At 37.7% G+C, this 272822-nt stretch overlaps 9 protein-coding genes and 1 long non-coding RNA gene across 22 annotated transcripts; all 10 read left to right on the top strand.

Moving 5' to 3' along the window:
• Nucleotides 1–63159: 63159 nt before the first annotated feature.
• Nucleotides 63160–69737, top strand: LOC307171427 (Fc receptor-like protein 5; the record flags this gene model as incomplete). The annotated part of the gene is made up of 7 exons (XM_079893033.1): nucleotides 63160–63190; nucleotides 65090–65125; nucleotides 65691–65861; nucleotides 65941–66138; nucleotides 66224–66505; nucleotides 66736–66978; nucleotides 69607–69737. The coding sequence occupies 7 exons, from the start codon at nucleotides 63160–63162 to the stop codon at nucleotides 69735–69737; spliced, it is 1092 nt and encodes a 363-aa protein (XP_079749159.1).
• Nucleotides 69738–74718: 4981 nt separating this feature from the next.
• Nucleotides 74719–81075, top strand: LOC307157739 (uncharacterized protein). The gene is made up of 2 exons (XM_079869658.1): nucleotides 74719–75021; nucleotides 79198–81075. The coding sequence occupies exons 1-2, from the start codon at nucleotides 74943–74945 to the stop codon at nucleotides 80052–80054; spliced, it is 936 nt and encodes a 311-aa protein (XP_079725784.1). The 5' UTR covers nucleotides 74719–74942; the 3' UTR covers nucleotides 80055–81075.
• Nucleotides 81076–81695: 620 nt separating this feature from the next.
• LOC307157541 (uncharacterized protein) lies at nucleotides 81696–122041 on the top strand. Of its 2 annotated transcripts, XM_079869474.1 has the most exons (3): nucleotides 95995–96041; nucleotides 96143–96291; nucleotides 118303–122041. In XM_079869474.1, the coding sequence occupies exons 2-3, from the start codon at nucleotides 96216–96218 to the stop codon at nucleotides 119799–119801; spliced, it is 1575 nt and encodes a 524-aa protein (XP_079725600.1). In that variant the 5' UTR covers nucleotides 95995–96041; nucleotides 96143–96215; the 3' UTR covers nucleotides 119802–122041. The 2 variants fall into 2 exon arrangements, with proteins under 2 accessions (XP_079725599.1, XP_079725600.1); XM_079869473.1 differs by lacking the exons at nucleotides 95995–96041; nucleotides 96143–96291 and adding an exon at nucleotides 81696–81994.
• LOC307157648 (uncharacterized protein) lies at nucleotides 81819–199286 on the top strand. Of its 7 annotated transcripts, none has more exons than XM_079869574.1 (3): nucleotides 81819–81837; nucleotides 145776–145926; nucleotides 155627–157566. In XM_079869574.1, exons 2-3 carry the CDS (start codon nucleotides 145848–145850, stop codon nucleotides 156706–156708), a joined length of 1161 nt encoding a protein of 386 aa, XP_079725700.1. In that variant the 5' UTR covers nucleotides 81819–81837; nucleotides 145776–145847; the 3' UTR covers nucleotides 156709–157566. The 7 variants fall into 7 exon arrangements, 6 of the variants coding, with proteins under 6 accessions (XP_079725700.1, XP_079725705.1, XP_079725704.1 ...); XR_013821055.1 differs by lacking the exon at nucleotides 81819–81837 and having other exon boundaries at nucleotides 144880–145926; nucleotides 155627–157369; nucleotides 157525–157566; XM_079869579.1 differs by lacking the exon at nucleotides 81819–81837 and adding an exon at nucleotides 197988–199280 and having other exon boundaries at nucleotides 145649–145926; nucleotides 155627–155667.
• Nucleotides 98860–99984, top strand: LOC307170824. Its single transcript, XR_013823454.1, has 3 exons — nucleotides 98860–98879; nucleotides 99200–99251; nucleotides 99856–99984. It is a non-coding gene; the product is annotated as an uncharacterized lncRNA (long non-coding RNA).
• Nucleotides 127034–132999, top strand: LOC307157721 (uncharacterized protein; the record flags this gene model as incomplete). Of its 2 annotated transcripts, XM_079869646.1 has the most annotated exons (3): nucleotides 127034–127063; nucleotides 127229–127380; nucleotides 129676–130616. In XM_079869646.1, the coding sequence occupies exons 2-3, from the start codon at nucleotides 127302–127304 to the stop codon at nucleotides 130614–130616; spliced, it is 1020 nt and encodes a 339-aa protein (XP_079725772.1). In that variant the 5' UTR covers nucleotides 127034–127063; nucleotides 127229–127301. The 2 variants fall into 2 exon arrangements, with proteins under 2 accessions (XP_079725772.1, XP_079725771.1); XM_079869645.1 differs by lacking the exon at nucleotides 127034–127063 and having other exon boundaries at nucleotides 127104–127380; nucleotides 129676–132999.
• On the top strand, nucleotides 138842–144180 carry LOC307157749 (uncharacterized protein). 3 transcript variants are annotated; one of them, XM_079869668.1, is made up of 3 exons: nucleotides 138842–139061; nucleotides 139239–139390; nucleotides 140990–144180. In XM_079869668.1, the coding sequence occupies exons 2-3, from the start codon at nucleotides 139312–139314 to the stop codon at nucleotides 141835–141837; spliced, it is 927 nt and encodes a 308-aa protein (XP_079725794.1). In that variant the 5' UTR covers nucleotides 138842–139061; nucleotides 139239–139311; the 3' UTR covers nucleotides 141838–144180. The 3 variants fall into 3 exon arrangements, with proteins under 3 accessions (XP_079725794.1, XP_079725793.1, XP_079725795.1); XM_079869667.1 differs by lacking the exon at nucleotides 138842–139061 and having other exon boundaries at nucleotides 139075–139390; nucleotides 140990–143859; XM_079869669.1 differs by lacking the exon at nucleotides 138842–139061 and having other exon boundaries at nucleotides 139075–139396; nucleotides 141002–143853.
• LOC307157531 (uncharacterized protein) lies at nucleotides 177746–188299 on the top strand. 2 transcript variants are annotated; one of them, XM_079869455.1, is made up of 17 exons: nucleotides 177746–177887; nucleotides 177975–178319; nucleotides 178436–178792; nucleotides 178983–179087; nucleotides 179166–179261; nucleotides 182642–182734; nucleotides 183540–183614; nucleotides 183929–184042; nucleotides 185119–185214; nucleotides 185433–185483; nucleotides 185747–185827; nucleotides 185990–186073; nucleotides 186467–186529; nucleotides 186749–186823; nucleotides 187000–187114; nucleotides 187557–187591; nucleotides 187694–188299. In XM_079869455.1, the coding sequence occupies exons 1-17, from the start codon at nucleotides 177833–177835 to the stop codon at nucleotides 187714–187716; spliced, it is 1863 nt and encodes a 620-aa protein (XP_079725581.1). In that variant the 5' UTR covers nucleotides 177746–177832; the 3' UTR covers nucleotides 187717–188299. The 2 variants fall into 2 exon arrangements, with proteins under 2 accessions (XP_079725581.1, XP_079725582.1); XM_079869456.1 differs by lacking the exon at nucleotides 187694–188299 and having other exon boundaries at nucleotides 187000–187098; nucleotides 187422–187637.
• A 10161-nt stretch (nucleotides 199287–209447) lies between the features above and the next one.
• On the top strand, nucleotides 209448–213577 carry LOC307166485 (uncharacterized protein). Its single transcript, XM_079884885.1, has 2 exons — nucleotides 209448–209753; nucleotides 212047–213577. Exons 1-2 carry the CDS (start codon nucleotides 209675–209677, stop codon nucleotides 213129–213131), a joined length of 1164 nt encoding a protein of 387 aa, XP_079741011.1. The 5' UTR covers nucleotides 209448–209674; the 3' UTR covers nucleotides 213132–213577.
• An 11389-nt stretch (nucleotides 213578–224966) lies between these two features.
• LOC307158763 (uncharacterized protein) lies at nucleotides 224967–261114 on the top strand. 2 transcript variants are annotated; one of them, XR_013821273.1, is made up of 6 exons: nucleotides 245893–247582; nucleotides 248245–248390; nucleotides 249223–249385; nucleotides 249462–249680; nucleotides 250049–250161; nucleotides 258244–258368. XR_013821273.1 is itself a non-coding variant. In XM_079871638.1 (3 exons), exons 1-3 carry the CDS (start codon nucleotides 225140–225142, stop codon nucleotides 259209–259211), a joined length of 2148 nt encoding a protein of 715 aa, XP_079727764.1. In that variant the 5' UTR covers nucleotides 224967–225139; the 3' UTR covers nucleotides 259212–261114. The 2 variants fall into 2 exon arrangements, 1 of the variants encoding a protein (XP_079727764.1); XM_079871638.1 differs by lacking the exons at nucleotides 245893–247582; nucleotides 248245–248390; nucleotides 249223–249385; nucleotides 249462–249680; nucleotides 250049–250161 and adding exons at nucleotides 224967–225218; nucleotides 243097–244197 and having other exon boundaries at nucleotides 258244–261114.
• The last annotated feature ends 11708 nt before the right edge of the window (nucleotides 261115–272822 follow it).

Here is a 272822-nt window from a genome sequence, read left to right as displayed (position 1 = left end):
GGCTGTTTTTGTCAATTTTAAGTTTTAAAGGGTTAGTTCACCCAAAAATGAAAATTCTGTCAGTAATTACTCACCCTCATGTTGTTCCAACCCCGTAAGACCTTCGTTCATCTTCGGAACACAAATTAAGATTTTTTTTTAAGCGTAGCGCGTCTGTGTTGCACGTCACCACGTATCACACATGACCAGCGTCGGCCAATAGTGAGCCTAAGTGGTGACGTGCAACACAGACGCGCTACGCTTAAACACTACGTGAAAAGACTCGAGGCCCAGAGAGAAGGAAATGAAAAGTGGAATAAAGTCGTTATTTTTGTTTGTTTTTGCACACAAAAAGAATTCTCGTCGCTTTATATTGAGCCACTGGAGTCACTTGGACTATATTAACGATCTCTTTAATACAATTTCTGGGCCAGCAAGTTTCAGTCCCTTAGAAGCCTATGGAGGAGTGATCCAGCACTCAGATTTAATCAAAAATATCTTAATTTGTGTTCAGAAGATGAACGAAGGTCTTACGGGGTTGGAACAACATGAGGGGGAGTAATTTCTGACAGAATTTTCATTTTTGGGTGAACTAACCCTTTAATTTAAAATGTTTGCGATGTTTTAATATAAGTACATGGTTAAACATTTTACCACTTGCTAGAGCAACTTAATATATAAATCTATATACAAGTAATGCATTGAATAATATGTTGTTTAAATTGTGTTTAAATGTGAATATGTCCATTAAAGAGTGTATATGTGTACAAAGAGAATCGCAATGCTGACAACTTTTTTTTTTTTTTTTATAAAAGTTGCTGATAACTTCTGGATTTGAAATAAAAATAGTGAGAATGTGTTTGTGGTACAGCCATGGATCCGTTACGCACTGCAAACGCAGCATATGTGAAAGCACTATAACACGTGCTGCTCCTGCACTGCAACACGCACTGCATACATAGTATGTGAAACACACACACACACACACACTAACATAAAAAATCAGCTTATGAATCACTACATTTTAAAAATCACAATTCAGAATGTCTGACCTGTGACAAGAAATGTATCGTTGGTGAAAAATAATCTATTAATAACAAATAACCATTTTTGCTCAGTTATGAGATTAGTTAATCATTCTACTTCATGATGTTTAAAACTACATCACCAGATCATCTTTGTTTCTGGCTTCCTTTGTAACAAACTATGTGTTTTGGTAATCACTGTTAAAAGGCAAGAAACTTGCATAAAAAAGCCAAGAGTCAAACTGCCCAACTAAATGAAACAATGCTCACCATTGTGGTGACTTTACAAAACATATTATTTCCAATAAAACATCAACATCAACATAGTTGGTAATAAGTGAAGCTGGTGATGCTGTTTGTGGAGTTGTTTAATCCTCCTCTGCTGAGATCTTGAGAGATTTAATGTCGTCTTTTATCTTCAATGGATTTCATCTCCGGAAGTCAGTTGTAGTTCTTGTGTTTCTCTTTTCTTCAGTGATTCTGCTTATCATCAGGTGTCTTCAATGCTCAATCATCAATTTATCACTTAATTATCTCATTAACTCTAACACTGCATCAGTGTTACTTTTAACACCCTGCTGGTGGTTCCCATATAAACGCAGAGCGGTGTTAAATTTAACACCAGCTGTGTAAACACTGCAAACGTACACTCGATTATCACTTCAATAAACTGCTTGATGAACAAAGATAATTCATCAGTGGTCAGATAATATGCCTCTTTTTTGATGGCAATGCATTTTGAGTTTAAAATGATCTTTTGCAAACCAAATTTAAATGCAAAGGTCATTAAGCGGGTTTGAATTTGTAATAAAAACAGTTGTACTTACATGGTCCAAACATGGTCAGAATCAGCAGAAAAAAGGTGAAGATGCTTTCAGAGGAAAAGACAACAACTCTCAGATCTCCCACTGCACGCTCACCATTGTCTGAGGATTAAAACACAAATATTACACTATAATAAATATATAAACATATTTAAATGTTTAATATTTGCTTTTAAATAATTTAAGTTATAAAAGCATAACACTATGATGATGTGTTGACTTACCTATTTTCAATATCAGTTCAGTCATCAGTGTAACAGAGTTCACTAATACAACAACAACTGATCCAAACACATAGAATACTTTTTTTAAGGTGAGGGTCAGATCTGTAAAATAGATTGAATATTACATAAAAAAAGAAAACAATACAATTTGTTTAATTACTTCAGACACATAAAACGTTTTACATCTATTTACATATATTCAATATATGTACTGTCTTGTTGGGTAGATCATCTTAGTCATCTTAGATCAGTTTTTATCATTTGTGTAGTTTTACCCTTCACTCTTCTCAATTAACGACGGAGGACAAAACTTATTGTGATTGTCCAATAATACGTTTTAACCAATGTTCTGGTTATTTCAGTTGCATCCATGTGTTTTTGTTCAGTGCAGTGATTTTATAAAAATCTAAAACACAATAATCCATCCAAATATTTTGCAAAAAACTGCATGTGTTGCTTTGACCTTTGAACTTGACCATGGATTTTAGTCAAGTTTAAGTTCAAGTTTACTTTATTTTTATAGCACATTTACAACAGCCACTGACCAAAGTGCTTTACTGAACATTCAGAGTAAAAAAATACTGCAGACCTGCATAAAAACAGCAAAGCTAAACAAAACCTTAAAACTGCACAGTAAAATCCCAAGTGTTAAATTTAACACCGCTCTGTGTTTATTGGAACCACCAGCAGGGTTTTATAACACTATAACACTGCAGTGTTAGAGTTAATTATGACCGCCGCTAGCGTAGCTAGCGAAAGCGGTCATATAGGGATTGTCAAAGTTTTTTTTTTTTTTTTTTTCGTCATCTACTGAATTTTTCGTCAACGATACCAGGGACACCGAAACACTGGGGAACATGACATTTGGTGGGCATGTAGCCCCACTAGACTTTTACGGAAAAATTTCGTTTGGTCCCCGGGGGCCACTCCCCCCCCCCCCCGCGCTGGGCCCCCCGTGAATTTTTCGGCAACGATACCAGGGACACCGAAACACCGGGGAACATGAAATTTGGTGGGCATGTAGCCCCACTAGACTTTTACGGAAAAATTTCGTTTGGTCCCCGGGGGCCACTCCCCCCCCCCACCCCCACCCCCCCCCCGCGCTGGGCCCCCCCAAACCCAAAAAATGCAGTTTTTCCTAAATAACTACCTGAACCGTGGCACCGAGGATGAAGAAATTTTTATGGTATGTTGGTCTTAAGGGCCCACATCAACCTAGCCCATAATCACTCATTTGTGATTTGCGCCCCTTCCCATAAAAAATGAAAATGCAATATTATTCTGCTTTAATCGCCCCTGTCTGCAGTTGAGATGTTCAGAACTGCACCATATTTCATGTGTATGATTAACTTGACATCCTCTGGGGGTATGCTAAGTTTCGTAGAATTTCATCCATGGGGGGGTATAAAATAAATTCATTTATGTGCACATTTAGTGACTGTACACTCATCGGCCTGTAGATGGTGCTGTTGAGCGAAGGGTTGCTGGTTTAGGATGATACTGTCACACACAGACATGAAGGAATACAAACAAACGCAAGCATGCACACACACTGACATCCACACGCACAGACACACACATACAAATCCACATGCACAGACACACACACACAAACACACACACGCACACACATGTACGCACGCATACATACACGCACAGACACACACACACACACACACACACAGACACACACATACACAAACACACACACATACACACACACACAGACAGACATGCACATACTACTACTTTTTTTAGGTATATACATAAACACGCAATACAGCCAAATTGCTCCACGTCATTTATTTTTGTGGAAAACCAGTGCAGGTCTGAGCGGCGGTCATATTTTGTAACGCCACCATTATGGTGATTAGTGTTTCTTTAATTAGTGTTTCCTGGGGCAGTTTGGATTTTTTCTCCTGGATTTTTTATGCAAGTTTGTGGTCTTTGTAACAATGTTTACCAAAACACATAATTTGTTACAAAGGAAGCCATAACAAAGATGATAAGGTAATATAGTTTTAACCATCATGAAGTAGATCAATCCACAATCTCATCACTGACTGTTATTAGTAGATTAGACATTATGAATAGTGATTTCAAAAATACACTGCGGGGAAAATTATTTTAGGCACACACAGACACACACATACATATATACACATACATATATCATCTGATAATTTTTGTTTATGGTTTCCTAGTTTCACAGGGGGATGTTAGAGAAATTTCTGTTTCACAGACGTACTTTGAGATTTTAATCCTGTCCGAATCTGCCATGTCTGTCTTTTTCTCACACGACCTCCAGAGCAAATTACCTACTGTTTTTCGTCAAACTCGGCAGTCCTCAGAGAAATCTAATCCCATCCGAATGTGAATGACTGTGATTGCCGAAAATGTTTTTTTTCCAAAACGCTTTTTCTTGTGTGTTTTGGTCAACGTGAACTACTGTACAATCTCTCGCTATGGCGCCGGTATTCACGTTTCTGCTTTTTTGCGCACCGATAATGGATGTAGCCTAGATGTGTTCGGTACACAACAAGAAGAGCCAAATCACGTAAACTGTTAAGACTGGCTACTAATATCAGTTTCAAGTAAGATTACTTTCATTTCTGCACTTAATTACATAACGTGTAAATTATATAAGTTATAACTTTTTATTCCAGTGGGTTTATTATAAGAACCCTGTTCTATAAAATCATGATGATAAATGTATGTTTAATTTTTTTAGACTACAATTTTTATACGCAATCCACGCATTCTGAACACGTGATCTTCTGTAATGCCCACATGTAAAACACAGACACTCCTACCACGGTAATAAACACGGAGATGTCAGTTCCCATATAAACACAGAGTGGTTTTAAATTAACACCGGGTAATTTACTGTGCTGAGTGACAAAACAGTATCAGACTCAAATACAAAACAGGAGTAGCAAAGCAGTGTCAGACTCAAATGTAGAATGGAAAAAACAGGAGTGGCAAAACAGTAAGAAACTCAAATATAAAATAGTAGAACCAACCATTAGAGAAGAGATCAATATACCAAAGAAAACAAGTAACAGAGACTTGAAGACAGACAGACTAGGGGCCTTTCTAATCTCAGAAGATTAAGTGGATAGTCTAAACAGTGGGGAAAAAATGTGTGTGTGTATATATATATGTGTATATATATGTATGTGTATATGTATATGTGTATATATATATGTATATATGTGTAGATATATAATATGTATATATATATATATATATATATATATATATATATATATATATATATATATATATATATATACCGGTCAAAAGTTTTAGATCGGTAAGATTTTTTATGTTTTTAAAAGAAGTCTCTTCTGCTCACCAAGGCTGCATTTATTTGATTAAAAAAATACAAACAAAAAGTCATATTGTGAAATATTATTAGAATGTAAATCATCTGTTTTCTATGTGAATATTCAGTAATAATAATAAAGTGTAATTTATTCCTGTGATCAAAGCTGAATTGTCAGCATCATTACTCCAGTCTTCAGTGTCACATGATCCTTCAGAAATCACTCTAATATGATAATTTGATGATCAAGAAACATTTATGATCATTATCAATGTTGAAAATATGTTTTACATTTTTATTTCATGATGCTATGATGAATAGAAAGTTTAAAAGAACAGCATTTATCTGAAATCTAAAGCTTTTGTAACATTAAACTCTCCCGTTCAAAAGTTTGGGGTCAGTAAGAATTTTAATTTTATTTTGGGGGGAAAGAAATAAAATAAATCAATACTTTTATTCATCAAGGATGAGTTAAACTGATCAAAAGTTACAGAAAAGACATTTATAATGTTAGAAAATATTCTATTTTAAATAAATGCTGTTCTTTTGAACTTTCTATTCATCAAAGAATTTTGAAAAAGAAATTGTACACAACTGTTTTCAACATTGAAAATAATAATGAATGTTTCTTGAGCATCAAATCATCATATTAGAATGATTTCTGAAGGATCATGTGACACTGAAGACTGGAGTAATGATGCTGAAAATTCAGCTTTCATCTGAGGAATAAATTACACTTTACTATATATTATAATAGAAAACAGTCATTTTAAATTGTCATAATGAGTTCAGTATATGAGTTCAGTGATTCAGGTCAAATGATTGTGAAATAATGATTATGTTAAAACACAACCAACACCATCAGATCACCTTTTCTATTTGTTCATCTGGCTGTTATAACTCATGTACAGCAGCCAAACGAAACTTAAAGTTAATAATTAAAGGGTCAAGAGCCCAACTAAAACACACACTGATCTCCACAATGGTGACTTTAATTATGGTTTTCTCCTTCAGTGATTCTGCTTGTTAACACCAGGTGTCTTCAATGTTGTCAATAAAAGATATTTTGTAAATTTTACTCATTTTAAATGGTTAACTTTTAAGGAATTAATTTGATTAATTATTACTCAATTATAATTTGTTCAATTTATACTTTTACAATTAATTACTAATTGAAATAGCCCGAGTAAAGATTACAAGCACTTTCTGTGTGGAAAAAGTTGCCTAGCTTTTTTTAAGTAAATGTCACTCCACATTATTTTCAGTGTAGTGTATATATATATATATATATATATATATATATATATATATATATACAGGGTGCGATTTGCCGGGGGGGATGCGTGGGATTTCCCCCTTTCTGGTCAATGTATCCCTGCCTCTGCTTAATTATTTTTATCCCCGGTGGGGATAAATTTATCCCCCCCTCAAAGTGATCAGTGCTACTACACTAGTGGCGAGACGGATCACAAAACTTATCACGGATCCGTGGTTTGATTAAAGTCAATTTTATTTTAAAATGCGCTACTTATAGCTGCCGCAGCCTCTCTGTACCACTCTGCAGACTTGCTCAATGCTATCTGATTGGTTACACCTCACGAGTAATAGCCTGTCAACACTTGCGAGACGGTTGTGGGCAGTGTGTCGTGTTTCGAAAGGAAGGCATCTTATTCAGCATATTACTGAAGCGGGAATAAACATCACAATCTGATTATCTGTTTCTATGATGACAAGCAGAGTTAGTGTCCCAGTCATGAGTCACACAACTGAGAATGGCCGAAGTTACACACGGTATTTCACTCAATTGAGGCTAAAGCAAAGGTTTTTTGATTACTCACTCTTGAGCGTCTGGCGCGAGTGATTTAAATTTCAATGTAAACTGGACTCCTGTGGCGCGAGGAGTTTAGCGCAGCGCGGCGCGGGCGCATCCAGTTCGCGCGAATGAGGCGAATTGACTAACACAGATAATGCATCTGTCTTTTCTATCATTTCACTGTAGCTCAGCATCGCGATGTAAAGTTAACGTTATTACTTTAACAGCAGCAGTAAAACTGTTTCTACCGTGATGGTTTAACTTTGCAATCAATCCGTGGTTCAGCAGAGGCTGATATAAAAGTAGCCAGGGGCGGCGCTAGCCGATTTTGCCGGGACTTCAGCCCCGAATGTTTTGAGTGTAGCCCCGAATGTATTTTGAGAAGTTGACAGACAAATATGAAACCGGACAATAGCCTATGTAAACCATGTAAATCATAAGTTGCCTTATTTTCATTGTGCTTTGGCTTTGCTGCTGTCTCTGACTGGTGATTGTTGGAATCTGTCTCACACAGAGACGCACCACGTGAGTGATTTCAGCCTAGAATATCTCCAGGATTTGCGCGCAACAGCAAACAACCTCACAGTAATTAATTAATTTTTTTATAAAGTCAGCAGCGCCGCACACTCCTCTGTCAGATGAGATGTTGTCACGGTATATGTCAGAATATAAAACTCAGAAAAACAAACTTTCCTGTCGTGTCAACCGTGTGCTCGAGGCGCGCACTCTTCAATATCACGCATAATGCAATCAATACATCTAGCCTAAATGATCGTTCATGACATTCTTTTAACTATAAGCAACTTAATTTGTCTAGATCTGTAATATTATTTCCTTTGTATAATGAGCTTGTCTTTGTTTTAAATTATATTGTATTTTTATTGTGAGTGCGTGTGAACTGCTGTGCAGTCGTGTGATTTAGTCAGCTTAACATTATTACAATGTATTCCTATTTAACACAAATGTTCTTTGCTAATTACAGAAACTATAAGCAAAATTCATAAGTATAAATATATATTTATAAGTTAGGCCTATATATAAGTTATATTTGTATATTGTCCTGGAATGTGTTTGAATATTTCACCCGTCAACTGCTTGACAAATAATTTATGCTACTGCCCACTGACATGCTTTTAAAGCTATTGTTATCCATTTTTTTGGTCTTCAGACACCTTAGAATGCACATATGTAGGTCCGAGAAACCCAAATTTTCTCGGGGGAGCATACCCCCGAACCCCCCTATATGTCATTTGAAGCGTGTGTGTGAGGTAATGTGGGCTGGTGTGGCTACAGTGCCAGGGCTGAATTTTTAAACCAGTCTGCCCCCCGCATATAGGCCTAAAATATACATTATTCTTTGCATCAAATCATGTTATCTAATTACCCTCCCCCAGCCCCTGATGTTTTGGCCTCAACCCCTGATGTCTTTAAAACCTAGAAACGCCCCTGGAAGTAGCCTAGCCTATTAAACTAAGCGCTGTAATGTGAACCGTCAGTGCGATAGAACAATAAAATGAATATGAATAAAAATGTTTCAAAACATCCCCCCCTCTGTTTTTTTCACAAATCGCACCCTGTATATATATATATATATATATATATATATATATATATATGTATGTATATGTAAGATGATTGAAGTTAATGATCAAAACTGTACCTAGATCTTTATTCACATCAATGTAAATTGTGCTCATCCACAGCATTTTCTGAAATACAGTCATACAGAGCCATCCTTTCCAATCTGCAACCAGAAGTTTTTATTATATCTTTGATATTCATTGAAGGGTGAAACCTCTTCATGTTGAAAAGTTCATTTACAAGTAATACATATGTAAACTTTTGTCCAAGAGATATAATATCAAGTGAAGTATAGTATAAAAGTATAACTGTACCTTGTAACCTGTTCATTGTAACTCCGCTGAGAAAGACCACTACTGCAGTTATTATAAACATGAAGATTATCCATGAGATATTGGCGAGTAAATTTGAACCTGAAAAATATTTAAATGTTTTCATTCAATAAACTGATCAAAACCAACTAAGATTTCTCTTAATCTTAGGTATACTCTTAAAACACTTAATATTAGGCATAACACTGAAAACAAACATAAACAATATTTAACAAATTAATTACATGAATTGCAGTCTTACACGTTCCTCTGGACGGTGGTACTTAAGCTGTTTTTGCTTATCTTTGCGGATTGCCACCCTGTCTAAATGTTTCCTTACACTAAGAGTCACTGCAAGTAATACTTTAAGGCCCTTAGATCAGAATCATTATCGAAAGGGAACGTGCTGGTTACTAACATAACCTCAGTTCCCTGAGATAAAAGGTAGCGAGACATTGCAAATGCTTGCTGTGTTTTATGCTTGCACTGTTAGCAACCACTTGCCGGATTTCCTCAGTCAAAAGATTGTGATGAAATGACACTCAGCTCACGAAGGGGTCGACCATTTGGGTGCACTGAGATGCCATTTGTAACATATACGCAATTCAATCAGGCTTCAGTATTTCTGAGAATGGGACTTTCCCCCATTGTGTCAACTACTGACGCAATGACTTTAGTAAAGTTCTTGTGCTTGTAAAGTTTAGTGAAGTGTGTTTCTAAGTAATTCATCAACACCAGAGTCCTTAAAGTGCATTTTATTTCGTGTCCATGTTAAGGAGTCCGATGGCCTGAGGAAAGAAACTCCTCCTGTGCCTTTTTGTTTTAGCCATCAGCCTGCACAGGGATCTGCCTGATTGCTGCAGGTTGAACAGTAAGTTTCCTGCAGGTGGGTGGAGTCCTTGAGGATCTTGACTGCCCTGGCTTTGCATCACCTGGTGTGGATGTCATGCAGAGAACGGAGAGAGGTTAAAGCTATCCGCTTAGCTGAGTGCAACACTCTCTGTAGGGCTTTATGGTCCCGGGCTAAGCAGTTCCAGTTACTGCCAGAGGAATAATTGGAATACACTATGAATTTTTAATATCATATTTTTAATGTTCTATGTTTTTATTGTTTCAGAATGTATATTATAATCTCCCATTCTGTCTACAATAGGGAAAACGTACGCGGAAGCAGGGCTCGACATTAACGCTTGTCCGGGACAAGTGGATTTGTTGAAGGGGCAAAACAGAATTAAAGGGAATTGTACTTGCCCGACAGGACTATTAGCCTGATTAAAGCATCAATAACAAAAAATAATTAAAGCTGCAAGCAGCATTTAACGGGGTTCAAGCATTTGAGGCCTTTAAGCACATAAGGCAATTTAGTGAGTTGTCTGAGTTTTCGTTTAGGATTTACAGGCTTTTGAGTGTTTTTTTTTTTGCCAGACCCATTTTCTAAATGATCCTGTTATGGCTACCCAAAGAGTAAAGTTTAAGTTTTTATATAATTATTGATCTAGAGAGTCCAGAGAATTGTCCTAGACTGGTTTGGTTCTGATCGGGTGAAAAACCAGGGACTAGTTCGCAAAAGTAGGTTTTGGACAAAATTTGACATTGCAGAAAATTTTGAGATACACATTTTGTCCGACTTGAGCCAGGGATCACAGTGGTGTAAGACACTTTAGTCTACACTGTAAAAAATTTTACTGTAGAATTTACAGCAACTTACTGGCAATTTTGGTTGCCAATAAGCCTGTAAATTTTATAAGAGTCCTGTAAAACATCAACTACAATTTAACAGTAAAAATACAGCACTAACAAATTGCTGTAAAATTTACAGCAACTTACTGGCAATTGTGGTTGCCAGTAAGCCTGTAAATTTTACAAGAGTACTGTAAATCATAAACTACAATTATACTGTAAAATTATACAGCACACCTGTAAAAGCAGCAAAACAAGAGCAGCTGTGAATTTACAGTTCTTTAATGTAATCTTTACAGTATGTTACTGTTATTAATAATGTACTGAATTAAAACCTGAGATAACTCACTTCATTTGAGGAAATTGATTGGTCAATTGCCATTAAATATTTACTAAAAACATCAATTTAACTAAATCCTACTAGTGATCATCATCACACATGAATGAGTTGAAAAACTTAAAAACGTCATCAATGCTTTAGCAACTACACAGTCACTGCCTTTAAATAAAGCAACATGCAGCATAACATCAGTGTTTCTCTGCTCATCCTGGACTGAAGCTCAGGCTCTACTCTTCAGCACAACGGTGACACACAAAACTCAACAGAAACCCTTTAAATCCTAACAGATCAATAAAACACTAACATATCTCCACTATAGCATTATGTGCAAAAACACATAAAACAAAGCAAATCACAGAATTGTACTTTTTTGTTTAGTAAATTTGACACTGAGATTTTACTGTGAACAACTGACTTAAGCCACATCTTTAGATGAAATCACCTGAAGAGAAAAGAAGACATTCAATCTGTGAAGATCTCAGCAGAGGAGGATTAAACAACTCCACAAACAGCATTACCAGCTTCACTTATTACTAACTAGACTGACTTTATTTCTGTCATAATCAGAAGGTCTTTTTGAGAATTAACGGAGGTTTAGATGTTGATGTTTTTTTTATTGTTACCATGATGGTGATCAGTGTGTGTTTATAAAGCACAACAGTTATAGCAAAAAAGCTGAGAGAAAAGTGCTCTGCTGTATTTGGTTCTGTATTGATGATAGCATCAATAGAGCTTACAAGACTGTACTTCATTTCATTTACACTTTAATCTATTCTCAAGCAAATGTGGGTCATTTCAAATGATTGGTTATTAAGAATACACATATGATATCCCATGGCATTATTATAATTTTAACAGATTTAAAAATATATAATGCATAGAAAGTTTTAAAATGCCGTGTTATTTTCTCACACACAGACATCAACAATCGGCGTATGAATCTCAACAATGGTGACATTCAAATGAAAAGCTTCATGTTGCAATGTATGCTGGGTACCACCATAGTACATAATTCCCAGAATGCATTGCGGCATGCATAAATTGTGTCGCTGAATTGTATTATTTTCTTTTATTTTTACCATGTGCTTTTATTTTTGTTGTTGTTTTTGATATGACTTTTTAGTAGCTTGATTTGTGATGTTCAGAGTTTCTGTTAAATCTGAATATTTTGTTTGTCACCATTGTTGAGGTTCATATGCTGATTCTTGATATATGTGTGTTCCTGTAAATTGAGAAGTTTTGTGATTCGTAAATATGTAAAACACAAATTATCTGATCTCTTAACATCATGTTGTAGTATCATATGACTATTACAACCAATTTTTCATAATTTGAGAATAGACTCTGGTCAACATCAGCATATCATCCACTAGACATTAATACCCCATCATCAATGCATAACCATCAACACCACTGTATATTTTTCTTTGGCTTTTATTGCCATAACAAGCTTGTCTTATAAAGACATGGTTATAGCAGCGAAAGAAAAACTAATGTTAAAGAAATAAAGAGTCAAGAGCCCAACTAAATAAAGCACTAATCACGATCATGGTAACTTCAAATGAAATATTGTCAATACGTCATCAACATCTAAACCTCAGTTATTTCTCATTAAGTCTGATTATGATTATCACTCTTCAGGTGATTTCATCTAAAGCTGTGGCTTAAGCCAGTTGTTTACAGTAAAATCTCATTGTCAAATTTACTAAACAAAAAGTACAATTCTGTGATTTGCTTTGTGTGATTTTATGTTATTTTGCACATAATGCTATAGTGGAGATATGTTAGTGTTTTAATGATATGTTGGGATTTAAAGGGTTGGACAAACTGTCTAAGAGTTATGGGTGATTTTGTACTTTTGGTTGCTGTAGCGCCACCTATGGGCCAATCGGTGTCATACTCTGATAGGTTCTCTCCAAATTGAGGCCTACCATCTGGCCAGGTTTCAAGTCTCTAGGCCTTACGGTTTGTCCTGCACGATGCGTTTTACGGCAGAAGAAAAATAATAAAAATCCTTACAATTACAATAGGGTTTCAGCATTTCATGCTTGAACCCCTAATAAGAATGAAAGCTTTTTGACAGTTATAGCACCACCTATGGTCCGATCTCCATGAAACTCTGCATGCTTCTTCACCATGTTATGATACATATGCTCATTAATTTTTGTGAAGTTCTGAGTTTTCCTTTAGGATTTATAGGCTTTTTAGTGTATTTTGTCACGCCCCTTTTCTAAATGACCCTGTAACAGCCACCCAAATGCAAAAGTTCAACTTTTTTTCGATAACTATTGTTCTAGAGAGTCCAGAAAATTGTCCTAGACTGGTTTGGTTCCGATCGGGCGAAAAACCAGGGACTAGTTCGCAAAAGTATAGGTTTTGGACAAAATGCGACATAGCAGAAAATGTTTCCTGCCTAAATCGAAATTGGAGATACACATTTTGTCCGCCTTGGGATCACAGTGGTGTAAGACACTTGAGTCTAGGACAAACGGTCTAGGAGTTATGAGCAGTTTTTGCGTTTTTGATTGCTGTAGCGCCACCTATGGGCCAATCGGGGTCATACTCTGATAGGTTCTCCCCAAATTGAGGCCTACCATCTGGCCAGGTTTCAAGTCTTACGGTTTGGCCTGCAGGATGCGTTTTACAAATCCTCACTATTACAATATTTCAGCATTTCATGCTTGAACCCCTAACTAGGGAATCACTGAGACGCGAGAATGTTTCTGCATTAATTTAGTTTAAGTGGCAATTGATAGTGAATAATAATATAGGCCTACTGACGGTAACGTTCTGCTGTTGCGGCTTGCGCTGCCTCATGATGAATTGAAACAAATGAGCGAAACTCAGTTAAAATACTGCGGTAAAAAAGAATTATGTTGAGTTTTTATACATTTATAACGTATGATACTGTTAAGCAACATCACACAAGCAAGATTGCTGAACACCATCACAATTGAAAATGTGACTCTGATTTCAGTTAATATTAAATAACTTACATTTTAGACATAATATAGATAGACTGTTTTTGTTCTATTTCAGCAATGAAAATAGTTCCGGTAATAGTTCCGAAAATAGTTCCAAACAAAGATCTCAGCAGAACCATAACGCATCTCACAGCAACACTCAAATGTGTTTTCATTCCTAAATGATTCAAAGTTTTGATGAAATCGTTTGAATAAATAACTCGCTCATTAAGACGGTCACTGGTGGTTCTGGTGGTTTAGTTTTGTGTTAAAAAGTATAATTCTTTACAACATTTCTTATTTGTATATTCAAAAGAATATTTAAAACAATCTCATAACATTATTTAATGTTCTATTTTTTTCAGTGTAAATTATTTAATTTGACAGGTACACTCTCAGAAAAAAAGGTACAAAAGCTGTCACTGTGGCGGTACCTTTTCAAAAGGTACACCTTTGTACCTAAAAAGTGCATTTTAGTCCCTCAAAGGTACATATTGGTACCAAAAGTGTACATATTAGTACCTAAATGGTACATATTAGAACCCTTTTGAAGGGTACTGTCCCAGTGACAGCTTTTGTACCTTTTTTTCTGAGAGTGTAACAGCCCTTTAGTGTCTTATTATTCTAATTTAAATTTATTGAACAAATGAAATGGAATTAAATGAAAGATGAAGCACATGTTAAATGATTAGGGAAAAATGCCCTTTATAAAGGTTCAAATATCCTAATAATCAATAATATGTCAAAGCTGACTGAACACTGATGAGAATATTGCTTCAGAATAAATTTACAACATAAAAAAAAAAAAAACTATTCTGTTAGGATTTAAAGGATTTCTGTTAAGTTTTGTGGGTCACCATTGTGCTGAAGAGTAGAGCCTCTGCTTCAGTAAAAACAAAAATACATGTGTGCTGTTGTTAACTAATAATTATCTGCAAGAGGATTAAGTTAAATTGATGTTTAGTTAACTCATCTTGTTAAGTAACTGGCAACCAAAATTGCCAATAAGTTGCTGTAAATTCTACAGTAATTTTTTTTTTACAGTGCAGATCATCTTTTCTGGCTACGCAGGTGTAAATAATAATAAATTATAAAAATATTTATTAATTATATAATTAATAAATAAATATCATGTGCTGTATGGGCACTGCCATTGATAGAAGATGAAGCAAGAGTTGTTTTACACTCCGTGATAAAGGCCTATTACAGACCTAATTTCAATATTTTGCTGGAAATAGAAATCCGATCAGTTATCCAGATACAGAGACCACTTGATGAACAAATGTTAATGTGTCGTGTCCTGATTGACTGATGATCCCTCCTGATCTGCTTGATCCCTCTAGAGCAGGGATAGACAACTCCGGTCCTGGAGGGCCACTGTCCTGCAGAGTTTAGCTTCAGCCCTGATAAAAACTCACCTGCCTGTATCTATTTAGTAATCCTGAAAACACTGATTGCCTTGTTCAGGTGTGTTTAATTAGGGTTGGAGCTAAACTCTGCAGGACAGTGGCCCTCCAGGACCGGAGTTGTCTATCCCTGCTCTAGAGCAAGATTATTTCTGATAACAAGCAAAATAAATTACAAGTAGCCTAATTTACATTAGAAGATTCGATATCTCACAGCAAAAACTCCAGTGTTAAATTAACTCTTCTGGGAGTTTATATGGCTCCGGACTCAAGAGTGTTAAAGTGTTAAAATATGAGTGTTAAATTAACACTCAAGAGTGTTAAAGTTAATGAGATAATTAAGTGATTAATTGAGTGATGATTGAGCATTATTGAAGACACCTGATGTTAACAAGCAGAATCACTGAAGGAGAAAATCACTATTTTTAAGTCACTATTATGGAGATCAGTGTTTGATTTAGTTGGGCTCTGAAAGTCTTAGTTTCAGCGTGAAACAGCGTGCAGCAGCTTCTAGTTTGACAAGCCACAGTTTCAAATTAGTTTAACTACAAGCTTTGAAGAAGACATTTCGGCGCCACAAGCCAGATCGATAAACAAACACAGACCGAATGTTAACTTTAGGCCAGGCGCGTAACCGTGGCAACGTGCGTGAGTTTGATGAAACCTACAGAAGGTTTTGGGATTGCAGGGGAGACTGAATTTCCTCAGTAGTCTCAGATGGTACAGCCATTGCCTGGCTTTTTTTAACTAGGGCTTGAATGTGATGAGACAGGTCAAATCTCTGGAGATATGCAGTACAAATCTTTAGTTTTTGAAGCTGCTCACTCTCTTTACTGGGATCCCGCCGATCCTGAGTGGGGTGTAGTGCCGCTGCTGCCTCCTTCTGAAGTCTACAATTAGCTCCTTGGTTTTGCTGACATTCAGAGAGAGAGAGTTTAACTGACACAATGATGCCAGTTTCTCCACCTCATCCAAGTTGGCAGTCTCATTGTTGTCAGAAATGAGGCTTATCATCACAATATCATCTGCACATTTGATGATAGAAGTGGAGCTGTGAGAGGACACACAGTCATGTGTATAGAGGGAGTAGAGCAGGGGACTCAAAACATTCTTGTGGGGCTCCTGTACTCAAGGTGATGATGTTATAAATGGTCGCTTCTAAGGAGCTCTCTCATGGCCATTATTCCCGTCCGTCACAAAGTATATCAAGCGACCATGTTGTGTCGATGGATAAAACGTCACAGAATAGGTAAGTGATTTCTGATGTTAAAAGGGTCATGAAACCCCAAAACAAATTTTTTGAGATGTGAACAGATATGTACAGGCTGCACATCACTGAAAAGACTAAAAGCACTGATACATTTTACCAATAAGATGAAATTGGTTGTTTTCTGCATTTTTCAGAGAAATTTCGTTCTTCTGGGTTGAAAAGCAAAGTTGAAACAATGTCACAAAATCTGAGGTAGAAGCGTGCATCCGGAGTGTGTTATTGGCGATTGACGATTCTACACCATTTGGTTCTAAACAGTTCTCTGCATTTATTCATGAGAAAGAGCTTGTTCAATCCAATCACTGCGTAATCACTCACATAATTAATCACTCATAAATAAATATATTTTTCATGCGACTGGACTGGAAAATTAAATGTTTTAAGGATCAAATAATTGTTTACTCGCTGATCACAAAGAACTATAAAAAGATGAATTCATCACATACTTACAGCTTTTCTCTCTGTTTAGGCCACGCAAACAGGAAAATGACAGAATAAAGAAAATTGGGAAAATGTATACAACTTGAGTCCCTAAAAACAGAAAAACAACATTTATGTTAGATTTGAGATTTATTGATAAATAACATATTTAAATCTGATCATAAACACATTCAAATTATTCCCAGTGCTCAGTAACAAGTAGAGTTTCAGAGAGTTTGTAATTACAAAATGTCATGTTCTTTGTTTTCTTATTTATTTGACTACTAGGCTACTTGAACATGAGACTTATTTTTGTTTGTATGACTGACTGATTAATTGTCAGTACGCTGATTGTTTTCTAAAATATTGGCCTGGTTTCACAGACAGGGCTCAGATTAAGCCAGGATTAGTTTAATTGGGACATTTAAGTAGCTTTCATAAGCGAAAAAAAAAAAAAAAAAAAAAAAAATATATATATATATATATATTACTGGTGTGCAACTTGAGACAAAACAAGGGCACTGATATATTTTAAAGTATTGCCAATGCAAGATGCTTTCAGTTAAATAAGCTCAAACATGCATTTTAGTCTGGGACAAGCTGAAGCCTAGTCTGTGAAACAGGGCAATGATCTTCCACAGTTACTAATATTACTGTGCTTTCTTTTCTGTGGAATAAAAAGGACAACATACACAAATTAACAAGTGGTTACCAACCGAAACTGAAAAAAATGGAGAATATAAGGATGAATTCTAATGAAGGCAGAACAAAATAGCTGTAAACAGCTACATCTGTTATTTTATCCCATAAGCATTTACACGTCTCTCTGCGGCATGGGTTCCTCTTCACTTTAGTCAATACTAAAAAATGAAAAGTATGTTAATCCAAAAGATTTCTTCAGTTTTGTATGAGATGTTTTTTACTGCAACAGGAAGTTCTGAAAATACTGACACAATGACAAGAAGAGGCAGACTGGAAATAATAAGTTATAAAATTTCCTGAAATCAGAGTGTATAACTATAATAGAATAATATGTTTTTGTACATAATGTTTACACAAACAAAACATACATTTTTGTACATTTGTATATACACTTAAACATACATTTTAGAGCATAATTTTTTATTATTTATTATTATTTATAATTGAACACTGCATCATCAAAGTTGGTAGTGTGGCTAATGGCTAATCGTCATTAATCACTTAATTATCTCATTAATTTTAACACTGCTTCAGAGTTCATTTTAACACTTGAGTATGGACTCATTAGTATACAAGTATAATACTGTAAGTTTTGTATGTGTAAAACAATTATTGTTAACCTGAAAAAAATAATACTTTCCACAAATGGAAAAAGATAGAAACTTACTGTAAATAAAGTAGACGACAAATAATGGAATCGAAAATCCAAACACAAATATTACATTTGGAGTATTGTAGGCTCTGGTTGTCAATTCACCATATGGAGATCCAAATGGTTCAAAAGCACGTGCAAAAATAACTGAATCAGAACAACAAATAAAAAAATAAATAAATTAGCAAACTTTAATAAGCAGCACTGGAGACATGTAAGGTCAAAGTCAAATAAATAATTTTATCTGAGGAAGATATAGAAGAAATATATAACCTTAAGTACTTATAAAATGTTATTTTAGAATTTTTTCACATTTACATTTTACACTATTTTACACGCTAGAAATTATTGTAGAATATTATCTTTTTACCAACCTGAAAAATAAACTACCATAAACATGACAAATTCAGAGAGAAGAGCCAAACCTGTAAAAAGAAGAGTTCAGTTGCGTATTTTTTGAGTACATTAATAATAATAATATATATATTAATAACACTTTAGTTTAGGGTCCAATTCATACTATTACTGTAACTTGTTGCTTATTAGCACGCATACTATATTGGTGAAAGTGATATGTGAAGTCCAATGATGGTAACCCATACATGGAATTAGGATACATTTACATGACAACAATATGCTTAAAACAGAGAAGTTTTCCTTTAAGTTTTCTGCGTACAGACGACACCATTGTTAAAATGATCCCCGTTCACACGGATTCGTGAAAATGACTGAAAACGCTGTATTCTGCTGCCTAACCATTAAATGGTGATGAAACACTATGGACTGAACACGTAATACGCATGCACATGACGTCATTGTCTTCAGAAATTTGCCAAAAGCATAAAAAGTTTTATGTTTTTACTAGTACAGTATTAATAATTTGTTTACAGTGAGAATTGGACTCTAATCTAGAGTGTGACCAAAATATTTGCACATTCATCAGAACATCCAAAAATATGAAACTTTGTTATAATACACAGCAATATCCAAGGTGTTAAAGAATGAACCCCTGCAGAGTACATATGTTCCCACACTGAAGGGACTTAAAATAACACAGCTTTGAAGGTAATGAGATACATAAGTGATTAATTAAGTGATGATTGACAATTCGTAGTGACACCTGATGTGCATTAGCAGAATCATTGAAGAGAGGAGAAACAACAAGAACAGAAAAAAAGAAAGACACTATGACTGACTTCTAGCCATTACACATTATTGCACTTATTATTAACCAGTTTGACTTTATTTTTGTCATGTGTCTATTGAAGTTCTTATTGATAATCAACATAAGTTTAGATGTTGATGTTTTAATGAATACTTGGTTTGATGTCACCATTATGGTGATCCGTGTTTGCTTTAGTTGGGCTCTTGACCCTTTACTTTTTAAAGTTAGTTTTTCTCTGGCTGTTCCAAATTTGTGTTTATAAAGCCATATAATTTCAGTCAATGAGCATTATAAGTATTTTAAACATTAAATACATGTATTATGATTACCTTTATTTGTAGAAAAGTTATAGGTGCGCTGTTTTTAAACGTGTGACAGGTTGTTGCATTCCAATAGATATCATGCCCAGCAGACAAACACTTGATCACACAAATAATATTTCATATGAATCAGACTTGGTTACTAAAAGTTATTTACAGCATCCAAACTAAATGCAAAGATGTATTTTTCAGCATTGCAAGATTTTTATTTGCATCATCCACTTAAAACCCCATAGGCCTACACGCTGATGCTGAGGCTTTTACTGTTACATCACTGATGGTCATTTGGGCTCAAATTCCATATTTATGTCCTAAAGCTGTTTGTCACCGCAATTGTGCTTTAAAAGGCAAAATCATCCGTTTTGACATTTCTTACATCGTGTCTACCCCGTGAAGGCTGTCTACACTAGACACAGCGAATGTGTAAATCATTTGTCCTCCGTGTAATTGCATGTAGTTGCCGCCTACTTCAGAAGTATATCTGTATTACTATCAATGAATCATCATGTTGCCCGCTGTGTCCAGTGTAGACATAAGAAGAAAGACGAAAAACAGAAAATAGAAAACAGACGTCACATAGGGACAGATGTGTTAACATTTCAAACATTTTAGTTTTACATTATTTAGAAACTGTTACGGAAGCGGGGAAGATAATGGGGAACTATTTGTTTTTGACGCGCTGTCGCGTCGCTTGCGTCCAGTGTAGAGTGGGTGTTACTGATGCTTGGATCTGTGATTATCATAATTTGTGTGTAATCCTGAGTTTATCCTGATGGAAATATAAAGAAGTGTTAAACTCCAACAATCTTTTGGAAACTGGGTGTTTAACCGCACTTCATCTTAATTTGACTTTAGCTCACATAGATTATAGCTCCTTTCAAGGGTGCAAAATGAATCAGATCCCGCCATGAGTGTAAAGCCTAACGTTTGGTTGTAGAGAGAATGTGCTATGATTGGTCAGCTCAATGTGGCTTGAGTAAACAGTGGGTGGAGTCCACTTATTTGTGGATTTGTCTGTATGTCAACGCTAGATAACGCTATTTTGTGTTACAAAATCTACAGATGCGTGAGAGGATTTAAAAATGCACAAGAAGAGATTCACAAATGTGTGCAGCGATTTACAAATGCACAGAAAGCAGTTCACAAATAAATGCCAGACAGAGTTGTGTTTGTGACATAAAACACATTTGTAAATATATATATTGATTTAGTTGCAAATCACATCATTTTTTTTGGTGAAACTCTTTACATTTATTTGTGGATCTTAATCTATCTATTTGTGAATTTGATTATTTTTTGTGAATCTCTTTACATTTATTTGTGAATCTTAATCTATTTATTGTGAATAATGCAACAATTCTGACCCCATACAGGAGATGCATAAAGCTTTGTAAAAAAAAAAAAAAGAAAAGCTGTCACGTAAATCTGCTTTATAGGTAAAAATTAAATGAATTTATAATTACAAAACATTGAAAAAATATAAAGACTGTACAGATACTAGAAATCGTAAAATAATTGAAATAATTGGGAATTGTGTAACAAACAGTACTTTATATTTATCTATTATAACTTTTATGTTTTTTTATCAGGTTTGTGATGTTCTTTTTTAATATGATATAATTACTAATTAGTTCTCTCTCCTGCTGAATTAGCAAATCCAGGTGATTGGAACAAAATACTGAGGAGGACTTTTACTTTCTGAACCTGGACTTTACACCTCTGCATAGTAATGCCACATGTCAGCCAAGAGCAAAGAAATAAACCAGAACTGGACCTTATCGTAGCCAAAATAATCTGTGTATATTAAATATGGAGTAATTTCAGCCACAGCCTCAGATGAAATCAACTGAAGAGAAAAGAAGACATTAAATCTGTGAAGATCTCAGCAGAGGAGGATTAAACAACTCCACAAACAGCATTACCAGCTTCACTTATTACTAACCAGATTGACTTTATTTCTGTCAGACGTCTACAAAAGTTTTTATTGAGAATTAACAGAGGTTTAACTCTAATGTGTGTCATTTGAAGTCACCATAACAGTGATTAGTGTTTCCATTAGTTGGGCTCTTAACTCTTATTGTATTTTTTTTTTTTTTTTTTTTTTTTTGGCTGCTGTGACAGTGTGTTAGTCAAACACATTTGCAGCAGCAAAGAAAGCTAAAGTGAAATGAGATCAGGTGATGATGGTTTCCTGTTGATGGTTTTATAATCATCATGAAATAGACTGATTCACTGAGGTATTTTAATCTAACAATTATATTGTCACATTGATATTTTTTTCACATCACAAACCCTGTGTTACTGCAGCATGACATCCAGCAATATTATAACAATAAGTTAGAAGACTTTAACAAACATGAACATGAAAAAATCTGTTTAATATTTAATCTGACACACACAGACATCAACAATCACCATATTAATCTCAACAATGGTGACAATCAAAAGTACCTTGCTGCAATGCATGCTGGGTACCAGCATAGTACAAAACTCCCAGCATGCATTGCAACATGAATGAATTATGCATCTGAATTGTCCTATAATTTAGTTTGATTCTAAATATTTGCTTTTATTTTTTGCTGTTGTTTTTGTTGTGAATTAGTAGCTTTTCAGTGATGTTCTGAATTAATCTGTTTATCTAAATATTTGTGATTGTCACCATTGTTGAGATTCATACGCTGATTGTTGATATCTGTGTGTGTCAACATAAGCCACATTTTTTATTTTATTTTTTATTTCATGTTTGTTTAAAGATTTAAAACGATTGTTATATTGCTGGATCTCATGCTGCAGTAACACAGGGTTTGTGATGTGAATATATTAGAGGAAGAACATAATTGTTAGATTAAAAAACCTCAGTCTGTTTCATGATGATTAAAAAACCATCAACAGGAAACCATCATCACCTGATCTCATTTCACTTTAGCTTTCTTTGCTGCTGCAAATGTGTTTGACAAACACACCATCACAGCAGGCAAAAAAGACACAAGAGATAATAAGAGTTAAGAGCCCAACTAATGGAAACACTAATCACTGCTATGGTGACTTAAAATGAAACACATGATTAGAGTTAAACCTCTTTTAATTCTCAATAAAACTTCTGTAGACGTCTGACAGAAATAAAGTCAGTCTGGTTAGTAATAAGTGAAGCTGGTAATGCTGTTTGTGGAGTTGTTTAATCCTCCTCTGCTGAGATCTTCACAGATTGAATGTCTTCTTTTCTCTTCAGTTGATTTCATCTGAGGCTGTGGCTGAAATTACTTTTTTTTTTTTGGCTTCGATAAGGCCCAGTTCTGGTTTATTTCTTTGCTCTTGGCTGACATGTGGCATTGCTATGCAGAGGTGTAAAGTCCAGGTTCAGAAAGTAAAAGTCCTCCTCAGTATTTTGTTCCAATCACCTGGATTTGCTAATTCAGACAGGAGAGAGAACTAATTAGTGAAATCAGATGACTGAGTTTATGGGTGGAATAAACTATGGCAGGACTTCTACTCATTGGGCCCTGGATTTCCCACCTCTGAGCAGAAATCCCACCCATTTCATTGGTTAAAGGTCCACTATGTAAATATTTTTGACCACAAGAGGGCGCAGTTTCCAACAATAACAAAGGCGAAGCTTGATGACGCTATGAAGGAGGTGACGATGGGAGATGTCGTTTTTAATGCGTTTTCACCATCTAGCGATGTATCTAAATGGAATTAATGAATCATGATCACGGATGAGGTAATTTATTCGTTTTTGTATTACCTGTATGTCTGATCGTATTATTTTATGTCATCATAATTAATGAACTGCAAGGAACGTGAAATGTTATGCTATATTATTACAGGCATGTGGTGTAATTCATATCTATTAAAAGTACACACTTAAATGTTTATAAAGGTATATGGCTCATAAATGTGTGACAAGTATTCGCTGAGTTTTGTTTCAGTTTATAGACGTGCTCAAGAAAAAAAGTTCACCGCGACGGAGAGGCAGAACGCACACCCTGTTTATTTTCTTTATTTTACAAAAGCACAATGTTTTGATTTGATTGTAAGTGGACACATACAAAAGTAGAAATATCACAGATTCTTTTTTTATATTTCTTTTTTTCTGTATGACCATAAATGACGGAGTAATTTAAGTTTATAGTGCTACAATGTGGAGAAAATCCAGCAAAACGCGCCCGCGCGTTTGCCGACTTCAGAGGGTTAAAATCATTTTTACTGTAACTGTTATGTTACTGGTACAATAAAAAATAATTTATTTGCTTACCTGTCTATCAATACACTTGCGAGAGCAGAGTCTCTGTCAAGTCCAGATTGTCGCGCAGCTCTCTCCATCTCGAAAACGCCTGGCCGATATTTATCCGGTTTTATTCCTCCGTTTGTCACACAGTCTGCGTGTATCCGAATAGGGACGCTTTCGTTTTGTTGGCACTTCATTACTCGCCAAAGAGTAATCGTGATCCATAACAGCTATAACCATACAGTATGGATAACGCTATAACCACCACTTCCGCATTTGACCATGTGATATTCCGGTGTTGTGGAACATCACATCAGAGAATGTAGATGGGCTCTGATCACATGGTCCACACCGGAAAAAAAGGATAGAGCGGACATTGCGTCACTAAGAGGCGACATTTCTTTTCCGGGACGGCCAGTTATTTAAAATCGGAATTTCTCTGAAATAAAAAATCTTTGGAGACTTTTGAGATATTGTAAGTACACAACTGGAGGAAATATATCACACTGTGCAAGTTATGTTCGGAAATTTTATTACAAAATTGTTACATATTGGAGCTTCAAGGTTACAATGACGGGTAGGTTTAGGGATCAGTGTTTGGTGTAAGCTCCGCTGAGGCTGTTTGGGGAAAAAAAAAAAAATCGCGCCAAGAAGAACAGCAGCATCCCGAGGATGGACGAAGAAGAGATGGCATTGGAGACTATGTATTGTATTATGTATGTAATACAGAGATTATGTATTTATTTATGTTTATATCTGCGCAATTAATGTGTATTTAGCCTGCATCAGCCAAATATCTGAATTAAGTCCAGTCTGATATTACTGCTGGTTCTTGAGTTAATTGGAAACTGCAGATATATTGATACTCGAAACCATGATCGGCAATGTAGTGATTGGCTAGCTGCAATACAGCAACGAGTGAAATCAGCTGACTGAGTTTATGGGTGGAATAAACTATGGCAGGACTTCTACTCATTGGGCCCTGGATTTCCCACCTCTGTTTCTGCTTAACTGGTTTGCGCCCAGTGGGATTTTTTATTTATTTTTATAGAAAGATTAAAAATACGGGAGAAATACGGGTTGACGGGTATGAGCTAATGTTAAAAAGTAAACTAAAGCAAACACTGGTCACCATTATGTACTTGAATCTAAATCTGTTTGTTCTCAATAAGAACTTTTGTAGATGTATGACATAAATAAAGTCAAACTGGTTAGTAATAAGTGCAATAATGTAGAATGGCTGGAAGTCAGTTGTAGTTGTTGTCTCTCTTTTTTCTGTTCTTGTTGTCTCTTTCCTTCAGTGATTAAGGAAGACTTAAGTATCTCATGAACTTCAATACCGCTTGAGTGTTATTTCAGCACCATGTAGTGTGGACACATTGTGTACACTGGGGATTTTGCTGAGTATAGTTCTAAATCATAATTGATTTGCTGTTAACTAAAAAAAAAAAAAATTAAAGATCCAAACCTGACATCTTCTCTAAATATGGTGCAACATAAATCAACATCAGAGGCCTCAGAATATAAAGAGCACAGCAAGAGATTGCCTCATACAGACTACCTGCAACACATTCAGATCTTTCAAGAAAAAGATTGGCTTACACATTTTAAATATCCAATGAAAAGTAGTCATGAAAGAATACACTGAAACAAAACAAAAACTCCAGTGTTAAATTAACTCTCCTGAGATTTTATTTGACTCCACACTCAAGAGTGTTAAAGTGTTAAAATATGAGTGTTAAATTAACACTGAAGCAGAAGTTAATGAGATAATTAAGTGATAATTGAGTGATGATTGGCCATTATTGAAGACACCAGATATTAACAAGCAGAATCACCAAAGGAGAAAAATAAAAATGTTAGGTCACCGTTGTAGTGATCAGTGTTTGTTTTGTTTGGGCTTTTGACCCTTAAGTCGTTATCCTTTGAATTTGTTTGGTCACTGTAGCTAAATTATAACTACTGATGGCAAAATGAGGCTTCCTGAACCACTGAGACCTCACAACCATAGACAGTATAAGAAATGGACACAGCGTTCTCCTTAGAATTCAACGGAGAAAAGTGAAGCAAATTAGAAGCACTCACTTACTGATGGCTGAGCGTACTGCACAGACTCAAACTGAGCTTGACGATGTAGATGTGACGTGAGCAACCCGTCTGACAGTTGTAAGTCTTCAAGTAGCTGTGCAGAGCGAAATCTGAATCATTCCCTTCCGAATCTTGCAGAGACGGAGAGTGTGAGTAGGAGCTGTCCATGAGCTAGCAGCAGGATCAACTCTATGGGCTTCTCCCTTGACTTTATAGGACTTTATGCCTCCACGTCCCCCCGACTGACTGCAAGCTTCTCCTCCTGTCTATACGGTAATTTCCAGACAGTCGCGTGGTTATGACGCAATCGTTAGCCTATTTTTACAAAAACTGCTTCTGAGCCATTCTACCGAATGGGTGACATTTATGTCCCCAGAACATCATATGTATAAAATTGCATGAAAATTAACTCTAAAATACATGTTATTATTAAGCAAAATGTCCTGCATATTAAGCTAACTACAAATTATAAAATTTATAAAATTAATAAAAACTACATAGAACACAAAAAAATAGCATTTTCTGCATGTCCCCACTCTCTGTCTCTAAACTTTGCCATGAAATATAATGATTAAAATCCTTCAGAAATCTTAAGTTTTGGGGATTGTTGTGTGACTTTATATCCAATGTATTTAAAATGTTTGTTTGTTTTTATGAGAAAAAAATATTTTATCTAATATTTTAGATAAAATACACATTTTAGTCATGTCCCCGGGTTTTCACTCAGTCCTGTTACCCTAACACATTCCCCCCTCTGAAAAACTTGGAATATTCCACAAGACACATTTTCAACAGGAAGTTGCATCATCTTGATCTTCTAAAGGCAATGGGAAGACCATAAGTTAGTCCTCTTATTTTAATTTCTGTATATTTGATGAAATTGTAACTATGACTGAGAAGGTAAATCTCAACATACTATCCTGTTACCTAAATAATTTCTTAGAATGTATTTGTTTATTTTAAAGATATTAACTTTTGTTAAGTTACTAGAATTTGCTCAGTGTCCTCATGCTATTAGCATGTATGCTATGTGGCCATATGTCATGTATTTGATAACTTTTTGCTTAAAAACTCAATCCTGTTACTTTCAGTCCTGTTACTTATATGAAAAATAACAGGAGTGAGTTAAAGTAACAGGAGTGAATAGAGTCCTCTGTTTTGTTGATTTAATACTGTAAATATTATTTCTCTTTCCACCTCCTTTGCTGTGAAGTACTACTAGCATATAGTACATCACTTCAACATAGAAATCTTATGCACACACAGTCATGTACACTCTCTCTCATGCACACACATATGGACACTCATTCCTGTTTCCTGTTCCTCATTCCTGTTATGAAATAGTTCATTCCTGTTACCAAGTGTTCATTCCTGTTACTATTATTTATTTATTTTCTAAAAAAATAAAGTTAAACCACTGTTTTTATCAGTTTTGTTTGGTCCATCATTTATACAATTGTTTAATAAATTAAATTATAAAAAATATATATAAACTTGAGGCTTCGGTCTTCTTTAAAATGAAAAAATGGCTTTGTGTTTTTTATTAAAATACACTTTGCCTTAATAAATAGTGATTTTTTGTCACAAATATCAGTTATTTGAACATATAACCAACAATATCTTTAAAATAAACACTTTCTTGTGGTGAAAACAAAGGAACCCAGCCAGCACAGTCACCTGGGGCCCAAATGGGTTTGACCTGGGCTATCTAACTGGGACCCAGCCAGTTTTGTCCTCGGTTTCCATGTTGGCCCCACATGGGTTTGCCCAGATGAAATGAACACTGCTTAGTGTGCACAGTACAGGCTGTTTAATGTAACACTGAATCGGTGTTGGAGGTAATGAGATAATTAGGTGATTGAATAATGATTGTGCATTATTGACGAACACCTGCTGTTAACAAGCAGATTCACTGAAGGAAAGAGAAACACAAGAACTACTCCCAGCCACAACCTTGGATGAAATCAACTGAAGATAAAATACATCAAATCTCTCAAGATCTGATTAAACAACTCCACAAACAGCATTACCAACTTAATTTATTAGTAACCAGACTGACTTTATTTCTGTCAGACATCTACAGAAAAGAATTAAGAAGAGGTTAAGATGTTGATTATTTATTTGAAAGTAATAGTTTGATTTGATGTTACCATTGTGGCGATCAGTGTGTGCTTTAGTCAGGCTCTTGACTTTTCAACATTAGTTTTTCTCTGGCAGCTGTGTCTGTTTGTTATGATGAGAACAGCAAGAGAAAACATAGTCAGATGCTGTAAGCTGATTGATGATAAGAATATAATCATCATATAGTAGCTTAGCTCATTGATTATGTGTGAGGTTTATGTTATTCATTTTGTTTTATTGTTGTGATTCTGCAACGAGAGAATAATATAATTTAATTAGAACGTCTATTATTTTTAACACACTATTTACATATTTCGGGCTCCCCCTAATCTTACTCACACACAGACATCAAGAATCAGCATATGAAACTCAACAATGGTGACATGCTTCATGGTGCAATGCATTCTGGGAGCCATGGATAAGTTTCGCATGATACACCCAGAATGCATTGCAGTATGAATGTCACCATTGTTGAGATTCATATGCTGATTCTTGATGTCTGTGTGCAAGTAGAACTTGCTGTAGTCCAACATGTGTAAATGGTGTTTTAAAAATCATTTGATGTTCTGATTGAACTGTTCTGATTAAACTGTGCTGGATCTCTTGCTATAGAATCACAACAAAAAAACAAAATTAATAACATACTACCCGTATAAACCTCACAAATAATCAATGAGTTAAGCTACTATATGATGATTATATTCTTATCATCAATCAGCTTACAGCATCTGATTATATTTTCTCTTGCTGTTCTCACCATAACAAACAGACACAGCTGCCAGAGAAAAAAAAACTAATATTAAAAACTCAAGAGCCTGACTAAAGCACACACTGATCGCCACAATGGTAACATCAAATCAAACTATTACTTTCAAATAAGTAATCAATGTCTGACAGAAATAAAGTCAGTCTGGTTTCTAATAAGTGAAGCTGGTAATGCTGTTTGTGGAGTTGTTTAATCCGATCTTGAGAGATGTAATGTATTTTATCTTCAGTTGATTTCATCCAAGGTTGTGGCTGGAAGTAGTTCTTGTGTTTCTCTTTCCTTCAGTGATTATGCTTGTTAACAGCAGGTGTTCATCAATAATGCACAATCATTATTCAATCACCTAATTATCTCATTACCTCCAACACTGATTCAGTGTTACATTAATCAGCCTGTACTGTGCACACTAAGCAGTGTTCATTTCATCTGGGCAAACTCATGTGGGGCCTACATGGAAACCGAGGACAAAACTGTCTGGGTCCCAGCTAGATAGCCCAGGTCAAACCCATTTGGGCCCCACATGGCTGTGCTGGCTGGGAATAATTGACATGCTTTTAAACATGCTTTTTAAATGTCACATGAGTTTCGGTAACAGGACTGTGAAAACATGCATCCATCTTCTGCTTAGAAACCTTGTAAAAAATTAAATAAAGTTGCCTGAGATTGACCAATACACATTTTGAATAGGTAAATATTTGAGTATTAGATTCAGTGTTGAAAAAAATCAAAAAATTAAGTTTAATTTTTAAGAGTTACAACAAGCAAATGTCACCCATTCGGTGGAATGGCCCTTCTACGGGGCCATAACGTAAGTACAAGGTAATGGAGCCTTTTATACAATGTCGTGTTTCTTTATAAATAAATAATGGACAAATAGAGCCTTCAAACGCCTCAGATGTAAAGTTATTCGCTGTCAAAGTGACGCCAAAATGAATGGGAGTCAATGGGATGCTAACAGCAGGTGATGGCTTGTTAGCCAATGGCGGCCCCCGGGGGTGGTACGTTTTTCGGCTGCTGGATTGACCCCCTGCTCGCAGCCCATTGCTTCACCCAAAGGTTCATTACTCTAAGCTTCATTCAGCATTGCTCACTAGTGACACTGTGCAAAGAAATAGCAGACAAATTAATTAATTTTGAGCCAATGACCTGAGCAGACATTTGTCCATTGCCTGGGTATAAAATAAAATATGTATCTTTCTCTGTCTGAATTTACTTGTGCAGAGACAACTGTCACACACACAATTAATTAATTAATTAATTAATCATAAATTGTTTGGTTAGTGACAGTATGAACAGCAAAAGTGACACTGTGTTGAGTGCAGTGCTTATGGTGGAGGGAGTGTAATAAAGTAAACTGCAACAGAATAGTCTGGGGTGGGAAAAGTTAAGAATTGTTTCTGGGGGGTTTTGTGCAGTGACTTTGTACGATTTTTGTTAAAATGTACTTATTGATCGAGTTGACCAATTCACATATGAATTCATATGAATGAACTACCCCTAACCCCATCCTTCAACCTAACCATCATCGGGGTTTAGAAAAATCATACAAATTCATATGAATCAGTCACAATTTACTCACTTGTATGAATTGGTCGTGAGATAGCGATGAACAAAGATAAAAGGTGATCTGATGGTGTTGGTTGTGTTTTATCACAATCATCATTTGACCTGAATCATCTCATTTAGAACCTGATTATTGATTTAAATTTATATTGTTGATTACAGCATCACTGTTGTAAGATCAAGCTTTTTCAAAATAATCCAGAGATTTTCTTAAAAGTTGAAAGATTAAAATTTCTTTATTATTAATTTAGGCACACACAGACATCAAGAATCAGCGTATGAATCTCGGCAATGGAAACAAAGAGCATAACCAGATACACAGATCAACTCTGAACCTTAGAAGCTGCTAAAAAGTCACATAAAAACAGCAGAAATTAAAGAAAATATTAAGAATAAAGGAAATTAGTAAGACATTTCAGATCCTAATTTATTCATACCCCAAAGCATGATGGGAGCCATGAATGAGTTTTGACTTGTGGCACCCAGAATGCACTGCAACTGCTTTATTATTGTCACCATTGATGAGATTCACAGGCTAATTCTTGATGTCTGTGTGTCTAAACAAACAAATTAATCAAAGCTTTCATTTAAGAACAACTTTTAAGAAATCTTTTGGATTACATTGAAATTGTTAAAATATGTTATGATGTATGAGGACAGTGCTGCAATAATCAAAAAAGTAAACCTAACTTGGAAATTAGGCTCTAAATGAGTTCAGTGATTCAGATCAAATAATGATTACGTCAAAACATTACCAACAACATCAGATCACATTTTCTTTTTGTTCATCTGGCAGTTATAACTGAATTACAGCAGCCAAACAAAATCTAATGTTAAAAATGTAAGGGTCAAGAGCCCAACTAAAACACACACTGATCACCATAATGGGAAACGGTGTGATTTTCTCCTTTAGGAATTCTGCTTATTATCATCATGTGTCTTCAATAATGATCAATCATCACACAACTAATCACTTAATTATCTCATTAACTTTAACACTGGAGTTTTTGTTGTGAGCAGATCTGAACCATCATACATTCAAGTAGTTGAAATCATATTTAAAATTTGAATGAGGAATTATTGTGTATGCATTCACCTTCTGTGAGACCCCAGAGAACAAAAGCCACAAACATCATAATATTAGGAAGAAACACGTGAAGAAACCCAAGAGTCCTGACACGTTTGGTTGCAGCGGGGTCTGAATATAAAATACAGAAAGTTAGTGACGGAGTAAAACAGAACTTGTCTGAATACAGAACTTGTGGTTACATTGTTGGAGTGTAATTATATATTTAGTAATATTGATTAACAACATGAACTTACTATTAATTGTTACAAAAGTTGCCATGAATTTACAGAATTAAAGAGTAGCTATTGTTTTACAATAAATGATTCAAAAATGTACTATGAAATCAATGTATGCTGGGTCATTTTCTTACAAATTATTGCATCAACAGCAGAATTATGCTGACGTCACAGAAACGTAGCTCTTGTTTACTGTGAATTCACATTATGATGTTGCCTTTAACCATGCCACTGTATAAATGGATTTATTTACCACTATAATTGTTTTGAAGTCACCATAATGGTGATTCGTGTTCCATTTGCTTGTGATCTTGGACCCTCTTTATCAGGCTTATTCAACTGGCGGCCCGCAGGCCAAATCATCTCCATCCGGCCTGACGACACCAACCTTCCTCCTCCTTTTTCACTGGTGGTGTGGCTAATTTAATTAATTTGATACTCGCTCCGATTGACCTGAGCAACGTTTTACATGCAAATATTTCCAGTTGTTATATGTGTCCCGTATTTCTGTCGACTGAACCAGCAATACCAATCATTCGTGAATTTTAATTATTCTTTTGTTGGTTCGATTCTTTCTAAACGCACTTGCATAATGATCTAAAACTATTTGGATTCATTCGGACTGCTCTGTCACTGAATCATCTGAAGCTGTTTCTCTGTCAGTACAGTAACAACAAATAGCACTGTTTTCAGTGGTTTCACTAGTTGTTTCCCAGCTCAACTTTTCGATTTGATAATCCGGCCCTCGAATGAAGCTGGTTGAATAGCCCTGCTCTATATTCATATAATTATTTCTAGCCAAATCTGAATTATGACAAAAAAAAAAAAAAAAAAACCATCTGTAAAAATTATTTTACAATAACAATTTTAGGAAAAAAATAACATTACGATGTCTATAACTCAATTATATGTACAATAACAATTTCAGGGAAAAAAATAACACTATGAAATCCATTTCAATATTAACGTTACATTGGGTTTAATTAGCCTAGTCTTTTAATGAGATTTTCACATGAATAAACCAGTTCTTCAATGGTCTAGTGGTAGAGCTTTTGCCAAGCATGTCAGAGGTTACAGGTCCTAATCTGCAATCGTATAGTTTTTTTTTTCTCATCAAATCCAAATATGTTCATCACTGGTTGTATATCAAGCAGGGACAGGTTTGTGTGCATTTTGTTTTGTCATTTTGTCACAGGTCGGGGTGGAGCGCCAGCGGGCCGCCCACCCCTTCGCTTGCGTGCCGCCCCTGAGGAGCCGGCCGTGGACACGAAGGAAATGGCAGACACAGCATTCAAAATAAATATACTCTTTATTAAATAATAAAAACAATGTTAAAAGTCTCTTCAGTTCAGGTTATCTCTTCATGTATCTCTTCGCATTTCTCAGCTCCTTCGCACAGAGAGAGGAATGGACATAATCCACAGCTTCCGTGTTCTCTTCAGCGTTCTCTTCGCGTTTCTCAGCACCTTCGGACAGAGAGAGGAATGGACATAATCCACAGCTTCCGCATTCTCTTCAGCGTTCTCTTCGCGTTTCTCAGCACCTTCGGAGAGAGAGAGGAATGGACATAATCCACAGCTTCCGCATTCTCTTCAGCGCTCTCTTCGCGTTTCTCAGCACCTTCGGACAGAGAGAGGAATGGACATAATCCACAGCTTCCGCATTCTCTTCAGCGCTCTCTTCGCGTTTCTCGGCACAACATTAGCAGGCTCTTCACTGGACTCAGACAGAGGGAGGAATAGACACGTGTAACTCACAGCATTAGCAGGCTCTTCCAGCATTAGCAGGCTCTTCAAGCATTAGCCGGCTCTTCACTGGGCTCAGGCAGAGAGAGGAATAGACACGTGTAACTCACAGCATTAGCAGGCTCTTCACTGGACTCAGACAGAGAGAGGAATAGACACGTGTAACTCACAGCATTAGCAGGCTCTTCACTGGACTCAGACAGAGAGAGGAATAGACACGTGTAACTCACAGCATTAGCAGGCTCTTCACTGGACTCAGACAGAGAGAGAAATAGACACGTGTAACTCACAGCATTAGCAGGCTCTTCACTGGACTCAGACAGAGAGAGGAATAGACACGTGTAACTCACAGCATTAGCAGGCTCTTCACTGGACTCAGACAGAGGGAGGAATAAACACGTGTAACTCACAGCATTAGCAGGCTCTTCACTGGACTCAGACAGAGAGAGGAATAGACACGTGTAACTCACAGCATTAGCAGGCTCTTTACTGGACTCAGACAGAGGGAGGAATAAACACGTGTAACTCAGCATTAGCAGGCTCTTCACTGGACTCAGACAGAGAGAGGAATAGACACGTGTAACTCACAGCATTAGCAGGCTCTTCACTGGACTCAGACAGAGGGAGGAATAAACACGTGTAACTCACAGCATTAGCAGGCTCTTCACTGGGCTCAGGCAGAGAGAGGAATAGACACGTGTAACTCACAGCATTAGCAGGCTCTTCACTGGACTCAGACAGAGGGAGGAATAAACACGTGTAACTCACAGCATTAGCAGGCTCTTCACTGGACTCAGACAGAGGGAGGAACAGACACGTGTAACTCACAGCATTAGCAGGCTCCTCAAGCATTAGCAGGCTCTTCACTGGACTCAGACAGAGGGAGGAACAGACAGCTGTGATTGCGAGTGAACAGCAAAAACAATTCCCACACTCACATTTCCACCACACACTGTAAGGTTTCACTCGTGCTCATTTCCACAATAAAACTGCAACTCAACAGACCCACAGTGCACCAAGGCCTCCGCCCGCAATCCAGCCGAAGTTCTCTCTGGCTCTCTCATCTGTCTCTCTCGTCTGTCTCTCTCTCGTCCTCTCGTCCTCTCTCTCCCGCGGCCTCCCGCCGCGACCGCGGCCACGGCCGCTCGCGTACTGCGCGCCTCACCTCTCCGTGCCCTTTTGTGTTTTATCCTCTCAAAAAGCGGGAGTGGCCTCAATCAGACGCTCAGAGTGAAGTCCCTACAACTGTCGCCAATCTGCCGTTTAGTTGTCATGACGACAAACACTCATACAGATCTGGAGCTGTTTGTCACCCCGTGACATACCCCCCCACCAATCCGCTCCAGTCCCTGGAGCGGGACGCCGAAGAAAAGGGAAAAAAAAAAGAGGAGAGGAAAACAAAAAAAAAGAAACAAAGCAAAAATAAAAAAAAAAAGGAAAAAAAAAACTGGTCGCCATACCTTCGGCCCACGGTTGCTCAACTCAGGGCGGCATCCTGCCGACTACGCCATTTTATGTCACAGGTCGGGGTGGAGCGCCAGCGGGCCGCCCACCCCTTCGCTTGCGTGCCGCCCCTGAGGAGCCGGCCGTGGACACGAAGGAAATGGCAGACACAGCATTCAAAATAAATATACTCTTTATTAAATAATAAAAACAATGTTAAAAGTCTCTTCAGTTCAGGTTATCTCTTCATGTATCTCTTCGCGTTTCTCAGCACCTTCGGACAGAGAGAGGAATGGACATAATCCACAGCTTCCGCATTCTCTTCAGCGTTCTCTTCGCGTTTCTCAGCACCTTCGGGCAGAGAGAGGAATGGACATAATCCACAGCTTCCGCATTCTCTTCAGCGTTCTCTTCGCGTTTCTCAGCACCTTCGGACAGAGAGAGGAATGGACATAATCCACAGCTTCCGCATTCTCTTCAGCGTTCTCTTCGCGTTTCTCAGCACCTTCGGGCAGAGAGAGGAATGGACATAATCCACAGCTTCCGCATTCTCTTCAGCGTTCTCTTCGCGTTTCTCAGCACCTTCGGACAGAGAGAGGAATGGACATAATCCACAGCTTCCGCATTCTCTTCAGCATTCTCTTCGCGTTTCTCAGCACCTTCGGGCAGAGAGAGGAATGGACATAATCCACAGCTTCCGCATTCTCTTCAGCGCTCTCTTCGCGTTTCTCGGCACAACATTAGCAGGCTCTTCACTGGACTCAGACAGAGGGAGGAATAGACACGTGTAACTCACAGCATTAGCAGGCTCTTCCAGCATTAGCAGGCTCTTCAAGCATTAGCCGGCTCTTCACTGGGCTCAGGCAGAGAGAGGAATAGACACGTGCAACTCACAGCATTAGCAGGCTCTTCACTGGACTCAGACAGAGAGAGGAATAGACACGTGTAACTCACAGCATTAGCAGGCTCTTCACTGGACTCAGACAGAGAGAGGAATAGACACGTGTAACTCACAGCATTAGCAGGCTCTTCACTGGACTCAGACAGAGAGAGGAATAGACACGTGTAACTCACAGCATTAGCAGGCTCTTCACTGGACTCAGACAGAGGGAGGAATAAACACGTGTAACTCACAGCATTAGCAGGCTCTTCACTGGACTCAGACAGAGAGAGGAATAGACACGTGTAACTCACAGCATTAGCAGGCTCTTCACTGGACTCAGACAGAGGGAGGAACAGACACGTGTAACTCACAGCATTAGCAGGCTCCTCAAGCATTAGCAGGCTCTTCACTGGACTCAGACAGAGGGAGGAACAGACAGCTGTGATTGCGAGTGAACAGCAAAAACAATTCCCACACTCACATTTCCACCACACACTGTAAGGTTTCACTCGTGCTCATTTCCACAATAAAACTGCAACTCAACAGACCCACAGTGCACCAAGGCCTCCGCCCGCAATCCAGCCGAAGTTCTCTCTGGCTCTCTCATCTGTCTCTCTCGTCTGTCTCTCTCTCGTCCTCTCGTCCTCTCGTCCTCTCGTCCTCTCTCTCCCGCGGCCTCCCGCCGCGACCGCGGCCACGGCCGCTCGCGTACTGCGCGCCTCACCTCTCCGTGCCCTTTTGTGTTTTATCCTCTCAAAAAGCGGGAGTGGCCTCAATCAGACGCTCAGAGTGAAGTCCCTACACCTGTCGCCAATCTGCCGTTTAGTTGTCATGACGACAAACACTCATACAGATCTGGAGCTGTTTGTCACCCCGTGACAATTTCACTGGAACGAATAGAGAGTCTCTAGCCTGGATGCCACCCGAACTTAGCCCGCCCACACAATTTGAGGTCTTGAAGTTCGGTCTGGACTTGATCCGTTGTGGAGCTATTATGCTCGAACCAGAGCTGTTTGGACCAATCAAATTGTTAGGGTGGGCTTTATATGATGATGGACAGATGATCAACAGTAACGTAATCATCCACGTCACCAAAGAACGCTTGAATTCGATTTGTTTGCTGTATTGTCCAGTTCTAATCCTAAACGGAGAACTTGTTCGTATATGCGTTCACCTTTACTATTTCTCTCAAAAATTATGATTGTGTTCGTAAGTAGCCTACTCCATGTATCCTTAATTTTTTTTACAACACCGTCAAAGATAGTTTACACTCATCTTCTTCTACTTCTTCCAGCGTGCGTGCAGTAGGCTCTATGCACGATCGCTTCCGCGTTTTGTCTCAACCCGCCCAGTTACATCCGGTGCTGTGTCGGAAGCCATTTTTGCATTCGGTGGAGATAATGGCAAATTACACTCGCTGTTTACAAGAACTTCCAGTGGTTAACGTGAATGATGTTAACAATATTGGGAGGCAGTTAGCTGAAGCCTAAGAGTAAGAAAGACAAGGGCTTTAAATTATATATTTTGAGCTACATCGACAACTTTAAAAGTAGCGAATCGGTTTCTAAAATTGCTGTCTCCGTTTTTGAGAAAATGATTTTTATGAAAGTATTGCCGCTAGTACACTTCGCTATAGAATACGCTATGCGGAAGTAAAGACGCTGGCTGAGATTCTACCGTAAATACGCCAGCAGCGTTCGTGCATAGAGCGTGTTGAGTTTGAGAACTCTGATTGGTTGTAAGTCTATCCAATTAAGTGCAGAGGCATTTTCTTTCCTGGTTCGGTTGAAAGACGCCCCTTAATCACAGCGCAATGGAGCAGTATCAGACTCATATTCTGACTAGAATCTGAGTATGACGAGGTCAGGCTAGAGAGTCTCCGTAACGGCGATAGACTGAGTGAAGATTGTGTGCTAGCCACAAGAGAACACTGTACCATTCTGCACCACTCAGTGGCAACGAGCGCTCAACTTGATTTCAAAAACAACACATTTTAGTGCTAGATCGTCTCTTATTTAATAACTAACTAAATGAATGCTCTGCTAGTTAACTGGAGATGTTTTATTTATGTGTATTAGGTACATCCGTGCCTCATAATGTTTCAAAAAGTGGTGGGGACAATATCGATCTTGAGAAAAAGTGGTGGGGAAATGTCCCACCTGCAAATTGCGCCTATGTTTAAAACTAGATCGTATGTAAGTAAAACATGAACTGTTACCTGATGTATGTATAACGAGTGGTTCCCTACATTATTACAGGGCGTTTGCAGGTTCCATGAATGCAAACATCCAAAGCGCGCCCCCCGAAAATGTAAACAGACAAGCGTTCGGTCTTATTGGGGCAGCTGCTGTGTTTTAATGTTAATCAAACAAAGGACAAAAAAATTAATAACTGCTCTTGACTGTAATCCATCTATCCAGGACTGCTTTAATTTATACAGTAATGAATATGCAGTGTTTTTTCACATTTGATTACTTTATTCAATTTTTTTTTCCTTTTTCCTCATTCTTACATCTTATAACAAAACACCTCAATCGCTTAGAAGACATTCTTGTCTACAGCTGCTCTGGCGTCGAAACAATGGCGGACTGTGTACAGCTCACTCAGGGTGGGTCTATGCTGCATTGTCAGTCTAAACTGCAGTGTCAGTCAACAGTCGTGGGAGGGGCTTGTGCAAAAGTGCGTCACACTGCCCCGCATCTTAGAACACGGGTTGTTCTGAGATAGTGCTTATAATTTAAAAAATGCACTGGGTGAATTTTTATCATTATAGGGTGATTTTGTACACACACTGCCAATACACATTTATGTTCAAACACCATGTAAAAGTGAATTTTGCATAATGGGTGCCCTTTAAAACTTGGCCGGATGGAGCCTCTCAGTAGCTGCAGGACTGCTTTGACAGAACCATCTGTGATATTTTTGAACACTAGGATCTGGATGTGTTTACAGACACTTTCTTGTGTTACATAAATCACTGTCACAGAGTGAACAAACACATCCGGGCCTATACTAATTGGAAGCCCTGGATGAATCAGGGAGGTCCAGCGGCTGCTAAAGGAGAGGAATACCGCCTTCAGGTCTGGCGACAAGGCTCTTTACAGCACAGCCCGAGTCAACCTGAACAATGGTTGGGCAACCGTCAGGCAGACGGTACAGAACTATCAGAACAAGGAAAAATCGTTTCAAAAACTGTTTTTATCCAAAAGCTGTCAAGCTCTAAATGCCACATAACATACAGTATATGCTTATGTTAAAAGTGAAATAAGGGATCTGTGCAATCAAATTTGGCATATACCCATTTGCATTGCACTTTTTGTTCTATTGTACATATTTATTTATTTATTTATTTATTTCACTGTTTAAATTTACATTTTGTACCATTTGTTTACATTAGTTTATATTTATATTTTTGGTAATAGTGCTATTCAATGACAATAAACGTTTTCAATTCAATTCATTACAAAATAAACCAGCAAAACAAACTTATCAAAGTGAAGCAAAAATAAGATCAGCAGGACAGATAAAACCAACAAGAATCAAGAAACTCCACAACATAATCTCTGGGTTATGAACTTCATAAACTTCAATCATCATAATAATCTGGGTACCTTCATAGCACTGTAGAAATACTAGAAGAAATGTAGAAATACTGTAGAAATTATATTGTTACTCGCTCTGCCTTTATGTTGTAATGTTTCTGAGCTTTATGTGATCATTATAAATGGTTTTATAGTTGATTTATATAATCAAAGCTAAATTAAAAGAGCTGTGTGCTGACTGTAAACCTGTTCTTGATCCTCTTATTTATTACAGTAAAAAAACATATATTATTTGAACATACCTGTATTTTGTGATCTGTAGTAGATTATGATGCAGAGCAGAAGTGAAGATCCAAATGCAGAGATACAGAGAATCAACACTATTGTGTGTAAATTAGAGAAACCTGAAAAATACAGTAATATTTACAGACACAAACACATAGGCATTAAAAATTTTATGCCAGTAAACAAAATGTTTATGTAAGAAATTGTGTGCCATTGAAACACCTTAAAACTAATTACTGTATGTATTTAAGTACCAAAATGAAGAAAAAAAAATCCAAAGCACTCAAGTAAGATATAACATTAATAATAATTTAAAGCAGTTTTCTTCTACCATTATTTTTGTGACAGATTTGTATGTTTTTGTCTGTTTGCTACTCACTAGGTCTTAATATCACAGTTGTATTGGCTGAAAGTACTCCAGCAAACACTTGACATATGTAAACTCCGTTGTCCTCAGTTCTGACACTCTTCAGTCTGAGAGAGAAGTTTCCTTTGGGGATTTCATCAGTGAAGAACTCAACTCTGTCTCTGAATCGCTCATCTGATGAACCTGGAAAAGTCTCGTTGTTCAGGTAGAGCAGAACCAGAATATCTTCACCTTCATCCGTTTTCCTCCAGGAAACCTCTTCAATGTGTTCAGGTTTGATGTGAGAGTCTACAGAGCAGATCAGAGTGACGTCCTCACCCACAGGCGCAGATATGGAGTGACTCGATCCTGATACTAGCAAACGATCTGGGGAAAAAAACATGAAATACTACAGTTTCACAAGTTTGTTTGCCCATTTAATTTTTAGGCTATTAAAGTTAAACATATTTGGCTTGCTGTCTGCTGCTCGAAGATGCAGCTTCAACTTGAACTTAGATACACCCCCCAGTGGGACTACTAATACTTGGAAGATGAGTATGGTAGCAAAATGCCTAAATCATGTTGGTGAAGTTGGGGAGGTGGAGCAAGGTGAGCAGCTGCTCAATTGAGAGATTAGATAGGTTAATTCCTCCTGGAATTACGTTTAGGTACTTCACATAGCTCTAAGTGTATTCTTTTGTAATATTTTAAACAGAATTCATTCTCACCAACATCTTTTATTTGAACCACAGTCTCTCCAGAATCCTGCAGACTGTAAACTTTACATGTGTAATTTCCCTCATCTTCAGCTCTCAGATTGTCCAGACGGAGGGAGAAGTTTCCATGTTGAATCTGATCAGTAAAGAAATGAGCTCTATCATGATAATCCTGCTGCTGGGCCTCTGTTCGACTCTCACCATCTAGAAACAAATGAACCAGAGTCTCTGAGTCTGTTCTTCTCCATTCCACCTCCAGATCCCTCACTGGTAAAGGTTCATCAACATAACAGGGCAAAACCACTGAAGATCCCAGAGGAGCAACCAGAGGATCAGAGGGACCATGCACAGTGAATCCTGAAACAAACGGAAATAAATAAATAATGCATATAATACCTTAAAGGTGCTTAAATTTAAAAATCCCTAAAAATTAAACATGATTAGTTTTTCCTTATTATTGTTCCTGCTAAAAATTAAATGTCTGCTTTTGAGTTTGCAGTGAGTTTGCTTCTTTCTTCTCTGAGAAAATCAATAATATCAGAAAGGTGATCAGCACATCCTTGAGTTGCCCTGAGGTCAGACAGATCAAACCACCTGAGAAAGTAGTTACTATGTCTGATTTCAAAGAAATTGATGGCAAAATTTTGGAAGAAACCGTATAGCACCTTAAAACATCAACCTGCGCTCTTGATACACTTCCCACATCATTTTTCAAAAGTGTGTTTAACAGTTTAGAAGCAGATCTCCTAGAAGTGGTAAATGCCTCACTTCTCTCTGGGAGTTTTCCAAACTCCCTGAAAACTGCAGTTGTCAAGCCCCTCCTGAAAAAGAGCAATCTGGATAAGACCATATTAAGCAACTATAGACCGATCTCAAATCTTCCTTTCATAGGCAAGATCATTGAAAAAGTTGTCTTTAATCAGCTGAACAAATTCTTATGCTCGAATGGATACTTTGACAATTTTCAATCTGGTTTCCGACCGCACCACAGCACAGAGACAGCGCTCATAAAGATAATAAACGATATTCACTTAAATACTGATTCAGGCAAATTATCAGTGCTGGTACTACTCGACCTCAGTGCTGCATTTGACACTGTCGATCATAACATACTTATTGACAGGCTGGAAAACTGGGTGGGGCTTTCTGGGATAGTCCTAAAATGGTTCAGGTCATACTTAGATGGGAGAGGTTATTATGTGAGTATAGGAGACCATAAGTCTGAGTGGACATCCATGACATGAGTCCCTCAAGGCTCAATTCTTGCGCCACTCCTGTTCAACCTGTATATGCTCCCAATGAGCCAAATAATGAGAAAGAACCAAATTGCTTACCACAGCTATGCAGACGACACACAGCTCTACTTAGTCCTATCGCCTAACGATTACAGCCCCATTGACTCCCTGTGCCAATACATTGATGAAGTCAACAGTTGGATGTGCCAAAACTTTCTTCAGTTAAACAAAGACAAAACTGAAGTCATTGCGTTTGGAAACAAAGATGAAGTTCTCAAGGTGAATGCTTACCTTCACTCTAGGGGTCAAACAACTAAAAATCAAGCCAGGAATCTTGGTGTGACACTAGAGTCAGACCTTAGTTTCAGTAGTCATGTCAAAGCAATAACTAAATCAGCATACTATCATCTGAAAAATATTGCAAGAATAAGATGCTTTGTTTCCAGTCAAGACTTAGAGAAACTTGTGCATGCTTTCATCACCAGCAGGGTGGATTATTGTAATGGACTCCTCACTGGCCTTCCCAAAAAGACCATAAGACTTGCAGCTCATACAGAAAGCTGCCGCCAGGATTCTGAGCAGAACCAGAAAATATGAACATATCACACCAGTCCTCAGGTCTTTACACTGGCTCCCAGTTAAATTTAGGATTGATTTTAAAGTATTATTACTGGTATATAAATCATTCAATGGCCTAGGACCTCAATACATTGCAGATATGCTCACTGAATATAAACCCAACAGATCACTCAGATCACTAGGATCATATCAGCTAGAAATACCAAGGGTTCACTCTAAGCATGGTGAATCTGCTTTTAGCTATTATGCCAGCCGCAGCTGGAACCAGCTTCCAGAGGAGATCAGACGTGCTCCTACAGTAGTCACTTTCAAATCCAGACTCAAAACACTTCTGTTTAGCTATGCATTTACTGAATGAGCACTGTGCCAATGTTCGTCCGACTGTTTGTACTGTACTGTATTTTATTTTTTATTTTTCTAAACTGTTTTAATTATTCTTATTTCTTTTTATTATTTTAATTTCTTCTATGTAAAGCACTTTGAATTGCCATTGTGTATGAAATGTGCTATATAAATAAACTTGCCTTGCCTTGCCTTGCCTTTATATATATATATTCAAACAAATTGTGGTCATGAGAGTTCAACAGAGCTGCTTTCAATTTTGTTTAAGGAAAAATAGAAAATGTTTCCTGGTTACCTAATCTGGTTATGGAAATAACCTGGAACAAAAGGCATCACTGTAAAACCAGATAAATGTGTGTAACATTAGCCCACTGGCAGGCAAGTTGAGGAACCCATGTGCCGTTTATTGAAATAATTAAACAAATACAAAAAAATAAACAAGATAACATTCTTTTATCATCCGATGATTTAAGGCTACACTGCAAAAAGAGATGTGTCAAAAAACAATGTGACTGTGTAGATAGCATTTTGACACATGTTGTGTAGATTTTAGCACACAATGTGTGTTAAAATGTAAATCTGGATACTGGGTGGAGGGCAGTTTGTGTTTATGAAAAAAATGATAGGTATATTTTATATAGTATCCCATAAAATGCTCTAAAATAAATAAAGCAATACATTCAAATAAATAAATTAAATCTTAATTCATGAAAACTAAAGAAAATAAAGATCAACGGGTGTTTTTTTGCAGCCAATCACATCATGCCTCTTTTTCAATGTCTTTTTCAAATGCTGCTTTCACTTGTTATTAATAACCAGATTAACTTTATTTCTATCAGACGTCTACAGAAGCTCTAATTGAGAATTAACAGGTTTTGGTGTTGATGATTCATTGAATGTTTCATTTAAAGTCACCAGAATCGTGATTAGTGTCAGCTTTATTTGGGCTCTTGACCCTTGTCTCTTTAACATTAGTTTTCTCTGATTGCTGTAAATGTGTATTTATTTTAACACATTTGAAACAGCAGAAATAATCATGAGAAAAATATGCTCAGATGATAATATCATCATGGACATGTAAGATTGTTAAGGTCAGCAAGAGTTTAATATTTTAAAGATGAGTGTAATATATAAAAGATCATATTTAAACAGATTAGCATATTGCAATTAACTTAATATTTAATTTTAAATACACAGTTTGTACAGAACCTTACAGACTGTGGTATCAAACAGACATCAAGTATCAGCACATGAATCTCAACAATGGTGACTAACAAAAAGCTTCATGCCGCAATGCATGCTGGGTGCCACCATAGTACAAATCTCATCCATGACTCCCAGCATGCATTGCGGCATGAAGCTTTTCGTTTGTCACCATTGTTGAGATTCATACGCTGATTCTTGAGGTCTGTGTTTGACTAATTTCTGCTGCAGATTAAAATTTTCAGAAAACATTTTTTTTTCATTCTGCACTGCTGGATAGCATTATGTAATGTCACAAGATCATTATAACTAACAGCACATAAATAAATGAAATGCGCACCATTCATATACTCATAAACTTGACCAGATCAGCACTTGCTGATTATAACATCATCAAGAAACATCTGATCATATTTCTCTCACCATAACAAAAGTATTTTATTAAATACAGTTAAAGCAGCCAGAGAAACACTAAAAGAAGAGTAAAGGGTCAAGAGCTCAAATAAAGGAGCCATTAATCACGATTCTGGTGACTTCAAATAAAACATTCAGTGAAACATCAACATCTAAACCTCAGTTAATTCTCAATAAGAGCTTGTCTATGTAGATTCATGATGTCTAAAACATCCAAATGTTCAAACTCTTTATTAAACGTCACTGGACTACATAAACACAAGTTAACAATAAGTTTCAGTGTTCGTCCAAACATTCAGCTGTAAAAACACAGGAAGTAACTCTGGCAAATACACACCGACTACAGTCATATGTGACACATATCTGACAAAAGTTGTGTAACTATAACACATTAGTGTGTAAAAGGTTTCAACACACTTCTGTGTAAGAGGAATAACACATTAGTTGTGTTAAAGGTAATACAAAATGTGTAGTCCTTATAAACACAGAGATGTGTTAAGAATCGACACAGGTTGTGTGTTAAATTTGACACAACATGTGTTGTCCCTGAGCACACACACTACATGTATTAAAATCTACACAACATGTGTTGTCCCTTAGCACACACACTACATGTGTTAACAACATGTGTTGTCCCTGAGCACACACACTACATGTGTTAAAATCTACACAACATGTGTTGTCCTTGAGCACACACACTACATGTGTTAAAACTGACACAACATGTGTCATTTTAACACATCTCTTTTTACAGGTTGTGTTGTTTTCAACTCATCATTTTATAAGAGCGCACCGACACTCACCATCACTGTGAATGGTATGCAGTGTTTGCTATGTTCTCAAACAAACAGGCCAGTGGAAATACAAGTTATTTTTATACAATATTTTGTCAGTTGTTACATTTTAATTAAATTCAAAGTGCAAACTCTGTTAACTGTAATCTCTTCATGAACTTTTGTCAAAAGCAGCATTATCAATTAGGGGTTGAAGCGTGAATAACTGAATAATGTCCAGTACAGTGAGTCTGTCCAGTCATTGAGCTTGAAACATTGTGTTGTACTTTGTGTGCACATGCATTCTGTACTCGACTATTGATTAAACGGTTAATATTTTTGCATCTGGTCCTTTCGCTTTATTTTTTAAAATGACACAATTTGTGTGTTAAAATGACTTACACATTTATTGTGTTAAATTTGACACAACATGTGTTGTCCCTGAACACACTCACTACATGTGTTAAAATTCTACACATGATGTGTCATTTTTAACACATCTCTTTTTGCAGTGTATGGCTGGAAGTCAATTTAATAATAATAATAATAATAATAATGATAATAATAATAATAATACGATTTATTAGCTGAGCTACATACTCTGCATACAGCATACATTCTTTTGAAACAAAGAAACCAATTAAAATAAGACACATGAACAGGGAAGCACATAACAAAACAGGAAATTTACAGACTAATTTACAAAAAAGAGAGATGAACCTAAATAAACATGAATAAAACCAAAAACAGACGTGACAATGTGTGATTACAGAAACAGATGAATTTAAGAAAAAGGTGCCACAGGAGTACCATTATAAAGGACTACAAAAATTATAACAGAAGAAATATATCAGAAAAGAAATCTGTGGATAAAAATATCATTGTTATCTCTTTTAATTAGGCTAAATAAACAAAAAAAAAACATTTAAAACATATAACAAACATTTAACATGGAACGAGTAAAACAGGAGAGATTCATCAAATATTTACTGATTATAATATAACATGAGATGACACAAACCAAAACTTGAAATTTTCCACTCAAAATATGACACCAATGTAACATAAATTCAGTCTCTTGTGTTTAAACTGCATGTTTCCAGATATTTCAAATTGACAATTAATTATGTGCCTTTTCCCCTCTGAATTATCATAAAGAATACTTTACATACCGTAAGATATAACTGGAATTACAGCCACAAAAGCAAACATAAGCAGGTCCATGTTCAGCTCAAAATATTGGTTTGTAAATGTAAGCTCTGCTAGTGAGCGAGTAGGAACATAAAGACAATAATTTGTAATCGGTTACACTTTCTTCCTTAGAGAACCATCTGATTAACTGCAGCTAATCCAGAAAAACCAGTAAAGGGTAAAGGCCTTTTTACTGTTTGGCCAGCCCACTCTATTTGCCTAACCATTCCATTCCCTGCCTTGCCAATTCATCTGAACTAATACAGGTATGGCATATATTTCCCACTGTAAGACTACAGCCATATTATTATGCTTTTTTTGGCCAATCGTCAACCGAACCACAGGCTCTACTCTTCAGCAAAATGGTAACCCCAAAAACTCAGACATACCAGCAAAACTAAATAATAGAACATTTAACACTAACACAACTCAACAATAAACAATATCTTTTGTACCAATAAACATTACCTGAAAACTGTTCACTTCAGACTACAAAAAGTTGTGAAAACCACATTATCATCAGTTACCAGTTACCAACATTTTATTTTCAACATCACAGCAACATTTCCCCCTTTTTCTTTTCTTTTTTTTCTTCTTTTTTTTCCAAGGGTAAACTGCTGGACTACTGAAACTAAAGCAGTAGAGTGACTAAATCCAGTCTTTTAGGTCTTGCAACTGGCCTCCCAGATCTGGTTCTAGTTACTTTTCCTTTTGGACTGACAGAATATGTTTGATGTGCCAGTGCATTTTGTGTCTCTGTAATGTTCTCAGTAAACTGGGAACCAACCTGGTTGTCACAATCACCCTCCTTGTAGGGCTGGGCGATTTAAATCACGATATTGTTATGCGCATCTCGTCAGTAAAGCCGGTTCCTTGATTAGTAGTAAATCACCATCACCTGCTTTCAGATGGAGCGGCATTTACTACAAAGAGCCGTAGTTAACTGACAAGCTGAGCCATATCGCATTAATATCGCGGACGTATCGCCAGCGATAATTAATGCGTTATGGCTCAGCTTGTCAGTTAACTACGGCTCTTTGTACACAGCAAAAACTCCAGTGTTAAATTAACACTCCTGTGAGTGTATGAGTCTGTTATGTATTTGGAAACATAATACAAAATGTCTGAAGTACACCTAAACTTATATAAGTAAAATGGCACTACTTTCTGTATTTGAGTTAACTGTCATTATACTAAGAGTTACCGGTTGAGTGCAGCTTTGGCGCATTGATGTGTTTTTGGATTTGCACTTGAACAGTAAAGAAGTTGTTCACTGTATCTCGTGATTCAAGTCATCATTTATTGCTGTTAATGTAAGTGAAGAACATAACAGAGTCCACACTCAAGAGTGTTGAAGTTAATGAGATAATTAAGTGATTAATTTAGTGATGATTGAACATTATTGAAGACACCTGATGTTAACAAGCAGAATCACTGAAGGAGAAAGTCACAAATTGTAAGTTACCGTTATGACGATCAATGGTTGCTTTAGTTGGACTCTTGACCCATATATTATTAACTTTAGATTTTGTTTGGCTGTTGTTTCTGAATTATTATCACCAGATGAACAAAGAAAAAAGTGATCTGATGGTGTTGGTTATTTTATGACAATCATCATTTGAACTTGATCACTGAACTCATTAAAATCCTTCTTTCTGACTTCGATTTATGTTGTTGGTTAGTGAATCTGCATAAATGCCCAGAATTTTTGATATAATATAAAGGATTTCTTAAAAGTTGTTTAAAAAAAGAAAATCATTTGTTTAGGCACACACAGATGTCAAGAGTCAGTCTATGCATCTCAACAATGGTGAGGAGCAGAATATTCAATTAGGAAAAGTAAATTACATAGACAATTCAGATCATAATTTATTCATACTGCAATGCATGATGGGAGCCATTAATGAGTTGTGATTGGTGGCAGCCACTGCAACATGCTTTATTATTGTCACCATTGTTGAGATTCACAGGCTGATTACTGATGTCTGTGTTTTAAATGAATTCATCTGAATGTCTTTTGATCAGAACAATGTTTATTAAATATTTTGAATTATAAGTAAAGTACTGATAATCATATGCTGTAGAATCACTAAACTGCTGCTAACAAGTTAACCCTTAATCAGTGTTTGAAAAGGACGACACTTAAGGTGTTTGGGGTCATTTTGACCCCAAACTTTTAAAGAGCGATTGCATAAGGAAATATACATTTTTATATGGAAAACTATATATCATTTTTTTTATTTACTTCTCAACTATACATTTATGCTGTGTTTTTGTGGAAATTTTGAAGTTTTTTACCTATTTACTGCACAATTACATAACTAGGCCATAAATTGGCTCATGAAAAATGATTTTTTAAAGAAAAAATCACTTAAATAATGATATTAATTCAATATAAATGGTTTTTGGGCATTGCTCTATGTGTTAGGGATGGAATACTGCCATCTAAAGGTTAGTCGAAAAAACTTATTTCTTATGGGAAAGGAATTAAAGTGCAATGGCCAAATGTATCCAATAGAGGGCCATAGAGAACCATTCATTCACTCATTTTCACTTCTCCTCACAAATTTGATATATATATACATATATATATGTGAATATTTATTTAAACATTTTGAAATGCATAAAAAATCTAATTATTATTATTATCAAATTAATTATTATAATTATATAATATTAATTATATAATTATTATCAAATTATTATATACATTTGCAGAACCATTACAAGTCACCACTATGACATGATTGTGTGTGTGTGTGTTGGTGTGTGTGTGTGTGTGTGTGTGTGTGTGTGTGTGTGTGTGTGTGTGTGTGTGTGTGTGTGTGTGTGTGTGTGTGTGTGTGGGAACAAGCTTGTTCCATGTTGCTTATGTGACATTTTTCAGATTTATGCCAGTTTAGTTGATTTTATTTGCCAATTTCTATACAAATGCTCTCTGTTGCAGTGACATACATGTGTGTGTTTGTGTGTGTGTGTGTGTATGAGATAGAAAGTTCGTTCCACTTTGGGTTTATGCTCTAGGACCAGACCTTGATTTAAATGTAATTTTTTTTAGATTTATGCCAGTTTTGTTTATTTTATTTGCCAATTTCTATAAAAATGCTCTCTGTTACAGTGACATACATGTGTGTGTTTGTGTGTGTTTGTGTGTGTTTGTGTATGAGATAGAAAGTTCGTTCCACTTTGGGTTTATGCTCTAGGACCAGACCTTGATTTAAATGTAATTTTTTTTTATATTTATGCCAGTTTTGTTTATTTTATTTGCCAATTTCTATAAAAATGCTCTGTTGCAGTGACATACATGTGTGTGTTTGTGTGTGTTTGTGTGTGTTTGTGTATGAGATAGAAAGTTTGTTCCACTTTGGGTTTATGCTCTAGGACCAGACCTTGATTTAAATGTAAATTTTTTTTAGATTTATGCCAGTTTTATTTATTTTATTTGCCAATTTCTATAAAAATGCTCTCTGTTGCAGTGACATACATGTGTGTGTTTGTGTGTGTTTGTGTGTGTGTGTGTATGAGATAGAAAGTTTGTTCCACTTTGGGTTTATGCTCTAGGACCAGACCTTGATTTAAATGTAAATTTTTTTTAGATTTATGCCAGTTTTATTTATTTTATTTGCCAATTTCTATAAAAATGCTTTCTGTTGCAGTGACATACATGTGTGTGTTTGTGTGTGTTTGTGTGTGTTTGTGTGCGTTTGTGTGTATGTGTGTATGAGATAGAAAGTTCGTTCCACTTTGGGTTTATGCTCTAGGACCAGACCTTGATTTAAATGTAAATTTTTTTTAGATTTATGCCAGTTTTGTTTATTTTATTTGCCAAATTCTGTAAAAATGCTCTCTGTTGCAAAAACATACATTTGTTTGTTTGTTTATGTGTTTGTGTGTGTCTGTGTGTGTGTGTGTATGAGATAGAAAGTTCGTTCTACTTTTTATTTATGCTCTAGGACCAGACCTTGGTTTATATGTAGAAATTTTCAGATTTATAATGGATTTAATTTGATTTTTTTGACAAACAAAATAAAAAAAAGTCATTTTTTTCATTTTCCCATTCATTTTCAATGTGGGGTCATTTTGACCCCAAACACCTTAAAAGGTAAATTTTTTTTTACACACCTTTAGAACAACCAAATCAAGCCCAGTTTTTTTGTGCATGTTTAGATAGGTTATTTAGGAAAAGTCCCAGAGTTTCATGCCCCTGAGATGAAGGTAACATTTTTAAAAAATGAAAGAAAAGTCCAGTGGGGTCATAATGACCCCAAACACTGATTAAGGGTTAAACCAAACTATCTCAATAAGCTTCATTTTTCAGATCACAGCATGATTATGTCAAAACATTACCAACACTATAAGATAACATTTTACTTTGTTCATTTAACTGTTATAAAACAATAACAGCAGACAAACAACAGTAAATATTAAAGTAAACATATAATGGTCTAGAGCCCAACTAAAGCAAACACCCATCACCTTAATGGTAACTTACAATTTGTGATTTTCTTCTTCAGTGATTCTGCTTGTTACCATCAGGTGTCTTCAATAATGCTCAATCATCACTAAATTAATCATTTAATTATCTCCTCAGCCCTAACCGAACCGGCTTTACTGACGAGATGCGCATAACAATATCGCAATTTAAATCGCCCAGCCCTACCTCCTTGACATCATTAATGAGGAAATGGCGGTTCCTACACTCTAAAAAGAGATGTGGTGAGTGTGCTCAGGGACAACACATGTTGTGTCAAATTTAACACAATAAATGTGTAAGTCATTTTAACACACAAATTGTGTCATTTTAAAAAATAAAGCGAAAGGGCCAGATGCAAAAAATATTAACCGTTTAATCAATAGTCGAGTACAGAATGCATGTGCACACAAAGTACAAAACAATGTTTCAAGCTCAATGACTGGACAGACTCACTGTACTGGACATTATTCAGTTATTCACGCTTAACCCCTAACTGATAATGCTGCTTTAGACAAAAGTTCATGAAGAAATAAAGGTTAACCGAGTTTGCACTTTGAATTTTATTAAAATGTAGCAACTGACAAAATATATGTATATAAATAACTTGTATTTTCACCGGCCTGTTTGTTTGAGAACATAGCAAACACTGCATACCATTCACAGTGATGGTGAGTGTCGGCGCTCAAAATGAGGAGTTGAAAACAACACAACCTGTAGAAAGAGATGTTAAAAATGACACATGTTGTGTCAGTTTTAACACATGTAGTGTGTGTGCTCAGGGACAACACATGTTGTGTAGATTTTAACACATGTTGTGTAGATTTTAACACATATTGTGTCAGTTTTAACACATGTAGTGAGTGTGCTCAGGGACAACACATGTTGTGTCAAATTTAACACACAACCTGTGTTGATTCTTAACACATCTCTGTGTTTATAAGGACTACACATTTTGTGTTACCTTTAACACAACTAATGTGTTATTCCTCTTACACAGAAGTGTGTTGAAACCTTTTACACACTAATGTGTTATAGTTACACAACTTGTGTCAGATATGTGTCACATGTGACTGTAGTCGGTGTGTATTTGCCAGAGTTACTTCCTGTGTTTTTACAACTGAGTGTTTGGATGAACACTGAAACGTATTGTTAACTTGTGTTTATGGAGTCCAGTGACGTTTAATAAAGAGTTTGTTTGGACATTTTATTAGCTGGATGGTTTAGACATCATGAATCTACATAGACAAGCTCTTATTGAGAATTAACTGAGGTTTAGATGTTGATGTTTCACTGAATCTTTTATTTGAAGTCACCAGAATCGTGATTAATGGCTCCTTTATTTGAGCTCTTGACCCTTTACTCATCTTTTAGTTTTTTTTCTTGCTGTAACTGTATTTTAATAAAATATATTTGTTATGGCAAGAGAAAATATGATCAGATGTTTCTTGATGATGTCATAATCAACAAGTGCAGATCTGATCAAGTTTATGAGTAAATGGATGGTGCACATTTAATTTATTTATATGCTGTTAGTTATAATTATCCTGTGACACTATATCATGCTGTCCAGTAGTGCAGAATAATAAAATAAATGTTTTCTGAAAATTTTAATCTGCAGCAGAAACTAGTCAAACACAGACATCAAGAATCAGCGCATGAATCTCAACAATGGTGACAAATGAAAAGCTTCATGCCGCAATGCATGCTGGGAGTCATGGATGAGATTTGCACTATTGTGGCACCCAGCATGCATTGCTGCATGAAGCATTTTGTTTGTCACCATTGTTGAGATTCATACGCTGATTCTTGAGGTCTGTTTGATACCTTAGACTGTAAAATTCTGTACGAACTGTGTATTTATTAATTAATTTTAAGATAATCGCATTATGCTAATCTATTATGTATTACACTCTTCTTTCAAATATAAAACTCTTTCTGAGCTTCAGCTGAACAATTTTACATGTTCATGATGATAATATTATCATCGGAGCATATTTTTCTCATGATTATTTCTGCTGTTTCAAATGTGTTAAATTAAATACACATTTACAGCAATCAGAGAAAACTAATGCTAAAGAGTTAAGGGTAAAGAGCCCAAATAAAGCTGACACTAATCACGATTCTGGTGACTTTAAATGAAACATTTAATGAATCGTTAACACCAAAACCTGTTAATGCTCAATAAGAGCTTCTGTAGAGTCTGACAGAAATAAAGTTAATCTGGTTATTAATAACAAGTGAAAGCAGCATTTGAAAAAGACATTGAAAAAGAGGCATGGTGTGATTGGCTGAAAAAAACAACAACCGTTAATCTTTAAGTTTTCATGAATTAAGATTTAATTTATTTATTTGAATATATTGCTTTATTTATTTTAGAGCATTTTATGGGATACCATATAAAATATACCTATAATATTCTTTCATAAAAACTGCCCTCCACCCAGTGCTATTCTATCCAGAGTTACATTTTAACACACATTGTGTCAAAATGCCATCAACACATCTTGTGTGTTGTTTTTTAACACATCTCTTTTTAGAGTGTTTCCAGTGTTACATTTTAACACACATTGTGTGTTAAAAATCTACACAACATGTGTCAAAATGCCATCAACACATCTTGTGTGTTGTTTTTTAACACATCTCTTTTTAGAGTGTACGAACAGTTCCATGAGAAACATCCACCTGGTAAGAACGTGGTATTGGATGTTCCTCAACCACAGTTCCCGACACCTTTTGATCCATGACCCACACCTGATCGCCAGGTGAGAGCTTGTTCAGGTCCTGCACTCAATGACGTTTGTTGAAATATCTCATGTCTGCACTTTTTTCTCTCTCTCCCAAACACTTATGGTGACGCTGTCAGGTAACAAAGGGTCCAGTAGCCTAGGGAGGGTGGATGTGGATGCGTGGATGCTTCAGGCTACTGATGACATGTTTGAATCCATAAGTAGCTGCGAAATCCGAGAAAGTGCTGGATGAGAACTGTGGCCCATTATCGCTCACTAATGTGTCAGGGATGTTGTGATGTGCGAAGATAGACTTTAGGTGTGTAGTGACATCTGCAGAACTGGTGAGTGAAAGATTTGCCACCTCAACATACAGTGAATAGTAATCCACAGCTGACAAACAGATCTGTCCCTAGCTTTTGCCAGGGCCTCTCAGGAAGATCCCCAGATAGCAACATTGTTTCGGCCCAGATCCGGCCCACATCTGGCACATGGGGAATGATGATCTGGCCCACATGCAGCGTGGAATGACGGCACTTGACTGGGCCGCTCCTGTTTGCCAGATCTGGGCCACAAGCAGGCCATAGCAATGCCACGTGTCAGCCAAGAGCAAAGAAATAAACCAGAACTGGACCTTATCTGAGCCACAAAACCTGTGTATATTAAATATGAAGTCATCTCAGCCTTAATAAGCCTGTTAACAAGCAGAATCACTGAAAGAAAGAAGAGAACAGAAAAAGAGACGAGCAGAAACACAAGAACTACAACTGACTTCAGACACAGTCTAAAGCCCTATTCGCACGGGATTAGTATTCCCACCCAACACGTTTATCTCACAGTGATCTCTCCATATGACCACAATGTGAGTTCACAGTGAGCTAAAAGTGTAACCGCACTGTGCACTCACTGTGTGCTCATATTATGGACACTAGGGCTGGGCGATTTAAATCGCGATATTGTTATGCGCATCTCGTCAGTAAAGTCGGTTCCTTGATTAGTAGTAAATCACCATCACCTGCTTTCAGATGAAGCGGCATTTAGGGCTGAGGAGATAATTAAGTGATTAATTTAGTGATGATTGAGCATTATTGAAGACACCTGATGTTAACAAGCAGAATCACTGAAGAAGAAAATCACAAATTGTAAGTTACCATTAAGGTGATGGGTGTTTGCTTTAGTTGGGCTCTAGACCATTATATGTTTACTTTAATATTTACTGTTGTTTGTCTGCTGTTATTGATTTATAACAGTTACATGAACAAAGTAAAATGTTATGTTATAGTGTTGGTTATGTTTTGACATAATCATGCTGTGATCTGAAAAAGGAAACTTATTGAGATAGTTTGGTTTAACTTAGCAGCAGTTTAGTGATTCTTCAGCCTATGATTATCAATACTTTACTTATAATTCAAAATATTTAATAAACATTTTTCTGATCAATAGACATTCAGATAAATTCATTTAAAACACAGACATCAATAATCAGCCTGTGAATCTCAACAATGGTGACAATAATAAAGCATGTTGCAGTGGCTGCCACCAATCACAACTCATTAATGGCTCCCATCATGCATTGCGGTATGAATAAATTATGATCTGAATTGTCTATGTAATTTACTTTTCCTAATTGAATATTCTGCTCCTCACCATTGTTGAGATGCATAGACTGAATCTTGACATCTGTGTGTGCCTAAAAGAATGTTTTTTTTTTTTTTTTAACAACTTTTAAGAAATCCTTTATATTATATAAAAAAATTCTGGGCATTTATGCAGATTCGCTAACCAACAACATAAATCGAAGTCAGAAAGAAGAATTTTAATGAGTTCAGTGATCAAGTTCAAGTGATGATTGTCATAACATAATCAACATCATCAGATCACTTTATTCTTTGTTCAACTGGTGATTATAATTCAGAAACAACAGCCAAACAAAATCTAAAGTTAATAATATATGGGCCTAGAGCCCAACTAAAGCAACCATTGATCGTCATAACGGTAACTTACAATTTGAGATTTTCTCCTTCAGTGATTCTGCTTGTTAACATCAGGTGACTTCAATAATGTTCAATCATCACAAAATTAATCACTTAATTATATCTCATTAACTTCAACACTCTTGAGTGTGGACTCATATACACTCCCAGGAGTGTTAATTTAACACTGGAGTTTTTGCTGTGTACAAAGAGCCGTAGTTAACTGACAAGCTGAGCCATATCGCATTAATTATCGCTGGCGATACGTCCGCGATATTAGTGCGATATGGCTCAGCTTGTCAGTTAACTACGGCTCTTTGTAGTAAATGCCGCTCCATCTGAAAGCAGGTGATGGTGATTTACTACTAATCAAGGAACCGGCTTTACTGACGAGATGCGCATAACAATATCGCGATTTAAAGCGCCCAGCCCTAAGACCAAAGAGCCCAACTACAGCAAACACTGACCTCTACAATGGTGACCAAACTCTTCAAACAAACTTCAACATGTAAACCTCTTAAACATAATTTCTAAACATCGAAACTTCCCGCTATAACTGTCTAAGAATGTTAGGGGGGATAATGTTCTTTCAATGTCATCACTAAACATGTTTGAAATGTTTATGGAGAGTATTATCCTACCTTTTAGGAGAACATTCTGGTTACAAAAATAAAATTAACTACAGAAAATATTACAAGAACATAACATAATGCTCTCAAAACATTCATAGAACAATAACATTTCTAGCTGGGATGAGCTCATATTGTGGTCATAGTTTGAGCACACAGTGAGAGCGCTGTGCGGTTACACTTTTAGAACACTGTGAACTCAGATTGCAGACGTTGTGACCACATGGTGACATCACTGTGAGATCATAGTGTTGACTGGGATTACCCCTGGACCTCTGTAATTAAGAAATTACCCCCTGACGTCTGTGTTTTTGGTGGCTCATTCACACGGGCAAATAAATGTTCATAATTCCCTCGAGTTTACGGACTTCACAGCGCGCGCCCACCCATTCACACTTCACTAGCTGAACGTGCTGAAACGAAGATCGCGCTGTATTGTAATTAAAAAAAATAACTTATTTAAAACCATTTTATTAGAGAAATATATTATATATATTATAGAATATCATATTATTGTATAAAAATATATATTCTTTTTCTTTTATTCTTTGTCCATATTTACAACAAGCCTGCCTGAAGAAGAAGGTATTATAAATACCGAAACGTCGCGATTGTTTTTCTATTCATTTTATTCTGTTTATTTCATTTTATATAATTTTTACCCTTTCACACTTTGATTGCTTAATTGAGATACTTACAGGTTGGAAGTCTTTAGAGGCCGTGTGAGACAAAGAAATGCTCCACGATACAGACTACTAAGTTACACTACCACAAAAAGCGTCCAAACTTTCCAAAAGAGCTTCCATGTTGCGCCAAAATGCTTAACTTGACGTTTCCATGACAACAGTCCGAGTTGAGCTTCCGGATCACGTCTTTACTGTAGTTTGTTTTCTCTTTTGCAGCACTTCATAGTTTTTATTGGAGAAAAACTATAATCGGATTGGAGTAGGGCATATCGAGAGATTTTATTGTTATATAGTTTTAATACAGATGTAAAATGGACTGTTAAACGGCCCATAATGGTTATTACGTTCTTAAGGAAACGATAGGCTCACAAAAAAACCAGCCCAAATCACAGACATGGGGATTCGCACGGGACTGGTATTATCAGAGGACCCCTGTGTTGGCCGAAATACGGTAGGTAATTTTCGGTGGAATTTTTACAGACATTTTTACAGACATGGCAGATTCGCACGGGATAAAAATCACAGACGACCTCTGTGATTATTACAAATTACCGGAGGTCCCTAGGTAATACTAATCCCGTGCGAATAGGGCTTAAGATGAAATCAACTGAAGAGAAAAGAAGACATTAAATCTGTGAAGATCTCAGCAGAGGAGGATTAAACAACTCCACAAACAGCATTACCAGCTTCACTTATTAAAATGGTAAATGGACTGCATTTATATAGCGCTTTCACAGACCCAATGGCCACCAAAGCGCTTTACAATATTGCCTCACATTCACCCATTCACTCACTCATTCATACACCGACGGCGGTGTCAGCCATGCAAGGCGATCCAGCTCGTCGGGAGCAGCTGGGGTTAGGTGTCTTGCTCAAGGACACCTCGACACTTGGTCAGGTGGAACCGGGGATTGAACCACCAACCTTTCGGTTTGTAGACAACCTACATGAACCACTGAACCACTGCCGCACCACTTATTACTAACCAGACTGACTTTATTTCTGTCAGACGTCTACAGAAGTTTTTATTGAGAATTAACAGAGGTTTAACTCTGTTTCATTTGAAGTCACCATAACAGTGAATAGTGTTTCCATTAGTTGGGCTCTTAACTCTTAATATGTCTTTTGTCTTTTTTGGCTGCTGTGACAGTGTGTTTGTCAAACACATTTGCAGCAGCAAAGAAAGCTAAAGTGAAATGAGATCAGGTGATGATGGTTATATGTTGGTAGTTTTAAAATCATCATGAAATAACCTGTTTCATTGATGTCTTTGGAATCTAACAATTGTGTTGTTCCATTAATATATTCACATCACAAACCCTGTGTTACTGCAGCATGAGATCTAGCAATATTATAACAATATTATCTAGATAAACAGATTAATTCAGAACATCAATGAAAAGCTACTAATTCACAACAAAAACAACAGCAAAAAAATAAAAGCAAATATTTAGAATCAAACAAAATTATAGGACAATTCAGCTGCATAATTTATTCATGTTGCAATGCATGCTGGGAGTTTTGTACTACGCTGGTACCCAGCATGCATTGCAGCAAAGTACTTTTGATTGTCACCATTGTTGAGATTCATACGCTGATTGTTGATGTCTCTGCGTGTCATATGAAACTGACTTTTTCGTGTTCGTGTTTGTTAAAGTCTTCTAACTTGTTGTTAAAATATTGCTAGATCTCATGCTGCAGTAACACAGGGTTTGTGTTGTGAAAAAATATGAAAGTTTGTATCAGTGATTTCAGGCCCAAACATAAATGATCACATTCATCTAATCTTTCCTAACGATCCGCTAGCTGCCCGCCGCATAAGCATGCCGTCAAAAAAAACGCGTCTCTGTAGGCAGCCTAGGCTCTGAGATCTGCACACAAAAACAATTGGTTTCACCACCACTCAAAACCAAAATAAATGGTGTTCCAACCAATCACCGACAGGGGGAGGGTGTTGTTTTTTTGCATGTAAACGTAGCCACTGAGAGTGCAACCATTGCATAATGATTCCCAGTCAGGTACTGGACCAAAATAGACACTATATTGAACATGTAGTATAATCGTGTAGTGCACTTCTGTATGTGCTATTGCTGTGGTTGTTTTTGTTGTTTGTGTTCATAGCCTACTTCACAAAATTCAGTGCTCAGTTTCCCACCACTGTGCAAATGACAATAAGACTTATGACCTTTGGCAAGAACTGCAATTACTGCTGAGGGCAGTAAGATAAGAATTTTATTTATTTTTTCCAAACATCTCCACAAAATTGTTATTTGAATCGTTCATTCATTTAGAGGAACAGGCATAAAAATAGTTGAATCCCTTGATTCACATCCCTTGTCTTGGTGTATGAATATTAAACTATATTCACAAGTAAAAATCAGTGCCAAAGTTCCATCCATCCATCCATCTTCTACCGCTTATCCGGGGCCGGGTCGCGGGGGCAGCAGTCTAAGCAGGGATGCCCAGACTTCCCTCTCCCTAGACACTTCCTCCAGCTCTTCCGGGGGGACACCGAGGCGTTCCCAGGCCAGCCGGGAGACATAGTCTCTCCAGCGTGTCCTAGGTCTTCCCCGGGGTCTCCTCCCGGTGGGACATGCCCGGAACACCTTCCCGGGAAGGCGTCCAGGAGGCATCCGGAAAAGATGCCCGAGCCACCTCAACTGACCCCTCTCGATGTGGAGGAGCAGCGGCTCTACTCTGAGCTCCTCCCGAGTGACCGAGCTTCTCACCCTATCTCTAAGGGATCGCCCAGCCACCCTGCGGAGAAAGCTCATTTCGGCCGCTTGTATCCGGGATCTTGTCCTTTCGGTCATGACCCACAGCTCATGACCATAGGTGAGAGTAGGAACGTAGATTGACTGGTAAATCGAGAGCTTCGCCTTGCGGCTCAGCTCCTTCTTCACCACGACAGACCGGTACAGGGACCGCATTACTGCAGAAGCTGCACCGATCCGCCTGTCAATCTCCCGTTCCATCCTTCCCTCACTCGTGAACAAGACCCCAAGATACTTGAACTCCTCCACTTGAGGCAGGAACTCTCCACCAACCTGAAGCGGGCAAACCACCCTTTTCCGACTGAGAACCATGGCCTCGGATTTGGAGGTGCTGATTTTCATCCCAGCCGCTTCACACTCGGCTGCAAACCGTCCCAGTGCATGCTGGAGGTCCTGGTTTGATGAGGCCAACACGACAACATCATCCGCAAAGAGCAGAGATGAAATCGTGTGGTCCCCAAACCTGACCCCCTCCGGCCCCTGGCTGCGCCTAGAAATTCTGTCCATAAAAATTATGAACAGAACCGGCGACAAAGGGCAGCCCTGCCGGAGTCCAACACGCACCGGGAACAAGTCTGACTTACTGCTGGCAATACGGACCAAGCTCCTGCTCCGGTCGTACAGGGACCGGATAGCCCTTAGCAAAGGGCCCCGGACCCCATACTCCCGGAGCACCCTCCACAGGCCGCCGCGAGGGACACAGTCGAATGCCTTCTCCAAATCCACAAAGCACATGTGGATTGGTTGGGCAAACTCCCATGAACCCTCCAGCACCCTGTAGAGGGTATAGAGCTGGTCCAGTGTTCCACGACCGGGACGAAAACCACACTGTTCCTCCTGAATCCGAGGTTCTACTATCGGTCGGATTCTCCTCTCCAGTACCCTGGCATAGACTTTCCCAGGGAGGCTGAGAAGTGTGATCCCCCTATAGTTGGAGCACACCCTCCGATCCCCCTTCTTGAAAAGAGGGACCACCACCCCGGTCTGCCAGTCCAAAGGTACTGTCCCCGACCGCCACGCGATGTTGCAGAGGCGTGTCAGCCAAGACAGCCCCACAACATCCAGAGACTTGAGGTACTCAGGGCGGATCTCATCCACCCCCGGTGCCTTGCCACCGAGGAGTTTCTTGACTACCTCGGTGACTTCAGCTTGGGTAACGGACGAGTCCGCCTCCGAGCCCTCAGCCTCTGCTTCCTCAATGGAAGACGTGACGGCGGGATTGAGGAGATCCTCGAAGTATTCCTTCCACCGTCCGGTGATATCCCCAGTCGAGGTCAACAGTTGCCCACCTCCACTGTAAACAGCGTTGGTAGGGCACTGCTTCCCCCTCCTGAGGCGCCGGACGGTTTGCCAGAATCTCTTCGAGGCCGACCGATAGTCCTTCTCCATGGCCTCACCGAACTCCTCCCAGGCCCGAGTTTTTGCCTCCACAACCACCCGGGCTGCAGTCCGCTTGGCACGTCGGTACCCATCAGCTGCCTCAGGAGTCCCACAAGCCAGCCAGGCCCGATAGGACTCCTTCTTCAGCTTGACGGCATCCCTTACTTCCGGTGTCCACCACCGGGTTCGGGGATTGCCGCCTCGACAGGCGCCTTACGGCCACAGCTCTGAGTGGCCGCGTCGACAATGGAGGTGGAGAACATGGTCCACTCGGACTCAATATCTCCAGACTCCCTCGGGATCTGGTCGAAGCTCTGCCGGAGGTGGGAGTTGAAGATCTCTCTGACAGGAGATTCGGCCAAACGTTCCCAACAGACCCTCACAGTACGTTTGGGTCTGCCGAGTCTGTCCAGCTTCCTCCCCCGCCATCGGATCCAACTCACCACCAGGTGGTGATCAGTTGACAGCTCCGCCCCTCTCTTCACCCGAGTGTCCAAGACATACGGCCGGAGGTCGGATGAAACGACCACAAAGTCGATCATCGACCTCCGGCCTAGGGTGTCCTGGTGCCATGTGCACTGATGGACACCCTTATGCTTGAACATGGTGTTCGTTATGGACAAGCTTTAACTAGCACAGAAGTCCAATAACAGAACACCACTCGGGTTCAGATCAGGGGGGCCGTTCCTCCCAATCACGCCCCTCCAGGTGTCACTGTCGCTGCCCACGTGGGCGTTGAAGTCCCCCAGTAGAACGACGGAGTCCCCAGTCGGAGCACTTTCCAGCACCCCTCCCAGAGACTCCAAGAAGGCCGGGTACTCTGCACTGCCGTTCGGCCCGTAAGCACAAACGACAGTGAGAGACCTATCCCCGACCCGAAGGCGTAGGGAAGCGACCCTCTCGTTCACCGGGGTGAACTCCAACACATGGCGGCTGAGCTGGGGGGCTATAAGCAAACCCACACCAGCCCGCCGCCTCTCACCATGGGCAACTCCAGAGTGGTGAAGAGTCCATCCTCTCTCGAGGAGTGTGGTTCCAGAGCCCAAGCCGTGCGTAGAGGTGATCCCAACTATCTCTAGTCGGAATCTCTGAACCTCACGCACAACCTCAGGCTCCTTCCCCGCCAGAGAGGTGACATTCCATGTCCCTAGAGCTAGATTCCGCGTCCAGGGATCGGGTTGTCTAGGCCCCTGCCTTCGACTGCCGCCCGATCCACTTAGCACCGGCCCCTTACGGTCCCTCCTGCAGGTGGTGGGTCCACGGGAGGGTGGCCCCATGTCGCTGAGGCTAAAAGTCAGTGCCAAAGTTGACACCCTTAATGTCAGAGGCCTGATAGAACAGAAATAGAGATGAGCTCATAGTTGTGGTTTGGTTTGATCTTTTTCAGCTCAGTGGAATTTAGTGACTTCTGCTTCTTAACTTACAAAGTTATAAATGCAAATACTATTATTACAATAAAGATCCATTAACACACAAAAATATTAATTATCATATTGGAAAACTGATGCTCTTTAGTTTGGTACTGAATGAATCATGACAACATTTCAGTAGGACACTTGCCTGATATTTTTTGAAAACTCGTTACAAGATTATCAAGTTTATCAAAAGGTTTTCTGTGACATATGAGGTACATTTGTATGTCTTTAATCTGTCATTATGTTCCTAATGATCTGACTGTATGTATCAGGAAGTCTTGGTGCTTTAACTCAGTCAGTGTCTTTAACCGTCAGTCATTATTGGGTCAGTATGGAGCTCAGCAAACTTCCTCTTGTGCTCTGTGAGTATTATTTCCTCTGTATATGTTTCAGTGGAATTGCAATTATATTATGAATAGGATCAAGTGATTTGGTGTTCCTGGATTTCTTTTGCTTTTTTTTTCCATGCTGCTCTCAGAGTTTCAAATCCAGCTCTAGTCCATTAACTATGAGTGAAAGATGAGCTTGAGAGATTAAGTGTGCAGATAGTGGAAATAATGCTTATTTGTAATAGTGTTTGTTGAATCAGTTGACAAGTGTGCATGGTTATTGTCTTTGTTGACTTAAGTAGATATAGTATATGCAGTAAGACGTGTGTCTTCAGTCTTCTGCTTCTGTTCTCTTAACTGTAAATTACAAAAATCTGTAAAATATCTATCAGATGTGTTCATATTTATCTGGACACATACTGTATATGCAGTCCTTCACAAAATATATTATCCTGAATTATACTTAATAATTTTCTCTGATTTCAGAATGTTTTTACAAAAAACTCCCAGGTTCTTTAAACTGAAACCCAATCAAAACTCAACATGGACAAAACTATGAAGGTAATATGATATCATAAAGAATTGCATGCACAGGTTAAGATTTGTGAAAGTGTACATAAGATTGCAAGCGTAAATCAAATTTGCATGTGCAAGAGAAGATTTGTAAAGGTGTAAATCGCCTTTCAAGTGTATAAGAAAAAAATATTTGCAGCATTTTACTGTTATTCGTAAGTGCAATTCATGTATTGTGAAACTGCAGCTTCATGCTAACACAAAATAAATATGATCTGTATTCTTCTGACTTCCATTTTTCCGCGCTTACACTTTTGGCACGGTTTTTGCACACAAATACGGCCAAAAGTAGGATTGCAGGCCTGTGAACAGCAATTTGCAACCGAAAGCAACAGAGTCAGGAACTGCAAAACAGATTAAATGTGTAAAATAAAACTTTGTGTAAAAAAATTAACTGTTGCAAATGTCTAAATGGCTTGTTGTGTGCATGGGGCAAAAAAAGTTCCCGAAATAACCCGATTTGAGTCTTTTACCTGCGCTTCCAGTTTTGGCACGATTCTCTCACTCATTGAGTTTTGCAAGTGCAAAGACGAGGGCGGGTCCACCTTCATCATGTAGCCAATCAAATGAGCTTCTCTCTGACTCTCGATTTACTCTTATCTGATTGGTTCAATAAACACGCCAGTCACCAGAACACATCTTTATTCTTCATTTGGCTCAGAAACGTTCTCATTGCTGAAATGGTACTTTTAATGCACACATACATGTTAAATAAATAAATAAACAAATAAACAATTTTCGGTTGCAAATTGCTGTCCACAGGCTTGCAGTGCTTTTGGCCGTATTTGTGTGCAAAAACCATGCCAAAAGTGTAAGCGCGGAAAAATGGAAGTCAGAAGAATACAGATCCTATTTATTTTGCGTTAGCATGAAGCTGCAGCTTCACAATACATGAATTACACTTACGAGTAACAACAAAATTGCTGCAAATATTTTTTTCTTACACTTGAAAGACGATTTACACCTTTACAAATCTTCTCTTGTACTTGCAAATTTAATTTACGCTTGCAATCTTATGTACACTTTCACAAATCTTACCCTGCGCATGCAATTCTTTATGACATCTATTACCTTCATACTATATTACCTTCATACTAACCAAGCTTTTTAAACATTTGAGCAAACCCATGTGATGAAATTGTGAACAAACTTTGTAACAATCTTTTAACAATATCTTTATCTACACTCATACGATCTAAACCAACTAGACAAACCATAAAAGAATGAAAGTTGAGCATGAAATGATGGTCTTTGACAAGCAAACGAAGGAGAATAGCTTTAAATGTGTATCACTAATGTAAAATCAACAGTTGATCAGCTCCATGTTCACTGTAATGAGTTTTTTCTCTGTGTTTTTAGTGCTGATTTGCAACATCTACTCTGGACAAACTGAAGGTGATTATATTTGAGCTGTGTATTTCATCACATAAGTGATTCTGCAATAAATGTTACAATATACGGTGTGTCAAGAGTTTGGAAACATTTTTTTTTTCAAGTCTCCCATGCATTTATTTGATAAAAAAATAAGCAAAACAGTGATATTGTGAAATATTATTACAATTTAAAGTAACTGTTTTCTATATGAATATACTGTAAAATGTAATTTATGCAAGGATCAAAGCTAAACTTTCAGCATTATTTCTCAATTCTTCAGTGTCACATGATCCTTCAGAAATTATTCTGATATGATGATATGATGCTCAAGAAACATTTCTGATTATTATATCAATGTTGAAAACAGTTATTGCTGTTTAATATTTTTGTGGAAACAAAACCATTCAAACATTTGATACATTAAGATAAAAAAGAGAGAAATTAATAATTTAATGTTTTCAACATTTGTAATAATAATCGGAAATTATTAGAATAAGAATGATTTCATTAATGGTTTCCAGTGAACTACAGGAACACACACTCAGTTTTGTTACTGAGTCTGACAAATACTCCTGTTATGTAACAGAGACTGAAGGATCAGGCATTTTACAACTGAGTAATGAAGGTCCCAGAGCAGTTTTAAGTGTTTCTCCTCAGAAGTGGTTGACTGAAGGAGATCCAGTGACTCTGAACTGTGAGGTTAACAGCTCTTCTACAGGCTGGACATTCAGCTGGTTCACTGTAATTCTCTCATCAGGTATTATAATGTCCTCAATGCGATAACATATAAATTAACTGGTTTTATCAAAAACATTATTATAAATAATTTCCTTTAGTGATCATCTGCATATTCTCACTTAACACAGACTTGAGTGATCGCTATGAGCAGCTCTCAGACAGCAGCAGAGGAGCTGGAGGAAAATACACTGTCAGTTCTGTTGCTCTGAAACACACAGGAGTTTATGTGTGCAGAGCAGAGAGAGGAAAACCAGCCTATACAAAATACAGCAACACACAACCACTGTGGGTCACTGGTGAGTTCACACTTACCTTAAGTGATTGATTCATCTTTAATAAAGACCAAACATTTCCAAATGATATCTGTAATGGTCTTGTCAGGTGTTTCTCCTCCAGTGTCTCTGATCATCAGTCCCAGCAGAACTCAACACTTCACATCTGACTCTCTCTCTCTGAGCTGTGAAGACCAGAGTAACTCTGATGGATGGACAGTGAGAAGATACACTGAGAGTTGGGGGCTGACAGATTGTTCATCTTTACACCAGGGATCCCAAACAGGATCTACATGTACAATCAGCTCCACCAGCACATTAGACACTGGAGTTTACTGGTGTCAGTCTGAATCTGGAGAGAAATATCATCCTGTTAATATCACTGTACACTGTGAGTCTATGTTTCTGTATTTATTCATTTCACTGCCAGTTTACAATCAATGCATGAAGCAGGATGATTTAACAAGAGCAGATACTAATGTAAGCAGCCAGAACATCATAACAATACACTAAAAACACTCAGAAACCAGTGCATAGTGGAAAACTAAAAAGGTCATTTTTTATTATTATTATTATGTTACCATGTTGTTCATGAATTGAATGTTTTCTCTATTTCTGTAGCTGGTGTGATTCTGGAGAGTCCTGTTCATCCTGTGACTGAAGGAGAGACTCTGACTCTATGCTGTTTATATAAACATACATCCCCATCAGTCCTCAGAGCTGATTTCTATAAAGATGGATCACTCGTCCAGAATCAAACTACAGAGATGATCATCCCGACTGTCTCAAAGTCACATGAGGGTTTCTACTACTGCAAACCCCCAGAGAGAGGAGAGTCTCCCAAGAGCTGGATCTCAGTCAGAGGTGAGCAGAGGTGGGTACCCAGCCAGCACAGTCACCTGGGGCCCAAATGGGTTTGACCTGGGCTATCTAACTGGGACCCAGCCAGTTTTGTCCTCGGTTTCCATGTTGGCCCCACATGGGTTTGCCCAGATGAAATGAACACTGCTTAGTGTGCACAGTACAGGCTGTTTAATGTAACACTGAATCGGTGTTGGAGGTAATGAGATAATTAGGTGATTGAATAATGATTGTGCATTATTGACGAACACCTGCTGTTAACAAGCAGATTCACTGAAGGAAAGAGAAACACAAGAACTACTCCCAGCCACAACCTTGGATGAAATCAACTGAAGATAAAATACATCAAATCTCTCAAGATCTGATTAAACAACTCCACAAACAGCATTACCAACTTAATTTATTAGTAACCAGACTGACTTTATTTCTGTCAGACATCTACAGAAAAGAATTAAGAAGAGGTTAAGATGTTGATTATTTATTTGAAAGTAATAGTTTGATTTGATGTTACCATTGTGGCGATCAGTGTGTGCTTTAGTCAGGCTCTTGACTTTTCAACATTAGTTTTTCTCTGGCAGCTGTGTCTGTTTGTTATGATGAGAACAGCAAGAGAAAACATAGTCAGATGCTGTAAGCTGATTGATGATAAGAATATAATCATCATATAGTAGCTTAGCTCATTGATTATGTGTGAGGTTTATGTTATTCATTTTGTTTTATTGTTGTGATTCTGCAACGAGAGAATAATATAATTTAATTAGAACGTCTATTATTTTTAACACACTATTTACATATTTCGGGCTCCCCCTAATCTTACTCACACACAGACATCAAGAATCAGCATATGAAACTCAACAATGGTGACATGCTTCATGGTGCAATGCATTCTGGGAGCCATGGATAAGTTTCGCATGATACACCCAGAATGCATTGCAGTATGAATGTCACCATTGTTGAGATTCATATGCTGATTCTTGATGTCTGTGTGCAAGTAGAACTTGCTGTAGTCCAACATGTGTAAATGGTGTTTTAAAAATCATTTGATGTTCTGATTGAACTGTTCTGATTAAACTGTGCTGGATCTCTTGCTATAGAATCACAACAAAAAAACAAAATTAATAACATACTACCCGTATAAACCTCACAAATAATCAATGAGTTAAGCTACTATATGATGATTATATTCTTATCATCAATCAGCTTACAGCATCTGATTATATTTTCTCTTGCTGTTCTCACCATAACAAACAGACACAGCTGCCAGAGAAAAAAAAACTAATATTAAAAACTCAAGAGCCTGACTAAAGCACACACTGATCGCCACAATGGTAACATCAAATCAAACTATTACTTTCAAATAAGTAATCAATGTCTGACAGAAATAAAGTCAGTCTGGTTTCTAATAAGTGAAGCTGGTAATGCTGTTTGTGGAGTTGTTTAATCCGATCTTGAGAGATGTAATGTATTTTATCTTCAGTTGATTTCATCCAAGGTTGTGGCTGGAAGTAGTTCTTGTGTTTCTCTTTCCTTCAGTGATTATGCTTGTTAACAGCAGGTGTTCATCAATAATGCACAATCATTATTCAATCACCTAATTATCTCATTACCTCCAACACTGATTCAGTGTTACATTAATCAGCCTGTACTGTGCACACTAAGCAGTGTTCATTTCATCTGGGCAAACTCATGTGGGGCCTACATGGAAACCGAGGACAAAACTGTCTGGGTCCCAGCTAGATAGCCCAGGTCAAACCCATTTGGGCCCCACATGGCTGTGCTGGCTGGGTAATCAAGGGGGCAAAGAGTAGAAGTCCTGCCATATGTTTATTCCACCCATAAACTCAGTCAGCTGATTTCACTAATTAGTTCTCTCTCCTGTCTGAATTAGCAAATCCAGGTGATTGGAACAAAATACTGAGGAGGACTTTTACTTTCTGAACCTGGACTTTACACCTCTGCATAGCAATGCCACATGTCAGCCAAGAGTAAAGAAATAAACCAGAACTGGACCTTATCGAAGCCAAAAAATCTGTTTATATTAAATATGGAGTAATTTCAGCCACAGCCTCAGATGAAATCAACTGAAGAGAAAATAAGACATTAAATCTGTGAAGATCTCATTAGAGGAGGATTAAACAACTCCACAAACAGCATTACTAGCTTCACTTATTACTAACCAGACTGACTTTATTTCTGTCAGACGTCTACAGAAGGTTTATCTTCACAGATTTAATGTCTTATTTTCTCTTCAGTTGATTTCATCTAAGGCTGTGGCTGAAATTACAATTTTTTGGTTACGATAAGGTCCAGTTCTGGTTTATTTCTTTGCTTAGGGTTAGGGTTAGACATGGCTGACATGTGGCATAAGTCCAGGTTCAGAAAGTAAAAGTCCTCCTCAGTATTTTGTTCCAATCACCTGGATTTGCTAATTCAGCAGGAGAGAGAACTAATTAGTGAAATCAGCTGACTCAGTTTATGGGTGGAATAAACATATGGCAGGACTTCTACTCATCGGGCCCTGGATTTCCCACCTCTGGAGGTGAGAGTCCATGAAACTGTGAGCTGATTTATTTCTTCATATGCCCTCGTTCAGATATAGTGCATGATAAAGTGCTTGTGTCTCTTTTTCAGGGTCTCATTCATACTCTCAGATCTCTGTCCTCCACACACTCACTTCTGTTCTGGCAGCTTGTCCATATCTGCTAGTGACAGTCGTGCTGATTTACAAATGCTGCAGAATGAGAGGTAAAACACCCGAGTGATTTATTAGAAGTCATTGTTATCATTATATGTCATTTACCAAACATTCAGTCAAAATAACCATTGATATTATGTGATGTCACATTTGGCTTTGCTCACTGATGGTTTGTTCTTTGTCTTGTGAAAACTGCTTTACAAATGCTGAATTGTATAACTTGGTTAATTTAATATACTTAAAAGATGATAGTAGTTCATAAAAGCAATAAAAAAAGAAAAACTAGTAAATGCTGTGTGTATTTAACAGTTACATGAAGAGGAAGACATTTTAATATGAAATTAATTTGTTGTGACTGTCAGAAAACTTCAGCGTCTTCCTAGAATCTCTCAATATCTTATTCACAAGCTCAGGCAGAGCATTATTACTGTAAAAGTCAAGTTTTGGGAGTGACAACTTCATATAAATGCAGGAACGAATCTCCTTTATTATTTGTGTGTGTGTGTGTGTGTGTGTGTGTGTGTGTGTGTGTGTGTGTGTGTGTGTGTGTGTGTGTGTGTGTGAGAGATACAGGAGTCACTCCTGATTCACAGTGTCTAACATTTGGCATGTTACGGTTGTTAAAGTCAACATGAACCAGATTTCCCAACCCACTTTACTTCCATTGATTGCATTCTCAATTGATTTTATACATCAGAAACTGATTGTAAAAAGCAGGTTAAACTGTGGAATAGCCAAGAAAGGGTACATTTTCATTTAATCTTTACTTTAACAAGGAACATGAATGTTAACCTGTTTAACCTGTTTGGTTTTTCTGTTTTTGATCAATAAACTATTATTGGTAATATGGATCAGACCATCGCTTTAGCATCACAAGTACATCCCTGTCTTCTCACAGTTTCAGTCCCACAATCCCATTGGCCAAATTATTTTCCTCTTTTAATATTTATATTTTGTTTTAATTACAATAAAATGCCTCTCTTAAGCCTGACATTTTGTTCTGCTTTATGTAATACTGTGCAATAATTTACAATATAAGGCTTGTGTGATATTTGCATGATTCACATTATAACCACATGAACACACTGTCATTTGTATGTTCCTGACTTGTATTGCTGCAGTATTTCATATTTTAATTGTTTACTTTTCTTAATAAAGAAACAGCCTTTTTTAAATATTCTGGATCTGACTCTTTGTCTTGCAGTGCCACAAATAAAAGCAGAAGAATTGTGAATCAAGTTTTAATCTCTCAATATTGGACTTTGCAACATAAAACTACTTCAATCTACAGAAATTATTACATTTATGGAGAGAATAATAATATAACTATATTTAAACAATTCTTGAACATGCCTTTTTTGTGTAGAGCCTATGAATTCACACATAATTATTTGTACACATCCTGTGGTTCTGACTGGCGTAAAACATTCACATGGTGAGAACTGCGGGTTGTGTGACGGTGTGTGGTTTTTAACTACTAAACATGAACACATGGTGTCCAGTTCTGTATGTGTTTAGAGTTGTGAAACACAAGAATAGTGTTCATTGTTCTGAGGAATCTTTAAGAAAATGGTGTTACGTTGATGCAATTTGTCTAATATCATTGATTTTAGTCTATGAGTAATTGAGAAAAACGTTTAGAGATTTTGAGAAAAGTTTAGATATTTATGAAAATCCTTTGACCCCAAGTATGAGCAATGATACAGACGCTTAGCACGCACCACTAATTCAGATTCTTATGTGTTCAGTGTCATTCGCTTGAAGCACGAATAAAACAACTTCTCTTCACACCAGTTTATTTTCCTAATTCCTCTTTCACTCTCAGTGTCCTATCTTGCACCCAGCGCAATTGACTTTGTACACCGATGCATGTATCATTCCTATTTTACACCCGCGCACAGCAGACTTTTCCCTCCACAGACGCACGTCGGTTAACTAAGAAATACACTTGCGCTCCCCGGGGCGGTTCAGCGCAAAGAGGAGGCGTGTTCCGGCGCAAACGTTCCCTCATGCTTTTTTGCAGGTTTAGAAAACAATTCCGCCACTGACCGAAAAAAAACTAGTTTAAAGTCAGTGGTGTGTCGCGCATGTTATTGATATGCTATTTTAAGGGCGCATGCTTGGCCATAATCAATGTAGCGTGTGCACAACGCGCATACACTTTGATTCTCTCATCTACACAGAAGCAGCAGTTTTCATTTTTGCAAATCATACATTATTACGATAGATAGATAGATAGATAGATAGATAGATAGATAGATAGACAGTTTATTATAAAAGCATACATCTAGCTTACACATTTACCCAAATTATCATACGCCTGTTTAACCTAAGTTAATTTGGGTGTGTTTCTCCATCCCCAATGTCACTTCTGTGTGTTTTACGGCCCTGACGAGAGCGTCAGTCTCCTCTGCTGTGAACCGCTCCTGGCGCGCGCCTGGCAAATCCGCCGTTATAATAGGAATCCGCTATAGAACAAGCGCGCCTGCTCTTAAAGGGAATGTGAGATGACGCTCTGATTGGTTTATTTCATGTTACGCCCAAACCACACCTATGAATAATGAAGCTACTTCAGACCAACCCATTTTAGATTTGCGTCGGGCGCAAGAGTCATTTATCCCGCCGGTATATAGCAACAGCGCCAAGACCCGCCCACAAAGTTACTTGCGTTTTGCGCTTGATACTTGAGTTTCAAATCGTTAAAATAGGGCCCACAGTCTCTCTGTCAAATGAGTCATTCTACAATTTTGGGTACATTTCATGTCCATTGATGAGAATTGTTTTTTCTAATATTATAATTTATCCTTTATTCAGTGGAAAATAAAGACAGATAGAGCTGTGCCGGCCAGTGTTTTAAAAAAGGAAACTGATGAGGTTTCAAAGAAGTCAGATCAGTTGCAAAGAAAATGTTGAAAGTCAGTGGTGAAGTTTCTGAGACCACAGACAGCAAAAACTTTTGTGTTTTCTGCATGCCATAGAGCCATTTGGCAACTCAAAGCCAAAGGAAGTGTTTGTAATATGTATCGTTTGCAGTTTGACGCCGTCCAAGCCTGAACTCCAGGGTTTACAACATTCATTTGTCACCTTTGTGACTCTGATTGAGAATATTCACACATAGACATACAAACTCTCACACACAATGACTGTTTTTTGTTAGACCTACATGTTCTTTACACAGTTACACTGATGTTGAGTGTATATTAAGCATAAATAGGCTACCATTAAGAAAGTTTTTCTAGTAGAATAATTTACACACATGCACACACTCCTGAGTCAAACAGAAAATGGATTTGAGTTATGGTCAGTCACAGAGAGAGAGAGAGATTGTTTGGATTGTTCTTTTGGATTGTTTCAATAAACTTATTTTTTAATCATATTTTGTTTGGTGTTTTTTTCTTCTTTTAATACTTAGTTATAATTTATCATACTCAGTTATAACTTCAATGAATCTGATTCATGAATTCATCTATCCATTCCTTCATTAATTAATTTTTGCTTTTAATTATGTTTGATTATAATTTTTTTTTCGATTTTTTTTTTTTTTTAATGATTTATGATCAGCTTCAGTTTGATCTCATGTTAACGCGTTGAGTATGTGTGTATTGTACGGTCTATATTTCAATAAACTAAGATTCCTGATCACGTCTCAACGCAGCTGCCTACGCTACAACAGCTTGAAAGTGAAAGTAAAGTGAAGTCGCATGCGTCAGGAAAACAGATAGGGCTATTTGGGATTATAGCTCAAAGGCCTACATGACCGTTTTGTTTAATTGTTGTATTTGAAGAAGCACCTATAGCGAACTTATGTCAATACTGCTGATATTCTCTAATGGTATACGTGCTCTTTCTCTCAGAGCAATTAGCCTACTTAAAACAGGTTCTAGGCCTTTTCTAACCCTTTTGGCGTCATAAAATTTAAATTATAAAACTCAGTTTTATTTACACAAAACTCAATGTTTGTGTAATCATGATATACCGATGTAAAACATTTGTAAAAATGATTTCAGTCAAGCTCAGGTACATACATTTAACCATTTATTAAACAAAATAAATGAAATGGTATATCAAAAAAAGTTTACTCTGTTAGTGTTAGTTTTGAGCATTTTGTAAATTCCATTAAACAACTCATGTGGCGTTGTCTCTTAAAAGCATATCAGTTAATAAATTAGCCTATCACAAAATATAAAAGTATAACTTTACATGTTTCATTTTCAGATTCAAATGCCTCAAAAAAAGCATAAAGAAAATCATAAAACCCCCTAATTTTAAATTACTTTTTAATATTAGTTTTTACAAAAATGGACAAATTTTGAAAGTAATAAGTAAATGTATATATTTTTTAAGTGTTTAAATTTAATGTTATTTTAATGTTGTGGTAAGGACAATTTGTTAAAAGAAGAGATGAAAACCATAAAAAATAAACGTACAACTACATTCAATTTTGTGTACATCTTTCTATGTATTATGGACATGTATGTATTACATAGTTCAAATTGAAATTCATATGGTTTTATTATTTTTTTTTTTTTTTTTTTTATTTGGGAGAGTCAAAAGTGCCCATAGTTGCAGAAACACCCATTTATGATAATTCAGAGCATGTAAAGGCAGCATTACACACATAACCCAAGGATGTTTCCTGATCCATAAAGTTGGATTTACAATAGCTATCTGAACATCATATCACATTTTCACTTATCTTAAATTCAATATTTAAATGCTGTAACATCAGTCACTAAATTGTAGTTTATGATTAAGAAAAAGTAAACTTAACCATTAGGTAACCTGATTTTCACTGAAATATTTGACTCTAATAAATATTGTCTAATAATCACTCACAAAGGTTATTGACGTAGCTTGTCTTGAATCCCATTCTAGTTTATGATTTTAAGTCCCTTTTCATTTTTTTGTGCAAATCTTTTTTAAAGGAAAAAACAAGTAACTAACTTGTTTAACTTTTGCCTAACTTTTCCCTACATTATTCTTCACACTCCAGTCCAGTTGGTGGCGGTAAGACACATAAATGTGTTTACAAACCACCATTAAACCTCGAAGAAGAAGAAGATTAGTTTTCAGCAACTCTGTTGTTTTGTTGAGATGCTGAGCTGGCTTAGTACAAAGTGTTAGAAATGTACTTTTAGTTTATAGAAATATACATTTTTTTCAGGTCAATAAATGCCTGTAATGTTCCCATCCTCATAGAAGTGACTAAGTTTTGAAGCAAGCAGGAATATCTGGAGGAGTATCAACTGAACTGAGATCTGCTGCTGTGAAGATGGTGTTTGTTAAAGAGGAGAGTGAGGAGGACATGAGTGAACCAGAACCCTGGAGAATAAAACACGAGGAACAAGGAGGTCGGTGTCTAGTATTCTTCATTCATCTTTATTGACTTTTGTGCTACATTATAAGCTAACAAATCTTTAGACACAGGTGCCCGCGGAAACTTGAAAAGTCTTGAATATAAAAATCAGGGCTAAATTATCATTAAAATGTCACGTTTCAAATGTATTAAAAATACAACTTGAATCGGCAGCGATAAAATTACGATTTTTTCATTTTTGCTTGTTGCTTCTGGTTGCTTAGATTCTCCTGGAATCGCAAAACTGTGCTGAATTCGGAGCGTGTGCGATTCATCATACAGATTCACTTTGTTTTTACATTAGCGTAATCTCAAACATTTGTGTAGACAAAGGGTTACTGTTACAGAAGTCTTCCTGCTGTTTTCCACCTAAATAAAAGCCTCAAGATCTAACAGATAGTGGATTAATTAAAAATCTATTACTATTTTTGTATTACTATTTGTATTCAAATTAAAGTGCATTATTATTAGCCTTTATATGTGTGTATATATAACTAATAGTAAATAATAATAACTAATAATACTATATATATATACAGGCCAAAAGTTTTGACACATTACTATTTTTAATGTTTTTGAAAGAAGTTTCTTCTGCTCATCAAGCCTACATTTATTTGATCAAAAATACAGAAAAAAATGTAATATTGTGATATATTATTACAATTTAAAAATAATTGGTTTTCAATTTATTATACTTTAAATTATCATTTATTTCGGTGATGCAAAGCTGAATTTTCAGGATCATTACTCCAGTCTTCAGTGTCACATGTGACATCCAGTCAATCACATGATCCTTTAGAAATCATTCTAATATTCTGATTTATTATGAGTGTTGGAAACAGTTCTGCTGCCTAATATATTTGATGAATAAAAGGCTAAAAAGAACTGCATTTATTCAAAATATATATATATATTTTTTAATATAAATCTTCTTTACTATCACTTTTTATCAATTTAACACATCCTTGCTGAATAAAATTATTGATTTATTTAAAAAAAAATAAAGAAAAAAATTACTGACCCCAAATTACTGAGCAGTAGTGTATATTGTTGTTATAAAAGATTTCTATCTTGAAAACATTTGCTTCTTTTTTTTTTCTTTTCTTTTTTCTTTTTCTTTTTTCTGTTCATCAAAGTATCCTAAAAAAGTATCACAGGTTATGAAAAAATATTAAGCAGCAGAACTGTTTCCAACTTTGATAATGAATCATCATATTAGAATGATTTCTAAAGGATCATTTGATAGACTGAAGTAATGATCCTGAAAATTCAGCTTTGCATCACCGAAATAAATTATAATTTAAAGTATAATAAATTGAAAACCAATTATTTTAAATTGTAATAATATATCACAATATTACTTTTTTTCTGTATTTTTGATCAAATAAATGCAGGCTTGATGAGCAGAAGAAACTTCTTTCAAAAACATTAAAAATAGTAATGTGTCCAAACTTTTGGCCTGTACTGTATATATGGTGTCTCTGTTTAGCTGGTGTTTTAGTGTTTGCATAAACTGATTGAATCATGTTTTAATTTAATATAAATGCATGAACACATTCATTTTAAGGGGGAATTTACACAACACCATTTTACAATACAGCTTTTTTAGTTGTTTTCATTGATCCGTGTGGATTATGGATTCATTGTGACAATACTGTCGTCTGTACGTGATACTTTGCAAAAATGTCAATACTTTTCTGTTTTTAGTACATCTTTGTTGTGTAAACACCCTAATTAGGGCCCGAGCACCGATGGTGAGAGGACCCTATTGTTTTTGCTCCGTTTATTAGGGCCCGAGCACCGATGGTGAGAGGACCCTATTGTTTTTGCTCCGTTTATTATTATTATTCTTCTCCAAAGTGAATCGCTTTTTAGAGGGCCTAAACATGCTCGAAAACTCATGAAACTTTGCACACGCTTCAGAAGTGGTGAAAATTTACGTGTGATATGGTTTTCAGAATTGGGGGGGGCAAATTCGGTAAATTATTGCCCCCACATTTTGCCCCGGCTCCTGGTTTCACGTACAGGTATGAAATTTGGTACATACATGTAATGACCCAATACCTACAGAAAAGTCTCTTGGAGCATAGCCCTAAACACAACAGGAAGTGAGCTATTTTGAACTTCCTCCTGGATTTTGGGCATTTTTCGTAATTTCCTGATGTTGTACTTTAACGAACTCCTCCTACAGATTTGATCTGATCCTCTTCAAATTTGGTGAGTGTAATCTTAAGGCCTTTGTGACGTTAAATTGCGAAGATCTAGAGTTTTCGTCGAAGGGTGTGCCCTCGGCGGCCTGACAAACATCTATCTATAAATTACAGGAACGTCTGTCTGTCTGTCTGTCTGTGTGTGTGTGTGTCTGTTCCTCGCATATCTCTCAAACCGTTAGTCCGATTGATTTCAAACTCGACAGGTGTCTTGCCACGGGCACGAGTAAGTGCAGTGCCAAGTTTGACATTGTTTGGATGAGAAATGCAAAAGATATCGTTAAATATATCATTTTTAGAAGGTTGTGGTTTAAAAATAAACATTCTGACATTAGAGAGTTGTATCGGTCAAAGAAGCCCCAAGAAGGTTGTGGTTTAAAAATAAACATTCTGACATAAACACTCAGTCAGCTACACTGTTTACTTCTGAATATTATAGTTTGGTTCCCGAACGTGATAAATCCATCTATCTATAAATTACAGAAACGTCCGTCTGTCTGTCTGTGTGTTATTCGCATATCTCTCGAATGTGAGATAACCACTAAATGTGTGAAAACCACTATTTTCTGTTTCAAACTTTCACATAGCATCTTTAGGTTATAACAACATTGAAAATCAAAATCTGGATTTGAATTTTTTAAGATTTATTATAAAAACGGATTATTTTTTCCCAAAAATGCAATAAATTCATGACTTTTTTTTTTTTTTTTCAAAATGCTATTAATCCATTGAATCAATATAAAGTTATTTTTGATCATATTGCCATCGCAAGAAATATCTCCTGAACTTTTTTGACGGCGATCAGCTCACAAAAACTGATTTTGCACGGGCACTTTGCACTGCTCCCTGAATCGAGGTGCTTATTCATTTGTGGATGTAAACTGAATCTGTAAGTCAGCTATGCTGTTAGTGTTTACTTCTGAATATTATATTTCATTCTGGTGCGCTTAACGTTGTCGCTACTGTGTAATAGTAGCCTATGCTATTCACCAACTAAACATATCCTATTCAATGCGTTCACAGTCTCTTTCACGGGCATCATTTGTAGTTGCCTATTCACAAACTGTTTGCTCAAGCATAGCGTTTTCTCGGAGTTCACTGTGTGCTTTTTACCATGCACAAATAAAAATGTCACTGAACTTTTGCTGTGTAATTGTAACAATGAGCACACACCAAACCAACAATTACTAAAAACACACACAAAAACTGATTTTGCACGGGCATTTTTTGCACTAGTTCACCCAATTTCGGCCTTTTGGTGATATATGCATGATCAGATAAGTTCAATATTAATGTTGCTTGCAGTTCTGATGTTGCTAGGCAACCACAGACAGCCTGCAGTAACTCAGGCATACAATTTTCAATTTGCCCCAAACTTCACATGTTTGATAAGAGTCCTGTCCTGAACACATGCCAATGCTCATTATGATTATAGCAATAGCGCCACCTGCTGGTAGCAGGAAGTGTGGCAAATACAAAACGTGCTCGAAAAATCATGAAACTTTGCACACGCTTCAGAAGTGGTGACAATTTACGTGTGATGTGGTTTTAAAAATTGGGTGGGGCAAAATGGCTTACTTATTGCCCCTACATTTTGCCCCGGCTCGACGTTTCACGTACAGGTATGAAATTTGGTACACACATGTAAAGACCCAATACCTACAAAAAAGTCTCTTGGAGAATAGCCCTAAACACAACAGGAAGTCAGTTATTTTGAACTTCCTGTCAGATTTTGGGCAGTTTTTGCCATTTCCTGATGTTGTACTTTAACAAACTCCTCCTACAGTTTTGATCTGATCCTCTTCAAATTTGGTGAGTGTAATCTTAAGGCCTTTCCTAAAGGTGCCGGGTGGCGGTGGCAGGGGTGCGAGGGCCCTTTTCATCGCTGCTTGCAGCTTTAATTTCCTTTTATTTTCCAATTGTCCTGATTGATTTTCATAATGTTAATGTTTTCATTTTAGGCCTGGTGAAAGTGAAAGAGGAAAGACCATATCTGAATGAAGTGGAGGAGAAACATCAGCATCAGAAAGCTCATGATTTCATCGCTGGGGAGAAGCCATTGAGTTGCTCCAAAACTGAAAACTATTGTTCACAAAGCAGCATTCAAATAATAGAATTCAAAAGGCCTTTCACTTGTTCTCAGTGTGGAAACACTTTCGCATGTATTGATAACCTTAAGAATCACATGTTAATTCATGCTGGAAAAAAGCCTTTCACCTGTTCTCAGTGTGGAAAAACTTTCAAACATAAAAGAAGCCTCATGAATCACATGATAATTCATAGTGGAAAAACGCCTTTCACCTGCTCCCAGTGTGGAAACACTTTCACACGTCAAGGAAGCCTAAAGAGTCACATGATAATTCACACTGGACAAAAGCCTTTCACTTGCTCCCAGTGTGGAAACACTTTCAAATATAAAAGAAGCCTTACAAGTCACATGATAATTCATGCTGGAATAAAGCCATTCACCTGCTCCCAGTGTGGAGACAGTTTCACACGTAAAGAAAGCCTGAATAATCACATGAGAATTCACACTGGAATAAAGCCTTTTGTCTGCTCCCAGTGTGGCAAGAGTTTTAAATATAAAGGAAATCTTAATGATCATTTAGTAAGTCACACTTCAGAAAAGCCTTTCACTTGCCCTCAGTGTGGAAAGACTCTCACACGTAAAGGAAACTTTAAGAGACACATGTTAATGCATGCTGGAATAAAGCCTTTCACCTGCTCTCAGTGTGGCAAGAGTTTCTCCTGTAAACAGGGATTTAATAGTCACATGAGAAATCACACTGAAGAGATCCCTTACACATCATCTGTGTGAGAAGAGATTTAAATGGAACACGTGTTTCAAAGCTCATCTTCGCCATTCTCACTCTGCAGTAAGGCAACTTAAAGGTGCAGTAAGTGAGTTTTGAGGAACGCTGCTGAGAGTGGATTGGACTGAGGAGCACAACACACTTTTAGCCAATCAGCAGTAGGGGGTGTGTCCACTCATGATGGGGAGGTGAGAGAGAGCGAGCAAAAGCTTTATTTTGCCTTGTTTCAATTGCGATAAAGAAACATCCATTCACTTGCATTGCATGTTTATGTATTTTGGGGATGGAGTAATGGAGGGACGAGTGCATTTGTTTGGGCTGATTTCAAATATCAACAGTGTTGCTCAGAAATTACTTACTGCACCTTTAACTCTGATTATTGCAGTAACTTTTTTTTTTTTTTTTTTTTGCTTTGGCATCATTACTGAAGAAACACCAGGAAGTTCATAGAAATGAAAAGCCTCACGTCTGTCCTGTTTGTGGAAGGAGATTTCTAAGGGGTAAAAAGGCACCAGAAAATACATGAGCGTGAAAAACACTGCGAGTGTGAGAAATGCTTTAACACAGTCGAGTCCTTGAGACCACACCACAGAATCCATAAGGGAGAGAAACGGTACAAGTGTTCATATTGTGGAAAGAGTTTCACCCAGTGTGAATTTTTTTATTTTATTTTATTTTTTAAACATGAAAGACTGTATAAACCATGACATAAATGAAATTGAATCGCCCTGTGTGATTGAAGATTCTTTTGACGTTCCAGCAGGTGTGTGTCAGCCCGGTGAAAAGGAGCTCTGTTTTGGTTATTAGTTTTCTGTTTTGTTCAGTAAGTCAGTTTTCATAACCCACGTGTTTAGTTTGTCCAGCTATGCTCTGCTAAGGTCTGTCTTCTTCATGTTATCCTTTTGAGTTTGGAGTTCGTATTGAGTAACCCTGAGTGTTGCTGTAAGTTATCAAATGATTAAGATATGGCTCTGAATTTGTGTCTCACAGAGCTTATTGCAAAACTGGAGGGAATATATATATATATATATATATATATATATATATATATATAAATTCTCATCAGTCTTTCTGCAAAAAGTAGTTATTGACTATGAAAAAGTAGTTTAAAAAAAAATATTTCTAAAATATCTTCTTTTGTGGATATGGAATTCACATCACCTGTTATTCAATAGTCCCCTGTTCAAGTCCCAGTTATCTAGACCCTGCTATTAATTTATAATAATCCTCTATCCCCATGTATCCACAGCTATAATAAAACAATAGCCATCTGATCATTATAATGCGTTTTCATTTTTCTTAATTTCAATATTTAAATGCTGTAACGCCGGTCATTCTGCAAAATGTAGTTAAAACGAAAACATTTAACTATTAGGGAACGTTCTGTGATTTTCACTGAAATGCTTGACGAATAAATAAACGAAGGTTAATGATGTTGCTCGAATGACATGTGTGTCTATCATTTAAGTAATTTTCATTTCATATTGCAAATCGTTTTTAAATGAAAAACAGCGCGCCTTGTATACGCGCTCAGTAATTTCTTCTCCATATGATTTCCCCCATTTCGATCGACGCTTCACACTTCAGTCCAGCGGGTGGCGGTAAGACACAGACGTGTGTTTACAAACAACCATTAAACTTCAGAGGAAGAAGATTAGCGTTGTTCAGTATGGTCTCTGTGTTGTCGAGGTGCCTGCTAAATAAAAACTGTTAGACATTTACTTTTAGTGTGTAGATAAAAAAAAATGCAGGTCAATAGATGCCTGTAATGTTCCCATCCTCATAGACGTGACAAAGTTTTGAAGCAAGCAGGAATATCTGGATTCTGGAGGAGTATCAACTGAACTGAGATCTGCTGCTGTGAAGATGGTGTTTGTTAAAGAGGAGAGTGAGGAGGACATGAGTGAACCAGAACCCTGGAGAATAAAACTCGAGGAACAAGGAGGTCGGTGTCTATTCTTCATTCATCTTTTTGACTTCTGTGCTACATTAAGCTAACAAATCTTTAGACACCGGTGCCCGCGGATCCTTAGGTTTAATATCCTTAACGTAAAAGTCCATAAGTCCTGTCATTAAGATGTCTTAAATCCACGTTTCAAAAAGTCTTAAAATGCAACTGAACAGGCAGCGATACGATATAGATTTTATTTTCGCTTTGTTGTTTTCTGGAATCGCGCATGCCCATATAGAATTCACATAGATTGAAATATGTTAACAATAAATAGATTTTCATATATTTAAATGTTTCAAATCTAAATGAATAAAAATATTGTTTATGTAAGTATATTTTAAAATAGGCCGATATATTTCAATAGCCTATATTTAACAGTGTTTCGCATGTGAATATATAGCCTAACATTTCTGTATGGGTGTGACTCTTAATACAGATTCACTTATTTTTTACATTAGCGTAATCTCAAACATTTTTGTGCTTAAAGGTTTACCTGTTATACAGAGGTCTTCCTGGATGGTGGATTGTGGATAAAAGTGGATTGTGTCAAAATATTACTATTGTATGGACACAGATGTTTTTTTGTAGTCTGGTTTTGATGCTTGCTTCTGCCTTTAATAAAATAAACTCATTGTCCATACCTTCGGGATAATGTTGGATATGCCAATCTATTTATTGTCCATTTGACACTGCAAACAACTAAACAAAGCATAGGCTAAATAAATATTCCAAACTTCGACTTTCTACTAACAAACAGTATTATTATTCAAGACGAACTTAAGCCGGGTTCACACTGTAGGCTACGATTTTGGCCACGATTTGTCCGTCTGAGACAAATTTTGCAAATCCTAAAAAATTCCTCTGATCCTAGGCTAAAATCTTTGATCATTAGTTTGACATGGTCACCGACAGCTGATGACCGTTGTGATCAAATTTTATCTCAGATGAAATCCTGGCAGAAGATTTGACTCACAGTCCTACAGTGTGACTTTTCCTACGACAACTGACAAATTGTCCTTGTTTTTCAAGACAAAATGACCAAAATTAACATTCATTTTAACATTTAATTAACCATTTCAATCCCACGTCTAATGCAGCTCACTGTCACAGTCAGAACATGTCATTGACTGATGATGTAAAACTCTTCTTTCGTGCATCCGTAGGGCTGGGTATCGTTAATTTCTTCGATACCGATACCTTGACTCCGATACCAGTTCCTGAAATATATATTTTTTTCTATACCAATTTTATGAAATCCATTTTAACATTACCTCAAAAAAACTTGGGTTTTATTATTTCAGTTAAAAGTTGTTGCCTTTAATGTCGTTTTGCATCTGCTGATACTGAAATTAATATGGATACCTGCTTAGTGCTTACCTTTTTGTTTTGTTTTTGACTTGGTTAACCCTTAATCGCTGTTAAAAAAGGACAACACTTAAGCTGTTTGGGGTCAAAATGACCCCAAACTTTTAAAGAGCGATTACATAAGGAAATATAAATTTTTATATGGAAAACTATATATCATTTTTTTTATTTACTTCTCAACTATACATTTATGCTGTGTTTTTGTGGAAATTTTGAATTTTTTTAACTATTTACTGCACAATTACATAACTAGGCCATAAATTGTCTCATGAAAAAAGATATTTTAAAGAAAAAATCACTTAAATGATGATCTTAATTAAATCTAAATAGTTTTTGGACATTGCTCTATGTGTTAGGGATAGAATACTGACATCTGCTGGTTTGTGGAAAAACTTTAGAAGTTATAATTAAAGAAAGAAATTGCAATGACCACATATATCCAATAGAGGGCCATAGAGACTCATTCATTTTCACTTCATTTTTCTTGATGCTTAAACTTCTCCTCACAACTTTATGATATATATTTCGTGAATATTTATTTAAACATTTTGAAATACATAAAAAATATGTAGTTTTGTCAGAGTTATAATTTGTTGTTGTTTTCTGTTATATTTTGATATTTTGCAAATTATTATACATACATTTACAAGTCACCACTATGACATGACTGTAATGTGTGTGTGTGTGTGTGTGTGTGTGTGTGTGGGTGGGGGTGGGGGCAAGCTTGTTCCATGTTGCATATGTGACATTTTTCAGATTTATGCCAGTTTAGTTGATTTTATTTGCCAATTTCTATAAAAATGCTCTCTGTTGCAGTGACATACGTGTGTGTTTGTGTGTGTTTGTGTGTGTGTGTATGAGATAGAAAGTTCATTCCACTTTGGGTTTATGCTCTAGGACCAGACCTTGATTTAAATGTATTTTTTTTTAGATTTATGCCAGTTTTGTTTATTTTATTTGCCAATTTCTGTAAAAATGCTCTCTGTTGCAGTCACATACATGTGTGTGTTTGTGTGCGTGTGTGTGTGTGTGTGTATGAGATAGAAAGTTCGTTCTACTTTTTATTTATGCTCTAGGACCAGACCTTGGTTTATTTGTAAAAATTTTCAGATTTATAATGGATTTACTTTTATTTTTTTGACAAACAAAATTTTAAAAAGTCATTTTTTTCATTTTCCCATTCATTTTCAATGTGGGGTCATTTTGACCCCAAACAGCTTAAATGGTAAATTTTTTTTTACACACCTTTAGAACAACCAAATCAAGCCCAGTTTTTTTGTGCATGTTTAGATAGATTATTTAGGAAAAGTCACAGAGTTTCATGCCCCTGCGATGAAGGTAACACTTTTAAAAAATGAAGGAAAAGTCCATTGGGGTCATTTTGACCCCAAACAGCGATTAAGGGTTAAATGTTCACATTCTTCATGGTATCGTTTGCAGAGAAAATAAGCAATTTTATCCCATTGCATGATCCTTTGATGTTTTCACTGAAGTTTTGTAGAATTTCGTTCTCAATGTTAATCTTGCTACTGTGAAAACAGTCACACGCTGCTGCTTCAGCCATCATATGGTAAAATATGTCCAAATAAAAATGTTCAACAAGCTGACAGAAGTTGATCCATTTCTTTGTTTGAAAGGTGTAAATGTAACTGAAGTTGTATTGTTGCCTTTGTAAATATTCACTTTCCCATATGGCCACGGAGAAGAATCGGAGGGTCACATTCAGCAGACAGACACCAACACACTGTATTTGTTTGTAATTATTTGACCAAATGACAATCAAAATCAAACCCATTGAAGCTTTTTGAGGTTTTGAAGTTGCTGCGTGCAAGTTATGCTAATTCACAAGCCGCGTGAGAGTCATACTCACAAATTTAATGTTATTAAACCAAACAAAATACAAAACTTTCAAAAACACTCAGTAATGTATATATATATATATATATATATATATATACACACACACACACACACACACACACACACACACACACACACACACTGTCCGGTCCCCCAAAAAAAGTCACTGTTTGGATAGGCTAATACTTAAGTCAATGACTGATCATTATTGTTGTGATTTCTGTTGTTTCTAGCATGTTATAGGCTAAGTTTGGGAACAGTTATTTTAATCCTAATTGATGGTTGTTTAAGAAATGAAAATCTACGCACTCCATGTTGGAAGACATATGGGCATATTACAGGATGACAATGTCAAGATTCATCAGGCTCAAATTGTGAAAGAATAGTTGGGAGGGAGCATGAAGCATTTTTATACATGAATTGGCACCTCTTGAGTCCTGACCTTAAATTCATTGACAGTCTTTGGGATGTCCTGGAGGAGACTTTACAGAGTGCTCGACTCTTGAATTGTCACTACAAGATCTTTACCAAAAATGTAAGCACCTCTTGATGGAAATAACATCACAACATTTACAAATATTGTGAAGGTAAGTTGAGACTGTAAGTGACTGGATTGATCTGACTTTCGATGGTGAATGGTCCAATGTATCTGGGACTCCGCTTCCGCTAGGGCAGCCGGAGGTGTATGTCCCCGGTGGAGAGCTAGACCTTTTGATCAGGTTGGTAATGGGTGTTTCAGCTCTGCGGAAATCATCCTGATTTTTGTGCCTCCTTACTGCCCTTTGCAGATGGATGTGTGCCGAGTCTCTTGCTGTTCTGGAAACGGGTTGAAAGCTGGAACCTCCAATGGCTCTCCTGCCATTATAACTTTTTGGAGAAAAAGGCATATAGTTTTGGTGTCTCCCCTTGCCGCTGTGACAACACTGCTCCCACACTTGTGGAGGCATCAACTTTAACGATGAATGATAGATCTGGGTAAGGATGGATTAAGGCGAGAGCAGTAGTAAATGCATGCTTGAGCTAATGGAATGCCTCTGTGGCAGCTGGAGTCCAGGACAGAGACTTGGGCTTCTTGCGTAACAGTGAGGTGAAAGGGTAAAGTTGGAGATAAAGCGGCGGTAGAAGTTTGAGAAACATAGGAGTCGCTGAAGTTCCTTCACCGAAGCAGGAATGGGCCAATTCTGCACGGCGTCCACCTTCGCCTGGTCCTTCTGAATTCCACTGGCATTAATGATATAGCTCAGGATCGAAGCTATTGAGGTAGCTTACTCCCGTAGTACCTCATTCATGAAGGCCTGGAAGACAGAGGGTTTGACAGCCCGTATGGCATAACCCAATATTCCTAGAGCCAAGATGGTATTATGAAAGCAGTCTTCCATTCATCTCCCCTTCGGATCAGGATGAGATTGTAAGCACTGCGCAGGTCCAACTTGAAGATGGTTGCAGCTCGTAGCTTCTCCAGAGCCGCTGGGACCTGAGCAAGAGAATATTTGTACATGACAGTCTGTTTGTTGAGGGTACGATGTAGGGCTGGGCGATATGGAATTTTTTTTTATCACGATATGTTTTTCCATATTGATCGATCTCGATTCTTATCACGATATGTAGTTTTTTGCAGATGCTGCCAGTGTAAGGGACATCCTGAAGCTTGAAGAAACAAGATATTCACTGAAACTTTAGAATAAAGTTTAATAACATAAAAAAATTAAACAGTATGCCTTTCAATAATGAGCACAAAATATTTTTGTTAAGGTCTTCATGCAGCCAAAAGATTCACATTACACTCCCACATTGTATGAATCTTTCTATTGGTCAAGAGAGCAGCAGGGCCCTCAACTGGCAAAAGAAAATTTAGAGCAGCGCTCTTTCGCTCATACAGAGTTTTATATGCTTTCAAACAAGTGCAAACTAGTAAGTTACTGGTCAGTGGTCACTTTTCAATATATTTTACATTTTTTTTATTTTGTAAACAACAACTTATTTAAACAACTTAGTTAAAACACAATTATTAAATAATAATAATCTCAAATATTTATAGAGGCAGCACAGAACCAAACTAAGTAAACATGTGGGTCACAACCTCTGACACATTCAAGTGCTAAACAAAGACAAAATAAATGCAAAAAGTAAACCACTATAATACTATTATCCTGGTTTACCTCCCAGAGATTTTTTGGAGGTATTGAAAAATGCAAAAATAAAAGGTTGTGCACATCATTTGTAATTGCAAACATGATTCATCTCCCTTTATACAATAATACAAACTTTTACTTATTGAAACATTGTATATAAACTAACAGCTGTGACAACTATCACATCAAATTGCTTTGGCTGGACAGTGAACATCTCAAGTACAAAAAGAGTAAACATGGCCCTGGCACAAATACTACCTGAAAGATTAAGGTAGATCTCTAGAATTGTTTTATAAGTAGAATGAAATCTGAGCCAAAATTGCACAAATATGTAAACATAGTAAACCAAGGGCTGGGCGATATATCACATGACATTTATAGGCACATCTCGTAAGTAAAGCAAGGGTGCAGGGATTTGTATTATTTTGAAGTACCCCCGGACGCCGCCATTGGCTAACGGAACCCCACCTGCAGTTAGCATCCCATTGACTCCCATTCATTTTGGCGTCACTTTGACAGCGAATAACTTCACATCTGAGGCGTTTAAAGACTCCATTTGTCCATTATTTATTTCTAAAGAAACACGACAATGTATAAAATGCTCCATTACCTTGTATCTTACGTTATGGCCCTGTAGAAGCAGTTTTTGTAAAAGTAGGCTAACGATTGCGTCACAGCCACGCGACTCTCTGTCGCACAGTAGAGAATTACCGTATGGACAGGAGGAGAAGCTCGCGGGCAATCGGGAGGACGTCGAGGCAAAATGACAAAGTAATTAATCAGAACACCTACAAAAAGTTTCTCCTGCTCCAAGATCATGGACAGCTCCTACTCACGCTCTCCGTCTCTGCGAGTTTCGGAAGGTAATGATTCAGATTGATCTTGGCACAGCTACTAGAAGACAGACGGTTTGCTCACGTCACATCTACGTCGTCGAGCTCAGTTTGAGTCTGCGCAGTACGCTGGACCCCCAGGAAGTAAGATTTTCTAATTGGCTTCACTTTGTCTCCGTTGAATCCAATGGGGTCGCTGTGTCCATTTCTTTTACTGTCTATGAAGTAAAGCCGGTCCCTTGATTAGTACTAAATCGCCATCACCTGATTTCAGATGGAGCGGCATTTACAACACAGAGACGTAGTTAACTGACAAGCTGAGCAATATCGCATTAATTATCACGGATCGCCTGTGATAATTAATGCGATATGGCTCAGCTTGTCAGTTGTCTGCCATATCCAAACGTCGTGTTACCTTTTTTTTCAACAATGTCTTCGGTCTCGAGTTATGTAGTGATGTTGCCTTCACGTTCGGCATTATTTTCGCTGTCCTCAACTTCAGTTTCCCTCATTTTTTTTTATCCTTTTTCCAACTTTTTTCCCTCTCTCTCAGTCTCCTTCTGTTTACTGTAGTAGCCTCGCTGAGAAGTGGGCGTGTCCTACCGGCATACGGCAGCCGGCAGATACGGTTGCGCTTAGTTTTTCATGCTATATCGAATAATATGTCCCAAGCATATTATCGAAATCGCTCAGAATATTATCGCGATCCCGTATCGAGATCGAATTATCGCCCAGCCCTAGTACGATGATCAATGCACGGCCGCAAGCCTCCATTCTTTTTTGTCACATAGAAGAAACTGAAAGCGGCAGTGGTAAATGCGTGGCCTGTTGTTTACTGAACACATCATGCCCCATATTCCTTAGGAATCTTGACCTGTTGGTGTTTCTCTGGACTTGCAATGGTTGTCGCTTGTAAAACGTAATGATGGGCAGACATCACTGATACAGGAATGTGCAGCAGAGAGGTGATTCTGGGATGTATTTTAATGTTACTCACCTCTGGGCGAGGTGGACGTACAGGGCACTCTGACATCAAATGTACCTCAGCTCCGCAATACAGACATAGATGTTGTTGAATCCGGCTTTGTCTCTCTGTAGGTGATAGATTAAATTAATCAACTTGCATGGGTTCAGGTGCAGGTGCTGGAGGATATTATTAGCAGGTGGTGAATGCAGGGCAGGTAACTCATGTTTACAGGCTGTTAAGCATTGAGCAACACGGATGGATAATTGAATGAGGTTTTCCAACCCAAAGCTATCATCGTAGATCGCGAGATGAGTCTGCGGAGTAGGTGACAAACCCTGTCGGTAAGCAGTGATTAGGGCATACAAAACTTCACAGCAGATTTGCATTGTTTTAGACGGAGCAGTAGATCATGAACTGATAGTGAATTGATTGCCGTTTAATCAAATACTTCTTTAAAGTAAGTGATGTAGGCATCTAAATTGTTACTCACTGGAGAGCACAGCCTGATAGCAGAGAAATGATGAATGCGATCTTATCCGTGCGCAATCGTTGCGTTTGCTTCTCAAACAGCAAGGTGCATTGGAGAAGAAAGCCACTACAATTCTCCGCTGTGCCAGAGAATGTTGCTGGTAGGGCCATGGGACTGGCAGCCAGATCAGGTGAGGAGGAGGTGGTTTGCAGAGAGAGTGACTGACGAAGTTAATGGATCGGTGAACGCACGATTTTAAACTTGCTTATATTGAAAAATAGAACGTTTTTTAACAAAACGAATAAGACCGCTTTGAGGCATGGCATACATGCTGATCTGTGCTGCGACTCTTGTTCGGCTCATGCTGAATTGACCAGACTTGTTCAGTTTTAATTGTAGTATCTGTTCTCTACTAACTAAATTCTACTATTCTACTATTGAACTAAATTATTTTTATTACTAAAATGACGGTGACTCGGTGGGCTAGTAATGTAATCGGTGTGCGAGTGAACATCATGTAACAACGATAACACAGACTATCGCAGCAAGCCTAATCATAATGCATCATGACATTGAATCGAATCAAATCGTAGACATGATAATCGTAAACGAATTGAATCGTGAGACAAGTGAAGATTCACACCCCTTCCTACATGGTTGTGTAAGAAATGAAAAGCTACACACTCCTACACACTCAATTAGGGTTAAAAGAACTGTTTCCAAACATATAATATGCTAAAAACATAATAATCACTTCACAGCACCACATAATAATCACAGCACTGTTATTAGTACTTCATTGTGTAGATTAAGCAAATACTTTTCAAAATACATTTTGACAAAAGTTACAAAACTTTTCAAAAATGCATAGGATGAACCTTTCCTTTTTTAGTACATTGTTGTTGTATGAACATACCCTAATTTTTTTTCCAAATGTTTCAATTTATTTTCAGCATTTTAATGTTTTCATTTTAGGCCTGAAGAAAGTGAAAGAGGAAATACAAGATCTGAATGAAGTGGAGGAGAAACATCAGCATCAGAAAGCTCATGATGTCACTGCTGTAGAAAAATCATTGGATTGCAGCATTCAGTTAACAGAAGTCAAAAGGCCTTTCACCTGTTTTCAGTGTGGAAATACCTTCAAACAGAAAAGAAGCCTTATGAATCACATGCTAATTCATAGTGGGATAATGCCTTTCACCTGTCCTCAGTGTGGAAAAACTTTCAAACAGAAAAGAAGCCTTAACAATCACATGTTCATTCATGCTGGAATAAAGCCTTTCACCTGCTCCCAGTGTGGAAAGAGTTTTACACAGAAAAGACAACTTAATGATCATTTGGTAACGCACACTTCAGAAAAGCCTTTCACTTGCCCTCAGTGTGGAAACTCTTTTACACGTAAAGGAGGACTGAAGAAGCACATGTTGATTCATGCTGGAATAAAGCCTTTCATCTGCTCCCAGTGTGGAAAGAGTTTTACACAGAAAACACACCTTAATGATCATTTGATAACTCACACTTCAGAAAAGCCTTTCATCTGTCCTCAGTGTGGAAAGTCTTTCACACGTAAAGGATACTTTAAGACTCACATGTTAATTCATGCTGGAATAAAGCCTTTCAGCTGCTCTCACTGTGGAAATAGTTTTACTCTGAGAAAACAACTTAATGAGCATGTTCTACACTGTAAAAAAATTCCCTGTTAATTTACAGTAAACTACAGGCAGCTAGATTTACCTGTAGAATGCTGTAATTTTACAGTGGACCTGCTATAATCTGAAACAACAGTTTATTACTGTAAAAATGTCCCCGTTAATTTACAGTAAACTACAGGCAGCTAGATTTACCTGTAGAATGCTGTAATCTGAAGCAACAGTTTATTACTGTAAAAAATATTACAGTACTGTGCTGTAGAAAATATAGGCTGCACACTATAATACTGTCAGGTGTTTGGTTGCCATTATATTGTTAAATTAGTGTTCCTGCGGTAATCTACATAAACTGTGTATTACTATAAAGTGTATTAAAGTACTCTAAAATGTGATCTTTACATTGTAGCACTACTTAAAATTTGCTTTCTAAAATAAAAAACACACTGAAAATTGCTTGCAAACAAATGGCTCAAACAAAAGATGACCTTAAAACATGCTTTTATTAAAGCTAATACCTTTAAGTAATATTCCACCATGTTTCTCACTGACTCGCCCTCAATTCATAAACATCAGGGCTTAAAGAAAATCCCAACCTTTCCACTCACATTAACAATCATGTGTGTTCAACTCGTAAATACGATCTTTCCGACATGGCTTGAACACACCATTACATTTAGAGCCTTTGCCATCGCGGTACGCTCATCATAATAGTTGTGTTACTACTCAAAACCCCATATAAATTTTAAATACATACTATACCGTGCATTTTCTGTTATGTGGATTACAAAAGAGAACAACACAACACTAGATAGACTTTTACCATATGCCTTAAAACAGGCATACATAATTACATACATATATACATACATAACCTGTTCATAAAATACAAATATACTCTTAAGTCAGGCTTCAGTGAACACTAGCCAATTATTTTATATCAAAACAAATTGTTTATAAAATATATATCAGCATTTTATACTTTTGGACTGATGGTTAAAGTCTTTTTCTGCACAGTTTTCCCAGTTATTTTACACACCTCTTTTCTCTGTGCAGCTTTGGTCCTCTTTTCTGGATTTATTCCAATAAAGTATCTGAAAAATAAGAGGAGAAAATGTTCAGTTAAAATGATTTGCCGTGTATAATTTTGATCATCTAAAAAATTAACCAAAAACTACTGGATATTTCACTGAAGACTTGGAATTAACTGCAGAGGTCATACAGAGTACATTTATAGTCAGTTGATTCTAGCATGAGGCACATAAATGTGGATCTTCTCCTGATAAATGAAAGTTATGTGTCAGTCTGGAGTGTGAACTTTGTTTTAGAGAAAGAAAATGCAGACATGTCTAATATGACATACTTACCAAGAAGGATCAAACAAGGAGACATAGGCAAGCATTTTCTCAAGGTCAGCAGGTTTGGCAGACATCTATTGGTAAAGAAAACAATTTAAGATGACTGACAGTATTTGTATCTGCATATAAAAAAAATATAAAACTTAATGTGCTACTTGCTTATATTCTACAGAGGCAATAGGCCTAACATATTCAGAATATGAATGGTTTATGTAAAAATATAATTTTCTCATTTACTCACCCTTATGCAGATTTAAACTCCAATGATGCAAAAGACGATATTTTAATGGAAATGAAATGTCTGTTTGTCCCTACAATGGAAAAGGAGATAATTGGGATCAATAATGGGGAACAACATAGTCATAGTAAATGAAATATAAAACTAACCTAATTTATACGAGTCACATGTTTTTACCAGTTTTCTGAAGTGATTTAATTTGTTTCACCGTACATCTAGCGATTGGAGTCTAGTTTCTGATGCTTTGGTCTCATATCTTTGATATTACATGAAACGACTGGTGACTTAGATTAAAGGGATAGTTCACCCAAAAATTCAAATTAGCCCATGATTTACTCACCCTGAAGTCATCCTAGGAGTATATGACATTTTTCTTTTAGACGAATACAATTGGAGTTATATATAAAAAAATGTCCAGGCTCTTCCAATCTTTATAATGGGAGTGAATGGCAAGTCCATACAAGTGCATCTATCCATCATAAAAGTGTCCCAAACTGCTTTGAGGGGTTAATAAAGGCCTTCTGAAATGAAGTGATGCATTGGTGTAAGAAAAATATCCATATTCATAACTTTATAGACTAAAACTGTAAAAAAATTCCTGTAAATTTACATGAAAATTTAACAGCAAAATGCTGTTTTCATGTAATAACTGTAAGTTACCGTTTTTGCAATGCATTATGGGAGAACTTGGTCGCTTCAAATTGCGTGTTGACCAACAACAGTATGACACTGTTATTTAACAGTATAATACCATATTTTTCCATGCACATGTGAGTTTAGGAAGACATTTTAGTTTATCTGCATGAGGTCATTTATCAGCTCTGCCTAGTATTGTTTTATATGTAAACTACCTATTACTTTTAAATATTACATTTTAAACATCCAGTGATGTTTTTGTGATTTAAATCGGATGAAGCGACTTTGTTTTAATCCGGAAGATACCACAGGAATGTGAGCCCATTGTACAGACTGTCATCACATCACATTCAAACGGGTAAGCAACTTTTATTCAACTTGCACATTTTCCTTAACTTATCCGAGTAAAAATCTGAGTGAAATGGTGTTTTTTCTTCTTATGTGGTTGCATTTTTTACGTGAGATTCAAACCGTCAATTATCTGCTGCTGTTATTTGCAACTACCGGTACTTTTTGATTTGATTTGTAAGTTACCAAGTAGGCCTATGTCTAAATTAACAATCAGTATAAAGATCCAGTGAAGTGTAATTAGATGAAAGGATAGCGTGTTTTAATCATTGAAAAGTAACCGAGTAAAACGATTGCATGCTTGTGAGCTCGTTAACATACACTCAGACTGCATTTGGTTTGTATTTGCTACCGTCATGCACAGTTTATGCATATGCAACGGACACATGTCCCAATCTTTATCGAAGCAAAAGATAGGTGAGGTATGATCAAAATTCATAATTCTTGTGTGATTACTGTGAACGTGCATGTTCAAACCGCTGCAGAAATAGCAGCATAACAGATGGATGGACGGAATGTCGATAATTTTCAGATTTTTCTTTTTAATTGAGACTGTTTTTTTAGGTATCTCTTCTTTACATTATGTTTTCCTTGTTATTATAGATAAACTCCTGAAGGCTAACTTTGTAGAGAAGAAAGGACTCATTCTTTAAAGAACTGTGAGTTTGCCTATTGTTTGTTCTATTAACACCTGCCCACATATCAACATTGTTTCGGCCCAGATCCGGCCCACATCTGGCACTTGTGGAATGCGGATCTGGCCCACATGCAGCAGAGAATGACGCCACTTGACTGGACCACTCTTGTTTGCCAGATCTGGGCCACAAGCAGGCCATAGCAATGCCACATGTCAGCCAAGAGCAAAGAAATAAACCAGAACTGGACCTTATCTGAGCCACAAAGTCTGTGTATATTAAATATGGAATCATCTGAGCCTTAATAAGCCTGTTAACAAGCAGAGGATTAAACAACTCCACAAACAGCATTACCAGCTTTAATTATTACTAACCAGGCTGACTTTATTTCTGTCAGAATACAAACACTGATCACCATAATGGCAACTTCAAAATAGTGATTTTCTCCTTCAGTGATTCTGCTTGTTAACATCAGGTGTCTTCAATAATGGTCACTCATCGCTCAATTAATCACTTAATTATCTCATTAACTTTTATCACTGGAGTTTTTGCTGTGTACGTTTTAGGAGAACATTCTGGGAACCAAAATAAAACTACCCGCTGAAAACATCATTAGAACTTCATGGTAATGTTTTCAGAACGTTTTTAGAACAAAACATTTCTAGCTGGGTCATTTCCTTCAATTAGTTGTCTGGTACTGTCATATGTTACACATGGTTACATTGCCTTCTTTCCTGACTACCTGAGTTTGACTTAATATAAATACTTTTGTTTTGAAAGTTTTGCATCTTGATCATCTTCATCTGACCTGAGACTTGACCGACCCATTTTAAGACATTTAAGAAGAATACTGGCTTTTTTCAGACTGATATTTATGTGTCTTTCACTGATAGTGAGATATTGGAGTTTATATTGAGTTAGCAATTGAATATTACTGTTTTGAGTGCTGTATAAGTTCTAAGATCTTGCTCTGAAATTGGGTCTCACAGAGCTTCTTCCAAAGTTGGAGGGAAAATATAACAATATCCTCAAAAAATGATGTATCATTGTTTTTTCATGATACGCTAAACCCTGATTTAATATTTGAGTTGGTTTTACATTAGCTATCTGGTCATAATAACATGTTTTCATTTATCTTAATCTCTATATTTTAATGTTTTAACGTCTGTCATTCTGCAAAATGTAGTTTATGATTATGATAAGTAAACAACAATTAATTTAGGGAATGTTAGTGATTTTCACATAAATAATTGACTGGAATAAATTCTCTCATTTTTCAAATCAAATCCTCTCTCATGTAGGCTATTGATACAACAAGAATCCCATGCGATTGCATATAATTTCAAGTCCCTGTCTTGTGCACATCTCTTTTTAAAGGAAAAATAATGTACCTTGTACATGCGCTAAGTAATTCCTTCCCTATTTTTACCAACCCTCGCGACGCTTCACACTTTAGTCCAGTGGGTGGCGGTAAAGCACATATTAGTTTACCAACCACCAAAACATCAGAGGAAGAAGATTCGTTTTCAGAATAGACTCTGCTGATTTGTCGAGGTGCTGGCTTAATATAAATAGTTAGAAATGTACTTTTAGTGTATAGAAGGATACATTTTAAATCAGGTCAATAAATGCCTGTAATGTTCCCATCCTCATAGACGTAACTAAGTTTTGAAGCAAGCAGGAATATCTGGAGGAGTATCAACTGAACTGAGATCTGCTGCTGTGAAGATGGTGTTTGTTAAAGAGGAGAGTGAGGAGGACATGAGTGAACCAGAACCCTGGAGAATAAAACACGAGGAACAAGGTTGGTGTCTATTCTTCATTCTTTAATGTTTTGGTACATAAGCAAACAAAGCTTTAAACAGGGTGCATACCATGGATCCTTTAAATGTCTTGACTTCCTTAATATAAAAACAAAGCGTTAATTACCATTAACATTTCTTAAATCAACGTTTCAAATGTGGACAAAGGTTTGTCTGTTTTACAGAAGTCTTCCTGTGGGTTTCCACCTAAATAAAAGCCCCAACCCAGCAAACATGCCAGTGTGGGCCCACTGTGGGTAAGTGTGGGTTTTCTGTGGGACAGTGTGGGCAAGGGCAAACCCTTTCGGGCCCCATGTGGGCTTTCTGTGGGCAAGCCCACTGTGGGACTGCCCACAGAAAACCCACACGGGCCCCCAGTGGGTTAGCCCATGTGGGGCCCATAGCAGTTTTGCCCATTTGGGCCCCCATTAGGATTTACTGTGGGCAACCCACTGTGGGACTGCCCACAGAAAAACCCACACAGGCCCCCAGTGGGTTAGCCCATGCGGGGCCCATAGCTGTTTTACCCATTTGGGCCCCCATTAGGATTTACTGTGGGCAACCCACTGTGGGACTGCCCACAGAAAAACCCACACAGGCCCCCAGTGGGTTAGCCCATGCGGGGCCCATAGCTGTTTTACCCATTTGGGCCCCCATTAGGATTTACTGTGGGCAACCCACTGTGGGACTGCCCACAGAAAAACCCACACAGGCCCCTAGTGGGTTAGCCCATGCGGGGCCCATAGCTGTTTTACCCATTTGGGCCCCCATTAGGATTTACTGTGGGCAACCCACTGTGGGACTGCCCACAGAAAAACCCACACAGGCCCCCAGTGGGTTAGCCCATGCGGGGCCCATAGCTGTTTTTCACTGTGGGGCCACCATGAGGGTTTACTGTGGGCAACCCACCATAACAGTACAGTTAAATCATTGTTTTAAGATTAGAAGCTCAGGGTTAATCAAACTATTTTAACGATCCTGTAAAATGTCATAAATGTTATTTCATTCAACAGTCAATCCCATACTTAACTAAAACTGCACACAGTCAACAAGACAGCAAGACAAGTACTATCTTTACCTGTTTGCTTGTTGCAGCTGTTCCCAGACAGACTGATAAAGTCAGACAGACCACCCAGTTAACACAGAACATTCCCCTAACGTTAGTTTTTGGTTCCCGTTTGGTTATTTTTTTGGGAACCAAATACTAACGTTAGGGGAACATTCTTTTTTGGTTTTATTTTTATGTAACCATAAAATAGTGTTCCCATAACGTTGCTGGGTGGTTACTTTTAAATAACCTAAAAATAACTTATAGAGAACGTTTCCTAATGGTTATTTTTAAGTTATTATTTTGCAACCATAAAATAACGTTCCCAGAACGTTGCAGGGTGGTTATTTTTTTGAATAACCTTAAAGTAACTTATAGAGAACGTTCCCTAATGGATATTTTTAAGTTATTATGTTGCATAATTGATCTCACTGAGGTTATAATTAAACAGGTTTTATTAAAATAGGAACAAATGGAACAAACCAAAGTTTTCAAGATATTTTATCTGATTATCAAATAATTCCCTCCATCAATTCTATGTTTATGTAAATGCTGCGTGACTTTTACGTGTTTTAATGGGCGCTCGCGCTGAACATTCGAGCCGCATTTGAACTGGAGCGGAGGCCGTTACCATGGAAACGGGACGACAGCTCAACTGACACAAGCAGTAACTCCGTCTCTCACTGTTGTTTTCACTACTTTCAGGTAAGTTTAGTCCCCAAACTTACACAAATAGTACATACAAATGCTTCTGACACATTCTTTCATGTAAATGACACGCTTCCGTTGAATATTTACTTTATAGAAATGATTTAGTGTCTTCAGGAAAAGTCCGCTAGCATCTCATCCGTTAAGTTAGCAGCTAACTGTTACTAGCTAGAGGCAGGTTGTGCTGTAATTTTGGCTTTTAATCACATTGTACGTGTACAGTATATGAGAGATTTTGATAGTATTGTAAAGGTTTTGTTGACAATTTCCAAATGTGTGAATGAAAGTAAACTAATTTATTTAACTTAAAAATATTCACTGGACGGTTAATTCATTGATTTCACGTGACGTCACATGACTCACACATTATAGGAACGCCCACCTGGAGGGCAAATGAAAGGAGTGCTATAATGCCATTTGTGCCTAGTATTAACATGAATATACAATACAGTAGCCTAGTTTGAACCAGTTTAAGATTCCTATTAATTCATTTTATACTCGTATGGCCAACTCTCTCATTATTAATAAATGGTAACACTTTATAATAAGGTTTCATTTTGTTAGCTTTAGTTAACATGAACCAACAATTAGTGAACAATTACTTCTACAGCATTTATTAATCTTAAAGTTAAGATCAACATTAAATACTGTATTTGAAATGTTGTTTGTCCTCTCTCTTTTCAGTATTTATTGCAATCTAATCCTGATTGCAGAATTGAGCTCCAACCCCAGTTAAGCAGACCTGAACCAGTTGATCGAGGTCTTCAGGATCAGCAGACACTACAGACAGGCTGGAGCTAAACTCCTCCATGCCCAGGACTGGACACCACTGCTGTAAGTGATCGATCTAGTCATGTTCCGAACATTTTGCAGGGGACCTCAGCTCTGGCCCTTGAGGACTTTAGCACCAGCCCTGGTCCAGCACGCCTGGACAAGCTAATCAAGCTCTTTTGGTTAAAATAGCAAGTGAGATTGATCAGGTCTGAACATAAACTGCAAGACAGTGCACTTCGAGGACCAGAGATTAACTATTAATTAGTCAATAATCACTGATGAAAAAAGAATAATTTTTATTTGTATAGATTTATGTAATATTTGACTAATATTCAGTTGTCTTCTCTCTTTTTTCCTTAATTGTGATGTGTCTCAAACAGCTAAATAATAAACCCAAAAGAGCCACTCAGGCACAGGTCACTCTTTTTCTGTGTAAGTACTCGTTTGACCGTCAGACACATTCCCTCTATTTTTTTTTTATAAAAATAACATATTCAGGCTGCAAGTTAAATCTATCAATGATTTATTGATAAAGACATTAAAAGGTTTGTTCTTCATGTTGTTCCAAACATGTATTATTTACTTTTTTCTGTGGAATGCAAAAGAAGATATTTTGAATTATGTTTAATCTGTTTTGTTCATACAATGAAAATCCCATTGGATCCCATTGACTTTTTGAGTCATTTTTCAAAATATCATCTTCCACAGAAGAAATCATGCAGGTTTGGAATGACATGAGTGTGAGTACAAGTTGACAAAATTATTCTTTACGTTGTGTTGATAATTTTAATAAATTGTTCTCATGCTCTTATTTCATCATGCCCTCAGTTGGTTCACTCTCGGTATGTTTCTCTTTCAACAACACCGCCTAAATTTGTTTTTAATAATAATAAACACCTGTAACTATTTTTCCGGAACTCAAATTATTCTCAGGTTTCTCCAGTCATATATAAATTACACTTGGAACAACCCTTGTTTTTGTTTTTTTGTAAAAAAATTTGTTAACATTTCAATTGTTGTTTTTTTCTCACTTTAGAGAAAAAACTGACACAAAAAACAGCCAGGCCGCAGCATCCGAAGGGGTTGATCCTGATCCTGTTAAATCATAATGCAAGAGACTGGGATGGTGGAAGGAGCAGAAGAACCAGAAGACTTGAGGACTCTGAAGACAAAAATCTATTTAAAATAAATGCTGCTCTTTTGACAGTTCTGTTCAAACGTTCCTGATTTTTTTTCCACGATTTACATGCTGACGACTGGATGCTGGCTACTGTAATAAATTATTAACATAATTTTTTAACATCCCAGGAATAATTACTTTGTAAAATAGATTAAAACAGAAAACAGTTATTTAAAGTTGCAACAATATTTCAGAATATTGCTCTTTTTAATGTATTTATTAAATAAATGCAGCTTTGATGAGATGAAGGGATTTCTTTCAAAAGTATTTAAAAAAAATTACTGACCCCAAACTTTTGAATGGTAATGTATTGTGTGTATATATATATAATATATATATATATATATATATATATATATATATATGTATTTTTTTTTATTTTTTTTTTTATTATTATTATTATTTTTTTTACATGACTGAATAAATGAAACTATTTGAAACATATAACTTATAATGTACTACTTCAACTTTCAACAAGTGCAATTATTTTGCATGTATTGTGGCAAATGCAAAGTACAACCAAACTAATCTTGTTGTTTGTTAAGGCCACAGGTATATTACAATACATCTTTGCATTGTCCACAGTATGCCCACACTTTTCCCAGTGTACCCACAGTATGCCCACACTTTTTACAGTGTTCCCACAGTATGCCCACACTTAACCCAATGTACCCACAGTATACCCACACTTTGCCCACAGCGTGGGCTTGCTGTGGGCCCACAACTGGTCCCAATGGGGGCCCACTCTACTTAGTGTGGGCCAGCCCACAGTCAGCCCACACTTTGGGCTGTCCCGATGGGGCCCTACCTGGGCCCTATAGTGTGGGGCCCACATGTGCCCCGCATTTTACGCTGGTATCTGGGCCCACAGTGGGCTGCCCACAGTAGTCCCACACGGGTCCCTAAGGGGTTTGCTGTGGGCCCACAACTGGCCCCAATGGGGGCCCACTCTACTTAGTGTGGGCTAGCCCACAGTCAGCCCACACTTTGGGCTGTCCCGATGGGGCCCCACCTGGGCCCCATAGTGTGGGGCCCACATGTGCCCCGCATTTCACGCCGGTATCTGGGCCCACAGTGGGCTGCCCGCAAGGGCCCCATTCGGGCCCCAAATGAGCATGTTTGCTGGGAAGGTCCGACGAATAAAGGTGGATAAAGTAAAACATGTATTAATTATTGTTGTATTAGTATTTTTACCCCCAAATTAAAATGTATTATTATTAGCTTCTCTCTCTTTTAAAGTGGTGGTTCACCAAAATGAAATGTTAAAAGCTTTTCACAATACTTTGGTATGTCCATTATGAGGAATAAAAAAAAACAATTATTGCATTTAAATAATTTTTATCATAAAAATCTTATTTCTATTGTACACTAATCATGTTGTCCCTAAGGTACTTTACTGATTTGGACTTATGTGTATTATAATATTTAACAAAATGTGCACAGTATACAAATGTTGGCAATATTGTAAGTATTTATATGTGTTACTTTCTTAAAATTTTTCTAAAAAAAATGCAAACTATTTTAGAAAAAAACAGACTATAAAGTTATGTCCCTCAGTCAACTATTCTCCGCCTATAATAATTTAGACAACCCATATGTGACATCAGAAATGACATCAGAAATGACAACATTCAGGTCTCTTTAACTAAAGTCACTTTAAGACAAGTCATTTCATTCAGCGGCCATCTTTGAAACGCCTCTTGGGCATGCAAGTGCAGCTATTTTATTATCTCTTTGGATGGGGAAGCATCAAATTCTCCAAAACTGATAACCAAGTTTACGATTTCATATTTTAAATCACCAATGAAACCTGACAACAACTGTCTCATACATTTTATATCTAAACGCTCGAATCATGACAGAAAAAAACATTTTTCAGACTGGATCAAACTAATGCGCATGCGCAGTGGAAGCGCACGTCTGGAAGGAACCGAAGCTTCTAACGGCAGCTGCAGTGACGCGATGACTTTACCAATCGCTGATTGGCTCTTATTTAGAAGGCGGGACTTATTCCGCCATATTGAGCATTGCACTTTTCCCCATTTCGAAACGATACGATTGATGCGTCTTGTGTTATTCTATAGTCTTTGCTTTAACAGTGTTGTAGAAGATGGATAGTAGCATCAATATTTTTTTAGGCTACTATTTTTGTGGCCTATTATAGTCAAGGGAGGAGGGTGTCAAGCTTAACAACTCAACCCCATTACATAAAAGTAAGAGATAATTTTTTTTATTTTTTTTATCCAAGTTTATACAATGTACTTATTTTATTGCTGTCATATATGGTCTACTCTCCTACACTACTCGAGGAGCAGTGGCCATTTTTTGCAACAAAAAAAACCTCAACCCCATCACATTCATCCCTGTCACAGACATTTCTGTATATTTCACATTGTTTCGGGGTTGTAAAACTTGTGACAGGGTTGAGTTTTTCCACATAATTTCTGAATCATTTTAATAATAAAATATAAAATAGCCAGGGTTTCAGTGAAGATATAGCCTACTTACCAAAATCACGACAACATAATTTTATTAAATGGAATATCTGATATAATGTGTCCACTTAAGCACTGACAAGCATCCTATGACAGAAATCCTATGGCAGCCACATCAGCACCAGAAAGACTTTGTTGTGCATGCAGATATGTTCACCCAGAAAGAACTGTACAATATGAGAAAGAGAAAAAATATAAAACTGAAAGCAATGCCTCCCTTTAAACCTTCACACTATTCTCAAACTTGTCACATTAAAGCAACACTAAGTAACATTTTTTACCTTAAAAATAATGTTTCCAAAATCGTATCAGTGGTTCATCAAGTCGTAACAGGGTGAAAGGCACTTCTGGATTCGCTTTGCAGCCCTATATCTGCTATAACCACACTATGCAAGTTTGCCAAACCGGGTCGCGTTTCTGTAGATCGAATGAGACATAAGAAAACTACAAATTTGACATGCTTTACGTCAAGCGTTACAATAGTCATTATTTAGTTTTTCTTCGTTTCTGATCTCGCAATACATCATACTTTCATGAAATCATGCAACAAACTCTAACTTGTCTGTGGACATCATTCATTCAAAGCCGGTGCTGGATAAACAGAGAGCGTGCGTGCGACGATAGGCTGCGGGCAATTTTTTACGACAGCGGTACCGCTTCCAACCTGTAGGGCGAATGAAGAGGAAACTTTCCTTAGTGTTGCTTTAATATTTTTTGGGGGGGGGGGAAATTGGGAAAACGATTAAAAATGAAAGCATTTCTTGCTGATTAGCCTACAATCTGACATGTTAAGGACTAACACAATACAATTGTGGTTTTAGTTAAACATCTAAATTGAAAATATTTATTATTTCAAAAATAACCACCACAGACACAATTTGTTAATTTTTAACTTCAGTCCTGTAAAACGGTTAAAATTATCATAAATGTTACATTTTGTAGTACACATTATCTGTCTCCTATATCGCAACATTACAATAACATTAATTTTATACACTTTTCTTTTTTAATTTCTATAAAGCTTTAACTCCCCATGTCCATCAATGAATCTTGTGACCCTTGTATCATTTTTGGTAGACCACTACATACAGTAAACACTCCAAGAGACCTGCTGTTTTGGAGAAGCCCTGATGCATTTGTCTTGCCATCACCATTTAGCCCTTGTCAAAGTCACTCAGCACTTTTCACTTATTCTTTTCACTGCTCCAATTCATTAAATTCAATAACAGTCCATATACCGTCCCTTGACGTGTCATTGAAATGAAATAATAAATGATATTCACCACAGCCGTCAATGGTTTTAATGGTGTGGCTGATTTATGTAATACAGTATAAACCATGAATTTGCTCTACCTCAACACAAGGTCATTACCACAACACCAAACAATGCTGCAGTAAGACAGGCTGTGGAAATTACTTTTTTGCTAATATTGCTGATAACTCCTAGAAAGGTCTTGTTAGATTTCTCTATATTTAAGCTTTACCAGAGTTATTGTGGGGAGAAAAACCTCTCTCATTAATGGCTTGTTTAGCAGCACCATATACTAGGACATCATCTTTGACTTCAGTTGTTGAGACTTCTGTGTATGCTTTTACCTTTGGGGTGCTGTCTTCATTTGTTGTTCTTGCATACAATGCCATCAGTTGTTGGATGAGATGCCACTAGTTGGTGCTGCAGAGAGTGGCTCTTCAATTTCTTGCGGCTAAACAGCTTTTTTGAGTCCATTTTGTTTGGCTGTCAACTGTTGAAACTTCTCCAACTCATTGGGCTCATTGTCCTTTGTCCTGTTGTTGACAAAGTTTTGGGTTGCAAATAGGGTTGGGGGAAAAAATCGATTCTTAGATGCATCACGATGCGGACGTGGGCGATTCTGAATCGATTCACAAATTTCAAAAATCGATTTTCTAAAAAAAAAATTCTAATAATGTAATATGACAGAACGCAAAAGGTGGAACTCTAAAGCGGACGTGCAGTGCGTGGACAGTCTGTGGCGTGCACATAACAGAGTCGCGCACATAACAGACGCATGATGGCTGAGTGCCAAATTCGAACGGCACCCTCTTCGTTAAAAGCTAACGTATGGAAAAGTGGCAATTTCATTGTTACCTATTTAGTATTTTTTGTATGATAGCTGCCTTCTGTATTGTTTAGTTTTCACATCAATATGCTGTAAACCGATCTGTTATATGTGCGTTATACTGCCCTGCAATATGTGCAATGCCAGTCACAAAAAGTTACATTTTGACTGCTCTCTGCAGATGTTCATTCACTTTTTTTGTATAAGCTGTTTTTGATTGTGGTATACAGCAAACATTTTAAGTCATAACTCTTTATTATTTAGTTGTGTATAGGAGCGGCTTTGTATGTTACTAATTATTCAGAATATGCGTAAGTCCACAAGTATTATATGAGAGCTGCTGGTACATAATTCTATATTTTTGAACGAAAACTGTTTGTGAATTTTGTCTGAAGGATTATATTGCTCATTGGAAATAACAAGAGGATGTTGGTTAGAAGTCTATTATTAATTGTTAGAGATTCAGAATATGCTGAAGTTTGTATTCATTTACTACAAGTATGCTGCTAGTACAGGCACACATTTATTTTCCTGTTGGTTCTTTGCAATGTTGGGACATATGCTGGCAAATGTAACCTTACAGTTGACTTACCAAATCACTTCCATTTGTTTTATTAATAAAATTAATATAGGAAGTATTGGAAGTAAGTTCGTTATGGGTCATCATAAATACTTTGCTTTAAAAGTACCAAGTAGTAAAAAAATAAAAATAAATAAAAATCGTTAATAATCGATAATCGTTACCCTCTGAATCGTAATCGAATCAAATCGTGAGGTGCCTAGAGATTCCCACCCCTAGTTGCAAAGCTCTGAGATTGACTTCCAGCATTCTTTCAATCTTTGCTGGCCATTCAACAATCTGCATGAATGCTGTCTCAGTCATATTGACTTTATGGGCTTTAGAAATCTAGACCGTTCATTTGGTTTTAGGCCATTTACAAAAGCTGTTTTCAGGGGCGTTCTTAGGGGTGTCTTTGTCAAGATCTTCATTTTCATTTAGACCAATATGTTCCAGTCAAGTTTGTCTGAAGCATTCTTCAAACTCTGCAACACTTTCTCCTGTCTTCTGCATGTGTGAGGTAATTCTAACCCAATTAACTTCTGCAGGTTTCAGTTTGAACAAGAAAGTTTGTACAGCTTCCCATCAAGCCTCAATGTTAGCTTGAAACTCACCAAACCTTCTTTCAACACTTTTGTCCCTTAAGTTCACATTAACAATCATCGCTCCGTCTAGTGGATGTAAATTGTTGATTTTCTGTCTTAGAAATTGACAAGGTTTTCTGTGGTTGCTTGTCTGGCAATTCTTTTGACTAGTGTTGTTTTTGGGGGCCTGTTTTAATTTTAGTTTTAGTCTAGTCTTTGTGTCAAGCTGTCATTTTAGGTTTTATTAATTTTAGTCACGTTCAAACTCTTTTTAGTCTAATCAAGTTTCAGTCGACTAAAAGTCTGAGCATTTTAGTTTTATTTTAGTCAGAATTATCCATGACTATTGTCAACGAAAACTGATGACATTTAGGCCTAGTCTAGTGTAGCGTTAATAGAGTGATTCTGTCTGACAATTTAATTTAGCTCAAAGGAATTATTAATTAATTTATAGGGAATTCGAAAGAATCACTTATTACAACCAAGCAAATGACTCGTTCAAGGTTCATTTGCACTGGCTGTAACTATCAGCTCTGCAGCGGATATAAATATCCAAACTAGGGCTGCACGATATTGAAGAAAAATGCGATATGCAATAACTCATTAAATAATGCGATATTCAATATGCGATACGATAATGCTTAAAGTGTGTAAAATGAACTTAGATTATCTATAACCTACATACGTTTTTCACATTGTTTTTGTGACAAGAAAACATCCCTACAGCTTCTGACAGTGAACATCAGTGGCATCAGAAGTGTTATTTTAACATCAGCGTAAACCACAGGGGTTCAGGTTATCCTACATTAGGGTTATTAAACAACAGAAACTGAATAATCAAATGCAAAAATAAAACACTGCTTAGTTTTCACTGTATGAATTAAATACAGTATATACTGATTCTTATTAAAGCTACAAAAGTTATTCAGCCGAGAACAGTGAATGATTTTCTCTTTGTCTTTTGTTCATGACTCCAGTTATTGCAAGCCGTTGCAATATGCATATTGCGATTTATACATTTGAGATATTTCGATCATTTCGATATATTGTGCAGCCCTAATCCAAACTATAGTGAAACACTATAGTTAGCAAGGTAACTTAGATCAGCAGTTTAAGACATTAAATTCGTAAGCACATAACACAAGTAACACTTCTCTTTAAAATACAAACAAGACTTTATTGATTATTCTAACACATAAAACTAATATCTAACACAAACACATGCACACACATTCATACGAGTTGCAGAAAGAAAGAGAGTGAGGAAAGAAATGAGTTTTAAGAGTGAGATGATGAAGATTCTCAAGATTCTATGCACTTATAAGACATGACCTGGAACGAACCATCAATCATTAATTTAACCCTTCTATCGTTTCTTATGTGGGTTATTAAATTTATATCAATACACCAGTTCAGCTTAAGAGTCTGGAGGCTACTTGCGTATTTGCGTTCCTTTTTGCGGTTCCCTTTTTGTCGGCGTAAAAGGGGTTTCCCGAGTTCGTTCGTTGGCTGGTGTCCTCGTGCCTGGATAGATGTCTGGGGCGGCCAATCATGTGGTGTGCTGGCAGATGGATGGAAAGTCTTTGAAGCTGAAAGCAGGCTTTGCAGTCGAATCGTGGACCGAAACTCTGCCGCAAAACTTAACTTAGAACCGAGACTCACAACGGAACAGAAAAGAAAACTAAGAAAAGAAAGAAAATTGAGATGAGAGTAGATGATGGCTTGAATGAAGCTGTTTAACCCATGTTCTTCTGATCTTGATTTGGGTTATTTCGTCTCTGCGCATCTACATAGTTGCTAGTCTGTCTGGTTTATCTCTTCATCTCCCTTCGCGCACTTTTTCTTCTAACCTTGTTGCAACTCTCTTCCAACAAAGCTTTGTTCGGTTTAGATATTATTACTATTATAAGAATATGAAACATTTTACACAGATTTCAATCAAGCCATCTTTTGAGTTAAGAACATACAATCATATTGATAGGAAACGAGACACACTTTCATTCAAAAATCTAATAGCTATAACAATTACATGAATTATATGGCATCTAAGTAGGGCTGGGCGATATGGACCAAAAGTCATATCCCGATATATTAAGGCTGAATATCGATATACGATATATATCCCGATATTTTTTCCGCAAAGTGAGAGCAAATGTTCAGTCAAAGTCAAAGCCAAATATGACATGTTAAAAGTAGTTTTATTGAAACCAGCTATTTCAGTGAACAGTTGCAAAATCAAATGAATAAATAATAAACAGGTTTCTTCACCTTAGGGCTGCACGATTATGACAAAAATCATAATTGCCGATTATTCCCTTCGAATTGTTATTTGCGATTTATTAATTATGATTATCAAAGTTTACATTGAATATATATAAACAAATTTTGTGTAAACATGTTATAATTTGCCTATATATATATATATATATATACACACACACATATATATATAAATATAAAAAAATAACACAAAGAAAAATAGTGGCATTTTGGGGTTAATATGGAAACGACTGTTACCATGGTGAATACACAATATTAACAATAACTGTTAATGAAACATGGAAACTGCTCCTGGTGAATAGAATGAAAATCATACCTGCATTACTTTTATTTCGTGTAATTTACAATGTAACGGCGTTGCATGCTCGTAGTTTCTTTTGCACTTGATCAGTGAGGCGATACACAGCGCGCGCCGCCGCATTTGCGCGTGCAATTGAGTGTGCGCTCCGAGCACAGGATAACAGCTGACTAGGGGTGTAACGGTACACAAAAATCACGGTTCGGTACGTACCTCGGTTTTAAAGTCACGGTTCGGTTTATTTTCGGTACAGTAAGGGAAAGAAATGCAAACATTAAACTGCAGGTTGTTTATTACTATAAACTTTTTTTAACAATTTGTTAACACTTTTTTAAACACTTTTTAATAAAATATAATAAAATAGATATAAAATAAAAAAAGAATAAGAAATAAAATACTGCTGCAAAGTTCTCCACTAAATAAAATACTCTCAGTCTCAAACCAATATCACATAATAAAATATAATGAAAAATAGAAATAAATAACTATGATTACAGTGCAGGAACAGAAAATAGCCCTATATTAAAATAATATTAAACACATATATTAATGTATTATTATTTTTCAATAATCAATCAACATAATCAATTTAAGATTTTTTTTTTCCACTTTTTTAATAATTATCAAAATAAAATATAGTCCAAAGCTATAGTACAAAGCTATTATTACCAGAGCATGTGATCAGAGCAGGTCATTTTACCATTGTTGCCAGCATGACTATACCAGCTCAGCAAACAGAAATCTAAGTTACTACTGAGAAATTTCACCTTATTTGAGCGGACTTTGCTTTTCCAGTGCGTGATCGGTACATGATTGGAGTGTTTGGGCCGTTAACCACAGAGCAGAACGCGCAGCGCAAACACGGACTCGAACATTGAGCAGAGAGCGCAGCGGGTCGTCGACACACACACACACACACACACACACACACACACACACACACACACACGCGCGCGCACGCCACGGAACGGAGAGTGCGGCGGCGCACACGAAGCGGAAAAGCTTTTTTTCGCCATGCAGTCTATTTCATTGTTACAGTGACGACGGGTAAAACACGGGTAAAACCAGAGAATGTCTAATAGGAAAAAACATTAGAATCAGCTGCAGGGCGGGATTTGCGCTGAACGCGGAGACTTCCGTCACTTAATATGTTCGTGTGGAAACACGAAAATGTACCTATGTTCCGCACACAAAATATTGCATTCAGTCATTCGGTACACACGTGCACCGAACCGAAAGCCCTGTACCGAAACGGTTCGGTACGAATACACGTACCGTTACACCCCTACAGCTGACAGGACAAGAAAGTCTGTTTTTCTGAGGTGAAAGACTTTATTTCAGCGTACACTTATGTCACTGCCTGGTAGTTCCTATTGTGCTGGGTTTTCTGAAGTAGTCATGATTCGCCTCTCGTAACATAACATGCTCTAAACACGCACGCAAAGTGGAAAAGGAGGAGCGGAGGCGCAGGGAGCAGAGCGCAAATTTGAACTATATCGATATATGCGATATGGTCTAATTTCATATCGCATTTAAAAATATATCGATATATTTTTTATATCGATATATCGCCCAGCCCTACATCTAAGCACATTAGACACACATATATACTGCCGTGCAAAGGCAAAAGACCGTAACTTCGTTTTTGGTCGAAAATGAGTTATTTATATTTTTGGCACATTCAAGACCTTCTTTATCATGTGGATAAGTATCTTGAATCAATTCCGTTTATTTTTCGAGAAAATAATGATTTGTCTTAACAGTAACTTCCAAAAGCCCATGAGAAACCAAGGCAGAACACCGTAACATCAGTTACCGCTCTTTGGCTTTGTTTTGGAACGCTCAAATTACGAGTTACGGTCCTCTGCCTTTGTTTAGCCGCGCGTCAATATGAAGTTACGGTGCCGGTGTTTAATCAAATAATGCTACCTACCAGATTGTAAGGTTATCTGCCTTTGTTTTAATGTCCATTAAAATTAAAATTACGGTGTATCCTGTGTACTTTGTACAGCTGCCATCAGTCGCTCTAACTTCTGATGTCCTCAGAGCGGTCAGAACATTTAGTAGGCTATGGTCTGCTCCATCGACAAACGTGCGATATCGATCGCGAAGGATTATGCAGAGTTGACAGAAAAACGTTACACATTGCCGTATCAGATGAATACAACCATGAATTAAAGCTCGCAAACTAGCTGGCAGAGTGCCAAAACTTCGCCTTCAGCCCCGCCCTAAACGCGGTCGAGTCAACGCTGGACTAATAGGAGGTAATTGTCATGTCAAATGTATTAATAATGCCATCAGAATGCAACCAAAGCACAGGATAGCAATAAGTAGATGGCTATAAATAATTGTAAATCATACAAAATAAATGCCATGATCACTAGATTTTATACAGGTGTGTACTATAATGATTTTGTTAATGGTGATCAGCAACTAAATATTGATAATGTGGAAGTTACTGCCTTTTGCCTTGGTATGACCTCTCACTTTTTGCTGCCAATACAAAGGCAGAGTACAGTAACTTTAAAATAGTGGTCAAAAGTCAAGTTTGAGCTCAAGATTTTTTTATGTATATAATTTCCATTACTAAAACATCTATTTGCCAAATTTCCAGTGTCCTACCTATAATTAATTAAGCGGGACAACTAAAAATCTTTAAAGTCATTTTTCTCAGTTCCACACTCTAGCGACTTAAGCTCTTTTGCCTTTGTAGGGCAGTATAGGTTGCAGACACAATATAGAATTATGTAGTTGCATGATATTTGATTATAAGTCCATCGAAAATTGCTCTGGGATGATTTTATGTATTGTTATAGGTAAAATCTCAGTTCTCTCTGGTTTTAACTCTGGGTCATTCAGAGGTCCTTAAGAAGAAAGTGGTCTGTGTTGTATATCTGTCGTGGGCTTGAGCAACTTCTGCTGTTATCTTGATCGAGCACCAAGCTGTGCCATCTCTGATCCAATCAGTCTTTTCAAAACCATCTAACATTGACAACGTTCTTCCTTTAGTTGCTTTAGTTGGCCATAAAGTTCTTAGCGTAGTAGACTGGCTGGAGCCTGGATTTTATGGCTCTGGATTGGTGTGAAATGGGGGTTCTGGAATGTTGAGTTCTGTGTGGAATTATGTTTGAACAAATCACCTGGAAGATTAATTTGTGTATGTTTCGCACTCAATCCTTACACTAGTTTTAGTCAATGAAAATTATATTTTAATCTCTTTTTAGTATTGAAATTCTATTTAACCCAGTCAATATACTAGGCTTAAACTTAAGTACCTAGTAGTATAGACGGAACCAACTTTTTCTTAAAATTAAAAATGTTGTTTGTTTTTGTTATTTATCTTTTGCAATACTTAAAGGGCACCTATTATGCAAAATTCACTTTTACATGGTGTTTGAACATAAATGTGTGTTGGCAGTGTGTGAGCAAAACCACCCTAGAATGATAAAAATCCACCCAGTGTTTTTTTTTACAATCTCAATAAATCATAAGCACTGTCTCAGAATGAGCTGTTCTCAGATTCGGCGCAATGTGACGTAGAATTGAGCAGGCCCCTCCCACGACTGTTGAGTGACACTTCAGTTTGAGCCTAGACCCGCCCTGAGTGAGCTGGACACAGAGTCCGCCATTGTTCGACGCTTGAGCAGCTGTAGACAAGAATGTCTCCTAAGCGATTGAGGTGTGTTGTTGATGGATGTAAGAATGAACATAGCAGTCTTCATTTACTCCCGTTGTTACTCAAGGATGGATCTGTACTGTTTGTGATCAAGCTTACACTCTCCGGAGCAACAGGCCTAACGTGACTGGACACGGAAGAAATGAAAGTGCGAGCGCGCTCTTTATGACAGCTCCTCGAGTCATTTTACGGATATAAGGTTTACCAGTTTATTTAGCACCCACTGAAAAGGTGTGTATATTTGTTTAATGTTAGTTGTAACGAGTGTTTTGTCTACTTCGCTGTGTATGTTGTTGATAATGAAAGGGAGAGAGAGAGAGAGTTTATGGATAAGACTTTAATGCGCACTTCTTATACTATGCTTATTCAGCTCTTACAGAGATTCTCTGGAGTAAAACTAACGCTCATCTTTTGTGTGATGTACAATAAACTTCACTGAACTCGTCAGTATATTTTGGTCATCATTCGGACGGGTTTTGCTACAGCAGGCTTGTATTAGTGGATAAAAGCAGATGACAAATAAGTTATAACCATAATTAAACTAAACTATACCTGTTCTATGTCCATACAGCATATATTCTCTGGCTCTGTGGGCATTATTGTCCGACTCCGAGTCGAAATGAACACCACAACTGAGAGTTTCTGTATTGATATTATCAGATGAGGTTGTCCTGGCTCTTAGCGCGAGCTCGTGAGGCTCCGCCCCCTGTGCCGTGCAGCAGCAGTTCATTTGCATTTAAAGGGCACACACTAAAACAGCGCGTTTTTCTGAGCCCCAAAAAATTACAATTTAAACATGCTGTAAAAAATTATCTGTTGGGTATTTTGAGCTAAAACTTCACATACATACTCTGGGGACATCAGAGACTTATTTTACATCTTGTGAAAAGAGTCATAATAGGTGCCCTTTAAGCAAAAGTAATTTTCTGTTTCTGTATTACAATTTTTCTATAATGTGTAATGCCTTATTGTGGAAATTGTTAAAGAGGACCAAAAAAAAACTTGACTACCTCCTTCTGCACAGCTTGGTTTAACTGCTGCTCCTCATCTTCTTCATCACTGGTGCTGTAGTCTGATTCCAGTATGTCAAGGAACGATGTGACCCTCTTGGCATGCACTTCTGTGGAGTCGTGTGCTGTGCTGGATGCTCCATTTTCACTTTCCGTGGGCTTCCTCACTTGCTTTTTGTTAGCAACAGCAAGTGCCATGGTTTGTTCTGTGCTTTGGACCTTGAATACTTGGTCAGCAGACAAGAACTTCAGTTTTCAAAACCTGGGATCCAGAGCAGCAGCAAGCAGGGTGATGTTTGGAGATTCAGGTGTAAACTCTGTCAGTCCTTGCCATCTTGCTGTGATTTGTTCTGTCGCATGAGACTGAAATGACCTCATTGGTGCAGTCTCAAGATCTGGAGTCTGTATGTTGTTCTTAAGTATGTGCACTAGCTGTGGAAGTGCAGAGAGTGTAACATATTGCTGTCCGCTCAGAAACGCTGTCCGCTCAGAAATACTGTTGCTGCCTCAAGGACCTGGCTCAGTTCCTCAATCAGGTTCCACTGTTCAGGCTTGAGATCAAGGTAGTGTTTCCCTCTCTGAGTCACTGCTGGGTCAGAGAGTGTAGCAGTCATCAGCCATCTTTGTTCTAGCAGCCTGGACAACATCTGATAGGTGCTGTTCCAGCGTGTACACGTACATACATCTTGCACCAGAATGTTTGTTTTGATGCCCATTTGCTGCTGCTTCTCCTTCAACTTGGTGCATGCCAGTTCACTTCTTAAAATGTTCAATAAGGCATCTTGCGGCAGCCACATACTTGGAGATAGCTTGGTGTATCTTTTAAAGAGCTTTTTTTTTTTTTTACAACAAAGATGAGGGTGTGCCCTGCACATCGCACTGATGCCCATCCATGCCTTTCTTGCAAAACTTTCGCTTCTACTACGACATTAGTGCCTTTGACGTGAATAGTAGCCTTGATTTTCTCTGATGGAATGTCGAATTTGGCAGTTACATCCTCAATCATCTCTGCAATATTTGCAGTGTGTGTCTCTCTTCAAGGGGCATCATTGTCAGGCAGTGGGACAACATTCACAACTTTTTTTGACAGAAAATTAATTCCTTTGGTAATGTAAGGGATAAATCACGACGGCCAGTGCAATTCTATGAAAATATACCGCACTCTGCGTGTCGGGACTGCATCACATTTTCTTCGGTTTGTTTCTTATTTGCTCATCGCCATTGTTATCACTCCCTTCTTCTATTTTGCAGCCCGCGCCCTCAAATCAAAACACAGCTAACTCCTTGCGTCTCCTCCTGCTTTGTGGGTGAACTGCGTTGTCACACTTAAAATAATTAATGCAAAAGAACGTGACGTCAGCTTTAAAATAAATTAAAAGAGGCTTTAAAGCAGTGGAATTTGCCTCGATCATTTTTTGTAATCGAGTTACTCAAAGAATTGTTTCAGCCCTAGTTAGAACTGTTAAAGGTGCTTATTCAGATTCAAATTTTCAGCAATCTTTTAAACTGACTATTCCATTTACATAGACAAATCATTAGTTTACTTACTGAGCTTAGTTTTTAATACTACTTTTAAGACAAAACATTAACTTTCAGGCTAATTTTCATTGTTTAATTTCTGAAAACTGTTGACTGATAAGACTTGTTCAATTCTTCCTGATTCCTAACACAGAAGGCTGAATTACTTTTTCAAATTTGCCCCTTACTTTTAGATCTTTTCGTATAAATAATCAGTAGGCAAACATACTTATACTTAAACATATTTTTCTAACCCAGTTAGAACATTTATTTTAGAACTAAAATAGTGACTACTGAATGAGCACCCAGTCAAGAATTCCCAATTCTTGCAGCAACATCAGTCCAAAACTATTTATATGGTTTCTATAGTCGCTGGACAAATTGTTACTTATTATTCTTTTCAAAAGATGTTCTTTAAGAGAGATAAGTTTCACTCACCAAATTAGGATCTTTGAGACATGATCCAGTTGATTCAAATAAATTGTCAAAAGAGGAAGATTTTCAACTTAAAAACTGTTGAATATCCAATACTCTTCTGTTTACTTCTTGTTGCAGTTGGTGAGTTTTCTTCTTGTCAGCCTCCTGGCTGGCTCGCCAAATTGTTAGATTTCTCTATATTTGGCCGAGCGGTTGTTTGGGTGGCTCGCAAATGTATAAGATATCTCTAATACATAAAATAAGTAAGCTTGACCAGAGTACTTTTGGGGAGAAGAATTTATTGAAGGTAGTAGTGTAGCACAGTTTCTTCAGCAATGATTTTAGCGTCTCAGCCTTCAAACAATCTTAACCCAAAGTTCTGTCTGTGGAGCAGAACTTTATACCACTTTATAAGTGTGTAAGTTGAGACTTAGTACACAAGATTGAATACACAAGATGTGTGCCGTCTGACCTACACCAATCAGTTCCTATGGGTCATTTGGTTCACACCTTTACAGACACTGTTTCAGTTTATTGCATCTTTGGGGGCAGTGAAAATGTAAATACGTCTGACTAAAGTTAACTGAAATACACATAGGGCTGGACAATAATTCAATATCATTCTATATCTATATCAATATCTATTCAATATCATAATAATTCATATATATCGCAATATAATTTTTTTCAATAACAGTGATATGATTTTTAAACACATTTCCGATATTTCAATCTACATTACAGGCAATATACAAAAATAAGACAAATCATAATGGCTATCACAATCATGTTTTTATTTTATCTGTCAGTAGCCTACTGACATATTTGTAGAAATGATCATTCTTTCTAAATGTGATGTAGCCTAAATATGTCATTTAACTTCCAAATAAACAGAAACAGCCTCGACTGAATAAGTAAGTGTGTCCACTTTCTTTTGTGAAATAGACCTAACCGGTAGCCTAATTTATTTCTGTGACTAATGTGCAATTTTGACATAAATTTAATTCATTGTGATCAATGTATCACTTTTTATTGTAAACCTGTGGTAAAACATCGATGCTTGAATTTAAATATTCAAGTAAACAACAAAAATGCCAGCAAACTGTCGCTATTATCATGTTTGTTTTGCGATAATGCTGTTTCCAGTGATTTCTTTCTGATTAGTTTTCTGATAAAACTTCGATTTGTTGGTGAAATGATGGGTTTGTGTGACGTTGTTCCAGAGAGGCGTGTTACAGGCGTGTTTTAGTGAAGAGCTGTGGAGCTTCTGGCCCGCCAGTGGAAACACAGCAGATTTTGGGCCCGGTGCTGCAGGCCTGAGGCTATTAGCCTGGCACGGCCCATTTAAAGCCCTGGCTCGCACTTGCTCGACAGTGGAAATGCGGCTATTCAGATTCATCAATCGGAATGAATTCAGGGTGTCATCAACACTCAAAATGTCCCTCAGCAACATGTGTTTTTGTTGTTGCTCACTTTTTTTTTTTTTTCTGCAGCAACTCCGAGCACTTTTCACATTCTTTTTCCTGGCTGAAGCACTTTTTTCAATCTATAAGAATAATATAATCAACTTATGTTAGCCTATAGTTTAAAGTTAAAGATATTAATATTAATAAGTTGAGTCTTATTATTATTATTATTATTATTATTATTATTATTATTTGACGGTGATTTCACATTTCTTGTTTGTATGAAGGCTAAATACAAATAAAATATTAGCAATAATTTATTTGTACCATTTTTATTTCTAAAATAGTATATAGTTTTATAGGAGTTTTTTTCAGAGACTTGACAAATACATTTTTCAGAAGTTTGTAGGTACAGGACATTCATTGTGGGTGTTTTTGGCAGTTTTTCCTGAGGCTTTTATGTTGTTCATATCAATATCGGAATTATATCGTATCGACCGAAATTAAGACATAGGCTATATCGTGATATAAATTTTGCCCATATCGCCCAGCCCTAAATACCACATAATCTTTCATTCTGATGCATCAGTTTGGACTTTTAACACCAATTAAAATTAAAATATAAACCACAGCAGTGCTCAGTGCATTAAATCAATTAAATCAATAACTAGATTAACGATTGATCTATGAACAAATTAAAATTGTCAAAAATTACTAAAATGTCATTTGAATTTGACAAATAAATGTTCTTGTCCCTAATAATCAACATTATGCAGGGGATATCGCTGCAGCAGTGCTAAACTGCTCATTGCATCATATAATTAACAACACAAACTCTCATATGAATCAAATTCACGACTGCCGACAGTTCCTTTCCACACATCATTTTAATATATCCATGTATGGGGTTACATTCAAATCATATAAAATAGTGAAATTGCTCTGGAACTCTGTGAAGTGGGCTCCACATTCTCCACTATTGGTTGTCGCTCACGAAATTCGCTGCTCTTTTGCATAAAGTTGAAATTTCTGAACTTTTGTTGTGTGACTCCCGTCACTTGACATGCCTCCTTTCTGTCGCCAAGGGTCACTGTTGCTAATGTCGCCAGAAGTCGCCAGCCCGCCATTGAAAATGAATGGGATCATGTCACATTGTCGCTGTGTGTTGCTGGCGGTGTGAATGGGGCTTAATACAGCTGCTGAGGGAGTGATCGTAATTTGCAATCTCTTAATTTTTTTCCTCTCCTGGAAAGCCATGGAAAGGCAATAGGGGATTTTATTTTTAATTCATTGTTGGACCAATTGGTAATGCAAAAATTACATTTTGATTGGTCTCTTGACTCTCCCATATACATCTATAGCCGTTTACCCTGCTAAAGTTTACTTCAAGTCAGAAAAGTGCAAAGGGTTCAGTGTTCATTAGTAAATCTCTGTTGAGCGGGTGATTTAGTGTGTTTGCATAGAAGCTGATGGAATCATGCTCTAATTTGTTGTAGTCCTATATGCATGAACACAATTCATTATAGCTCATGTAATTGTGAAGCTTGATTAAAGTGACATGCAGGTCCTTTTTTGGAATGGTCTTGAAAATGTTATTAAAAAGTATTACATTTGAAGTGCTGATACCTACAGGATCCCTGTAGCAGATCAGATTCAGTGGCTGTAGTTATAAAATGTTTTAAGGTGTGAAATAATGCAGATTAGGCAAATACTTTTCACAATACCATTTGAAACCAGCTGTCAAATGCACCGAATTGAGTTGAAATAATTGTGAGCTATTGGACCCGCCGTCTGCCCGTGCCTATCACACGTCTGATCCGCACCCACACCGCACCTGATACGTAAATATCACAATGTTTAAAAAATGCGAAGGAAAAATGTGTCCGTTTTTAGTCCATTGTTGTCGTGTAAACATACCCTAATTTACTTTTATTTTGAAAGTGTCCCAATTGATTTTCATCGTTTTAATGTTTTCATTCCAGGCCTGATGAAAGTGGAAGAGGAAATACCACATCTGAATGAAGTGGAGGAGAAACATCATCAGAAAACTCATGATGTCACCGCTGGAGAAAAATCATTGGGTTGCTCCAAAACTGAAAACAGTCGCTCACAAAGCAGCATTCAAATGACCGAAGTCAAAAAGCCTTTCACCTGTTCTCAGTGTGGAAACACTTTCACATGTAAAGGATACCTTGAAAAGCACATGCTAATTCATGCTGGAATAAAGCCTTTCTCCTGCTCTCAGTGTAGAAAGACTTTCATACGTAAAGAAAGTCTGAAGAAACACATGTTGATTCATGCTGGAATAAAGCCTTTCACCTGCTCTCAGTGTGGAAAGAGTTTTACACAGAAAACACACCTTAATGATCATTTAGTAACTCACACTTCAGAAAAGCCTTTCACTTGCCCTCAGTGTGGAAACACTTTCACACGTAAAGGATACTTTAAGACTCACATGTTAAGTCATGCTGGAATAAAGCCTTTCTCCTGCTCTCAATGTGAAAGTTCTTTCTTATGTAAAGGAAGCCTGAAGAAGCACATGTTAATTCATACTGGAATAAAACCTTTCACCTGCTCTCAGTGTGGAATGAGTTTTACACAGAAGAGACAACTTAGTCATCATGTGCTTATTCACACTTCAGAAAAGCCTTTCTCCTGCTCTCAGTGTGGAAAGACTTTCATACGTAAAGGAAACCTGAAGAAGCACATGTTAATTCATGCTGGAATAAAGCCTTTCACCTGCTCCCAGTGTGGAAAGAGTTTTACACAGAAAACACACCTTAATGATCATTTGGTAACTCATACTGAAGAAAAGCCTTTCACCTGCCCTCAGTGTGGAAACACTTTTACACGTAAAGGATACTTTAAGACTCACATGTTAATTCATGCTGGAATAAAGCCTTTCACCTGCTCCCAGTGTGAAAACTCTTTCATATGTAAAGGAAGCCTGAAGAAGCACATGTTAATTCATACTGGAATAAAGCCTTTCACCTGCTCTCAGTGTGGAAAGAGTTTCACACAGAAGAGACAACTTAATGATCATGTGCTAATTCACACTTCAAAAAAGCCTTTCATCTGCCCTAAGTGTGGAAAGACTTTTATACGTAAAGAAAGCCTGAAGAAGCACATGTTAATTCATGCTGGAATAAAGCCTTTCAGCTGCTCCCAGTGTGGGAAAAGTTTTACACAGAAAACTCACCTTAATGATCATTTGGTAACTCACACTTCAGAAAAGCCCTTCACTTGCCCTCAGTGTGGAAACACTTTTACACGTAAAGGATACTTTAAGACTCACATGCTAATTCATGCTGGAATAAAGCCTTTCACCTGCTCTCAATGTGAAAACTCTTTCGTATGTAAAGGAAGCCTGAAGAAGCACATGTTAATTCATTCTGGAATAAATCCTTTCACCTGCTCCCAGTGTGGAAGTAGTTTCACCTGTAAAAAAGCATTTAATATTCATGTGAGAATTCACACTTAAGAGATGCCTTATGCATGTCATCTGTGTGAGAAGAGATTTAAATGGAACTGTGGTGTCATCTGCACGCTCTCACTCTACTGTATGGCAATTTAACTGTGATCACTGCAGTAAAACATTTGCTTTGCCATCATTACTGAAGAACCACCAAAAATACATAGGCTACCTAATAAAAAGCCTTATGCTGTCCTGTTTGTTGAAGAACATTTCTAAGGGTTGTCTCTTTTTAAAGGCACTAGAAAATATATGAGGGTGTGAAAAACTTTTTCGGAAGGTTTTAACGGTATTACTGCTCTTACCGATACTGCTTATCAATCCGGTACTTTAACAGTATTGGATCTTTTTGTAATTAAAAAAACAACTAAAATTTAGAAAATAATATTGCTTTATATTTTGACATGTTAAATAAATATCTATGGTAAACAAAACATCAATGTTCGAGCAAATCACTATTATAGAAACAAAACAAATGAATATAAAATATCTATTTGTAAATACACCACTGTGAATACATGGGATACAATAAGCACAAAGACACAAAGTACAAAAAAGTACCAAACATACAAATTAAATATTGCTTTAAGTTTTTTCAGAAAGTTCTACTAACAGTAGTAGTCAGGTAATAGTCCACAAAAGAAATCTAATAAATTAATTAAATGTAAAAATAACACTTGCATAGTTTTCAGTGTAAATTGATACATTAGCTATGAAAATATAAATTGATAGCTGCTGAAGTTATTCAGCCAAGATCTTCTCTTTTGTTGTTTGATCAACATTAACACGGACTGCAGCAGGTCTTTTATGCTGCTGTCACTTTAAGACCTAATGCACAGATCCATGTTGATGCTGTGATGGATTTTTAATAGATAAGATAGTAAACTATCTTTTACCAATTGCTTGCTTTACCAATTGAACCAATCATATTGATAGAAGGTGACATGAGTTAAAGGAGCATTTCACCCATGGGAACATTGATCTTCATTGAAAGTGGGTCATATATGTAGTCGAAATGTAAAATAAATTTTGAATTTGGTGCCTTCTTGACCGAGGAAAGATAGAAAGTAACTTCAGGACGCATTTGTATGAAAGACAACAACTCCCACAATGCACCACATTGCACAGCTGCGCAAGCCACTCCCACTAATCCAGAACAGCATATGAATCACTCATCCGTCCATAAGGCTAGCTACCACCGGAGCTTGAAATTCATTTCACACAAAATGTCTAACGTTAGTTAGTTGGCGAACTCATTAGTGAATTACTCCTCATTTGTATTTCTTTCGAAGTGGTGAATTATTGCATGGTAACGTTACCGGGATGTTCAGTCAGAACATATGCGGTGCGAAACTAGGATGGTTCACAACACAAACGTCCGTGTCCTCGTCTGATTCAGAGATTTCGTCCAGGAGAAATTGTCATCGTTGAAATTCTTTGCAGCAGACGGACTCTATCTCTGTGTTCGTAGCGGTTCGTAGTTGCATAGCGAGATCACCGGCGCCACCAGTCCGCCCTAACTCGAGCCAGTCTGGGCTTCTCGTCCGCGGCAGGCAGGTCTTCTGCCTCGGCTGCTCTTCGCTATAATGCGGCTTGTAAAGGTAGCCACAAACACCTGATTCGAGCATCAGACTTCCGAAATCCTCTTCTTCTACATCATATTGAGTAACGTTAACCTCCGCTATTGTCATATCTTCACAGCTGGCTCCACAGCGCCTGTTAGCTTAGCTTCCAAACAAGATGGAGGATATTGCTTTTAGTTTCAGAAAGTGAAGTCCCACCCACTGATCTGTAATAGGCCTGTAGCGTGAGCGGGTCCCGCCCCCTGGAATAATGAGGAGCTAGTGTTTGTAGTCTCTACACTTTTCAATGAAATGTGACTTCCTGCTTATTATGACGCAAAATTATGATTTTTACGTCATAATAAGCAGGAAGTAAAACACTTAAATCCTTATTTCTCCCATCTCAGGGAAAAATTAATGAAAAAATCCACGTTTATTATAATATATGACTGGGTTTCTAACAATACAAAGCTTAATGCAAATGGGTGAAGTGTCCCTTCAAGTCTTGACTTAGTAACAATGATTTTTATTGTGTCTGTCTTTATCCTATAAAACCTGTTTGTATTCCTGTTTGCTGGTGGGATTCTATCTGAAATTTGTCTGAGATCCTCCGGCCATGATTAAATCTTCTTGGGGGATTCTCTGAGAACTACTCGTGAACTCTCCCGGCCATGATTAAAGCAATTGAAGGACATTTGCTAAAGTCTGTCTGTTTATTATTAGACCACTTAGCCGACGTCGATGTGTAGACGCGCTAGGGTATAGGATTAGACTCAGCCAACGTTGATGTGTAGACGCGCTAGAGTATAAATATTATAGGAAACTAATGTCAACTGTAGAAGTTAGGGGATGTCTATTGTAGACGAGACCCAGGTAGACTTAGGCCAGGTGCGAAATAGGGGAAAAATCTACCACAATGCCTAGACAAACTTTTCTCATTGCATGGGTTTGAGTCTTGCCTCGCTGCACTTGTGGGGGTACTTTTTTTAAAGAGAGCAACTCCGCCCCCCGTGCTTTGCCGTTCTCTTCTTCTCTGGAGCTTGAGAGCAGTTAACAGCAGAGTCGCAGGGCCGAGCATATATTATTAAATGAGTTCACGATGGTCCAGATCTGCGTGCGTCAGTCTCCCCACAATGAGTAGATCCCCCTGTGCTTTTCTCCTGCGAAGACCAGCACCCTTGTCTGCTGCGAGCTGTTTAGTCTCTTTATCTGGGTTCTGAGTAGGAATTTGTTAATAACACTTTGTCATTGGCAGCTTCTGATGTGGAGGAGTGGTCGAACTCCATGGAGGACTCCCCCCTGCCACCTAAGGAGCCAGGTGATGTCAGGCCTGGTCTAGACACCAAACTTATCCATGTCTTGACTGAGGCTGATGAAGAGCCCTGCTTATAGTGGTGGGATTCAGCCGTCCACAGCCACCTTGATGAGGAGTTCCTGCAGTTGGGGCACAGCCTGCGAGCCCCTGCAGAGAACTGCTTTGTTCTTTCCCAAAGATCGTGATGAACTGACCAAGTTGTGTCGGAAGTACGCATCCTGACCTATCTTGACGACTGTCTAGTCTTGATCTTGATCTAGCCTGGAACGTCTGGGGCTCAGGACCGTACATACCATATGCAACACCTCTATCTCAGGGTGACCCACGTTTGTGCCAGGGCCCTTATCCCCTGTAAATCAGCCCATCTGTACCAGTTGGGTGTGGATCTCTAAATCGGTTTGGGGCACCCTGTGCAATCGGGAGGTTGACTCCTGGATGGGCCTGTGGCACATCAACTGACAAATTATATCAAATGATGGCAGTACTCTCCAGGGGCTGGAGGGTGTCCAGTTTGGGGACCACACAATTTCGTCTCTGCTTTTTGCGGACAATGTTGTCGTGCTGGCCCCATCAGACTGGGACCTTCAGCGTTCATTGGGGCGGTTTGCAGCCGAGTGTGAAGCGACTGGGATGAGAATCGGCACCTCCAAATCTTAGGCCATGGTTCTTAGTCGGAAAAGGGTTGCTTGCCCACTTCAGGTTGGTGGAGAGTTCCTGCCTCAAGTGGAGGAGTTCAAGTATCTCGGGGTCTTGTTCACGAGTGAGGGAAGGATGGATCGGGAGATTGACAGACGGATCGGTGCAGCTTCTGCAGTAATGCGGTCGATGTACCGGACTGTCATGGTGAAGAAAGAGCTGAGCCGCAAGGCAAAGCTCCCGATTTACTGGTCAATCTACGTTCCTACTCTCACCTATGGTCATGAGCTGTGGGTCATGACCGAAAGGACAAGATCCCGGATACAGTCGGCCGAAATAAGCTTTCTCCGCAGGGTGGCTGGGCGATCCCTTAGAGATAGGGTGATAAGCTCGGTCACTCGGGAGGAGCTCAGAGTAGAGCCGCTGCTCCTCCACATCGAGAGGGGTCAGCTGAGGTGGCTCGGGCATCTGTTCTGGATGCCTCCTGGACGCCTTCCCGGGAAGGTGTTCCGGGCGCGTCCCACCGGGAGGAGGCCCTGGGGAAGACCTAGGACACGCTGGAGGGACTATGTCTCCCAGCTGGCCTGGGAACGCCTCGGTGTCCCACCAGAAGAGCTGGAGGAAGTGTCTAGGGAGAGGGAAGTCTGGGCATCTCTGCTTAGACTGCTGCCCCCGCGACCCAGCCCCGGATAAGCGGAAGAAGATGGATGGTATAGACACAAAAATGGTGCATTTTTGCTCAACCATTAAAAAAGTAACAAATTTAACATACTATATAAAATATCTGTGGGGTATTTTGAGCTAAAACTTCACATACACATTTTGGGGACATCAGAGATTTATTTTAATCTTGTGAAAAGGGCATTATACCACCCCTTTAAAACAAAACAAACAGTCACAAGATGATCGATGAAGGTTTGTTCAGAAGTTGAATGAGTGAAGACAAACACAGTTGATGTAGTTTTATTTTCACATCCAGGGGTTAAAACTGACCAGTCAAAATCAAGTATTTCAGAAATTCATAGAAATATTATTATTATGTAATATGTTTAATTTTAAAGACATTTTATTTACTTTTGTTACTATAAGCTGTTTTGGTCACCACTTGATGTCATTTATTTATTTATTTTTGTTCCAGATTAAACATTCTGCAACAATATAGAAAAAAATATCATCCAAGTGGATGCTGCACACTGGTGGTGGTTGAGGAGAGACCCCTGATATGATTGTAAAGCGCTTTGGGTGTACAGTAGTACATATGAAAGCGCTATATAAATGCCTCATTCTATTCTATTCTATTCTATTCTAACGTTTGATTTTGTCACATATCATGTATTATATAAAATACAAGACCTGCATTCTGGTCTAAATCTTTGTTCACATACAGTAGTGAAAGTGTTTGGCTTTGAACAAATGCCACACACCATGAACACACACCCGGAGCAGTGGGCAGCCAGTGCTGCGGCGCCCAAGGAGAGATATTGGGGGTTAGGTGGGCACCTCAGTTGTGGGCAGAGCCGGACAGTAACTGAGTACATTTACTTGAGTACAGTACTTAAGTACAATTTTGAGGGATCTGTACTTTACTCGAGTTGAGAGGCAAATATTGTACTCTTTATTCCACTACATTTCTATCCATAACTGTGAGTACCCATTACTACTTCTAAAAAAAAAAATGGAAAAAAAGGAAAAAAGAAACATCTCGGAAACCCTCTCAAATGTGATTGGATTGTGCAGGCACCACTGATTGGGACAGCCTATCAGCAATTACCTTCAGCTTTCCGCCAAAGTCAACTCCATGGTCAGATTTAGATAAGAGATGAAACAATGGATGAAGACGCAGCAGGTCCATCCCGGGAGCGATATTTTTTTTCCCAGGATGGTAGGGGAAGACTCATGAATATTCATTAGGGAAGTCATCCCTGATTGGTCTTAACCCCAGTGACGGGTAGGTTTAGGGGCAGGGTTAGGGAGGTCATAAGACCCCCAGTGACGGGTAGGTTTAGGGGTGGGGTTAGGGGTAGGTCATCAGACCAATCAGGGATGACTTCCCTAATGAATATTCATTAGTCTTCCCCTACCATCCTGGGAAAAAAATATCGCATCCCGGGAACGTGTCAAGCCGTGGCCCCACCTCGCCAGACTATTTCAATTTTCTGAACAAGTTAATGATAGTTTTCGCTTCAAGTGTTTGCTGTGTTTACCAATGTAAGCACTGTGGCAGTAGTAATGCAATATTTCAAAAATGTACTCTTGATACTCAAGTTCTTTTAAAAACAAGTACTTTAGTACTTTTACTTAAGTAGACATCTGACTGTAGTACTTTTACTTGTACTTGAGTAAAATTTAGCAAGGGGTATCTGTACTTTTACTCAAGTAATGTAGCTGTGTACTCTGTCCGCCTCTGGTTGTGGGTAATGAAAGTGGAAGAGATCGCTGTTCATTCACTCCCCCCATCTACATTTCCTGTCTGTACCAAGACTCGAACCCCGTGACTTTCTGGTTACAAGTCCAATTCTCTAACCATTAGGCCACAACTGCAACTTCTTGGAAGGTTCATTTTTGGGGGTTATTTGGTAGAACTTCAGACAAACTTACATTTTTTAATTTGTACAGTCTGACAGTCATTCGTGTCTCTCCCTTGCATTTTAATTTGAATAAGGGTTTCTGCAACTACAGTCACTTTTAAGTCCTAGCAGTGAATTTTTAGATTTATGTTAAAATTTGTCATATGATGCTTGATAAATAAAACAGTGTTATTACACACCTTGACATAAAAATAATTACTGATTAATGTTATTTAATGAAAAATTATGAAGTATTTATTGGTCCAAATGCTAATTTTGTTCATGTCCAACCACTGTGGTCTCAATGCTGAGATACATAAAATGAGCTAATCCTTTTACAATGACATACATTATTTACAATGAATATGTTATATATAAATATTACTTTACAGCATCTTAAAGTTCTTTTTTTTTTTACTGATCATTTCTATGATTTTTTTCCCCACATCTAAATGCAAACAAATCTAATAAATTAGCACATGGACACATGTGACATGGCTGACAGATTGTACCACATTAGGTCACTCACAAGATCCAGAAAAATGAGTTAAAGATCATCATATAGTTCGAAATGTCCAATTACTAAGCTGTATGGCTTAGTAAACTCTAAGCTGTAAGGCTCTAAGCCAATCAGATTCAAGATCCAGAAAGAACTGTTGTATAAATGTTTATTTTATATTTGACTGTTTAGGATAGAAATGTTAAATGGCTGTCAAATAATCAGGCAAACTAATAAACGTTTGTCTAATTTTGCCATTTTGAATTGAAAATAGGCCTATATAATTTACTTGATTCATATATTGTAATAATTGGTAACTGTCAATGTGACAGGACAAGAAACATTAACAAAGCCGTTTTCAATATAGTAATGAATGTGTACATATTGTGTATGAATTTAATAAACTTATTTACCTAGTGTTCCTAGCCTTCAGTAAATTATTTTGTCTAAGAAAATGGTTTATAAAACAGGCTAAATATCAGTTGATGCTTTCTTCACTGACACATTAAAAAAAGACTATCAGTCAAAGCTCAGTGGAAGAGACATGTCAAGAAAAGGAGACTAAGAGAAAAGGAAAGAGTGATGGATATGAGGGAGAGAGCATGTATTGACAAATAATCTACTGCCCACTGTCATGTTTTTTTTAAAGATATTTCTTATTTACGCTTCACACTCCAGTCCAGTGGGTGGCGGTAAGACACAGCTTTTGTTTTCCAACCACTATTAAACCTCAGAGGAAGAAGATTAGTGTTGTATCTCTGTTGTTTTGTTGTAGTACTGGCTGAATACAAACAGTTAGATATGTACTTTTAGTATAAAGATACCATTTTTGAATCAGGCCTGTAATATCCTCATAGACGTGACTAAGTTTTGAAGCAAGCAGGAATATCTGGAGGAGTATCAACTGAACTGAGATCTGCTGCTGTGAACATGGTGTTTGTTAAAGAGGAGAGTGAGGAGGACATGAGTGAACCAGAACCCTGGAGAATAAAACATGAGGAACAAGGAGGTTGGTGTCTATTCTTCATTCATCTTCATAAAACAAAGCTTTATTTTTTATATATATATTTTTTTTTACAATATTTTAACAAAGCTTTAAACAGGGTGTACATCATAGATCCTTAAGTCTTGAATTCCTTAATGTAACACTAAAAGGTCCTAAAACAACGTTTCAAAGGTCTTAAAATGCAGCTGAACAGGTAGCGATAATATTTAGATTTTATTTTCACTAATTGCTTTTTGGAATCTAAAAAACTGTGTTGAACTCAGAGCGTGTGCGACTCTACATAGGCCTACAGATTTACTTTGTTTTTGCATTAGCGTAATATCAAACATTTGTGTGGACAAAGGTTTACCTGTTATACATAAGTCTTACTGCTGTTTTTTTTACCTAAATAAAAGCCCCAAGTTCTAACGAATAAAAGTGAATTAAGTCAAAAAATATATTACTATTGTTATATTGTACTCCCAAATTAAAATGTAGGGTAGAATGGGGGAAATGCCCCCTTTGGGTAAACCCCCCTCCTACTGTTTTCTCCCAATATAATCAATAGATGGTCAACATACACTTTTTTGTTAAAACATTTTATAACAGGAAAACTCTTTATAATTATGTAATTGTCAATTAAAACTAGGATAACTATTCTAGACTCATTTGACTTTTGTTTCACAGAAAAAATACAGTCCTTAAGGGGGTCATTTTACCCCACTCTACCCTATTATTATTATTAGCCTATAGACCTACATTTTTATTTTTCAGCACAATCGTAATATTGAAAAATAGCAATGTTTTATATACATTTTCTTCTTTAAAGCGGTGGTTGAATGTGATTTCACTTTTTTAACTTTAGTTAGTGTGTAATGTTGCTGTTTGAGCATAAACAACATCTGCAAAGTTACAACGCTCAAAGTTCAATACAAAGGGAGGTATTTGCTTTTAAAGAAATAATTTTCTAAGGACTACAGCAAACGGTCGGTAGGGACTACAAGACATTCCTCCAGGGTTAGTGACATCACAAACCCCAACATTTACATAAACCCCTCCTCTGGGAACACAATAAATGGGGTGAGGCCATTTTATGTTGCTTTGGAAAAGAGTTGTTTTGGTTGTAGAGTGTCGTTGCCGCTATGCCGTCGAAACGCTGTTATTTTCACCCAGATTGCAGGTCCACTTTGTTCAGTCTTCCTAAGGACGGTTACAATTTATTTTTAACTCGGTCCCTCATAATTATAATCCAAATGTCGCTCTCTGTGCTGCACATTTTCTGGAAGAAAGCTTCCCCAATCTACGCGAGTTAAATGCAGGATTCGAACAACGGCTTGTCCTGAAAGAGCGAGCAGTTCCAACTTTAAAAACAGAAGCTGCTGTTTACGAGCCACAACCTCGTTCATAGAACCCGAAATCATTCGACTGTTTTTACAAGGAGGGACAGAGCAGTGTAGAATAATGGTTAAATATGTGAAAAGTAATGCAAATTTTTAAAAACGAAGCATGGACACAATGTTACAGTGCACCCCACAAACACAATCAAGCCTTCGAAAAAAAGTGCTTTAAAACTTTTCTGTTCTTTAATACTTTGCATTATTTTACCCTGGCACTAACTAAATTACAATATATATATATATATATATATATATATATATATATATATATATATATATATATATATATATATATATATATATATATGCATGAACACAATCCATTATAGCTCATGTAATCGTGTAGTGTGATTGAAGTGATGTGCTAGTCATACATTTTTTTTGGAAAGTTATTGAAAATGGTATTAAAAATATTAAGTGCTGAAGCCTGTAGACAGCTCATCAGATTCAGTGGATGTGGTTATAAAACCAATAGAGACGTGAAATAATGTAGATTAGACAAATACTTTTCTCAATGCATCTAAGGGAACATTTATGTGACAATGATGTTCTAAAAATGTAAAAGTTTTCTATTTGCATTTTTAAAAAGCTCTGTGTACACTCAACATTGTCAAAATGATAAGCGTTTGTGAAAACTGTGATGTCATGTTCAGTCTATAGTGTGTGTAGTGTTTCTTTACAAAGTGACATCGCCAACTACTGGCCTGGCATGAATAATACAGTGTTTTTAGTCGTTTTCGCAGATCCATGTAAACAGGGATTATTTTTGACGACATTGTCCTCTGTATGCGAAATTTAAACAAAATAAAAAATACCAAGGAAAAATATTTCAGTTTTTAGTACTGTGTTGTCATGTAAAAATATTTTTTTTTTTTTCCAACTGTCCCAATTGATTTTCCTCATTTAAATGTTTTTATTTTAGGCCTGTTGAAAGTGAAAGAGGAAAGACAAGATCTGAATGAAGTGGAGGAGAAACATCAGCATCAGAAAGCTCATGATGTCACCGCTGGAGAAAAATCATTGAGTTCCTCCAAAACTGAAAACAGTCGCTCACAAAGCAGCATTCAAATAATAGAAGTCAAAAAGCCTTTCACCTGTTCTCAGTGTGGAAACACTTTCAAACATAAAAGAAGCCTTAAGGCTCACATGATAATTCATGGTGGGAAAAATCCTTTCACCTGCTCTCAGTGTGGAAATACTTTCTCATGTAACGGAAGCCTGAAGAAGCACATGTTAATTCATAATGGAGAAAAGCCTTTCTCCTGCTCTCAGTGTGGAAAGAGTTTTACACAGAAAACACACCTTAATTATCATTTGTTAATTCACACTTCAGAAAAGCCTTTTACCTGCTCTCAGTGTGGAAACACTTTTAGACGTAAAGCATATCTTGAGCATCACATGTTAATTCATACTGGGAAAAGGCCTTTCATCTGCTCTCAGTGTGGAAACTCTTTCACACGTAAAGGCAACCTTGAGAAGCACATGAGAATTCATGCTGGAATAAAGCCTTTCGTCTGCTCCCAGTGTGGAAAGTGTTTTATACATAAAGGACACCTTAATGATCATTTGGTAACTCACACTGAAGAAAAGCCTTTCATCTGCCCTCAGTGTGGAAACACTTTCACACGCAAAAGATACCTTGCGAATCACATGTTAGTTCATGCTGGAATAAAGCCTTTCACCTGCTCTCAATGTGGCAAGAGTTTTACACAGAGAAAACAACGTAATGAGCATGTGTTAATTCACACTGAAGAAAAGCCTTTCACCTGCTCTCACTGTGAAAAGACTTTCAGACGTAAAGTAAGCCTGAAGAAGCACATGTTGATTCATACTGGAATAAAGCCTTTCACCTGCTCTCAGTAGCTATGTTTCCATCCACTTATTTTTATGCACATTTTGGGATATTGCAAAACAAACAAACAACAACACTGGATGGAAACACCAAGATGCGTATAAATGCGCTCAACTGAGTCAGATACATTTTTATGCGATACAAAAACAATCGCATAAACTACGATGGAAACACTTTTACCAAAAAAATTCCTTGATACGCATCATAAAAGACATGTGACTGTGCGATGAGACGGCATAACTAGACCAACCAGCGGATCGATCTCGTAGCACAGTATCTGAAATGCTGTTTAGGTCATTCTGTTATTAAAGTGGTTTTGTATAATTCCCTCCCAGAAGCGCCTCACAAGATTTCATTCTCAAACACTAGGCATCTGAATGCAGGAAAACATGACAGAGTTTAATTCATTTACGGCAAGTAATACGAAAATTAGTATATACAGTGGCTTTTACTGCAGCAACTTGACTGAGGCTGATGAAGAGCCCAGCTTGTAGTAGTTGGATTCAGAAGAGCACAGCCTGCGGGCCCCTGCTGAGAACTGCTTTGTTCTTTCCCAAAGATGGTGATGAACTGACCAAGTTGTGTCGGTAGTATGCATCCTGACCTATCTTGACGACTGTCTAGTCTTGATCTTGATCTAGCCTGGAACGTCTGGGGCTCAGGACCGTACATACCATATGCAACGCCTCAATGTCTGGGTGACCCACAGTTGAGCCAGGGCCCTTATCCCCTCGAAATCAGCTCATCTGTACCAGTTGGGTGTGGATCTCCAAATCGGGTTGGGACACCCTGTGCAACGGGAGGTCAGCATTTGACTCCTGAATGGGTCTGATGCTGAACTGGTAAATCAACTAACAAATTCTATCAAATGATGGCAGTACTCTTCATGCCGTTCAGAGCTCAGGTCATAACACTCTCTGCTCTTTCCTGTAGCTCAAACAGTAGAGCGTTGGCGCTTGCAACGCTAAGGTCATGGGTTCGATTCCCAGGGAAAGCAAGAACTGATAAGAACTGATAAGAATGTAAAATGTGTACCTTGAAATGCAATGTACTTTAAGTCGCTTTGGATAAAAGCATCTGCCAAAATGCGTAAATGTAAATGCTCTTCTTGCTTCTGAGGATGAGCAGTCATTACATCTACTCTGCCCGGTCTGGGCCCTCAAGTGTATATATTAAGCGCTCAAATAAATTCCTGTGATCAGAGCAGCTGTTTTTTTTTTTGTGTGTGTACTTCGAAGGCCACTCTAATGGGCTGCCAATCACGAAGCAGAGACTATATCAGTGCCCTATCAGAGTGAGGGCTCACTCCACCGGTAGAATGGCCTCCTCCTGGGCGCAGGCAAATGAGGTGTCCATTGGTGACTAGATTTTACAACCTAGATTTCCCTGCTCTTCAATTAGGGCTGGGCGATATATCGCATCACATTGTTATGCGCATCTCGTCAGTAAAGCCGGTTCCTTGATTAGTAGTAAATCACCATAACCTGCTTTCAGATGGAGCGGCATTTACTACAAAGAGCCGTAGTTCACTGACAAGTTGAGCCATATCGCATTAATATCGCGGACGTATCGCCAGCGATAATTAATGCGATATGGCTCAGCTTGTCAGTTAACTACGGCTCTTTGTACACAGCAAAAACTCCAGTGTTAATTAATACTCCTGGGAGTGTATATGAGTCCACACTCAAGAGTGTTGAAGTTAATGAGATAATTAAGTGATTAATTGAGTGATGATTGAGTTTGTTTTATTATGCGTGCAGGGCAACCACACATAAGGGCATTACAATAATCTAGCCTTGAGGTCATGAACTAACTATTCTGTATTTTTCATTGAAAGCATATGTTGTAATTTAGATATATTTTTGAGATGGAAGAATGTGGTTTTACAGATGCTAGAAACGTGGCTTTCAAATGAAAGATTGGTATCAAAGAGCACACCCAGGTTCTTAACCAACGACGAAGACTTGAGAGAGCAACCATCAAGTGTTAGACAGTATTCTAGATTAGGACGTGCAGAGGTTTTTGGTCCAATCATTAGAAACTCTGTTTTTTCAGAATTAAGTAATTGGAAATTACTAGTCACCCAAATTTTTATATCAGCTATGCATTCTGTTAATTTCTTAGAATTTTCCGTTAATAAATTGGCAAGTTTCATCAGGGCACGAAGAGATATAGAGCTGAGTGTCATTGGCATAACAGTGAAAACTAATCCCATGCTTCCTAAAGATATGTCCCAAGGGTAGCATGTACAGAGTGAACGGCAACGGTCCTAGTACTGAGCCTTGTGGTATGCCATACTGAACTTGTGATCGGTAAGACATTTCTTCATTTACTGCTACAAACTGATAACTGTCTGATAAGTGAAAATAAATAACTGTCCACTAATGCCAACATAATTTTTTGTCTATTTAAAAGAATGTTGTGGTCAATAGTATCAAATGCAGCACTAAGGTTGAGTAACACTCATAGAGAGATACAACCATGATTGGATGATAAGAACAAATTTGTGACTCTAATGAGAGCTGTCTCAGTACTATGGTACGGTCTAAATCCTGACTGGAAATCCTTGCTGATACCATTTATTTCTAAAAAGGAACATAGTTGTGAGGATACTGATTTTAGTATCTTTGACAGAAAAGGTAGATTTGAGATCGCCTGTAATTGACTAATTCTGTAGGATCAAGTTGCGTTTTTTTAACAAGCAGTTTAATAATAGCCAGGTTAAATTGGTACGTATCCTAATGACAAAGATGAATTAATGATATTAAGAAGAGGATATATGACCTCTGGAAGAATCTCTTTCAAAAGCTTAGTCGGTATAGGGTCTAACATATAGTTGTCGATTTAAATAAATTAACGAGTTTACAAAATTCTTCCTCTCCTATAGCAATGAATGAATTGAATTTTTCCTCAGGGAGACTACAATGCACTGCCTGATGCGATACTGTAGTAAACGGTTGCATAGTTATAATTTTCTCCCAAATGTTATCAATCTTCTAAGTAAAGAAGTTCATAAAGTCATTACTGCTGTGCTGCTTGGAAACGTCTGGATTATCTAGACATCAATGCCAATCAATGACTAGAAGATATCTACACATAAGCTACATTAAATTCCTCAACTAACAATTAAGAAATGTTATCTACATGTTGGCACTTCTTCTTGAGTCTCTCCATCTTTGTCTGACTCCGCTTTGAACATAAAAAGGCAAAAACAAAAAACAAAACAAAAAATTCAGTGCGAGGTAAGCGGAGCTGCTGACACACAGGAGCTCTTGAAGCTCCGCCCTCTGTGCCAGGAGCAGCAGCTCATTTGCATTTAAAGGGATAGACACAAAAACGGTGCATTTTTGCTCAACCCTTAAAAAACTGACAAATTGAGCATAGCCTACTATATAAAAATATCTGTAGGGTGTTTTGAGCTAAAACTTCACATAAACACTTTGGGGACATCAGAGATTTATTTTAATCTTGTGAAAAGGGCATTATACCACCCCTTTAAAACAATACAAACAGTCACAAGATGATTGATTGAAGGTTTGTTCAGTTAAGTTGATTGAGTGACGACAAACACAGTTGATGTAGTTTCATTTTCACATCCAGGGGTTAAAACTGACCAGTCAAAATCAAGTATTTCAGAAATTCATATTATTATTATGTAATATGTTTAATTTTAAAGACATTTTTATTTACTTTTGTTACTATAAGCTGTTTTGGTCACCACTTGACGTCATTTATTAATCTATTTTTGTTCCAGATTAAACATTCTGCAACAATATAGAATAACATTTGATTTTGTCACACATCATGTAGTCTATTATATATAATACAAGACCTGCATTCTGGTCTAAATCTTTGTTCACATACAGTAGTGAAAGTGTTTGGCTTTGAACAAATGCCACACACCATGAACACACATCCGGAGCAGTGGGCAGCCAGTTGCGGCGCCCAAGGAGATATTGGGAGTTAGGTGGGCACCTCAGTTGTGGGTAATGAAAGTGGAAGAGATCGCTGTTCATTCACTCCCCCCATCTACATTTCCTGTCTGTACCAAGACTTGAACCATGTGACCTTCTGGTTACAAGTCCGATTCTATAACCATTAGGCCACAACTGCAACTTCTTGGAAGGTTTATTTTTGGGGGTTATTTGGTAGAACTTCAGACAAACTTGTGATTTTTTTTTTACATTTTTTTTTAATTTGTACAGTCTGACAGTCATTCGTGTCTCTCACTTGCATTTTAATTTGAATACAGGTGTTTTTGCAACTAAAGTCACTTTTAAGTCCTAGCAGTGAATTTTTAGATTTATGTTATTTGTCATATGATGCTTGATAAATAAAACAGTGTTATTACACTCCTTGACATAAAAATACATACTGATTAATGTTATTTAATGAAAAATTATGAAGCATTTATTGGTCCAAACGCCAAAATTGTTCATGTCCAACCACTGTGGTCTCAATGCTGAGATACATAAAATTAGCTAATCCTTTTACAATGACATACATTGTTTACAATGAATATGTTATATATAAATATTACTTTACAGCATCTTAAAGTTCTTCTTTTTTTTTACTGATCATTTATATGATTTTTTCCACATCTAAATGCAAACAAAACTAGTTTTTATAGAAACAAAAATTAGCACATGGGCACATGTGACATGGCTGACAGATTGTACCACATTAGGTCACTCACAAGATCCAGAAAAATGAGGTAAAGATCATCATATAGTTCGAAATTACTAAGATGTATGGCTTAGTAAACTCTAAGCTGTAAGGCTCTAAGCCAATCCAATTCAAGAACCAGAAAGAACTGTTGTATAAATATGTTTATTTTATATTTGACGATTTAGGATAGAAATGTTAAATGAGCGTCAAAAATAATCAGGCAAACTAATAAACTTTTGTCTAATTTTGCCATTTTGAATTGAAAATAGGCCTATATAATTTACTTGATTCATATATTGTAATAATTGGTAACTGCCAATGTGACAGGACAAGAAACATTAACAAAGCCATTTTCAATAGTAATGAATGTGTACATATTGTGTATGAATTTAATAAACTTATTTTCCTAGTGTTGGTAGCCTTCAGTAAATTATTTTGTCTAAGAAAATGGTTTATAAAACAGGCTAAATATCAGTTGACACTATGTTTACTTTCTTCACTGACACATACAAAAAAAAAAAGACTATCTGTCAAAGCTCAGGGGAAGAGACATGTCAAGAAAAGGAGACTTGCTTGTTCGGCTTGAGTGGTCTTTGTTGGTTCTGACTTCTGACACCATGTTTCATGTTCATAAATGAGACTTATGATGGGTCAAACACATCTTAACACATCGTAACATCTTCCTTCACATAGCAAAGGAAAGTAGAGTATCTAGCAGGAATTTTGATGTTGGACCTGGTTCTTGTGTGTCTTAGAACTGGGACTGTGGGTGGCAAGGTAGCTTCTCTTTGTTATTTGCTGTGCTATGCTCTCTGAAAACTCTCCTGTCCCCCAGTAGTCATCATTTACGTTGGGTTGGTCTGCTGGTAAGGTGACTTTGAGCTTTTCAGGCACGGGACGAATGTCTTTTCTGTTGCGACGGTATTTCTTGCCTTTCACTAGCAGGATGCAGGAACGGTCACTGAGCTGATCAATGCAGATGCCAAGCGCCCATGTACTGGTTGGGTTATTAGGGTGAAGAAGTACCCGCACTGTCTGTCCTTGAATTATGCTTGGCATGTCACGTGCTGTTGTGTCATAGCGTTGCTTCACTGCTGCTCGCTTGGTTATTTTTCTTGTGAAAACTTCTTGCACTACTTTAGGATGCAGAAGGGCCTCTCCAGTAGGTAGGGTGGTGCGTGTTCTCCTTGACATGAGCCTTTGAATTGAGGAGCTATTGAGGCCTTCTGTTGGGGTGTTTCTCCATGCCAGAACTGCTTTCCAGAGGTCTCCCTCTTCCAAGGTGGACTTTTTTATCAGTGTTTTTGCTATTTTTACAGCTGACTCTGCTTTACCGTTGCTTTTGCTGTGATATGGTGATGATGTGACATCGTTAAAGTCCCATTCCTCTGCAAATTCTTGAAAGTCCATGCCACTGAATGGCGGTCCATTGTCTGTGAAAACTTCAAGGGGAATACCATGTCTGGTGAACTGTCTTTTGCAGCATTCAATGACTGTGGATGAGGTGTAATCTGGCATTCTGTCTATCTCCCAGTAGTCAGAATAGTAATCCACCATAATTAGGAACATTTGCAGTAAATAGGTCCATTCCTATCTTAGACCATGGGAGGTGAGGTATTTTGTGTGGAATCAATGTTTATTTTTGCTGTTTCACATGGATAGTGTTGCATGTGGCACAACTTCTGACAAAGTTTTTGACTTCTTCTGTGATGCCAGGCCAGAAAACTGCCTCACAAGCCTTTCTCAGGCTAGCCTCAATTCCAGAGTGTCCAGTGTGGATTTGTAAAAAAAAAAAAAACAGGGCGTAAAGCTTTAGGAATGAGGATCCTCTGTCCTTTGAATATTAGGCCGCTGTCACTGGCTAGTTCCTCCTGGAAAGTCCAGAATGGTCGCAATAAGCTGCTGAGAGCACATTTGTGGTTGGGCCACCCAGTTTTAATGCAAGCATGTAGTTGTTGGAACAGCGTGTCTTTGGCAGAGTGTGTTTTGATGGTTTCCAGTGTCTTTGTGGAGATATTGATACAGCTGGAATGGCTAACTTGTTCAAAGTCTTGCGGGGCAAGGCCCATTGCTTATACTGAGGCTGGTGTCTGCATTTGTGAGTGTCATGCTCGTCTGAGGCGTTCTCGAGAGAAAGTCTGTGATGTGCAAATCCTTGCCTGGTTTGTACTGCAGGTGTATCTGGTATCTCTGTAGCCTCAGTAACATCCTCTGTAATCGCTTGGGTGCTGTCAGCAAGGGTTTTTTGAAGATTGCTTCAAGTGGCCTGTGATCACTATGTACAGTGATGTGCTCTTTTCCATGTAGATACTGGTCGAATTTATCACACACAAAGACAATGGCAAGGCATTCTTTCTCAATCTGAGCGTATTGTTGTTCTGTTGGGGTCAGTGTCCTGGACGCAAATGCTACAGGTTGTCCATTCTGTAGGAGGGCTGTCCCTAAGCCTTTCTGTCATGGTTTTTCAACCACTGTCATGGTTTTTTTAAAGCTATTTCTTATCCATAGATACACTAGATGTTGCCTTGGCTACGGCAGTTCATTGGAACGAATGCGTCAGTAGAGGAACAGGGGAGCCCTTCCTCTTTAATGCATCAGCGTCAATGTAGGCAAAGGTCTAACGGAAATAAAATCACCATAAATCGTCATGAATGCGATTTCCTAGTTTTTTTTGGTTCGTTCCAACGGTCAGACATGTATTTATCATGGAGTCCAGAGAAAATTTAAGGTTTTGATATTAAGATAATCTACCTCTTTTTCAAAATATAATGCATAGTGCTAGTAGGCCTAAGTTTATTAGTCACATTCTTCCACTTGAGTAAACTTTGAATGAATTATCGCTACTTACCTTAGCCTACTGCATGCAAAATGGCTACAATGGTGTGACTATACATGTTAATTTAAACATTTAAATTGTATTGGTGTATTAAATATGATACACAAAGCAATTTGCAGGTGGAAGCAAATCAAAAATTTGAGAGGAACACAATGTGAAAGTTAGTTGAGGTGCTAAAGACCGTTTCATCTTTTCTTTATTCCTGTCCCGCAATACTTTTGCCACATTAAATAAGTATGTACTTAAGTAGTAAATACATCTTAAATATCTAAACAGGTGACATTTTCACAAATTCCAGTGTCCTTCCACACCTCCATCCCCAGTTTGCAAGGAAGAAACAAGCCCTTGAGCCCACTGTATCTTTGTGCAAAACTCACACATACATAAGATTTGTGGAATTCTATGTATAATAATCATGGATGTACTGTTTGAAGATTGACAGGGAGAGGACAAGCATACTATTAGGACTGTAATTACAGGTTACAAGCACCACACTGTTTTTTTTTTCCATTAAAAGGTTTGAGTACAATCGGTAAAAAATCTAAAGTTAGGAACAGCACAGCACAACACAGCCAAAAGTGGGTATTGAGGATCAACTCCTGCATATTGTAAATTTTAGGGGCTGTTTACACCTGGTCACTTCATGCAGTTTTTCAGATCGGATAGCTATCTGATTTATCAAAACGATTTACACCTGGTCACACCTGTAATCCCTTGCTGTTTTTTTTTTAGATTTCGTTCGTGTGAACATCCATACGCAGCACAAAAGCCCGGCATCATCCATGAATTCGAAGTACAGGCGGAGATAGCAGCGTTACCTAGCTACTTCCTATGACAAGACCCCTGTTCCAAGATGGCGGCGGTTTTGACACATGCTTAGAACTCCAAGGCGACATCTAGTGTATATCTATGTTTCTTATCAACGCTTCACACTCCAGTCCAGTGGGTGGCGGTAAGACACATGCTTTTGTTTTCCAACCACCATTAAACCTCAGAGGAAGAAGATTAGTGTTGTTCAGCATGATCTCTGTTGTTTGGCTGAATACAAACAGTTAGATATGTAGGCTACTTTTAGTATAAATAATGATACCATTTTTGAATCACACCTGTAATATGCATATCCTCATAGAAGTGACTAAGTTTTGAAGCTAGCAGGAATATGTGGAGGAGTGTCAACTGGACTGAGAACTGCTGCTGTGAAGATGGTGTTTGTTAAAGAGGAGAGTGAGGAGGACATGAGTGAACCAGAACCCTGGAGAATAAAACACGAGGAACAAAGAGGTTGGTGTCTATTCTTCATTCATCTTTAATTACTGTTGTGGTACATTAAGATAACAAAGCTTTAGACTCAGGGTGCCTGCAAATCTTATAACGTTGCTTTTTTGGAATCTCAAAACTATGTTGAATTCGGAGCGTGTGCTACTCATCATGCTCATTTTATTTATTTTATTTTTTTTTACAATATTTTAACAAAGCTTTAAACAGGGTGCACATTATGGATCCTTAAGTCTTGAATTCCTTAATGTAACATCATTAAAATGTCCTAAAACAACGTTTCAAAAGTCTTAAAATGCAACTGAACAGGTAGTGATAAGATTTAGATTTTATTTTCACAAATTGCTTTTTGGAATCTCAAAACTGTGTTGAACTCAGAGCGTGTGCAACTCTACATACAGATTTACTTTGTTTTTTCATTAGCGTAATATCAAACATTTGTGTGGACAAAGGTTTACATACAGAATTCTTCCTGCAGTTTTCTACCTAAATAAAAGCCCCAAGTTCTAACGAATAAAAGTGAATTAAGTCAAAAAATATATTACTATTGTTATATTGTACCCCCAAATTAAAATGTAGGGTCGAATGGGGGAAACACCCCCTTTGGGTAAACCCCCCTCCTACTGTTTTTCCCAATATAATCAATAGATAGTCAACATACACTTTTTTTAAAATCTGCTTGTACTCTATTTTTAGTCTAAATGTTTTTTCAGAGTGGGGGCATTTTACCCCACCTTGGTACAAATAATAATAAAAAAATATATAACAGGAAAACTCTTTATAATTATGTAATTGTCAATGAAAACTAGGATAACTATTCTAGACTCATTTGACTTTTGTTTCACAGAAAAAAATACAGTCCTTAAGGGAGTCATTTTACCCCACTCTACCCTATTATTATTAGCCTATACATTTTTATTTTTCAGTGCAATCATAATATTGAAAAATAGCAATGTTTTATTTACATTTCTTCTTTAAAACTTTTTTATTCTTTAATAATTTGCATTATTTTACCCTGGCACTAACTAAATTACAAACAAAAATAAAAAATACATGCATGAACACAATCCATTATAGCTCATGTAATCGTGTAGTGTGATTGAAGTGATGTGCTAGTCATACAATTTTTTTTTTTTTTGGAAAGTTCTTGAAAATGGTATTAAAAATATTAAGTGCTGAAGCCTGTAGACAGCTCATCAGATTCAGTGGATGTGGTTATAAAACCAATAGAGACGTGAAATAATGTAGATTAGACAAATACTTTTCTCAATGCATCTAAGGGAACATTTATGTGACAATGATGTTCTAAAAATGTAAAAGTTTTCTATTTGCATTTTTAAAAAGCTCTGTGTACACTCAACATTGTCAAAATGATAAGCGTTTGTGAAAACTGTGATGTCATGTTCAGTCTATAGTGTGTGTAGTGTTTCTTTACAAAGTGACATCACCATTGAAGACATTGTCATCTGTATGCAAATTTTTTTTTTTTAAATACTACGAAAAAATCTTTCAGTTTTTAGTACTGTGTTGTCATGTAAAAATACCCTAATTTTTATTTTCCAACTGTCCCAATTGATTTTCCTCATTTAAATGTTTTTATTTTAGGCCTGTTGAAAGTGAAAGAGGAAAGACAAGATCTGAATGAAGTGGAGGAGAAACATCAGCATCAGAAAGCTCAGGATGTCACCGCTGGAGAAAAATCATTGAGTTCCTCCAAAACTGAAAACAGTCGCTCACAAAGCAGCATTCAAATAACAGAAGTCAAAAAGCCTTTCACCTGTTCTCAGTGTGGAAACACTTTCTCATGTAACGGAAGCCTGAAGAAGCACATGTTAATTCATACTGGAGAAAAGCCTTTCTCCTGCTCTCAGTGTGGAAAGAGTTTTACACAGAAAGGACATCTTAATGATCATTTGCTAATTCACACTTCAGAAAAGCCTTTTACCTGCTCTCAGTGTGGAAACACTTTTAGACGTAAAGCATATCTTGAGCATCACATGTTAATTCATACTGGGAAAAGGCCTTTCGTCTGCCCTCACTGTGGAAACTCTTTCACACGTAAAGGCAACCTTAAGAAGCACATGATAATTCATACAGGAATAAAGCCTTTCGTCTGCTCCCAGTGTGGAAAGTGTTTTACACATAAAGGACACCTTAATGATCATTTGGTAACTCACACTGAAGAAAAGCCTTTCATCTGCCCTCAGTGTGGAAACGCTTTCACACGTAAAAGATACCTTGAGAATCACATGTTAATTCATGCTGGAATAAAGCCTTTCTCCTGCTCTCAATGTGGCAAGAGTTTTACACAGAAGAGACAACTTAATGATCACATGTTAATTCACACTGAAGAAAAGCCTTTCACCTGCTCTCACTGTGAAAAGACTTTCAGACGTAAAGTAAGCCTGAAGAAGCACATGTTGATTCATACTGGAATAAAGCCTTTCACCTGAAACAAACACTTTTACCAAAAAAATTCCTTGATACGCATTATAAAAGACATGTGACTGTGTGATTGGACGGCATAACTAGACCAACCAGCGGATCGATCTCGTAGCACAGTATCTGAAATGCTGTTTAGGTCATTCTGTTATTAAAGTGGTTCTGTATAATTCCCTCCCGGAAGTTCACAAACACTAGGCATCTGAATGCAGGAAAACATGACAGAGTTTAATTCATCTGCGGCCTCTGAGGTACAAGTACGAAAATTATTATATACAGTGGCTTTTACTGCAGCAACTTCCATTTTTCTTAGTGATACTTAGCGCTAGTTTATCTAGAAGTGATGATTTTGTTCTCTTTGACTCGCTGGATGGAAACAGTGCTTTGCTCGGCGGACCTTTATTTTGGCGGCGCTGAGAACACCAGAGCCAGAGCTCACAACGCTCGCATTCTCAGTGTTCATTAGTTTACGATCTGTCTTACAGTCCTGTCTAATATGTTATTAGACTGACAGTATATGAAAAGGTATTAGCGTTTGCCGTGTGGTTGATGTCTAGTGTTGCTAGCTGAGCAGAAATACATTTGGCTTGGTCCCCTCAAAGTTGCTTTGGATATTCTCCTTAGCGTAAAGGTTAAGAGGCCGATCTATTACTGTTTTCCATGTTCATAGAGTTTGGATAGTAAATATATAGGCTATAATCTGTGTGGAAACACAGCTTTTAAAAAAAAAAAAAAAATGGCTGCTGGGGTTTCACGTGCGTTCGGCCAATTGGCATGTCTAACGTCACTGATAATTCCTATAGTGCTGGTTTAGACCCTACTCTGAAGTAGGAGCAAATCTAGTTCATCCAAAAGGTGTTCCTAGAACTAAAATCATTCCTAGTTCCTGTGGTGCAAACACGCCAAAATCCGAGAACTTCCGCCAATAGTTCTAGGAACTATGAGGTTCCTCTGGTGCGAAAGCCCCTAATGATCATTTGTTAATTCACACTTCAGAAAAGCCCTTCGCCTGCTCTCAGTGAGGAAACTCTTTCATGTGTAAAGGAAGCCTGAAGAAGCACATTCATTTTGGAATAAAGTCTTACACCTGCTCTCAGTGTGGAAGTAGTTTCACCTGTAAATGAGAATTTAATAGTCATTTGAGAATTCACACTTAAGAGATGCCTAAAGCTGGGTGCTCATTGTGCGATTTATAATAGTCCTTTACGATTGTTGCTTGTCAGACTGTATGATTTCAGTTGCCATTGCAGTCGAGACGTGTTAAAAACGGACACACGCAAGAAAACTTGTCCGGAGTTTTACATCATCAATTAATGACGCGTTTGGTGACAGTGAGCTGCGTTACATGCAGGATTTAAATAGTGGCTTCAAAAAAAAATCTCTAACGTTAATTTTGGTCATGATTGTCTTGGAAAACATATAGACAATTTGACAGTCGTCTTAGGAGAAGTTACACTGCAGAACTGTGAGTCAAAACTTCTGACACTGCCAGAATTTTGTCCGAAGTAAAATTCGGTCTCCGTGGTCATTAAATGGCTGTCGGTGAACATGTCAAACTAACGATCAAAGACTTCAGATATTAGCCAAGGATCAGGGGAATCTTTTAGGATTTGCCATTTTTTTTCCCAAAATCGCACAGTGCGCACCCGGCTTTACGCATGTGATCTGTGTGAGAAGATTTGAATGGAACACGAGTCTCAAAGCTCATCTTCGCCATTCTCACTCTGCGGTAAGGCAATGAAAACGAACAGTTTCTGATTTCTGAGAAACACTGTTGAAGCGGATCGAACCGAAGAGCACAACACACTTCACACGGCCAATCAAGAAAGACTTTAGAAAGAGACATGACTGAGAGACATTACAAAAGCTTTTCTAATATTAACATGGTCATAAACCTTAATTTTCCAGTGATTTCCAGATATTTTTGTAAACAAACCAGCAGTGTCTGAATTTCTAGTTTATGTGAGTGCAGTCCAATAAAATAAATGTTGAGAGAATGCTTTTTATTGAAGTCTTCAAGCTCATCTAATCTGAAAAAAAAAAAAAACTCTTCTTGAAAAGTGTTCAGTTCCCCATACATTGTTTAATTTCATAAGAACCACTAGTTTCTTAGTAGACTTTTTATTTTTTTGCTGGTTACTGCTCATTCAAAAGATTGTCTTTTAGTTTCATTGCATTGATCTGTTGTCATTTATTAAACTCAGTCATGACGTAATCTTAGCTGAGCCCCAATGTAAAAACATTTAATGGACGACCATCACCTCTGCTCTCTGAGGTGAAACTATAGTTCAAATAAAAGTTGATTGAAAGGTGTGAAACATTTAAGAAAACTTTTACTTAAAATTTTTATCACACTGATATTTAGGTGCCAAGCACCAAAGGTGCATAGGCACTAGGGCTGCACAATATATTGAAATTATCGAAATATCACAAATGTATATATCGTGATATGCATATCGCAACGGCTTGCAATAACTAGGGTCATGAACAAAAGACGAAGAGAAAATCACTCACTGCTCTTGGCTGAATAACTTTTGTAGCTTTAATAAGAATCAGTATATATTTAATTCATACAGTGAAAACTAAGCAGCGTTTTTGTTTTGTTTTTTACATTTGATTATTCAGTTTCTGTTGTTAAATAAACCTAAACCCCGTGGTTTACACTGATGTTAAAATAACACTTATTATGGTACAGTAAAACACTGCTGTTCACTTTCAGAAGTTGTAGGGATGTTTTCTTGTCACAAAAAGAATATGAAATATTTAGGTTATATCATTTTAAATATATATTTAAAGACGATTTAAGTTTATTTTACACACTTTAAGCATTATCGAGCTTAAAGTATATTTAATGAGTTATTGCATATCGCATTTTTCTTCAATATCGTGCAGCCCTAGTAGGCACCTAATGTATCCATTGGTGTTCATTTCATTATTATTATTCCGTTTCTTCTTCCACTAATGAGTGTATGGCAGGCCATAGAACCGCTTGCAGGAAAGTTGTGAAATTTGGCACACAGATGGAGGACATTTTAAAATAAAAGAAATAATTCATGTTATACATTTTATGCATCTGTTATCTGTAATTGTAATAAGTATGGGCTATGTATTTGGTACACATCTTCTTCTGGCTGAAGATATGAAGCTAAAGACAGTGTTCAGCATCTTATGATCTTCTTTTTTAACAGAGACATTGTTTAAACATTACATTAATGAAATGAAACCGTGTTCTGTTGCCTCCATAACAACAGTTAGAGAACAGCCATACACCTGCATGATTGAAGGTTCTTCAGCACGGTGAAAAAGTACTCTGTTTTGGTTATTAGTTTTCTGTTCTGTTCAGTAAGTCAGTTTTCATTACCCATTTGTTTAGTTTGTCCAGCTATGCTCTGCTAAGGTTACCCTTTTGAGTTTGGAGTTCATATTGAGTAACCTCTCGAATCTCCCTGTTTTTTTTTACTGCTGTTGTAGCTGTTAAGTGATTAAGATATGTCTCTTAATTTGGGTCTCACGGAGCTTCTTGCAAAATTGGAGGGAAAATAAAATATCAAAATGATTCACCATAGAAAAAAAAAAGACACAACAAGGCAAAACATTGTAAAATGCAATGAGTTCAATATCAAGTATTAAGATGAAAGGCAGTTTTTCTAAAAACATCGTAAAAATATATTCTTTTGTGGAAATGGAATTCGCATTACCTGACATGAAAACATATTTTCCCTCTCCTCTCTACGCTTCACACTCCAGTCCAGTGGATGGCGGTAAGACACATACGTTTGTTTACAAACCACCATTAAACCTCAGAGGAAGAAGATTAGTTTTCAGCATGATCTCTGCTTTTTTGTCATGTGCTGGCTTAATACAAATTGTTAGAAATGTACTTTTAGTGTATAGAAAGATAAACTTTTTTTTTTAATCAGATAAATAAATGCCAGTAATACTCTCATAGAAATGACTAAGTTGTGAAGCAAGCAGGAATATCTGGAGGAGTGTCAACTGAACTGAGATCTGTATTGTGAAGATGGCGTTTGTTAAAGAGGAGAGTGAGGAGGACATGAGTGAACCAGAACCCTGGAGAATAAAACACGAGGAACAAGGAGGTTGGTGTCTATTCTTCATTCATCTTTAATTACTGTTGTGGTACATTAAGATAACAAAGCTTAGACTTAGTTTGCCCGCGATCCTTATAAGTCTAAAATTCATTAATGTAAAAATATATATATTCGCTCGTTGCTTTTTGGAATCTCAAAACTGTGTGGTTGAACTCAGAGCGTGTGCGACTCATCATACAGATTCACTTTGTTTTTACATTAGCGTAATCTCAAACATTTGTGTGGGACAAGTCAACAAATAAAGTCCCTAATGTAACGAATAAAAGTGGATTAAGTAAAAAATATATTACTCTTAATATATTAATGTACCCCCAAATTAAAATGTATTATATATTTTTATTATTTAAAAATAGATATAGGCTATCACTCTGCCTCTAAATAGTAGGCTATACTGTTAAAGGAGTGATGTTAAATTTGATCATACATCTTGTATGCATGAGCACAATCCATTATAGATCATGTATTATGTAGCTTAAATTAAGTGATGTGCAGGTCTTAATTTTTTTTTGGAAAAGTCTTGAAAGTTGTATTCATGAAGTAAATAAATTTGAAGTTCTGATACCTGCATATTCCCTGTAGACAGCTCATCAGATTCAGTGGCATAGGTCTAAAATCCGAAAAGCTGTGAAATAATGTGGATTAGACTAATAAATAAATAGGGATGCACTGATACCACTTTTTTACCAGAATGAGGCAGAGACCGATATTTTCATTTTTGGTACTCGCTGATACCGATACCTGTATTTTCATTGCATTTGGAACTTTCATTTAATAGCACAGACAGCGCACATTTAATCCTTCATACCAAGGGGCCGGAATACTAATCCACACTTACAACTTTTACTTCTCACTAAATTACTGCAAGCAGGGGTCCGTTCTTCGTACGTTGCTTAAAACATCCGAGATCAAACGAGACATCCAAGATGATATCATCGTGCTAATCATGATCTGGCTAATTGGGTTCTTCGAACACACCTGCCGGATATGATTAGTATCGCTGGATTGAGTTATCTGAGATAATTGCGCGTTCATGCTAAGTTTAAAAGGGGATATGTATCGATAGTAGAAACATTGATCAGCAACGCTGCTATTGGCTGCTCAGCGTGGCCAAAGAGCGCGCTCAGTTTTTCTCCTCAGCAGAGCAAGAACTAATAGTCGAAGTTTATTCGGAATTTTAATGCTTAATCAAAACGCCAGGGAACACCTCAAAGTCTGCAAAAGCCAGTAGAGAGGGCTGGCAAAAAGTAGCAGACAATTTAAATCCGTTAGAAGTGGCCATGTTAGATGTTTTTATCACTTATTAGCCTATATTTTTGTATTTTAATAATTGCATAATTACTTTGTTCATTGTAATGTCAGAGTCACCACACTAGAACATGGGAACAAATAAAAGTGAAGTACAAAAATATTCTACTTAATGGTAATTTTTAGTTATATTATAGTCTCTTTTATAAAAGGCACTGTTAAATAAATGGTTGTCTGATTATAAAAGCAACCAAGATAAAGGCTGAAAAAAAAAAGAAAGAAAATATTTTTCCCAAGTCTATAGTTCATTGTAATGACATTGTGTTTTCCTCTTTTGTGCACTTTTACATAATACACCAACACTTGTATCTGTTCCCAAGATAGTGGTGGCTATATGTGAAAGAAAGAAAGAAAGAAAGAAAGAAAGAAAGAAAGAAAGAAAGAAAGAAAGAAAGAAAGAATAAGACTTTGTAATGTCCATTTGTTTCCATTGCACTGGACAGTGAATAAACCCTCTCAGATAACTGTCATATGGAGGAACTAGCCTACCTGCAAGTGCATAAATAACTTTACTTAATTTATACTTGTATGCTTTATGGCTGCAATATAAGTTGCAGGATTCCACATCTACAGAAAGGCCTACAGAAGAGTCTGCACACACAGAGGAGACATAGGCCTACAAGTGGGCAGTGTAGAGCCAACGTCTCCTTTTTATTTGTTGCATGAGGCATGTGTCTAATATCTCTTGTTGCAGGCACTTGACCACTGGCTTTTCTTTACAAAGAACAATTGAAATAAAACTCAAGGAACTAAGCATATTTGTCTTTTATTAAACATTTAATGAAAAGGTTTTTTTTTTTTTTTTTTTTTTTCTGGCAATGTTGTGTAATATGGCACATGTCACAGGCCCTGTCAGGTGTGCAACACTCAGACTTTTCAGACACTGAAATCTTCCCTTTAGTTAGCCAAAATTCATTTCATTGTGTGCCTTTGTCCTGGTGCTGCATTGTAACTTGTTTGGGTCAGGGAATGGGGTCATAAAACATCTGTCTGCAGGCAGGAACATGTCATAATCACCTATGAAAAAATGCAGTTCTGTTAGGATGAGCATAAATGTATGTAATACCGTGAGCTTGATATTTAATTATGGAACTTTCCTTACCACTTTCAAATAATGTGCATAAATGTGAATCTCTAAAAATTCCTAAGTCATGCACAGATCCTGGCCATTTTGCTTTCACATTTGTGATATGGAAGATTTTAGTCAACTGCCTTTTTTTTAATTTGATATAATATTACTAATCTGGAATATTAAGAATCACAACAGTAACTGGGCTGCACATTTACATTGTGAATCCCCTTTCTGTTCACATAATCCCCTTCATTGAGGCCTTGATGGCAGTCTAGTCTATGGTACCAATCATGTTAGTAAAGCCTGAGTGACATATACTGTAATCGGCATGGTCATGATTGCATGATCTTCATAAAAAATTATCATAGCCTAAAAAAACAAAAAACAACTGCTTTTTAAAAAAAAAAAGTCTTAAGTGGCTTGGAAATGCCACAAAAAAAACCTAAAACTGTTTTTTAAACCTAAAAGCGCCAGGTAAACTCCGAATGACACGACAGACAGCACTTTTCATCAAGTTCTCCGCATCTCCAATAGTGTAAAGGAAAGAGCCACTCGCAAATAATCTTAGGGCAATGCAAACAGTTTGTGCTGTAGTTAAAGCCCGACTCCGACAAGTCGAAAATAAATGTGCGTTTCCAACAAATTAATAATGTAAACGACAATCTCACGAGTCACGAGAAAAAAATATATATCTCAGAAAGTGCACTATCACGCTGCACTGGACTTCCCGTATCAGCTCCGCTTATGAAGCTGCAGTCTAATCCTCGCGAGCAGGTTTAAGCTTGCGCACCTGTTGCTATGACAGCAAGTCCAGGATGAGCGTCGAAGAACCAAACAATCCAAGATCATGCCAAATCGCCAACAATCAAATCCAGCTAACTGAGTTAGCGACGTACGAAGAACGGACCCCAGGTGGTTCGCTTTTATTTACAATACGAACATTTCAAATGGCATAAATGAAAACAAACAAACTTATTTACAGCAATATTCAACTTAAGCAAAATAATTGGAAAATGATAATTGAAATAAGCCACAGAGAGAAAGAAAATGTGCTAAACAAACAAAATAACAAAATCAAAACACACGCTAACTAATCCCCAACTTTCAAAACTAACTGAAAAACGAAAACAGAAAATAAAGGTTTCTTAAGCGCTTAACACGCCATAAAAGTAAAACTTCACTAACTAACCAAACAAAACTTACACATGGTTGCACACGCTCCTTCCCTAGTGTGTCTAACAGCGGTAACTGTATGTGTATGTCACGTGACATACTTTCCTTATCTCTTCTCTCCGGACTGGTGCAGTCTAGATCAGGTAAGAAGTCCTCTGTGTGAGCAAACACAAATCAAAATAAGCAAGCAAGCGAACCACCACAAAGTCAGTACTTTTCAACATCAACAACGGTAGCACAGCCAACAAACACTCCCCCTCTTCCATTCTCCAGAGTGGCTTATATCCTGGACCACAGCTGATGATTGGTTGTCTCCGACCAATAGCAGCACATACAAACTTAAAGATAGCAGAGAGCGGGCAAACAGGAAGAAACCTTCAGCAGAGGGGAGAAACACAGCAACCAATAACAAAAAGGGAAGGGAACAAAATGCTAGCACGTAACCCATATCAGTACTGCTCTCTATTTGCTCTGTTGTCTGTTTCTTTGTCACAGTCACTGTACTGTACACGCCGCGGGGTATCGGTTGTTGGTATCTGAGAATTTTAATGTGTACGAGTAGTACACAAGTGAAGTATTGGTGCGTCCCTATAATTAAAAAGGAAATAAATTACTTCAAAATAAAAATAAAATTTTCAGGTAAATTTATACGACAACAATGCACGTAAAAACAGAACAGTTTTTCCTTTCCCTTTGCCTTGGTTTTTCCAAAGTTGTCAAAATGATTCTTTCTCACTCGGATCCGCGAAACCAACAAAAAATGCTGTATTATTCATGCCAGGCCAGTAGTTGGCGATGTCACTTTGCCTATAGACTGAACCGGTTTGTGACTGACCGGTTTGTGCTCTAAACACGATCGGCAAATGTCTGGTTTTTAGTAAAATTTTGTCTGACATCTATTCCGGACTTGCTCACACACTGCATTGCAATCATTTTCCGAAATTAAATTTGTGTGAAAATATTACGAAATCTGTTAACGGGACATAAATACAGATCAGAAACGGGTCAGAGCAGAGCGCAGATGCGCAGCAGAGAAAATACCAGGCACAGCAAGATCACTGTTCGCGATGCTCGAAATATAGGGAGAAAAATATAAATTGAATTTGTGGGGGGAGTTTATATGAATGTATCTGTGAAGGGAACTGACTTTATTCAGAATAGTTTCAATGGTGTACTGTTCTCTTTATATGTTTTTCTTTACATGCGTGTAATCTAAATAAACAGCAAGCCAAACTCTGTTCAAGAGCCAGGATATGAGCGCCTTTTGCTCCTTTAACCCTCTGGGGTCTGAGGTGTTTTCTAGGCCCTGGTGGTGTTTTGACATGTTGAATGTCCGCCATAATTGCAACAAGATCTTGTTGTGTGAATTCAGTCAGTTTTGACCGCAAAAGATGAGGTAATTTGATCGGATGTCATGTATTTAACGCATTTTACCTGCTAGAAATACATGCTCAGTTTTAATGGTATTTTTAAGGTGGGGTAGAATTAAATGAATGGCAAAACTCAGCATTTTGTTCACGTACCCCCTTCTGCGGGGATGAAAACTCGTACATCGGCGGCCCATTCGTTTAGTTTTGTTTTGCTTAATTGGCTGCGCTGGGATCTTTGTGCCGGTGTAATGCATTGGACAAAAAAAGTTTTTTTCTCACAGACCGGCACATGAAACACGTAGATCAGCGGCCCATTGTTTTTTTTCTTGATTGACACTGGGCTGGTCCAATCACATCTTTAAACACCTCCCCCTCTGGGCTCTGAGCGAGTGTGCAGTGTCAGTGTGTGTATCTGTCCAAATAGTCAGAGAGATGGAGAAGAAACGCAAGGAATGTGCAGAGAAATAGCGTGAAAAAAAGAAACTGGCCCTTCAAGTGGCTGAGGAGGATAAGAAGAGAAATGAGTGTAGAGAACTGCGGTAACCAGAACTAGGCTACTTTCAGAACACTTATGCTATGAGTGTAGGAACCCTTTACCCAGTTACGCATTATTTCCACATCTGCATATTTGACGATTACGCATTTTACTAGAATTGTAATGAGACGCGTTTGTAAACCATGTTTTCCGCCAAAATAAAAGCTCGAAGCAGTTTCCGTCAAAATAAAATATCATGACTTATGTTGTATACATGACTCTTTCAAGTATAGAAATTAGTACAAAACTAATTATGAAAGTTTATTTTATTTTTCAGTGCATTTGTTTTACAAAATATGGATATTATTGCCATGGGATTAATATTATAACTATTATTATGTAGTAGGGAAATGTTGACAGACACTACACTCACCTAAAGGATTATTAGGAACACCTGTTCAATTTCTCATTAATGCAATTATATAATCAACCAATCACATGGCAGTTGCTTCAATGCATTTAGGGGTGTGGTCCTGGTCAAGACAATCTCCTGAACTCCAAACTGAATGTCAGAATGGGAAAGAAAGATGATTTAAGCAATTTTGAGCGTGGCATGGTTGTTGGTGCCATACGGGCCGGTCTCAGTATTTCACAATCTGCTCAGTTACTGGGATTTTCACGCACAACCATTTCTAGGGTTTACAAAGAATGGTGTGAAAAGGGAAAAACATCCAGTATGCGGCAGTCCTGTGGGCGAAAATGCCTTGTTGATGCTAGGAGGTCAGAGGAGAATAGGCCGACTGATTCAAGCTGATAGAAGAGCAACTTTGACTGAAATAACCACTCGTTACAACCGAGGTATGCAGCAAAGCATTTGTGAAGCCACAACACGCACAACCTTGAGGCAGATGGGCTACAACAGCAGAAGACCCCACCGGGTACCACTCATCTCCACTACAAATAGGAAAAAGAGGCTACAATTTGCACGAGCTCACCAAAATTGGACAGTTGAAGACTGGAAAAATGTTGCCTGGTCTGATGAGTCTCGATTTCTGTTGAGACATTCAGATGGTAGAGTCAGAATTTGGCGTAAACAGAATGAGAACATGGATCCTTCATGCCTTGTTACCACTGTGCAGGCTGCTGGTGGTGGTGTAATGGTGTGGGGGATGTTTTCTTGGCACACTTTAGGCCCCTTAGTGCCAATTGGGCATTGTTTAACCCTTAATCACTCCTAAAAAAGGACAACACTTAAGGTCTTTGGGGTCATTTTGACCCCAAACTTTTAAAGAGCGATTGCATAAGGAAATATACATTTTTTATATGGAAACTATATATCATTTTTTTTATTTACTTCTCAACTATACATTTATGCTGTGTTTTTGTGGAAATTTTGAATTTTTTTACCTATTTACTGCACAATTACATAACTAGGCCATAAATTGTCTCATAAAAAATGATTTTTTAAAGAAAAAATCACTTAAATGATGATCTTAATTAAATCTAAATAGTTTTTGGACATTGCTCTATGTGTTAGGGATAGAATACTGACATCTGCTGGTTTGTGGAAAAACTTTAGAAATTATAATTAAAGAAAGAAAGTGCAATGACCACATATATCCAATAGAGGGCCATAGAGACTCATTCATTTTCACTTCATTGTTCTTGATGCTTCAACTTCTCCTCACAACTTTATGATATATATTTTGTGAATATTTATTTAAACATTTTGAAATACATAAAAAATCTGTATTTTTGTCAGAGTTAGAATTTGTTGTTTTCTGATATATTTTGAATTATCTTGCTTTTGCAAATTATTATACATACATTTGCAGAACCATTACAAGTCACCACTATGACATGACTGTGGTGTGTGTGTGTGTGTGTGTGTGTGTGTGTTTGTGTGTGTGTGTGTGTGTGTGTGTGTGTGTGTGTGTGTGTGTGTGTACAAGCTTGTTCCATGTTGCATCTGTGACATTTTTCAGATTTATGCCAGTTTAGTTGATTTTATTTGCCAATTTCTATAAAAATGCTCTCTGTTGCAGTGACATACATGTGTGTGTTTGTGTGTGTTTGTGTGAGTGTGTGTATGAGATAGAAAGTTCGTTCCACTTTGGGTTTATGCTCTAGGACCAGACCTTGATTTAAATGTAATTTTTTTTAGATTTATGCCAGTTTTGTTTATTTTATTTGCCAATTTCTATAAAAATGCTCTCTGTTGCAGGGACATACACGTGTGTGTTTGTGTGTGTTTTTGTGTGTGTGTGTATGAGATAGAAAGTTTGTTCCACTTTGGGTTTATGCTCTAGGACCAGACCTTGATTTAAATGTAAAAATTTTTTAGATTTATGCCAGTTTTATTTATTTTATTTGCCAATTTCTATAAAAATGCTCTCTGTTGCAGTGACATACATGTGTGTGTTTGTGTGTGTTTGTGTGTGTGTGTGTATGAGATAGAAAGTTCGTTCCACTTTGGGTTTATGCTCTAGGACCAGACCTTGATTTAAATGTAATTTTTTTTAGATTTATGCCAGTTTTGTTTATTTTATTTGCCAATTTCTGTAAAAATGCTCTCTGTTGCAAACACATACATTTGTGTGTTTGTTTATGTGTTTGTGTGTGTGTGTGTGCGTGTGTGTATGAGATAGAAAGTTCGTTCTACTTTTTATTTATGCTCTAGGACCAGACCTTGGTTTATATGTAGAAATTTTCAGATTTATAATGGATTTAATTAAAAAATTTTGACAAACAAAATAAAAAAAAGTCATTTTTTTCATTTTCCCATTCATTTTCAATGTGGGGTCATTTTGACCCCAAGGACCTTAAAAGGTAAAAAATTTTTTACACACCTTTAGAACAACCAAATCAAGCCCAGTTTTTTTGTGCATGTTTAGATAGATTATTTAGGAAAAGTCACAGAGTTTCATGCCCCTGAGATGAAGGTAACATTTTTAAAAAATGAAGGAAAAGTCCATTGGGGTCATATTGACCCCAAAGAGTGATGTCACGGCCTACCTGAGCATTGTTTCTGACCATGTCCATCCCTTTATGACCACCATGTACCCATCCTCTGATGGCTACTTCCAGCAGGATAATGCACCATGGTACAAAGCTCGAATAATTTCAAATTGGTTTCTTGAACATGACAATGAGTTCACTGTACTAAAATGGCCCCCACAGTCACCAGATCTCAACCCAATAGAGCATCTTTGGGATGTGGTGGAACGGGAGCTTCGTGCCCTGGATGTGCATCCCACAAATCTCCATCAACTGCAAGATGCTATCCTATCAATATGGGCCAACATTTCTAAAGAATGCTTTCAGCACCTTGTTGAATCAATGCCACGTAGAATTAATGCAGTTCTGAAGGCGAAAGGGGGTCAAACACAGTATTAGTATGGTGTTACACTCACCTAAAGGATTATTAGTATATCACAACTAAAAGTTTTTTTGAGTTTTTCTTTGTTCAATTTGCACACACTCTTAATTTTGAACTCTCAAAGTGCACCAGATTGATGAATTTAACATTAAAAAGCACAAAATGTTCTTACGGGGGAGTATGCCCCAGAACCCCCCTAGAGGGACAGAGGTCCACTCACCACAGATTTACCAAAACTCCTGTGGGAATTGGAAACACTGCTGTTGCTATGCCAGTGCAGCTTATTGCTTGTTTTAGGATTCATCACTGTGGAGTATAGTTAATTTGTATTTTACAATTAGTAGTTATTTCATCTGTTAACTTTTACTCATTCCTACTCACTCATTACATGGCATTATAGTGGTTTTAAGGAATAGGAGTTGGTATACATTTGGTATACAAGTTATTCAAAGGCGTGCATAGATCGGGTGTGTTTATGATCATATGTAGTGGGCCGATCTGGGCCAAAATGCCAGGGCCTATTTTTTTTTTTGTCCCAGTCCAGCCCTGCCCTTCTGTCACCTCACATATCCCAGTTTGAGAACCACTGATTTACACGACAACGTTTTGGGAGCCTGAAAATGCTAACTTTTAAAAAGGGGTTGTAAGTTTCAGTGTTTTGAAACTACAAAAATGCTAATTTGTGTAAATTGTGAGTTTGTGTCATCATGTGTATTCTGTCTGTAATCTATCTGTTTCTTTACAAAGTGACATCTCCAACTACTGGCCTGGCATCTGTACTTGAAACTTTTCAAAAACCCAAAGGAAAATCTTTAAATGTTTTAATACATTGTTGTCGTGTAAATTTATCATAATTTCATTTTATTTTACAATTGTCCAATTTGATTTTCATCATTTTAATGTTTTCATTTTAGGCCTGGTAAAAGTGAAAGAGGAAAGACAAGATCTGAATGAAGTGGAGGAGAAACATCAGCATCAGAGAGCTCAGGATGTCACCGCTGGAGAAAAATCAACAAGTTGCTCCAAAACTGAAAATGATTGCTCACAAAGAAGCATTCAAATTATAGGAGTGAAAAAGCCTTTCACCTGTTCTCAGTGTGGAAACACTTTCACACGTAATCAAAACCTTAAGACTCACATGATAATTCACACTGGAAAAAAACCTTTCACCTGTTCTCACTGTGGAAACACTTTTAAATATAAAGGAAACCTTAAGAGTCACTTGTTAATTCATACTGGAAAAAGGCCTTTCGTCTGCCATCACTGTGGAAAGAGTTTTACACAGAAAGGACAACTTAATGATCATTTGGTAATTCACACTGAAGAAAAGCCTTTCACTTGCCCTCAGTGTGGAAACACTTTCACACGTAAAGAAAGCCTTAAGAATCACATGCTAATTCATGCTGGAATAAAGCCTTTCGTCTGCTCCTACTGTGGAAAGAGTTTTACATATAAAGGAAATCTTACTGAGCATTTGGTAACTCACACTGAAGAAAAGCCTTTCACCTGCTCTCAGTGTGGAAAGACTTTCACGCGTAAAGAAACCCTTGAGAATCACATGAGAATTCATGCTGGAATAAAGCCTTTCAGCTGCTCCATGTGTGGAAAGAGTTTCACCAGTAAACAAGGATTTAATTGTCACATGAGAACTCACACTGAAGTGATGCCTTACGCTTGTCATCTGTGTGAGATGAGATTTAAATGGAACGGTGGTCTCACAGTTCATCTGCACCGATCTCACTCTGCCGTAAAGCCATTTAAATGTGATCACTGCAGTAAAACATTTGCTTTGCCATCATTACTGAAGAACCACCAGAAAGTTCATACAAATGAGAAGCCACACTCCTGTCCTGTTTGTGGAAGGAGATTTCTAAGGGTTGACTCCTTGAAAAGGCACCAGAAAATAGTACACAATAATGTGAAAACGATAATGAGTGTAGGAGAAGCTTTAATACAAACAAAACCAAACGAAGATTACAACAGAAATGCAAATTAACACATATTTGCAAAAAGAAAAGTGAAATATGTTCTGCAATAATATTGGCATGTTATGCAATTCATCCTCATAACACATCTGTAGCTTGTCAGATGCAATCACATGGATGGTAATAAAATGCCATGATGCCATCACAATGCGTAATGACGCACAATGGCTGATCTTGCGCTCTTAGAAAATGTGGCAAATGTAAGTATTCGGAGTGAACGCATCTTCAGACAGCAAGAAGATGAATCGATGAATATTAACTTGTGGGCGTTTCACAGACTATTTATGGGCAACTATGGGCGTGACATGAAGCCGCAAAAGCTGCGCTACATTTAGAATTGATTGTGATTTATTAAGGGGAAACTGCGTAGGATGTGTGTGCGCACGGTTTTATAAATCCGAATATTTCTGTGCGTTCGCACGTCCTATGTTTCATCCATACGCCACTTCTGACGCAAATCCTACGCAAAGTTTTATAAATGAGGCCCCTGAACATGATTGTCTTCCCGAGACGTCACTCCAGACGCAACTAGACCGAGAAACTGGGAAACCCCCTTGGCAGAACCACACCTTCCGGGATAACCATTCAAAGATCAGCTCCAACGCAAGTAACACCATTCTAGCCGAACTTTAAAATTCAAATTTAATAACCCTGCCTTAGAACCGATAGAAGGCTTTACGTCAGGTCTTATAAAGTGCATATATTGCTAGGAACTTGGGATTTCATAATTTCACTCTCTTAAAACTCATTCTTTCCTAAATTTCTCTCTTTCTGCAACTCGTGTGAATGTGTGTGTGCTTGTTAATGTGTTAGTTGATAGTTTTAAGTGTTAGAATAATCAATAAAGTCTTGTTTGTATTTAAAGAGAAGTGTGTTGTGTTATGTGCTTACGAATTTTGGGTCTTAAACTGCTGATCTTGTTACCGTGCTAAAAGTGTTTTCATTTATAGTTTCGATATTAATATTGGCTACAGAGTTTATAGTTACGGCCCGTTCAATTGAGCACTGGACAATTTATTTGTTCGGCATGATTCTTTCAAAATTCCTTATAAACTAATTCTCTTTGAGCCAAAATTGACCTGTTTCCCTTACATAAGCTACCATTTTTCGCAGAATAGTGAATGAATACCCGCCAACTTGCAATGTGGGGTATTTGAGCAGTGGCGGTAGCCTTTTCATCTTGAAAAGGAATGCCTTTGCTTAGACACAGTTAACCAGTTTAAACATGCCTGCAGAAATACACATTGGATTACATTTTGGAAAACAGATGGTAGAAGATCCATCAATGTGTATTTGATCATTGTGTTAAAGGAATATGCCGACTATTTGGGACTTAAGCTTATTCACCGTATCCCCCAGAGTTAGATAAGTCCATACATACCCTTTTCATCTCCGTGCGTGCCGTAACTCTGTCTGACGCACCCACCGCTAGCCTAGCTTAGCACAAAGACTGGAGGTAAACGGCTCCAGCTAGCATACTGCTCCCAATAAGTGACAAAATAACGCCAACATTTTCCTATTTACATGTTGTGATTTGTATAGTCACAGCGTGTATGAAAAACAAGGTAACATGAGACACAGCCATCTTCTAACAGACCCAATCTTCTGACCACTTATTTCTTTCACTTCTCTCTCTCTCTCTTAGGAGTCAGTGAAGATGTCGTCGTTGAAGGTCTTTCTGTGTGGTTCATGTCATGAACAAATTTGTTATTGTGTTATTAATATTATTTGTTTTTGTGTGTTCAAATGTTATTAATATTATTTTATAAAATATACACAATCTTAAATCTACCCCAGAGTCATTCTTGTGTCTTCCCTCTGTACTTTATATGTGGTTGATCTAGTGACTGAAAAGGTTATTAATGCTAGTCACAGTAATTATTCAACATTCAGCTAGCAACCAGGTTTAACTGCAAGAAAGTAGCATTTGGGTGTAATACACCTTTGAAACTTAGTCACAATAAGTATTTAACATTCAGCTCTTAGCAACCAGGTTTAATTACAAGAAAGTAGTATTTAGGGGTGAAATAAACTGCCTTGTTGCACTTTTTTTTTTGGTACTCCAAAACTCCTGGGACTGCGGTTTTCTGATTCGGTAGGTGGCGCTGTCACAAAAAAAAAAAATAAAAAAAAAAAAAAAAGGGTCCGACCTGCGGTCCTGGAAATACTGGGACCTCATCTCGACGCTTCACACTCCAGTCCAGTGGATGGCGGTAAGACACATACGTTTGTTTACAAACCACCTTTAAACCTCAGAGGAAGAAGATTAGTTTTCAGCATGTTCTCTGCTGTTTTGTCGATGTGCTGGCTCAAACAGTTAGCAATGTACTTTTAGTGTACTAAGATGCATAACTCTCATCCTCATAGAAGTGACTAAGTTTTGAAGCAAGCAGGAATATTAGGAAGACTATCAACTGAACTGAGATCTGCATTGTGAAGATGGTGTTTGTTAAAGAGGAGAGTGAGGAGGACATGAGTGAACCAGAACCCTGGAGAATAAAACACGAGGAAGGAGGTTGGTGTCTATTCTTCATTCATCTTTAATTACTGTTGTGGTACATTAAGATAACAAAGCTTTAGACTCAGGGTTCCCGCAAATCTTATAAAGTTGCTTTTTTGGAATCTCAAAACTGTTTTGAACTCGGAGTGTGCGACTCATCATACAGTTTCCCTTTGTTTTTACATTAGCGTAATATCAAACATTTGTGTGGGACAGGGTTTACAAGTCTTCTTGCGAGTTTTCACCTAAATAAAAGCCCCAATGTAAAGAATAAAACTGGATTAAGTCAAAAATATATTACTATTAATATATTACTGTACCCCCAAATTAAAATGTATTATATAGGCCTATTCCCTGTAGGCCTAGATTCAGTGGCATATTCCTAAAATCCGAAAAGCTGTGAAATGTGGATTAGACTAATAAATAAATAGGGATGCACTAATACCATTTTTTTTCCAGAATGAGGCAGAGACTGATATTTTCATTTTTGGTACTCGCCGATACCTGTATTTTCATTGCATTTATAAGTTTTAAAATATGAAAAAAATATGAATCTCAGTTGTTGATTTAATTTGTTTAGCACACACACACACACACACACACACACTTATATATATATATATATATATATATATGCTAGACAAATATATATATATATTTGTTCAGTTATTTTCATGCTTAATTATGCCTGTTAAAATGTATTGTACAAGCCTCTGTTACTTTCACTATTAGTTCTATTGTTTGATCATATTATTTGATCTTTTATCAATAGAAGTAGTATCAATAACTACTTCTCTCTGTTTATGTCTATGTATGACGAGTCACCCAGGTACTGGGCTACTCTTCAGCGGTGCGACCCGACCGCTCTAAAATAGTCCCAATAAACACTTATTAAAGGTGTTCCGGATGGATTCAAGATAAGACAAAAAGATTCATGACGTACTCGCTTATATAAATTTTTAACACAAAAAAAGTTATGGACTGCAGCTTTAAGTGCATATATTTCTGTCATGCATTTCGCAAAAAGGTTTTTCTGACTATGCATTTTACCTTTGAAATCTAAGACTATTGTAACTGCGTATCTTTCTTATTTCTCATTAGCCACTTTTCCACCATCGGGCCAAACCATTCTCTTTGCTTAACTGCTCCATTCCGATCCGAGCCGGCTGGTAAATAGGCTATATGGTTTAGTTTTCCACTGTGGAGCTAATAACGAAGCTCTTTGGAATGTAATACAATTAAGTCAGTCATTGCCTTGGTAACACAAGAGTTTACAGAATATTTGAGCTAACCTAAATAGTGACTGCGTTATGGAGGATGATCAGATATTTCTTTTAATTGTATTAATATTTTGTGCTACTGTATTACTGTACACGCCGCGGGGTATCGGTTGTTGGTATCTGAGAATTTTAATGTGTACGAGTAGTACACAAGTGAAGTATTGGTGCGTCCCTATATGTAAAAAGGAAATAAAATACTTCAAAATAAATATTTAATATTCAGGTTTGTTTATACGTGAAAAGTTTTTCCTTTCCTTTTGCCTTAGTTTTTCCAAAGGTGTCAAAATGATTCTTGTTCACTCGGATCTGCGAAACCAACTAAAAATGCTGTATTATTCATGCCAGGCCAGTAGTTGGCGATGTCACTTTGCCTATAGACTAGGGTTGGGTATCGTTTGGGTTTTTATCGATACCGGTGCCAAATCGATACTTTTAAAACGGTACCTGAACCGATACTTTTTTTTTTACTTGTTATAAACATTTTTTTTTTTTTTTAATAACAATATATTACAATATTAAAGTATACTTAAATTTATTTAGATAAGTAGCCTAAATAGAAAACACAACACATTTACATAACAAATTCACAATAAAACCTAAGCCACCTAACGCAACTACAATAATTTAAGTAAGGGATAATGTAGAGCGAGGCGGTTGTTATAGCGAATACAACCCCGACAGGCTGATCAGGACCCCGACGCGAAGCGGACATTATCCCTTAGGCATTATCCCTTATCCATTATCCCTCTACATTATCCCTTAGGTATAGCGAATACAACCCCGACAGGCTGATCAGGACTTGAATCAGCCTGAAGGGGTTGTATTTGCTATAACAACCACCTCGCTCTACATTATCCCGCTTATTACATGGCTAGTCTGTTCTGTCTCTACGGTTAGAATCCTGCGTCCATAGCAACGCTCTGTTTTTCATGGCAATTCTTTTGCAGAAATATGACCCCATTTTTGCCTTCTCTGGCAAAATACGACACCTCTCCTGACTTATTGCATGTCCTGCACCAGAGGAATTTGATGACTTCAGACTCGACTCGACAAAATGTACAAAGACTTGCAACTCGACTTGGACTTTAACATCAATGACTCGTGACTTCACTTGGACTTGCGCCTTTTGACTCGAGAAGACTTGCTACTTCCCATGAAAACTGGGGAAAAAATGTTCACACGGCCGCACCGCTCTCAGTTTATCTGCATCTGTGAAAAAATGTGCACCACCTGTATGCATGCAGAGAGCACGCGCGCTGCCTGCACGACATCCAATCACTTTAGTCCCACGTTGTTTTGATTCCACAGCATCTAATCAGGCACATTGCAAGACAACCAATGAAGCGCAACAAGCAACAACGCATGCTACGAATTTGAACGAATGCTAAGTACCTTATTGGATGTACCGTAACTTACTAGCTGCTACATAGCTGCCAACTCTCACGCATTCTTTTCACACGCTCTCACGCCACACATCCATTTTCTCACGCACAGAAAAATCGCGAAGCAAAGAGGACACGGAGACCAACAGACTAGACAGAGCACGAGCAGGTTACTTATATAAAAAAATCTCTGCTCTCAGATTCTGTCACTTTTATTACGAAATTCAGACAATAAATACCGTTTTGGCGCTTGTAAATGTGACACGACAGATCCCTAGCGGCACGTGAACCGATCATCTCTAGCTGATAGTAAATAACGTTAAACACGAATGAACACTGTTGAAAGATACAGTACAACTTACCGAAATGTATATTCCTCATACATAATATCTACCCATCAATCAAAGGGGTCAATAAAACAGTTGGAGAACAATTATGTCACATAACATTTACCTCAGGAAAGCCATTTAATGACCATAATATAGGCACGTTAGTTGGCTAGAAAAAAAGAGCTATAGAGAGTATTTTGCTAAATATGTGTACTATATTGCATGTTTATTATATTTTTACTTATATCATTAAATAAATAAAAAATGCATTATATTTAATTTGTGTTATTTTTAACCTTAAATAATACTGCAGCTGATAGGGCTCTCTGTATGTTTACAGCATTAGGTGAGTTTTTTTCTTGAGAAAAATTAATGCCTATCTTGTGTAGCCTACCTAATATTTATCCAAATGAGTCAATATTAAATCAAATCACAATAATTGAATTGAACTGAAATAATAAAAAAGCGTAGCTTACCAGAAATTGAACCATGTAAACATTGTAACATGTTGTCACTAAACCTAATAAAATTCAGTTTAGTTACTAAAATGTTTTGACAATCACAATACACTTATTGTGATGCAAAAATTACTTCACAATTATTAATAATTGCATCACAATTGCATCCCCCATTGAAGTCAATGGGACCCAGAAACTGCCTGGTTACTGACATTCTTCTAAATATCTTCCTTTCTGTTCAGCAGAAGAAATAAATTCATGTGACATTTTTTGTGAAAATTAAATTTTCTGTTTTTTACTGTATTTGATTAATGTCATTGTATAAAAAGAGGTTTAAATACAAATCTTACAGACATACATGATTTGTATACATTTTATTTCTGTGGTAAGAGGACTTGAAATGACTCGAAACTAAAATGGTAGGACTTTGGACTCGACTTGAGACTTGTTGGCTTTGACTTTTGACTCGACTCGGGACTTGCCTCATCTTTGACTCGACTTGACTTGGGACTCGAGGGCAAAGACTTGAGACTTACTTGTGACTTGCATAACAATGACTTTGTCCCACCTCTGCCTGCACTGTAGCCTACAAGGTGAGCATTATTTTAGAACTCATCATCTTAAATGCTGTGACGTGAAACCCTTCATGGAAGAAAAACACTGTCATGTTTGTGTGACAATAAGCGCTCATCAGGATTAAGATGTACGTCGGTTTGTTGTAGGGACATCGACTTTTCACACTAAACATGACGTGGAACAAAACTAACTTTCTTTGATTGCCTACTTGTGTATTTTACAAACTATAAATGTATTGTTTTGCTAGTACTTATGGGTATTTAAATGTCTGAAACCTAAAATAAACTTTATGTGGTTGAAAACACTGAATAGTTGTGATATAATATGACAGCGCTGAACGCGTCTCTCTCTGGCTCAGTGCCAGCTAACGCAGATTTGAATTTAGAAGTTGATGATCACGCGATCTGAACGTTCTAATCACATCGATTGTATGCGTCGAATGGTTAACTAGCGATCACATGTGGTGATGATGCTTCTTACGTCCGTTTTGGAGAACCAGAGGGCAAATATTTCAACCGACTATGAAATTATGTTCCCACTGGCACTAAAAACCCACTCAGATGGGGAGCTAGTTGCTGGAACACATTGTATGTCTTAGCTAATTTAGCAAATTTGGGGAAATGTGCCTCATGGATGCTCTACCACCTTAGTGGGTTTGTGTCACCGTCAGCATCTGCAGATGGCAAGTAGATTTCCATTTCCTTTTCAATTGCCTCCCTCTAGGACAAAGCCCTAGAAGAAGATAAGGATGTTGCCTGTTTGAAGAAGGTCCCCAATGTCTTGCTTTTTCGGGCTGTTGGCTCAGATGGAGCTTCTGCACTTGCTGTTGAACTGGACTCCACAGTGTCAGATTCAGAGTGGGTGTTGGCAAGTAGGGACTCTTATCTCATCAACAGATTGGGATTTCACCTCCTGAATTTTGTTGTCTTCAATATAAGTGATTTTAAACCTTGGATCAGTGAGGGAGCACATGTTCAGCAACCTGCTGGTCTCAGGATCAGAATATTTGTCATTGAGATACTCCAAAATTGATCTTTTGATTGATTTGTTGAGGTCTGTATCCTCCTCTTGAGGTGCAAGGATGTCAGTGAGTATTGAACAGAGAAAGCACTGGTTTAGTACAGGAAACTGTGACATAGTCCTCACCTGACAATGCGTCAGTGAAATCTAGAAGTGGCCGTAGAGCTTTGTGAATAGACTCCAGGACCTGAAGATCATACCAGGTGGGCACCAAATGTCTTGCTTTTTTATCAGAGGCAAGGACTTTGCTTATGGTTGGCTCATGCTCCAGGACTCGAGCAATCATTTGTTCCCTGGATCCCCACCTGGTATAAGCTGGTAGTTTGGTAGACTGAGATCTCTCTAGACATTGGCAAGTTCTTTTTGCCTTCTCCAGCTGTGTGAGAAGCTGGCCACAATTTTCTTTCACACACCGATACTGCGTTCAATATCACAGATATACATACACACACATTATTGTAGGGCTGTAATCTCCCAGTCGATTATTGGTCGATACGTTCTGGCTCGACCAAAATTCTGATTGGTCGATTTTTTGCCGCGTTCATTTCATTAGTTTTGCCGCGTTCATTTCATCAGTTTTGCCCATAGATGGTTTTGCCGTGTTCATTTCATCAGGTGGAAAGCACTAATTGTTAATGGGGGTGTTTTCAGAGCACCCCTGTTTCACAGGTAACAGTCTGTCCTCAGAACACCCCCCTTGTTTTTACTTCTTTTGGATTAGCCCAACCCACTGGAGAAGAGAGACAGATCAAAGTCCTTTTAGGCAAGTCGTGCCACTCAGCCGCCATCTTGGCAATGCCTCCGGGCAGCTATTTCGGACTAACAAGACCAGGCTCCTATCTAATGAATGGGCAGAGAGTCAGAACTGCACTTTCACTGGTCACCGGGACATACAAACTGCAAACAGCAGTAAAATATGATAAAAATCGCTGAAAAAGTTTGATGACTTTGCCCCAAAATAAGGTTTACAACGCCTTTTTCCCCACAGGTTATACTTTTACTACGCATGCGCAAGGGTTCACGACACCAACCTCAACTGTGCGCATGTGTCAGTGGAACCAGACGCTAGGCTTAAATGTTCCCTGGCTTGACTGTTAAAAGCAGATGATTGGCTTTCCAGCGGGAGGGGCTTGACGTGCATACAACCGTCATCTTTGCCGTTACGGGTTTTCCTTATGTAGTTGTATTGAGGATTGAGGAAGTGGCATGTCTCTTATATAAATTGTCTCTGGACAGATTGAAGAAAGTAGGCTCCCTCTGGGGTCTGAGGTGTTTTCTAGGCCCCGGAGGTGTTTTGACATGTTGGATTTCCGCCATAATTGCAACAAGATCTTTCCTGAACTGTAGCAGCACGCCTAACGGAGTTGGTTTAGGTCAGGGCCTGAGAGGAGCACATTGTTCAGAGAAATACCTTGATGTTGCACGCTGGAAACAAATACCACCCGTATTTGTCACGGTTTTTTGGATGATACACTCCGAAGATGGGCAAGTAGTACCAACATTCTTCATCCTCTTGGATAGGTGGTACTCTTTCCGCCTGATGGTGCTGAAAGAGCTTCTCCATCAAGGCAGAAAACTGTTCCTTCATCTCAGGGTTTCTACTTTGCATGCGACGCAAATAATTAAGGTGAGACAAAGCTTGTTCCCAATTATTTGGGAGTAATGATCTGGGTGACCTGAATGGCAAAGAAGCAAAACTAGGTCGCTGGGTTTCTACTCCACATGCGATGCAAAGAATTAAGGCGAGACGAAGCTTGTTCCCGATTATTTGGGAGTAATGGTCTGAGTGACCTGAATGGCAAAGAAGCGAAAGGTCACCCATTCAAGTCACCCAGACCATTACTCCCAAATAATCAAGAATAAGCTTTGTCTCGCCTTAATTTTTTGCGTCGCATGCGGAGTAGAAATCCAGCGACCCAGTTTTTCTGTTCATCTTGGTGGAACTCTGTTTGCATGATCTTCAAGAAGATCTCATCCTCAAAGGACATGTTATGTTTGATATTATTTTTTGGTTCTCTCAAATACCTTGAGCCCAAGCTTATCTTCGACTTAAATGCAATGAGTAGCGTGATTGAATAAATGGGGGAAAAGAACAGACTTATGCTCCCCGCCATGGCACAATTTCTTTCACATGGTTCTTGCATGGAGTGAGAAGACATGAGTCAAGACATCACCTACAATCACCCAGCCTAAATCCAACCGCTGTACAAAGGGTGCATTGTTAGGCCCATTAATTTGTTGTCGCTTTGTGTACACGGATCATGTCTATTCCCAGTGATATTAATAGCGTTTTATGACATGTAGAAATGTTGTATTTTCTTCTTGGTTCGGTTCGCTTTCACAAGGCGACATTTCAAAGCATACCAAATGTGTTAATGCTAGTCACATGCAAGTAAAACAGTCCTTTTATTGGTCAGAGTTTCTACTGCGTCTTCATCAAGATGATTGACAAGTTCGCTCCACGAGCTTATTGTGGCTTATTTGTAACTGTCGTCAGACACACATGCAAAGTCTATACGAATGTAGCCTTCATTCCCCCATTATTATGTAGCATATAAATAATGCAGTTAGAGCAGGAAGGCTTTGTTGGGACAGCAAAGAGGAGCTTTTTGGTTTTCAACTGTGATAACTAATTTGCTCGCTCACAGAATCAGACACTGCTGCTTTTTATATAACACATTTGCCATCATGAGTTATGAGACCACTTTGTTCTTTGGTCCGTTGGGTTGGATTGCTTTCTCACCTCAACCGAACCGCTTCAGAGTTTGTTTGCAATCAGGCCGATACCACCTCGTTCTGGCGATCTCAGAGCGATTGTTTTGGTGCAGATCCGAGCATGATTGCCGTGTTCATATATGCCTAAACGAACCAAACTAAACGAGAAAACGCACCAGGTTCCGAAACAAACTCTTCAAACAAGCCAGGTGTGAAAGCACCCTAAGATCTGAGCAACAGATCTGAGCATCCCAGGATTGGGATGAACTGTGCCGCAGATTTTAAGTGTGGATGAGCAAGGATGACCTCTGGGGTGGGTAATTCAGATCTGTGGTGGTGGGAGATCAAGACATGTCTTACCATCCAGCGTCTCTATTTGGATGCCAACCACTTTCCTTCCAGACATTTCTATGGATCCAGCACATGTTCTCAACAAATATGGAGAGGGGTTACTTTGGATTCCGTACAGCCGAAAGAACTCTCCTTTGGCCAGGTTATCAATTATGGCATACATCTTGATAGCTCGTTCCCAATTAAGCACAGGATCGCATTGGAGCGCTTTCTCCATAAATTTCTGTACACTTCGAGGCTACCTCTGGGGTAGTGATGTCCTGTTGTTCTGTGTCCGTTTCTTGCATCGGAGGTCTGGAGAGAGGCGGAGCTATTTCCGGATGCATGACTGTGCAATGTCTATCAGAATCATACTGAGCACATTTGAGAATTACAAGATATTATCTCGCTACATGATTCGAAGGGCAATGCCTGAAGCATCTCTAATGATCTTTCAGGAAGTTCTTGCATTTTATCAACAACAAAGGCTTTGCATTTCAACAGGGGATGTGATTTGTTGTGAATAGAGCAGTACTTCATCAAGTCTCTTGATAATGTCCTTAAAATTTGTTGAATCTGACTCAACATTTGTAGATACATCTGTCTTGTGCACTGATACAAGAACTCTGACAGCACCATGTTTGACTTGACTAACAGACTTGACTAATAATAAAAATAACTATTCACTGGCTGAGAGCTGTAAGTCTTGCGTAGCATTAACAAATGAAGACTCCCACGCTCTGAAGTTCTCTGGGTTATCGTTAAACTTGGTAAGTCCTGTGGTGACTAACACTCTACATGGTAAGAATTTAGCAAAGTGTAACATGCAACATTTCTCTCAAAGTCAAGTTGTACCTTGATGTGGAGATGCTTTAGATGCAGTATTTGGTATGGAACAAGGCAGATTGTAGACTTTAGGCCTATTTCATACCAACCGTAGCCTGCTCTGTCTTGTCTGTTGGCGCATTGTCACTGTCCTCTTTGCTCCGCAATATATTTTTCACTGTGTGAGAACATGTGGAGTGAGAGTAGGGCTGGGTATCGATTCAGATGTTACAATTCGATTCGATTTCGATTCGCAGGCTCTCAATTCGATTCGATTTCGATTCTCGATTCGATTTTCGATTTCAATTCTCGATTCGATTTTTCGATTTCGATTCTAAATTAGATTTCGATTCGACTCAATGAATATTTAATACAAATCCTATATTTATTAAAAAAAGAAAAAGAAAAGAAAATGAACATAAGTTTTCAAGTGTTTAATTAATAAAAAGAAATTAAGAGCTACAAACCTGTATATTAAACTCTTTTTATTTTAGGTACACTTGGGTACATTAAAACAGAACTCTATATTTCAAATGCATACAATGAATAGACAGGATTTTGATGCAAGATGAAAAATTGATGCTGAAAATTGGACAAGTCAGAACAGTCGCATGTCTTGATCAAACAGGTTAACAATCCTCACATAAAGCCATATAAAAACACTGCATATAATTTTCATCCTTCCTGTCTAACAGCTAGGCCATATACAGAAATTGAATAAAGTTATCAAACAGTCTGCGCTGCATTAATTATAAATTATGTGTAGACTAATAAAAGTTACAAAAGTTCTTTAGTCAAGAGTAGTGAGTGTTTTTGTCTGTTCCCTCTGTTCTTTGATTAACTTAAACAACAGAAATAATTAGTGGCTACTGTGTACTGTCCCTTTAAGACCAGCCGCTGTTCACAGAGACGCGGATCTCACACGCGCCTCATTCTCTCACGAGTCATAACTCTTCACGTTCATCATAAGACTGCTCTTATGTTATGAAAATACTCAACAAAAAGACATTTTGGCATAATTGTGTGTGTTATTGTTCGTTCAAGCACGAAAGATAACTCTATTCTGGGCTGTCTTGTGCGCACGCACGATATCATCGCAAGTTTTTCTGTGTCACAGTCACGAAATTCACAGGCAGCGAGCTCTATTTTGTCTTGCCGCACATGAATGGTTTAAAAGCATTTGCATGAATAAGAGCGGGATCATGTAACACTAGCCAAAGGATGAAAAAAAAAAAAATGCACAGATGCTGCATTAATTGCATTAAAAGCCCAAATTTGTTTATTTCATAAAAAATCGCAGCATTTTGCGTCATATACCCTAATTGCGTATAGGCTTGACATCGCGATTGCGATATATATGATTAAACGTGCAGCACTAATTGAGGTTATTTTATGATTTAGATAAAACTAACATAAAATCTCACAGCATTAGCTATAAAATTGAGTTTGCGAGACTATGAACAATGGAGGAAAACTAATACTTGGGTAATAATAGACAAATAAAGATGGAAAAAAATCGATTCTTGCCGTTTGAGAATCGATTTTGAATCGACCACATTTTAAAAAACGATTAATCGAAAAATCGATTTTTTTGCCCAGCCCTAAGTGAGAGCGGAATGGCTTGTCGGACGTAGCAACAGTAACTAAGAGGGGTGGGTCTTTGTGAAAGGTCAATTTCAAATCATTTAAATCTGTGGACTCAGATGTTAAGGACTCAGACTCAAGTCCGACTCGGCCCTCTTTGGACTCGGACTTGGATTCGGACTCGATTGTTAAGGACTTGGATTCGGACTCGATTGTTAAGGACTTGGACTCGACTCGGACTCTACAAAGATGGACTCGGACCCAACACTAGTAAAAACGAACTGATGCTTTGAAATAATAAATTAAAACCGCCAGTAGGTGGCGGAAAGTCACTGTCTTTGAGTGAGTCATCAAGTCATTCATTCATTCAGTAATGAAGCAAGTGGCTGTAATTATGAATGAATCATTGAATCATTGACTCTCACAGTTTGTTCAAAGCCACAGATTCGTTCACAAACACTGCTGTGGCTTTCGTTGGAGCTATTTTGTTGCAAAAAAGACTGACAATACTGTTTTTTTTTTTTTTAAATGATCATCACTTAATATTAATACCTTTTGTTTGCTGAACTGTTGTATAAAATCACTGTCACATTTGTAATCGTGTGGATATTTGCATAATATGTGATCAACATTATCTGTATCGAAGAGAGTTTGAATATTAAATCGATCTCAATGCACAGTCTAGTGTCTATATTTGCTCTTCGTGCTAGTAAGTACTAAATCCCCACTTTTACAAAGGTAGGCTACATTGTCGAGAACGGCAGTATAGTGTGATTTGCCAAGGCAGCATAATCTGCACGCAACCTACTAGAGATGCACCGATTACAATTTTCTGGGCTGATTCCGATTTCCGATTTTTCATTAAGTTTGACCTGCCGATACCGATTTTAGCCGATTCCGATTTAATTTTTTCTAACCACTTTACAGCACACACAAATATTTATTTTATATCTTTTTTGTAATAGAACATTTTACAATTTGCATAGTTCACACACATCTAAAGTGCAGTGTTATGGAAGAACCATTTCCTTTTCACATTCAATATCCAATAATTTTTTAATATATGTATTTAGCAAACTAAACGTCTGTATGAAAACAGGGAATGGCAATAAAATAATATATAAATAAAAAATAAAATAAATATAGCCTTGCAGTATAAAGATATTTCTCAAAGCACACACACACAGGCCTATGCAATCACTTGTACAAACGGAATAATAAAACAAGTTTAAATGGGTACATTTTCTATAAATATTAGTCTTCGTTTTCTTTTCTGACATAGCCTACTCCAGTTCTTGTTAAAACACGCAAAGTCTGTGCATTTTGGGCACTTTTTTTGGTGAAACCCTATTTAGGCTATTTTGTCCATCAAAAGTGTGCTTTCCCTTTAATTGAGCGTGAGCAGTGCAGCAAATAGACTCGACGCCGAAACACGTGCTTCGATCACTGCCCGCGACGCTCCTGCTTGACGCTCACGCGCTGCTCCTGCTCCCGTTGTGAAAGCACTCATTGATTAACATGCACGCCGAAAAAAATACGCGCTTGCGGTCTGAACGGACGTAATTCACGAGGTTTTCTACATATGTTTTCCGTGTGCACGTGTGATGCTGATGTTGCGCAATGTTAATCATGCGGCGCCCGACTGCATTTGACCGGCATAAAATCGGCATTTGTTAGACTGACCGGCCGGTCGCCGGTCACGGCCGATCACGTGAAAATCGGCCAATTCCGGTCACCAGCCGATCAATCGGTGCATCTCTACAACCTACAGTATCATATGCACGCTGCTTTGTGTGAATGCAGTTAGTTTTGACCGCAAAAGATGAGGTAATTTGATCAGATGTCATGTATTTAACACATTTTACCTGATAGAAATACATGCTCAGTTTTAATGTTATTTTTAAGGTGTGGTAGAATTAAATGAATGGCAAAACTCAGCATTTTGTTCACATACCCCCTTCTGTCACCTCGTGTACCCCAGTTTGAGAACCACTGATTTACACGACAATGTTTTGGGAGCCTGAAAAAGCAAACTTTTAAAAAGGGGTTGCAAGTTTCAATGTTTTCAAACTACAAAAATGCTTGGCTAATTTGTGTAAATTGTGAGTTTGTGACATCATGTGTATTACATGTTCAGTCTATCTGTTTCTTTACAAAGTGACATCTCCAACTACTGGCCTGGCATGAATAATACAGAATATTTAGTGGATTTGTCATCTGTACATGAAACTTTTCAAAAACCCAAAGGAAAATCTTTTAATGTTTTAGTATGTTGTTGTGGTGTAAATTTATCATAATTTCATTTTTTTTTTTTTTTACAATTGTCCAATTAGATTTTCATCGTTTAAATGTTTTCATTTCAGGCCTGATGAAAGTGAAAGAGGAAAGACAAGATCTGAATGAAGTGGAGGAGAAATATCAGCATCAGAAAGCTCAGGCTGCTGGAGAAAAATCAACAAGTTGCTCCAAAACTGAAAATGATTGCTCACAAAGCAGCATTCAAATAACAGAAGTCGAAAAGCCTTTCACCTGTTCTCAGTGTGGAAACACTTTCAAACATAAAAGAAGCCTTATGACTCACATGATAATTCACACTGGAAAAAAGCCTTTCACCTGTTCTCACTGTGGAAACAATTTTAAATATAAAGGAAGCCTTAAGAGTCACTTGTTAATTCATTCTGGAAAAAGGCCTTTCGTCTGCCATCACTGTGGAAAGAGTTTTACACATAGAGGACACCTGAATGATCATTTGGTAATTCACACTGAAGAAAAGCCTTTCACTTGCCCTCAGTGTGGAAACACTTTCACACGTAAAGGAAGCCTTAAGAATCACATGCTAATTCATGCTGGAATAAAGCCTTTCATCTGCTCCCAGTGTGGAAAGAGTTTCACATATAAAGGAAATCTTACTGATCATTTGGTAACTCACACTGAAGAAAAGCCTTTCACCTGCACTCAGTGTGGAAAGACTTTCACACGTAAAGAAACCCTTGAGAATCACATGAGAATTCATGCTGGAATAAAGCCTTTCAGCTGCTCCATGTGTGGAAAGAGTTTCACCAGTAAACAAGGATTTAATTGTCACATGAGAATTCACACTGAAGTGATGCCTTACGCTTGTCATCTGTGTGAGATGAGATTTAAATGGAACTGTGGTCTCACAGTTCATCTGCACCGATCTCACTCTGCCGTAAAGCCATTTAAATGTGATCACTGCAGTAAAACATTTGCTTTGCCATCATTACTGAAGAACCACCAGAAAGTTCATACAAATGAGAAGCCACACTCCTGTCCTGTTTGTGGAAGGAGATTTCTTAGGGTTGACTCCTTGAAAAGGCACCAGAAAATAGTACACAATAATGTGAAAACTTGTGTGTTGTGAGTGTAGGAGAAGCTTTAATACAGCCGAGTCCTTGATACCACACCAATGCATCCACAGAGGTGGTAGTAACGAAGTACATTTACTCCATTTACTTTTTTTCAACATTTGCACCTTGGAACCTATTTCAAGGTTTGTGTTATAGAGCCACCAGGCACTGTTGTTGTGCGGATGAGTGGACCGGAGCGCATTAAGGGTTTTCTGTTAGAACGGTGTCTTCGTGTTAGCGGCCCCTAAGTTAATAGCTAATGATCTTTGCAACGTAAGTGAATCAATCTAAACTAACTTTAGCTGGACAATAACTTTATTCTAGAGCTGCTGTAAAGCCAAAACAGTCGGTTACTTTAATTTCCTATTATCACTGTAAAGCTGCTTTGAAACAATCTATATTGTTAAAAGCGCTATATAAATGAAGGTGACTTGACTTGACATTACATTGAGTAATTTTTTTGGAAAAATATTACTTTTAAGAGTAGATTTCAATGTGCGTACTTGAACTTTTCTAATGGGAAAAACAAAAAACTGTACTTTTACCTTATTTACGCTGGGCGACGTGCCTACACGATAACACTACTACAAAGTATGACATTGTTTTTTTTTTTTTTACATATACCTTAATTTATACATTAAATAAGAGTAGGAACTGAGAGTGAATCAGACATAAGTTACTCATTCAAAACTGTGAATAGAGCCAAATTCCAAGTCAACATCCAGGACCATAATAAGTGATCTGTCATTTGGGACGCCATTCAGTCTGGAAACTAACTGACTCTTCTACATATAACACAACGAACACTTATAAGTTATGATCCCAAGTAGAGAATGAACAAAAGACATTTTAAAAGATGGATTGGTTTGGAGATGGCACACCTTTAGTCTCACGAGGAACACCACAAGTTGACGCCAAGGATTTTTTTTGATCCCCAAGACAGAGATTTAGAACAGACTTTTTTTTCTTCTTAGACCTCTGAGTGACCTCTGGAATGCAGGACCCTTTCTAAAATCCATATAGACTGCCTTTACCTATATCAAAATGCATCAGATACTTTTTTTAAAACATCATTTCATTACATAATTCTACATAATGTCTGTAACCCACACATTTGACTATCATGATGTAATCACTCATTGTTTATGTCCTTTTTAATAACTATTTAATAGTTTATGGAAGCATGGAGTGTCTGATATCAGCGTGAATGATTTCTCATTTCTTGAATTATTGTATGAATCAAATGTGTGTAAAATGTATTGTACTCTTAACATACACATCAAAATTTCAAAACTCGAGACCACAAACAAAGCCATTAGATGAGGTTAGAAGAGAAGACAGACAGAGATCAGATAATAATGGGTTAAGAACGAGCAGCTTAATGCAAGCCTTTTCTTTCTTTTCTTTTCCATTGAGAATCTAGTTATAATATTATCTACTATCTACTATAATATTATCTAATATTATCTAATATTTTTGCTGCAAAGCTTCAGTCAACGACTCTATAGTCTTTGCCCGCCTCAAACTTCAGCCAGAGACTCCGCTTCCATTTATCCACCAAAACACCAGAACATGATTGGCTTCCCGAGACGTCACTCCAGACGCAACTAGACAGAGAAACTGGGAAACCCCCTTGGCAGCAAACCACACCTTCCCGGATCCCCATTCAAAGATCAGCACCAATGCAAGTAACACCTCCGTTCTAGCCGAACTGGTGCATTTATCAAATTTAATAACCCTGCCTTAGAACCGATAGAAGGCTTAAATTAATGATTTATGATTTTTTCAGGTCAGGTCTTATAAAGTGCATATATTGCTAGGAACTTGGGATTTCATAATTTCACCTTAAATCATTCTTTCCTAACTTTCTTTCTGCAACTCGTGTGAATGTGTGTGCCTGTTTATGCGTTAAAGGAACATGCCGACTTTTTGGGACTTTAGCTTATTCACCCTATCCCCCAGAGTTAGATAAGTCCATACATACCCTTTTCATCTCCGTGCAAAGGACTGCTACTTCTGCGGAGTGATTTACTCCAACTCTGAGCGAACTCTCTGCTCCTCACCACGGGGCTTCTCAGGTGCTGTGAGCAAATCACTCCGCCCAAGTAGCAGTGCTTCGCCTTCTGAGAATATATTTCCTAGTATGTATACGGTTAGAAGATGGCTGTGCCTCATCATGTGACCTTGTTATTTGTACACGCTGTGACTATACAAATCACAACATGTAAATAGGAAAATGTTGGCGTTATTTTGTCACATATTGGGAGCAGTATGCTAGCTGGAGCCATTTACCTCCGGTCTTTGTGCTAAGCTAGGCTAGCATTGGGTGCGTCAGACAGAGTTACGGCACGCACAGAGATGAAAAGTGTATGTATGGACTTATCTAACTCTGGGGGATACGGTGAATAAGCTAAAGTCCCAAAAAGTTGGCATGTTCCTTTAAATGTTAAAGTGTTATAACAATCAATAAAGTCTTGTTTGTATTTAAAGAGAAGTGTGTTGTGTTATGTGCTTACTAATTTAAAGGTCCCGTTATATGCCCCTTTTCACAAGATGTAAAATAAGTCTCTGATGTCCCCAGAGTGTGTATGTGAAGTTTGAGCTCAAAATACCCAACAGATCATTTTTTTACAGCATGTTTAAATTGACATTTTTTGGGGCTCAGAAAAACGAGCTGTTTCAGTGTGTGCCCTTTAAATGCAAATGAGGTGCTGCTGGACGACACAGGGGGCGGAGCTTCATGAGCTCGCGCTCAGTCTGTCAGGAAAAATTCATCTCACGGAATGATGATAATATCAGAAACTCTCAGTAACGGCGTTCATTTCGAGTCGGACAATAATGCCTACAGAGTCAGAGTGCTGTATAGAGATGAAACAGGTATGGTTTAGTAGTTTAATTACGGTTATTATAACGTATTTGTCATCTGCTTGTAGGCTATGTATCCATTATTTATTAATAGCCTACAAGTCTGCTGTCTGAATGATGATCAAACATGTACTGATGAGTTTAATAAAGTTTATTGTACATCACGCAAAAGATGAAGCGTCAGTTTTACTTCAGAAAATCACCGTAAGAGCTGAGTAAACACAGTAGCCTAAGTTATAAGAAGTGCGCAAGTAGCCAGTAGAGTTGAGGGAGCATTTCTGTGGGCGGAGGTTAGTCAAGAAACGGTTCTAGTGACATCATTAAAGAAGGAAGTAGAGGGATGTAGTCCAATCGAGCCGTTTTTTGTAGTCAACTTCTGTTAAATAAAATATCTCGCTTGGCATTGAACTTTGAGCTTTATAATTTTACAGATATTATTTATGCTCTAACAGCAACATTACACACTAACTAAAGTTTGAAACATGGGATCACGCAGAACGGGACCTTTAAGGACTTAATATGCTGATCTTGTTACCGTGCTAATAAATTGTGTTTTCATTATAGTTTGGATATTGGCTACAGAGTGGATAGATACGGCCCGTTCAATTGAGCACTGGACAATTCATTTATTCTGTCATAAAATAAGTTATTCTTTCAAAATTCCCTATAAATTAATTAATAATAATCCCCTTTGAGCTCAATTGACCTGAGCAACTTTTTACAAAGAAGACAAAGAAAACAAAAAAAATATTTGTATATACAATCTATATTTTCTCTCATAATCTTGATTTTGTTACTGAGGCAAACAGACATTGTTTTCTTTTCACTATGTGTAAAATGTAAAAATAGATATGAAAATAGTCTAAGAGGTACTCGACTAAGAGGATTAGTCAACCAAAATTTTACTTGTCGTTTAGTCGCAAAAAAAAAAAACCCTTCACAGGAAGTGGCGAAGTCATGCAATCCGTGAGGATGTCAACAGTGGTAATTACAGTGTCGGGCAGTAAATCCAAACATTCGCCTATTTGAACTGTCTTATGGGTTTGGAACAACATAAGTAAGGGCGAGTAATTAATGAAAGAATTTTTGGGTAAACACCCTTTAAATGACCGACTACTAGTCGACTAGAAAAATCTTTAGTCGGGGACAGCCCTACATTGTTTTCATGTAACACATTGCTACATAAACAAATCTATTCTATACATACAAATGTGCATATTCCTTCTCTGTGTACTAATATTGGTTCCCAGTAAACTTTTACCTACCGTTGAAATCTCCCAGCCAGCACAGCCAAGTCGGGCCCAGATAAGTTGCACATGGGCTGTCTAACTGGTGCCCAGACAGTTCTTACCTTAGTTTCCATTTAGGCCCCACATGGGTTAGCCCAGATGAGTTGAAATGCACGACGGAGACTTGGAGCTGGGCTCACCTATACGACACCTTTGACGTGCACATATTTATACATGAACCTGTTTATACATTATACATAAACATAATTAGCAGACTTATGAAACACTCACACACACATAAATAGCCTATAAACAGCTTATTAACACACATGAATACAAATTTACACCATTGCATAAACTTAAATTCTGATGCATGGAAGACACATTTTCAGACAAAGTTTGTATTTTTGTTCAATTTCCTTTTTTTTTTTTTTATTTTTTTTTTTTTATGTGCGTTCGATTTGAGTGTAAACAGAAGCCACCTTCTCCATCAGTTATGTAATGGTGGGTCAACAAGATTCTGTTGTGACAATTTCTGATTAAGCCTTGATGCGCACATAATTTAAAAAAGCGAAACTAAATGAATTACTTCATATGTGTTATCTCATATGAAAACACACGGACAAAAGAACTGTTACATGATCATTTATTTTATATTATCATAGTTTTTATACATGGACATGCACATTAAGTGTATTTTTACTTCAATACTTCTGATGATTGCTGATGGTACGTATTATCACATTTAGTTTAAAATGCCCTTTGCACTTTTCTTCCTTATTTTACACATTAATCAGTTTGTCTATTTCTTCATAGGCTTTATTGTGCGTGGTCCATCTGGTCCTCTGGTTTCTCATCTGGGATCTCCAGTGGTTTTACCTTGTTATGTTGATGAACCTTTACCAATGAAGGGTCTGGAGGTGGAATGGAGAAGAACAGACTCAGAGACTCTGGTTCATCTGTATCAAGATGGTGAGAGTCGAGCAGAGGAGCAGCAGCAGGATTATCATGATAGAGCTCATTTCTTTACTGATCAGATTCAACATGGAAACTTCTCCCTCCGTCTGGACAATCTGAGAACAGAAGACAAAGGCGTTTACAGATGTAAAGTTTACAGTCAACAGTTTGCTGACAAAACTTTAGTTGAAATAAAAGATGTTGGTAAGTGTGTATGGAATGACTCCAGTTCTACTTTAAATTTGAAACTGTTTTTTTTAACAAAAACTAGGCTACTGAATGTATGTAATATTTTATTCTGTAATACTTCTTTCTTTTAGAGTACTTGCAAGTATCAGGATCAGATGTGTCCATATCTGCGTCTGTGGGTGAGGACGTCACTCTGAACTGCTCTGTAGACTCTCACATCAAACCTGAACACATTGAAGAGGTTTCATGGAGGAAAACAGATGAAGATGAAGATATTCTGGTTTTGCTCTACCAAAACAATGAGACTTTACCAGATTCATCAGATGAGCGATACAGAGACAGAGTTGAGTTCTTCACTGATGAAATCCCCAAAGGAAACTTCTCTCTCAGACTGAAGAGTGTCAGAACTGAGGACAAAGGAGTTTACATGTGTCAAGTGTTTGCTGGAGGACTTTCAGCCTATACAACTATAGTACTGGAGCAACTGGGTGAGTCAACAAAACATGGCAAATAAATACTTTGGTAACACTGACACTTTATTAGACATATACTCATTTTATAGTGTATAACAGGAAACAGAATGAATGTTCTTAATTGCACATTAATCTAAATATTTCTCTATAAGAAACAATGACCAAATATAGTAAGTTCAGATGTAAAAGTTGTGTTTGTGTTTAGATTTCTCTACTTTGCACATAATGATGTTGGTGTTGTGTATTGCTGCTGCATCTGGAGCTGCACTTTGGCTCTGCTGTATGATTTACCGCAGATCAAAAAACACAGGTGCTTTTTTATTTCTTGGGATTTATCTCTGTATGTTTCACCATAAATGTCTTTAATTATTCTGTATCTTCCCTCCAGTCACTAGCAGAAAAACCTGGAATCTTCAGGTTTCTCTGGTATTTTGTCCAAACATCTGTATGTTTTTTGTCTTCATCTTCTTGGGTCTTACTGAAGGTGAGTTAAGTACAATTGAGTTAATTACAAAAGTAAAAGTTTAAAAGTTTAGTGTCTTAATTTTTGTATCTGTTCCTTTTCTTCTACTTCTTCTTCTTACTATGGCAGCCCATAGAAAAAGTTGTGAAAATTGGCTCAGAGATATAGAGGAAGGTTGTAGCTTTAATTTGATTTGGTGTTAAGTCTTTCAAACAATCTAGCACCACCACAGGGTCATAAATGCACTACTGTTTTTTTTGCCAATAACCTTTGAACCAAGGCCTAGAAACAAATAAAATTTCCCTCTGATTCCGAAGCTCGAGCCGAGTTGAATGCAAATTAAAATTTTGACTTAAAAAAACTGCTTAATTACAACGCTGCTTCTCCTACACATTTTATGCAATCTTCACCAAATTGTGCTCTGATGAGGCAGAGACACAATAACGTTATCACTTTTATTTTGATATTAAAAATCGTTCCCAAAAAATGGTTTCTCGAATTTGACGTCATTGATGTGAGGCTACATCTCTGGTATGCTTTAGGGTATTTAGACCAACCTTGGTATGAGGCGCCGTTTATAAAGCAGCTCACGCTGAAAATAACAGCAACATTTTGTCACATTTACATTTACATTTAGTCATTTAGCAGACGCTTTTGTCCAAAGCGACTTACAAATTAGGACTAAATTAAGCGAGTCATCGTGAAGAGGCAAAAAACAACGCAAGAAGTGCTCAGAATACGAAGTTCAGTCATTGGTCAGAGTAGCATAAGCGAGGACATAAGGGAAAATGAAAGGTAGGATATAAAGGAAAAGGAAAGTGTTTTTTTTTTTTTTTTTTTTTTTTTTTTTTTATGAGGACAAGTGCTCACGGAAGAGAAGGGTTTTCAGTTGTCTTTTGAATGTTGCCAAGGATTCTGCGTTCCGGATGAGGGTGGGGAGAGCGTTCCACCAGCATGGAACTGTGAATGAGAATGTTCTGGAGAGTGATTTTGTGGCTCTCTGTGATGGAACCACAAGACGTCGCTCGTTGACCGATCGTAGGCTTCTGGTAGGGATGTAGACTCGTAGGAGTGAGTGAAAGTAGGAGGGAGCTGAGCCTGTGATAGATCTGTAAGCAAGCATCAATGCCTTGAACTTGATGCGAGCAGCGAGATGTAGCTAGTGCAAAGTGATGAAGAGAGGAGTGACGTGGGCCCTTTTGGGCTCGTTGAAGACAAGACGAGCTGCAGTGTTCTGAATCATTTGTAGAGGTTTAGTTGCACATGATGGAAGTCCAGCCAGAAGAGCATTGCAGTAATCAAGTCTAGATATGACCAGGGCCTGGACGAGAAGTTGTGTTGCATGCTCAGTTAGGAAAGGCCTGATCTTCCTGATGTTGTGCAGTGCAAACCTGTATGATCGATCTGTCTTTGAAATGTGATCTGTGAAGGTCAGCTGGTCATCCAATATCACTCCAAGATTTCTGACCGACCTTGATGGGGTTAGCTTCAAACAATGTTTAAAAAACTGGTATGAATTTTTGACGGTCACTTTTTAGCACATTTACAACAATATTTGTCAACTTTGAGATATTTTAAATAGTTAAATCTAAATATTAAATGTTACACCTAAATGTTAAATGTTAAATCTAAATGCTAAATCTAAATGTTAAATCTAAATCTAAATGTTAAATCTAAATCTAAATGTTAAATCTAAATATTAAATTTAAATCTAAATGTTAAATCTAAATCTAAATGTTAAAGCTACACTGTGTGATTTTTACCCCCATCTAGCGGTTAAATTGTATATGACTACCCAGTGAATTTTAGTTTCTGTTCCTCTCAATTCCGAGGGCGTTTTAACTCCTACGGTGGCCGTATTATTCCAAGATTAACATGGCTTCCAGTTATCACTTCGTCCATGACAATAATAAACAATACGTCTAAAATGAATAAAACTACAGGACAGATGTCAGGAGGTAAACGTCACCCTTGGAATCGGCTATCCCAGCATAATCAGATTAGGCTAACGTTACAATGTGTACAAAGTAAAAGCAATTAAAAATAACTAAAATTTACAGTGTCCTTTTTTTTATATAGCTTAAAAAATTGCGCCTTTAAAACTATTCATTACCTGTGATCCGTCGCAGCACAGATTTATGTTACAAGGTAAACAATACTTTTTCACCATTGACGCGAGGATGAAGTTATACTAGAGGTCGTTCTGGCGTTATGCACAACTATGCTATGGTTAGACAAGCAACTATAAAACTTAGAATTTACACAAATGAATTACATCAGGCTGAATTACCTGTCGACAAGAAAGCAGGCAACCTCGGCGTCCGTTTTAAAATCTTTTCTCCTCATGAGCTCTTTCCATCTGGGAAAAGTTACGTCAATATTGACTATGGTCTTGCTGATTTGTCTGTCGCGTTGACGTTTTAATTCTCTCTTTCAAATGTGAGTACGCACACACACACATCACACTATCTTTCAAATCTGCCGGCACTCGCGAGCTCGCGAGTAATCTCCCCCTCGCATTCGTCACGGTGTCACTGAGTTAAAAACGCAAAAGGCGAAGCTTGAATTTACAGGCATGTCCCTCTTTGGCTAATGTAGTTTCAAGATGGAGGGGCAACATGGCGACCGGCATTCAAACCCCTCACCCGTATATACTTTCAATGGCAGATTATAAACTTAAGAGAATACTTTATTACTTGAAAGAAGTAAATATACATTAATGAGCACATATATTTTTGAAAGAACTAAGTGTTTTTTGCTAAGAATCAACAAAAAAAGTTACACAGTGTAGCTTTAAATCTAAATCTAAATGTTAAATCTAAATATAAATGTTAAATCTAAATATTACATTTAAATCTATGTTAAATCTAAATGTTAAATATAAATATAAATGTTAAATCTAAATGTTAAATCTAAATCTAAATGTTGAATCTAAATGTTTCTGGTGAAACTAAATATTTAACTAATATGCAAATTCAAAATGCCGGTAACCGGAAGTGCCAAAATAAAAGCTCAATGAGGTCAGTGTGTGTTTATAGCATGGTTTATAGTGTCAAATAACGAATAAAAACCATCCCATCCGAGGAAATGGACTCTTGGACATGGATTATCGTGATAATAACTACCTAAAATAATAAACACGTTTGGAGAACTTCAATCAAACTTTATACAATTGATGGTCACGGCTCTGCCCCATAATTGCTGCATGGAGCTATATTTATATTGTAGTTATATACAGATATATATTGATATATAGCCTATAGGCTACACAATATTGAGAATATGGCACATTTTCTGTCTTGAAATATTCTTTTTTTTTCTCATGATGAGAAATTTACATAAGATTTTTTTTTTTTTTGTCTTATATCATCTAATACCCATCATTTAATATTCTGTTCCAGGATTTCTGCCTGAGATCATCACCTGCTGTGTTCTTAATATTCTGAGGTTTTTCATGCTGATTTTGGCTTTGTCCTATTTCAATTATCTTCAAGGTATGTTTTACCATGTACAGATTTTTTTTCAGGGAGATCATTAGAAGAAACATTGATGATGACATATTAGCTAATACTTAGCATAGTGTATATTACAGCTGTTACAGTTAAATACATTAAGATGTCAAATATTGAAACATGGTCAAGATCCCTATGCCTAACTCAGGATGAATGCATAAAGACAACATGTTTTTTTTAAAACTGGTGTCTGCTGGGTGACTAGCAACCATGCTTCAAAATTTGATAAGAATATTTACTATCTAACAGAGGGGCAATTTACTCAAGCAGAGGTTTACTTCCTTCATATATTTGTACATACATTTGTAAAAAGTATGCTTGTAGCTATAGCCTCCGGTCACAGGAATTATTTTTACTGTCTGTTCCAGTGGCACGTACAGAGTTTGGGAAAAAGGCATTTAAATTTGCTGCTCCCTCTGCCTGGAATTGTTTACAAAGTACATTGAAACTGAAGAAACTGGTTTCGTTGGACACTTTTAAAGTATTTTTTAAATGATTTGGAGAAGGAAACATCGGGCTGTAGATGTTTTAGCTAGCTATGTAGTGATATTGAAATTTGATTGGATTTGCTTGTGTGTGTATATGTGTATGTATTGTTGGATGTTTGTTAAACTCAAACGTGCTGTGTCTGTCAGTCTTGGCCAGGACGCTCTTGTAAAAGAGATTCTTAATCTCAATGTGCTTCTTTCCTGGTAAAATAAAGGTTATAATAAAGCAGAACAGGATGAACAAACATCATAGTGCTTTATAAAATATTAATATGGTATATTCAATGTTTTGTTTACAGACAACATTAAAACATGGATCAGGTTTTCATGTAGAAAAAAAGAATTAGCTGTTTTCACCATTATTGTTTATTCAGGTAGGTACATACACATTTTGCACAGAAGTCATGCTCATTATTCTGATATTAAAAGCAATTAAAAGTGTTTCACTGACTTGCACCGTTGACCTTGGCATTGCAAGCGCCATGCTCTAAAGTTTGAGCTATAAGAACTAAACATTCTTCATCATTCTGAAATAAGATGAGGTGATCTCCACATAAATTAGAACAGCCTTATTTAATTAAAACAAATGTTGACAAACATTGCAGTTAACTACAGCTTAAGGTCTATATTTATCTTGTATAGTCACATCTTTTTTGGGGCATTTCATTTTCATCTGTTCCTCTGGCAGTTTTTTTTATAGATGCCTGGAAAAAGAGTGCACATTATAAGACCTCTGGACGGCGCATCATTTTTGGAATTTTTTTTGGATTTGTTGTGCTGCTCTCTTTCGTTTTGAGTAGAGGTAAGAGTTTCTGAATAATTTGTTTCCATAAGTTAATATAGCTGAGTGTCAGGCTAAGAAAGGAAAAAAGCTTCCCTCTTCTGAAGTACTCAACACGCTAGCAACAGGCGAATAAGAGACTAAGAGAATTTATTGTACAAAAGTGTCAATGTCTACATTAAAAAAATTATCTGAGGTCACGTAAAACCCACATGGTTCATGGGTTCACTAAACTTGCCACCTAGTGGCGAAAAATTTAAATTTGGTGAAATAGTTTTCACAAGTTTAAAGCGCACTGTGAACCATAGTATTTTGAAAGCAGCCAATCGCTAGTGGCTGTGGATCACTATGACTGTGTGGGCAGTTTCACTTGATAATGCCAGTATACTGATGCAAGTTTCTTTTCGCTTATTCATCCCACAAGTTATAGACATACTTAATGAAATGGTCTTTTGCATGCTAATGTGTGCTCTTGACTCAGGAACTTAAATTTATTAAGTTAGTTCAACGAAATATTTTGTTTTAAATTAACTTGTTTCCTCTGTTTTAATTTAACTTGTTTAAATGTTTTCCTTAATTTAGTTAGGTTTAACAAACTATGTTTTTTGGTCATCTTTGTTGTTTTTAGTGTGGACTATTTGCTCTAGAAGAGTGTGTGTTGCACTTTAACACATTTAGCCCATCCACTTCACAAACAAAAGCTGTTATCAAGAACAATTAAAGGTCACTGTCTGTAAGGAGATGCCAGTGTAGCCTGATCCACTGGTCTGAAGTGAAGTGTATACAATAGGGCAGAGCTTGGTTAAAGAAAAGCAAGAAGAACCACAACTTAAGGCCCAGAAAAAAATGTGCAAGAAATGAGGAACAGCAAAGAGAAGAAAAATAAAGGAAAGGGGAGTGAGAATAGGTTACGTACATTTTGATATTTTCTTCGACAATGTGACCAAGCTAAAGCTCAGACATTTCATCTGGCCAACCAGCAAACCATATGATGAGCAAACCTGGTCCTTTAGTTGGAATTCTGTTATATAAGAAAAGATGTGACAAGCATCCATTTATGTTGTGTGTGTGTTTTTATTTTATTTTATTTTTCATAGGTTTTAGCAGGATGCACTTAAAGTGGATCTGTTTATATTATCTGTCTCTGGCACAATTCCTCCTACTGATATCCTCATTTGGACTTCCTAATCCAGGTAAGCGACACCTCAATGCAGATCCCTTCATGTGTAGTTTATTAATCTGAATGGAGTAATGAGCCATACTAACAACAAAAATTACTTGAGTGACATATTGACATGAATTTGACATGAAACAGACTCTTTATTATATTCTGAGCAATCAAAATGTGTTTTCATGGCATATAGTGTAATTTTGTTTGAATGAAAAAATAAATAATAATCTCTTATTTTAGCTTTTCTAGCTCTGCCAGTGGTTCAGTCTATACTGCTTATGTGCATGCGAAGTAAGTGCATGTTATTTGTGTATGTGTAATTAAATTAAGTAATATTAAATGTCAACTTTTTATCATGATTTGGATGTATGCTGCAGAATAAGTATATAAATTACAATTTTAACAACCAACAGCCTTGATCAATCAGCAGTTATAATATTTGACCAACATTGAAAAATGTTCAGTTCAACTGTGTCATATCTGAGATCAGATGTATTATGTGGACTGTGAAAGTTTATGAATGCAGAATGTATTGTATATATTTTTATTCACAGCCATCTTCTGGAGATTGATGATAACATTATACATCACACTAGTGGTCTATGTTCATGTATGCATATTTGGAGGAGAGAAAGGTATTCTATACTTGCTTTTGTAATAATGGATGTCTTTTTTTTTTTTTTTTTTTTTAAATAAATTGTTGCACATTTAAGTTTATGATTAAATTTTAGTTTTGCATCTCAAACACTTTGGAAATTAAATAAAAAATAGTATCCCTTTTTTTCCCCAATTAACAGAATACTTGCAATGGACCTGTTTGGTTGTATTTCTCGAAGTTCTGAGGATTATGGTTGCCTTTGAAGACCCAGATCATGTTATTGGTATTATCCATCAGACCTCTGTTAATTCTCAAAAATAACTTTTGTAGATGTATGACAGTCAAAGTCAGTCTGGTTGGTAATAAGTGAAGCTGGTAATTATGCTAAACTGTTGTTTAATCCTCCTCTGCTGAGATCTTCAGAGATTTAATGTCTGGTGTCGTCAATAATGCTCAAGTATCACTTAATTAATCACATATGTCATTAACACTGCTGCTTCAGTGTTACTTTTTTAACACTCTTGAGGATAGATTATATAAACACAGAGTGTTATTTTACCACTGGGGGTTTCCTGTGCTTTAGCAGTTACAGTAGTCACATTTTATCAATAAATGAACATGTTATTAGAATAGCGGTGTTTTTTGAGCCCAGGATAAATCTGTTTTGTTTTAACAGAGGCAGAACATTCAGAAGCGCAGAGACAACAGACTGAGACAAACCAACAAGAATCAAATGCATGTAATTACACACTACTGACAATATGAATCACTTTATTTCTTATTTTCTTGATTTATCCAATATTTATAAAAACCCTCATAATTATATTAATGCAAAAGACAATTATAGTAGCACATACTGTAAAAAAATAAAATGTACAGATTTTAGTGGTAACAAATTTTCAGTAATTTCATGTATTACTGCAGCAATTTTATTTGTTTTTGTGTGTCTGTGTTATAGTGCATCTCTGTAATGAAGTTGGTCTTGTTTTGTTGAACTCTGTTACACTGACAGCAGAACTGATCCTGAAAGCACGTAAGAGTTGAATATTTTAATACATTTTAATATTTTAATATCATACAGGTTTATCTAATACAAAAAAAACATAACAACTGATTACATTACAATTATTAAAAATTGCTTGACCATTTTGTTTTCAAATGTCTTCATTTTCCTTTCTCCTTATGTAGTTCTTTCATTTTAATTCTTAGGAAATCGTGAGCATGTCACAAAGGATCTGAGAGTCATTGTGTTTTTCTCTGAATGCGTTTTTGCCTTATATTGGATGTTTTTACAAATATGTGCTTTCTGTAAGTACCATTTAAAGTATTTTTTTAAGGAGACTGAAATCAGCCTGACTGTCAAAAGTATGAGAAGTTAACATTATAAATAACGACTTAGACTCATGAATTATAGTGCGATCTGTTTGGTTTATAAAAAAAGTTATAGGCTCAGTAACAAACAGGCAGTGCTGCGTAGGTTACTTTTTGTAGCCGGTTATCTGATTTACTCACTGTGGTTTTAATTTAGCTAAATCTTATTAACTTGCTGATAATATTACATATTTACATGAATGTAAATGTAACATGTCATGTAAATAATTTTCTTTCATTTAATGCCTCCTGTCCTACAGTGAAGAATAAGCCTGAGTAAGTGCAGGTTTTTTTCATTTTTCACCAGCTCAATTTTTTTAAATAAAACTTTATATGATTAACTCTATAATTACTTTTAAATTATGTTTTCTAACACATATTTACATTTAAACAAGGGAACTCGCTTCAGAGACGGAGATGTCATTTCAGGGTAATGTAATATTTATGAAGTTACAATGTTTTAGCTGATCTGCAGTTTGACATGTTAACAGAGTTCAGTTGTGTAGATGCCAATGTCTTGTTTTAAACACAGAACAATCCATCAAAACTGAATGAAATGGAGAATCTTTCTGCACCTTAATTTGATGGTTCACCGACAGAGAAATGAGACTCTTCCACATTTATCCTGCACTCTACTGCTCGCTCTGCAAAAACATGATACCTTATGAGAAGAAATCAACAAGCTGAGGGTGAAAATTATTTCTACATATGTAATGTACATGTCTTCTTTAATGAAAGTGTGAATCAATTTGTCCTGAACTGTTGGTAGTTGCATCAGTGATCATGCATTTAGCGCACATATTGTTTTTCTTTTTTAACTAGTAGTGGTAAAGCAACCTAGTTGACTGTGCCAAATTTAAATTATGAAAATATATTTATGCAATGTGTAAAATGAATTGGAAAATAAGTTGTTCTTTCAGTTACATGTTTGGGAAGTATGTGAATTGCTAGTTTATTTGTGTGTAGCTGCAGTTCCATGAAAATAAATGTGTACTGATTCCTTTCTGTGGAAGTCTCTCTTGATGGCACTCCTCTTTTTTTAAATCCCCATAAATCATAATAATAAGTGTCACAATGTGAAATCACATATGATTAGGCCCTGCCTATGACTGCTGATGGACTCTGCCCTATTAGCATAGACCCCAGTCTGCCATGTTTATCTCCTCACCAGAGAATTTAACTGCAGAATTTAAGTAGGAAATGTGTTCTTATTAAAGCTACTAAAGTTAATTCAATCCAGAGCAGTGAGTGATTTTCAGTTTTTTCTTTTGTTGTTTGATTCATATTAACAGTTTAGCAGTAGGTACTATATTACGCTGCTTTCACTTTAATACACAGATCTAATATACACATGCAATTTCTTTACTTGCTATTTACGTTCACAGACATGAACGACTGTGTTTATGTGAACTTTGTGTTTTTGATATAGCCTTTATTTGTATCTGTATTTGACAGTTTAAGGGCAATAATACGTGAAAGAGAACTTAGTTTAATACTCACAGGACTCGCTTCGGATGTGTGCGCTCAGAAAACCATATATCAGAAGTTTAGACTGAAATGGCTTTGAAAGCGTTGTGGGGAGCAGCAGCTCATTTGCATTTAAAGATACATGCATGGAAACAGCATGTTTTTCCTTTCACTCAAAAATGAGGCTTTATGGTGTAATAAATTATCTGTGAGGTATTTTGAGCTGAAACTTCACAGACACATTCTGGGGACACCTGCGACTTATATTACATCTTGTAAAAATAATCTAATGCAGTTTCTCTTCTACAACTTTTTATTTATCTTATTTTGCTGGTGGTTGCTGAATCTTAGAAGGTTGACTATCTGTTGTCATAACTATATCACCCCTATTTAAATGTAACGTCAGTCATCCTACAAAATGTAGTATGATTATGAAAAATTAAACATATTTAGCCATTAGGGGACGTTCTGTGATTTTCATTGAAATATTTGACTGGAATAAATTTGGAATCTCTCGTTTCTCTTTTCTTCTCCTCACTCAAGCCTTTTGACTATTGATATAACTCGAATCTCATGCGAGTGTATAATTTTAACAAATTTCCTTTTCAAAAGTCCTTTTCTTTGTGCAAATCTTTTTTAAAGGAAAAATGTAGTGTACAATGTCCATTTTAGTGACAGCACCACTTACCGAATTAGAAGACCTGTGACTGCATGTTTTTCCAATACTCTGTTTTTCTCGAAGTTGGACAATAATCAGAGTGTGAGTATCAAATCTGAATCCATTTTTATTTGTTTTACATTAAAAAAAGAATTGCGATGCATTTAATTGGAAAGTTAACGTAGCCACGGTGATCGAGAGTTGCTAATGAATGCACTACATAGCCATCATATATTTGCTTCTAATGCTGTAAAACAAATTGTTAGGATATTCGTTTAAATAAACTTTAGCACGACTAGCAAGCTTGTGTTAACTTAGTGACTATATGGTATGTTAATTAATTCTAGCCAGCACAATAAACTAGTACGTTCGTTTTGAAAGCTTAATTAATGTTAATGTTTTAACTGTCACATGCTCACAGTCAGCCTGTTTACCTCACAATACATGATATGAGCACGTCTCTTCATTTTGACACTGTTTGTATAGTGTAGAATGAGACATTTCACATTTTTAATAGTCATACATAACAGATAGCAACACTGTTTCGGCCCAGATCCGGCCCACATGCAGCGTGGAATGATGACACTTGACTGGACCGCTCCTGTTTGCCAGATCTGGGCCACAAGCATTACTAACCAGACTGACTTTATTTCTGTCAGGCATCTACAGAAGACTTTTATTGAGAATTAACAGAGGTTTAACTCTAATGTGTTTCATTTGAAGTCACCATAACAGTGATTAGTGTTTCAATTAGTTGGGCTCTTAGAGTTAAACCTCTGTTAATTCTCAATAAAACTTCTGTAAACGTCTGACAGAAATAAAGTCAGTCTGGTTAGTAATAAGTGAAGCTGGTAATGCTGTTTGTGGAGTTGTTTAATCCTCTGCTGAGATCTTCACAGATTTAATGTCTTCTTTTCTCTTCAGTTGATTTCATCTAAGGCTGTGTCTGAAGTAATTTGTATTCTCGTGTTTCTGCTCGTCTCTTTTTCTGTTCTCTTCTTTCCTTCAGTGATTCTGCTTGTTAACAGACTTATTAAGGCTGAAATGACTCCATATTTAATATACACAGACTTTGTGTCTCAGATAAGGTCCAGTTCTGGTTTATTTCTTTGTTCTTGGCTGACATGTGGCATTGCTATGGCCTGCTTGTGGCCCAGATCTGGCAAACAGGAGCGGTCCGCCCAAGTGCCATCATTCCACGCTGCATGTGGACCAGATCCGCATTCCACAAGTGCCAGATGTGGGCCGGATCTGGGCCGAAACAATGTTGCTATCATGTTCAACTAAATGTTTCTTATTTCTTTCACTTCTCTTTTTCTCTCTCTGGTTCATGTCATGAACAAATTTGTTTTTGTGTCTGTTCAAATGTTATATTATTTTATCAAATATACACAATCTTGTTGTGTATATTTGACACAAAATCTACCCTGTTGTGGCAAAAAACAATCATTAAACAATCATCATCACTGCTTAAGAGACACCAAGAATCAAATTGTATTTTAAAAGATATTTATTCTCCTCCATGAGGCTTAGTCACAAAATCACAGCAGCTACCCCGTGACGTGAGCAAGACCTGACACCCAGCCCAGGAAATTCCCTTCTTATACTCCTTCAAGGTCTTTTCTCTGTAGTTTTCCACTCACCCAACCACATCTAGCTGATTTAGAATAGAATGACCCCTTTAACCCCCCTTGGCTAAATTATCTTCCATACCCAAAGAGTTAAATGTTCTTAATTACTTGTCTTACTGTGTCTGTCTTGCTTACGGCAGGTGCACAAACATACATGTATCCTGTTCACATTCCACAATATAGACATGTGACACATTATGTTGCAATATATGTTGAAGATCAATGGAAATCAAATTTTTCCATTACAACTCCCAGAGTCATCATTGTGTCTTCATCCTACATTCAGCTCTTAGCATCTGTTTAAGGTTTAAGAAAGTAGTATTAGTGAAATAAACTTTTAAAACTCTAATTAGTTAGAATTTACTGCCTTGGTTGCACTTCTTTTTTTTCTTTTTTTTCTTCTTCTTCTTTTTTTTGGTCCTCCAAAACGCCTGGGACTGCGGTTTTCCGATTCGGTGGGTGGCGCTGTCACAAAAAAAAAAAAAAAAAAAAAAAAAAAAACAAGGGTCCAAACTGCGGTCCTGAAAATACAGGGACCTCCTCTCGACGCTTCACACTCCAGTCCAGTGGGTGGCGGTAAGACACATACGTTTGTTTACAAACCAAACCACCATTAAACCTCAGAGGAAGAAGATTAGTTTTCAGTATGATCTCTGTGTTATGTCGAGGTGCTGGCTTAATAAACTGTTAGAATGTGCAATTTAGTGTATAGAAAGACAAACGTGTATGAGGTCAATAAATGCCTGTAATACTCTCATTCTCATAGAAGTGACTAAGTTTTGAAGCAAGCAGGAATATCTGGAGATAATAACTGAGAACTGCTGCTGTGAAGATGGTGTTTGTTAAAGAGGAGAGTGAGGAGGACATGAGTGAACCAGAACCCTGGAGAATAAAACACGGGGAACAAGGAGGTTGGTGTCTATCGTGTTCATCTTTTTGACTGTTGTGGTAGGCCTACATTAAGAATTCCTTAATGTAAAAACAAGTCCTAAATTTCCATTCAAATGGCTTCATCCACGTGTCAAATGTCTTAAAAATTCAACTGAACTGGCGGAGCGATAAGATTTAACGTTAGATTTTATTTTCCTCGTTGCTTTTTTGAATCTCAAAACTGTGTGCGATTCGTCGTACAGATTCACTTTTGTTTTTAAGTGAACGTAATCCATTTGTGCGGGCAAAGGTTTACCTTTTTTACAGAACTATTACTGCATTTTTCTATGGCGTTATTTTAATGACAACTGTCGCCAGCGCATTGTGATTGTAACGCGAGAGCACGCGGATTTCCTTTGTTCTCGCACAAAACTGGACGCGCGCTCTCCATACAGTCCTATTTAGTATAGTCTACATCCCTAATTAGTTGTGAGTTTGGTCTTTTATCACATTAAGCGTTTTATATGTCGTGATGGCAGGGGAATCCTGGAGTATGACATATAAGGGAAACCCTAGTACTGCAGCACAGCACTGCAATATAAAGTTTATAATAAATATAAAGTTAAAACAACCGAGAGAAATAGGTCTACTTCAGATTTAACGTTTGATGTGTAACTTACATCAGCATGGGGGAAACGAAGTAAAAACATTCTTACAAGCCTTCACAAGTAAACGTGAAGACTAAAATGTAAACAACCTTTCTTTATCATCCTTTCCTGGCCCTGATAATCATCACAAATACAAGCTTGCTCCATTTCTGTAAATCCATTTTTATGATTGAAGGACTCTCTCACCTGTTGCTCTGGTCTTCGTAAACAGCCGCTTGCACCTCCTGCTGGTGAGCCGAGTAACAGCAGATGGACGTTATGGATCTACTACAGTTCCCGGAATTGTCGAATTTGAACCACTGAATTTGTGGAAGCAAATTTGTAAAGTGAAATAAAATGGACTATTTTTAAACAGACCTGATATTTTGGAAGTGAAATCTTACGGGTGAATATGGATTATTTAATTTTTAATAATGTTGTGAAATGTTTTGAATTTAATTATTCACAGCTTAAATATACGTCCATATTGAATTTTAGCCCATACAAATGCAAGCCCTAAAAATGCAATGCACGCATTGTTAATGAAATGTGATGCGACCTGGGAAAACCCACCACATGGTGAAATTTTACCTATTACAGGTGTTGATATCATATGGAAGCTGGTATCAAGCCCTTTCCAAATCTGTTTTTATTTTTATCATAGCTTGTTGGTAGCAAAAGTTATGTTTATCTGAAGTCGGCCGATCGCTATGATTTTCTGGAACGGAATTTTGAGAAAAACAGGTTTAATTAACTCACCGTCGGGACGCTTGTCCTCCATCTTGCGATTGTTATAAAACTGCGTGACGTTATAGTTTAAACAGGATTGGCGCGAAATGCGCACTAATACACATTCACTGTACATGTTATGTGGTTTATTTTATAGGTAAACTATCTTTGTAGTGTTAAGAGACGGACAGGTGTATGGGATATACGGCGATTGTTTTGTTTTTTTCACCTCTGCCGGGCGTTAGAGAAAATGATCGCATAATGCATTAGAGAAAGAGAGTATTTTCAGCTTGACACTATAAATCGCTGTTTTTCTGCACTAAACAAGGGAATTTTGCCAAGATATTTTCAGAGATAAGAGAAAAGATGTTATAGAATAATAATTTAATGAAAAAAAAATTGACAAAAAAACTGACATTGAAACTATTTTGGAATTTACTGAAAATGGCCCAGTGCGACATCCGACGGGGTTTCCCAGATCGCATCACAAATGTATTTTTTTTTTAATTAATGCAATTCAACAAGCTTTTTTTTGTTTCAAAACATCTTCGTATAAACTACAAAAATGCAAATTTGTGAAAATAGTGATATAATGCACATACCTAGTATGTGTTCAGTCTAATAAGTCTGAACTCTCGTTAACCAAAGCTTGCTTACTCAATGTATGCTGGTTCCAAAAATGTGTCCGGGAGTAAGACCATCCAACTCATCCACTACATAGCAAATGATTTTTAAAGACAAGATCTTCTATCTTTTAGCTTATTTAAAATAATAATTATGTATTATTTAGATATTATTTATGTAATTATTATAACCTTAATCTATCACACATGTACAATTTTTTAGTTGATCAATTATCACGCAGTTTAAATGAATAAATAGCCTATATAAAGGTAATATAAATACGCTTTAGAATCAATAGATAAAGCTATAAATTTATTACTTGTGAGCTTAAATGTTCAATTTCAACTTCACAACTTTTACTTGCACTGATATAGAAAGACTTTAGTTGTTCTATTTCATAGACAGCTATTTTACATTTACATTCAGCCTATTAATTTAGCAGCCGCTTTTATCCAAAGCGACTTACAAATGAGAACAATAGAAGCAGTTAAACTAACAGTAGGACAACAATATGCAAGTGCTATGACCCCTCTCAGTTTAATCTAATGCAGTACATGTACATTTGTTGTTGTTGTTTTTTTTTTTAAATAAATAGAATAGAAGAGAAAGTGTTAGTATTACTGGATCAAGTGCTGCTGAAAAAGATGCGTCTTCAGCCGTTTCTTGAAAATGGCTATGGACTCAGCAGCTCTGGTTGAGTTAGGCAGATCATTCCACCAGCAGGGAACAGTCATGGTAAAGGTCTGAGAAAGAGATTGAGATGGCTCCACCAGACGACGTTCGCTTGCAGAGGGCAAGTTTCTGGATGGCACATAAGTCTGAAGTAATGAGTTTAGGTAAAAGGGAGCAGAGCCAGTGGTTGTTCTGTAGGCAAAGCATTACAATAGACCAGTCTGGATAGAACAAGCGCTTGGACAAGGGGTTGTGTAGCATGCCATGATAGGAAGGGCCTGATCCTCCTAATGTTGTACAAGGCATATCTACATGGCCGGGCAGTTCTAGCAATGTGGTCTGTGAAGTTCAATTGATCATCAATCACAACTCCAAGGTTCCTGGCTGACCTTGATGGAGTTATGGATGACGAGTCTAGCTGAATGGAGAAGTTGTGGTGAAGTGTTGGGTTGGCCGGGACCACAAGTAGCTCTTTCTTCGCAATGTTTAGTTGAAGGTGGTGGTCCTTCATCCAGCCAGAAATGTCTGTCAGGCAGGCTGAGATGCGAGCAGCTACCGTCGGATCGTCAGGCTGGAATGAGAGGTAGATTTGTGTGTCATCAGCGTAGCAGTGATAGGAAAAGCCATGTTTCTGTATCACAGATCCTAGTGATGTCATGTAGATGGAGAAGAGAAGTGGTCCAAGCACTGAGCCCTGAGGCACTCCAGTAGCTAGATGTTGGGTCTTAGACATCACACCCCTCAACGACACCCTAAAGGACCTACCTGAGAGGTAAGACTTGAACCATTGGAGTGCGGTTCCCGAGATGCCCTTCATCTTTAGGATTGACAGGATGATCTGTTGGTTAACTGTGTCAAAGGCAGCAGACAGATCCAGCAGGATGAGAACTGAGGATTTGGAAGCTGCTCTTGCCAGTCTCGGAGCTTCAATTACTGAGAGCAGGGCAGTCTCAGTTGAGTGTCCACTTTTGAAACCAGACTGATTGTTGTCCAGGAGGTTGTTCTGTGTAAGAAAGGAAGAGATCTGGTTGAAAACAACTTGTTCAGGTGGTTTTGTGACGAACGGAAAAAGGGATACCGGTCTGTAATTCTCCAGATGTGCTGGATTTAGAGTGGGTTTCTTAAGCAGTGGGGTTACCTGAGCCTGCTTAATTGTTGTGGGAAAGGTACCAGTGTGAAGAGAGGTGTTTATGATGAGCGTGAGTGTGGGTACAACTGAGGAAGAAATGGCTTGAAGTAAGTTAGTGGGAATAGGATCAAGCGGACAGGTAATAGGGTGATTGTAAAGGAGGAGTTTAAAGACTTCTGCCTCTGAAAGCAGAGAGAAGGAGGGTAGAATGTGTGTGTTAGCTGGTAAAATGTGTGTGTCAGTTTGTGGATTAGTAAATTGGCCGCTGATGGTGGTGGTTTTATTTATGAAGAATGTTGCAAAACTGTCAGCTGTTTGGTTTGATGAAGGAGGAGGAGGAGGAGGGTTGAGAAGAGAGGAGAAGGTTTTGAAAAGCATGCGAGAGTCAGAAGAATTGTTAATTTTGTTGTGATACTAAGTCATTTTAGCAGTAGAGATATTAGCAGAGAAGGAAGAGGGATTGATAAAGACCAAGGTCAGTCAGTAGCAGGGGTGGTAAAAGTATTCAAAAGTTATACTTGAGTAAAAGTATATATACCTAAATGAAAATGACTCCAGTAAAAGTAGAAAGTCATCCATTCAAACATCACTTGAAAAAAAGTACAAAAATCCGATTTAAAATGTACTTAAGTACTGAAAGTAAAAAAAGTAAATATTAACTGTAAATATCAAATTAAGCAGATCAAAAGTAAAACTCGCGCGAGATGCACGACAAACAAAGGCCACTTCAGCACGCGCTTTGCTAGGGTAAACACAGTAAACAAAACAAACAAAAAAAGTTTCCTAGAAATGAAGAACCGTGCTAAAATCTAATGAGAAAAGTAAACACTCACAGACTGATGTTCTCTCCTGTTGCTCGACTGCTGCTTTTTACTGTGTAAGTTTGTTTAAATTCTTAATATTTTTCAATCTCGTAATATTCTGCAGAAGAGAGAATTGAATTGTGCTGCTCCTCTCGCAAGAAATTAATCGCAGTCTCGCTCTTTCTCATTATGTGATTGGCTGTTCGCTACTGATGACACACCTAAACTCCTAAACTTGGATCAAAGCCTGAGTTGACAGAGAAAGTTGATGATCAGCATCATGGTACCAACAGAGCCTGGTTGGATTGGTTTGGTTTTGTCAATTCACAACTAATCCTGTAACCCTGAGTTTGTTCAACTACCATCATTGTACAGGCCCCTGATCATGGCTGAAGAAAACACTTTTTACACGCAAAATATTTAGCATTTTAATAATAATATTGTTATTTTGAGGACACTATAATATACTGGGTTTCCCACAGGATTTTGTGAAACTGTGGTGGCTGGACATTGAATTCTCAGTGTAAAGCATGATGATATGGTAACAAATCACACTGAAGTAGGCTGCCTTTAAATTAACATTTATTTAAAATAAAAGTTTATTTAAAGTTAAAGTGACGCACATTCATTGCGTTTTACCCTGAAATTAGAGTTCCGTGTCTTACAATAATGATTTTATCTCTCATCGACCCGTGACCCACCCGCCAATAATTTATTTTTTATAATTTGCCCCGTCTGAGCTGCAGATACAGCCACGATCTGGGCATCACCATCGAATGCTTAGAGAATGGATACATGGATCCCGCAACAGAACAGTGTCGGTGGAAAAGGGGTATTGGAGCATGTGACTGTAGTTGATAGTTTTGTCGATAGCCGGAGGCGGCACGAAATTTGACGGAGGCGGCCACTTGTAATTCTCTATGCAGGAAAAACCCTGGTCAAAATAAAACACTGTATAGTCTTCACTGTATGAATTAAATATAAATTGATTAATATTAAAGATAAAAAAGTGATTTAGTCAAAAGCAGTGAGTAGGGGTTTTTTTTCTTATTAACATTAATGAAACTTATGGCAATAGTTATGAGGCTGCTGTCTCTTTAAGAATGAATGTGCAGATATAGTTGCACATCCTATTTTCTCCCTTTTGTTTTCGTTCCCGTAGGACATAAGACTGTTTACATTGAATACTCCACATTCCACACAATGTGCATTTTGACATAATTGTGTGTGTAGCTTTGAAAGAGAACTGAATTCGAGATCGAGAAGCGGCATCTGTGCGTGTATGCTTGGCTGTGTGTCCGTCAGCGTGAGCACTGCATTTGAGTCCTTGTTATCGGCTTATTGTGCTTAAGTATCTTTAAGTAGTACTGTGAAGTTAAACAAGTGTAACACTTTAGAAAATCAATTTCTGAAATTTGTGAATGGATGCAAATCGGTAGAAGATAGAATCACGATATGAACTGATTTTTTTCCTGCAACCCTACTAATTTCCTTTTATTTTTCAATTTTAACAAATTGATTTTCATAATTTTAATTGTTTTCATTTTAGGCCTGGTGAAAGTAAAAGAGGAAGGACAAGATCTGAATGAAGTGGAGGAGAAACATCAGCATCAGAAAGCTCATGATGCCACTGATGGAGAGAAGCCATTGAGTTGCTCCAAAACTGAAAACAGTTGCTCACAAAGCAGCATTCAAATAACAGAAGTCAAAAGGCCTTTCACTTGTTCTCAGTGTGGAAAGACTTTACAACACAAAAGAAGCTTCATGAATCACATGTTAATTCATGCTGGAAAAGGGCCTTTCACCTGTTCTCAGTGTGGAAATACTTTCACACGTAAAGAAAACCTTAAGACTCACCTGTTAATTCATGCTGGAATAAAGTCTTTCGTCTGCTCCCATTGTGGCAAGAGTTTTACACAGAAAGGACAACTTAATGATCATGTGTTAATTCACACTTCAGAAAAGCCTTTCACCTGCTCTCAGTGTGGAAATACTTTCACACGTAAAGAAAATCTTAAGACTCACATGTTAATTCATGCTGGAATAAAGCCTTTCTCCTGCTCCCATTGTGGCAAGAGTTTTACACAGAAAGGACACCTTAATGATCATGTGTTAATTCACACTTCAGAAAAGCCTTTCATCTGTTTTCAGTGTGGAAACTCTTTCAGACATAAAGGATACCTTAAAACTCACATGTTAATTCATGCTGGAAAAAAGCCATTCACCTGTTCCCAGTGTGGAAAGAGTTTTACACAGAAAGCACACCTTAATGATCATTTCTTAATTCACACTTCAGAAAAGCCTTTCACCTGTTCTCAGTGTGGAAACACTTTCAGACGTAAAGGATACCTTAAAACTCATATGAGAATCCATGCTGGAATAAAGCCTTTCACCTGCCCCCAGTGTGGCAAGAGTTTTACACAGAAAGGACACCTTAATGAGCATGTGTTAATTCACACTTCAGAAAAGCCTTTCGCCTGCTCTCAGTGTGGAAACTCTTTCACACGTAAAGCAAGCCTTAAGAATCACATGTTAATTCATACTTGAAAAAGGCCTTTTACCTGCTCCCAGTGTGGAAAGACATGAGAAATCACACTGAAGCAGTGCCTTACACGTGTTAGGATAAATATGTTTGCATCTCCTTTTCTGTCTATCTAATCATTTCTTGTACTCCCTGTCTAGTCACACGCTCGTATGACGTGCTAGTTATTATCCATAAGGATCAACGTTGCATATGGTGTAGGCTAATTAAGAATGGAAGTGTTTGACTCTTTCAGCGAAGCTCCCCTTTCTTCTCTATATGGACTTATTATTCTATTTGTTGGTTTTAGCCAACACCTGAGACTTGCTATATAAACTATGGCATGAGCACAATAAAGCTGACTTTGAGTCTGCACTTCTTGTTTGTGTCATTATTGGTCCCCAGATCCCCAGATTACATAATTCATGTAATCTGTACTAATTGGCTTCTTAAAACAGAGTGGAACAATTTTGTGTTTGCCTTTCTGTGTGTGAATAAGGAAACTGCTTGGTTGTAATATGGGGCAAGATGTTTCTAGACCACTGACAGCCGAGACACTTGTTGACTTTATATACAGAAACTATAAAGGGTTCTGGACAGAACCTTTTAGGCTACATCAAATTTGGCAGGATGGTCAGAAGGCAAAATTCAATTAAACCCATAGCCTAGAGTGGGATCATTTAAAGATGATATAAAAACCATGAAATCCATGGTACTGGGGGGTGGGGAGATTTAGAGTGGGACTATAGATATCTATAGATATATTAAGGAGTCATGTAGTTTGTGGAAGTAAATTAAGGATGTGTTGGATCAGTGGGCAGAAAAATCGAATAAGAAATTTTTTTCAGAAAGAAAAAAAGTACCGGACCGCCACCGCCCTATGTGCAGGCAACAAGCATTTCCACTCACAGCTCATGGAAAAAGGAACTGTGTACTTCACATTCTCCTGTGCGATACCCAGACTTAAATGATCCTCAAATAATGACAGCATGTCCACCTAGCACTTCAGATGTGCAGAATGCAATGTCTCTTTCTCTCACACCCCTCGCCAGTCTGGGAGGGGTTGGGGGTACAGGTCTTCTCATTTCTAACGATTGGAAATACTCAACTCTTTCTTCTCTATGCAATAACTCGTTTGAATATCATGCTATTACACTTACAACTCCCAGTATGATCCATATTGTAGTAATATTCAGACAAAACCTGCGCTCACTTTCTCCCTCCCATCTTTCCTCTGCTGTGTCCTCTTATCTTCCCTCACCCTCACAATTCTCATCTCTGGATGTGAATACTACAACGGATACCTTATGCTCCATTTTAACATCTTCTTTGGACAATATCTGCCCTCTCTCCTCCAGGCCAGCACTCGTTACTCCCTCGAACCCCTGGTTATCTGAGGTTCTTTGTGAACACTGGACCAAACTCGGGGCAGCAGAGAGGAAATGGCACAAATCAAAAGACACATCTGACCTAAGTATGTATCAGTCTCTGCTCTCATCCTTTTCTGTGGATGTTCATGCTGCAGAATCTTCATATTTCCACAACAAGATCAACAGCGCCTCTAACACACGATCACTTTTCAAGACATTCAACTCTCTCCTCTGTCCACCTCCACCACCACCCGCCTCCTCTTTAACGGCTGATGATTTTGCTAACTTCTTCACCAACAAAACAACAACTATCAGCATTCAGTTCTCAGCTCCACACACACAGGAACCCAGACCAACCTCTCCCACAGCCAATATCCCTCTCTCCTCCTTCTCTCCACTAACCGAGGAAGAATTATCTAAACTTCTCCTCTCCAGTCATCCTACCCCTTGCTTTCTAGACCCCATCCCCTCACACCTTCTACAAGCCATCTCTCCCACACTTCTTCCAGCACTCACACACATCATCAACTCATCCCTCCATACTGCATTCAAGCAGGCTCGGGTAACTCCACTGCTCAAAAAACCAACATTAAACACATCACTTGTAGAGAATTACAGACCTGTCTCTCTCCTACCATTCATTGCGAAAACACTTGAACGAGTTGCTTTCAACCAAGTAACATCCTTCCTGTCTCTGAACAACCAGCTGGATGTCAACCAAACTGGCTTCAAGAAAGGGTATTCAACCGAGACTGCATTACTGTCGGTCACAGAAGCCCTATGGATCACAAAAGCAGCTTCCAAATCTTCAGTCCTCATTCTCCTGGATCTGTCTGCTGCCTTCGACACTGTGAATCATCAGATCCTTCTGTCCACCCTCTCATCACTGGGCATCACAGGTACTCCTCTCCACTGGTTTGAGTCCTTTCTCACAGGTAGATCCTTCAGGGTCACATGGAGAAGCAAGGTATCCAAAGCACATCAACTGACCACAGGGGTTCCTCAGGGTTCAGTTCTTGGACCCCTCCTCCTCTTCTCCACATCACTGGGACACATCATACAGGCACATGGTTTCTCTTACCATTGCTATGCTGATGACACACAGCTCTTCCTCTCATTTCAACCAGATGATCCCACAGAGGCTCCACGGATCTCAAGCTGTCTGGTGGACATCTCGGCATGGATGAAGGAACATCACCTGCAGCTCAACCTGGCAAAGACTGAGATTCTCTGCCTCCCTGCCAATCCGTCTCTACAGCACGACTTCACTATCCAGCTAGAATCATCATCAGTCACCCCATCAAGGTCTGTCAGAAATCTTGGAGTAACGTTTGATGACCAGCTGACCTTTACAGACCAAATTACAAAGACAGCTCGATCATGCAGGTTTGCACTGCACAACATCAGGAAGATCAGGCCTTTCCTTACTGAGCATGCAACACAACTTCTCGTCCAGACCCTGGTCATTTCTAGGCTTGACTACTGCAATGCTCTTCTGGGTGGACTTCCATCATGTGCAACTAAACCTCTACAAATGGTTCAGAATACTGCAGCTCGTCTTGTCTTCGACGAGCCCAAAAGGGCCCACGTCAGTCTTCTGTTCATCTCTCTGCACTGGCTACCACTCGCTGCTCGCATCAAGTTCAAGGCATTGACGCTTGCCTAGAGATCTACCACAGGCTCGGCTCCCTCCTACTTTCACTCACTTCTATGAGTCTACATCCCTAACAGAAGCCTACGATCGGTCAATAAGTGACAGCTTGTGGTACCATCACAGAGAGCCACAAAATCACTCTCCAGAACATTCTCATTCACGGTTCCATGCTGGTGGAATGATCTCCCCACCCTCATCCGGAATGCAGAATCCCTGACAACATTCAAAAACTGAAAACTCATCTTTCCATGAACACTTAACCTCTTAAAAAAAAAAAAAAAAAAAAAAAAAAAAAAATTCCTTTTCCTTTAATCCTCCCTTGTCTGGCATATGCTACTCTGAGTAATGCCTGAACTCTGTATTTTGAGCACTTCTTGCGTTGTTTTTGTCTCTTCATGATGACTTCACTTAATTTAGTCCTAATTTGTAAATCGCTTTGGACAAAGCCATAAATGTAATATTTAGACTTTGAGGATTAAAAAAAAGTGAATGGATTTTTTTCATTGTATGGTGGTTGTGTATGTTCTGCAAAGTATATGCAATATGCAAACACCATATAAAAGTGAATTTTGCATCCATGACCTTTAACCTTTTATCATATGTCTTGGAGTATCGTAAGAATATCGTATCGTGAGTTCAGTATTGTGGTATGTATTGAATCGTGACATGAGGGTATTGTTACACCCCTAGAAATAGTTGTGATCAACTGAATCTTTAATTGATTTGAGTGTTTTACCTGTGTTTACATAAGCTTATATTAAAGGAGCTGTATGTAAGATTGTGGCCAAAACTGGTACTGCAATCACTGTATCCCCTCCCCCTCCCCCCTGACTCGAGGTTGCCAGATATGTTGCAGGATCCAGCAGGAACGTAGGCTGCTACAAGGAGCTGCAGCTGTGGTAACTAGAGCAGAGCTGGCAACCCGGATGCCGAAACACTACTGACTTCGTGATTGGTAGATAGGCAGAGGGTGGAGCATCAGGCCAAAACACAAGATGACAACATTAACATCAGTTGAGGGCTGCAACTTCACTTTTTAAATGACAACATCCTGGCCGTACTACTGTTGTCAGTGATATAAGTATTTGAAATGAACATGATTTCTTAATGTCTAGTGACATATCAGGGCCATTTTATGATTAATTGAAATACATTTCTTACATACAGCTCCTTTAAATGTCTCAGAATTGTAATTATTTAAAATAAACAGTTCCCTTTTAGAAAGACATGCCAGATCTTAGGAGGTAATGGTGTGTAATTCTAATGGAGAACTTTCATCTAGAAGGGTGAAATTTAAATTATTAGGGTTAAAAGACTTCTTGTTTCACAGGAGTTTAAATATGAGGAAACACAAAGGCCAAATTCAGTTAATCATTCATCATAATGAGTAAAACCAAAGAATATAGTTCTGATGTGCAGCAAAAGATTGTTGAGCATCACAAAATAGAAATTGGCTGTAAGAAAATAGCTAAAGAATTGAAAATCCCCATTTTGAACATCAGGGCAATAATTAAGAAGTTATAATCAACTAAAGATGTTACGAATCTGCCTGGAAGAGGACGTGTGTCTATATTGTCTTAATGGACGGTGAGAAGGAAAGTTTGAGTGGCCAAAGACTCTTCAATAATCACAGATGGAGAATTGCAGAGATTAGTTGAATCTTGGGGTCAGAAAGCAAAAAAAAAAAAAAAACAACCCTACATCCCCACATGTTGTTTGGGAGGTTTTCAAGAAAAATGCTCCTCGCTCATCCAAAAACAAAATCCAGCATATTCAGTTGTCAGACATGACTGGATCTTCAAACGGCACAGGGTTCTTTGGTCAGATGAAACTAAAAAAATAGCTTTTTGGCAGCAAACACGCTAGATGGGTTTGGTGCACACAAGGATAAAAAGTACCCCATGTGTACAATTTAATATACCATTGGATCTTTAATGTTGTGGGCATATTTTTCTGCTGGAGGTCCTGGACTTCTTGTTCAGATACATGGCATCGTGGATTCTATCAAATATCAACAGATAAAAAATCAAAACCTGACGCCTTCTGCTAGAAATCTTATAATGGGCCGTGGTTGGATCTTCCATCAGGACAACGATCCAAAACAAACATCAAAATCAACACAAAAATGTGTTAGGGAGCACAAAATTAAGCTTCTGCCATGACTGTCACAGTTCCCTGACCTGATGAGTGGAGTGAACTGAAGATAAATGCCAAAGTTTAATTGCTGGTGGCGGCCTTTTCATCACGAGTTCTGTGTCGATTGATGTGTGTACGTGTGCGTGAGTGTTGATGCACAGGTGTACAGGAATGGTGACTTGCTGTGGAGGCCTTATTGTGCCCTTTATTCCCTGCTGTCACACCTCGGCTCCTTTATCCTGAACTCAAATGCTGCTGACTACTCAGGTCGCTCTTTGTGTATTTTGTTAAATGATGTAATTGTTGTTGTCTACATTAAATGTTATTGATGGGTTGTTCTTTGAGCTTTTGTAAAGTCTCTTCTTATCTTTAATAAAAAATATATTTTTCTGTATCCACATCTCCCGCCGATTCACTGTGAACTAACCTGTGTTGCCTTAATAGGAAATTTTATTTAGTATTGTCCCTGGCAAGATTCCAGGGTGGCGTAGTCGCTAGCTGTCAATCTTCAATTCCTGTGTATCGCCACACATACATTTAATTATTTTGTAGGTCAGTGATGTCACCAGGGTTGAATTGGGGCGAATGGTAATGGAGAGACTCCTCTCCAAACTCCAGTGTGCAGTGAGTCGCCAGCCGCTGGACTTAGATTACTTGAAATTTAGGCTATATGCAGTCATGAACTTCTTTTCATTACATCCATCCATAATCAACTTACAGTTCCAGAGGGACTCCTTAATCAACTATCCAACTTAAAAAAACACAGTGGAGAGGCAAGTGGAAAACAACAGTGTACCCATAACTGCCCTTGAAGTGCAATTTGGAGTGAAGGGACCTCCAAAGTTTCTTATTTCCAGAGAGCATCTTCAGAATCTTGTGAGTATGCAGCTGTCTGTTCCATGTATTGCCCAGCTTCTTGGTGTGTCAACAAGGACTATTAATTACCGTCTCAATGAGTTTGGCATTTCTGTAAGAGACACATATTCAAAGATTTCAGTTGAGGAGCTTGAGAACCTTGTCAGTTCAGTTGCAAGCACTGGGTCACCATGTGCCATGGACAAGGGTGTGGGATTTCATGCTTAATTCTAGTTAATTTCAAACCCTGACTATAACATATATTTTGCATACTTTGTAGTGTAAGAATATCATAATTATAAAAGTAAACAAAATAATCCATCAACAGCATAAAAGCGTGCACATTGCGAAAACTGTCTAGCAGATGCAAACTTTTTCCAACACGCTCACGACCGCTTAACTGATCCCTAACTTCTTAAACTTTGGCAAACGCCGTTAATACTAATTGCATTTAGTAAAAAAAAACAAAAAAAACAATGCACATTTTAATGTTAGTGAAAAAAAAAACTTTAAATGAATCAACCCCGCAAGATTACTGTTATAAACATGAGCCTTGTCCGAAACGCAAAGGGGGTGGTGTTGCTGTAATTTATAGTAATAGTTTCAAAACTATTCTCACTAAGAAATCAAGTTTTAAATATAATTCTTTTGAAGCATTGGTGCTTAATGTAAAAATATATAGTGTAAACGATAAATCACGTTTGAGATTTGTGCTGGCTACTGTATACAGGGCACCATACAGACTTTATCAAAGAATTTGCGGACTTTCTATCAGAATTAATATTGACTGCAGATAAAGTACTAATTGTTGGTGATTTTAATATACACATCGATAATGAAAAAGATGCATTGGGATTGGCATTTAAAGACATTGTAAATTCAATTGGAGTTAGACAACACGTGTCAGGACCTACTCATCGTCGTAATCATACTCTAGATCTAATATTATCACACGGAATAGATGTTGATGCCGTTGAAATTCTGCAGCAGAGCGATGACATCTCAGATCATTACCTAGTCTCGTGTAATTTGCATTTAGCCAAGGCTGCAAAGCCGACTCCGTGTTTCAAATATGTGAGACCTATCACTTCTGCTACTAAAGATTGCTTTATTAATAATCTTCCTAATCAGTTTCATCATCTCAGCATCTCAGATAGCTTAGAAGAACTAGATATTACAACAGAAACGTTTAACTCTCTCTTTTCCAGCACTTTAGACACAGTTGCTCCGTTGCGCTTAAAGAAGATTAAAGAAAATAGTCCAACGCCGTGGTACAATGAGCACACTCGGGCCCTTAAGAGAGCAGCTAGAAAAATGGAGCGCAACTGGAAGAAAACAAAACTAGAGGTATTTCGCATTTCATGGAAGGAGAGCTCTATTGCTTACAGAGAGGCTTTAAAAGCTGCTAGATCTGCTTATTTTTCAACCCTATTAGAAGAAAATAAACATAATCCTAGGTATTTATTTGAAACGGTGGCTAAACTAACGAAAAATAAAGCTTCAAGCCCAGAAGTTTCCAAGCAACACAGCAGTAATGACTTTATGAACTTCTTCAATTATAAGATTGATAATATCATGGACAAAATTATAACTATGCAACCGTCTACTACTGTATCGCATCAGGCAGTGCATTGTAGTCTCCCTGAGGAAAAATTTGATTCATTCGTTGCTATAGGAGAGGAAGAATTTACTAAACTCATTAAATCATCTAAATCTACAACATGTATGTTAGACCCTATACCGACTAAGCTACTGAAAGAAATACTTCCAGAGGTCATAGATCCTCTTCTTAATATCATTAATTCATCTTTGTCTCTAGGATACGTACCAAAAAACTTTAAGCTGGCTATGATTAAACCGCTTGTTAAAAAAACGCAACTTGATCCTACAGAATTAGTCAATTACAGGCCGATCTCGAATCTACCTTTTCTGTCAAAGATATTAGAAAAGGCAGTATCCTCACAACTGTGTTCCTTTCTTGAAAGAAATGATATCTGCGAGGATTTCCAGTCAGGATTTAGACCGTACCATAGTACCGAGACAGCTCTCGTCAGAGTCACAAATGATTTGCTCTTATCATCCGATCGTGGTTGTATCTCTCTATTAGTGTTACTCGATCTTAGTGCTGCATTTGACACCATTGACCACAATGTTCTTTTAAATAGATTAGAACATTATGTTGGCATTACGGGAATTGCACTAGCATGGTTTAAATCATACTTATCTGACCGTTATCAGTTTGTAGCAGTAAATGATGAGATGTCTCATCGATCACAAGTTCAGTATGGCGTACCACAAGGCTCAGTACTAGGACCGTTGCTGTTCACTCTGTACATGCTACCCTTAGGAGATATCATTAGGAAACATGGCATTAGCTTTCACTGTTATGCCGATGATACTCAGCTCTATATTTCTTCAAAACCTAATGAAACTTATCAATTCACAAAATTAACGGAATGCATAGCGGATATAAAAAATTGGATGACTTGTAATTTCCTACTTCTAAATTCTGAAAAAACAGAGTTTCTAATTATTGGACAAAAAACTTCCTCACGTAATAATCTAGAATACTGTCTAACACTCGATGGCTGCTCTGTTAAGTCTTCGTCGTCGGTTAGGAACCTGGGTGTGCTCTTTGATACCAATCTTTCATTTGAAAGTCACGTGTCTAGTATCTGTAAAACTGCATTTTTCCATCTTAAAAATTTATCTAAATTACGCCATATGCTCTCATTGACAAATGCGGAACAATTAGTTCATGCGTTCATGACCTCAAGGCTAGATTATTGTAATGCTCTACTGGGTGGTTGTCCTGCACGCTTAATAAACAAACTACAGCTGGTTCAAAACGCAGCAGCTCGAGTTCTTAACAGAACCAGGAAGTATGACCATATTAGCCCAGTTCTGTCAAAACTGCATTGGCTCCCTATTAAACATCGCATCAATTTTAAAATATTGCTGATCACTTACAAAGCACTAAATGGTTTAGCTCCGCAGTACTTGAGCGAGCTCTTAACGCATTATAGTCCGTCACGTCTATTGCGATCTCAAAATTCCGGCCAGTTGATAATACCTAGAATATCAAAATCGACTGCTGGCGGTAGATCCTTTTCCTATTTAGCACCAAAACTCTGGAACAGTCTTCCTACCATTGTCCGGGAAGCAAACACACTCTGTCAGTTCAAAGCCAGATTAAAGACACATCTCTTTGACCTAGCTTTCACATAATACATTATAGACTTCTATAATTTAATGTTAGGCTGCATAGATTAGGTCAGCCGGAACCGGGAACACTTCCCAAACATCCTGATGTACTCGTTACATCATGAGAAGAATGGCATCTACGCTAATTTTAGTGTCTGTGTTTATCCCGAGGTTTTCCTGCAGCCTGCCGGATCCAGGCCGTATCCAGATCTGACGAAGGACCTTCGCCTGGACCGATGACAACGCAGTGCTGAAGTGCCAACTAGTCTCTCCCTATGGAGGATCCCACTACCACTCTACAGATAAGGCGTTGTCGGGAAAATCCGTTTCGCGTTCCTACCCCAAAGCAACAAAATAAAATAAAATTCTTTATCAAAATTTATAGGGAAAGACAAGTACTTTGTTTAGGCTTGGCTTGTAGGGAATTCCAAACCTGCATATTCAAACGCACATAACTATAGAACTCATTCTAAATGCTCATGTGAACGCCATCAGTGTTTCTCACAGGTTCGCGTTTAAAGTCTGTGTAGAGGGAATGGTGTCGTCTTAGCGGCCCCTAATTTAATAACAAATGATCATTGCGATGGAAGCAAATCAATCAAAACTAACTTTAGATGGAAATAACTTAACTCTGCTGTAAAGCCGAAACAATCTCTGTTACCTTAAATTATACGCTTATCTCTGTAAAGCTGCTTTGAAACAATCTACATTGTTAAAAGCGCTATATAAATGAAGATGACTTGACTTGACTTGACTAAAGGGAAACAATCAACTGTACATACCTGGAATACACCTGCATGCCTCTGCTCTGCCATGGTGACTTGAACTGTTGCGATCTGCGTCTCCTGCGGATGACGTGGCTTTGCGGGGTTTCTTGACTCCACCCCCACGTTGAAATAGCGCCATGAAGAGAAGTGCAAAGGAAAAACGGTATTGCGAACACACACTTGACTGAAACGCAGAATAAAAGCAGCGTTGCAAATAACTTAGTAGGTATGAGTATGGAAAATATGTTGCAGAGAAAAATATGATTACAGCTGTCATTGATTTTTGCAATTAATTATATCTTTCTTTTTGCAGTAATTTATTTTATTTTGCAATTCTTTATTTTTGTTTGCAAAACTTATTTTTTTCTCTCAATACCCCCCCCCCCCCCCCTTTTCCATTCTTTATTTTTGTGAGCAAAAATTTCTTTTCTTTTGCGATACTTTATTCTTTTGCAAAACTATGTGGCATTAAATTGACTCCATAGTTTTCCCCCTCCTCTCGACGCTTCACACTCCAGTCCAGTGGGTGGCGGTAAGAGATACTTTTGTTTACCAACCACCATTAAACCTCAGAGGAAGAAGATTAGTTTTTAGCATGATCTCTGGTGTTATGTGGTACTGGCTTAATACAAACTGTTAGGAAAGATAAAAAAACATTTTTGAATCAGGTCAATAAATGCCTGTAATATTCCCATCCTCATATACGTTACAAAGTTTTGAAGCAAGCAGGAATATCTGGAGGAGTATCAACTGAACTGAGATCTGCTGCTGTGAAGATGGTGTTTGTTAAAGAGGAGAGTGAGGAGGACATGATCGAACCAGAACCCTGGAGAATAAAACACGAGGAACAAGGAGGTTGTTGTATATTCTTCATTCATCTTTTTGACTGTTGTGGTAGGCCTACATTAAGTCTCAAATTCCTTAATGTAAAAACAAGTCCTAAATTGCCATTCAAATGTCTTAAACCCACGTGTCAAATGTCTTAAAAATGCAACTGAACTGGCGCAGCGATACGATTTTATTTTCACTCCTTGCTTTTTGGAATCTCAAAACTGTTGAACTCGAAGTGTGTGAGACTCATCATAATACATATTCACTTTTGTTTTTATGTTAACGTACTCCATTTGTGCGGGCAAAGGATTACCTGTTTAACAGAAGTCTTCCTGTTTTTAAAATAATTTGTCATTATTTTAATGACAAATGTCGCGAGCGCATTGTTATTGTAACGAGAGAGCACGCGGTATCGTTTGTTCTCGCATAAAACTGGACGCGCACTCTCTCATGAACTGCCTCTCCTCTTGCTCAAATATTGTGTATGTGCGCTTAAACCGTGCCGTGTGCAATTGTGCGTAGCTCCGTGTTCTCGCACTAGAAATAAATTATCTTCACTTCTGGATTAAACGTTATGGAAGAAGGTAATGACAAATGTATTTGAAACAAAAAAGCTTGTTGAATTGCACTAATTAAAAAAAAATGCATTACATTAACTATGCTTGCGTTATATTGCATTGTATTTTTTAGGGCTTGCATTTGTATGGGCTGAAATTCAACATGGTTTTATATTTAAGCTGTGTATAATTCAATTAAAAAAAACATTTCCCACATTTTGTAATTATTAAAAATGCAATAATTCATATTCACCTTTTAGACTTCACTTCCAAAGTGTGCATTCTGTTTAAACATATGACCTATAATACTCGACAGGCAATTTTCTGTCCATTTTATTTTGTTTTACAAATTCGCTTCCACAAATTAAGTGGTTCAAATTTGACAGAAAATTTAACATAGCACATCTGGGAATTGAAGGAATTTCAGTAGATTATGGATGCATGATCTCCATCTGTTGTTAGTCTTAACAAAAAAAAAAAAAAAAAAAAAAATTGTATTTCATTAACCATGCTTGCATTTTAATGTATTAATTTAAGCTCATACACAGGTTCTATCCTGTTAAGAAATGTATACAAAAATTTAAATCTGACATTGAGCTAACATGCTCTTTTTGTTTGAATTCTGATGAAACAGTGGTTCACTTATGTTGGTCGTGTCACTACACTCAGAAGCTTTGGAATGATATTGGTGTATTTGCCAAGTGGAAGATTTTGCCAGGCTTCTCACTATATGAGAAACATTATATTAGGGTATTTTGACTCAGACCCCACAAAAAAAAAAAAAAAAAATAATAATAATCTTTTGTTATTAAAAAAAAAAAAAAAAAGATCCTAAGCAAATTTCACATTCACAAATGCAAATTTGTGAATTCACAAATCACAAATGTCGTCTTATAAGAAATGGAAAATAAATTTCAGTATGATAAAGCTGTAAGGACTGTTAGCATTTGCTCTGCCTTTTGATCTCTTCATGTGAACATTTTTATGTGATGTAATGACCCTCTCTCTTATCTTTACTTTTCTCTTTTGTATCGCCATCGAACGCTTAGAGAATGGACACAGGCCGTGACTGTAGTCGATAGTTTTGTCGACAGCCGGAGGCGGCCGCCTCATAATTCTCTATGCAGGAAAAACCCTGGTCAAAATAAAACACTGTATAGTCTTCACTGTATGAATTGAATATAAATTGGTTAATATTAAAGATATTCATTAAGCTAAGTTTTTGTCTTATTAACATTAATGAAACTTATGGCAACAGTTTGAGGCTGCTGTCCCTTTAAGAATGAATGCGCAGATATAGTTATACATCTGATTCTCTCCCTTTTGTTTTTGTTTGCGTAGGACTTAAGACTCTGTTTACATTGAATCAGTGAAACAGTCCACACAATGTGCATTTTGATATAATTGTGTGTGTAGCTGTGAAAGAGAACTGATTTCGAGATCGAGAGGTGGCATTTGTATGCGTACCCTCGGCTGTGTGTCCATCAGCGCGAGCACCGCATTTGAGTCCTTGTTCGCGGCTTATTGTGATTAACGTCAATAACCTTAAGTATCTCTTAGTACTGTGCAGTTAAAGAAGTGTAACACTTTAGAAAATCAATTTGTGAAATCGAAATTTGTGAATCGATGCAAATTGGTAGAAGATAGAATCGTGATTCATACATGAATTGAACATTCATTTTTTCCTGCACCCCTACTAATTTTCTTTTATTTTCCAATTGCACCAATTGATTTTCATAATTTTAATGTTTTCATTTTAGGCCTGGTGAAAGTAAAAGAGGAAGGAGAAGATCTGAATGAAGTGGTGGAGAAACATCAGCATCAGAAAGCTCAGGATGTTACCGCTGGAGAAAAGCCATCGAGTTCCTCCAAAACTGAAAACTGTTGCTCACAAAGCAGCATTCAAATAACAGAAGTCAAAAAGCCTTTCACCTGTTCTCAGTGTGGAAAGACTTTCAGACAGAAAAGAAGCCTTAAGGCTCACATGTTAATTCATGCTGAAATAAAACCTTTCACCTGCTCTCAGTGTGGAAACACTTACAGACAGAAAAGAAACTTTAAGGCTCACATGTTAATTCACGTTGCAGGAAAAAGGCCTTACACCTGTTCTCAGTGTGGAAAGACTTACACGCATAAAAGAAGCCTTAAGGCTCACATGTTAATTCATGCTGGAATAAAGCCTTTCACCTGCTCTCAGTGTGGAAAAAGTTTTACACAGAAACGAACACTTAATGATCATTTGTTAATACACAGTTCAGAAAATCCTTTCACATGTCCTCAGTGTGGAAATGCTTTCACAAGTAAACAAAACCTTAAGAAGCACATGTTAATTCATACTGGAATAAAGCCTTTCACCTGCTCTCAGTGTGGAAAGAGTTTTACACAGAAAGGAACACTTAATGATCATTTGTTAATTCACAGTTCAGAAAATCCTTTCACATGTTCTCAGTGTGGAAATGCTTTCACAAGTAAACACAACCTTAAGACTCACATGTTAATTCATACAGGAATAAAGCCTTTCACCTGCTCCCAGTGTAGAAAGAGTTTTACACAGAAAGCACACCTTGATGATCATTTGTTAATTCACACTTCAGAAAAGCCTTTCACATGTCCTCAGTGTGGAAAGACTTTCGCACGTAAAGAAAACCTTAAGATTCACATGAGTATTCATTCTGGAATAAAGCCTTTCGTCTGCTCTCAGTGTGGAAAGAGTTTTAGACAGAAAGGAGCCCTTGATGGTCATTTCTTAATTCACACTTCAGAAAAGCCTTTCGCCTGCTCTCAGTGTGGAAACTCTTACAGACATAAAGCAAGCCTTAAGAATCACATGTTAATTCATGCTTGAAAACGGCCTTTTACCTGCTCTCAATGTGGAAAGACATGAGAAATCACACCTTACACGTGTTAGAATAAATATGTTTGCATCTCCATTTCTGTCTATCTAATCATTTCTTGTACTCCCTGTTTAGTCACACGCTCGTATGACGTGCTAGTTATTATCCATAAGGATCAACGTTGCATATGATATAATTATGAATGGAATTGTATGTCTCTCTATCTCTTTCAGCAAAGCTGATAATCTCCTTTCTTTTCTATATGGACTTATTCTATTTGTTTGTTTTAGCCAACACCCGAGACTTGCTATATAAACTATGGCAGGAGCACAATAAAGCTGACTTTGAGTGAACTGCACTTCTGTGCTTGTGTCATTCTTGGTCCCCAGGTCTGGTGTTTCACTCTGCTCTGCATTGATCATTGTCTTTGTTCTAATATCCGATTTTATCTGACAATTTGGGGTGCTCGTCCGCGATCGATTCAGAACCGAAGGATCGTGCAAATTGGACTGAGATGGTGTGAGGACAAAAACTGTTGTATTGCCTAGACTCTCAAAGTCTCACTCGCCGTAATACTCGAGATGGAGAATGTTCTTGAATTTGTAGTATTAGGTGTCTGTTTTTTAGACACCGATTAAGAGGTTTTTATAACCTGCCATTTTGAGATAAGGAAGGAAGGATGGTCAACCATTGAATAAACTGCAGTTTTAATAATTCATGTAATCTGTACTAATTGGCATCTTAAGACAGAGTGGAACAACTTTGTGTTTTGTCTTTCTGTGTGTGAATTAAGGAAACTGCTTGGTTGTAATATGGGGCAAGATGTTTCTAGACCACTGACAGCCGAGACACTTGTTGACTTTATGTACAGAAACAATAAAGGTTTCTGGACAGAACCTTTTACATCAAATTTGGCAGGATGGTCAGAAGGCAAAATTCAATAAGACTAGAGAGGGGTCATTAAAAGATGATGATAGAAAAAGCATGAAATCCATGGTAATAGGGGGATGAGGAGATTTAGAGTGGGACTATATATATATGAAGGAGTCATATAGTGTGTGGGAAGAAATGAAGAAAGTGTTGGATCAGTGGCCAGAAAAATCTAATAAGAAAAATTCAGAAATAAAAAAGTACTGAATCACCACCACCCTATGTGCAGGCAACGAGCATTTCCACTCACAGCTCAAGAAAATGGATGTCCAGCTAGCACTTCATGATGTGGAAACCCATACAAAATGTCAGACATTGAGATGATAAGCAAGAGCTTACCAAGTGCCACAAACCCTACTAATTCTAATAATGTAAGCAATTTATAAGTTTTTATTTGAAAGCAGAGTAGGTAGCAGGATTTATCACATGCTGCCAATACCAAACAGGGAAAGGAATCACCATCTGCTTTTGTCATAAAGTTTAGAGAAGCACGGGAGCAGGATTATTGGCTGCCTGTAGATAACTCAATGAAAGTCCTATTCATAAACACATGCCTGAATAATGTAGCAAATCAGCTGTAATGAAATATTAATAAGCAATAATAACTTGTTATAATTGATTATGAATATTTGGATCAGTTAATATAATAAACTTATTGTTGTAAATTAATATTACAATCAATTAACCTGTTTGTCCCGTGAAAACTCAGGATTAATTGTTTATTAATTCTAAGAAATTTACATTTCCGGGGCATTGGAAATGTCTTTCTTACTTTACAGTACTACTAAGAGCAAGTACAATCTAATTTCACAAAATCTATGATTAGAGACTCCAGATATGAGCTTGAGACACGAACAACTGACCCTTCTGTTTCGTATTGTCTGTTTCATGTGCTTTCATGTCATGTTTTGTCTTGTGCTGTGTTGCATGCAGCTTTTGTTTATTACTGGCTGCGTGATTTTATGTAGTCATGTTTTGTGTGAACACGTGGCTTATGAGTTCTCATTAGATGCATGTTCATATCTTGTTTTGTTTGTCATGTATGTTTCCTTGTGCCATGTGCTCTCCTTTCTATTTTCTAGCTCCTCCCATCTTGTTACCTGATTATTGATTAATTTGACCCATTTGTCCTCCCTCGTTACCTGCTTTATTTGCTCTCCCTATTTATTCTCCCTGTGTTTGTAGTCCTGTGCTGATTCATTGTTGAATGTACACTGTGTGTTTCCCTGCTGTCAAGTCAAAGTCAAAGTCAAGGTCAAGTACATGTATATATATATATATATAAATGTATATATAAATATGTATGTATATAAAAATATATATATATGTATATATATAAATAAATATATATATACATGTATATGTACATGTATATGTACATGTATATGTATATGTATAAATATATATATTTATATATATATATGTATATACATATATATATATATATACAAAAACAAAAAAAATGTTTGTAAATGGACTTAAACTTCCAAAAACCTGTAGAGTTGTGGGTTCAAGCATTCAGACACGCAAAGTGAAGCATTCATGTGACTGGAAAGAAAGTGAGGCTTCGTTTGATTACGTGTTTCTCTGAAAACAATACGCGCATGGAGCTTCATGGGAAATTGCGCTGCGTACTCGCTTTGAAGCTTCAGTGTCAAATGTACCATTACTAGCATTGGAACTTTTGACTCTTCTTCGTCTTCTTCTGCCTGCATCACACCGTGACAGAAGATCGGACCACCCAAAATGGACGATAGGGTGAGAATTGTCATCATGGTTCAGGAGAGCCAAAACTTTTTTTCATTCACCAAGGACTTCAGCTGCCTTGCCGTCACCAGCGCCCTCGACAACGAGAGCCTGAGTACCTTGTTCCGGATCGGGGCCACATTCAATCATCCCATCGACCTCCCAGACAACACCGGACTGGACTGGAGGGAGACTGTCATCCGGTGTCTGGAGAGCATCGTGCCTCAATCCGGAACACAGCCAGACCCAAGGCTTTTTCACGTAATGCATGACCAGCCTGAGCCCTCAGCCAAGATGGCCGCCGCCTCAACGCCTGAACTGATTCTGTTCCTAGACCTGTTCCTGCCCATGTTCCAGAGTCTCGTCCCGCCGAGAGCGCCCGTCATCTTCGTCATCTTCTGCCTGCACCACACAGTGACAGTCAATAGGATACGTACCAAAAACTTTTAGGCTGGCTATTATTAAATCGCTTGTTAAAAAAAATGTAACTTGATTCTACAGAATTAGTCAATTACAGGCTGATCTCGAATCTACCTTTCTGCCAAAGATACTAGAAAAGTATGGAGCTTATAATAAGACAAAATGATTTGAATTTGAATTGTGTAAATTTGAATTATTGACAAGTGTAATCTACAAAATTTAATATTATGTGGAATTTATAATAGTTCTGAATTTGATTTCTTTTAACGAATATTGAACATGAAATTTAACAAATCGAAATGTTTTTATGGCTGAATTGTATAGACATTTATTTCTGAATTCTTAGACTGCAAATATACAGTTTAAAAAAATTCTGAACTTCAAATTCAGTTTTCTAAAATTCAAAATGTGGAAAATTCAGATCATACAGAAAGTAGGGCACAGGTCATCCACAGGGAAGTGTAGAGGATTTCAGAAAAGTCGAATAGAGCTTTTGGCCGATTATAGAGCTGCACTGCAGTAGTTTTCTGCCGCAAATGTGGTGGTGGATCAAGGGAATCCGTGTATCTTTTATTCAGTCGTTTTTTTATTTAATATTAACAGTAGAAAAATGAGAAAACAGCTTGAATATTAGATTTCTAATATTCTAATACTCCTCTGCTGCTGCAGTTTTTTTTTTCTTAACACGGGTTCTTTTCACAACTACATTTCATCTTTTTCTTATCAAACAACCAGACTAACGATTGGCTTGACACAACCCGTACCGGGGAGAAGCGTCTAGACAGGGCTTTCTTTTGTGTAGACCAACAGTTCTCAAGTGCCAGGGAGTCCGTAAAAATAATTTGCTACAACCTACTATATTTCCGGACAGTGTAGTCACTTTTTTTTTTTTTTTTAATCATGAAACACTGTGATTTATTCTAAAGTGACTTATATAATCGAAATGCTGACTTTCAAAAGTAGGCACGCCAAGAAGGCTATTTACTGTATTTTAGTTCATTTTTGAGGATACCCAAGGATTACCAAGGATACAAGGTGCATCATGTTGTTTTCTTTATTTTTGTGGCATTGCTATGTGGCCCAGATCTGGCAAACAGGACGGTCAGGGCGGCCCACCCAAGTGCCATCATTCCACGCTGTATGTGGGCCAGATCAGTATTCCACAAGTGCCAGACGTGGGCCGGATTTGGGCCGAAACAATGTTGCTATCTAGGAAAGGTGTTAATCTTGCACTGCAAAATGATAACTTACAAAGGATTAAATTCATCACAATTATTTAATGAATGAAGTACACAAAAAATGTATGAAAATGTATGACAAAGCCCTAAAACGGACAATTAATCGGCATAATCGTCAAAGCCCTAAAACTGAAAATGAATCGTCATAAACACAATTTTTTTAGACAATTAATTGTCAGCTAAATGTTATGTACACTCCCATTGATAGTCTCAGGATGCCTCATTGTTGGCACGACACAGGACTCATGGTATATAGCGTTCACCTTTTCTTCTCTGGACAATCGATTTTCCAGATGTTCCAAACAGTCAGAAGGATGCTTCATCAGATACAATAACTTTGCACCAGTCTTCTGCTGTCTAATCCTTGTACTTCCTGCTGAATTTCAGTAATTCTTTGATGCTTTTAGAGAGAAGTGGCTTCTTTGCTGCCCTCACATTAAAATGTGAGGCCATTTTAATGCAAAGATGATGGCTTCACATTTTTTTTTTGGAGGAAACCATTGCTAACAGAAGAACACAATGATTGGAGGCACTTCTTCCTTCCTTTTATAATCATGTGCTGATGATATGATTAGTAAAATGATGTTAGCTGGTCATTTGGTGCCCAGGACAAAAACAGTGAAATTTGGGGTTTTTGTGATAAAGTTTTTTGCAAATATGTAAAATGCCTCTGATCACTCTGCACAATAATCTAGAAAAATCTGAATCAACATCATAAACACTGAAGCAGCACATTTTTCAAATTTGTCCAAATTTTGGACACTGTGATGTGGGAAGTGTAATAACGTTCCATTTTTGGAAGGTAATTTAGCTAGACAACATGAGGGTCAACACTAGGAGTCACTAGGAGGCTCATCTGAGGAGGCTCATCCCTATATTATGTTTTCCCCTCCCCCATGGCACCAAATATCAAAATTCATGCAAGAATTGTGTTTTCCCTTCCTTGGAAATATGTAATTGGCACTGGAAATATCTAATTTCTTGTGAGAATTATGATCCCCCACCCCACCCCACTATATCGTATAAACTATCAGTGGTTCTCGCAATATTTCAGGTAGGCCTATGGTAATGTTAGGTTAGGTTAGTATGTTATGGTAATGTTAAGCAGAGGGAAGTTCATAAAATTTCAAGTTATAAATATCATCCAAAACAAATGTGTGATTTGTGTCAAATCACCAATGTGTGAACAGCAAAAAATGTGATATTTCTTATATGTTTTATACAGCAAAATGAGCCTGGGGTCAAATTGACCCCAAAGAACACCAATGCTACAAAATGTGTACAGAAAATTGAAAACATATCGTCATGTTAATTTTATGTTTACCCAGTTGTGCCCATTAAATTAGGAAAAGTCTTATGTAGCATTTTTTTTTCCTTCTGACCTCCTCTCGACGCTTCACACTCCAGTCCATTGGGTGGCGGTAAAGCACATACATTTATTTAAAACCATTATTAAACATTAGAGGAAGAAGATGGTGGAGGCGGACTGACGACGGCGGAAGGCAACACTGGGATGTGACTGAAGCTAGGATGGAAGGAAGTGGTGGGGTGTCAGGAAGTGATCTAGACATGGAGGAAGAGATTGATGGCGGGAGAAATAAAGTAAACAAAAATAGTAAGTGGACTATAGTGGAAAAGAGGAAAAGGAGGAAAGATTGGAGCCAAACGTCAGGGACTGAAAGCGAGGGAGAAGATAGTCAAAGTAGAAGAAGTAAGGAGGAGTACAAGGTATTGGTGAAATTTAGTTCTGAGGCAGTGAATCAATTGAATCCATTGAAACTTACCAAGGCACTGAAAGAAACGATCGGTATAATTGAAGGTGCTAAAATTTTGCGAGATGGAAAAATGATTGTTTTTTGTAAAGATAGTAAGCAACAGAAGGCTGCTGTGGGGATTAAAACATTAGCTGGGCAAAAAGTGACGTGCAGTATCGTGGAAGGAAAGAAATGGATACGAGGAGTAATCTCAGGTATTCCCACCGATATTTCAGTGGATGTAATAAAGAGAAACATCTCAGGAGGAACGGTTTTAGAAGCGAGGAGGTTGAAATTAGAGGGCTGCATTGGGATTGAGTCCCGCCGGGTCCCGCGGGACCCAACGCAAATCTCGCGGGAGCGGGCGGTTTGAACTTTGCTGCGGGCGGGAATGGGCGGCTAAAAAAAACACTGCGGGATCGGGAGGTAGCCTTGCAACATGATGGAGATGTCAATAATGGCGCTTTTCCACTACACAGTACCAGCCTGGCTCGGCTCGACTCGACTCGCCTCGCCTTTGTTTGGTTTTCCACTGTGTAAAAGTTGTAACTGTATCTGCTTCCCGGTACTTTTTTTCGTACCACCTCCGGCGAGGTTCTGAGCGAGCTTAGGCGATACTAAAATGTGACGTGAAAACACGGCAGACTGCTGATTGTTCAGAGAGAAGCATCACTATTCACTGCGTCATCATTGCACGCGCAAGACTGAATAAAAAACAGCAAAAACGAAAACAAAACCATCCAAAAACAGCACACTCGATTTCCTCCATTATCCTGTGTGTATGTGTCCAGTAGGCTATGCCGGCCAGGGAAACGAAACAAACAACCCCATGAATCTCTTTAATAATAGCAATACAAATATGTGTTTTTTCCTGCGGGACGGGAGAAGACACAAAATCAATGCATCTCTATTATTGTGCGGGAATAAATTCTCAGAGTTTTGCGGGTGCGGGCGGGAGTGGACATACATATTGCGGGAGCGGGCGGGAGTGAAACACATACGTTGCGGGAGCGGGCGGTAATGGTCAGAAATTCGGCGGGCGCGGGCGGGAGCGGGATGATGAAAACAGTCCCGCGCAGGGCTCTAGTTGAAATACACTCGGAATAAAGAGAGACTGGATAGCCTTTCGGTAATGCTACGTTTTGATGAGGAGAAAATGCCAAGTAGAGTATTCCTTGGAGCAATGAGTTATGTGGTAAGACCGTTTATTCCTCCTCCGTTGAGATGTTTTAAGTGCCAGAAGTATGGGCATGTGGCTGCGGTATGTCGAGGTAAGCAACGTTGTGCAAGATGTGGGGGAGAACATGAATATGGTGGATGTGAAGAAGGTGTAAAACCTAAGTGCTGTAATTGCGGGGGAGAGCACAGTGCAGGATATGGAGGATGTCAAGTGAGGAAAAGTGCTGCTATGGTACAGAATGTCAAGGTAGTGGAAGGAATAACATATGCAGAGGCTATTAAACGAGTTAAGGATACAGAAAAAGCAGTTGAAAAGATAGCAGTTCTGCCAAAGATAAGGAAAGAGAATACAAAAGTGGGAAAGCAGAAGGAATGTGTGTTAATTGAAGACAGGCTGGCTTTTCTCACTTTCATTGCTGAAGTAGTGAATTGTTCAGCTCAGACAGAAAGTAGGACTGAGAGAATTAAAATCATAATTAGAGCAGCAGACAAGTATCTAAGTATTGATGGGGTAACGGTAGAACAGGTAAATGAGAAATTAAATGTGCATGCTACTAATACACAGACAGAGCATGGAGGGGCTTAATGGTAATGATTGTCTTGCAGTGGAATGCAAGAAGTCTTTTATCTAATGGACAGGAATTTAAAAAACATGTTGATGATTTTAATGTAAAACCTCATATAATATGTGTACAGGAGACATGGTTAAAGCCTAACTTGAGTTTTGTGGTTCAGGGATATTCTGTTGTGCGTAAAGATAGAAATAAAGGAACTGGTGGAGGTGTGATAACTTTTATAAAGCAAGATGTGGCCTTTCGGGAGGTAAATGTTATTGAAGAACTTGAGGCAGTGGTGGTAGAAGTGAAAGCTGAAAGTCAAAATATTAGGATAATTAATTTCTATAATCCATGTAAAAGTCTAAATAAAGAGTTGTACAAAGATGTAGGAGGTGATGGGAATTGTAGGGTAGTTTGGTGTGGTGACTTTAATGCACATAGTACCTTATGGGGAAGCACAAATAATGATCCAAATGGGAATGTGGTAGAAGAAATTTTAGATGAAAATGATCTTGTATGTCTGAATGATGGTAGTGTAACAAGGATGGATGTAGTCAGAGGAAGGCATTCAGTATTAGATCTAACAATTGTATCTAGTGGATTAGCAAGAAAATGTAAATGGGAAGTATGTGAGCAAAGTAGTATGGGTAGTGACCATTATCCTATTAAATGTAGTATTGGGATGGAAGTAGAGGAATGTCTTGAAGAGAACATTCAAAGGTGGAGATTTAAAAAAGCAAATTGGGAAGAGTTCAAAGAAATATGTGAAAGTAAAATGGCAGGTATGAAAGTAAATTTAGGAGACATAGAGGAACTGAATAAGGAAATAAATAATATTCTTTGTGATACAGCTAATGAGGTAATAGGAAAAAATAAAGGTATCAGGGTAAAAAAGGCAGTACCTTGGTGGACAGACGAATGTAGTGAAGTAATTAAAATGAGAAACAAAGCGTTAAGAAAAGTGAAAAAAACATATTTATTTGATGACTTAATAGCATATAAGAGAGCCCAGGCAGATGTAAGAAGAGTAATAAGGGTGAATAAAAGGAATTATTGGAGGACTTTTTGTGATGAAATAGGTGAGAGTACAGATATAAGTGAAATGTGGAATATGATAAGAAAGATGGGAGGGATTCAAAGGTATAAAGGTGTCCCAACGTTAATCAAAGATGATAAATATATTACATCTAATGAAGAAAAGGCAGAGGAATTAGTAGAAGCTTTTGTAAAGGTTCACAGTGATAGTAACATATCAGATGATATGAGAACGTATAGAGAGCAAATCATGAGTAAAAATCCCAATACAATGGTTCAAAGAGTGCTTGAGGGTGATGTAATGGATGAAGGGTTTACCATCTATGAGTTGAAACGGGTACTACAAGGGGTCAGGCATACATCTCCAGGGAAGGACGATATATGTTATGAAATGATAAAACATCTTTCAGATGTGTCCCTGAATGTTATCTTACTACTTTTCAATAAGATATGGCAAACAGGTAAACTTCCCTCTTCATGGAAACATGGTGTAATCATTCCAATTGCAAAACCTGGGAAGAATCATTCGTTAGCATCTAGCTATAGACCGATTGCATTAACATCAAATATGTGTAAATTAATGGAAAGAATGGTAATAGGCAGATTAAATTATGTTATAGAAAAGGAAAATCTTTTGTGCCCACATCAAAGCGGATTTAGAAAAGGACGAAATACTATGGATTCAGTTATATGTTTAGAATCTGAAATCAGAAAGGCAATGGTAAATAAAGAAGTATTAGTTGGAGTATTTTTTGATGTTGAAAAGGCTTACGACATGTTATGGAGAGAGGGACTTTTAATTAAATTAGAAAAGATGGGCATTAAAGGAAAAATGTATAATTGGATAATGGATTTTCTGCTAAATAGGACCATTCAAGTTAGGGTTGGGGCAAGTTACTCTAGGATTTTTTCAATTGATAATGGTACGCCACAAGGAAGTGTGTGTAGTCCAGTACTGTTTAATATCATGATTAATGATATCTTTTCCAAAGTTGGACAAGGTATTGGAAAATCCCTGTATGCAGATGACGGTGCGCTGTGGAAACGGGGTAGAAATGTGACATATGTGGAAAGATGTATGCAGAAAGCCATCATAGAAGTGGAAAAATGGGCTAATAACTGGAGCTTTAGAATGTCTGTTGAAAAAACAAAAGTAATATGTTTTTCTAAGAAAAAGAAATTACCAAGTACTAAACTTAAGTTATATGATAAGGTATTAGAACAGGTCTCAGAAGTTAGGTTCCTTGGGATCTGGATGGATTCTAGACTTACTTTTGCGTCACACATAAAGAAAGTGGTTGAAAAATGTAAAAAGGGAATTAATGTTCTCAGGTGTCTTGCAGGAGTAGATTGGGGGGCAACTCGGTATTCTTTAAAGAGAATCTACTGTGCAATGGTAAGGCCAATTATTGATTATGGTGGCATAGTATACAGTTCAGCAGCACCTTCCATACTAAAGAAAGTAAATGGAGTACAATCCCAGGCACTGAGAATAGCATGTGGGGCATTTAGAACATCTCCAATCTCTGCTTTGCAGGTTGAAATGGCAGAAATGCCTTTAGAAATTAGGAGAATTAAGCTGAAAATGGCGTATTGGTGCTCCGTAAAGGGACATGCAGATGCTCATCCAGTAAAAGATGTGGTAAAAGAATGTTGGGAGCATGAATATGCAAGCTTAAATAGTTTTGGATGGAATGCTGATAAAGTTGCCAAAGATATTGGAATAGATGGTATAGTCATGAATCATACGGTAATTACACCAAGTGTACCCCCTTGGATGTACAAAATGCCTTTAGTGGATCTACAATTAAACATCATAAAGAATGAAAAGGAAAGGTGTTTATCTATGAATATAGCAGTGGTAAATTATTTGAATCAAAATTATAACAATAGTGTTCAGATATTTACTGATGGGTCTAAAAATCCTCAATCTGGTTATACAGCAGCAGCAATATATATACCTCATATTGAACATAGTACTGTTAAAAGGCTGTCTAATGATATATCAGTATTTACAACAGAACTCATGGCAATATACATAGCAATGATATGGGTAGAAGAATCTAATATTAAGGATACAGTCATATGCTCTGATTCATTCTCAGCTTTGTGCAGCTTAAAAAGTGGAATGTCAGATGCTAGACAAGATATATTATACGATATATTACAGATTTTGTACAGAATAAATCCACTAGACAAAAATATATCATTTTTATGGGTACCAGCTCATGTTGGAGTTGAGGGAAATGAGATAGTGGACAAACTGGCAAAGACGGGATTAAAAAAGGATGAAGTCGACATAGAGATTCCATTAAGCAAAGCTGAAGCTAAGTGCATTGTAAGAAAAGCTGTTATAAATATCTGGCAAGACAACTGGAATAAGGAGTTAAAAGGAAGACATCTATATAATATTCAGGATACAGTGGGGAGTGAAAGGAGAAAATATGGATCCAGAAGAGATGATACAATTATTTCGAGGATACGCATTGGGCACACCAGATTAAATTATTATTTACACTTGTTAGGTAAAAGTGAGACAGATGGGTGCATCCATTGTGGGGTGGCAGAAACAGTGGAGCATGTGATTGTTCAGTGTCAAGCATATAATGATGAACGAGTTCAACTTGTGGAAGATCTAAAGGAACTGAAAGTTCAGCTAGCAATAAAAGATTTATTTCAAAGTGCACAGATACAACCAAAAGTGTACCCTATTTTATTTAAATATTTGAGAGATACACGGTTGATACACAGAATATAAGTTTAAACAAATAATTTTTTTTTTTTTTTTTTTTTTTTTTTTTTTTGTTACTAGATAGTAGTTTTCCATTCCATCATCCTAGGTATTCACACTCCATCCCAGTAGGTGGCGGAAATGCACCAAAAGCTGGTTTGCCAACCGCCAATAAACAATAAAGAAGAAGAGGAAGAAGATTCGTTTTCAGCATGATCTCTGGACTCTGGTGTTATGTGTCGTGGCAGAGTACGGCTTTGTGTTGTCGTAACGTTACTGGCTTAATACAAACTGTTACAAAGATATACATTTTTTAAACGGGTCAATAAATGCCTGTAATATCTCCATCCTAATAGACGTGACTACATTTTTAAGCAAGCAGGAATATCTGGAGGAGTGTCAACTGAACTGAGATCTGCTGCTGTGAAGATGGTGTTTGTTAAAGAGGAGAGTGAGGAGGACATGAGTGAACCAGAACCCTGGAGAATAAAACACGAGGAACAAGGAGGTTGGTGTCTATTCTTCATTCATCTTTAAAGGGGTCCCATATAACGTTACCCTTTTACAAAGTTTTTTTGTTTTGTTTTGTTTTTGGGGTGTACGAATATGTTTTCAAGCCTTGATTCACGGACAATGCAAGCACGTCTTTCACAGGACATTTCAGTTTTTTTTTTTTTTCATTTATTCATCTAACGTTAGCAGATTTAATTTAATTTATTCATTTTTTATTACACACTTTAGATACGCTATTTTTACACCATTTAATCGTGATTATATAAACTATGTTAATCCAAACAGTAATCGACACATTTTTTGCTTATTCCTGTGGCGATTGTTTAAATGAGGAATATCATAAAGCCCAGAAAAATCGCATTGTAGTCCAAACGAGCCGTTCGTTTTAGTTATTGAAAAGGTTGTTAAATTGTTAAATAAAATATCTCCATTTGAAGTGGACTTTTAACATCGCAGCTATCTGTTTTATGCTCAAACAGCAACATTACAGACTGACTAAATTTGAAAAAGTGAAAAAGCATAAAAAGACCCATTGTGGGTACAGAAGGTTTCCTGCGGGTTTCCACTTAAATAAAAACCCAACGAATAAAAGTAAATTATTATTATATTATTTCTATTTGTACCCTCAAATGAAAACGTAGTATAGGGCTGTGTATCAACAACAAAGTCACGGTACCTATCCTGATACAGGCCACAATAAGATATATGATACGGATCTGCACTAAATGCACTAAAACCTGTACCAAGACCAGGTTTTCTTATTGTTCTTTTAGAACATAAACATTAATGTACTCATTCTAATTCATCTGTTGCAATGTACTAATGTCTACTATATTAATAAAATCATATTTGCATTGCTGTTATCATTGCACAAATTAACACACACTCTAAAAAACTCTCATGAAAGAAAATGTATTAAAAAGTTAGAAGCTAAAGTAATGTACTTTCTTCACAGTAGCTCACTCACAGACATTGAGAGTCACTCACACAGATCGCACTGTGCGCACAGAATCATTCAAGCGAAACTGAAACAGAAACCAGCATTGGGCTCACGTACCCTACCTCTCATTCAGCACAAATCCAAATATTTATATATTCCTGAGGTATTTGGAAGCAAAACTGTTATTTGTTATGTAAACTGAGCTGTGCACTTCACTCCTCTTCCAATATTCACTTAAAACATCATCTTTCAAATGCGCAAAAATGTGCTTGACATATCACAGTAGGGCAGTGGTCATATAGGTAATAAATAGTCCTATGGAGAATATTAAATATTTAGGCTAACTAATTAACAAAACGAAAGAAAGAAATTGTGCTATTTGTGCATGTAAAACTAACCCCATGTAAAATAAAAATACAGTAAAGAGTGAGATAGTGAGCAACTCTAAAAACATACACATGTGGTGGCAGATGACTCGATGGTGAATATAACTCTGAGAGGAGAGCAGAGTTGAATGACTTGAGTTGAAATCGAATATGGGACGACTCCTGTCCATGGTCATGTGCACACTAGCCTAACCAGACATCTGCAACTTTTACACTGTCCAGACTGCATGCACTCTACTTGTCCCTTTTCTTGTTGAAAAAGGTTTGAATCAACGATGAATCAGTTTTGACTGCTAAATTCTGCGTTATGTTCTGCAATGTGTACTTCCGAGGGTTAAAGTCATCAGTTAATTTCTTGATTGCCTTTTTGACAGTGTCCACCTGGACATTTTAGTCATATTTGCTAATTCTTCTTAATTATTGCCCTGTTTTGATCCGTTTTCCTGGAAAATTAACTGAATAAATATAGTACTATGCAGAGTATTTAATAATTAGGCTAACTAATTAACAAACGAAAGAAAATAATTGTGCTATATTTGTGCATGTAAAACTAATTTCGGTATTTTTTTTTAATAGATCACAGACACTTAGCCTATCTATTCCAATTTAATTAAATTTAATTCTAATTTAACATAATCTTGTCGATTAACAGTTAATGATCGCGTTGGTTCAGTCAGGAAAACCCCCAGAAAAGAGCATCCTTATTTATTGCCAAGGCAACATTTCTAATTGTTCTTTATTTACATTTTTTAAAACTATTTTATTTCAGCTTTATTGAACTGCACACTGTCAATTTTACTGCTGTTTAAAGCCAGAAATATTTACAAATATTCACAAATAATTGAATGCCACTCTGGGACACAATTTCAGGCTGGCAGTCTCACACCCATCCAGGTCACTCCAAACCTACAGCTATTGTTAAAGGAACACACCACTTTTTTGGATATAGGCTCATTTTCCAAATCACCTAGGGTTAAACAGTTGAGTTTTACCGTTTTCGAATCCATTCAGCCGATCTCCGGGTCTGGCGGTAGCACTTTTATCATAGATTAGCATAGATCATTGAATCTGATTAGACGGTTAGTATCTCTCTCAAAACAATGACCAAAGAGTTTCGATATTTTTCCTATTTAAAACTGGACTTTAGTTGTTTTAGTTACATTGTGTACTAAGACCTACAAAAAATTCAAAGTTGTGATTTTCTAGGCCGATATGGCATTCCTGTGTAATAATCAAGGAACTTTGCTGCCGTACCATGGGTGCAGCAGGCGCAATGATAACACGCAGCGCCTGAAAATAGTCCCCAGCTTAGGTAACTTCCAACACGACCAGCACTAAGTTTGTGTAGATACGGTTCAGGATCTGCACTAGTGTTGTTTTTGACAGCCTGTTTTAATTTTAGTTTTAGTCTAGTCTTTGTGTCAAGCTGTCGTTTTAGTTTTTATTAGTTTTAGTCACGTTCATACTCTTTTTAGTCTAGTCAAGTTTTAGTCGACGAAAACTGATGACATTTTACTCTAGTTTTAGTCGATGAAAATTATATTTTAGTCTCTTTTTAGTAATGCAATTCTTTTTAACCCAGTCAATATAGTATTTCAAACAAGCTTATAATATTATATTTAGTATATTTAGGCTGTGATTGGCAGTTTTTTTTACCACCGCGGTTGTAATGGACCAATCACCCGAGCGTTTGAAACGCGCTTTACAACTAAACTTGACGCACCTTACCATGTCTAATAATAACAAGCACAAACTGTGTTAAAAAGAATTTGACATGCAAGTACAAATGTAGGCTCTCTGTCCTACAGCATTTTTCTACTTTACCACAGTAAAGAATACGAATATAGGCCTAATTAAAAGCGAACCAATGAAGAAACGTTTATAATCCCCTTAGAAAATGGGTGAGACGTGAGTGAAGATTTGGGAAAAGAAACAAGAGATTCCATGCAGGGATGAGTCACGATTTTTGAATATTCGATTAGTTTATTTAATTGTAGAATAGCCTATCGAATAGGTTGTGCGATTATTCTCTAAAATAAAATCTCCATGTTCTGGTGCTGATGCGGTGGTGACGTGTTTATGTAACCGGAGGGTGACGCTGCCAATAACGCACATAACAGCTGTCACAAAGAACCGGCAAAAGTAATGATTATGAATGGGTCAAATATATCAATGAGACATTTTAATGGAATAACTAATGGACTAATAGTGTTGAATTCACTGATAATCGGGTGACCAGATCGCAAACCAGAATTTAAAGCCAACAAACTATGGGTTCACGCACAACTCTCTCATTCGTCGTGACGTTATAACATTTCGTCTCGTCTCGTTTTGGTCAACGAAAATGAAGAGACATTTTAGAATAGTTTTTATTTTGTAAACCACATTTAGTCTCGTTTTTATTCGTCAACAATATTGCATTATACATTTATTTTAGTCATCGTCACATGACCAGCATTTACGTTGCGTCTCGTCTCGTTTTCGTCAGGTGATAAAGGTTCGTTGACGACAATATTTCGTCATAATTTTCGTTGACGAAAGCAACACTAATCTGCACAAGTAAATTTCTTCTGAATCGTCTCTCACAAATATCTCCATGGTTACAAGGCACGCTCCCTGTGCAAGCAGGTTGTCACGTTGGTTATGTTGACGGAAGTTAGCCTATTTTCAGGCACTGCGTAATATCATTGCGCCTGCTGCACCCATGGTACGGCAGCAAAGTTCCTTGATTATTTTTTGTTTTTGTTAATCCTGTCGACATTTAGTTGTGAATGGGGCCTCCCACACTGCTTGATCCATTGCATTTATTTGGTGTGAAATTGCATTAGGGGTGTCATAACCTTATTTATTACAATACAAGGATACATGGGTAAAAAAATATACTTTCATTTATTACTTTCTTTGTGGTGGGGCCAATGAAAATAGAATCATTGAAATCAGTATATAATTGATTCGAATAGAAAATCGAGAATCTATTCGAATTGATATCTTGTGGCCTCTGTTGAACGGCAAGGGTAGCATGTACAGAGTGAAAAGCAAAGGTCCTAGTACTGGGCCTTGTGGTACGCCATACTGAACTTGTGATCGATGAGACATCTCTTCATTTACTGCTACAAACTGATAACGGTCAGATAAGTATGACTTAAACCATGTTAATGCAATTCCATTAATGCCAACATAATTTTCGAGTCTTTAAAAGAATGTTGTGGTCAATAGTATCAAATGCAGCACTAAGATCGAGTAACATTAATAGAGAGTAGGGCTGTCACTTTTTATTCGATATTCGAATATGCATTCGAACATGACGTGAAATATCCAAAATCGAACTATAATAAACTATCCGGTTTTTAAATCGAGTTCCTAGAAAAGCGCTATATAAATGTAACGAATTATTATTATTATTATTATTATTATTATTTAAAGTGCCATGTTTTGCGCATTTTTTACTGTCTATGATTAGACCGTTTGCTTTTTATTTTATTGTTTGCCATCTCATCCAGTAGCTGCCACTCTAAACGTATTGTAGAGTAGGCCCATGACCAATTCAAGCGAATAATAGCCAATAGCCAGCTTGTTTTGAAAATGGAAGATAATGACAAGACTAAAGAGGACCGCGCTGTAATTCCTGCCTATTACACACACACACACGACCCACAGAAAAGACGCGTGTCAGTATCGAGTTCTCTTTCGGGCTTGAACAAACCACAACACACACATTATGCCACATTAATGACACTTTAAGACCAGCCGCTTAGTCGAGTGTCCTCATAAGAGCAGTCTTAAATTATTTAAATAAAGTCTTAAATGAACGTAGAGATTTGTGAGAAAATGGGACGCATGTCAGATCGCGTCTCTGCCAGCAGCTGCTGGTCTTAAAGTGTCATTAATGTTAATCAAAGAACAAAGGTAAGAGAGTAAATTACTCACTCAGACCCGTCGCCAGGATGATTATTATATTATACCAGTAGCCTAATAATCATGAATGCACTCCGCTATCTTTTAACACATCTCCGGCGAACGGCTTTTTCATGCAAAAGAAAAACTCTTCATGAAGCGCAGTGAAATTCAGCGACCATGTGGCGTTTCCTGATGGATCGAGGTTGTTCGTTAACTTCATTTTACATTTTACTCGTAGATATTTGAATATATTCGAATACATTGCTTGATATTCGATATCCGTTATAATACAACCACGATCAGATGATAAGAGCAAATCATTTGCTCTCAACTATAATGAGAGCAGTTTCAGTACTATGGTACTAAATCCTGACTGAAAATCCTCACAGATATAATTTTTCTAAAAAGGAACATAGTTGTGAGGATACCACCTTTTCTAGTATCTTTGACAGAAAAGGTAGATTCGAGATCAGCCTGTAATTGACTAATTCTGTATGATAAAGTTGCGTTTTTTTAACAAGCGGTTTAATGGTACATATCCTAATGACAAAGATGAATTAATGATATTAAGAAGAGGATCTATGACCTCTGGAAGCATCACTTTCAGTAGCTTAGTCAGTATTGGGTCTAACATACATGTTGTCGATTTAGATGATTTAACGAGTTTAACGAATTCTTCCTCTTCTATAGCAATGAATGAATCAAATGTTTCCTTAGGGACACTACAATGCACTGCCTGATGCGATACTGTAGTAGACGGTTGCATAGTTGTAATTTTCTCCCTGATATTATCAATCTTGTTAGTAAAGAAGATCATAAAGTCATTACTGCTGTGCTGCTTGGAAACTTCTGGGCTTGAAGCTTTATTTTTCGTTAGTTTAGCCTCTGTTTCAAATAAATACCTAGGGTTTTGTTTATTTTCTTCTAATAGGTTTGAAAAATAAGCAGATCTAGCAGCTTTTAAAGGGTCATGAAACCCTAAACCAAATTTTCTGAGATTTTAACACAGGTATGTGTGTTGAACACCATTGAAGACAATGATAGCATCTGTTATATTTAATAGTAGGGGGAAAATGGTTAAATTTTAGTTTTTTTGCGCTATTTTCCTCTTCCGGTTTTAAAATCTTCATCGTGACGTGGCAGTGCACTATAGTACTTTGATGACTCATCGGTGTCTCATAATTATTCATGTGCTGAGTTTTCTTATCCAATGAGAAGACACTTTCTCTTAATTATTCATGACACCACGGGGAACTTTACAATGACAGACAAGACATATCAAACTGTGATATCGCGTAGCTGATGAGAGAGGCAATGATGGGACGCGCGTTTGTTTTCGTGGTGCAAAAGTTCCAGTGCATCTTTCCCCGCGATGCTGCCCGAGCTGGACTCCGGTGTAGCAACCATTCAACTGGAGAATGGTGGACTTCGGCCTTGTACACCAATGCAGGTTTCGTCTTGCGAGTGATGCGGTTCCGAGGACTTTTCTTTCACTTCAGAGGTGTGTCGTGTGTGTGCGCGCGTGTGTGCGTGTGTGTGTCTAAAATGTAACCCTGACCGTTTTACATGCCTTTTGTTAAATAATCACTCGTTATTAAAATTTAGATATTTCGATAATACCTCAATTGTATGGAACGTATGCGTGCAAATTTCTCTGTCACTGTCCATCTTTACTATGTGGGTTTAGGGGGCGCGTAGTTCTAGGCTATGTAGCCCACGGAACTTTTTTTTTTTAAGCGGAAAATTTATTATTTTCAAATATATGCATTTATAGTGTGTATATAAACAAATATATATTTTATAATGACATAATTATACATAAACGTTATATGTTTTAAATACAATTATAATGTAGGCAAATATATGTAGAAGGGCATTCAGTTACTTTTGAAAGGACAAAAATAAGGCATCAGTGTATTTCATTAGACTTTAACTTTGCCAGCTATATATATATATATTTTTTTTTAGCATTTCCTCACGTTTTACCACTGATTTTAAGTGACAGTCGATATGCATGGGCCATTGCGGTGACAGTTTCCCCCTCTCCCCTCTCCCCTACCGTACCACACCCACTCCCCTCCCTTCTTCTCACAGCCACCACGCCCATTTAAGTTGCATTTTTCAAAAATATTGTGAGCTAGACTTGAGCTGAAAGAGGGGGGTTTCATGACCCTTTAAGGCCTCTCTGTATGCAGTCGAGCTCTCTTTCCATGAAATGCGAAATAGCGCTACCTTTTTGTTTTCTTCCAGTTTCGCTCCATTTTTCTGACTCCTCTCTTAAGGGCCCGAATGTGCTTGTACTATGGCGTTGGACTTTTCTTTGATCTTCTTTAAGCGCAAGGGAGCAACTGTTTCTAAAGTGCTGGAAAACAGAGAGTTAAAAGTTTGTCGCAATATCGAGTTCTAAGCTATCTGGGATGCTGAGATGATGAAACTGATCAGGAAGATTATTGATAAAGCAATCTTTAGTGGCAGAAGTGATAGGTCTAACATATTTGTAACACAGAGTCGGCTTTGCAGCCTTGGCTAAATTAAGTTTACACGAGACCAGATAATGATCTGAGATGTCATCGCTCTGCTGCAGAATTTCAACGGCATCAACATTGATACCGTGTGATAATATTAGATCTAGGGTATGATTATGACAATGAGTAGGTCCTGACACATGTTGTCTAACTCCAATAGAGTTAAGAATGTCTTTAAATGCCAATCCCAATGCATCTTTTTCGTTATCAGCATGTATATTAAAATCACCAACAATTATGACTTTATCTGCAACCAGTACTAACTCTGATAGAAAGTCAGCTAATTATTTTGATAAAGTCTGTATGGTGGCCTGTATACAGTAGCCAGCACAAATCTCAAACGTGATTTATCATTTACACTATATATTGCTATATTAAGCACCAACACTTCAAAATAATTATATTTGAAACTAGACTTCTTAGTAATTCTAAAAATATTACTATAAATTACAGCAGCACCTCCCCCTTTGCCTTTCAGACGAGGTTCATGTTTATAACAGTAATCTTGCGGGGTGGTCTCATTTAAAGTAATGTAATCGTTTGGTTTTAGCCAGGTTTCTGTCAAACACAGCACATCTAGATTATAGTCTGTAATCATATCATTAACAATAAGTGCTTTTTTAAGTAAGGGATCTAATATTCAGCAACCCAAGCTGAATCATTTTCTCATTTGTATTAGGCCTATATCTGTTGTTTAGCCTATTTGTTGAACATCAATTCAATTTTTACCCTTAGATGGGTTTGGAAGTTTTTTGTATGTCCTAATTCGGGGAACACATAGAGACTCTTTCACCTAGATATCATCATATAGAGACTGTGTCCGAATTAGGACATACAAAAAACTTCCAAACCCATCTAAGGGTAAAAATTGAATGATTTCCATGAAATTGAATGGTGCCTTGGTGCCATGCCCCCATGCAAACGACACCCATCACATTCAAATCTGCGATCCTTGGTCTGTGTGGACAACACTGTCACCCCTGACAATGCACTAACCAGGACATCATTCATGTTTCTTAACATTCATTCATTAAATAACAACGCCCTCCTTATCCATGACATAATTTTGGAAAAATCACTGGATTTTTTATGTCTTACTGAGACATGGGAGAACCAGCAAGAGCTCATAACTCTGAAACATGCCACTCCCCGAGGTTATGGCTATATCCAGAAGCCTTGCAGCCTTCGCTGATGATTTTAACATTCATGTGGATTCCAGTAGTTGTTCTCATGTTGTTGATTTTCTATCACTGCTGGACTGCTTCAATTTTACCCCACACATGACAAAGGGCATACCCTGGACCTGGTGTGCTGTGCTGGCATAACCCCCTTCCACCTGCAGTGCACTGACCTGGCTGTCTCTGACCACTATGCCATCCTATTCTTGGTCTCTGTGCCTCTCCCAAAGCAGTGCACCAAACGGCCAATTCACGTTCAGGAACATGAAACGGGTGTGTACTTCCATGCTATCCTACTCCCTAGCGACCCACCACCCACACCCACACACATCACCATGCGTTACATATCTTTCTCTCGTCCTGCCCCTTGATTCACCCCTTAGCTCCGCAGGATGAAGACCATAGGATGTTGGCTCGAGAGAGACGATGCAGAAGATCCGGATTCACTGTCCAGCGTGAAGCATTTAAAGAACATGTCATAAACTACAAAGAAGCCCTTTCTCAGGTAAAAAATAGGTATTACTCCACACTTATCTGTAACCACCATCCCCGCCATTAACCGTCGTCTTCACCCTCCTGATGCCTCTAAACCCTCAGATGCAGCTGACCTCTGCTCCAGGTCCCTGGATTTTTTTCCAGCAGAAAGTGGACACTATCCACCGGCAGATCCAGTCTCCTGGGCTCTCCCCCTGCCCCAACAGGATTCTCACCACTCAGCTGCCCGCTGACCTCAGTGCTGCCTATCCGCCTTTACTCCACTGGATGCCGACCAAGTAATGAAACTGGTCATCTCAGCCAACACTTCAACCAGCAGTCTTGACCCAATGCCCACCACCCTGGTCAAGGCCTGTCTTCCCATCCTCTGCCATCCAATGGAAAACATCATAAATGCATCTCTTGACTCCGGTGTGGTACCATCCAGCTTTAAAATGGCGGCAGTCATCCCCACTTTCAAAAAGCCAGGCTCAGACCCAGACGACCCCAACAACTATCATCTGATCTCCAACCTACCTTTTCCTCAGCAAAATCCTGGAAAGAGCAGTGGCTGATCAAAATCACTAATGATCTCCTGCTTGCTGCTGACACTGGCCTCATCACAATCCTCACCCTCCTTGACCTTTCTGTGGTTTTTGATACAGTTTCCCAAACCGTCCTTCTCCACCGCCTCTCTGAGCTCATCAGCCTCAAGGGCACAGCACTGTCCTGGTTCCGGTCCTACCTCACAAACCGGAAACAATTCATCACCCTAAATGGCTCCAACTCTTATCCAGCACCCGCAAACCATGGCATGCCCCAGGGCTCTGTGCTTGGTCCTCTACTGTTCACCGTTTACATACTACCCATAGGTCATATTATCCGTAAACATGGACTCAACTTCCACTGTTATGCCAATGACATTCAACTTTATATCAGCACAAACCCCTCCTCCCAGCTCCCACCCATACAACTTGTCAACTGCCTCCAGAAACTCTAATCATGGATGACCACAAACCTACTCAAACTCAACAGTAATAAGACAGAACTCATGGTGGTGGCCCCTGCACCACTGCTCAGGAAAGTTGGAGACCTGGCCCTGGTTGTGGATGGCTGTTCCACTTGCTCATCTCCTGAGGTGCGCTACCTGGGTGTCATCCTGGACTCCACTCTCTCCTTCTGGTCCCACATCAACAACATCACCAAGTCTGCCTTCTACCACCTCAGAAACATCTCACGACTCAGGCCTTCACTCACACATTCAGCAGCTTAGACACTTATCCATGCCTTCATCACCTCCCATCTGGATTAATGCAATGGTGCCCTGTCTGGACTGCCCACCAAGGGACTTAGCAGACTCCAGTATGTCCAGAACTCTGCTGCCTGGGTTCTAACCCACACAAAGCCCTGGCAGCATATCACTCCCATCCTCCAATAGCTCCACTGGTTGCCAGTCAAGTCACGCATCACCTACAAGATCCTTCTGCTCACTTACAAATCTCTCCATGGAGCCAAAATACCTCACCAATCTCCTCAACCCCTACACTCAGTCAAGTTCCCTGCGGTCCTTTGACAAGGACCTGCTGGACACCCCCCACACCAGGTTGCAGACTTTTGGGGATAGGGCTTTTTTCTGCCAATGCTCCCACACTCACCACACTGGAACAGTCTACCCCTCCACTTCCGCTCTGCCCCATCCCTGCCCATGTTCAAAATGCACCTCAAAACAAGTCCTTTTACCCCTATCCTCCCCCCTATTTATTAAGTTTAAATGAATTATATTTTGATCTAATAACAATTGTTTCAAAAGTGAATGCACTTTAAAAAAATGAATGTCATTTAATTTCGATGAAAGATGCAATGTTTGATTTAGTTGGTTATATTTGATTATTGCGCTCGCTTGCACACTCTTGTGAGCATAGGGGACAATACAGTACTATTTATAGTATTTTTTTTCCTTCTGCCTCCCACAAATGCAGATTTCTTTTGTGATTTTATAGTTTATTTACACAACAATGTAATTTGAAAGTTTGACAATGGCATTTTAAGCGTCTCTGTGTAAACAACAAAAATGGGAATTTGTGAAAACTGTGATGCATGCATATTAAGTATTTGCGAACCGTGTAAATGTGCATGCGTATTACGTTTTCAGTCTAAAGGTGTGTAGTGTTTCTTTACATGAAACATTTCAAAAACAAAAAGCACATTTTTTTCAGTTTTTATTAGGCCCTATATTTTCATGTAAATTATTTTATTTTCCATTTGTCCAAATTGATTTTCATAATTTTCATTTTAGGCTTGATGAAAGTGAAAGAGGAAATACAAGATCTGAATAAAGTGGAGGAGAAACATCACCATCAGAAAACTCATGTTGTCACCGCTGGAGAAAAATCATTGAGTTGCTTCAAACCTGAAAAAAATCATGCTGGAAAAGGGCCTTTCACCTGTTCTCACTGTGGAACGACTTTTACGCAGAAAAGACAACTGAATAAGCATGTGCTAATTCACACTTCAGAAAAGCCTTTCACGTGTCCTCAGTGTGGAAACTCTTTCACACGTAAAAGAAACCTTGAGAATCACATGTTAATTCATGCTGGCATAAAGCCTTTCTCCTGCTCTCAGTGTGGAAACTCTTTCACACGTAAAGATAGCCTTAATAATCACATGTTAATTCATGCTGGAATAAAGCCTTTCACCTGCTCCCAGTGTGGAAAGAGTTTTACATATAAATCACACTTTAATGATCATTTGGTAACTCACGCTTCAGAAAAGCCTTTCGCCTGCTCTCAGTGTGGAAAGACTTTTACACGTAAAGGAATCCTTAAGAGTCATATGAAAATTCATTCTGAAATAAAGCCTTACACCTGCTCTCAATGTGGAAAGAGTTTTAGATGTAAAGGACACCTCAAGAACCACTTGTTAATTCACACTTCAGGAAAGCCTTTCACCTGCTCTCAGTGTGGAAACACTTTCACACGTAAACATAACCTCAAGAATCACATGAGTATTCACACTGGAATAAAGCGTTTCACCTGTTCTCACTGTGGCATGAGTTTTAAATATCAAGCACACCTTAATGATCATTTGGTAACTCATACGTCAGAAAAGCCGTTCGTCTGCCCTCAGTGTGGAAACTCTTTCACACGTAAAAGAAACCTTGAGAATCACATGTTAATTCATGCTGGCATAAAGCCTTTCACCTGCTCTCAGTGTGGAAACTCTTTCACACGTAAAGAAAGCCTTAAGAGTCACATGTTAATTCATGCTGGAATAAAACCTTTCGTCTGCTCCTACTGTGGAAAGAGTTTTACATATAAATCACACCTTAAGGATCATTTGGTAACTCACGCTTCAGAAAAGCCTTTCGCCTGCTCTCAGTGTGGAAAAACTTTTACACGTAAAGGAATCCTTAAGAATCATATGAAAATTCATTCTGAATTAAAGCCTTTCCTAAAGCTCTCAATGTAGAAAGAGTTTTAGATGTAAAGGACACCTCAAGAACCACTTGTTAATTCACACTTCAGGAAAGCCTTTCACTTGCTCTCAGTGTGGAAACACTTTCACACGTAAAGACAACCTCAAGGATCACATGTTAATTCATACTGGAATAAAGCCTTTCACCTGCTCTCAATGTGGAAAGAGTTGTACACAGAAATCACACCTTTAAGGATCATTTGGCAACTCATACATCAGAAAAGCCTTTCACCTGCTCTGTGTGGCAAGAGTTTCAACAGCAAAAAAGAATTTAATAGTCACGTGAGAAATCACACTGAAGAGATGTCTTGTGCGTGTCATCTGTGTGAGAAGAGATTTAAACGAAATACGAGTCTAAAAACTCATCTTCGCAATTCTCACTCTGCAGTAAGGCAACTTAAAGGTACAGTAAGCAACAAAAAAGCTGCTGAAAGTGTTTCGGATCGAGTAGCACAACACACTTGTAGCCAATCAGCTGTAGGGGGCATGTCCACTCATGATGGGGGACGTCAGTGAGTGAGAAAGAGGGAGATTTGAAGAAAGATGAGAAAATGTAAAGATAGAGATGGCTGAGAGACATTACAAAGGAGAAAATATCATAGAAAAATCACTGGAAAAAGAAGGGTTATGATCGTGCAAGAGCTTTAGGAGCCTCATTATTATTAGAAAAGCTTTCCAGCATTGAGAGACTGAAGCGGGAAGGCCTGAAAATGGATGCAGTTATTGCGTTGTTTCTACTCCACATGTGAGTAGCATTGGTTTTGCTATTTTTCACAGAACCAAGATATGCTTTTGTTGTAATGTTAACTCTAGGAACAGGACAGTTTTGAGTTTCATTGTTTGTCTGGATCTGCTGTGCTGTTGCTGGCGACTAACAACAAACTCTTGCTTGTAGATACTCTTGTGAGCTGAATATTAAATTTTTGTTCTTGGCTGTCGTTTGTTCATCTTCACTTTGTTTTTCGCAAAGCATTATTTTGCTTAGTTTCAGTTACAATAAAAAAGTAGCTTGCACTTGAATCTGTTTAACATCTGCTGATCTTATGTCCTTACATAACATGAAAAAACTAACATGAACTAACATAACATGAAAAACTAAGGTAGAGTAACTTGAATTTTGTATTTAAGGTTATGATGATGAAATCAGATGAATAATTATCTTAAAGTTTCCAGCAAGAAATCCCTGCCAGTTATGTTCTCTTTGTTCAATCTCAATGAAGATTGAAGTTCATAGAGACCAAACATGCTACACATGTGATTTAGGTTAACCATACCATGCAAGTCTGAAACATTAATCCAAAAGAGAGAATGAATACATAGGCCAACCCCTATAAAAAGAAATCATGAGATGGGAAAATTATACAGGCCTACATGTACATTTCTCAAGTTGTAATATAATATATAGGATTAAAAGGGCAAGCTCGGTCACTCGGGAGGAGCTCAGAGTAGAGCCGCTGCTCCTCCACATCGAGAGGGGCCAGCTGAGGTGGCTCGGGCATCTTTTCCGGATGCCTCCTGGACGCCTTCCCGGGAAGGTGTTCCGGGCATGTCCCACCGGGAGGAGGCCCCGGGGAAGACATAGGACACGCTGGAGGGACTATGTCTCCTGGCTGGCCTGGGAACACCTCAGTGTCACCCCGGAAGAGCTGGAGGAAGTGTCTAGGGAGAGGGAAGTCTGGGCATCTCTGCTTAGACTGCTGCCCCCGCGACCCTGCCTCGGATAAGCGGAAGAAGATGGATGGATTAAAAGGGCTTATTTGTCCTTCTCAACAATAATTAAGTGAGAGTCACAACTTTCTGCAAATCCCTGCTAACTCTGACACATTTGTATTTATAAGAATCTTTATACTTTTCATCTTCACACTTTAAAAATGACTGATCACAGAATTACAAGTTTTCCATTTTCTGAGAAATACTGATGTGAAGATGATGCTGAGCTAGAAGTCTTCTAAGGACCCCTAAGTTTGTGCCAGGCTGCAACCTTGTCTTTCCATTCACCAAAGATCCTCTGACTCCAACTGGTCCTCTCTCATCAAGATAACATCCGCAAAGATCAACTGGAGCCTATACAAATGGCATCAGAACAGTTTTATTCAAATTTGCAGAGACATGCAAGTATCAAACTTAGTCTCATTATTTGATATATTAAGTATCCCTACCATTTTTAAAGAAGGGTGTATTAGAACTAAAGACTGATGGTTTGCTCAAGACTGTTGAATCTGCTGAATTTTAAACAATGCTATAACCTTTCAATTTCCTGTATTCTGCTTCAGCTCTCTTTCCCTCGACAAATTGCATGCATAGGTGTATATTAGAGTAGTTTAAGTGTTTCCCCTGAAAAACAACCCCACACCATAATCCCCCCTCCACCAAACTTTACACTTGGCACAATGCAGTCAGGCAAGTACCGTTCTCCTGGCATCCGCCAAACGCAGACTCTTCCATCGGTTTGCCAGACAGAGAAGCATGATTAAGAGAACATGTCTCTGCTGTAGAGTCCAGTGGCTCTTTGCTTTACACCACTGCATCTGACGCTCTGCATTGCACTTTGTAAGGCTTGGATGCAGCTGCTCTGCCATGGAAACACATTCCGTGAAGCTCTACGCACTGTTCTTGAGCTAATCTGAAGGCCACACAAAGTTTGTAGGCTGTAGCTATTGACTCTGCAGAAAGTTGGTGACTTATGTGCACTGTGCACCTCAGCATGTGCTGACCCTGCTCAGTGATTTTATGTGGCCTTCCACTCCGTGGCTGAGTTGCTGTTGTTCCCAATTGACCTATGGCTAAGCCACGTCCCCTCCACTCACTCGGACAAACAGTCAACATTCGGTGACAGGCGCTATGGCAGCTGTGGGAGACATTTCACAGGAGGCAATTGATGATTTTTGGAGACAGAAAGATTATATATCATCTCGAAGTCACCGAAAGGGCCTTATCTATGCATTGACGGGTTATATTAATAATTTTATTGTTGAGAAGGTCGATGAAAAGCATCAGCTCCAGGCAAAAATTTACAGGTCACATTGTAAACGTGATAAACTGCATCTCATTGCCATCACCATCTCAGACAACAAGATAGCGGATCAGCATTGTTCATGCACTTTGTAACGGTCACTTTTTGTTTTTAAGTTAATATGAGGAAAAATGAGTAGTGTCAGTAGTGTAGTGTCAGTTATAGATTTGACAGGTGAGAAGAGATAACCGCTCTACCGACCTTTGTACTGTTTCTTTTCTTTTCTTTTATATTTTGTGACCAGAGTTGGATGTTTGTTTGTATACTTTTTCTCACTCGATCCCCATGTATGCGGACGAGTGTGACGTTTGAGTCATTTTATTAAACACAGGGAAAATTCGCCATCTCTCGTCTGTCGTGCATCTTTTCCTCTGACACCTAACGTTGTTGTTTTTTTTCTCTCTGGGCCACATCTCAACTTTGCGTTACACCTACAGGGTAAGAAGTGTGATTTACTTTAAATTTATTAATGTATTATTATTACTTTCAATTTAATAATCTAACTTGATGTGACTTGTAAAATATGCTATGGTAATTGCTCCTAGCTTATTTTTTTTTATCTAAACCTAGCTCCGTATTAGCATAGCTAGATTTTTCTTCTGCTAAAGCATCCTTGTTTAATTTATCCACGTTTCGTTGGTGTTGTGGTCTACCGCATAACTTAATCTAGAGCAGACACTTATCTCAGTTGAGATGTGGCTTGGGAAAGGGTAAAAAATACACACTGTCGCCCAGCCTCTTGGAATACCTAGTGTCGGAGTTGCATGTAGCCCATGCACACCGTTTGACCATTTTAAACTTAAAATGACAAGAAACAACATATAAAAACGAATGAAAACTGACTAACTGCAATGCATTTCAATGGACGTGGAAGCAGAGAATGTCCGAGTGTATTGGGTTAGCTATAAGCACTGTGATTGGCTCATCGCGTTTGGGGGCGTGGCTTAGCCATAGGCAAATTCCTTCCACATTGTTATAATACATTGAGGAAATTTCACGAATGGGCTTACTGCACAGGTGGCAACTTATCACGGTACCACGCTTGCAGTCATTGAGCTCGTGTGTATATGTATGTATGTATATATATATATATATATATATATTAGGGCTGGGGGAATTAACACATTAATCTTTGCGATTCATTTGAGATGTTTAACGCATTAAAAAAATAACGCAATTGACGCAGCACCTTTTTTGACTCGTTTTAAGGACTTCCTGTTGCGGCTGCTATTGAAAAGGCCAAAAATATGTGTGCCCCTCTGTGTTCGGCGATCAGGTTTCATTCTCGCGCAGCTTGTTTAGTAACTTCACAAGCGGGTCTTTTCCGCTCCATGCTCTCCGTTCTGTGTGTGTGTGTGTGTGTGTGTGCGCTCAAAGTTCCGCTTCGTGTTTGCGCTGCGTGTTCTGCTCTGTCGTTAACGGCCCAAACGCTCCAATCATGTACCGATCATGCAGTGGAAAAGCAAAGTCTGCTCAAATAACGTAAAATTTCACAGTAGTAGACGGTTCTGTTTGCTGAGCTGGTATAGCCATGCTGGGCAACAATGGTAAAATTGCCTGCTCTGATCACATGCTCTGGTAATAATAGCTTTGTATGACTATACTTTATTTTGATAATTAGTCAAAAAATAAATCTGTTAAGTCACGTGCGCCCTCTTGTGGGTATAGGAGACAATACAGTACTTTTTATAGATTTTTTTTCTCTTCTGCCTGCCACAAATGCAGATACTTTTTATTTACATGACAAGGTCATTTTAAAGTTTCACAACGGCATTTTAAGCGTCTCTGTGTAAACAACAAAAACGTGAATTTGTGAAAACTGTGATGCATGCATATTAAGTTTTGCGTAAATGTGCATGCGTATTACGTGTTCAGTCTAAAGTTGTGTAGTGTTTCTTTGCATGAAACTTTTCAAAAACACAAAGGACATTTTTTTTCTTCAGTTTTTAGTAGGCCCCCAATTGATTTTCATCATTTTCATTTTAGGCTTGATGAAAGTGAAAGAGGAAATTCAAGATCTGAATGAAGTGGAGGAGAAACATCAGCATCAGAAAGCTCAGGATGCCACCGCTGGAGACAAATCATTGAGTTGCTTCAAAACTGAACAAAGTTGCTCACAAAGCAGCATTCAAATGACAGAAGTCAAAAGGCCTTTCACCTGTTCTCAGTGTGAAAAGACTTTCATTCAGAAAAGAAGCCTCATTAATCACATGTTAAGTCATGCTGGAAAAGGGCCTTTCACCTGTTCTCACTGTGCAACGAGTTTTACGCAGAAAAGACAACTGGATGAGCATGTGTTAATTCACACTTCAGAAAAACGTTTCATCTGCCCTCAGTGTGGAAAGTATTTCACTCGTAAAAGATACCTTGAGAGTCACATTTTAATTCATGCTGGCATAAAGCCTTTCACCTGCTCTCACTGTGGAAAGAGTTTTACACAGAAGAGACAACTTAAGGATCATTTGGTAATTCACAATGAAGACAAACCTTTCACCTGTTCTCAGTGTGGAAACACTTTCACACGTAAAGCAAGCCTTAAGAATCACATGTTAATTCATGCTGGAGAAAAGCCTTTCACCTGCTCCCAGTGTGGAAGGAGTTTTACACAGAAAGGACAACTTAAGGATCATTTGGTAATTCACACTTCAGAAAAGCCTTTCACCTGCTCTCAGTGTGGAAACTCTTTCACACGTAAAGGAGGACTGAAAAATCACATGTTAATTCATGCTGGAATAAAGCCTTTCATCTGCTCTCAGTGTGGAAAGAGTTTTACACAGAAAGGACAACTTAGGGATCATTTGGCAACTCACACTTCAGAAAAGCCTTTCACCTGCTCTCAGTGTGGAAAGACTTTCAGACGTAGAGAAAGCCTTGAAACTCACATGAGAATTCATGTCGGAAAAAAGCCTTTCACCTGCTCTCAGTGTGGCAAGAGTTTCACCAGTAAACAAGGATTTAATGGTCACGTGAGAAATCACACTGAAGAGATGTCTTACGCATGTCATCTATGTGAGAAGAGATTTAAATGGAACACAAGTCTAAAAACTCATCTTCGCAATTCTCACTCTGCAGTAAGGCAACTTAAAGGTACAGTAAGCAACAGAAAAGCTGCTGAAAGTGGATCAGATCGAGCAGCACAACACACTTGTAGCCAATCAGCTATAGGGGGCATGTCCACTCATGATGGGGGACGAGAGGGTGAGTGAGAAAGAGGGAGATTTGAAGAAAGATTAGAACATTTAAAGATAGAGATGGCTGAGAGACATTACAAAAGAGAAAATGTCATAGAAAAGTCACTGGAAAAAGAAGGGTTATGATCGTGCAAGAGCTTTAGGAGCCGCAATATTATTAGCAATAACATAAATTAATAGGCTAAATACAATACAACAAAGATAAAAAATGAAATAACCTGTGCTTATAAGGTTTTTCAGGTAGGTTTAACAGTTGTTCTTAGGTACAGAAATTGTAATCAAATGCAAATGAACACTGCATATAATCTTTACTGTACAAATTAACTGTATCCTTAACATTAGATTAACATTAAGAACACAAACAACGGCAGGAATATTAGCACATGCGTTCTTTCTCTACCGTTTACTTTAGCCATAACTGACTGTTTAATTACATACACACAAAGGCGGTCATTTTGAGATAAATTTGTGTAAACTTGTCTGTTTAAGCGCAAGGAGACGTGAAATAAGTCATTTTATTATTTTCTCACTGGCCGCGAACACAGAGCGGAGAGTGGTATGCTCTCGCAATGAGAACAGCCGCCCTGAGGGAGACCCTGCATGAAACACAGGCACTTTGTGAAAAAGGCTTTTATTTTGAAAGGATAGTCTGCTGGATGGTCGCAGGGATATAGCGAACAGCGTTGACGGCGTCGAGTCCAGGAAGCTGAGCAGGAGGCCGCAGGTCGCTGAACTGCTACTGCAGATCACTGTGTTCCGCTGCTGGGCTGTTCAACAGCGAGAGAGGCTTCTTGTCCGAAGTCAGCAAAGAGATGCGTCCTTCGCTGAAGGAGATTAAATCTGATTCCTATGGCACGCCCAAGGCGGGAAGTGCCCTGATAGGTTTGCGCATCCTCGCTGCTTCGCCATAGGTTCGTGCAGCTGCCGCAGCCCAGCCAATCAGCGCGCTTAGACAGCCTGCACTGGGCTTGTTGTGCAGATACACTGCGTTTTAAAATAAAGGCTTCAATATTCTCGAGAAAAGGAGTTTTCCCATAGCTTATAGCTACCAAATACAAGTGAAACGAAATCAAGTCTTTGAAAACACTTCCCCCTTTGGTTAAAGGGATAGTTCACTTTGAAATTAAATTTTGGTATGTTTTAGCTTACCTCAAGGGCATCCAAGATGTAGGTGTCTTTTTTTCTGCAGTAGTTTCAATTTTGATATTTTTAGGTCAAACCGTTCTTGTCTCTCACGAAACGAGCGGTTTGTGTGAGAAAACGAACAGTATTTATATCGTTTTTACCTCTTGTAACACAGCCACGTCCAAGTGATCTGAGGGCGCGGGCGCATCCTGGTGTGTGACGTGTGCGCAGACTGGTGCATAGAAATATACACTAGATGACGCCTTGTCTACGGCAGTTCATTGGAACGAATGTCTTTAAGGCGACATCTAGTGTATATATATCTATACTGCGCCCTCAGATCAGATCACTTGGCTGGATCAAATGACTGAGAGACAAGAACGGTTTGACCTAAAAATATCAAAATTGAAACTACTGCGGAAAAAAAAGACACCTACATCTTGGATGCCCTTGAGGTAAGCTAAAACATACCAAAATTTAATTTCAAAGTGAACTATCCCTTGAAATGACTTTACTCGCTCTCTTAGACAAGAGTGTCATAAGGCAGAGCGAAAGTGGAAAAGAGATAAACTTCAAATTTCATATGAATGTTTAACTGCATGCGTAATCAGTTACCAAAAATCAGTGAAAGAGGCACAATCCAAATTCCTCTCAAAACTCATCACAGAAAATGCAAATCGGCCGAAAAGGCTGTTTAAGACAATTGATTCTGTGCTAAAACCCTTACCAGCCCCTACTCTTGTTCCATCTCGAGAAACGTGAGAACTTTTCACAGTTTTTTAATAAAAAAAGTTTTGACAATCAAGGGTTCCATTAAGCCAGCAATATATAATCCACCTTTGACCTGTTCACCAATCGATTCACTAACTTGTTTTCATCCTGTTTCCTCTTCTCAGCTGGTTGATATTGTTTCTAAGGCAAAATGTGCCAGTTGTGAGTCTGATGTCGTCCCTACTCGTCTCTTTAAGGAAGTGTTTGAAACTTTGTGCCCAGCTGTAACAGATATTATTAACAGTTCTCTAGCCACCGGAATTGTCCCTGCTAGTTTTAAACATGCTGTAGTTCACCCTCTGCTTAAGAAACCCCATTTGGATCCATCTCTCCTCAATAATTTTTTACCTATATCCAAGTTGCCTTTTACTTCTAAACTTTTAGACTTATAGACTTTAAACTGGCTTTAGATCTATGCACAGTACAGAAACTGCTTTGTTGAAGGTCAACAATGACCTTTTGCAAATCCTCGACACCGGATTGCACGCAGTGCTTGTCTTACTAGATTTAATCACTGCTTTTGATACGATCGACCATAGTATCTTGCTGCATCGATTGGTGGTGGGCATTCAGGTTGTAAACTTATTGATTGCCTTGCAGTGGTTGGCCTCGTATCTCAAAGACAGAACCTTCTCAGTAAATATGGGGAAATTTACTTCTGCATCTTTTCCCCTACTTTGTGGTGTGCCCCAAGGGTCCATTTTAAGCCCACTCATTTTTTCACTCTATATGTTGCCACTGGGTGCCATATTTGAGAAACATAGGATATCCTACCACTGTTACGCTGACGATACACAGTTTTATCTACCGGCAAAAACTGATATGTCTTATCCCCTGGAAGCACTGTGTGACTGTTTTGAGGAGATCAAATGTTGGATGGCAAATAATTTCTTACAATTAAATGAAAGTAAGAGTGAAATTTTGATTTTAGGCCCATCTAGTTCCTCATCTACTTTTAATTTCGGTTCCTTCCCTGTCAGTGTTCGACCTCATGTAAGGAATCTCGGATTTACATTGGATTCGGCACTTAATTTTGTCAGCTGAGTGGTAAAAGGCAGTTTCTTTCAATTGAGAAACTTGCAAAAGCAAAACAGTTCTTGTCTCCAAAAGATTTAGGAACTATAATCCACGCCTTCATTACATCATGGCTGGACTACACTGTAATGAATTGCTGTAAAAATTACAGCATTATTTTACAGCAGCTGGCTGTTTTCTAATAATACAGCATATTGCTGTAAACTGCAATGCATTCTGGGGTCGCTAGGCGGTTTAATTCAAAATACAGAATATTGCTGTAAATTTCAAATCTTCTGAGGCATTGTGATCTTCAACGGTCGTGTCGTCGACTTTCGGGTAGCGCAAGAGGAGTGCTTCACAACTCTGTGGTAAGTGACTTATTATTTCAGTTTCTTATTTTCAATGTTTGGTAACTCGTAGACTATGAAGGTAATGTTATATTCGCGGTTCATATTGGTAACCCCGGATCACACATCCTCCGACCGCGGGGCGCGAAGGAGACTTGCGCCGGGCTTCAGCAGCGCAGACGCGGTAGTATTTTACACATCTCACCCCGGCGCTACATCGGCTATGGGCAGAAAATCTATGGGCTCCTGTGTTAAAAATTACATGCTTTAATGACAACTGTCGGTATTCACACGAGCTTCGTGTTGATTAGCACACTTCGTCGTGATTATTTTATGGTGTAAATCAAATCAAAATCAAGTCATCTGTTAAAATGGGCGCCGAAATGAAAACGCCGTTGCTAAAGCCTTGCGTCAGACTCACGGAGGATGCGTGTCATATAAATTATAAATGATGCGTAAAAATCCATAGTTGGCTTACATTTCAGTACGAAATGTGTTTTTTTTAGCTGTAGCCTACTCTGTGTGTGAAATTTGCTTATTGTTTGTTTGTAATGCCGTTTTTAACTTTATTTAAAAGAAAGAGTTCCTGCACTCTGAATACTAAATTAGTTTAAATGTAAAAAAACGAAAAATAAAAATGGTATAGTTAAAAATAACTATTGTCACATGTTGTATTGTTTTAGGAGACACAGACAAGTGGGCACTGGAAGGCCAAGTTGTGTGTGTGAGGAGGGCTTTCAGCACAGCTTCCTGTCTGGCCTTCCCATACTGTTCACAGCATATTACATATTCAATCAGGAGGAGGCAGTACCTTGGAGTTCATTCAAAGGTAATGATTGAATTCTTAACAACCTCAGTACCTGCATTTTACACATTTATTCAATATCAGAACTTGCCTTTTCTGTTGAGGCCTTTAAAGGGATAGTTCGGCCAAAAATGATATTAAACCCATGATTTACTCACCCTCAAGCCGTTCGAGATGCATATGTCAATCATTTTTCAGACGAACACATTTTCAGTTATTTTAGAAAATGTCTTAGATCTTTCAGTGGTTATAATGTGAAGTTATGGGGTCCACTCCTTCAAGCCAGTTATTTTCATTTATAAAGTTTTAAATATGTATATTTTTACGACAAAACCGCACGGATTACCCTCAGAAGGCCTTCGTTTATCCCCCTGGAGCCGGATGGGTTACTTTTGTGAAGGATGCATGCACATTTTTGGGACTTGAAGGAGGTGGATCCCATAACTTGACATTATAACCACTGAAAGATCTAAGACATTTTCTAAAATAACTGAAAATGTGTTAGTCTGAAAAATTATTGACATATGCATCTCGAACGGCTTGAGGGTGAGTAAATCATGGGTTTAATATCAATTTTGGCCGAACTATCCCTTTAACACTATGTTTCTCAACTCGAGAAGAGAGAATTTTTTAGGGCGAATGATTTAGATGCCTCCATCTTTAACACTAGCAAGCTAATGAGTTAAATCAGGTGTTTTAATTAGTGGACATATAAAACTTCCTTCCTGGGAGGTCCTCATGACTGGAGTTGAGAAACACTGCTCTAATATATGGTCCAATTTTAAAAACATGATTACAAGCCTCAAAAACTTAAAACCAATCTTAATTACATAGTGTCTGTTTCCTGACCCTTTAGGCGCTTTGTATGTATTAATCCGGAAAGAGCAACAAAGAAATCAAGAGAAAAATTGTCATCTAAAACAACAGGGCAAATGGTACAGAAGAAACAGGTTGCAGTGAACCCACATGTTGCCACTCTGCCCAGCAAAGTGATGGATTAACAGTGGAATTTCTGAAATGTAAGTAGTACACACACACACAGATCTATTTTCCCTTTAATTGTAACCTTTTAATATTCTCTATCTGTCTCTAAAGCCCTTTTCACACAGCGCGATGTTCCCGGGAAATTGCCAGAATGCCTTCTGTGTGAACGCAAACACGACCTGGGACTGATGCCGGGATCGATGCCGGGTTGGGGACCTAGTAACATTGCCGTGTTCAGTCCCGGAACGTGCGCTATGTGAACAAAAGCCGTAATAATGCCGTGTTGTAGTGATGACGCTGAAGCCGGGATTGTTCGCCAGCTGTGAAACGGTACGTAATGCGCAAGTTTATGATTGAATCAGAGAAAAAAATGCACAAGCGTGGTTTCTTGAGAGAGAGAGAGAGATCGCAGCTCATAAGCAAACTTAAGACGCTGCTGAGACATTACAAGTCACATCGATGTCACGTGTCTTTACGTGTTGTGTGTGAATGCACTCTCTGATTCCGGAAAATCACTGGCAGTGTAAATGAACCAAATCAAATGAACCTGGATCAAATCCCGGGTCACTTTTCCGGAATCTCTGTGTGAAAGGGGCTTAACTGTATCTGTCATCCCTGTATCTGTCTTTGACTGTATCATTATGTTTTGTAATATATCTAATATATATTGTCCTCTTTTTTCTTTTCAATGTTTCTAGCCACTCTTTGCATCCTGTGATGGAACAGCATTCTGGAGCTGAATTGTTCTCCATTTTTGATCAGAAGTTTGTTGGACTGACTTGGGGCCTTGTTGTTTGGACATGTTTGTCTGGTAATGAAGTGGTGAAAATTCACCCGTCTCTTTTTGTTTTATTATTATGATCATGTTGGTCAACTAGTGGTTTTAAATGTATGTTGTTTGCGTATTTCTTCTTTGTGTGAAGGGCCATGACGGCTAATTTGTTTCAAGTAATTTAATAATATTTAATTTCATGTCCATTTTTAAAAAAAATACAATTTTGTAAATAAAAATGAAATCAAAATAATACAAAATACACTGTTTATGACTTTTTTTCATGCAGATTTTAAAGTTATACATTTTTACCTGTTTTTCAAGATAAGTATGTTGAATTATTTTTTTGTTTTGTGAAGTAATAGGGGAATTAAGTTGTGCATTATACAACACTTTATGTATTTAAAAACAATTGTTTAAAGCTTATGTAGTTGATAAATAATTTACATTTAAAATTCAGCTGCCAGTCATTAATACTCAAAAATCAGGAAAATATATTGTATACTCCATTTTACATACACTGTTAAAAATTACCTGTAAATTTTACAGTAAAATACTGGCAGCAGGGTTGCCAGCCAATTACTGTATTTTTTACAGTAGCGTTTCTGTAATTTAATTTACAGAATTTTACTGTAATACAGTAAAATTCTGTAAATTAAATTACAGAAACGCTACTGTAAAAAATACAGTAATTGGCTGGCAACCCTGCTGCCAGTATTTTACTGTAAAATTTACAGGTAATTTTTAACAGTGTACTGTAACTCCCTGTACTGTGGTCTGCCTCAAACTACAATCTCTCGCCTGCAAGTTGTTCAAAATGCTGCAGCGAGACTTCTGGCCAGTACAAAAAAGAGAGATCATTTCTCCTAACCTAGAAATTTTACATTGGCTTCCGGTTAAGTTCAGAATCGATTTTAAAATGGCAGTTTTTGTGTACAAGGCGCTATCCGGTGTTGCACCAAAATACATATGTGACCTTCTGACTTTGTACACTCCCCAAAGAACTCTTAGGTCTTGTAATCAGCTTCTTTTAACTGTCCCACGCTTTCACTGTAAAACCAAGGGTTGTCGGGCCTTTTCTACTGCGGCACCTAAACTCTGGAACAGTTTGCCCTTCGCTGTGAGGTTTGCTCCATCATTATCCAGTTTTAAATCGGTTCTTAAAACTTATTTATTCTCTCTGGCTTTTAATTAAGTCGCTTTTGATTGATTTTATATGATCTATTAAATGGATTGTATCGGGGGTAACGTGTCTATAATTGTATTTTGCCTTGTCTATTTCGATGCTTTTTATTTGCACATTGTAGTTCTGTACAGCACTTTGGCACAACTCTGTTGTTTTTTAAATGTGCTATATAAAATTTAACTTGACTTGAGTTGACTTTAACACTCATTTTGTATTTTTTCCTGATTTTGATAAAACACAGCATGAGTGACTTATAGACCATGTTTTGGTCTGTACAGTATAAAGCATAATTTGTTCACTATGCAGTGGAGCACATGCTAAAATTACACATTTAAACTGAAGGCTAAATATATTAACAGAATAAAGTACGTACCTGAAAACCATACTTGAATAAAAGTAGACATACCTTACAGCAAGTTATATGCCACCAATTGTAATATCACTTCAGTAAAAAATCTTAATGTATCTGATTTTAACAGTACTTAAAGTCCGCATGAACCGGAAGTTGCAAACGACTTTTCTCCAGTGTTGTGACGTGTTTCCCAGTGAAAAGGAATATTGAACAGAGGGCAGGGTTTTACTCTAGTGCTCCTCCTCTCCATCTCTCGCTCATAGCAGACTAACGGTTTGAGGGGAGTGGTTAAGCGTTTCCCAACCCAAGCCGTCAAACCTACATCATCAGAGAAGGAACGCCATTCCAGACCGGAAGTAACTTTTCAGACTTTGATTAAAGATTACGACTGCAAACAATTTTTTTCTGTGTATTAACTTGCACAGATTAATTTTTCACCACAAGACTAGTAATATGCACTAACAAAGTAAATAGGGTCAATTTTTATTTCAGTTGGACTTTAAGTGTTTTACTCGTACTGAATGAAGGATCAAAGATGTACTATAGCCCTCAACACCTAAAGAGACATGCCAGTGAAAAACAAGTAACAGAAGATTTGTGAAGAGAGCATTCACGTTTATTTTCTAAAATCAAAATAAAATGGAACAACTCAGTATTGCAATACATCAAGGTCGAAACAACAACAACCTCTTAAATGTCTACAAACATTCAAGCCTCAGTTAAATGCTCAAAAGGGCATAAGGAAAATAAATGCGTTTTTAGACAAGACTTGAACTCAGACAGAGAGGAAGTCGATCTAATATAAATTGGGAGCTTGTTCCACAGTGTGGGGCCAGCCACTTCAGAAGCTCGGTTTCCCCTTGATTTTAGCCAGGTTCTAGGTATCTGAAGCAGAAGTTTTGTTTCAGATCTAAGACTTCTAGTGAGAGAATATGAATGGAGTAAGTCAGACAGATAAGAAGGTGCTAAATCATTTAAATATTTATACATGAGTATTCAAATTTTATATTAAATTCTGGAATTTATCAGTAGCCAATGAAAGGATCTCAGAAGAGAGGTGGCATGGTCAAATTTCCTCTTTTCCTTCAGTAATCTCGCCGCAGTGTTTTGAACAACCTGTATGCATGCCGTTTGGGACTTTGGTACACCAAAATAAAGGGAGTTGCAATAGTCCAGGCGTGAGGTAATAAGAGCATGGATCGCAGTCTCCAACGAGGAGGAACTTGGGAAGATAATGTTTGATTTTCGCTAGATAACGTAGATTAAAAAAAGCTAGATCCAATGACAGCACTAATTTGCTTATCAAATTTTAGGGAACTATCTAACATCAAAGCTCTGAACTTGGGAAGAGATAAATAGATCTAGAGATCCAAGGTCAAAATCATGTCTTGACAATCAAAAACAATAACTTCTGTTTATTTCAAAATAAACAAAAAGTTCAAAAATAGGAAATTCTTGGCAAGCCAAGTTTTTACCTCCTTAAGACATGCTGTCAAACTGTCTAGAGCACTTTTATTTTTCCTTGACTAAGGCATATAAATCTGCATGTCATCAGCATAACAGTGAAATGAGATATTGTGTTTCCTAAAAATAGAACGAAGAAGATAGAGGGAGAATTGGACAGGAGCTAAGACAGAACCCTTAGGCACACCGCAGGATAAATTTCGTAGAGAAGAGGAGAAACATCCCATTTTTACAGAGAAACTTCTATTTGTTAAAAAAGATTTGATCCAACTTAAAACCTAGCCCCCTAGGCCAACACAAGCCTCCAGCCGAGAAACGAGAATCAGATGGTCAACAGTATCAAAAGCAGAAGACGAATCTAACATTACTAAAATGACGTGATCTTCCGAATCTGTACCCATGTAAATATTGAGAACTCTAATAAGAGCGGTTTATGTGCTGTGCAGAGATTTAAACCCCGACTGAAACTTATCAAAAATATAATTGTCATTTTAAGAAGGTCTGAAGCTGTAAAAATATTTTTTTTTCCAATACCTTGGAAATAAACGGCACAATAGATATGAGATGAAAATTTTATAAAATAAAGGCATCAAGTGACGGTTTCTTTAGTATGGGCGTAATTGAGGCAATTTTCAAACTCGAGGGTAAAGCTCCCTCAAGCAAGGATTATTAACGACACCAACCCAGGGCTGACAGTATCAAAAAAATATCTTAGATAACGAGGACCTAAAGTGTCATACGTTCAGGGATGTCACGATACCAAAATTCCAGTAGTCGGTACCAATACCATTAAAATGTTACGGTTCTCGGTACCAGTTTCGGTACCACAGCAGAACTATTGAACTATTTTATTTAACTATTTGAAAAAAAAAATCAATGAGTTTGTTATTTATGATGTAATCATTATAAGTAAATAATACATATAAACATTTGAAGGCTACATGCTGTTAAAAAGTAAACATTTATAAAAAAAGATCAAGTGAAACAATAAGCAACTCTCTATGCACACCTAATAATAATAATAATAATAATAATTATTATTATTATTATTATTAATGTTAGTATTATTACATTGAGTTGTATTTAAATCTCCTGTACAAGAAGCCTAATATTTTCCTGTTCATTTCTTCAAGTTAAACCAAACTTTTATTTTGACGGGTTGTCAAATGAAATGGTAAAATGCTGATGGAGTGACTCTCTCAGAGCGGCTCTAGAGATGAAGTTTATGCGTTCATGTCCTCATACAGTGAGGCTGAAAACACAGCGAGTGTCATGAGTGCTTCACTGTCTGTTTTATGTGTGTGTGTGGTATATGAAACCACGAGTCTGACTCTGCACCATTCATTCACACAGAGACATGCAGAACATCCAGGATTCATATTTAAAAAGTCTTTTTGCAGTTAGTTAGTCTGGAGCCCTGTGCGTAGGTTAACACTGAAGTGACTGAAAGGAGCGCCTATTAGTGGCTAGTCTACCGAATGTACCTGGACCTTGGTACTACCGGTACTACAGAAATGCTGGTATCGTCACATTTTCAAAATTTCAGTATCGACTTGGTACCGAAGTAACGGTACTTTGACAAAACTACAAAAGGAAGGTTTAAGTTTAAACATGTCTTCCTTTACAGAATGTAGAGAGACAGGATTGAAAGAGGTCCATAGGGTAGGAGAACTTATCTCTGTCAGTATTTCCTGATCGGAGACTTAAAATTGGACTCTCATTAGAAAATTTATTGCCAAAGTAGCTAGCAAAATCCTCACAGAGTGCCAAAGACGGGCAGCAAAGAGAGTTTATGGGGGATTTAAAACGGAGTTAATAGGCGCGTTTCCATTAAAGATTTGCGCAAAACTTTGGGACTTTGCAATTTTTTCTAAATATAGATAAAACACTATTGCAAAATGACGGCGTTTCCATTAACCGATGTTATGCGACTAAAACGTAATTTTTTCCTCTCGCAATAAGTCATTCCAAAAATCCAAAAAGGACGTTGGTAAGTTTATATATACAGTGAGGAAAATAAGTATTTGAACACCCTGCTATTTTGCAAGTTCTCCCACTTGGAAATCATGGAGGGGTCTGAAATTGTCATCGTAGGTGCATGTCCACTGTGAAAGACATAATCTAAAAAAAAAAATCCAGAAATCACAATATATAATTTTTTTAACTATTTATTTGTATGATACAGCTGCAAATAAGTATTTGAACACCTGTCTATCAGCTAGAATTCTGACCCTCAAAGACCTGTTAGTCTGCCTTTAAAATGTCCACCTCCACTCCATTTATTATCCTAAAGTAGATGCACCTGTTTGAGGTCGTTAGCTGCATAGAGACACCTGTCCACCCCATACAATCAGTAAGAATCCAACTACTAACATGGCCAAGACCAAAGAGCTGACCAAAGACACTAGAGACAAAATTGTACACCTCCACAAGGCTGGAAAGGGCTACGGGGAAATTGCCAAGCAGCTTGGTGAAAAAAGGTCCACTGTTGGAGCAATCATAAAAAAATGGAAGAAGCTAAACATGACTGTCAATCACCCTCAGACTGGGGCTCCATGCAAGATCTCACCTCGTGGGGTCTCAATGATCCTAAGAAAGGTGAGAAATCAGCCCAGAACTACACGGGAGGAGCTGGTCAATGACCTGAAAAGAGCTGGGACCACCGTTTCCAAGGTTACTGTTGGTAATACACTAAGACGTCATGGTTTAAAATCATGCATGGCACGGAAGGTTCCCCTGCTTAAACCAGCACGTCAAGGCCCGTCTTAAGTTTGCCAATGACCATTTGGATGATCCAGAGGAGTCATGGGAGAAAGTCATGTGGTCAGATGAGACCAAAATAGAACTTTTTGGTCATAATTCCACTAAACGTGTTTGGAGGAAGAAGAATGATGAGTACCATCCCAAGAACACCATCCCATACTGTGAAGCATGGGGGTGGTAACATCATGCTTTGGGGGTGTTTTTCTGCACATGGGACAGGGCGACTGCACTGTATTAAGGAGAGGATGACCGGGGCCATGTATTGCGAGATTTTGGGGAACAACCTCCTTCCCTCAGTTAGAGCATTGAAGATGGGTTGAGGCTGGGTCTTCCAACATGACAATGACCGGAAGCACACAGCCAGGATAACCAAGGAGTGGCTCTGTAAGAAGCATATCAAGGTTCTGGCGTGGCCTAGCCAGTCTCCAGACCTAAACCCAATAGAGAATCTTTGGAGGGAGCTCAAACTCCGTGTTTCTCAGCGACAGCCCAGAAACCTGACTGATCTAGAGAAGATCTGTGTGGAGGAGTGGACCAAAATCCCTCCTGCAGTGTGTGCAAACCTGGTGAAAAACTACAGGAAACGTTTGACCTCTGTAATTGCAAACAAAGGCTACTGTACCAAATATTAACATTGATTTTCTCAGGTGTTCAAATACTTATTTGCAGCTGTATCATACAAATAAATAGTTAAAAAATCATACATTGTGATTTGTGGATTTTTTTATTTAGATTATGTCTCTCACAGTGGACATGCACCTACGATGACAATTTCAGACCCCACCATGATTTCTAAGTGAGAGAACTTGCAAAATAGCAGGGTGTTCAAATACTTATTTTCCTCACTGTACATCACAGCCACGTTACCGCACTAGACATTATTATTATTAATGAAAGGGAACTTAGGCGTGTTATCCAAGCATTAATGGCAAGGAAAGACCCTTAGGCTATACTGTGAGTGGCACATATGAAGTGTTTCTGGGTTTTTCTCACTAATTTCTGCTCCGAGGTCTTGATTGTGGCATTTCTTTGAGGTTTAGAATCCAGTATTTCTGTCATTCTTTTGTCTTTTATGAATTCAATAAAGAACTCCGTCTCGTATTCTGTCCAAACACACTGCGCCTTCTAAGTCAGATGACCTGTAAACGCGCAAAAACTGTTTCCATTGCAGTTTTGCGAAATATTCCTTTTTCGAATTGCCTGAAAAACCACCTCATGCGAGCGTAAAAACTTTTTTGCGATAAATGGGAGTTTTTGCGAAATTGACGTGTTTCCATTGGGTGTATTTTCAATTAGCAATTTCAATTTGCGCAATTTGAAGGGTAATGGAAACGCGGCTAATGACAGAAAAAAAGTGCTTTTGGGGTGTGGTGATGTTTCTCAATCAGTTTAGAAAAATAGGAAGCCTTAGCTTTCTTAACCACATTTTGATATAACAATAGGCAGTCCTTTAAGATCTCGTACGAGAAATGTAATTGTCTTTTTTCCACTTTATTTCTGCTTTTCTGCACAGCTGTCTCTAGGAGTGTATACTATGATCGACCCATTGGCTCCAATTTGTATGTAGATTTTGACTTAAAGGACTTGTAGGGAGCAGTAAGACTTAAAATATCTTCCCAAACAGTATTTAAAAGGGAACAATAATGCTCCACATCAAGGTCAAGTAGTGGGAATTCTAAAAATAGAAGAGGATTAAACTCATTATAGAACTTCATAAAATCTACTTCAAAATGAGGTAAATATGCACAGGCTTGTGTGGTGTTTGAAACAGTGTAACGTCTGTCAGAGAGTTTGAAGTCTGCCCAGATGAAGAATTGAAACAGGCGAGGAAGCTGAGAAAGCTGAGGAAGAGACATTTTAAATAAAATAGGAAAATGATCAGAGATAGCAGAATCAACAACTTCAACTTCAGTTACAGATAACCCATATGACAGAATGTGATCCATGTGTCCATGAATATGTGTGGGATAATGAACCCACTGCCGAAGGTTAAAAGTCAATGATGTTTAAAAACTCAGAGGTTAGCCTTAGAAGGGCAACATATATGCACATTTAAGTCACCTAAAATCAGGATGCATTCATATTAAGTGATCAAGTCACCTACAAATTCCGAGAACTCCACTATGAAGTCTTTGATTAAATGTGGTGGCCGATAGATCAGAACTAATACCACGGGTACTGTGTATGTGCATGCGTATTCTGTGTTCAGTTTAAAGTAGTGTAGTGTTTCTTTGCATGAAACTTTTCAAAAACACAATGGATTTTTTTTTTTTAAGTTTTTAGTTGGCCCTACATTGTCATGCTAATTCTTTTATTTTCCAATTGTCCCAATTGATTTTCATCATTTTCATTTTAGGCTTGATGAAAGTAAAAGAGGAAATACAAGATCTGAATGAAGTGGAGGAGAAACATCAGCATCAGAAAGCTCAGGATGCCACCGCTGGAGAAAAATCATTGAGTTGCTTCAAACCCGAAAAAAGTTGCTCACAAATCAGCATTCAAATGACCGAAGTTGAAAGGCCTTTCACCTGTTCTCAGTGTGGAAACTCTTTCACACGTAAAACAAGCCTTAAGAATCACATGTTAATTCATGCGGGAATAAAACCTTTCACCTGTTATGTGTGTGAAACGAGTTTTACAAAGAAATCACACCTTAAGGATCATTTGGTAACTCACACTTCAGAAAAGCCTTTCACCTGTTCTCAATGTGGAAACACTTTTGCACGTAAAGGAAACCTCAAGAGTCACATGAAAATTCATTCTGGAATAAAGCCTTTCACCTGCTCTCAATGTGGAAACACTTTCACACGTAAAGAAAACCTCAAGAATCACATGAGAATTCATGCTGGAATAAAGCCTTTTGTCTGCTCCTACTGTGGAAAGAGTTTTACATATAAAACACACCTTAATGTTCATTTGGCAACTCACACTTCAGAAAAGCCTTTCACCTGTTCTCAGTGTGGAAAGTCTTTCACACGTAGAGAAAGCCTTGAAACTCACATGAGAATTCATGCTGGAAAAAAGCCTTTCACCTGCTCCCAATGTGGAAAGAGTTTCACCTTTAAACAAGGATTTAATAGTCACATGAGAAATCACACTGAAGAGATGTCTTACGCATGTCATCTATGTGAGAAGAGATTTAAATGGAACACAAGTCTAAAAACTCATCTTCGCAATTCTCACTCTGCAGTAAGGCAACTTAAAGGTACAGTAAGCAACAGAAAAGCTGCTGAAAGTGGATCAGATCGAGCAGCACAACACACTTGTAGCCAATCAGCTGTAGGGGGCATGTCCACTCATGATGGGGGACGAGAGGGAGAGTGAGAAAGAGGGAGATTTGAAGAAAGATTAGAACATTTAAAGATAGGGATGGCTGAGAGACATTACAAAAGATAAAATGTCATAGAAAAACCATTGGGAAAAGAAGGGTTATGATCATGCAAGAACTTTAGGAGCCTCATTATTATTAGAAAAGCTTTCCAGCATTGAGAGACTGAAGCGGGAAGGCCTGAAAATGGATGCAGTTATTGCGTTGTTTCTACTCCACATGTGAGTAGCATTGGTTTAGCTATTTTTCACAGAACCAAGATATGCTTTTGTTGTAATGTTAACTCTAGGAACAGGACAGTTTTGAGTTTCATTGTTTGTCTGGATCTGCTGTGCTGTTGCTGGCGACTAACAACAAACTCTTGCTTGTAGATACTCTTGTGAGCTGAATGTTAAACTTTTGTTCTTGGTTGTCATTTGTTCATCTTCGCTTTATTTTTTCGCAGTGCATTATTTTGCTTAGTTTCAGTTACAATAAAGAGCAACTTGCATTTGATGATTCAATCGTGCTCTTTCCACAAGTTTTCTTACAGCTATGCTCCATTTTTCCAAATTTAGAAATTATTTCCTTTAATGCAGATATAAAGTGGATATTTTAATATCCAGTGGTGTAAAATATTTGAGGAAATGTACTTACTTTGGCTACTTTGACTATCAAAGATGTTAGCTACTTTTAATCTCTACTTGACTGCATTTTTAAATATGTTCCATTTTATTTTTATTTTAGAAAATAAACTTGATTTCTCTCCTCACAAATCTTCTGTTACTTGTTTTTCACTGGCATGTCTCTTAGGTGTTAAGGACTATAGTACATCTTTGATCCTTCATTCAGTATGAGTAAAACACTTAAGTACTGTTAAAATCAGATTCTCTAAGATTTTTACTAAGAAGTAAAAGAAGTCTCTAAGAAGTCACTCATGTGCTGTTTTATCACATTCAGTAAAAAATACAAAATGAGTGTTAAAGGGGAAGTCTTTTCAAAGACTTGATTTCATTTTAGGGGTCTTCCAGAATAGGTTTTCATGCTTGAATGTCCAAAAACACATATTTGACATATTTGACTTTGTTGCACCACCTCTATTCCCAGTTTATCAGTAAAACGTTTCCCAAAGCCAACTATGGCGCCAAAGGGCCTAGGCATCATGGGAAGGGAAAAAGAATGAGGAAAAAAGATCTGGATCTGTTGAAGAAGCGTTTGCTTCCTTATAAAAGCAGAAAGTAAATGTGAAAATGTTTACTTCAACTTGTTTACAACTGCGCATTGATAATATAGAGAGAAGATTGTCATATTTTCATGTGAATATGCTTATGAACCTGCTTATGTTTATTTTAATAGCTGAAGTCCTGAGGATGTGTGACGGTATGGTTTGCTTTTCTGTTGATTAAATGATTAAATACCGTTTATGTAAATATACTAACAAAAGTGTCAGTTTATTTAATGATTTTAATTGAACAAATTCATTAATTCACAAACAAGTTTTGTTTGTTTGTACTTATTGTTTACAGGATAAGTGTAATGTAATATGTTTATGAATCATTGTTTTTTGCTTTACATTATGCAAAGTAATGTGGGATTTTCAGGGTTTAATGTGCACAGTCCCTCTGGTCCTCTGGTTTCTCATCTGGGATCTTCAGTGGTTTTGCCCTGTTATGTTGATGAACCTTTACCAGTGAAAGATCTGGAGGTGGAATGGAGAAGAACAGACTCAGAGGCTCTGGTTCTGTATCAAGATGGTGAGAGTCGAGCAGAGGTCCAGCAGCAGGATTATCATGATAGAGCTCATTTCTTTACTGATCAGATTCAACATGGAAACTTCTCCCTCCGTCTGGACAATCTGACAGCTAAAGATGAGGGAAATTACACATGTAAAGTTTACAGTCAACGGGATTCTGGAGAGACTGTGGTTCAAATAAAAGATGTTGGTATGTCTGAACTAAAATGTATGTATAGAAATTTTATAACTGAACAGAAATGAAAGCTTTAGCATAAGTTCTGCTGGGAAGACTCAATTACTACGTCACTTATTGCCTTCACTTCTATCCAATCATATTATTATGCTCACTGTATAAAAGCACGGTACTTACACATGTTTGAGTTCGCAGATACTGAAGCGACGATTACCCCCATCCTCCCCACCACCACCAGGATGGTCCCGTCTATACCTCCCAGGGGGGTCGGCTGTGCCCCTGCCTTCATCTTTAGGCAGGAATTGCAGATCCGATACTCTCGGATTATGCACTACGGACGGGGCCTACGCCAAATGACTTTGTAGATTATCAGCTTGCTGAGCTGTCAATAAATGTATGGTTTATTGAAATAACTCTCCCGAGTCTTTCTGGTAGAACTTAAAACTTCATTACGTGATACACTGTTCTTTCAGAGCGTTTGGTCGTATCAGGGTCAGATGAGTCTATATCTGCGTCTGTGGGTGAGGACGTCACTCTGAACTGCTCTGTAGACTCTCACATCAAACCTGAACACATTGAAGAAGTTTCATGGAAGAAAACAGATGAAGATGAAGATATTCTGGTTCTGCTCTATCAAAACAATGAGGCTTTTCCAGATTCATCAAATGAGCGATACAGAGACAGAATTGAGTTCTTCAATGATGAAATCCCCAAAGGAAACTTCTCTCTCAGACTGAAGAGTGTCAGAACTGAGGACAAAGGAGTTTACATGTTTCAGGTGTTTGCTGGAAGACTTTCAGCCAATGCAACTGTAGTACTGGAGAGACTGGGTGAGTAACAGAAATACAATTAAATCTGACACATTTGAATATAAACACATTGGCGAGGACAGGACCAGCCCTAAACATCCCAGGAATCATAACCATTCATTTCATGAGAAAATAAAAAAAAATGTCTGTTTTTTTTCCCAAAGGTTTTTCTTTCTCACACATAATGGTGTTGATTCTCTGTATTTTTGCATTTGGATCTGCACTTCTACTCTGCTTCATATCTACAGCAGGTCACATAATGAAGGTCTTTCATGTCTATAGATGTTCAAAACATTTTTATGTTTCCAATTTGATTTGTTTCATTCCTTACTGATGGTGTTTTGTTTTTTTTGTTTTTTTTTACCCTAGTTTTGCGTCTTCAGGTTTTGCTAGTGTTTTGTCCAAATATGATTTTGTTTTTTGCTTTCATCCTCTGGGGTTTTGCTGAAGGTGAGTATAGAGCAGATGACACCAATATGAAAAAAGCACAATATTTGATTTTAACTTTATTGCTCAGATAACTGAAAATGTTTTTCAGTGTTATGTTTTAATAATGTAGCAGTGACTCAAGATCAGAGAGTTAAAAATCTTTTTTCTTTCCTCCAGATATTTGTAAATTCATTCAACTTTGATTGTGTTTCAGGATCTCTACATGAGACGGTCTCCTGTTGTACTCTTTACTTTACGAGGCCTCTGATGCTGTTTTGGGCTGCACCGTATTTAAAGGACTTTCCAGGTTTATTCTGTGGTTATTTTGTTATAATAACTTTTGTAACTTTTGTTAAAGCTGCTTTTTTGGGTTAAAAATTATCCAAAATAAATTTTTGAGCAAGTACATAACCAGCCAGTGTCCAAAACTATATGCGTGCCTAAGCTCGATTTAAAACGGTAAGCTTGTAATAATGTGTTTAATTCCAGTGGTACGGGTGGATTTCTGCGGGAAATGTCTTTGCATCATTACGTCACATCTGTACACATAAAGGTGTCTCGGCTAGTAGGCTATATTGCGTGTGAGGATGTTGGAGGTGGAGATATAGCCTTTTCTCACAGCACTTGATATAATTAAACATCAATTTGATGGTGGATCCAGAAAGGTTCAAACGACAATCACCAGTGACAACTGGAGATTCACCCATTGTAAAACGCATGGATGTTACTTACTTGTCCTGAAGACATTTTCCGGTGAAAATTCTTATGTTGGTCATACTTCCAAAAAGTAGAATCTGTGATTGCGAATGCCAGTGTCCACACCGGTGCGGTGAACAGAGATGGCGACACAGTGGAAAAACTACGGACTGCAGCTTTAAAATTAATCAGTAATTATTCAAATGTGGTGAACATAAATGTGACCCTGGATCACAAAACCATTCACAAGTAGCACAGGTAAATTTGTGGCAATAGCCAACAATACATTGTATGGGTTAAAATTATCGATTTTTCTTTTATGCCAAAAATCATGAGGATATTAAGTAAAGATCATGTTCCATTAAGATATTTTGTAAATTTCCTACGGTATATAAAACATTTATTTTTGTGAGTAAATGCGGCACTATCGCGAACATAAATGGACAACTTTAAAGGCGATTTTTTTTTTTTTTAATTCCAGATTTTCAAATGTATCTCGACCAAATATTGTCCCATCCTAACAAACCACACATCAATGGAAAGCTTATTTATTCAGCTTTCAGATGTTGTATAAATCTCAATTTCAAAAAATTTACCCATGTGACTGGTTTAATGGTCCAGGTTCACAAATTGCGCATTATATGGACATTTGAAATTGTTTTAATATGTTATTATTACGACTTTAGAGTTATGAACAGTATGTGGTATTTTTATTTTATTATTATTTTTTTTTATGTTCACAGACATGATTAGAAGATGGATTGACTCTTCAAGTATTGATATACAGATTTCTGTTTATACCGTATTGTTTTTTTTTTCAGGTCAGTAAATTAAAATAGTCCACCAAAAGTATTTTATTTTTACTTTTATGATCAATAATTCACAATAATATTTACTGTTGTTGGTCCATAAAAGATATATTGTTCTGTATTATAAGATGAGCTGTGATTCTGTCTGTTTTAATGTACATATTAAACATTTTCTCTAATTGCCCTGCTTTTGAGCATTAGGTAAATGCAGATAAAAAGGTAAAAATTGAATATTGAGAAAATTGGTTTATATGTGTGTCTGTGCTATAGTTCTTCTCAGATGCAGCTGGACAACAATTGTACAATATACAGGAGCTGATAAAGCAATGATAACAGCCCTCTTTGTGTTAATGCTTCTGCTGTGTCTAATTAAAGTAATTAAAGGTAGGAACATTTGATATATGATCAATCAATATTTTTAAAGGCCATTTTCCCACACTGACCACTGATGAAGGAACGTTCCGGTTACTGACAAAACCCTTGTTATATTGAATGTTGACATACGGGGTCACCTCTGTGTAGGAGAAAAAACACCACTCAGTCATTCAGTTTTATGCTGAGGAGCAGAGATATGGTTCTGGCTATTCAGCGGGCTGGTTCAAGGTTGTGGCAGGCGGGACATAATGTCTCCATTCCTTCCATCAGCGAATGAGGGTTGCATCAGTAACCGAGACGTTATGTTGAATGACGACATATTGGGTCCCTATTGAATGCGCCACAACCACTGAACTGTGTTACGAGTGTTGGAGATGCAGATGCTGGGAAGCTGTAGCATGCCCTTTTGTCAACTGCTGTCTCTAAATCATAACCTACCCAGCTCCCCATGTAAGCCCAAAATTGTAGTCCCTACGGGGTGGAAGAGACAGGGCTTACCATGGAGACAGTCGTAGCTGCTGTTCCTTTTGTATGTTACCTCAAGGGAAGTGTGCTTCGGTTCTCTATTCCCATTTTTTTTTTCAGCCATAACCATAGTTTGTTAAAGCTGGGGAAGCGTACCTCATCCAAATAGAAAGTGATGGTACTGAGACTACTTCCTACACGTAGGGGGAAACGTGGATATACGAATTGACTGACATGTGGGGCAGTGCTACATGGAAAGGTCTCTCGGGTAGGTTCTGCCTAGTAAAGGATGGAACTACTACAGCCACAGAGACAGAGCAGAACAGAATCTGCCAAGGGAAAGACACTGGTTTACTGACGGGGAGACCGTACTGTCGAAGAAAACACCTGGGATTACCAGAGGACTGACCGACTGGGCATGCATCTCGAGTACTGGGCCTGGCGTCGGACGCCTCCGCCATGTCTAACTGCTGAAGGATGTTGGGAGACATTTCAATCCAGGTTTCACCAGCTGGGGAACTTATCTTGAGAGCTTAGATAGCGCTTGTGTCCCACTTAAAGGGGAATGGCGCTGCAAGCAAGACACCAAGCAAGTCTTCCCACTCTTTACCTATTTATACACAAAACATGGAAAGAAACCATCTCAACCTGGAGATTGTAGAAGCTCGCAAAGGTGTTATTTCTTGCCCAGCCTGTTGGTCTGCAGATGTCCATCAGAGAGGTGCTGCGCGCAAACACCCAGGAGGAGGCAACACAGTGGAGTGAGCCCACACTCAGAGGGGGTATGGCTTGCCTTGGGGCTGGTACGCCAAGACGATGGCATGCACTATCCAGTAAACCAACCTCTTTTTGGAGACAGCATTTCCCTTCTGCTGTCCTCCTTTTCTTTGAAAAGATGCTCATTGTCCATTTTTTATTGTTGAAGCGCTCAGGGGGGAATCACTGCACTTATCTGTGAAACACCTCTGAATGTGCCAGAGTATCACCAGCAAGAGGGCTAACGTCTTTTAGAGGTGAATTGGAAGAGCGATAGTTCATAAAATGGCCACTTGGCTCCAAAGCAGAAATCTGAATGAATGAGCTGCCAGCCTGCTTATAAACCCGTATGTCCGGGGGAGTGGCTCGGCATGCAAATCTCACTCACCAATTTCATTGGCCGTTTTTCTACACAGGCTCCCAAGTTAGACCCTATATGTCATCATTCGACATTAAAATTGAACGTGACTGACAGAAAGGGAACCATATCTGTCCTTTGTGAATATCATATTTATTTAAATGCAATCATGGCTGCAGTTTTGTCTTACACAGAGGCCAGAATGCAGTTTTTTCACTTTTCCCCCCAAATGACATTGCCATGGTTTTTTTATTAAAAAACTCCGCAAACCAGGGCCCGTATCCCTAAAGATTCTGAGAATCCTCTCAGAGAGCTCCTAACTTAGCCTAAAAATTCCTTGCCAGGAGTTTTAGCTTAGAAGTGATTCCAGAACATTTTCAGTGAACTCTGAGCAAGGAATGGATGGAAAATCCTATCTTAGTGAGGAGGTGTGGTTGACCCCGTTGCTAGGTATGAGTCATCATTTCAAAAGCCGTGATTGGTTGATCCTACAAGTTTGATGAAAATGAACTTTTGGTGATAATGAGCAAAGGATGTACCCTCAAATCAATAAACATAATTATACACTCTAATCTTATGCAGACTGTAATTGTAAATAATATTTCACATTCAAGAAAATATCTGGAAAATGAATAGTAAGCTGTAGGGGTTATAGCCTAACATTAGAATCTAAAATATGTGAAAACTTAAGCTCATTACACCCTGTTCAAATAATGATTCGTGTCTTATTTGCTCATATTAATATCCTAGCTGGCCTATTTTGTACTTTCACTCCCATATGGACCCCATTGAAAACAAGATGGCCTATCTCAAGGGGCTGTCCTTAATGAAGTAGAAATTGCAACGTTACAACTCAGTGTGGTCTTAACGAGGGTAACACGGCTCAGCTTTTATCAATGTCTGTGATTGCTGGCTGGTCTATTTATGAAGGCTTGTTAACAAATAAAATAACAAACATGATTCCTGCACGATCCAATCTGTAGCGTCTCAATAATTCCCTGTCATCCAGTGTTTGCAGGACATCTCTCCTGCCTCCTCTGTTGGCCATTTTGTGCAGCTGCTTAGGGGAACTCCTAAGCCACTAAAAGTCCTCTTCCCTGCTCTTAGCAGATCTCGCCTTAGGAGCCCTTTTAAGCGCTAGGAATCTTGAGGAATAGCTTTTATATTAACTGGGATTTTCGTGTCACTTTTAGGGGAAATTCTAAGAAAACGTCATGACTCTGAGAATTTTCTTAGAATTTGGCCGCTAGGAGCCACTTTTTGCACAAAAATTCTTTAGGGATACGGGCCCAGCTTTCAATGATCTGTCTTCTTCACTTTTAGTTGACATAGTGATGTGTTTCCTTATTGTTCATTCAGCTTTGCATGATAATTTATGCAAATGTTTCTGAAATATTTATGTGTGTTTTGATCATGAATTTTGTGTTTAGGAATAACTAACATCATTGTGGAGAAAAAGTCAAGCAATGACGAGACTCGTAAATGGATAAAACATGTATTAGAGGGTTGGGAGCTTGCAAGCTGTCGTGTTTTGCTTTTACTACAATTTATTCTTGTGTTCTACTGTTTTGGATCTGCTAAAATAGGTAACTTGATGGTCTCATTTATGTGGAGCTCATTGAATTCAAGTGTGGTACCGTGATAGGTTGTCATCTGTGCAAGAAGTCCATCTGTGAAATTTCTTCATTACTAAATACTTACTACTAAATATTCCACGGTCAACTTTTAGTGGTATTTTAACAAAGTGGAAGCAATTGGGAACAACAGCAACATCAGGTGTCTTCATGCTCAATCATCACTCAATTAATCACTTAATTATCTCATTAACTTCAACACTGCTTAAGTGTTACTTATAACACTCTGAGTGTGGACTCATATAAACACTGAGCAGTGTTAATTTAACACTGGGGATTTTGCTGTGTACCATAAAGACATGGATGAGCGAGTTTGGTGTGGAGGAACTTGACTGGCCTGCACAGAGTCCTGATCTCAACCCGATAGAACACCTTTGGGATGAATTAGAGCGGAGACTGCTAGCCAGGCCCTCTCGTCCAACATCAGTGTCTGACTTTACAAATGCACTTATAGAAGAATGATAAAAAATTCCCTTAAACACGCTCCTAAACCTTGTGGAAAGCCTTCCTAGAAAAGCTGAAGCTGTTATGCTGTAGCTGCAAATGGTGGGCCAACTCCATATTAAACCCTACATAATCAAGAATTGGATGTCATCAAAGTTCATGTTCATGTAAAGGTAGACGTCCTAAAACCTTTGGCAATAAAGTGCATTTTGTAGTGTTATATCTTGAGATATGTTTCCTTTTATATATCTTGCAGTAAAGCCCAAACTATTTTCCCCATATTTAGCATTTTTTGTCACTACCTTACATGTCTACACTTCTGTGAGTATTTGATGATTTATGTTATGCTTTTTGCTTTTTTTGGGGGGAATATATTACGGTTAGTTATCATGCTAGTTGTGAATGCAGCTCTTTTCTCCTTGTACTATATTTACTTCAAAACACTGGAAAATGAAAAAGGTATGATTATATTCCTGATATTAATAGGCTTTAAAATAACTTTATATATATATATAGTGCCCTTATTAAAGTATTTACTCCCAAGGTGTTTTTTTTTTTTTTTTTTTTTTTTATCATTGACAGCTATATATAAGGACAGAGGAAAAGGCCTCAGGACATTTTAATATATTAGTTAAAACAACAAACCAGTGACTCTACCTTTCTTACCTATAGACTAAACACGTGATATGCATGTGCATATGCATCACTGTTTTCACAGATTCACGTTTTTGAAGTTTACACGAAGATGATAATGTTTTAAAATTTTCTCAAAACTTGCACCTTGGAACCTATTTCAAAGTTTGCGTTCTTGAGCCACCAAACACTGTTGTCGTGCAAATGAACGGCCAGAACACATTAAAAGTTTTCTGTTTTCAGTTAAAACGGTGTCATGTAAGCGGCTCCTAAGTTAATAACTAATGATCTTTGCAACGAAAGTGAATCAATCAAAAACGTACTTTAGCTGAACAATAACTTTATTCTAGAGCTGCTGTAAAGCCAAAACAATCTCTGTTACTTTAATTTCCTATTATCACTGTAAAGCTGCTTTGAAACAATCTGTATTGTTAAAATCGCTTTATAAATGAAGTTGACTTGACTTTTTGTATATATTAATTACCCCAAAAGTATCATTTTTCATTTGCAGCGTTACTGTCTCTTGAGAGTTTGTGTATAATTGAAGGTTATCACATAATTTCAATTTCAATCTCCACTTACTGAACAATCTCACACAATAAAGAAACTTAGGCATCTTCCCGGCAGATGTCAATTAATAGCTTAATTCAGAACCACATACTAGCATACTACTCTTACTAGTTCTGCCATTAAAAAATATAGCAAAATTAGTAAGAGTAATATACTTGTATGCAGTTTCTATTTAGTTCAATGTTCTTGAACAACACCAGTCAGGCAAAGATATAGACTCTTTTCCAGGGCATGAAAAATCCATCTTTAATAAGTTGAGGAAATGTGAAACAACTGTGAATCTGTCCTAATGTCCCGATTCCAAATTCGATTCCATGAACACCAAATTCTGGGACCATAGATAGACCACCAGTTAGCATTGAAGTTAGTGTGCACACTTGGCAGACAGTAAGAAAGTTTTGCTAAAAACTGTGAAAAAAGTGAGAATCATGCTTTTATTGAAAGGCCACGAACTGCAGAGTGAAATGAGATTAATAGAAAAAAAAGAGTTACATCATGAGTCATGTTGAGTTTTGAATCAAAGTATGCCTTTTTTTAGCGCAATTTTCCTACGGACAAAATTGCGATTGTTAACTCATGATTTCTGTTCTGTCTGTGCGCACCAATCTTGCACTTCTATCTCCTCCTCAACCAGACCACCTAGAGACTTCGGGTTTTCGGCATTATGTTAAGGAAGGTCTAATCTCGGGAACGCACACAAAAAAACAAACAAAAAAAAAACAAAAAACATACAAAGATTTACTATCTCTTAGTGTTGTGATCCCATGACGTCAGAAAATTGCGCTAAAACACTCACTGAGTTTTTATTACTTGTTTCATATTTAAGTTATTATTGTTGAATTATTCTTTATATTGTATGATTAGACTTTGTGTTTTTTTTGTGTGTTTTTTTGTTGTTTTTTTTTAAGGCTTATTAGACATTTTTTCATTCGATTTATTGCAGATCGGTTTGCGTTGCTCTGCATGACTGGACTCTTGCAGGCATAGGCGCCGATTTATATTTTCCTCCGTGGGTGCTCATGGGAGCACGCCCTTTAAAAAAAAAAAAAAAAAAAAAATTGCATTTCAGAACCTTAGGAAATGGACAGCGGCCGACACGAACACTACACACACCTATTTACTTGATAATAAAGCCTAAAGTAGGCTATCTTTCAACTCAGGACAGCGCCACTTCTCACAAATACAGACAGGATTGGAGATGAAAAGTTTAACTGACACGTAACCGTAAGCCTTTCACAACATTGTTTTCTTCAGTTTTCACTAGCTATTATTTTCTTCAACTCCTCAGCATCCATCTCGACTGCAAGCAGATCGCGCGCGCGGTTATGATGACTTTTTAAAAGTGAAAGTAGGTAGCCTATAGGGATCTCCCAGTCACGTGACCTCTAGCCGCGTGTCAGCCATTTTGACGGAATACTTCAGCGCACCTACATACATGAGAATGCGGATTATCACATGTTTTATGACTGCGAATTGATTAAAATAATATAATAGTATATAATGGTCACTGTATTAATTATCTTGAGCCTGCTGTAATGTTCCTATAAATATATTTTCTTTCCAACTGTGCATTCTGAATAATAAATAGGCTAAATATATTTATCCACTAAGCTGCAGCAGTCATATGCTCGTCTTCCCATTAACAGTTTTTTTTTCTTCTCTTTCTGACATTTCTTACCTGTTGAGTTTACATTTTTTAATTAAATTGACTATAAAGATTGCTTGTGTGTGCTGGTGTTTATTCCAGTCTTTTAAAATAGTTGAATGAATGCTCGCGATCGTGCCTAGTAACGATGTTAAATAGGCTAACGTTAGGCTATTTAATCAATAACGTTAATGTACACCGGATAGAGGAGAATGACAGTCAACTACTTTGAATATTATAGCATTTTGGGCATAAACATGTAAATAATGAAAAGATTGACATTGAAAAATGACACAGAATGATTAAAATTAAAAAAATTTATTAAAATAAATAAATGTTCGTGGTTCACACTGATGTTATTCATTTGTTCTCACGCACTTCAGCGACGAACACTGACCATTATCTATTATTAGCACAGCGGCCGTCAGCTAACTCTTCACGCCATGTCATCACAAAAAGAAATATACAAGAGGAAGATAAAGGAATTAGTAATCGTAGATCCTTATGAAGCACCACAAGTTCTTTTTACAGACATTAAATGTGTAGAAAATCTTCCTGACATTGAGTTCGGTGACATTTACAGCTAAGTTACCTTATTCACTTCCCATCACGCTACACCGGAGCTTCATTAAAAGCATACACAAGCTTAGCAGGCTATCGGTATCACAGCATCGCTCGGGCATGATAGAAAAATAGGTGAATACAGAGCCATATTAGACATTCTCTGGTGAATATTTCACGACGACCTGTATTATGACCAGCGGTTTAGGATTTTCTATACCGTCAAAATGGCTGCTCCAAATGGCGTGACGTCACGCGGGACATCCCTATAGAGACTCCTGGGAGGGCGTGGGCTCAAGGCTCAAATAAAATGATGTGGATTTTAAATTATTTTATTAACTTGAAATACAGGCATATTTTTGTACTTGTGTTCCTAAAAATGTGCATATATTTTTACGTTTGCACGTGATTGTTTTAAACCCGTGTTTAGACCCGTGTTTCCCCCGTGTCCGACCCGACCTGCACCCGTTTGAGTAAAATTTGCGGGTCACCCGTCGGGTACCCGAACCAGTGCAGGACTCTGTCACACAAGTCCACACAGTATAAATTTGATTTGTTGACTCACCATTGTGGTTAATTCTTCAGGAGGAACGTGTCTCTGCGTACAGAGCGGGGTCACTAAAGAGGCGTTTTCATCCGAGAAACGCTGTGATTGGTGGAAAGGATATGGAGCAGGCGACTGACAGCGACATAACCAATCACAGTGTGACAGACGCTTCACATAGCACCAACTGCAATGTTTAATTTTAAATGAATGTAGCCTACTGGCACACGTGGGTGCTCGGTATTTTCCGTGGGTGCTCGAGCCCCGGAGCACCCACGGTATCGGCGCCTATGCTTGCAGGTGCTGTTGATTATCTTGGTAGCGTATCAATGTTTCTTCACCTCTGTTTGTTATGTCTCTTGTTAGTGATGTCTAGAAAGACTGAGGATCTGGTTCAGTTTTTCAGTCTGTGAGATTTGATGTTTGATGTTGTTGCAGCCAAACAGGAAATGCACTGTATGATCTTTGTTTTTAGTTGAAATTAAATTCTTGATAGGCCTAACTATAATGAGCATTTTAATAAGTAAAAATGTAATTGTTGATATCAAGAATTAGCATTGTTACTAGTGGAAATGTAATTTCTGATATCAAAAATTGCCATTGTTACTAATAGAAATCTAATTCCTGGTATCAATAACTGTAATTTGAACTAGTGAAAATTGAATTGTTGATATCAAGAATCCTGGAAATGAATAAAAGTTAAAATGGCTTGCCATTTAAACAAACATTTGGAAATATTGTACATTATGCAGAGTCTGACAGAGCTGCAATAATGTTTGTGATCATGTGCTCTTTGTCATGGACATTGGGGTCTGTAAGCGTTTCTGTCTGTTTTTATTTGTAGAGAATGCTGTACCAGGTTTGCAATCTTGCTAAGTATCCATTTGGCAGGCAGGCTTTCTGAATTTAAGAGATTTCTTGGATCTCGACCAGGGTCAGATAAGATAAACATTTGAAATGCGCTTGCAAGAT

This window comes from Squalius cephalus (assembly GCF_949319135.1).
Source record: "Squalius cephalus genome assembly, chromosome: 1".
Lineage (NCBI taxonomy): Eukaryota > Metazoa > Chordata > Actinopteri > Cypriniformes > Leuciscidae > Squalius > Squalius cephalus.
This window is presented reverse-complemented; position numbering and strand designations above follow the sequence as displayed.

What these genes read in the sequence shown, in the direction of transcription:
- LOC307157739 (XM_079869658.1), top strand. Translation starts at nt 74,943, where the DNA reads ATGGTGTTTGTTAAAGAGGAGAGTGAGGAGGACATGAGTGAACCAGAA. An exon ending in AAAACACGAGGAACAAGGAG is followed by an intron (nt 75,022 to 79,197) that starts GTCGGTGTCTAG and finishes TTTTCATTTTAG; the next exon opens with GCCTGGTGAAAGTGAAAGAG.
- LOC307157541 (XM_079869473.1), top strand. Translation starts at nt 81,916, where the DNA reads ATGGTGTTTGTTAAAGAGGAGAGTGAGGAGGACATGAGTGAACCAGAA. An exon ending in AAAACTCGAGGAACAAGGAG is followed by an intron (nt 81,995 to 118,302) that starts GTCGGTGTCTAT and finishes TTTTCATTCCAG; the next exon opens with GCCTGATGAAAGTGGAAGAG.
- LOC307157749 (XM_079869668.1), top strand. Translation starts at nt 139,312, where the DNA reads ATGGTGTTTGTTAAAGAGGAGAGTGAGGAGGACATGAGTGAACCAGAA. An exon ending in AAAACACGAGGAACAAAGAG is followed by an intron (nt 139,391 to 140,989) that starts GTTGGTGTCTAT and finishes TTTTTATTTTAG; the next exon opens with GCCTGTTGAAAGTGAAAGAG.
- LOC307157648 (XM_079869574.1), top strand. Translation starts at nt 145,848, where the DNA reads ATGGCGTTTGTTAAAGAGGAGAGTGAGGAGGACATGAGTGAACCAGAA. An exon ending in AAAACACGAGGAACAAGGAG is followed by an intron (nt 145,927 to 155,626) that starts GTTGGTGTCTAT and finishes TTTTCATTTTAG; the next exon opens with GCCTGGTAAAAGTGAAAGAG.
- LOC307157531 (XM_079869455.1), top strand. Translation starts at nt 177,833, where the DNA reads ATGGACATGCACATTAAGTGTATTTTTACTTCAATACTTCTGATGATT. An exon ending in ACTTCTGATGATTGCTGATG is followed by an intron (nt 177,888 to 177,974) that starts GTACGTATTATC and finishes ATTTCTTCATAG; the next exon opens with GCTTTATTGTGCGTGGTCCA. An exon ending in TTCTGTAAGTACCATTTAAA is followed by an intron (nt 187,115 to 187,556) that starts GTATTTTTTTAA and finishes CATTTAAACAAG; the next exon opens with GGAACTCGCTTCAGAGACGG.
- LOC307158763 (XM_079871638.1), top strand. Translation starts at nt 225,140, where the DNA reads ATGGTGTTTGTTAAAGAGGAGAGTGAGGAGGACATGAGTGAACCAGAA. An exon ending in AAAACACGAGGAACAAGGAG is followed by an intron (nt 225,219 to 243,096) that starts GTTGGTGTCTAT and finishes TTTTCATTTTAG; the next exon opens with GCTTGATGAAAGTGAAAGAG. An exon ending in TGCAGTAAGGCAACTTAAAG is followed by an intron (nt 244,198 to 258,243) that starts GTACAGTAAGCA and finishes TTTTCATTTTAG; the next exon opens with GCTTGATGAAAGTAAAAGAG.
- LOC307166485 (XM_079884885.1), top strand. Translation starts at nt 209,675, where the DNA reads ATGGTGTTTGTTAAAGAGGAGAGTGAGGAGGACATGATCGAACCAGAA. An exon ending in AAAACACGAGGAACAAGGAG is followed by an intron (nt 209,754 to 212,046) that starts GTTGTTGTATAT and finishes TTTTCATTTTAG; the next exon opens with GCCTGGTGAAAGTAAAAGAG.